A 279,252-nucleotide genomic window follows, 5' to 3' on the forward strand; every position below is an offset into this window, starting at 1 on the left:
TAACGTGCCAATATCTGTCATTTATGTTGGACAGTGTGTCTGTACCTTAAACCAACAGAAAAGTGTCACCATCACAGCAAGACATGGAGGGCAGGGAGAAAGAGAAGAAGGTCAGGACACACCCTCCATCTTGTACCCCTTTGAACCCCATTCTAAAAACCCCAAAATTCTACTTTTCCACCCTGTGTTAGTTCAACTACGACACTACTCAAACCCTTGTGGCTTGTAATTCCTCATACAAAGTTGACAGTTTTTTCCACGGGCTAAAATCGAAGCCACAGCTGTTTCTGACTTCGTGCCGAGGTCTCTGAGCCCCCTGCCAGGGTCTGGAGACAGCCAGGGCAGCCAGAGGGATGTGCTGGGTTCCCACAGGATCTGACCCCTGGAGCAGCAGGAGGTCAGAGATGGGTCTGGGCAAAGAGCCTGGATTCCAGTGTTGATTTATTGACCCCTCCAAGGGTGTCCCTACAGCCTCTGACTGAGCTTGGGATGTTGTGAAGACAGAGGGGACCTGGAGGATGGCACAGGGACACGGGTGTGCTCCAGGGGTGTCCATGGGGTTAGGGGTGATGGCTGAGAAGGGAGGTGCTGCTTGATGCTCGTCTCAGTCATTGTGTGGGAAGGGGAAATGAAGCCTGATGTTTCTGAGGGGAGAGAGAGAAAGGATCCAGACTGATACCTGAAGTTTTAGCTTTTCTGTTTTTCAGCTCAGTACTGCTTTAGTGTATAACTCTAAAACTCCACAGCCTGTCAGCCACTGTTGTCCAGCTTCAATCTGAATATAAATGCCTCTCTAGGCCTGAAACCCAAGGACACCTCACTGTCTCAGGCCCTGAGAAATGTAAACAGCAGTGAACTGGGGGGGGCAAACTGGGGGAATGGGACTCCATGACCTGAAACTGGAATTGGACAATTAACATCTTATATGCAAATAGACCAAACTTACATCTGTCCAAAAAACCCGTGACAGCCCTTCTTGGGTGTAGTCTCTGTGAGATTCCTGCACTGCCCCAGGTGTACCCTTTGAAAGCTTTTCAATAAATACCTGCCTTTATCTTTTAACTGTCTAGCCTCTGTTCTAGGTAGCCTCTCAGGGCACCAAGACCTCAAGAGGAGCGGGGGGTGTGATCCACGGGGAAGCCCACCAGTCTTTGCACTGTGCCATGGACAAGGAGGTGCCAGGCCCCCAGTGCAGGCTGGAGGAGCTCTGGCCTGTCCTCTTCTCCAGCCACTGTTTGTAGGAAGCTGTTTTTCCCACCAGGCTCTGGTTACAGATTTCCCCTGCAATGCCTCCACGCTGTGTCACACAGCTCGTCGTGTGGAGGGCACGTGCTTGGGTTTCCCTATAGAAATATCCATGTGTGGGGTGTAATGTGGACATAAATCACATCACTTTTGTGTAACGGGCTTGATCAATCTGTGCTGCAGATCCCCCACCTCCCCCATCCATAATGACCCATCAGTCTGCAGCACAAGATGAATAACAGCCCATTGGAGAACATTAAGATGACATTATCTAGAAAGAGAGCAAACACCATCTGCAATTAGGATTGGAGTGGGATTGGCAGTCCCAGTTTCTGTGGGAAAAGGGAGTGACTGTTCCCATCAAAAAGCCCCCGGTGCACAGGTTGGCAGCAAAGTGGGGGCAAAGCTTTGCTCAGGGAGGCTCAGCCTCAGGGCCAGGATGGGGTTGAAGAAGCAACCCCACAAAATGCACACAAAATGCTGGAGATAATGCAGAGCATCACCCAAGGGTTTCTGAACACCAGGATTTCACACATAGGGACTAGCAGGTACCTTCTCACACACAGCCCTGCATGAAGAACTGATGGATTTTCTTTCAGAGATCTGAAATCTCTGGGTGAGGCCCCGAGAGAGGCTTCAAAGCCACCACCCCCCTGTCACACATGTTCCAGAAGCTCAGTGCAGGAGTAGATGGAATTGCCACAACCTTCCCCCCTCTCCTCTGCTCCCTCTCCATTCCCAGCTCTGCTCCAGCACCTGTGCACAAAAGTAACTCCTCCTTGTCCTCTACTAATCCCGCTCTGAACTACTCAGTTGCAGCTTTTTCTTCTGAGCTCGGTGCTAAAAATACTTTAAAGGTAAACCCTGGGGTGGCTCCTTCATTCTGCTCCTGCCTCCTCCTTCCCCTGCAATTTCCCCACAGCCAAGCTGGCCTTTTTATCCCAGTGGAAAGGTGGTATTGATCTCATCACCTTACAAAGGGAGGGGAAACACGGCCCCTTTCATCCTCTCCTTGCACAGACTGATCTCCTTGTCCGCTCTGCGTCTCATGACGGGAGGGTTTTAACCCAAAAGGATTGGAAATCTTTGCCTTATCAAAGAATCCCCCTGCTCGGCCTCAGGCGGGGGCTGCAGCAAGCAGGTGGAAAAAGAGGGAAGCCAAAGGGATGCCCGGCTCAGGAGCCAGCCCCAGGTGTTTGTGGGGTGGGATTGCACACCCAGCCCGAGCATCGTGTGGCAGAATCCCTCGTGGGGGATGGCACCAGCCAGGGCTCCAGGTGAAACCCAAACTCTGTCTTTGTGTGATTGCCCCCTCCCTCCCGGTTCCTCATTAACTCAGTTGTTTTTAAGCGTGAACACCGGGGCTGTAAATCTGAGGCCATTTCGCAGGTTAGGTGAACTGTGAAAAGCAGATTTGCACAATTTGCAGATTGCTTGTTGAGGTGAGAGCTAATGCTGCTGACTCACGAGTTGAGCTGATGCTCTTGGCAATCCTTCCCCACTCTCCAGCTATTTCCATGCAGCCCTTCACCCCTCCCGGGCTTTGGCAGCATCCAAAGTTTACTCCGAGAACAGAAGTTTTCTGAATCCAGCAAAACCACCTGTTTTTCCCCGGAATGATGCAAAAGCACTGCAGTCTCTTCCAGACCCTGGCCCCAAACATGCTTTTAAGCAGTCTCAGCTCAGACCAGCAATTAGTATTCAGGCAGGAGAGCCTTGGGAGCGGCAGGAATGCCTCGCCTCCATCTTTATTCATAATCCAAAGGCGTGTTTGCTCTCCGGGCTGGGGCTGCTGCAGTGCTGGAGCAGCCGGCTCCGCCTGAACCCCACAGGACCTCTCAGGTGCTCCAAGGCTCTGTTGGTTTTTAGCATTTCTGGATCATTTCTGAGCTCAAGCTCAGCCCAGCCCGAGAGGAGCAGAAACCCCTCCTGGCTCAGGGCTGGGGGAGCTCACAGGGGGAGATGCTCAGGGGCAGCAGCACCTGCCGTCGTGTCTGCTTGGTTTTGTCTGCCCATCACACCCACCTCCTGTGCTCCTCATCTTCTCTGCACGCTGGCACAGAGCTGCCTCCAGGTACGAGCTGTGTTTCCGTGGATCACTTGGAATTCTGCAGCAGGGCAGGGGAGAAAGGTTTCCCTGTCCTGACCATCGCTCCCACTGACCCTGCAGCTCCAGGGCCTCCAAAACTGGGCAAAACCATTTGTTCTTCCAGGGCTTTTAGACTGGCATTTGTGCAGAAATGGGGATTTCTTTAATCTTGGCTTCTTGCTGTGGTTTGCATCCTCCTCCCAGTGGATAACGAACTCTGGAAGTTTAGCAGCATCTCCCAGCACCTGCTGTGTCCCTGGGCTGGGATTTTCTGGGAGGAAAGGGTGAGGAGATGTGATGCTTTTGAGGAGCAAGTTTTGATCTCTCTGGCTGGGCCACCACAGTGTCCTGAGCTGCCACGAGAAAACACCTCACAGGCTCCGTCCTCACACTGCCTGGGGAGGGGCAGTGATAGATTAATCTGAACAAAGATTGATCAATAATTTATGCTGGTGTTTTCACTCACCTGTGACTCAGACAGACTTTGATATGATTTGATGGGGTCGGACCCACCCTGCTTTAATTAAACATGATGCTGAAAATTAAAAGGAAAACCTATTGGCTACTGGAACTGAAATCAATCTGTGATCAGTAACAAGAGACTGATTAAAGAGGTGATGCCCAGCAAGGAACAGGCAGGTTCAGCAGACGCTTCCTGAAGGCGAGATTAGCGGGACATATTGAATGTAAATACAGCTATTGGCATTTTGTCACGGCGTGGCCTTTAGCAGCCGAGCTGTTTGTGTGCCTTGATGAATGGCTTTGCACCAAGGAAGGTGCTGCGGGAATTCAGGGCTGCGCTGGAGGCTCTCCCGGAGCATCGCGGGGGGGTTGGATGGGGACAGGGGAGCAGCAGAGCTGAGCCCCCTGTGCCCACCACCCCTGCCCTGCAGCGGGGAACGCAGCTTGGCTTTTTGGCAGGGAGTGCCCACCTTTGCCCGCGCAAAGGCAAAGCCGTGCGGGACCCGGGCACGGCAGGGCGTGGGATGTGGTGTCCCGGGTGTGCTGCTGCCTTTCCCTCTGCCTTTCCCTGTGCCCTGAGCCCTGAGCCGGGCTGGGCTGTGCGGGAGCGGAGCTGCAGCGGGAGCTCCGGACCGGGAGCGGCCGCGGCTTAATGAGGAGACGGCGCTAATTAAGCGGCGCTGCATTCACCCGGGGAAACGGAGATGCTCCCAGGAGGAGCGGCGATACAGGAACCGGAGCTGACAGCACAAAACTCGGGGTGTGGGACAAAGAGAGTGAACCTAGTGAGAGCCCACTGAGAGATCCCCACCCTGGAATGGGGCAGGAGCCCCACTGAGAGATCCTCACCCTGGAATGGGGCAGGTGCCCCACTGAGAGATCCTCACCCTGGAATGGGGCAGGTGCCCCACTGGATATCCTCACCCTGGAATGGGGCAGGTGCCCCACTGGATATCCTCACCCTGGAATGGGGCAGGTGCCCCACTGAGAGATCCTCACCCTGGAATGGGGCAGGTGCCCCACTGGATATCCTCACCCTGGAATGGGGCAGGTGCCCCACTGAGAGATCCTCACGCTGGAGTGGGGCAGGTGCCCCACTGAGAGATCCTCACCCTGGAATGGGGCAGGTGCCCCACTGGATATCCTCACCCTGGAATGGGGCAGGTGCCCCACTGAGAGATCCTCACCCTGGAATGGGGCAGGTGCCCCACTGGATATCCTCACCCTGGAATGGGGCAGGTGCCCCACTGAGAGATCCTCACGCTGGAGTGGGGCAGGTGCCCCACTGAGAGATCCTCACCCTGGAATGGGGCAGGTGCCCCACTGGATATCCTCACCCTGGAATGGGGCAGGTGCCCCACTGGATATCCTCACCCTGGAATGGGGCAGGTGCCCCACTGAGAGATCCTCACCCTGGAATGGGGCAGGTGCCCCACTGAGAGATCCTCACCCTGGAATGGGGCAGGTGTCCCACTGAGAGATCCTCACCCTGGAATGGGGCAGGTGCCCCACTGAGAGATCCTCACCCTGGAATGGGGCAGGTGCCCCACTGGATATCCTCACCCTGGAATGGGGCAGGTGCCCCACTGAGAGATCTCCACCCTGGAAAGGGGCAGGTGCCCCACTGAGAGATCCCCACCCTGGAAAGGGGCAGGTGCCCCACTGAGAGATCTCCACCCTGGAATGGGGCAGGTGCCCCACTGAGAGATCTCCACCCTGGAAAGGGGCAGGTGCCCCACTGGATATCCTCACCCTGGAATGGGGCAGGTGCCCCACTGAGAGATCCTCACCCTGGAATGGGGCAGCGTTTCAGGAGCCCCATTCCAGGGTCGCCCTCCTGCAGGAGCTGCTCTCAGTGTGGTGATGGGGGAGAGCCTGGGAGCACTCCCGGTCACAGCTCAGAGCCTGGAGCAGCCCTGGGTGCGGGGACACTGGCCACCTCTCTTTGCAGGGCTGATTTTTCACCTGAAAAGCTAAGAGGAAAAGAAGCTGAAACGTTTCCTCTGTTTCCAACCCACCCTCTCCGCTGTTCCATACCAGACAGGGTGGACAAACGAGAGTTTTTTCAGCCCTGTGTGTCCCTATCCTTTTCTCTCCCCTGCATATGCAGCTCCGTGACAGACCCTGGAGAGACGGGACCGTGGGGACAGGAATGGGGATGGGGACAGGGATGAAATGCTCTTTTTTAACTTCCCTGCCAGTTTACAGGAGGAAAGAGGCTGTGGGGGAGAGATCCAGGATTTTCAGAGTTTCAGAGGGTGCGGGCAGGAGATGGAGTCCCCTGGGCAAGGCAGAGCTGGGGATAAAGCACCCTTGAGCTGTGCTGTGAGAAATGGCTGCATCTGGGGGCGAGGGGGAGAATCCTCCCTATGTTCCTTGGAATAAACCTTTGCCATCAATTATTGCAGGACTGTGGAAGGAGCTCAGAAATTGTGTGTGATGGGCACCAGGGCCACAGGGGGACGGGGATGGGGCAGGTGAGGGGCAGCACACGAGCTGAGGGACCTGCTGGTCACTCAGGGAGCTTGGAAGCTTGCTTCCTCACCTGCCTGCCTTGTTGGGGCTTTGATTCCTCTCTGACAGCCCGCTGAAGGATTGATCTGAGCGGGGATAAATAATTCATGAGCTTTTTTGGGTTTTTTGAGCAGCTGTGAATTCTGAGGCGTGAGCTCTGCACAGCAGACGCTGTTGGGACTAAAAGAACAGTTTGAGGAGAAAGCTGTATATTTTTGTTGCTGCTGTTGTTGTTGTCTGTTGCCGTTTATAATTTTTAATCTCCTTTCTCTTTTTCTCAATTTTTTTTTTTTTTTTTGGTTCATTATTTTCTTCCCACACACGCAGGGCTGCTCTGTTCCTGGGCTGTGGCAGAGGCAGCGTCCCAGCGTGAGGGGATGGCTCCACCAGCCGAAGGCACTGGGTGCATCTGTAACCTCTGCCTGCAGGGAGATGCTGGCCCAGGGTGTTCCCTGCTCACAGGTGCACCCCAGATCCCCCTCTGGAGTCTGTGTGGCTCCCAGCCCTGAAGTTCAGGGGGGCTGGATGATGCCTTGGTTCCTGTCTCACCATCAGGGATCCCTGAGAAAAGGAGAGTGGGAGCAGAGCATGGAGGGGAGAGAGGCTGAGGAACTTTCTCTGCGGGTGTTTGGGCACTGGGCTAGGAAAGCTTGTTGACTAAACAGCATCTGCCCAGCCTGGGCTGCCAAAACTGCCCCCAGCCCGGGGTGAGACCTCTCTGATAACAGACAGGTGATTAAATGGTATTTAATGTTTCCCAGGTTATCTGGTAGCACTGGTTAGCTGAGAACCCTCCTGAATTTTTACCATCAGTTTAAAATCCACTGTGCAAAGATGTGAATGTTGGAAGGAGAATTTCCAGCTTAACCCCCTGATTTCACTGAACACCCACGGGCTGGCTCCAAGAGATCCCAGGAAGGGAGAATGGGGTTCAAAAGATTTCATAAGGCAAAGTTAATGATAAAAATATTCTCTTGCAAGTCAGCCAGAAGTTTTATATCTGGGTTCCCAGCAGAGGCAGGCAGTGCAGGGAAGCAGCTGCAGCCACATCTGGGGCGATCCGCTAATGCCAATACAAGTCAGTGCAGAAAAACCTTGGCTGTAGAGAAGTTTATTTAGGAAAACAAGAACAAGAGGCAGCCCCTGCAGTGCTGAGAGGTCTGTGAAGCTGCCTGGGAGTCCCTGGGAGCAGCAGGCACTGCTGCTGCCATCAGCCTGGCACGGAGGGGAGAAGGGAGGTGAAGCAGGAGCTCTTTGCCTTCCTGCCCCCCAGACCACCCCAAGTGCTGCTGTCTGAGCCCAGAAAGCCCTTCCTGGGACGCAGGGTTTGCAGCTGGGCTGCTGGGGGGGCTTCTACAGCCCTTGGGGAGAGAAAAGCTGAGACTGGACACGTGTCCCTCACACTCTGCCGGGCTGAGATCTTCTCCAGGGGCGCAGGGCCAGACACTCACCCTGCCCTGGGAAAGGGCTGGGCTTGGGGCTGGGCCCTCGGTGGCTCCACAGGCCCAGTTCTATGGCTTTGACTCCAGCATGGGCTTTTCTTTTATGGGATTTTCTTTTTCCCTCCAAACAGCTCTTGTTGGCCAGAGTAGCAAAAGGGGTGCAAAGTGCTGGTGGGGATGTGGCCATGACCCAGGGAGGGGAGGAATGTGCATTGGAGGGTTCTCACCACATCACCTGACTCTTCCAGGATTTCATTTGTTGGCTGTAGCAAACACTGGACCTGGGAGGAAATTTCAGGGATGTTGGGGTGACCATTCCCAGCAGGTTCTGGGCTCCCAGGAGCTGGTGGACATCTCCGTGTAGCTCCTGAGATGGAAGAGGATCCCACCCTCATGGGCACTTTGGGCTGAGTCTCATCAGCCACGATTGGTTTCAGGCTGATGAAAATTATTCATGAACTTGTGCTGAATTAGATGAGGACTTGATGAATGGGGGGGTTGGGTTTTGTGTCAAAATGTTTCTTCATAATCCTTAAAAGATGGAGTATCTTGACTCTTTGTTTTGAAATGATGTGAAAATAACTAAATTTGGCCAACACTAATTTCATAAAGAAGGAGAACACCTACACAGCATGAAGCATTAGGTTTGGTGGCAAAACATTCTCCATATTTTTTTTTCATTTGCTTATTTTGACAAGGGAAGGAAAGAGGAAGCTTGGGGGGATTTGGTTTGAGGTTTTTTTTTTCCTTAAGGCCACAGCAGTTTTTCTATCCCTGCCTTTTGCTGGGTGGGTGGAGGTGCTCGAGAGCAGTAAAGCAATATTTGTTATTTAATTTTTGGCCTGTTACAGAGAGGAGGAGGAAGATACTTCAGCAACAATAAGTTATCTCCAACATGCCAGGCACATAGGGGCTGCCCTCCTTGTTCTCTGCACCTCAGTGAGCACATCTACCACCCCAGCACCTTCCTGCAGACCCAGGTTCCCTTCACTGGTGAGAAAAGTGACAGAGGAGCCCCTTGGGCTGGACACAGAGGTGATTAATCAGCCAGTTAATTAGTCAGTCTCTGGGATCCAGCTGCCAACGCAGTTTACTGGGTTTTGTTTCTCTTTGGTGGCTTAATAATGCTCACAATACCTTTTCCTTTGGACCAGGCTATGGACTTGCAGCAGTAAAAACCTGACATCAAGAGCTCGATCTGCCCATTCCCACCCAGCTGCCACGGAGGAGGCGCAGCTGTGCCAAGCAGAGGAGATAAACACTTGAAACGTGGGATGAAGGAGGCTTCAAACCTCTCTGCTGCCTGCAAAATAGGTTTCTGTTTCCAGCTCCCTTCCTGAAAGCCACAGAGATCACAGGGAGACGCTGGGAACAGGTAGAAATCTGCAGTGAGATATTACTTATTCATGGCACGATGTGTAATCATCCTGTAAAGAGCTGGGGTGGGGAGGGTCGCTGTAATTCAGGTGGATCCTGCTCACACTTCTCCATGTTGGGGTGGTGGAGCCCTATAGTAAAATGTGGTGGACCCAGGCTCAGGGAGGAAATGAGAATGTCTGCTCCACATCAGTAAGCTGAAGGACAGCTTTATTAAAACTAGACTATATTACATTAATACACTGTTTAAAGAGATACTATACTATCCTACATACTTACTTACCTGTCTAACAAACTCAAACTCGTGACTCTGCTGAGAGCCTAACACAGCTGGATCCCACTGGTCACTGACCCCAAACAACCTTCACCAGGATCCAACCCAGCAACCACTGCAGGTGAACAATCTCCACACCACATTCCACATGGGGAAAACAAAGGGGCAGAGAGAAAGATTGTTCTCTTCTCTCTGTGCTTCTCCTGAGAGACAGAATTGTGTCTCTCTGTCCAGAGGATGTGAACGTCACAGAGCCCAGCACTGAGCGGGAGGGAGGAGTGGGACACTCACGTTTCTTGCAGTTGGAAAAACACAGGGAAAGCTCAGGAGGGGTTTTTGTTGGAAAACGCTGCTTGAAACGTGGTTCCTGTTGAACAGCAGAGCAGCTGCCTGCTCCGTCCCAGTGCAGAGACGTGAAATGAGCACCTTGGAGCTGTGTCCTTGAGGGAGCTGCAGCATCACCCCGATGCTGGCTGTGACCGGGATGCCTCAGAGAGGCTCTACAGCCAAAACGCAGGAGGGAGCAGGCTCTGTCCCACATTCCAGGGCTCCTGTAGGAGCTGAGGGATGCTGCAGGATGCACAGCGTCCCTGGATGTGCTCCTCTCTCCAGCATCCATCCCGCTGCCATTCCCGGGATCCGGCTCCTCCTCGGACAAGTTGTTCCTCCTCAGAAACGGCACAGAAACCAGCGGGAAGGGAGGCCCGATGTGGGAGGGGGAAGCCAGCTCTGTTCATCGATAGGAGATCAAATGCTCCCGGCCGGAGCGCGGGGTGCAATCACGGTGATGAGATTCGCGGGTAGTTAGCACATCGCTGCTAATTAATTCGCTGTGTTACAGGAGCTGGCAAAGGGCTGCCGGCGCCGAGTCTCCTGCAATAATTCACCCGACAGAGAAAATGAACCGTAATGAGAGCTGATGGACAGCTTCAACAGGCAGGGCTTCATCCCATGTGGGAATAGCACTGCACTCCTGGAGCTTTCCACTGCCCCAGACACCCATGTGGAAGGAGGGAAACCCCTTTGTTTTTTCAGCCAAATCTGTGCTGATTATTTGGGAAACCAGAATTTATTTAGTGTTAGCACCTTTTACTTTAAAAATGCCTCATAAACCTGAACAACACCCACAGCACAGCTGTCAGTGAGACAGGGACACCTCCACCCTGCAGGTGGGAAGAGTGTGGGGGAGGTGGCATCCCCAAATCCCCCCACACAGCAAGGGCAGGGGCCTGTGGGGCACCCTGTGTCCTCCTGAGGTTGTCCAGGCCATGCTGGTTTCTGATGTGGTCAGCAAAGATGGGTACAGGGTGTCCATGCCTGAATGTCACCTGCCCTGTGCAAGGTCACCAGTGCTGCCCCCGTGGTCCTCGAGCATCCCAGCTCCTCACAGCTGTCACGTCAGAGAATTAAAATTAATAATAATAAAAAAAAAAAAAAAAAAAACCCACGAAAAAACAGGAGAGATCTGATCCTGGATCTTCAAAGGATGTTTGGGAACAGACAAACTGCCCTTGCATGCCTGGCCATGACCTCGCTGAGGCTCCTGTCCTGGCTGAGACCCGGGGCTGGCTGCTGGCTCTGACTCCTCCTGAACAACTCGGAGCCTTGGACAAGTGCCCAGTCTGCTCCTGCCTGGAGCTAGGATCTCATTAGCTCACAGTCCAACCATGGGTTGGTGCTGCATGTCTGATTGCATTTGTGGTGCTGCTGCCCTCCCTGGGCCTAGGAATTGCTCCTTCACCCAAAAGCTGAGGATGCTCAGGAGCTCCTGTGTGAATCAGTCCAGAGAAAGGGACCTGGGTGCTTCCAGGGATGGGACTGGAGCTTGGTTTGGGGTGAATGTCACCTTGGGGCAATGGGCAGCAGCTATCCCAGCTTTCTGGGAGCAGCTGCTCCTTGCACCCACTCCCAGAGGCACATCCTTGCTCCTTTGAACAGTGAAATACTGTGTCCCCACGTGCTGACAGCAGGACAAACCCAGGCCACTCTGCAAAGCTGGGTGCTGGGGCTCTCCATCCCCGTGGGATACCAGGCTGGAGCAGACTCCCTGCTGCAGGCTGTCCCCTGACCTCAGGTAAAGTCACTCACAAGGGGGGTCCTGGGGAAATTCAGGCTGGACAGGGCCTCTGGAACAGCCCAGGCTCCTCTTCCCTTCTTTTGTGTGCAAAACTGATACAGAAAAAAATAATCAAACCCCAATCATAAAACCAAATCAAACCCAACCAGTTCTTCAGCTTTATTTGGATGGAGGCCCGAAGCACAGTCTGGCACGGCACAGATGGAAATCCTATCTGGGGCTAATGACTCACAGCACTAAAAAAAACCTGTTAGTCAACGTTCAAAAGGGCTGGAGCTCCTGAAGGAAACCCTCCATGGTCCCCAGGGGGATGCTCCACTGGGGCTGCTATGGGCAGGGCACCGTTCCCTGGAGCTGCATCCCCCTGGGATGCTCCAGGGGCGATGGGTGTTGAGCACTCGAGGCCTCAGCAGGGCACTGATGTGGATGTTATCGACCAGGGTCTTCGCCTCCCCCTCTCCTGTTTACTGATTTCCCATCCCTCCCCAGTGCACTGCGTTTTTTAATCCATCCAGGTCATGGCCTGCTTGAGTGGAGCCAGCCATGGGGTCAGTACTAACGATATGCTAATGAGGCTGGGGCAATCAATTCCCCCTCATCAGGCAATCGATCCCCACTGCAGGTGCATCTGATCTTGGGCTGTGCAGGAGCAGCATCTGATTTTATTATTGAGGGGTTCTTTCACGCTGTTTGTCAAAGCAGAAAGAGACTTGGAGGAGTTACATGGCTTATAATAAAAAAAAATTAAATAAAAAAAATTAAAAAGAAGGTTTGGGGATTGTAGCATCCTTTTGAATCCAAGAACTGTTTTGCTGGAGGGGTCTGCTATGAAATAGTGGGGTTTTAGTGGGTTTTTGGTCTCCTGTCTGCTGTAGTAGCCACAAGCAAATGCAGAGGAGCGAGCAGGAACAGGATTTTTGATCCCCTGTAATATGTTTGAGCCCTCTAATAGATTTTAGTGTCAACTATTTTTAGCTCAGGGAATTTCCTGATCCTGGTGTTGTTTGCCCCATCTCATTGAGCTCCTCGTTCACTTTCCCCTTCAGGTTTTTTCCACCCTTGAATAAGAATTTCAGCAGCTCAGATGATATGGGGAAACCCATTTAACCACCTCTAGTCCTTGCACTAGGAAAGGGGAATTAAAAATCCCCTGGTGACCTGTGCACCTGGAAAAGGAGGAGGTGTTGGGGAAGGCAACTCTGCAAAGCCTGCCCACACTTCCCACTCCTTGGGTTTCAGTGTCTCATTGCAACTGGAAAGGTTGGAATTAAAGTTGCATGTGCATAATGTCACACAGTCCTCACGTGGGAGTAGGGATGTGCATCCACTCCAGGCCTCCAGCACCTGGATTTAATGGGAAACACTCTCACACCAAACCCAAACAGCTCCTCCCTGGACTCGTGGTGATGCTCAGCTCCTGGCACAGCCCTGCTCAGCCAGGATGGCACCAGGGCTGGACCCATTCCTCACCCCAGCAGGAGCTGCAGCATTGCCACCCAGCAGGCTCACTGGTTTTATTAGAGCTGTCAGGATTTATGATTTTGCTTGGGGCAAAACCCTCTCTCCAAAACAGCCCTGCCCTGAATTAAGCTGGGTGGCACCCAGAGCCCTCCATGGATCCTCACAGGTGTCTTCACTGGGGCTGGCATCCTGTGCTCTCCCTCAGTCATGCCCAGTTACTCCCAGGGAAATAAAATAAAGAACCAAACAGCAAGAAATGCACTAAAAAACTGACCAGTGCCTCTGAAGTGACAGCACGTGGGAGCAGGAGGAGCAAACAAATCCCTGGGAGGGAAAAGTGCTGGCACCACCAACCAGAGCTTGGGAGCAGGGGATGGCCAGAGGTCCTGCAGAGGTGGTGGAGGAGCTGCTCACTTGAATAACGTGGTGGGTGACAGAGATGGAGGCAGCTCTCAGGAGGCACTGGGAAGTCAGAGGATTGCCCAGCGTGGGGCTCACCAGCAGCGTTTGCCCTGTCTGTGGGGAGATGGGCAGGGAGAGGTTTGTGTTACAGGAGGTGACTCTTGTTGGACACGTCTTCTGGTAGGTCAATGAATTCTGCACCTTTTCTCCCCTGATCAACCTGTCAGTTCCAATATTATCATTAATTAGAACACACGGCCAGAGTCAGCTAATGCGGCGTGAGCTGTGAGCCATCACGCCTGTGAGCCGTGTGCCATCCTGGGCTGATCCCGCCGCACATCCCGGTGCCACGGGGCACACTCGTGTCTGCGGTGCTCAGGTAGCCACGGGCTGCTCCCGGTCCTGCCCGTGTGACACAGCTGCCAGTGCTGCTGAGTCAGCAGGATGCTCGCTCCAGCTGAGTCAGCAAAAGCACCGTGGGTGCCGGGCTGTGCCCCTGGGAAAGCGAGCGCTGCATCCGAGGGGGAACAGCCACAAACGAGCTCTGGCAAATGAAGCAATGGCAGCAATGAGATGTTTCTATCAGCCCGATGTCACCTGTGGCCACACAGTGATACCAGCACAGAGGGGACCAGACAAGAGCTTGGCCGCGCAGGCAGTCGGTGACAGGCGATGTTGCAGATGAGGTTACGGCAGTCTTGGTCCCACAATTGCCCCAGGACTGGATTTACCGTGCTGGGCTCTGAGTTCCCCGACCACAGACTGAGTGGGTGCCACCCCAGCAGAAACTGCTGGGCTTTTCAGGCCAAAGCCACCCCCAGGTAGGGCAGTGGGTTCCCCAGACATGGGGTCGCTGCAGGCACTGAGCTTTGCACAGAGCAGCCCCTGCCCTGGCCAGAAAGCAATGGGGTGTTTGGGATGCTGAGCTGGGCACAGTCACCTTCCCTCCAGCACTCCCTGTGCCAGCCCTTCCTCATGTCCATCCCCTCCTGCTTCCCTCCAGCATCCTTCTCCTGGGACTGGCATGTCCCTGACCTCGCTGCAGCTTGTCATTGTCACCAGTTGCAGCCGGAGTTGGCATCACCCTTCTCAAGGTCGGGAGGAGCTTTGGGGTTATCTCTGTGCTCTCCCCAGACTCCACTTTCCCACCACCAGGCTCCCTTCATCAGCAAGAAAACTGTCTTTTCCTAGCACTTATTAAGCCCTAATTTTCATCTTATTCATTACTACCAAGTCATTAAGCTGGCAAGGAATTAAATGAGGTGAAATGAAAAGAATTGAAAGAGACCAAAGAGTTTGGGGTGGTTGGCTTATTTTTTGAAAGAGACCAGGAAATAATCTCCCAGGATTAAGCAGGTGAGAGCAACTAACCCTGTGGAAGGGCATGTAAGACTCAGAGACCAGGTTTCTAATTAAAAAGAGGCATTGGAGAACCCCGGGGGGTATCTGCCTGCTCCTCCCTGCTCGACGAGGTGACAGTGAGGACACCGGGCACGGTCGGCTCCAGGACGGTGAAACAACTCCTCCTCAACTTCAGTGAAGCTCAAATAAAAGCTGATGAAATGGGGATTTCAGGGGACGTTGTGAAGCTTCCAAAAACAGCCTGTCGGTGCCAGACTACGGCCCTGAGCTTTTATATGTATATACACACACATGTATACAGGGGGGGGGGACATTTAGGGATTTTATTTAATATATTGATATGTTAGATACAAACATGTTAATATATGAATACATAAAAATAGATTTAAATCTATGTCTGTATGTATAAAGCCATTGCTTCCAGGAAACAATCTTCTACCTCCAGGGCTATCGACTGGCCTTTGCTGGGTGTTTGCTCCAAGGATGGCTCTGGAGTGTGCACGTGGCATTTATGGAATGCTTTGAAACCCAGTGTGGTAAGTGTCCCTCTCTCTGTCCCTGCCTTGCTCTCCAGGATTTGACCTCACTGCTGCTTGTGTGCCCCCAGGGCTCCTGGCACAGACCTAGATCATCCAGGAGGTGCTCACAGCCCAGCTCTGAGGAGAGCTGAGCTCCAGGGGTGACCTGAGCATCCCACCCCTCGATGGGTCCATAACACCCCCATCTCCCACCCCATCTCCCACCCCGGCTCTGCAGCCACTGGGCGAACCAGAGGCATCGGCTGCTGCCTGGGCATGCCACACCACTCTGTGGCTTTTTTTTTTTTTCCTATTTTTATTGTTGTTTCCTCAGACTGAATTAAAATAACAGTTCTACAGAGCAATGTCAGAGCTGCCAGAGGAATCCCATCTCTCTGGTGACTTCATTAGCACCAGTGCCTGCAGTCAGCAAAGTCACGGGGCTTTATTAGTGCGTGGTGGCTTTTTTCTCTTGCCCTCACATGCAGAACCCTCATTAGTGGGAAGATGGAGCACTAAAGAGTCCCGTTAAGTTTCCATCCAGATTTATTTCACCTCCTCCTTTCCTGACACCGACACCTCGCCATTTCCAGTTTCACCAGCAGCAGGAGCACGTGCACATCTCTCATCAGCACACCTCTCTTCCTGGCCTGGACTGCTGTTACTGGTTTTAAACACACCTGGGCAGGAAGGCTGGGGTTCCTGGAGTCCTGATTCAGCCACTACCCAGCAGGCTGGGGTTTGTTTCCAGCCCTGCTTCACATTCCACACAGCCCTGGGTGAATTGTGACCCTGCCGGTCTCTCGTTCATTTTTGATGCATTCAGGATCGTAAGAGGCTGTTATTTTATGATGGATTAACGACGCTGTATTTGCTTTTAGCCTGTTTTATGGTGCCCCAAGTGCCGTGGCTATAACTCTTCTGTTTGTTTGTTTTATTATCCCACAGGCTGCTCATGGAGATCGCTGTGGAAACACCCACTTTCCTCACCACGGGCTCCCCCAGAGAGGCTGGAGATGTCCCACCCCAGGTAAGGCTCAGCTCACCTGGGCTGGGGGATGTTGCTTTGGAGCTGGACTTGGGGGATCAGGTGTGATGGTTGTGAGGTTGGGGCTGCCAGGGAAGGGAAGGGAAGGGAAGGGAAGGGAAGGGAAGGGAAGGGAAGGGAAGGGAAGGGAAGGGAAGGGAAGGGAAGGGAAGGGAAGGGAAGGGAAGGGAAGGGAAGGGAAGGGAAGGGAAGGGAAGGGAAGGGAAGGGAAGGGAAGGGAAGGGAAGGGAAGGGAAGGGAAGGGAAGGGAAGGGAAGGGAAGGGAAGGGAAGGGAAGGGAAGGGAAGGGAAGGGAAGGGAAGGGAAGGGAAGGGAAGGGAAGGGAAGGGAAGGGAACAGCTGTTTTAATTCAGTGACTCTCTCAGTGCATCCCCCCACCGTGTGCAGTACCCTGGAGCAAGAGGAGCTGCAGCAAGGAGCCAAGGGTGGAGGAGAGGAAGAGAGGAGCTATAGTAAAAATGTGGTGAACCCCAGATATGGGAAGAAATGATGATGTCTGTCTCCAGGTCAGGAGGCTGAAGGATAGCTTTATTAAAACTAGACTATATTACATTAATATACTATTTAAAGAGAGATTATTTTATTTTACATACTTACTTCTTACCTATCAAACTCACAAACTCGTGACTGCTGAGAGCCCGAGCCACAGCTGGATCCCACTGGTCACTGACCCCAAACAACCTTCACCAGGATCCAACCCAGCAACCACTGCAGGTGAACAATCTCCACACCACATTCCACATGGGGAAAACAAAGGGGCAGAGAGACAGATTGTTTTCTCTTCTTCTCTCTGTGCTTCTCCTGAGAGACAGAATGATGTCTCTCTGTCCAGAGAACGTGAATGTCACAAGGAGCTGTCACTGCTGCAGGTCACATCCTTTTGTCATCCCCACAGCTGGAGCCCTTCTCCAGGCTGGCCTGGGTGCAGGTGAGCTGCTCCTGACACGGGCTGTGCAGCCAGGTAAGGTTTGAAAGGCAAACACAGGCTCGGGGTTCTCCCCATCTTTGGGGATGTCCTTGAGGGTCATCCCAGTGTCCCACCTCCCCACTACCTCCCCTCCCCTCCCCAGGGGCTGGTGCATTTGCAGAGAGGCATCCAGTTCTAATAATCCACATTAACACCTCAGGCTGGTGGATGCCAGCACCAAGGGCCAGACTGCATTTCAGCTGAAAGGCTGGTAATTTCCAGTAGCAATTTCTAGCAAATTTCCTCCTAATTTCCAGTAGCAAAGGTCAACTGGGAGCTTCAGGGATTAGAGCAGTGGGTTGGAGAGGGAAACAAGAAATGAAAGAAGAAAATAAACATAAAAGTCATACAAAACAAGTAGCTGGAAGTAATTCCATTAAATCAGATGTTTTAAAAAGGAAATATTAAAATATTAACTATGTAATTAAGTATTTATTAATTAAAAGAGAAGCCAAGCCACATTAAGCTGAGCAAGGTCCAAATCATGTGCAAGTTCTTGTTTAGCTCAGCTGCCAACTCAGTGGACCTTGGTTATGTTTCCCAGGGCCTTGGGCTCAGATCTGTGGACGGGACAGCAAAGCAGATTCCTGAAGTTAGAAGACCAAAATTTCCAGTTTCCTGCTCTCCCGAGGTAAGAGCTGCCCATGTTGGCTTTTCCAGCAGCTCCTTCCTGCAGATCCCCAGAGCTGCTGTGGAGCTGGGCTGGCAGCGAGGCCAGGGCTGCTGTCCCTGGCTGTGCATGGCTACCATCCCTCCTCTGGTGACATCCAAGCCTGCTGGGACCCATGTGCTGCTGTCCTTGACCTCCTGGACTGCAGGAGCTGGGCGTGGAGGTGGATCACTGAGGCACAGACTGGGATGTCTCAGCATCCCAGCTCTGGGAGAGACCTTGGTGTCCCCCTGCCAGGAGCTGGTGTCACCAGGCCGGTGGCTTGCGTGGCTGGAGCTGGTGCCAGGGTCACATTGAGCTCTCCCAGCATTGGGAGCAAGAGCTGTCTGGTGCCTTTGACAAACTCATCTGTCACCGAGTGAGGGCCATGGGCTGCGAGACACTGCAGAAGAGAGAGAATTAAAGAGGGAGAGAGAAAGAGCAATCAATACATTATTTAGCAGCAGGAATGCAAATGACAAAAAATTAATGAGGCCTCCCCCCCACACACACACCCTTCCCCCAGCCCTCCTTTGCTGTAAGATTGCTGACAAATTCTCTGGAAAATATCAAAACAGCCGGAGGGTGTAACCTGCCAGAGTGATGCACCATTATCTATTATTGATGGAAACCTTGACAAGTTCCCTTTAAAAAAGGAGAGAGAAAGGGAGGGAGAGAGGGGAAAAAAATGCATCTAATCTTTGTTTTAAAGCTACAGTTGCTCATTTTCCCTTCCCTGAGGGCGGCTGAGGAACAGAAGCGGTGTCACCGTGTGGTGATGCTCCCTGAGCCCCAGCGTGGCCGGGAGCCTCTGGGCTGGGCTGGGCTGGCAGGGAATCCACGGGGTGCATATGGAGGAGGAATATTGGTTTCTTCCCCTGTAAAGAGTCTTTTAAGCCTCATTTAAAGATGAAATAGGGCTGAGCTGGCAGAGACAGCACTGGGGATTGTGTCTGGGGAGAAGCTGGGGGCTTGGGGTAAGAGGGAGGGAAAAGATGATCAAAGCAAACCATGTGGTAAATCTGGGAGGAGAGAGCTGCTGTGGGAGAGGAGGAAGAAAAGGTAGAAAAAGTGACTGGGGGAAAAATACCTAGCAAGTCCCTGAAGCATAGCAAACCCTGTCCTGAGCAGCAGAGAGGTGAGAAACCATGGTAGCCAGCACAGAGGCACTATCAAACAGGCTGGCGAGTGACACACTGCAGGGATTAATACTTAATAAATGTCACTGGCCTCCTGACAGCTCCTCTGCTTTGGCCTCTTACAGCAAAAAAACCCAGCAAAAGCCCCCAAATAAGCCATGAGGAGCAGGTGATCTCAGCTGCTCCTGTTGTCCCATCACCCCAAGCCGGGGGTGAGCTGTCCCCGCTCCTGCTGGTGCCACCATCCCGCCAGTGCCACGCAGGGGACAGCTGGGCTGTGTTGGCTGCAGAACCCCCGTCTCACCCAGCCCTGGGGGTGCTGCAGGGCAGGGGGACAAGCCGACAGAGCTGATGCTACAGGAGCCCCCCCAGCACCCTTCCCTCCATCCCCCTGACCCTCCTTGAGCGCCCACCTCGCCCTGAATTTATAACCTGCTTTCCTTTCTCTGCTGTGCCCCTGCTGCCAAGGAGGCGTGCAGCTCTGGGAGGGAGGGCTGTTGTTGCAATGTGGGCTCCCACCTGTGTCATCGTGCCTCAGTTTCCCTAGGCACAGGCTCTCACTTTGAGGTCCAAAATGAAGGACACCTTGTAGATGACAGTAATTATTCACTGTTGCTTTTTTTATAGGTCCTCTAAAGAATTTCTCTCATCTCACAGCCCAGTCCCTCAAGGATGCTTATGGGATCTATTCCAGGCAGACGCTGAAATCCAGCTCCTGTTTCCCCATCAGTAGCTCTAGGCCTGTCCTCGGGCTATTTAACATTGAAGGCACAGGAATTACCCCCAGAGGTTTATATCCCCACCCCACTGTCCTGTCTTCAGCAGAGTCCATGCCAGAGACCCCAGAGGTACAAAATCCTGGGCAAGACAGTTTGTAGCTTATTAAATTTAATCCTGGCAAACACCACTGTTCCAGTTTATGCCCACTGGCGTTGGAGGTCCTGCTGAACTCCACGTTCCTGTGAATCTTCATGGCAGAGCACGCTGCAGCTCTGCCTGTTCTTGGTTGGAAAGGTATCCTCCTCTAACTGCATTGGAAGTTTCCTGTTTTGGTGCTGCAGGGGTAAATTTGTGCTCCCAGTCGCCTCCTCTACCTCAGCCAGTGCTTTGTATGCCTCTGCCATGCCTTCCTCGTCCTCACCTCTATCCCATCCCCTCTTCTTCTAAAACTAAATAGCCCTAAGTCTTTTTAATCTCTTCTCATGGATTATTGATACTATTTGTTGCAATTCTTTGGATCTTTTCCATTTCTGCTCTACCCTGGCTGGGATGATGGGGTGATGAGCAGACTCTGCTGAAGGTGAAGTTTATGAAGTCACAGCAGCTCCGCCGCCTATCCCTGCTCTGTCCAAACCCGCTCGCTTTGGGAAGGGGCAGCTCCTGCCCATCACATTCCCTGCTCCTGGACCTCCCTGCAGCACTGCCAGGCTGCTTCCCTATGGTTTTATCTCTCAGGAAGAGCCCCCATCCAGCAGCAGAAGGATCCATGGTTTTCTCTGTGTGTTTTGTTGCAGCAGTTGAGTTCCGCAGTCGCGTTTCCCAGCCCCAGCTCCTTTTTTGAGTACTTGACTGCTCAGCCACTGCTGGGACTCACAGAGCTATTCTGAGTCCCCCCAGGCCTTGTTGCTGCACGGTCCAGAGCCTCTCTGGACACCCCAGACACAGAGGTGCTGCTGCTGCTCCCCATGGTCCCTTAGCAGCATCCCCAGTAACGGGGAGCAGTCGTGTTCCCCTTCCTGGCTTGCTCCAGCTCTCTCCCAGCACATCCACAGCCTCAGCAGCTCCTTGTGTTTGCAAATCCAAACCCACCAGGGGGTGATGCAGGCAGTGCACAGGCTCCTGTTTAACTGGGGAGGTGGCCCAGTTTATACAAAATTATTTGTGTTCAAGGGGTGGCAGGCAGGGCTCCCCACTGCCTTCTCTTTGTGTCCCGCTCTTGGGGGTCTCGGGGGGAGAAAGCCCCTTTGCTAAAGGGTTCTCCCCACTCATCTAGCTCACTTGGATGCTTATTAGTTAAATATTATTTTTAGTTAAATTGTTTTTTTTTGTTGTTGTTATTGGAAGGCAACCAGGCTGATTCCCTGATTTTATCCCTTGAGTTTACTTCAAGTTTGGCTTTTACTGCTTTTCCAGCTTGCTGCAGGGTTATCTTACTTCTCTTTCAGCCACAAGGAAATGAGTCTTGATGTCCATCTGAAATGTGCTGCATGCTGGGTTTTCTGCCATCCTGACCACAGCAGTGTCAATTTTATCAGAAGCTGAGCTAAACCCTGTCCACCTTTAAGCTGGGGAGAAAACAGGACTTGGTCCCATGCTAATTGTACTGAAGGCTGAGTAACTTTTTTTTATTCTCTTCTTATTCCTTGGTTAAACCCAGCTGCCCCCTAAGCATTCAGGAGCCATCCCCCAAATATCACGGCCTGCAGGGAAGCACTGAAAGCTAGAACAAGGTAACAAAGCTGTAAGAGCAATTGGAGAGGGGATTGCTGAGATGGGGCTGCCAAAGAATGGAGAAACTCCAGCTCCTGCAGTGGGACCCACCCAGCCCAGGTAGGCAGGCTCTCAGCTGACAAGGAAATCAGCATTTCATGGAGCTGAAGGTCACCCTTGGGCCAGCTGCAGGGGGACAGAGAGCAGCCGCCGTGGTCACCATGGTGCTGGAAATGTCATGTCCAGCCAGAGCATTTGTTTTGCTTTCCTATTGTCTGTTGTGCTAAAGAAACCTTTGTTGGCAAATGGACTTCATGGGAAGTTTATCTCCCTGCTGCTGACTTTGTGCAAAACAAAACCAAAAAAAAACCACACACAAAAAAAAAGCAATAATAATAAGAATCCAACATAAATTCCCAGGAGGAATCAGGAGGTCAAGTTTAAAAATAAAATAACATAAAGGAAGGAAGAAAAAAAACTACACCAAACAACCCATCAGCACCAGCTTGAAGATGAAGAGAAGTGCTGTGGGCTGAGGAATAATGGTTTGAAGTTCGCATCGTTATCAGAGGGATGTGCCCCACATTTACAATGCTCTCTGAAATGTATCAGGGCTTGTGCCGCATAATGGGAGCAACGTGGGGGTCGGTCAGTCCCTCCTTCAAGACCAGGAGGGCCAAAGTGAAGACTTGCATGAGGCATTGCAGCTTGTCACCCTGCGCGAGAGGGATCTTGGAGGGGCTGGGTGAGAATCGCTGGCTCATGTTCATACCAACTGCCAGGGTGGTTGCTGTGCTCTTTAATGAGGTCCAGAGGTGTCTGTGCCTCTCCTGTCTACTTGCAAAGGTGAAAGGGCCGTTTTACAAAAGGGGAAACTGAGGCACAGAGAGGCCAGCCTTCCTCAAGTTACCTTTTTGCACTGAAAGAAACGCGTTCCCTCTCCTCCGTGCTGGTGCCACTCTCTGTTCAGAGGCAGCGCTGCCTTTCCCAAGCCTGGATCTCCTGCAGCCCTCAGGATTCTGCACATCTCACTCCTGACCTGCCACAGGCTCCTTTGTTCCGTGCTGGGCTCCCCAGGTGGATTTGCCAGCACAGCTCATTCCTGCCCTGCAAGACCTCTGCTATTTCAGACCGTGGCTGCCTGCAGCTCCCCCAGGTTTCTCTCCTCTATCCTTCCTGCAGCTGCTGACAGCTGTACGGACTGTGTGGAGCTTCAGCAGCGTGGCCAGGTGACACTTTGGCTTGAGCACAAGGTCTCCCCACCTGGGATTGGCAGGGAGGGGAAATCTAGGCTGTCACGTCCAATTACATTTTTCCCTGGGTGACCTTTGTTTCCATAACACAATTTTTATTATTTGACTTTGTAATATTGATTTTGATTTCCTTTTTTGATTCATTTTCCTTTCACTCTTTCCTGCAGGGAGTGACTTGGTTCACCTTCAGCATCTGCTTGCTCTGTAGTGTGAGGCAGGAAGGGTCACTTGTCCATGGAAAATGACCTGGAAGAAAAGCAAGGTTCTAAAGAGGGCTTGTGTATGAGCTGGGCTTGCTTCTGGCGCTCTAAATTGGGCCCCTCCATCCTGTCCTTCCTGAATACCCCTTGGCTTTATGGTGAGTTGTCTCCCTCATCCAGAGGTGGATGGGAACTGCATTGCAATGAAGCAGGTCTGGATGTGGAGCTCCTCCAGTCTTTGCTGGCAGCAGGAGCAGCAGGACCATCTTCTGCTTGAAAAGGAGAGTTTTCCACAGAAATGTGTCCATCTCCTTGTGCTCCATCCTCAGCAGTGACCAGTAATGATGCTTCAGAGGATGGAGGCAGAGTCTAAAGCACATTTCCCATAGTGCTGGTGTCTCCAGCAGCCTGTGCCACGAGACAACAAACTTTCCTCTCCCCTGCTTGCTCAGTGCCCAGAGGCTGCCAAGGTCTGTGATGCAGCGTGGCACTAGGTGATGTCCAAGCCATCCAAAGGGGGTGGGCTTGGGACCATCTGTGTCTCTGGGACCATGCCCTCATTATCTGCAAGTGGAAAGGACTGCCCCAGATATCCTGCTCCCTTCCTCTGACAGGGAGAGAAGGGCCTTCCCTCCAGTTCTGAGCCCAGCAACACAAACTCCAGAGCCAGAAGGGTCAGGGCAGGCTTCAGAGACCCTGCTCAGAGCTGCTTTTACTCTTCAGGGACAACACAGATGGACCATGATGTGGTCAACAAAGTCAGCAGCTGAGCTCCAGCCATGCACAGCAAAGATCTTTATTCAATTCTCTGCCACGGTGCCAATAAACCCCTGGAGGATGAGCCATCGATGTGAACCTCCACGTGTGGGGAGGTGAAAGGACAGCCAGACGTCTGACCACTGAGAAGTGCTGACAGAAACACCTGGGAGTGCCAGACACCTCGTTAGCCAGAGTATCTTGTGCTGGTGATTCACAAGCTTATGTTTTCACTGTGAAATATAGTCCCCAGTAGAGGGAAAAGATTAAACCAGAGAAAGAACCTTTACAGCCTTTTCTCCTTCCACCCTCACCTTCCTAATTACTTTAAATGTACAAAGGGTTTGTCATAAGCTGTTTAGTCTCTCTCTCAGTTTTTCTTTTTAATAATCCCAGGGCCTGGGGTTCTTCTCAGTGTCCCGCCTCAGATCCACCTCATCCTCCTGTGACAGCTCAGGCCAACAATTTTTTTCTCCCTATTTACTTCTTTTCACAAAGACTAAGAAAAAGACATCAAAAAGCTTTACTTCAAGCTGTAACTGTAACAGATATATGTGAAAGTGCAATTTATTTATTTTTTGATTAATCCCCCAGTCCCAGTGACCTGAGTCTCTGCCCTCCTGACTGTTGCTGTTTTACAGATGGGGAGCCCTGAAACACTGGCCCACCCCAGACATCCAATGGGTTTGTTGGTCTTGAACTGGAGATTTGTCTGGGGAACAAAACAAAACAACAAACCAAAGGTCTGTGACCAAGCAGGGAAGGGACCGAGGATTTCAGGGTTGGGATGTTGCAATAGGACAAGGGGTAATGGCTTTAAACTGAAAGAGGGTCAATTAAATTACATACAAGGAAGGAATTCTTTACAATGAGGGTGGTGAGGCCCTGGCACAGGGTGTCCAGAGCAGCTGTGGCTGCCCCTGGATCCCTGGAAGTGCCCAAGGCCAGGCTGGACGGGGCTTGGAGCAGCCTGGGGCAGTGGAAGGTGTCCTTACTCGTTCCAGGGGGTTTGGAACTAAATGAACCTTAAGGGTCCCTTCCAACCCCGACCATTCTGTGATTCTATCACTCCTTGTCCCGCCTGCAGGCAGAGGACAGGGTGCACCTAAGGGATAACCACTGCCGGGGTTCTCTCCTCTGCCTCGCCCCGGACGCTTCTCTTGGCTCAGGCTGGGGGGAGCCGGCGGTGGCCCCCAGCCCCATGTGCCGGCATATGCTGCCCTCTAGAGCCAGCACCCAAATCTCGCCTTTTTTAAAGGAAAAAGCTGCGAGAAACCAAGTCCTGACAGTCGTGTGTCAGAAAGGGAGATCCAGTGGAAACTCCCCCCGGGGTGAGAGCCCTCAGAGGGACCAGCTCCGCGGCCACGGGGGAGGCACAGGGGAGCCTTGACAAATCTGCCCAGACCATCAGCTATACTGCTACTACTACTATTATTATTAATAATAATAATAATAATAACAACTTGTCTCTCACTCCAGCACACAGAGCACGGGGGTCTGTCACACAACTGGGACCACCAGCTGCTGTGCCAAAAAAACCTGAACACCGACCTTTCCTCGAGGAGGTGAAAGTGGGGATTTGCCCAAAGTCAATGTCTCCCATTTGTCTTTTTTTTTTTTTCCCCTCATATGAACTTTGATGCAGATTGCATCAGGTATATTTTCCCTGGTACTGACACAGAGCTCTGTCCCTTTCTGAGTCTCTCACCCAGAGAGATCTCTCCTCAGGAGAGGAGCACAATGAGAGCAGATCGCTCCTCTGAGTCTCTCTCCCAGTGTGTGTCCCCCATGATTATGCTGTCTTCTCCTTCCCCAAACAATGCCTCTCCTTTACCTCATACTGGCATCCCACTCCTTTTTTTCCACCCCTGAAGACCTCAGAGGAGTTGCAGCCATTAACAGGAGATGATAATCTTGCCCTTCAGCTTTAGTTGCTTCCAATAATTTTTTTTTTCAACACTTCCCAGTAGCAAAACTTTCCACCCCGCAGGCTGTGCAGGGGTAGGGCACATCGGGTCACTGTGGTGTGTTTGTCGTGTTGGATAAGGTTTTTCAGTGAGCTTTTGGAGTCTTAATCACACTGGCACTATCCTGAGCAGCGATGTTATCAAGGCCAGTGCTGGGGCAAGGCATTGAGCAAGAGGGCATTTGGCTAAACTGCATTTCCCCAAATAATAAATTTTTCCCCTTCTAAATAATTTCGCAGTTATTCCATGCTAAAGCCCACTCGGACAGCTTTGTTTGGGGTGAGCGGCCGCTACCCCCCGGGATTTCTGCAGGGACAGCATAGCAGGACCTGAGCCCTGATGCCACGAACTGGAGGGGGACAGGAGAGCGGGGCTGGGACGGGAGCAGCCCGGGATTTGGGCTGAGCCCTCACTAGAGGGCAGGAGCGCTCTTCAACTGCGCAGCTCGAGCCTCGTTGGCATTTCTTGCACAATTTCCCCCGTTCAGCGGGTCAGTTGTACAGTTCAGTGACTCCCTGCAGGAAATGACCCTGTGGGGCTGCACTCTGTGTCTGCTGGCCTTCCCCAGGTGCTGTCAGCCCGTCTGGGGCTGCCTCCAGAGAGGGCTTCCACCGTCTGCTGAGCGTTCCTGGCAGGTTTTGCTGCCGGGGAGTTTCTCCCAGAGAAGAAATATTTGGGGAAGGAGGCTCCAGGTGTTGCCCTCACATCTGGCACGTCTCTGGCTGTAAGGTGAACTTTAGCACTGCGCTCTCATCTGATAGCAAAGCAGGTACCCAACGTATTCGTAATTTCTTCTTCCTGATGTAGCATCAGCACCTGAAAAATTGGCTCTTTGTAGGTGCTCCAGCATTGCTCACTCTTGAAGGTAACCAGCTACTGCCATCCCTTTCCCTGAATCCAAATGCACTGCAAGAACCATCCCTATGGGTCTCACACTGCTCTGTAACAGCCTGAAAAGTGACATCTCTCTTCACAGATCTCCTCCTGCTCTCCTGGCCACAGCTCTGCCCTTAACAACAAGCTCAATGGACACAATCAGCTCCGAGGTGTTTTTCCCCAGCTGACTCCAGGGGATATTTAGAAGCATCAGGTTTTCCCAGCGTTGTGAGTTACATCTTAATGCAGAAACCACAAGAGAAACTCCAGCATCCCCCGGAAGGCAACACATCATGGGCACAACGGGGCTTTTTATATCAGAGACTATGAAAAGACCTTCCAATTTAGTAGCTGTTCTGTTCATATCTCACATTATTGCACACACGCTCCTTCTCCCTTGCCCAAGTCTGAAAACGGGAGGGTGTAAGAATAGCAGCTTGTTACTTCATCTGTCTGCTTCCTGTGTGTACTCCCAGTCGGGTCTGCTCTCATTAGCATCACCCGCTGCAGGTCCTTGTTACTACTGCTCACTAATCCGAGTGAGTCAGCACAGCTCAGCGTGCCTGCAACAGCCACCATTTACATCTGTGTGAGCCAGAGGAAAACCTCCACCTAAATCTTGCTTTTTTTTTTTTTTTTTTTTTAATTGGCTTTATTAAGCAAATGCACTCAGGAACTCTCCACAAGCCACTAAACGAAAAAATTAATGAGGGAAAAATAGAAAAATGCATACTCTGCCTCTTACATATTTCCTCCTATACCTTCTGCCTAGCCCTGGGTGTGTGAGATGTTTAAACAGGCTCATGAAGTCACTTTCAAAGTTGTGTGGAAAGCTTACAGAAATAGCAGCCTCGTGAATGATTTATTTGATAAGGGAAGTAAACAGCCTCTGACAGCTCACCAGGCTTCAGATTTATTGGCCTGTAGCACAGGGCTACCTGTAAGTCATTGTTGAGATGTTTGTCCCTAATTAAGTTGTAGAAATGAGTTCATTTTCAAATAGGACCATAATTATTTTATTATTGCCTGGAGCCCTCTCCCCGGGCTCTGCTGTGACTTCCCTGTGGAGTGAAGCCACTTGTCCCCAGGGAGCTGCCACTGCTCCCTGGGCTCAGATTAAAGCCAGTGTGTAGGATGAGGTGGCAGACATGGAGCTGAGGGTGTCAGGGAGCAGGAGCAGGGTCACAGCGCGTGGCTGTGGCTGCTCTGGGGCTCCCAGCAGCCCTGCTGGGCAGCCTGGGCTCACGTTTGCCCAAGCGTGGATTTGGGGTGTCTGTAATGCTGTGAGGATGCTCTGAGGCAGCAGCACTGGTGTCCTGTTGCAGTCAGCTTTGCACAAATCCCACCTTTGCTCCCTTTTCATACGATCACAGAATCATGAAGGTTGGAAAAGACCTCCAGTATCACCAAGTCCAACCTTCTAGTGAGTACCACCATGCCCACTAAACCGTTTCTATTCATTTTTTGAACACTTCCAGGGACAGTGACGCCACCACTGCCCTGGGCAGCCTGTTCCAATGCTTAACCACTCTTTCCATGAAGAAATTTTTCCTAATATCCAATCTGAACCTTCTGGCATAACTTGAAGCTGTTTCCCCTTGTTCTGTTGCTGGTTGCTTGGGTGAAGAGGATGACCTTCACCTTGTCACAACCTTCTTTCGGACAGTTGTAGAGAGTAAATTGTAATTGATTGATTTTAATTTTGCTGCTGACTGCCCAAAAGAAAGATTCTGCCATGGCAGTGGATTTGGAAAAAGGCAGAACCTATGAGGCCTGAGGAGATTCTGAAGGGCCAGGAGCATCAGCAGGACATCCCTGGACAGCTCAGGGTGGGGGTCCCTACTCCTTCCAACTGTGCATCCCAAGGATTGCATTTTGGGGGGAAAACTACCTGGCTTCCTAGAAAAAAGACGGAGGGAGTTGGGGCTGTTCAGCCTCGAGAAGAGACCTTAATGTGTGTAAGTATTTAAAAGGGGATGCCAAGAAGATACAGCCAGGCTCTACCTGGTGGTGCCAACCACTCGGGCACGAGGAAATGGTCAGAAACTGATGCACACCAAGTTCCACCTGGACATGAGGAAGGAATTCCTTCCTGTGCAATGACCACACACTGGAACAGGGACAAGAAGGGTGTGGAGTGTCCCGCACCAGAGATATCCCAGACCTGTGTGGTCACAGCCCTGTGCCACGTGCTGAGATGACCCTCCTTGAGCAGGAGGTCGGACCAGCAGACCTGCTGTGGGCCCTCCCAACCAGACACGTCCCTGGATCCCGATGCCCATCCTGGGATTCCGATCCTCATCCTGGGATCCTGATGCCCATCCCGGTATTCTGACCCCAGTATTCTGATCCCGGGATCCCGATGCTCATCCCTGGATCCTGATGCCCATCCCGGGATTCTGATCCCATTCTGAGATCCTGATGCCCATCCTGGTATTCGGATCCTCATCCCAGGATCCTGATGCCCATCCCTCGATCCCGATGCTCACTCCAGGATTCCACCCCGCGATCCCGATGCCCATCCCAGGTTCCCGGTGCCCACCCCGGGATTCCATCCCAGGTTCCCGGTGCCCACCCCGGGATTCCATCCCCGGTTCCCGATGCCCACCCCGGGATTCCACCCCGCGATCCCGATGCCCATCCCAGGTTCCCGGTGCCCACCCCGGGATTCCATCCCAGGTTCCCGGTGCCCACCCCGGGATTCCATCCCAGGTTCCCGGTGCCCACACCGGGATTCCATCCCCGGTTCCCGATGCCCACCCCGGGATTCCACCCCGCGATCCCGATGCCCATCCCAGGTTCCCGGTGCCCACCCCGGGATTCCATCCCAGGCTCCCGGTGCCCACCCCGGGATTCCATCCCAGGTTCCCGATGCCCACCCCGGGATTCCACCCCGCGATCCCGATGCCCATCCCAGGTTCCCGGTGCCCACCCCGGGATTCCATCCCAGGTTCCCGGTGCCCACCCCGGGATTCCATCCCAGGTTCCCGGTGCCCACCCCGGGATTCCATCCCAGGTTCCCGATGCCCACCCCGGGATTCCACCCTGCGATCCCGATGCCCACCCCGGGATTCCATCCCAGGTTCCCGGTGCCCACCCCGGGATTCCATCCCAGGTTCCCGATGCCCACCCCGGGATTCCGGGGCCGCGGGGGCTCCGCGGGGGCTCCGTGCCCGCTCCGCGCCCGCCCCGCCGCCGGCCCCGCCCCGCGGTTCCCTTTGTGGCCGGGAGGCGGCGCCGGGCGCTGGGCGTGCGCGGCGGGAGCCCCGGGCCGCCCCTTCCCGTCGCGGCCCGCGGAGCGGGCAGGGGGCGGGCGCAGCTCCACGGCCGCCGCTGGAGCCGCTCCCGCATCGCGCCCGGCAGCAGCGGGAGCCCGGCAGCCCCTGGGCCGGCTCCGTGCGCCGCCGGGCCTGAGCGCCGAGCGCCGGCTCCGACATGTCCGGCAAGATCGAGAAAGCAGGTGAGCGCCGGGAGGCCCGCGGGCAGCGCGGGAGCGGGGGACGCGCCGGGCCGGCCGCGCTCGCCGCCCGCCCCGCACAGCAGCCGCGGCCCGCGGAGCCGCCGGAGGAGCCGGAGCTGCGGGAGCTGCGGGAGGCGCCGGCGGTGCCGCGGGCCTGGCGCGGCCCGGCGGGGCGGGGGGAGCCGGGCAGGGACCCCCGTGCCCGACGAGGCTCCCCCGGGGGCTCCTGACAGCGCGGGCGGCGAGCGGGGCCCGGGGCTGGGCCCGGGGGCCGCAGGGGATGCTCTGCCCGTCCCCCCGGGGCCGGTCCTGCGGTGCCCGGGCGCTGTTTGGCTCGGGCTTTGTGTCTACTCCTCGTTTTCCTTTTTCCTCGCTGTTTTCCTCTTTTTCCTCCTAACTCCTTTATTTTAATTTTTATGTTGTTGCACCCATTCCGTCCTTGCCGTGCAGCCGAGCATCAGCACAGCCGGGTGCTGCAGTGCTTTGGGGCCTAGGCGCAATGAATAATTTCAACTTCTCCCAACTTTCCTCTCCTGGTGTTTGTGCAGGATGAGAAAAGATGAGTCCGTGGGCAAATGTCAGAGGGAACTTGCAGGTTTTTTCCTCCCTCTTCCCCTCTGCCTGGGGTGCTCACAAGAGTCATTGCCAGGGGAGGCTGCTGAGGTTCCTCCAGCTCTCACAAGGAAACGCTCAAGCACGGATCATATTGTCTCTCTGCGCTTCTGGAGTCGTGCCTGGTTCTCAGTTGTCACTTTAGATGGTTGAATGACCCTGTTTTTCTCTGTAGTGGGAGTAGTACGCTAAAAGATTCAATTAGTGTTGTGCAAATCAAGCAGCGAAGTTACGTAGTTTAATTATGTTGCATTTAATTAGCAGAGAAAAATCGATGCTGTTTTGTATATTTCATTGGGGGGAATAGCTCGGCTGTCTCCTTCTGGGGAACGCAGGGCAGCAGCCCGAGTAGGGCTGTGCGGAGCATCCAGGCTTCCCAGGACAGCAGCCACGGATGCGGGAAGGATCCCCGGTTCCAAGGAGTGCAGTGGGCAGCAGGGCCTTCTGGCCGTGCTCATCCCACCCTGGTGTGCTCCGTGCGTTCTGTTCTGCTCCGGCGCTGCGGGTTCTGGAGCTGCCCCGGGGGATGAGCAGCCTGCCAGCCGTGCAGCACCTCGGCGTGCTTCCAGCTCCTCGCGCTGAGTTACTGCCTGACAAGTGTGCCCCGCATCAGCGGACAAATGTGACTCCAGAAATATCGCAGGTTAATCCCGTGCTCCATCCCTTTCAGAGTATCCCAGCGTAGCTTTGCTCCTGCTGAGCTTTTCCATGCTTGTCCCTTACTCCAGCGAGCAGGGAAGGTGTTAGCAGAGTACACAGACCTCGGGCCAGCTCTGGAATAATTGCCACTTGTTTATGCTGGAGGTGAATTTGGCTTGGGATTTAGTAACTGTAGACAGTAATTACAGACGTATAAATAAGTGATCACGTTTTGTTTATTCGCGTGCAGTAAATAACCCTGGGAGAATAGTAAATAGAGCTCCACACCAGAGAGGCAGCTTGAGGAGCTCAGGCACAGGAAGATGACTCTGGAGACACACACAAACTCAGCACGGTTCCATAAACAATGGAACACTGAGGCCAAGAAATACCATACAAATATAAATGCCATATAAAATACCATATAATAGCAATAAAGTACCATATAAAAATCATTACCTGCGCAGCCTAGAGACCAGCCACACTGAGCTCCCACTGAAGGATTCAAGGATTGTGCAAGACCCATCCCCAGGTCGGTGCTGTGAGCGTGCAGTTGGAAGATGCAGTGGGAGAAGCCCTGATGCAGGGACATTTGTTCTAGTGGAAGTCTATCACAGTGATGATTTGCTGAACAAGAGAAACTGTAAATCTGGGAATCTGTCATCTTTCAACTGCTTGTACTTTCATTTCTTTAGGAAGGATATTTAAAAAAAAAAACAAATCCAGTCCAAATATAAATGGGAGGAGAAGAGACAGGAGAGGAGGGCTGGGAGCCAGCTGTTCCAGAGCAGCACTGTCTCCATCGCTGCATCTGAGTGTTTGAACTTCTGATTGACACAAACAGTTTGGTTAATAGCGTCACCGAATAAACACAGCCTGTAGCACCACAGCCATTCGGGGGTAATGTTTGTCAAAACGTGTACAGTAGCAGAACAAAGGATACAGACTCGTGAAACAAATGCTGTGAGGGCCAAGGTCTGTGCATTCGTGTACATTTGGATTTATTTTTCTTACCGAGACAGAAATTTGTGCATTATGTTATAAATAAAATAGACTATTGCCTGGTCGCAAGCCATGGAGACAGACTTTGGAGCAGGCTTTGGTTTGACTTGTGTGTCCATCTAGACAGGCTGCTGGAAAAAAATGTGTTACCCCTTGCAGGGTTAGACCCCCAGAGACCCTCATACATCTGCTCCCTGCGTCCTTAACTGAAACACCTTGTTGGCACTCCATAAAAAACAATAATAAATGATTAGAGATAACAGCTTCCATCCTGTCCATGAAGGAGGAGCAGACAAGGCTCCCTCTGGAGCCTCTCAGTGCTGCTGTTTAATCAACAGAAGGGTCACTGTAGAGCAATTCAGAGCTCTGCTTTGGACTGAAGGGCAGCCATCTGGTAATGCAGAAGATGGTGTATTTGGGGTTTGCTAGTGTTAGAGGCCCTGCTTTGTTAGGCTCCCACCAGGAGACTTCCAAACACTTTTCCAAAGCAGAACCCTCCTTGGCTTGAAGAGAAGGAATGGCCATTGGCTTCTCTTTACTCCAGAACTGTGACTTTTTGTCTTCACTTTCAGAAAATATTTGCTCTCTCCCTTTTTGATGTGAAATCCAAAATAGGGATGCCAAGAAAGAGCAGAGAAGGTCACAGATTCTGCTTTGGTTTCCTGTTACCATGGTGATGCACGAATTCCTGTTTTTATTTACCTGATGGATTACGTGCTGCAGGGAATTCAGCTACTCTCCATCATTCAGGAGAGTAAGGGAGGAATTAGACACCATCAGCTCTGAACCAAAAGCTTGTCATGAAACAAGTCAAAAATGCCCTTTTATTAAAACCAAAAAACATATGGGTGCCACATTTTGACAGTTTATTCTACTTGGTTTTCAGTCTTAGTCTTGTTATTTCTTTCAGGGTTTTCATTTCCCTTGTGAACTTGCTTTTCCAATAGCTGCCTGCTAAAGGTTGTTTGAGAGAGCTGTTTCAGGTGTTAGCTACCTGGAGTGCAGGCAGTCATCTCTATTCTGCTCAGGACTCAATGGGATGTGTTTATTCCCAGTAGACCAAAAACACTGTTGGGTTTACCTTTTACTCATAAGCACTTGCCTGATAAGCAAATTCACCTCAAATTCTCACCCTTTATATTGGTGGGATAATCTAGGGGTAATTCCAGGAGAACTCTGTTCTTAAGAAAATGACAAAATTGAATAAATAATTCAGGAGGTGATATTATTCCCATCTTTGTAGGAATTTAATGTTCTATCTGGAGCCCTTCATGCCAATTTATGTGATCCTGAATTGTTCATGCAGATGTTTTTGTACTAATGTGAAGTTTCCTGGAGATTTTGTTTTTGCAGAGGGTATATTTTGAACTGTCATCATGCCTTGGATCATTTTATGGAAATTAGCCTGCCTGGTTTATATACCTGTACAGTTGTATGCAGTTTCTCTTTGTCTGTCATGCTTAGGTGGGTTACTAGGCAGGACTCTCAGTTCTGTTGTGCATTCCCAGCTGTACCATGTTTCTCAATACTAAGTGAGGGGTTTCAGGTTAGAAAATTTTGCAGATGACCAGCTTAAGTGCTTCTCTGCTGGTGGTTTACAGGCAAAATAAGAGTTATCTGCAAATCTGACAATTAGACCCTTCAAAAAACTTACCTCTCAACCCCAAAGGCAGTTCAGCTCCAATTCTTCCTTAGTCAGGCTTCCAGCACCTCCTGTTTCCTCCTGCGTGCTGCTCCCATAGTGACATCCCACGTGTGTTTTACTGTAACTTCTTCAAACAGCCTCAACCATTCAGGCTGGTTTTTCGTAGAGGTAAAATCCAGGCACGAGATGATTGCTGGTTTCTGCAAAATGGCACAAGGAGCAGAATTTGGCATCTTTTGTAAGCCATTGTAGGTTGACAGGTGGTGTGTTCTGAAATGTCGCCTGTGGGATAACTGCTGCAGGATTGAGATGGTCTTCGCAGTTGTAAGAAGGAAGTGGGCAAGGAGTGGAGAAAAAAGACAGCTGAAGGCTACAGGAATGTGAAGCAGCTGGGTTGTGCCTTAGTCAGTGAAAATCAGAAACTGGAAACAATTGCTAAATTTATTTTCAGTGTAAGCAGTCGTTTTCCTTGAACCACAGTGACTAAATATATCTCTTGGTTGTGATTTTTATGTGGTGGTAACTCACTGGCTCTTGCTAACCTCCTGGCAGGCAGAGAGAGGAGTGGAAGTTCACTGTCAGTCAAGATCGTAAAACAAATATCCCTCGTTTAGATCTCTTGATTCACTTGTGTGGCTTTGCTTGCTGCAATGTATTGCCTGAGTGGAAGAAACCTGGGTGTGTGTTTCTAGGGAAGGGAGTCGATCTGTAACTCCTCTTTCAGGTTTCCCTGGGTTTTTTTTTCATATTTTTGGAAGTTTTGAATTGCAGTTGATGCTCTAGTAACTCTACAGTAGGTGCAGATAGATTCTAATGCAAAGGTGTGGTCTTTTTTTTTTTTTTTTTTAGAAATATACATTAAGACCTTATTTATTCCAAAGTGGAAAGCCTGAGGGTAGAATTGGCAAAATGAGCTTGGCTATTGACTTACAGATCTTTGGAAGGAGAGAATTCCATCCAGAATCTTAACAGCATTTGAGCTGCAAGTGGAGGAACATGAGGAGTCACCTTTCTAGACTCCATTTTAAAGGAGCTGGAGAGGTGTTGTCCCTTCCTTGGCAGAGGCATTAGATGGCTAATCAGGTTTAATTCAGTCACTCAATCATTTATGTATATTATATGTAGCTCTCAGTTGAGCTAGTGGGAGCTGGAGTTGTTTGTTACCGTAGCACCCAGTTTGGAAGATCCCTTGTACCCCAGCAAAGGTAAGATGATAAAGAACATTTTCTGTCTTTGTGCCAGATAAAACACCTGAAATGATGTTGTATATTAAAAATAACAAATTACACGTCAGAATTACAGGTAAGGTGATTTAATAGCCTCCTTCCTCTCTCCCCCTCCTCACCACACCCATCATTTTGCATAGTTTGAATACATGTAGTGGATATAACTTGTTCAGTTTTCCAAAGCATATAATCATAGCATTTTTTCTGCTGGAACTTGAGATTTGGGATCTTTTGCTAGTTTGGGAAGCTCTTGTCCTTTCTGTACTGTTGCTTAGCATGAAGTGAATCCTTCCAACTTGTATTCTGCCTGTAGAGACATTACATTATCTAGAGAAAAATCCTATGCATGGAGAAGGGTACTTCAGCTTCTCAGATTTGTGATAGAATAGGCTTTCCACTCTGAAAAGAATTGAAAATTTATTATGATGTAACTGCCTGGTTACTTGGAAAATTCTGCTTTGGAGATGCACTTTTCCTTTTTGTTTGTTAGCATATGACTGGGGGATTGAGCCAGTGTCATGGAAAGAGTATTAAAATCACATAGCTATTGCAAGGATATGAGCTTTGCTATTTGTAATTTTTTTCTAAATAACTAAAGTTTTGCTACAGTTGAGAAATATTGTAGAACCATAATGGGATGAGGGGATGGTAAAGGAGAACAGTATGTCATTCTCAGGGCTTGAATCAGAGGAAAAGGGAGAACAGGTTGAAGGAAAACTAGATTTATTGTCTTTACAAGTTTGAATTTGCAGCCTCAGCACTCCAAGGTGTATAAAAAGGTGGCCAGGGAAGGAAAAGGGGCATCACATGTTGATGGAATGGGCTGAAAGATGAGAAAATTGAGAGGATGCCCAACCCACCGGTGATGGGAGAGGAGGGAGCAGGGGGCTGAGTTGCGTGCGAGGAGAGCAGAGAGAAGACAAGACTGATGGCAAAGGGGGAAATCAGGCAAGGAGGACGTTCCCAACGGCTTTCATGGAGTCTGTTCCAAGGCAAAGAGACAGAAGATGAATTTCAGCAATCCGGAAAAGCTGCAGGAATCCTGCAGGTTGGGACGTGCTGCCAGAGGAATGTTCTGCAGTTGTGCTGTTCACGTTTTACTGCATCCTGACAAATTACAGCTTTATTCCCCGACCCACAGCATCCACTCTTAAAAATACATTTCCAGTCTCTTCTTAAGGTGTCTGACATTGGCAGTGACAGAGCAAACAGTTTCATCTGTGCAAGAGAGAAATGATGTCCTCACATGATCTGTGAAGCAGCCTGAGAAGGCTGATGGATCACATTATTGATCTGCTTTTATTTGGGTTGCATATTTCAGTGAAAGCTCTCCAGCTTGGAAACAGTCTCTTCATGTTAAATCTCTTTGCTGTTTGAGCTGCTAGCACAGCTCATCTTCTGTGGGGTTTGTAAGAAAATGTTTCCTTGTGAGAGCAAGGCAGAAGTGAATAGAAACAAGTGGAGGGAAAAGCCTGTATCAGGGTGTTCACTTGGTGTTGTGGGAGGTACAATATTCACAGTATTTGGGAGGACTGGTTCTCCTACACCTCCTTTCTGTTGTATCCTATTTAGGAAAGTATCTATAAGATCTGAGAATTGATAAGAGCTATATTCTAAATAATTTTTTGGTTCTCATTTTATAACCACTCTGAGGGTTGAATGAGCATCGGTAGCGCTGAAGAAGAGTTTTCTTAATTATAGAAATGAGGCTTTTTGAATTGAAAAAACCACGTTTTGCATTATCTTACTTTACCTGGGTGACAGTGTCTGCTGCTTTGGGTAGGGTTTTTCTGGTGCCATGAAAATCCTGTGCACTTTGTGATGTAAGTTAACATCTTGGCATGGCCATCAGTGCCTCTGAGGAAATCCTAATCCATTATTCTGCCCAGGGAGAGAGGTTAAAGCTTGCTTGCACTCTCATGCTCTCATTCTTTCTCTCTGAAGGCTTCATGGGGGGATGCTCTTTGTTGAGTACTTAACATATTCACTGAACCAGTCCCATTTATATTCTAAACAAGATCTTTAATTTCATCCCTGACGTGTACAAAATCTTGGGGTTTGAAAGAAAATTCATGAGAATTTTCTTTTTTAGGCTTCTGGAAAGAAAGGAAAAAGTCAGTGGAGGTTAAAATCAAAGAATAGTTACTCACAGCTGGTAAGGTTGGAGGAAGCAGCTACTGCAGCTTGGTTGGTTGATTAAATCTTGATAGAATTTTACTGGGAGACTGAATAAATAGTTCTGTCTCCATTCAGCTGCACTTTGCAGGGAGTCTTTAATAATTAAAATGGAAACCAAAACAAGTGTGTTCCAAATATACAGCACATACTGTTTTATCCCTTCCCTTTGATAGGTTTGATTGGGTCCTGTCTACCAGTCTGTCCTGTCTGTGCTGCCCAAGAGGTTCTACAGTAGCCTCAGAATTAATTCCATATTTAGAAAGTTTCCTTTATGAACCAAATGTAACAAAGGGCACCCAGGGAGATCAATATTGCAGTTCTGGTTGTAGAGTACATTCCAATCAATTCTGGAGAGCAGAGCTCAGTGAATCCATCTGACAATGGGTTCAGATAGCAGGACAATACTGTTCAAACACAGTTTTTCTTGGGTGCTTTATGATCCTTTCAGTTGTGCTCTAACTGTATTAACTTGGTGAATTTGAGCATTTTGCCTTTTTTTTTTCCCCTTTTGATGCAGCCTTGCATTTCACAGTTGACAATGATGTATGCTGCAGCTTTCATGTACAAGAAAATTAAATATCCCTCTTTGGATATATATTTTCCCTCTTAATTTTTTTAAGTCTACATTTTCTACTTTTCTTAGTAGAACTATATGTAAGAATAATACATTTGAGGAACTAGGGAATTCTGCCAAAAGGTTTAGTTAGAACTCATCTATGAATTTAGAGGGATTTGCAGAAATGTAGAGCACTGGTTTGTGCAGGAGGTGGTTTGTCTGTATAAATACCCTTGAAAGGTCACACGAAATCAGATGTTAAGGCTGATGCCAGATTTTTGACAGAGCATGGTAAGAGCAGTGCAGGGGTTGAGTTTAACTTTTACTGCTTGGAATTGCTTCTCCAGAGCTGCTGTGTGGGAAAAATTTGTACTACCCAAAACCATGGTGCATCTGAAAGTCACATGACTTAAAAAAAACCCATAATCTTATATCATTTTAAGCAATACCTAGAACATAACTGACAAACTGAGGTGGGGAGTTTCTCTGTTTTCAGCTTAGTTGTTCTGGTTTTTTTGTGTGTAGCTGTTTGCTCTTTGTCATTGGAATCAGCGGAACTTCTGCCCCCTGCTCTGTCTGGGATGTTGTTTTACAGGAGAAACACTTGGGAACATTGTAGAACCACCCTGTTAAAATTATGGAGTGAATTTAAAGAGTGGTGTTTAAAGTACATGAGCTGGCACTCTCAACTCTGGCCAGTTTTGTGATATTCAGGTGCACAAAATCCCTTTAAAGAAGAACCAGCGAGTCTTCATGCATAACTTGGCACATCTCTCAGAGATAAGTTTGCTCCTTGTCTGCACCTCTCTTCCTTAATCTGTAACATCCTTACATAAGGCAGCTGTGATAGCTCATCCATCCTCTATTACAACTCTTGGACTTACTGGCCAACTTCTGTCAAACTTTGTGGAGGAATGGATATTAAAATTTATTTAAATTTCTGCACATTTTCTGAAGAAGGCTGAGGAGATCAGAGAAGCTTCAAATAGGGCCTTCATTATGGCAGAATTGAAAATGTAGCTGTCCCATGCTTCTAGCCATTTGGCAAACATGACTTGTGAACGGCCTGGAATGGGGAATGCCAAGGAAAAGCAAAATCTTTGGGGGGAAAAAAGCAAATATGTGTGTTTTGGAGGCAGTTCAGAGGAGCCAGTCGAGGGCAGTGAAGGGTGGTTTGCCAATAAAAGGCTGGTAACAATTGCAGGGCAAAGAAACACTTAAAAACCATGCCAGGAGAGAATTTGGTTCTTGTTAACTCTCTGTGCTTATTTCCAGGTAGCCTTTAAACAAAGATGGCTTTGTTCCTGTGTGTCTTGGGTGGAAGCACTTGTATAAATTCCCTGAATATTCATTGGCAGCACTTATTCTTAGATTTTATCCTGAAATACAACCTGCTTCATTAGACCTCAAATGTGAGGTGTGTGTTTCACTGTAACACTCAGAGGGCTCCCTGGGGACATCAGGTGCACCACAAGGGATACCCAGGAGAATTTCCCTGAGCTTCCATTTGGCTGCCAGCCTGGTGAGTGCCAAGTGCAAGCTCCAAACCCTCTTTTGCCTTAGGCAGAAGAATTTATCTATAAATCCTGAGGGTCTTTTGGCCACAAGGTGTGTAAGAGTGTGAGTAACAATAAAAAGGATATTGGCAGGTTGTTGATTGCCCATGTCACTATTTGGATACTTCTCAAGCTCTGTGAGGACTTGGGACTGGTATAAATAATTGTACCTGAGGTTAGAGCCATTGGTTTATCCACTCTGTTGGAGCTCCATTGGTAACGTCACCAAAAAATTCCCCCATCCACTGTGGGCACAGCTGCTTCTGAAATCATTCTGAATTCTGAAATCATGCATGGCATGAGCTGTTAACGTGGCTGTGGGTCAGCATCCTGATCCAGGTCTGTAATGCCTGCAAAACCTTCTCAGCCATGCTACCGGGCCAGTGCTATGGCTTGTCCTGTGAGAAGGCTCAGATTTTTCACTGAAAGAAGGGTCAGGCCTTGGAATAAGTTGCCCAGAAAAGTGGTGGAGTCGCTGTCTCTGGAAGTGTTCAGGAGATGTCTGGATGTGGCTTTTGGGGAGATTATGGCTGACAGTTGGATCAGATCATCTTGAAGGTCTCTTCCAGCTTCCTGTGGTTCTGACAGCTAACAGGCTGTTAGTTTTATTATTACTGTTAATTTGTTTTTACCATTTAATTCTTTTTAGATGAGATAATTCACATCTAAAAGCTTTGGCAACATAGTATATTAAGTTTCAATTATTATCATAATGGAAAAGAGTCATACTAGAAATATTAGTACCCAGTTGTATACATTTAATGAAATTGTTATTCAAAGCTTTTATGTCCAAAACAGTAACACTGGTTTGTGTTCATGCTGCATGCTCTGATCTTAACCTTTGGGATGATAACAAAGCACAAAAGCTGGCTCCTCCTGCAATCCTTTGCCCTTGAAGGAGTCATTTACTTAAATTCCTTAATATTTTTGCAGCTGTGGTTGTGGTTTATTAACTGATGCTGCCTTGAAGAACAGTCTGTGTCTGCAGCAAAGTTTTCATTACTCATCTGTCAATACTTGCAGAGTAAAACAAATGGGTCTGAGTAGAGGTTTCTGCTCTTCAGTCTAAATAGTTTCTTTCCCTCCATCCCTGCTATTTTACCCAGGAGAGGGTAGAGAATAGTTTTGAGGCATTGAGTGCAGAGTTGTACTCCGTTGGATAAGAAGGTCTGGCCTGCTTTGTCTGTCAGGATTATTTTAAGCTATGATGTTTAGAATTTATTAAATGAACTAGAGGGAATTAAAAACATCTCTTTTTCCTGAAATAGTCTCACTTCTACAGCTGTGAAATGCCTTTTATCCTGATTCATACCAGCTGAAGAATCTCCAGAATTTCTCTTTTGCAGTTGGTAAAATATGATTTTGGGCCAGTTTAACAACTTGCTTGTCAGGAGAAATCTGGGTGAGTTTGGTTTGGTTTGGTTTTGGTTTGGCTTTGGTTTTGTTTTAACATAGTCCTCAAAATTGAAAATCGGATAACCCAAAACTATTACATTGCTGTGTTTACTGATGCAAACTGCAAGTTCTGCAGTAATTACCTTGGCCTCTGGGTGAAATGCAGGAGGCAGTTTATCTACCTGGGTTTCTGTGGGGGTATTTTTGCATGGTAATTGCAGATGAAGAGCACATCTTATTTGGAAGGCCCTACAGAACAGGGATGTCACCTCTGGGAGGTGATGGACATGAATTTCGTGCTGGTGAGTGGAAGGAACTGGAGGAACTGCTGTCTGAGTAGTGGATAGAAAATGCTTTGGTGTGCCAGGGCAGAGCTGAAGGATGAGCTATAATAAGTAGGGGAGAAGCACTTGCAGAATGCAGGGGTCTGACTCACTTGACCACGTGCTTCTCTTGAGTTTCACACTTGGCTGTGACAAATATCAAAGGGAGTAGCAGCCAAGCTAGTGAGCAAGTGTGCTGAGAGCCAGAGCTCTGTGCTGACCTCTCTCTGTGCATGTGGTTTGGGTGGAAATACCAGAGTCCTTGTCTCCTTCTCCTATTGTGCAGTGTGGTTTTGCTTACTTCTGTCCTACTTCAGAAAATCAGGGTGGTGTGAAAGCTCACACAGCAGTTCCCTGGGCATGAAGGTGTAAAGAACTACCCCCAGCCCAGTAAAGGTGACTCCTAACTGGAGCCTTGCTTTGTACCTCTGTACCTACCTTGGCACGTGCTGTTGGCTGGTAAATTGGGGCTGGTTTTCTTAGCACATGGAGCTGCCATGCACTGCATTTTAAAATCTGTCCAGTGGGAGACTGCTCTGAGAGTGGAAGGAACCTAAACCTCTGCCAGGTTTTTTAAACACATCTAGCTTTTTAAAATACAGACCTAGCTGCAAGCGTGAGGACCTCGTTTGGAGATAAAAACTGATTAGTGGATAATTCCCCCAGAATGAATAATCTCTGCCTTAAAAGATGAGTTGCAGATGGTTTTGGATGAGAGAGGGAGAGAGATCAGGTTTAAAATGTCATTCTTTCAGTAACCTGAATCTCCTGACCTTATGTGACACTGCAGAGATGATTTCAGCCGAGTAAGACCAGGAGGAATGGCTGGCTGGGGATGTGTGGCCCGTGCTTCCTGCCTTGAGCTGACCCTGAGCCCCAGTGTTATATTTACCTGGTAGTTTGAGAGGTCTTTTACTCCACAAGGTCAAGGAAAGCTTCCAAAATACAGGGAAGAGCCATTTGTATCTCCCCAAGTGAGGATTAGTATCTGACATGACTTCTTGAACTATTTTCAGATTGGTTATGTGTCTACTGATCTTTCACCTTTGCAAAGGTAGCAGTACTTGTGAGTTTGCCTGTCCTTGACTGAAAAGGCTGCAGAAAACAAAACTGAAACTTATAACTAGGTTAAGGACTATTATGAACAAGCTATGTCAATAAAAGCTATCATTTTGTGTGGCTGTGCAGCTTTTCAAATTACTCCAGCGAGACTCTCTTTACAAATGCTTTTGTATTTTGTCTGTTGACTCATCCATCTCAACACTCACAGTAACATTTCAGTACTGTCTTACAAAGCCAGTGATTTAAACAAGGCTGTTCTTGGGCTGGTTCATCAACAGATGCAATTAATACAATGATGTTTGTTTTGACACCCTGGCTCACTGGCAGCATTGTAAGCAGCATTGCTATGCGAGGAGATTGCTGTGGTTGAGGACTCCGTGTACAGGCAGCTCACTCAATATTTGTATTCAGCTTAAAGTCAACACTGAAAGAGTTTTAGACCTCTCCTAGGCTGGCAAACAGGCTCGCTGGTGCTACCAGTGATGTTAACAAAAGGGCAAATCATAATCTGCAGCACTTCTAATTTATTAACCTATGCTGGGTTTTCATTCTGTCAGAGAGCACCAGAAGTATAAAAGGAAAGCTCAGAAAGATTTTCTCCTTGTGCAAGTCTGGGAAGGTGGTGAAGGAAATACGATTTGGACTGAGATATTTATTCTTTCAATAGAACAATGTCAGTCCCAGACCAGTGCTTCTCAGATGTGTTTTACCCTGGGAACTTGTGTGAAATGTCTTCCTTTTCAGCTATTTCATTTTCAGCTGTATACAGGGTGTAACCATTGTTTAAGGGAGTGTCCTTGTCGTGGAGCCAGTTGGTATCTAAACCCTATCATGAATTGTTTTAAAGAGAGTATGATTTTCTGTACTGAGATATATTGATGACTATTTTTCAGGGCAGGAAGTACCTGCTGACTCCAGCAGTTGCCAGAGCAGCTGTTCATTATGAGTAAGCCACAGAAAAAATCTTGTGAAAGCCCTAATATCTCTAGGAAGCAGCTCGAGCTTAAATGATCAGTCTAGTTAAGCTGTATGAAGAACTGCTTTCATATTTTCACTAGCCTGGAATTTTATATTGGGAAAAAAAAAAATTCTGGTTCTTAGGGTATCAAAGTCTGTAGGACAGTTTACAGAGAGGTATTTAGCTTCAGGCTAGTTAATATTTGTTAAGGCTTGTCTGGACACTCCCCACACTCTTGCTCCAGGGTACAAATTTAATTGATTTATTCCATGTTGAGTTAATGCAGCAGTTTCTGTTTCTGCAGGTAGGCATCTCTGCTGGCTGCATGGCTTTGAGCATTCTCTGGCATTGTAGCACCCTGTGACCTAGCCTGGGTTTCTGCCAGGACCTGTGTTAGGCCAGGCACTCACTGGAAATGCAAGTGATGAGCAAGTTGGGACTTCTTTTATTATATTCTCTGGTTTTAATCACAGAGCTGACTTCTGATGAGATTATATATAGAATTCTATAGCTTTCCGCCAAAAGGTTTGTTTTGAATTAATGAACGTTTTTGTGAATTTCTGTAGCTGACATTTTCTGGAAAAATAAATTCTGATTTTGGTCCAGACCCCTCTGATCAGTACCAGGTGTGAGCAGCAGGCTCCAGAGGGCTCATCCAGGGTATGGGAGGTTGTAGCAGCACTGCTGACCTTTGGCTCACAGAAAAAACAATGAGCAAATGCTCGTTGCTCATTGAGTGCTCCAGATGTGAACCTGTCTGGAAGCTGAGTGTGCAGAGATAAGCTGCTGATGGGAAACACCCTCTCCTCTAGAACTTCTGCATTATCCAAGTGACCCCAGTGTCATAGCTCAGCTTCTGAGATACCTCCAGCCCGAGTTCAGTCACTTCCTTCATTCTCCATTTGAGCTCTGGGTTTGAATTGCTTTTCATTTTGTTTTGTCTCTTGTTGTCTTTGATACGAGGATATGATTTCCTCTCTGTCAGCTATCTCTCCCCTTTGTTTCTCTTAGTTTGCAGGTTTTTTGGATGGTAACACTCATGTTGCTCGTAGTGCATCCTCTGTGTCACAAGGTTTTGACTCAGCAGCGTTGTCCTGGAGATGTACAGGGATGTGCCAGCAAGCAGTGGTACATGTGTCAGAGCAGAAGAACATCTTTACACATCTTGCCCAAGCAGCAGAGCTCCTCTTGCTGCTAAATGTGATTCTGGGGTGATGGCTCATAAGAGTGGTAACAATGGGAAGTGTGGGATGTTCCGGCTGATTTTGAGATCAAGATTTCATTTCCCTTGCAATAATTTCATGAATCAAAAAGGAAAATGTGTAATGCTTAGTGTTCACCTGGAGCTTTACACTTTTAGAGCATTGTGCAAACATTTCTTCTGTACCTCTGAGTTCATGATGGGTGGTGATGGAAAGTTCTGTCTGTAGTGAGGTAAGGACAGTGAGTACAACTCCTGCCCTCCTTTCATTTTCTGCTGTGGTTCCACTTGGTACTGTGGTCAGATGATCTCTGCTTCTCCAGGAGCTCCTGTGGGCTTTTCAGTCATCACTGGAGCTGTTTAGCCTGTGAGTGGGTTGTTAGTTCATGCATTTAGGGATGTCACTAGGCAGTGAGAGTGGCAGACGTAGTGCTGTGTAGTGGTGACATCTCTCCACGTGGGAAGATCCAGGTGATGCGTGCACAGATCATGCCACCTAGAGGAATGGAGCTGGCAAGCCTGCAGCCATTGCTGTGCTGCCAAAATTTTGGTGGCTGTTCCAGTGACTGTGTCGAGACCTTCTCCAAGCCATGCCCTTTGTAGCCTTGCCTCACAGTCTGTCATGAAGTCAAGTGAGAGAAGATCCCTTCACAGGCAGCTCTCCATCAACGCAACAAACATTTCTCAGCTTTTTACATGAGACTGCTTTTCCCGATTTAGCCTCCTAAACGTTGATCCTCATCTTTCCCAATGGCTCAAGAACCTGAAATTAAGTTGTGGATCTCACTTTGTATTCCTCAGGAATTAGGGTGAGGAATCTAGCACAAGGTGTGATTTGATGGGATAACATTCTCCAAGCTCTCTGCTTTTTTTGGCTTGTATGTTGCAATTTCTTTTGTGGGAGACTGCTAAATTTCCCAGAAGATTATCCTAATTTCCAGAGTCTCAAAGTCTGAATTGTAATTAAGCACTTAATTTGATGAGGGCTTTTAGATGTCTTGCTAGTCTACTGGCAGCTTGGGGAAATACTTCCATCTTCTTCCCAGCTTCCCTTGCATAGGTTCAAGCTCAGAAAGCTGGGATATATTTAGAACTGGCAGAACTGCCAGCCAGGCCCCAGAAAATTGCTCCAAATCTCTGCTTTCTGGGTAGAATAAAGCCAAATTCAAAAGAAGCCTGGCTTTTCTGAAGAAATTGGGGTGATGACAATTTATCAGTAACAAATGGGCAGTGGGGAATTTTAATAATACATTTTATTGCCTGCAATTGCATTGAATTCCCTATTGCCACAAATGACAGTAATCAGGACATCCAACAGGGAAGCAATTACTTTATTTCTTGATCATCCAGACAGTCAGTGAGTTGTGTTACAAGATAAGCACATGGTTTGACCAGAGGGTATCACCTCTTTGGGAATGAATTTTCTTTTTGACCCACTTTAGTCTAAGACGTGGTACAGTAAGGTCAAGACCAGTGACTTGGGCTTACAGGATTTAATACACAGACAATAATGACTGAGTCTTCTTCTGTGCTCGTTAAGGTTAGGGCTTCTAGATTAAGTTTCTTCTGCTGAGGTTTCTGTCTACTGTTTAAGTAAAGCATCCTTTCTGCCCCCTCTCTCCTGTGCTTCAACTTTTATGCCTAAAATCTCTGGAACAATCTTGAAGCCTTTATTCTGCTGTGCCTTTGAACTGACCCCCCATGTATTTTCATCAAGACATTAGGATGGCCTTCCCATTTCCTTCTATTCTCAGTTTAAATTTTCCTGTTACGGGAATACTAAAAAAAAAGAAAAAAAGAAAACCAAAAAAACCCCCTGAATGACAGTTAGTCATATGTTGAAATAACCAGACTAAAGCCAGCAGGAAGAGCATCCTCTCAGTGTCAGTGGATGAGGCTGTGTCCATGGCACGAGATGATCCCTTCCAACCCAAACCCATTGGAACGAGATGATCCCTTCCAACCCAAAGCGTTCCATGTTGGCTATGGGTGGATCTCTTTGCCTGTATTGACCACTGGTGCATTTAACAGCCCCGTCCTGTGTCTCTCTCCCTTTTTGCTGATAACTTTCTGGCCTCCAGGCTACTGACAGCTGTTGTCCACTTGCTGCTAATTAAGAAAGCAGCATGAGCGATGGGAATGTGGATTGGAGAGATTGAACCCCCCTCTCCACAGCCAAGCGTTTCAACCTGATTAAAGAGCATTAAAGAGCGTCTGACTGACGAGGAGCGGCCTCTTTTTTCCTGCTGTCTCTCTGCAATAGCCTGGTTTTTATCAGAACTCCCAGGTCAGGTGCTCTCTGTGGCTCTGGATTTTTTAGATCCCGTAACAATGGGCAGAGTCAGAACAGATTTGCTGTTCAAAAGATGGGAACGTGTGAAATCCGTGTGAATGTATAAAGCCACATCTTTAGCATGCAAAGCGTTGTGTACGTCTGTGCTCTTACTCAGAAATTCAAATGTAGGTCGTGTTTTTTAAATAAAGTGACACATACTACGTTGAAAATTTCCAACTAGCAATTGGAATCAAGATCATTATGAATTAACAACACTTAATTGGATGGGCCAATGATTTCAAAGATTTTCTTTCTTTGTTTAAGGATTTCTCCTTGTTGGCTTTGTTTCCTTGTTTTGGTTTTCCTTGTTTTGCATCAAGTCCCAGTGGGAGACCTTTTGTGTGATACAGTAATGCTGGGATTTTTATGATCCAGCAAGAGAATGGGCTTGAACTCTGAAATTCCTTTCCTGGCCTGTGCCTCTGTGGAGGAAAAATGATTGACTGAGGTTAATATAATACAAGATTGTTGTGTTAATACACAACCAGGAGGTGTGAATTCAAGAAAGAGTGGTGGTAATTCGGCAGAAGAAGCCTCCTGTAATGCTGATGCTCTCTGGAGCTGTTTATCCCCAGGAACATTATGTCTCTCTGTATTTCAGATTAGACTTCCAAAATTCAATCTGAATTCTTACCTGTGATAAGTGGGCTCTGTATAGCCCCGCATAGCCCCTAGCAAGCTTTCAAATCCATGTTATTTGCTCTTTTTTTCTGGACTTTAATTTCTCTTCTTCCTTGTGATTGTTCTCATGTTTGACTGTTACCTTTTACCCTGGAGCTGAATGGTTTTTGATGTTTTTTCGGAGGTTCTCTTTAAAAGCACTATGTAAATATAGGTGTAAAATGTTTATTTAAATAAATAAAGAAATCACTGCCAGACATGGCTCCTTAGGTGTGTGAAAATCCTTTAATAAGCCATGTCTGCCACAGTGTAATTGAACAGTAGGAACATGTCTAGGGAGAGGAGGATGTACTTTGATTGTACTTATTGGTGTTCACATTATTATGCCCATGATCACTTTGAGGAAGGAGCCTTGGAGCATGTGACTTCGGCTTTTTTAATAAAGAAGTGTCTTATATTTGTTTGAAGTTGAACAAGAGCTGCTTTACCATTGTTATCCTATATTCACTAAACACTTATATTATTAAAGTAGTAGGAAATGCAAAGTGTGGTGTGCTCCTAATGAGCTGAACTAGGCAGACTCTTTGGGACCTGGTGATCCAGGGTGTGAAAGTGCCATAATCTCCTTGGACAGCTTTTTGTTTTCACATGAAGAGAGCAGATGCTGACACGGAGCAAATAGAAGAGAAATCCTATCAGTAGATTGGCCCTGAGTCCCCTAGCTGTAGTCTGTAAATACAGTGATTTAGGGGTATTAGAGAGGAAAACAATGTTTCTTTCTTTCCTCCAAGCAGAATATTATTTCCAAATAGATAATCTCATTATTGGACTCTGGTTTGGCTAGTAATTTTATAAAATAAAACTAGTAGCCTTAATTTTAGAAAATTAATGGGTTGATTTCTCTACTACTGAGAATTTATGGAGGCTCCAAATCCCTGTCTGTCTTGCTGTGGGAGGTAATTAAGAATATGAGGGAGCAATTTCTTGGTTTGAAATACTGAAAGTGACTGTAAGCATTCGTGCTGTTACGTCTGGAGAGCTCGTTAGGGGTGGTGAGATTGGTTCTGCTGGGTCATTTGCTGTGAGCATTGGTCATTTCTTTCGCAGCAACCTGCTTATTGCTTGGGCAGCTTTGCCAAACCCTTTACTGTGTGCTGCCTGTGACTGGCAGCGTGTTTCAAGCCCATTATAGAAATATTATGTGGCTTCAGGATCACAATTATTCCATTTGTCCTTTGAAGCTGCTCCTGGTGACTTCAGGAGTTGAGCTGCCATCACCCAGGTAGGTCATCTGCCAATGGTGATGTGTTTTTGCATCTGTTCTGCATGAGCTTTTCACGTCACTGACGCTGTCACCTGCTCTGAATCCCCACCTCATCAAATTGTGCCATGAATTTCTGGCTTGTAAAATGAAAAACCATCACACGGTCAGTTTGGAGGCACAGAGATGGCAGTTTTCTCACTAAAGGGGCAAAAGTAACATTCTACACTTTTCTATGTGCAAACCAGCTGCCTGTTTGGTGCTAGGTCAGGCTTTGTTTAGACTATGGATCAAATGTAAGCCTAGAGCTTTGCTGCTGGGTCTGGAGCTAACTTTCCCTGCCATGAGTTCCTGAATGACAAAATATTTCAGTGGAGCTGGCACTTCTTTGTTGGGTTGTTTTGCAAATGCAGACCCACTTCTTAACAGGAGAGCACAAAACAGGGATTTCTGCTTTACAATGGAAAATGTTGAGGTTATGTCCTGATTTCTTATAACACAGGAATGTCTTTTAAATAAAAAAAATGACAGTTCATATCAGAAAAATCTCTTCTTTTGAGGTTTGTTATCTACTTCTGTTCAACAAAGCTTGACTTTATCTTTGAGAAACAACTTCCCATATATACGAGAACCATCTCTAAATATTGCCCTTTTGCCTTTTAATTAGCTAAATTCATTCTGCAAGTGGACAGTCATACTCCAAAATAAAACTATGTCGAGAGTTAATTTGGAATAATATGTGTGAGTTTCCAACTTTCACCTTGATTTAAGCTACCTTTCCAGGATGGAGAAGCCCTCTCATAAAGTCTGAGCTACAGGGTTCTTGTGGTTTTGAATGTTGCCTGTTTTATCATGATAAATTCTGGTGTGTTATAGTTTGAAGCGATTTCCCTAAAAGTAGATTTGTACAATTGCCAGAAAACCAGCTCAGCTCTTCACCTGTTTTCTGCCAACAAATAGCAAATTTACTTGACTTTACTTGAAGAAGTATTTTCTATATATTTTTAAATTCTCTATTTTTATAAGTGATTTGAATCCCTGTTGAAAGTATCTTCTGTGAGGGCCATCTTTCAAAGTTCCCATATGGGTTCAGTTTCATAATTATGATTGTGACTGCTATATATAGTGTTGGTTTTTTATCAAATAGCATTAATCAAGCCTTGAGAGTTGTTTTATACCTATGGCTGGTGTGTCATATCAGGACAGACATGGCAACGGTACTGGTTAAAGTCATGCAAAGCTGCAGGAGCCTTTTGCAGATGGACTTAGGAGTTTCAATACATTTTAATGAAGCAGCTTTTCCCAAACCTACCGCCTTTTTCAAATTTTGTTTCAGCCATATTCCAGTTCTGCGCTCTTTGCAGTAGATACATAAGTGGCTCTCAGGTTAATGAGGAATGAGGGCACATTGAGTGTGTTCAGACTTCTGGCTGTAGAGTTGCCAAAAATGAAGCAGGAGAGCTCTCTTCCATCTGTCATTCCTCTACAGAAATCAGCAGTTTAGAAGTGGATGTAGCTGAGAGTTTATTTGCTGAGCTTCAGAGTTCATGAGTACACAGAAGAGAAAAAAGGCAAAATGTATGTGTTTGTCTGGGGAGGGAGGCAAAGTGAGCTTGCTGTGTAAATTTGTAAAGAGGGTAGAAAGGCAAGGGAAGTTTCCTGAAAACATGTGCTAAAATAAATGAAGTCCAAGCTCACATTGCAAATCTTGTGAAGTCGTGCAGGGCGTTGTGGGAGAGTGGTCCTTGGGTGGAGCAGATGTTCATGGAGGTCCTGCAGTCAATGACTGCAGTGTCTGATTCTCCCAAGCCCCTTCCCCACAACACAAGGTTGTTTCCACTGAGCAGAAAAAAAAAAAGATGCTTTTTTACTACACTGACACTGACTGAAAGCTCAGTGCTAGATTCTTATACTTCAAAGTGATATTAATAAACATGGATCAGTTCTCTGCTTGCAACATTATAGGTGGTTGTTTTTTACAAGAAAGATGGTTTCTAGTGTTTCTTGTTGCTTTACTGCAGTGTAATTTTTGTAGTCATTGGCTGGATCCTGGTGAAGACTCAAAATCCAGTTGGGGTGAAGCTTTTGTGGGCAGGTTGTGCATTACCAGTTGGTAATATAGATCCCAGAAGATGTGGGAGGTGTTCGCCCTTCCAGTAACAGTACCACAGGTATTTCTATAAACATCTCTTGATGTCTCTCTGAGCTCAGCTGTGTGACATACTGAATGCACTGCACAAATCACTGGGTTATTGCCTGTTTTTCACAGTGAAGGAGCATAAAGTTAATCACAGTGAAGCTTTGACAGGGCACCAGGCTTGGCCTGACCGAAGGGCCGTGCTCTCCGGAGGCCATGGAGCAGAGCCTGGCCTGACCCTGCGCCACATGGCTCCAGGCCTCGTGGAGCTGAAGTTTCCTGTTACAAACTGGCTGCTGTTTTCCAAACAGACCTCCTAAAGCTCCAAAGTATTGCTCAACAGACCACAAACTGAAATTAGTATTGATTCACCTTTCAGGGCTGATGGCAGGATCGCCACAGAGTCGCACGTTGTGTTGCACAGACTTAAATGGCTTTGGCAGTTGTGGGTTTGCTGTTTTGTCAAAACCAAATTAAATAGAAATACAAAATTATTTCTTATTTATAGAATCCCAAGGTCTCTCTGCCACAGAATCTGGGCTCTGGCTTTTAAAACATGGCTTTTTTCTTGGAGTGGGTCATGGTCTTTCAATGCATTCGTGTCTTCATGGCTGGCTCGTGAGCAAGATGTCACTTTTGAAACCCAATGCCATGCCCTGAATGGGATGGGATATGATCAGGAAAGGGGCTGTTGGTAAAAACATCACTGAAGTAGCTATTAATTCACCAAGATTTATTCTGTGATAAGAGAATAGTTTCAGCAAGATTGTAAAGAGATGCTGAGATAAGGTTCTGCTTTAGTTTTTTGGTGAAATCCAGCCTGAGCTGGGTTCCCTTTGGCTGTATATGAGTGTGGAAGGTATTTCTTCTTGAAATTCAGGCCAGCTTCCAGTGTAAGCAAACTGAAATTTCATCGAAAAATTGAAACTGATTCTGTGTAGGACCCCCTTTTGGGAATTTCCATTAAAGATGACAGTAACTGTTAAATACAGATAGGGTGATACAAGATATGCCAGCAAAGAATGATGTGCCAAAGATATCAGGCTCAGGTATCCCCTTGTTAAGTGGGTTTTCAGACTTGTCACTGCATTAGGCTGAGTAATATTCTGAAGCAGCTGGGGAATAGCTGCTTTTTCCTCAAAATCAAATTTACGAGTAAAATTCTAGTGGCTGTTTCCCGCTACTGAAACCTCAAGTCTTCAGTAGGCTGAGATGAGTTGGAGGTGGTATGGATTCCTTCAGACTCCCCTCATGTTGTTGTTGATGTTTGTACAAATCTGCTGGGGTTTGCTGCTGCAGAAATTCAGTCTTCTGTATCTTTCAAAGTCAGGATTTGCCAAAAAGAGTGGGGAGAACTGCAGGTGTTAGTGTCAGTATGCCTTTACCTTGAAACCTGTTGTCCATAGACCAGTGTAAGCAGGCGATTCTAATTCAGGCATGAGGATATTGGATAAAATAGAAAGCTGACACAAATAATTGTTTAATGTTAAAGTAACTTTCATGTTTATGTGCAGCAGAGTGAAAGACAGACATCCCACTTAGACTCCCTAAGGTACTTCATGTTTCCTGCCATGGTGGTGTAGGGATATGCTAATCCTACAGCTAAGGAAGGGAAGAGGGAGCTCCCTCCTGGGCTGCTCAGTTCAATTAACATCTCGGTTTCCCCTTGCTGGAGGCACTGATGTTTCAAATCATGCTTATAGAAGACTAATATTTTCTCCTGCCCGTAGGCAGGCAATAAAGCTGGTGGTTTGGTTGCAGATCCTATCAGGTATAGAACAGAGTATGGAATTGAGGATATGGCCTGCAGCTCCTTAACCCTTTATGGAGCGGTACAACAATAATGTCAAAGCAGTTTCTGACCTGATTACATCAGAAATTTCACACCTGCGGTGCCGCTGTATCGCTTCACACACACACACTTGTCTGGGTGTGTGGAGATAGAGAGCTGCTCCTTTGGGGCAACAGGAGAGCAGTACTTCAAAGTTGAGGGATTTGCATAGCCCTCCTGTGATGCCTTGTTTTATTGAGTAAGCAGTATTAGGGAAGTTTACACTGGTATTGCACTGCCTCTAGGAGATAGCGCTGGCTTGGTTCCTGAAATTCATTTTTCTCTCTCGTGCAGAGATGTGAGCCCCCAGCATGGTGCACTGGAGTTGTGCAGACATGTTTAATCTTACTGAAGTGAATATCTACTTTTCAGCATCTGAGCCCCGAGGATACAGTGCTAGTCAGAACAGTGAGAAACGAGGCTCCTGTGTGGAGCAGTTAGCTCATCTCGGGACATGCATGGAAAAGAGCTTACATCACACTCTCACCTGGACTGCTGCCCTTGATCTGTGGCACTTGCTAAAGAAGGAAGTAAAACCGAGCATGTTTAAGCAAATGCTTTCCATGTTTTCATCTTATTTCTTGTGCTCAGCTCGGATGAGTGTGGGTGGTGGCTTTTGGGCAGGGTATAAGGTTCCTCCCAAGCCTACTAGAAAAGAGGGGTTATCTTTGCCATTCAGACTGAATGTGCAAAGAGTCTGTAATCAGAGGTCAAAAATAAAGATGACTATAATTAGTAATGTCCAAAGCAACTGGAAATTGTGTCAGGCATATCTAAGCCAGCTTCTCTTTTTTCTTTTTTTTTTTTTTTTTCCATTGCCTGATGAATGAGAGCAGAGGTTACTCTCCAAGGATGAAAGACGGCTGAGTTTTTCCCATTCAGAACCGGTGCTGTTGGGCAGACAAGAAGCCAAGGCTCCATTTACAACCTTGTTTGTCGGCTGTTGAACCTGTGGCCAGGTTGTGAGCAATTAGGCTTTTCCCTAAAGCATCTGAAATAATGCCTTTCTGCTTGCTGTCCTGCCGAGTGCCTGTGACGACATCCTGTCACCTTGGAGATGAATAAACAGCTTCAGCAACATTGGGTTATAATCTTTCAGCTCTGACTTTCAAAGCTGACGGCTGCAAGACTGAACCCAAGCCCAGCAAAGGTTTTTCGGGAAGAACTTAAACGTGCTTGAGAAAATGAGAGAAGGGGAGAAGGAGTTGAAGCAGAGCTCAGTGGTGAGGCTTTTTGCTTGGCCATGGCAGTGGTGTCAATGAAACAGATGAGCTTTGGCTCCCGGGCTCCTCGCAGCCCAGAGTGACTCAGGTGCTGCGCACGCACTTGTGCCTGCAGGGCTTTATTTTTAGATGTCTGAATCACTGTCATGACCATATCCTCCAAAAGCTGCTAGACAAGTGGGGATGCCCACGGACCCCATATTAAGTCATGTTTGGTGAGCAGGGAAATTCAGCAGATTCCCTCTCAACCGTTGCAATTTCTGTGTTAGGAGCCGTTTGCTGAAGTAATGCAGATGCTATGCCTGGTAGCTGGATTATTTTTTTCATTTAAAATAAAATGTTTAGTTAACATCCTCGGTGGCTTTCATGGGTAGAACAGAGTGAGCAAGGAGCACATTGTTCATGTTAGTGTAGGAGGCTACTTGAGTCTCTTGTTCTAGTGCTGTTGGCACTGGGGGAATTACAAGTCATGTTACCAGTGTTGTAATCCCATCAGTTCTCTGGGGCTTGCAGGGCTGTGCAAAATCAGTTCTTAGATGGGAAATTACCAGAGACTCGCCAGATGCTGCACAAAGGTTTGCTGGTGATTGCTGGTGTTTCTGCTTGGGGGTTGATATGGCACCAGTCTGCTGGAGCAGCTTGCGATAAACCACAGCAGAAGTCCTGTCTGCTGCTTATCAATAAATTACAGTATCTTGTTCAAAAAGAAATCCCAAAGCCAGCTTTGGTGTTCTGCAGGAAACTGAACTTGGGTAGCAGTTTTACTTCCTTAAATCTCCCTTTTTTTGATTTATTTTAGCTTTTTACCTTTTTATTTTCTTTTCCCCCTTGTAAATCAGTTGAGCAATACTGCTGCAGTTTTCAGCAGGTAAAGGATTCCTGGTTTATCTGCATACAAGGAGATTTCTTGTAAAAGAGGCAAAAAGAGGAGTAGAGGGGGATCTGGTCAGCTGCTCTGAACTTCTTCTTGCTAGATCATTTGCATCTTCCTTGCAACCTGAAGATTTGCTTCCAGATATGATGCTGGAAGAAAAAAGAGCTGTAGTGCTAATGCACCATAAAATTAATGTTGTTGACTAAGCCAGTCCTTTTCAGTGCAGTTGGGAGATGTGGCTGAATTGATAAGTTACCCTCTCTGCCTTCCAATTCCCTTGCAAACACTGCGAGCTCTTTCCATGTGAGGTTGCTGCAGCTGGAGATCCCTCATTCATGGCTGCTTAGAAAGAAAAAAAAAATCAAAATAAAAATGTGCTCTCTGACAAATAAAAATGTTTTGCTTCCTCTGGAGGCCCCAGAGGGCGGCATAAAAATAATGAAGCCTGTGAGTCAGTGAGCATTGCCTGGCCAGCTGAGAGGGAACTGAGCCTCCCTTTTCCAGAGAAGTTTGTGTGCTGTCATTGCACATCATTAATGCTCGCTGGTTTATGCTCATTCACTGTAATGTTGCCAGAAAAGAAAAAGGGCAGTCGGGCTTTCCGCTCCCAAAAGCTGGCTGCTTCCAAGGTGACGTGATGTTGGAGGAAAAGTTTCTTTAGCACTCGAGAATGATTGTTTGATTCTCAGCTGCCCTTCCTCTATAATTTTGCTCTAAAACCTGGCGGCTCTCCTAGCAATTGGATTCCCTGGAGAAGGACTTGGAGCAGCTTACAAACAACTCCACCTAAGGTACAAAGGTTAGGGTGGGCAAACTTCCTGATTGACACCGGACCCTCCCTTTTTTTTTTTTTTTTTTTTTTTTTTTTTCCCCTTTCCAGGTCCCCTACCAGGTCTTTTTTTGTTTCTGCTTTAATTCTCTTGCTTCAGTCTCTGGGGATAATGGCAAAGCTGAGGAAAGGAAACTCACAGAGCTGGGAGTACTAGGTCTGAGGCTTTTGAGCACCCATGATGCAGCAGTGATATGCTGATACATTTAAAAGGGATATTTTAATTCTGTTCTGTCGCATTCTGTCTTTTCTGTACTCAGGATCCCAGTTCATCCTTTTGGGAACACACAGCATTGCACAAGTGCTGCATATCAGCATTTTTAGGCTTCTAAACATCCTCAGGACTTCTGGAGAAAGAGGGTGTGAAAAGTAGCTGAAGGCTGTTTGCAGTGTAATGGGAGAGCTAGCAGCACACTGCAAGTGTGAAAGGGTGGAAAATTTATCTGGGGTCCTCCTCATCTGTTTTTTCAACCCTCCTTGAAACTTGGTGCTTTCTCTCCACCTTCATAGCTACACTTTGGCAGGCTTAAACATTTTGTCACAAGACAGGATTATTAAAATTTATTTTTACAAGTGCCCCTGCAGTCATTTTCTGTTGCCCACAGCTCACTGGTGAGCATCACACTGTGCCTCCTGTGCCAGTTCTTCTGCAGAGGAACTCTGCTGTTTCCTGCAAAGCTCAAAGGCTTGGATTTTCTGTCAGTCACTGATTTTAATATTTACATTACAAGAAAGCCCAAAAGCTTTAGCCAGGGCACAGCCCCCCGGATCTGTGAGCTTACAGGTATGTAACAGATACAGCCCTTGCCCTAAGGGTGGAAGGAAGATGTTGGGAATTGTAGTAATATCCATATACAGTCTGGGAAGACATTTGCTTTGCAGAATGTTTTGTGATTATTGTGGTAAGCTCTCACGTGCCTGTCTGCCCATCCTGAATCACCTGTTTTCCTGTGTTTCTGAGAGCAGAATTGCATCTGGAGTAGCCCCAGAGCCTCTCGCTGGGTGCTGCATCGCAGCGCAGACATCCTCAGCAGAAAGGTCGTTTTGAACTCTGGCTCGTTATTTTTGCCTTTTACTTCAGAACCCTTAAAGTCCCTGTCAGCTAGGGTTTAGCTGAAGCCTTGCAACTTGCCTTTTGTCTTCTCAAATGATGGAGCTGAGCCCAAGGGAACAAATGCCATTTTAATGGGCATCGTTGTGTAACTCATTACATAAGTCACTGCTGCCTTCAAAGGACTCGTGGCAAAAGTGGCAGGAGCAGTTGATTAAAAATGTGCACAATAGCTTCATTATGACATAGGGAGAGATGTTTGCTGTTATTTTTAATCTGATAGCTTTTAAATATGTGCATCCAGCAGAGACCTAAATGGCCTTTGAAAAAGGAACCATTTGTGAAATAAGATTTTTAGAGTCCACTTTGTTCTTTCTAGCAAGCTGCAAGAGTCAGGACAAGCTGGAAAATGAACTATAACCCTTTTTTAAGGTTGTGTCCCCTCTAAAGCTGCAGGGTTTTGGTGTCTGAACACACAGAGAGTGAGAGAAGATGGAGGGTTTCGTTTTTCAGGTGAAGGAAAGAAAAGGTACTGTAATCTAAAGTTTGTGGGGTTTTAATTAAAAATAAGTCTATTTTCAATTAGTTTTATATGATCCAAGCACTAGACAGGTTGAGCAGGCTGTCCCAGCTGTTGGAGCCTCCCTGCCATGGAATAGTAGTGACAAAAGCAGGAGCAGGAGGTGCAGAAGCAGGCAGGGCATTATTTCCCATTTCTGAAGGTTCCCATGTGCTGGTTACACGAGGCTGGCGAGTGGGACCCAGCAGATGGAAACTCTGCTGTGACTGAGCTCTGTAAAAGGCTGAACTTTCACTTTGACATTAAAGCAAATAATTTGCTACTGGCTTAGCTTGGTGGAATTCACCAGCTTGTGTGTGTTTTGACTTATTCTGGCCTTTATTTGAACCCAAGTGGAGAGTAACCATTTGACTATGGCCGAGGTGGATGTTGGGCTTTGACTTGCAGGCTTTCTCCCACAAGCACATAAGCTGGTTTATCTGCCTTCCCTTTTAATCCACTGATGTTTTAAACCTGCAGTTCTTTCCTCACCAGATTTAGCTTTCTGTTGGCAAACTGGCAGCAGCAGCACCGGTTGCTGGAGCTTGGGGAGCTGGTGGGGAATCAGGTGGCTCTCAGTTGGCCGTGGTCTCCTTAGCCATGGTCTGCCTGGTCCGAGGGCTGGAGGGATACTGAAAACCCCTCTGGCCACACCTGGCAGCAGGGCTGGTTGGAGCAGGCGTGTCAGGCGAGCTCTCTGGTGGTGTGTGTGTGGTCAGACCCCGGACACGTGCCGGTGGAGACGAGCCTGGGAGCTGAGCAGGGCCGTGACTCAACAGCTGGAGCACGTTCAAGCACGGCGGAGCGGGAGCCTCTCTGACAGGGGATTTTTTAGCTATGAAACGAGTGACGTAGTGAAGCTTCCAGTCAGAAATCAAGAAACTCAGATCTGTAATAAAGTCATTTTGAAGGGCTTTTTTTTCCAGTTGTGTGCAGCAGCAGAGAGCATCCAGACAGATGAAATATGAGGGGATGGAAAGTCAGTGGTTCCTTTGAGACAGAAACACTTTGATACAACTTTTTTCTTTCCCCCTTCCAGTTGAAATCACTCCATTGAGTTTATTACCCTGATTTTTCCCATTCATCTCACAAATATTTGGACACTTCATAGAAGTAAGTCTGGGGTACCCTCCTCCTGCACACCAGAAAGGAGAAAGCCACTGCTGAGACTCCAGCTAAACACTGCTGGCTATTCATCAACAAGAGGCGAGGGTAATATGATAGAATAATTTCCAGTGGGCAAGCTCCCAAGCTAAGAACAATCTCAATGCTGCATTAAGGGGTTTGGTTACTGTAGATAGGCAGGAAGGAGCAGAGGGACAGAAGTGGTTTGAGCATTGCCATGGCTCTGTTTTCTGCCTCTGTGTATGTTATCAAATTATTTAATCTGTAAAGGCATGCTCTGCTGTTTGAACTTTTTAACTGGACAGACACACAGGACATGTAAGATATTTCAATTAGGATATAGTATTTAAAAAAGTTACTTTTTCAAAGCAGACCAGTGCTGTGGTAACCAGTCTAAGAAGTCTTGCTCAGCTGTGCTTTTTGGAGGAGAGTTTCAGGCTTCATCTGTAAAAGCTTAGGTCCCTTACACCTGTGAGCTGGAATCCCTTCCTGCTCAAGTGTCACTTCTCTTTTATACCACTTCATCCAGATTAATTACAAAGCAAATTCTGTTTATAATGCTTGAATGATGTATCAGCTTGCAAACTGTAAAGCCCAGTGTGCCGAATAATTCCGTTGGCATTCACTGAACATAATCACAGTAGCTCCACAGCTTGATCCATGAACAGGGGGAGAGGCCGAGGGCCTGCAGAGTGATGGAGATGCTCTACCAGAGTCACTGACTCACCCTCTGCTCTGTTTAGACAAGTTGCTTCACCTCTATGCCTGCTTCCCATCTGCAGAGTGAGGTTAAGGCCTGACTGTTTAAGGATGAGAACGATGTGTTTGTAATGTGCTTGGAACAAGAAAAGCGCTATTTTAAGTGCTAAGTGTAATTGAGTGTGAGAGAATATTGGTTTGTGACTCATTTGTTTAACTGCAAATGCATCAGAAACTTGTGAGCAGATGAGAGCTGGAAAGTGCTTGGTGTAGACAGAAAGCCATGGCAGTAAAAAGCTGCATTAATTTGTGATCTTCAAAGCAGGACTTAGCAGGGCTGTTCAAACAATAACATTTATTATTTTTGCAAATGTCAGCTGGTTTACTTCACCAATACTGTTTTAAGCAGTTCCTATTCTCCTCTAGCCACTTGCTTCTGTCCTTGCTCTTTGTGTCTATCTCCCCTAAGAGTGTGGCACACAAATGATTTGGTGTTTGGTGTGACCAAAGGATAAAAAGAACAAAGGGGTAGTGGTTGGCTGGTGGTGGCGGGAAAGAGGATCTGCTGTCAGCAGAAAAGCAACTTTCTCTGATGGCATCTCCTTTTGGAGGCTCCTGACCGTGCAGACACATTGGTTCAGCCATTCACGTGCTTGCCCCGTGAAGGTGGGTAGAGATGTCTGGTGGCAAGGAGAAAAGGAAATGTTAATCTTTTGTAATCTTTCTCCCTTCCAAATATCTTGTCCCTGCAATGCAAAATTATCACCATAGGTGACCAAGGGTTTTGTAGTGTTGAGTGTTTTCTTACTGAGACCTGCAGTTTGGATCTCACTGCAGCCCGTGGAGGAGCCAGACACAATTTGTTGCTGTCACCATTACTTCCCTGTAGATTAATTATTGTAATTGTTTGCCAGTTCTCGAAAAATTAATTCAGATCCATGACTTTTCATGGCAAGCGTGCCTATGTGTGCAAATATGGACATTCTCATATGGTGTATGGAATAAATACAAATTATTTTCTGGGGAGGAGCTCAAGAGTGTTATCACAGCAGCCAGGAACTCTCTTCAGTGGTGACCTTCAGCACCCTGTGGAGACAGAGAGGTTTTAAAGGTTTGGAGATCCTCTTGTGGATGTAAAGCACTGACGTAAATTGTTGCTAAGTTGGGGTGCCAGCTGCTGTAAGTGATTCTTCAGAGGCCAACTGATACGCCTGGATTTATCTGCAGTGGCCAAGGTTTTTAGTGCCTCCCTCCTCAGAGCACTAAACAGGACTTTAGGATACAAAGAAAACCTGGGAAAACATTTACTCCTGTAAGTGGAGAACAGGTCTGCAGCCAGCCTAGATTAGGATCGGTGCTCACCAGCTTCCATCTGTAGGATGCCTGCAAAATCTTGGTCTGGAGGACATACCAAACCAGAGTGCTGGTGGTGAGTGTGCTCACAGAGGGTCAGAACACACTACCAGGAAACCAGGTTTAAAGGGAGACAGGTTCCTTTCCTTGAGCTGTGGTTAGGTGGTTTTGAGTACGAGGAGCAGCACTGCTCTGTGGTATTTAGCTGCTGGGTGCTAGATTTGACTCAGCAGCATTTGCTGTTTGCAGTCTGCATGCTAATGAGGTGCTGCAGTGCTGCATGCATGGGGCTGTCCTCTGAACTCATTACAGCCAGTGCAGTTAATGCTCAAATAATCTAAAAGAAAAATGAAACATACAGCAAAACTGTGTAGTTTTCTTAAAAATGTAGTTAGAGACAAGTCGGGTAACTTCTGCTGAATTATCTGGGTCACTGGAGAGCAACTCAGACCTTCATTTATTAAAGTGCTCTTTGCTCAAAATACTTTCTAAATTGCTCTCTACAAGGCAGCTTAGTTTTATTTAGCTTCATGGTTAAACAGATAAAAATGTACTTCAACGGTAAGTCTGCATACGGCATGATTGCAGCAAACTTTTGAGACTTCTTTTAGGTATTCAAAAAAAACAACGAAAATACAATTTTAAAAAGTGCTCAGCTCCCTGCAGTTGAGTTCCTTGAAGGATGCCCCAGTATCCAAGGGGTTCCTCTGTTTTTTCTGGTACACTGGAAGTGAAATCCATTGCAGATGACAAGGGCTGGCATTTTTGTTCAGATTATCCATGGGGCCACATTCAAAATTGGTGCTGCAGAGTGAGTAGAGATCAGCATCCTGGGAAAGGCATGACCTGGGATTGTGTTCTCCATCCCTGAAGCAGGGAGCTCTGCCGGCTCTGACCCACAGCCAAGGGCTCTGCTCTGCCAGAGAGCTGTGAACGAGTCACTTCATCCCCTTGACTCAGTTGCTCATCTGCCAAAGAGGCACGATGATTGATTGCCTCCTTTGTAAAGTACTTCAGGACCTTCTGCAGATAAGTGCTTTGAAGAGAGGTGTTTTTCCTCTTCCCTCCAAGGCACAGAGCAGTAGCAGTCCCACTGTCCCTGCCTCCAAGGGAAAGCAGGAAATGCTGGTGATATTGTGGTTGAGGAAAGCAGGAAATTATGGTGGTGTTGTGGTTTGAAACATAATATAGAGCAGTAGTTTATTAGTTTTCTTTATTGTGTTCCACTCAATAAATTTATGTGGTGCAAGTGTCTTCCAGATAATGCTGTAACATGTCCCTGGTTTCAACATATTTGCCCTAATCCAGTAATGCTCTTCTGTGTCTTTCTAGATTCTGAGCGTTCCCATCTCTCCTCGTTCACAATGAAGTTGAAGGGCAAGTTTCATTCACCAAAAATAAAGAGAACACCCTCAAAGAAAGGAAAGCAAGCTGACCTGACAGTGAAAACACCAGAGAAGTCAGTGAACAAAGTAAGCAAAGGCCATGTTCTGTTATCCTGATACTTTCTTGCTTCCTGGTACTCAGTTTATCATAATCTGGTGTGTGAATTTGTCCTCTGCATAATTCTGCAGCTCAGGAATCGTCAGGGCCACTTTATGGTTGCCTATAAACAGCACTGTGTAGTATTAAATCAAGATGTGTGCTTCCCTTTGCAGAGCATGATGAGACCTCCTTCCACAAGCATTTAAATATCTCATTATGGAACGTGTTGTATGGCCTGACACATCCACCCCACATGCACTCCCTGTGGGTTATGCTTACAGCTTCCAAAGAGCTGCCTGGTTTTGGGGTGTGATCCTTTTAAAAACCCCAGGCCCGGGCGAGCACATCCTTGAAGCTGGTCCAAAGATGTGCTCAATCTCTCATGACACCAGCAGGGAGAGTCACACAGAAGTGTTCGAGCAGCTGCTGATCCAGCACAATGTTCCTCAGACCAAATGCACTCCAGGTCCTCTAAGAAATGAGGTCACAAACTGATCTGTGTTATCTCCTCCCGCATTGTGACCTGGTTATGTAGCTGGAGACTTTTTTCTGTGACAACACTGTTGCAGTCAGTTTTCAAGTACAAATGGAAGCCAGAAGTTAAGAACAGTTGAGGTTGTTTCAGATAATTAAACATCATTCTCAGCTGTTCAAAGTCTCATCCAGTGTGCAGCGCCAGACATGCAGAATTTTTGAGATTATCTCTGCTGAGAGTTGTTGTGGAGTTGCTGAGAGCAGCCAGCAAGATAAAGTTTTCTTAGGCTGTGTGACTTGCTTAACACCCAGAGAAGTCTCTGCAGCCTTCCTCACCCTATTCTGCTCCATCAGGTGGAAGATGATGAGGGTTCTTTCCCCAGGTTTAGATTTTTTTCCCCAGGAGGCTGTGGAAATGCTTTCTAGGGAGTCAAACACCTTTCATTGCTGAGTGCTATTTAAAAATAAAATTTAAAAAAACCCCAAAACAACAGTGAGAATACTCCTTGAAGGCTTTTAATTCCAATGATGTTTCAGGATGGTATCTTGAGATAATTTAGCAGCCTTCTTTTAAATTGATGTGTGACCACATTAAATACATTAGAAAATGAAGAGCCTTTTTCAAAATGTGGTCTATAGCAAATGCATGTTAATAATAGATGAAGTTTTTGCTTTTCTATTTTTCCCCTAAAAACAGTGTAAGAGGATTTACTAACAAGCCATGCTGGACATTAAAATACTTTTTTATGTACAGATTGGGATTTTTTAAATTGGAAAGCAAAACACTTGAAATATTTTTTATTACTGTACATGATTATTTAATCTGCATTCATTTTTATACTGCGAAATATTGTTGATTTCTGGCTCATTCCTTACCTATTTTAATAGCTACTGCCCAACTAATCAATTAGTTGGATGTAGTCAGCTCATTAGCTTTAGTGGAGGGAGCGGGGAAGAGGATGTGCCTGGATTGTCGCCAGATTTTCTCACTGGAACATAGACATCAGTTGACAAAGGGGAGATCTTCTGTCAGAAGGCTCACTTGATAAACCAAATATCATCCTTTTCTCCCTCTTAAGTACTTAAGATGCTATTTTTGTGCTCTTGAAGTAGATAATCACCGTAGAGCAGAAATAGCAATACTAAAAATTAATGTAAAATCATGATGTGTAAGCTGAAGGATATGCTCAGCTCATGCAAACATCATCATCTCCTGTTCCCTTTTATATCTGGAAGGGGGCAACATTGGGGGTGTTCTTTGCAGAACCTCCTTTTGTCCCCTGAACCCTGTGATTCTTGTCCTATTGTAGGAACAGGAATGTCCTTCAGTGCTATATACAGACTTATGATAGGTTTTACAGTGCCAAAATGTAAGGAAAAAGAGGATGACTCCAGCTTTTGTAATTGGGTGTATTCTGTACAGCTCACTGTGACCCTTTCTGGGTCAGCTGTGTCTCATACATGATGCATTTGCAATTCGATTATTAAGGGAAAATTTCGGAAATCATCCAAAAATATTTATTTATATGTGTCAGGCAGGGAGTGGAGAGGAGATGCTGTTTTGCCTGAGTTGTAACTTTTTCCCATTTAATGCCCAAAAGAGATATGGGTGGCTGCCCCATCCCTGGAAGTGTTCCAGGGCAGGTTGGATGGGGCTTGGGGCAGTCTGGTGGAAGTTGTGGCAAGGGGTGGGAGTGAGATGAGATTTAAGGTCCCTTCCAACCCATACCATTCCATGGTTCTGTGCACACCTACATATGATACCTTTGGATCTTGGAAGAGGATTCATTACAAAGTGCTCCTGGGGAACGTCACCCAAAGGACTAGCAGGGGAAAAAAAAAAAGAAAAAAAAAAAAAAAAAAAAAAAAAAGGGCTCTGTCCCAGACAGTGTCCGGTGGCTGGATTCACATCCCTTGGTGTGCTCAGCGGAAGGATTTGTGTTTCCAGTTGTCATTCTCAGCCCTGAACTCTGTCAGGCCCAGGCCCATCCCTTCTGTGCACCAGGAGAGTGTTTAAGCTATTAAGTCACAAGCCTTTCTACAGGAAACAGTTGTTGAATGAAACCCATAAACAGCCATGGGAGCAGGAACTGCAGTCCACATTTTTTCACTTCTGTTGGAGAGCTTTGACTGCTGGACCATGGTCGTACTTACCCAGGGAATTTACAGACTCTCTGATCCCTAAAATGTGTGACATTTCAAATGAAGTGCAAAGCCTTGGAAGAGGCCGAGGCTCTCCATAGATTAATGGTTGGACTCAATGATCCTGAAGGTGATTTATGTTTTTAAGATTCTGTATCCTGGAATAAACTCTGCAGTGGTGAGGGCACATCCCTGCAAAATGGGAAATGTCATTTTTTATCCCAGTGAGTTGCCAGGATGCTCCTCAGCAAGCGAGTTCAGGGCACTGTGGGCTGTAGATCAGAACTTGAGGTTCCTGGCAAGAAGTGTTGTCCAAAGGGGAAGCAGCAGCAGATTTTGGGCACTGCCCAGACGAGATGGAAAATGACAGGGTGGTTTGCAGTTCTTGGATTGGGACTTAGACTTCTGAAGTTGGAGCTAGGTGGAATTTGGGATTCTAACCCTTTTATGCAACTGGCCCCAAATTACTAACCAGTGCTGCCTATAAATTGTTCTTCCTAAAACCTTTTGGGCTGCTGGCCTGATTTTGCAGAAAAGCAGCAGTTTAATAGCTGACAAGAATATGGGGAGCACACAATGCCCATAGGTCATTAATTCCTGAAGCTGAATTTACTGAGGACATAATGGATGAAATCTGACTCTGCTAAGCTCTCTGCTCCTTTTCTAGCAGTGTTCAGCAGTTAATTTAAATCTCGCTTCGAAACTACTTGTGGCATTAAAAGTCCTCCAGGCATACTGTTGTAAGCTTTTAAAAAATATCCCTGTCCAGAATGCCATTGAGGTATCATGTATCACTTCTGAATTTCTTCCTCTTGTGTTTGTGGTGGCACAGAAATTAGTGACCACAACTCAGCTTTATTCCAATGAATTGTTCCCTTCTGCAACATTCATTCACCAATGCCAAAACTTAGCTTTTACAGTTGGCCCTCATGGAAATTGTGTGAGTTCTTTTGTTCCAACAGCATCACAAAATGATTTAGGTTAGAGGCTCATCAGAGTGGAGTTCATTTGGGTGTTTTCATGTATTTTACAAGGACATGTAGTAATTGGACAAGGGGTGTTGCCTTTAAACTGACAGAGGGCAGGGTTTAGGTTAGATATTAGGAAGAAATTCTTCCCTATGAGGGTGGTAGGGCCCTGGCACAGGTTGCCCAGAGCAACTTTGGCTGCCCCATCCCTGGAAGTGTCCCAGGCCAGGTTGGATGGGGGCTTGGACAGCCTGGGACAGTGAAAGGTGTTCCTGCCCATGGCAGGGGGTAGAGATGGGCTTTAAGGTCCCTTCCAACCCAATCCATTCTGTGAAATGTTTTTTATTTCACTGTCCCAGTTTAGGGTAGGTTTTCAAAGCAGTGTCCTTGATGTCATCAGTGGTGCTAATCTTAGCCTAAAATTGATCAAGATTAGCCTTCAGTTTGGAATGCAGGTAATTCTGAAGGTTAAAGTGAGGGTGTAATCTTGCACTGACTATTCCTTTGAAAGAGTAGTAATGCAATTTAAAAGTGTTTGTGGTAGAAGGGGGTTTTTGCACTCCTCCTGGAACACACCTCCGTGTCACCAAACTTTGGGTTTGTTAAAGGAATTCTGCCCTTAAAAATACTGAAGTTTTAACATATCTCCTTTTCTTCCCTCCTCTTCAGAATGTATCGTGGCTAGAGGAAAAAGAGAAGGAAGTTGTCAGTGCATTGCGCTACTTTAAGACTATTGTGGACAAAATGGCAATTGATAACAAAGTTTTGGAGATGCTGCCAGGCTCAGCAAGTAAAGTGCTGGAAGCCATCCTGCCCTTGGTGCAAACTGACCCACGCATCCAGCAAAGGTGAGTTTCCTTCTTGGCTTTTGGGACCATGACAGACCAACAGGCTCCTGCTTTATCTGAGGAACCTCATCGAAGGAGAAGCTGGTGAAGTGGCTGCTGTTTTTACTAATTACGTGGTGGTTTTCAGACATCATTTAAAAGCAGATTCCCTGCTGTGAAGAAGCTCATGCCCTGGAAAGATAAAGCAAATCAGGCTGCTTTCAGAGTGGAGGAAGGGATGGTTCTTAGCATAAACTTGGAAATTCATTGTTTTCTAGTGGGAGATTCTCTTCAGATGTTATTCCTGTTTCTGCAGTCCATGGTGGTATCCTAAAAGCTAACAAATCCAATAGCTTTACCTGAAAAAGGAGTTTATCTTCAGAGTAATCCTTTTTTGTGCTCATTTTATCCACCCTGATATTATAGAAGTCTGAGCCCCCACTCTTAACTGCTTTTTTTGGATTTTGCTGGATCAGATACATAAGTAAATAGATGTACTTCAGCAGATTAACCAGTCCAAGTTCATTCCTGCCTCACTCAACAGATTATTGTTTTATGTTTTAACAGATTATGTGTATTACGTTTTTACCAGTTAGGCAGTGGGTTTGAAGCCAAGAAAGAAGTAGAAATTTGCCAAAGCCAAGCTCAGCATGGTTTATAAGAATCTGTGGTGTTGCCAAGCCACAGAGATATTGTTGGTGCTCATCCCATGGATGCTGAAGCAATTGATTTACAGAAAACAAACAAACATTGTTGAATAATACTGAAAGAACAAAGTTAACACAGAGAAAAGCGCAGAACTAAGCAGAGAAATGCAGGTGTTTGGTTCCTGAAATCCTGCCAGTTTTTGTGCTGTTCCTGTTTGTTTCCCATTAAATAGCTCCAATTTTTTTTTCTTTCAAGATGCTTATTTCAGTGCTGGCACAGGGAAGGTTTATAATGTAGTTGGGGTAGCACTGGGTGCCAAGTACTTTGCAAACAGAGATGCTCAGTTGTGTTTGGCCCCAGTGCTGAGGCCAGGGCTGCTTCTGGCAAAAGGAAGGAGGAAATGGGTGAGTATCACACCTGTGGCTGGGACAGGTAAGATCCAGTTGAGGTTGGATCTGTTGAATCATAGTGAGCAAACCTGTTGAAATGGGAATGTCCTCTACAAAGTGGTAAGTCTCAGTTTCTAGAAACACTGTGCATTAAAGCACAGATCCCATGTCCATGCCCTGCCTTGCTTAGCCTCCCAAAAAACCTAGAAGGGGATCTGGCTTTCTCAGAAAGCCATGTCCTTCTCTCCCTACCTGTGTTTTGTCAGTGCCAGGACACAGAGGGGTGACTGATGGCAAGAAAAGTGAGCAAGACTTGTGTCAGTGACAAAGAAAGCCCTACAAATATTGTTGGACTTCTTTTTACTTTAGAGGAAGCATTTGCATCAAGGAAAAAAGTAATTAAATCTTGCACAAAATGGGCTTTCAATTACTGCCTCCTTAGAAGGAAGCAGACTGAAGATTAATGGCAAAGAAATCAAAGCCTTAGAAAGAGATGGGGGAGGGCCCTGTTTAGGAAATATCTCCTACCAAGCTAATTTCATTTCAAATGAGAACAAATGGCAAGCAGCAAACCTTAAAAAAAAAACCCGAACAACAACCAAACAATCAAGTCCTTGCCATTGTTTGTATTCCCTGGTTGAAGCTTGACAGTAGTTCTTTCCCCAGTCCTGCAAACCTCATTCACCTAAATAAACTCATTGGAGCTCGTGGGCTTGATTCTTTTCTCACAGATAATGAAGTTACTGGAGTTAAGCCAATGTAGAATGATACCAGAGAGAAATGGGAGGATTTGGAACAACTTGTATCAGTAATGATTGCAAGATTACACCTTCTCTTATCTGTTTATGGTTTTGATGCAGTTTGAAATTGATTTAACGTGACAAAGAATTGCTGAAGCATTGCCATCAGCAGAGCTGTTAACACACCTTGTTTAGTAATGAAGTCAGTGTTTTCAGAATGGCCAGGAAAATGCCTGGGAGCACTGTTGTTACAGTTAACTTTTATTTAAAGTTGTCATCCTTCCAAAACTCTTTTTTTTTTTCCCTTCAGAACAATAGATTCAATTCTGTTTCTCATTAAAAACAAAACAAAGCAACACCCTTCCTCTTTCAAACCTGAAATTCATTCAGTTCAGTTTCTCTAAAGAAGTAATTTTAATTACATGTTTTCAGGCATTATAAACAGTGAGGCAGTGATTTGTAAAGGAATGAATTGAGTCAGCTCTCAGTGGTCCAAGGTGGTTTTGGGGAGAGCTAATAAGGAAGAAGGATAATACTGAAATAACATAGCTTAAACTTAAATGTAGGGCTTGAATACTTATCCTTAATGTTTGGGCATAGGATGGAGCTGTAGATTAAGATGGAAAGAATTTTTTTTTAGCATTGCTGTGTTAACCTGCATCCTAGATAATTCCTTCTGATAATTGGGAATGAGCTGTTGGTGGTTTGTACCTTCAAACTGTCATCATTTGGTGTTAGAGAACAGGAGAGCAGCTGCACTGGAGGAGCAGCCTGGGCTTTGTCATCTGCTCAACACAAATTCTGAGTGTCAGAGAGCAAAGCAGTGAAATGCACAGTGTGAAACTCACTCTCGTAACATTTGATAACATCTCCGAAATTTCTTTTTGTTCTTTTTTCTCAACTGCTCCCTCTCCTGCTGTGCAGTTCTGCCATCTCATCCTGCTACAGCCGAGTGTACCAGAGCCTGGCCAACCTCATCCGCTGGTCTGATCAGGTGATGCTGGAGGGGGTGAATTCAGAGGACAAGGAGATGGTGACAACAGTGAAGGATGTCATAAAAGCAGTTCTGGATGGAGTCAAGGTACATGAGGCGAATACTGTAATTTTTATTATAAAGAGCATATAATAATGTATTTTAGAAGAGGTCTGTGTAAACTAGGTTTTTAAATGCAGGTAAAATGTGAAGGTCCTGTTTCTGCCTTCAGTAAACTACCCCTTAAATCTACTGTTCCATAAGAAATGTTCCTCCTTGGAGTGCTAGTTAAAGACCAGCACAGTTTGGCTCTGAATGTGAACTTCTGGCATGCTCAACCTGGCATTTGGATGAATTGGAAGAAGCAGTGGATCTTTCTTCGGTATTGCATTGAATTTTCAGAGAGTTCCCAGTCTCCAATGCAGATTACAAGAAGTGGTTTGCACATTTTCTGTCTCAGCAAAATAAAATGAAAGTGCTCCCTGTCAATGCCCATAGAGAATGAAAGACTCCAGCTCCATTTAAGAGAAATTCCAAGGGATTTGTCAGTGATACATCACCACTCTAAGCAGCTGGATTAGGGTGTGGAAAAGGTGATGAGCTAAACTCAGTTTTCTGGAGATGAGTTTTACATTGCTAATGGAAACGTTTAACCGAAACCTTTGTATCCATTGTCAGACCTGCTTGTAGCATTCCCTCCCTGTTCCACCCTGGAAAAGCTGTTGGCTGTCCTCCTGCCTCCTGGGAAGGTTCTTGTAGCCATTATTTCTGTGTCCCAGGCTCTCTCTGGGCTGATCACTCACCTGTCCTAGCAGTGTTGGTAAAAGTTTGGTTGATCTGGGCTTAGGGCACCAGTGGACAGACTGTCATATCTCCTGGGAATCTTCTTTTGGAAACTGTAGAGGAAGTTAAATCTCTGTCAAGAGTAGGGCTGAATTCAAAGGGGAATGTTTAAATCAACTGTACAAGGAAAATTGGAATAGAGTTTTAAGAACTGCAGCAGGTGCTTCACCTGGAGTTATGTATCAAGAACCTTTCACTGTACTCAGACTCAGTTTTATTAAATGGAACCAAATGTAAAAATGAAGTGGATCTCCCAGGCTTTGACTGTTACATTTTCAGGCCTCTTGGTTTGGTGTCTGCATCATCTGGGTATCTCTTTAATGTCACTCAAACACAGATACTAAAACCTGCTATTACTTTATAAGCCTTTTAAATAAATATCTTAAAAACAAATAATTTCTAGCACCTAAAGAAGATGAATTTTCTAGGATTATTTTGCACAATATGCTCTTTAACTTTAAGCTACACATTTTAAAAGTCAAGCTGGTCTTAAATTTGCACAGCAGGAGAGAGGAAAAGAGTTTAGCCTAAAATCTCAGCTGCTGTTACTGCTGGAATTCAGCAGCAGTTTGCAGGATGTGAAAATCTGTGTTGTAATTCCCCAGCAAATGGTGAGTTATCACTGACTGAATTTGCACAATCCCAGGGAGAGATGTGTTATTCCCAGATCTGGAACAGAGTTACGTGGTCTCATTGCAGGAGACTTGGACACACAACTTGGGAGTTGTTCTTTGACTTTAAGCAATTTTTAAACCCTTGGTACCTGTTGCCTTCCAGCCAGAGCTGTCTCCTCTGCAGACTGGGGGAAGCTCTGGGATTGGGGAAGGTCTTGGAGGTCTGTTCATGAGCCAGCCCAGACTGGGAGCAGCATGGACATGTCCGTGGGCTGTGGAGCCCTGCTCAGCACCATGGCTATATCAGTCTCTGCTTTGTTTTTAGACTGAAAGTTATTTTGGCCTTCCAATTGGAGCTGGCTCATGTCTGGCCAGCCTTAGAGCAGATGTGTGGCTGTCTGGGGAGATGGGAGAGTATTTGCCCATCAAGAGGTCAGCGTCTGGAAGCAGCATGCTTTCACCTCCTGCACGGCAAGGAACAAGGTTTATTTTAGATAGGCCAAGCCACATTTCAGATCTGGAAGCAGAACTGAGAAGATGGAGACTTCTCTCCACAGCAGAGACTATTTTGTTTTTCTGGCAGATCACACAAGATCCACTTCCACATTTCAATGCTTACTTCTTTATTTTCAGAATTAAGTATAAAGGAGACTCTTGTTCACCTCTGTTACTTGATATTTTGATCTCAGGTTTTAGGGCTTTGCTAGGCAGGGAAAAATGCTTGGTTTGATTACATAACTTCTCAAAAAATCCATCTCATTGTGGAATTTTCAGCTTGCTGAAGTAGCATAGTTTGTAGAGAGGCTTTAATTATCTCTAATTGCTGCTGCAGGAATCTCTTTCCTTGTTGATAAGGAATAGCATAATGTGCATCTGGCTCAGTTGTGTGCACATTACCTCTGTGTGTATGCTAAAGATTTTGGCTTGATTTCCAAATGCTAGTTCTCATCTGGGGATAGCAGAGAGGAGAAACACTCAGGATCTGGTGATGTTTGTCAGAGTTGGAAGGGAAAGTGATCCTCTTAGGTAATTGCAGTCATGCATCGATGCCTCCACTGGAAGGTGCTTTGGGTTTTTTTCTCCCAGTCCCAATGATTTGAATAATTCTGAAGATACTTTTGAGCCAATTTGGATTGGTTTTCTCCGGTTTTAACCTACATTCCCATGTGGTAGACAACTGTGTGTCCATTATGACTGGCAAAATAGGAAAACTGAGCACTTCAGCCCTGAGTGCCTGGAGCTCCTCAGCGCTGCTGCAGGACAGCCACCACCACAGTCTGCAGTGGTGGCCTGGCTTTGGTTTAAAGTGGTGAAGAAAGGTCAGGAAAAGGAGACATTACACTTTCCCTTCCATAGCCTTCTCAGGCGGATGTTTAAGGAGTGTTTGGCTTTTGGTTTGAATGCCCATGCGTTTTATTTCCCTTACTGTGCTCCTGCGCGTTTGCAGTGCTGGCTGGCCTCTACCCCAGAGGCCCACAGGGTCCAGCCCTGAGTCTGTTAAAGTGCATGAGGATCTCCAAAAACCTTTTCAGCAGTGGAATTTTGTCCAGAGGGCAGAAAGGTGGCAATTGAGTCATCACTCAGCCCCCAAGATGCCAAATGCAGCCAAAAGAGTCAAGTGATGTTACTCATCAGGACACTTCTCAGAACACACTGTTCCTCACCAGGGCTCTCTGTCCTAGCAGGGACATCTTCATAGCTTTGGTCCCCATGGACATCTGTTTGTGCTCCCTCTTCCCCCACCCTGTGTGGGATGTTCCAGGACAGCTTCTGGAAAGCTGAGTTTTTGTGGAACACAGTGTACATACATTCTGTTGGAGCACCAGCTCACACCAGGAGTATAAGTAGAGCATGGAGACCAAAGTCAGCTGTGGTGGACACTTGGATGGTGTTTGCACCTTATTCCTCTTGGTGTGTGTGTGTTAACCCATGGAATTTCAGCTTTCAGTAGAGCCTTATGTAAAAGTGCCAGAACTGGAGTATTTTCCTTCCTCAGAGGGATGATGGCAGTGACATTCCAGTTGCAGCTACTGCACTGAGAGAGCAATGCCAGTTGTTTCCAGGCTCTATAGACAAGGACACAAAGATGATACTGGAATGATGACACTGTACTTCAGGCTGCTTTAAAAAAAATAAAATTAAAATTGATCCCTTGCAGTTTCCTTTGTGTAATATGCTGGGAAGCCAATAGTGGCAGGAAGCACTGCCAGTTTTCCAGCCTGCCTGTAAGAGGGGCATGTGTTTGTATCTGTGGGCAGGAGATCTATTTGTCAGCCTCATACATCCATAAAATGTTCTCTCTCTCTTTCTGGTGTGAATGATTGTTGCTTTGACTGCTGGCAGACTTAGAGTTCAGGATTATCATGCCCTTATCTCTTTATCCAGAGCCTTATCTGCCTATAACAGATACACTACAGTAGCTTCTTGAATGATTAAGTCTTCTATTGCTAATGTGTTAAAAGGTGGCTTCAGGGGAAGCAGGCCTTTTAAATGAAGGTGTTCTCTGTTTAATTTTTGGTTAGGCATTTTACAGAAAACTTGCTTTTTGAAACAAATATATTCTTATTTATAAAATACAAAGCAATTATTTAATGTTGGTTTTGGCTAGATGAAGTACTGCACTGGGTAAGACTGTTTTGTACTTAGATCTATGTATGTAAAGCCAGTTTACCATTATCTAGGGTGTTGTGTGGACTGGAACACATTTGTGAGACAGAGGAAAGAGGAAACAGCAAAAAGACACACATATGGGTTTGTGCAGAATCCCCATGCAGCCAGGGTTAATGAACTTCACTCAAATACTGCCAAAACTTCCTCTGGGTGCAGGCTGCTCCTTAACAGCTGTTCTGCATCATCTCTGTGGCTCTGTACCAGACTTAAACCCAGCTCAGCTCTCTCTGTGTCCACACCATCATTAAACCATACCCAAGAGTTCACTGCAGTAGCATCCCTTTGTGTTCTGGGCTGTTTAAGTGCAGCATTCAACAAATAGTGATTATTCTCTTTTTCTTCTCTCCATCCATCAGGAGCTGGTCAGACTCACGATTGAAAAGCAGGAGCATCCCTCTCCCACAAGCCCAGTTAAACCCAGTTTACCAGCATGTAAATCTGACAGGTGGGTCACTGATTTCTTCTGTGGGCAGGACTGATATAGAAGGGATAATTTCTGACTGCTGACAGTTGAGTTAAATCATTCAGCTGTTCTTCACAAAGGGTGGTGTAGTGTTCTTCATGTAGGCCCCCATCCATTTCAGCAGGATTGCTAAAAGAGAAGATGCTATGATAGGAAAGACACCAAAATCTGGCAGTGAAACAACCTTTGAGTCACATGCACGCTGAGCTCTGCAGATACATGGAATTCCACCTGCAGATGCAAATTCTGCCTTCTGCTCTAGGTGCCTGTCTGATAGCACATGATTTAAAATAGGTTTCAATCTGTCAGGGCTGTGTTCCAGCTGTGGTTTTTGATCTACAATCTGTGTTTTGCATGTTGCAGCCCATCAGAACTTCCCCTTACAGACCGAGAAATGGAGATCCTCAACAAAACAACTAATATGACTCAATCCAACGAGCTGCTGACTGACTCCATGGATGAAGAAGTTGCACCTCCTAAACCCCCTCTGCCCAGCATTCGTGTGGCAGAGAACAGGTAATACTGCCCAGCCAGCTGGCCAAAGAGCACCAGTGCCTCTTACCAGCCTGTTGCTTTTTAAAACATCTTGCAAAATGTGCACAAGAGAGGAGGATTAGTGTTGCTTTTGAATTTCCAGTCCTCCAGAGCAATTTTTCCCTGCTCCTGGACTCTGCTTTGTGTTCTGTCTCTTATTTTTTTTGTGTCTTTTCCTTTCTTTCTTTTTATGTGAGGATAGTGCCATGCCCTGACATCCACGCATGAGAGGCATCACAAAAATCCATAATAACCTCACATAAAACCGTGTGATTTCCACACTGTGCAAGTGTCTTGGGCTGCTGTATCCCATGAGAAATGTTTATCCTTGGGGGCCAGTTACCAATCTGTCCTGCACAGCCAGATTGTTCTGCTTTGCCTATCAACTTGAGAGTGAAAGCCAAGAGGGTGTGAAAAAACCCTTGTGCTTGGTTGTTCTTACCCTGTTCTAAGAGTAACCACATGAAAGTTTCTATGTTCTATTTTGAGAAGGAAGAGAAAACCCCCAATTTGCAGGTTTTTGTGTGTGTGTTGTTTTTCTTCTCTAGTACTGGTGCTAATGGCTGGTGTGAAAAATACATGTTGTGGTAATTTGAAAATGTGGCATCAAGGGCTGTGGCTGACAAAAAGAATCACATTTCTGTGTATTTCATGAATTCTCAAAGGTTATATAAAAATTTTGTGGTATGTTCCAAGAACAGACTCTGTATGCTCTTGGGAACTTCTCAGGCTTGATGACTATCAGAATTACATGTCATTAGAAGCAAAAGCTAAAAGTCAAAGGGTTAAATTCTCACAAGTCACTGTAAATGTGTGGGTCTGACACAGATTCATGCCAAAACATGGGGCCCTCACAGTGCACCTGGTGAGAGCAGCTCTGACCCTTTTGTTCCCTGAAGTTCACCAAGAAAGCAAAGACCAAAAAAGAGAATTTTCCTGTCTTGTAAATCTGTGAAACTTTGAGCATTTTTCACATCTGGAAGGTTTGAGGAGGGGGAGGGACATCTGTGAATGGAAATAATATTTGGGTCAACCAAAACATATAATTTGGATTTTCACTGCTTTTATTAAGAAATAATTGCCATGCTAATTAGCACCATTCAGAATACTTTTAACAACAGCATTTATTTTTGTTTGAGAAATACCAACCTTAAAAAATAAATCACTTAACAGGACCTTACCTGTGAAAGTATTCTTAATATTTTTAGTGGATACATTTTGCTGAATAGCTCCTGGCTGACAAAAGCTTTGTGGAAAACATCTTGTGAAGCCTCTGAAAACCTTTTTTTTTTTCTTTTTTTTTTTTTCTTTTTTTTTTTTCTGGAAGAGTGTTGGAAGCATCAATTCCTGTTGTGTCTTGCAGCCCTCCACCAGCATTGCCCCCTAAAAAACGTCAGTCGGCGCCTTCCCCGACCAGAGTGGCTGTTGTGGCCCCCATGAGCCGAGCTACCAGTGGGTCCAGTTTACCTGTTGGGATCAACAGACAGGTAATGGCATAACCCCTTTGTGAAAGCCAAGGGGCTTTGTGTGCTGTGAGCTGGAGGAAAAGCTCAGGGAGATGCTGAGAGCTGCAGGTCCCTGCTTGTCCCAGGCAGCCTGCAGTGGGAGTGGCAGTGGCAGGAACAGCAGTGTCATAAATAATGCGGACAGCCTAATTTTTTTTTTCTTACAGTGTTGTTGTGTTTAATTAACAAATTGCTACAAACTTTGTTGCCTTGAGGGGTAGCAGAGTGTGAGGATGGGAGTGGCTGAGTGTTGCCAAGTCCAATAGATCAGGGGACAGCAGCTGGCTGAGCTCCCTGACATCTCCCCAGGGTTTACTCAGAGATCAGAAGTCTGTCTTCATCCAGTCACAATTTCAAACATCTTTTAACTCAAGCAGTAGTTTGAGCTACTGCTCTGAGCGCTGCTGGTGCTTTGGGGAAATTTGTACATTTTCTGGTAGAAAAATGGGAAAGTTGTGTGTGTGTTAATCACATTCCATTTCTTGTGCTTGTCTGGGGTTTATGAGGTTGTAAATGGCTGGGTTTGCTTTACCCATTCAGGAACTTACTAGCTCAGCAGTGAGGACCTGAATCATATCAAATTGCACAAAAATCAAATCTTGTCCTCATCCCCAAAGCCTCAGCTTTGGCTTAGGGAGCCTCTGCAGTCATTTGGCTGACTCAGATAAAGCTTGTGGCCACTCTTCAGCTGAAATTACAGTCACACTAAGGTTGTTCTGACAGAGTGGGAATAGTTGAGGGGTTCACTCACAGGTTAATAAACTTGAGGTAATTTCTGAAATGGGACCATAGCCATAGGCACAGAAAGTTGTATCTCACCATAGTTTATTTTCCCTTTGCGTGCACCTGAGGTAACCAAGTATTTGCTTTGTCATTCCCTTGTCTCGGTGTCACGACAAGCAGTCATCAGTCACACGTCCTGTGAAGAACTTGGTTATCTTCTCAGCATCTGTAAAGTCCAGTGTGGGCCACAGCAACCCCTGCTTGAAATCAAGAACACACAGAGCTCCCTGGCATGGGCTGTTTACCATATCAGAGGGTTTCTGTGTTCTCCATGAGCTTAGAGAGGGCCAGCAGCAGTGATCCTCTCCCCTCCTGTGAGGTCTTTGCTCCTCGAGCTGCATCTTCCTCACTAGCGAGCTGCCAAGGGTGATGGTGATTTGATGTTTTTTATTTTTTTATGTTTGTCCTGAAGGATTTTGATGTTGACTGCTATGCCCAGAGGAGGTTGTCAGGTGGAAGCCACTCCTATGGGGGGGAGTCTCCTCGCCTCTCTCCGTGCAGCAGCATTGGCAAACTGAGCAAGTCTGACGAGCAGCTCTCCTCTCTGGACCGCGACAGCGGCCAGTGCTCCCGCAACACAAGCTGTGAAACCCTGGGTAAGAGGGGCTGCTGGGGCCCTGTCCCTCTGCTCTGGGAGCTGAGGTGCAGGAGGTGATGTAGTTTATGCACTGCACTTGCAGCTGCTGTCTTGGAGTTGCTGCAGACAGTTCAGTGCAGAGCTGTTCTGTCAGAGAGGAAAAAGCCCAGAGGAATGTGTTTCCCTTGCTGTAGGTGATGGTTCTCAAACTCAGTTCAGCTCTCAAGTGGAATGTTTTCTTCATTTCAGCCCTGTCTGCAGAAATTACAGTCCTAGTAGACAAAAGCAGTGCTGTTTCTACATGCTAGGAAAGAAAATTAAAATATAAATACGGCACTAATTATGCAGATGTCTACCTATTGAATTTTTGTTATTTGTTTGCCAGTGTAAAGAATTAATTATGAGTTATATGAAGTCTGGATGTTACAGAAGGTGTAAAAAGATGGTCCCAGCTGCAAGGAAGTTCCACTCTGATTAAAATGAACTGATTAATTAACTGATAGAATGGGAGGGACAGAACTGAGAAGGGCTAAACAGTGAAAGAGAGAAACTAATGCATCATCCTCTGTTTACCCAGATCAATCAGATCACTATGATCCAGACTATGAATTCCTGCAGCAGGACCTCTCCAACACTGATCAGATACCTCCTCAGGGGCCAGGTGTCCTCAGCCCCTTGCCAGAGTCCTTGGGTGAGTCTGGCTCCCCTTTCCATGGACACGCTTTCCAGCTCCCGCAGGGCAGCTCTCCTCCACTGGAATTCTGCAGCCTCTCGGGAGCAGCGCAGCCGACAGAGACTCCCCCAGCTTTACCAGAGAAGAAGAGGAGGAGTGCAGCCTCCCAGACCTCGGATAACTCGGGCTGCAGGGTGTCCTACGAGAGGCACCCGTCCCAGTACGACAACATCTCCGAGGATGACCTGCACAATGCCGTGGTTGTCCCGTCAATGCCCTTCACGCCTTTTGCTGCTGTTCTGCCTTTCCAGCAAGGAAACTCTTCAGCACCAGTGGAATTCATTGCTGATTTTGCTGCTCCAGATTCGAACAGTGACCCAGAAAAGCCACCACCTCTGCCAGAGAAGAAAAACAAGCACAGTAAGCAAGTTCCTGCATTTGGGTTTTGTTTTTTACCTTGCAGTTGTGGCGCTTCTGATCATCACTAAGTAATGGTGGTCATGGTGATGCTCTTAGTTGAGACTGAGTGTCAAAAGCAGTTGGTCAATATCAAAGATATGGAGGGGAAGTGTCAGTGCTGTGGTGGACAGGGAGTGATTCCTGGGGCCAAGATCGATCCAGGCCCAGGGGATCTGGAATCACACAGCATCTTCAGTACTGCAGTGAGACCATGTTACTTCTCTGTTCACCTGAATGTGTGTCTTTGAGGCACTCTGCCTTGCAGATCTTTCTGGTCTATTCTCCCTTTTAAAGTCAGTTCCCTCCCCCCTTCCCCAATTTTATTTTCCCACTGCAGAGGAGAGTTGGGTCCTCTCCAAAAGCCTGGGGAAAGGACTGCTTTTCTGTCCAAAACCCAGCCTTGCCAGAGCAGTTACTTGGCAATAGGAGCACAGTCACCCACATAGCTGTGCAAGACAACACTATTAACTAGAGTCCAGTACTGCTGTTTTGCTACAGGATCTCATTTCCTTTGGATGCCTGAGAATTTCCCACATCATTAAAACAAGCAACCTCTAAAAGCAAAGGCTCCTGTCCCCAGCCAGACTCCTGGCACACCAGGGCTGACCACATCTCAAGCTCACAACCTTCTTCTGATATCCTTAATGTTCATGGCTGAAAAATGTGAAACCTCTTGCCAAACAGGCAGCCACAATGCTCTGCCAGGGAAGGCTGTGGACTACACAGTGAGATCCAGCAGATGTTGGTTTACTGGTCCCTGGCTGGCTTTGCAGCTGTGTGTTGCATGAGGAGGTAATGTATACGAGATCTGGAGGAAGAGCATTACATTGCATGGCTGGCAGCCCAAAAGAAGAGCTGATTTCAAAGTGCTGAGTTGGCCTTCTGGCTCCTTCCTGCAGTTTATAGACTTCTCACTGACAATAATTTTTGTCCAGAGAGGTTGTGGACTCCCTGTCCCTGGAGGTGTTCCAGGACAGGCTGGATGGTACTCTATGCAACCTGGCCCAGTGGAAGGTGTCCCTGTCCATGGCAGGGGGGTTGAAACGGGATTCTTTAAGGTCCCTTCCAACTCAAACCAGTCTAAGATGCTGCAATTCAATGTATAAGGTGGGAGTAAGAGGGGTGTGTGATGACAGGGTGTATTCTCTCCATTCCTATGTAGTGTACTCTGCCAGTCACTTCTTTAAAAATATGCCTTGTCTAAAAGCATTTCCATTATCCCTAAGTGACCAGTCCACATGAGTAACCCTCAGGGATTTTACCCAGAGCACAAGGCTTGACCCACCTGAAAGTGAGGGTCATAAAAGTGTCCCCATATGCAGGAAATCTCTTTTGTTCCTCTCTGGTAATCAAGCAGTTAAAGACACTAAAATCAGCTAAAAAAGAGGCTGAGATGGTTGTTAGTGGGCAACAGAGAGGAAGTAAATGGGCACAGACAAAGGTGTTACAGCTTGTGCTGTTCAAAATCCTCACCTGAAGTATGAGCTGCCAGGGGCTGTGATATAAAGCACGTTAGTGCAGGATCAGATCCTTGTGGATCTGCTGTTACTAATGAGGGATGGCTGTTACACCACTCAGGCTGGGTTGGATGCAGGGAAATGCACCTCTGTGCACGTAGGCAGCTTCAGTGGAGGGGAGATTCCTGGGTGAATCTTGGGTAAGAGGAAGTTTGACATTTGAAAGAGCTATCTGGGCTGTTTGCTTGTGTCTTTAAGCCCCGTGTCTTTGTTTTCTGGTATCACACAAGATGCCAAAGAGTTACTTGAAAACAAATTTAAAAGCAATCTGCATTACTGCTTGAGCACAACTTTAACCTCAGTACCAAGGCTTTGTGTGAATCTTCTTTGATGTTGGATTAGATTTAATTGTAATCTTGCACCATCAGAAATTTTGGGAGTATTGATCAGATTGCATTGTTAGGAGAGGTAGGAGCTGTTTCCTAATGTGTTGTCAACTCTGATGATTTGATAAAGCACCCTTGCTGCAAAACTTGTTGGTAGTCCTGGGACTGATACCTGATGGCTGCAAATGTTTTACTTGCACTCATGTGACACTGAGAACTTGTTTTAGGTTGTTTTTACTCCACGGTATATCACACCACGGATTTGTGGTTGCTAATTTTACTTTTTCAGCATTTAAAAGGCCAGTCAAACATTACTCAGGCTCTGTGGTGACACCCAGGATATTTTTTGCCCAGAGGCTGATGCATGTAGATATTCTTGTGTAATCACACAGGGCTGCTTCCACAACCTCAACAAGCTCCTGGGATCTGGAGGAGATGCATGGATTTGTTAAAAAGATCCAGAGCTCACACAGATGGAACTTGGTTGTGGTGCCTTTGTTGTGGGTCATCTCTTGGTAGCTGGCAGTAAGTGTTGCAGCAGAGAATCTGATGGTCTTTATTGGTAATACGCAGAAGATCTGCTTGAGTTAACCTTGTGTATTGCTGTGAGCTGTGCTCAGAGGGACCTCCAAGAGTTGACTTCTGTATAATTTACACAGAGGAGTGATAGGGCTTTTAGTCTGGCATGAGTTATGGTTATTTTACTGTGCTGTAAGAGCACATGTTGCTGTGCTAAGGGCAAATTACTCCAGACTGCTGCTTGAGCACCAGCATCGTGCTCCTGCTGAACAAGACACAGACATGGAGCAGCTTCTGCCATTAAGAGCCCGGAGTCAGAAATAACAAGATCCTTTCCCCAAACAGCTTGGAAACTACTGGTGAGGTGCTTATTCATGTTTCCCTCCCTGTCAGTGGGAACAAAACGCAGCCTGGTGCCCATAGAGCAGCTGGTATTTAATCGCAGGAACCACGCTGAGGGCAGGCTGGGCTTAGCCAGCGGATAATGCCAGCTCTGTGAAGAACAGCTCTCCTCCCAGAGGTGACAGCAACGACTGCCTCACTGACCTTGACTTCTCCAGTGAGTTCCTGTGTGGTATAGCTTAAGAATGTCCATTATTTTGGCTCTTGCCCAGACACAAATCTGTTGTGCCCGTGCAGGGCCCAGCTGCCAACAGTGCCAGGGTCGGGCTGGGCTGTCAGGGAGCCCTCCAGGGGGGATGCTGGTGTGCCTCACCTTACTGCAGGTGTGCCTTAGTGCTGATCATCACCTAATAACCCCTTTGGACTCCAACAACCACTGGTTCTCTCCTGCAGATGAGGAGAGCTGGCTCCTGGGAGAGCAGTACCTGTGACTTCTGCCATATGGGCAGAGCTGGTGTGTGCTGGAAATCCCTGAGCAGCTTTAGCTCCTTCAGAAATGACAGTCAAGGCACTGCAAGCAGATTGCTGGGAAGGTGTTACAGCCTCAGTCTGAGATTTCATGGTTTTTTAAATTTCACATATTTTCTGTCTGGGTTAAGAACTGACATAAACTGGGCATGTGCTGGGAGAGGTTTCTCTCTCACGCCTCCCTTCTCTCCCGGGGTGCTGCCTTGAGACTGTCACTCCACCCCAGCTGCTCAGTGGGGAGTTGCAGCCCCTATCCCTCCCTCTGCACACTTGCTGCAGGGTGTGCAGCCTGAGCTGAGCTGCTGATGTAATTTCCCATCTGCTTTTAAATTTCTGCCTTGTTAAAAACCACAGTGGAGAGGGGGAGAGAAGACCCTTTGCAAGCAGGCGTCAAGGGAGCGCTCTTGCTCTCTTACTCTCGTGTTCAAGACTGGCAGGATTTTAATGATGCCTGTTTTGATTTGCACTCTGCAGTGCCAGGTTTGTATTTCACCATCCCAACTGTTTTTCACTTTGCCTAAAAACAAGGATGACAAAGTAGAGGCAGAGACATGTTCACCTGCCCAGGACTAGTTGGAACAAGCCAGGCAGGGGAGCTGCCATGACGATGGGATGCATTAGCCCCATAAAGAGCTGAGATAAAAGAGCTCTTCATTATTCCCTTGCAGATTGAGTTAAGGCTCCCGACAGCATTCAGGCTCACTGCCCTGAGTTGCAGTGATTTAATTTTACCCAAGTGTCTAATGTGATGCCCTTTTCACCAACACTACTGAGCTGTGGTGTCATTGCAGTGCTTGGTGCTGTTCCAGGAGCTCACAGCTATCGATCCCCAGTGGTGTCTGCAGATCTGGGTGTTCAGTGAAGCACTGCTTTTGTAGGTGACTCAACACGAAGGGTTGATCTGGATTCAGCAGTGTCTGTTGCATTATGCCAGCGCTGCCAAGCCTGCCTTCTTGGCTTTTGTCCTGCTCAGCTGATGAGCTCTCAAAATGTGGTTTTTCCCTCAAGCTCTTGTCCTCTGCACTTCTGCAAGGACTCCTGATCCTTAGTTCAGTTTTGCTGCTAGAGAGATATCTTTCATAAGCCTTCTTTAGATCTTGACCCCTGAAGCTGTTGTATGATATCAAGGCATTTTCCAGGGCACAGGAGCACCTTAGCCAACTGAATCACTGATACTTGAAAAGACTATTTTAGTAATTCTCTATTTCCTGCACCTTCACCATGATTCCAAGTAAGACAGTATTTCCAGAACATGCTTCTTTTCACTGTGAGGTTGTTCTGGGAAAGAGCAGGGAGTCTGAGGGAGGAAGAGGGGCAAGGCTCAGGTGGCAAGGAGAGATGGAGGTCCATCAGGAAATTCCAGCAGCTTTGGCAGAGCTGTGCAGGACTGGCTCTACTGCAGGACACGAACAGGTTGTCCACTGGCAGGACCGTGGGGTCACAGGATGGGGACAGCAGGTGTTACCGGTCAGGATTGAAATCCATCAGCTCCATTTCCTGTGCTCCCATTGCCTCGACCTGTTTTTTTTTTTGTTTTGTTTTGTTTTTTTGGTTTGGTTTTTTTTCATTATTTCTTTTTTTCTTTATTCTATTTTTTTGGAAGAGAGTTATAATTCTTTTGGGGAAGGGCAGCTGTGTTAGCTCCATTTCTAAATGGAGTTTAAAATATTAGAGGAAATCTGTAAAAAGGTGCCCAAGACAGGTGCAAAGCAACTCCTTCCTGCTGACACATTTGCAGGGCTGTATCCTGTTTAAAGGCTGGCCCAGGGTCTGCCTTGGCAGGTGAACAGAGGACTTTGCCTTGCAGCCAGTGTGGGAACCAACTTCATGATGTGCAAATCCTGCACTGTGCTCGTTGTATTTATGGCTTTCACTGAAGTCATCCACTCCTTTCAGCTGTACAACTAGAACGCCAGCAGAAGATGAATAATTGCCACCAAATGACCAGCTTTACAAAAAGTAACAACTGCTTGTTTATCAGGAGGGAGGGTGGGATGATCACAGTGCCTTGTGCATGACAGCATGTTTACAAGAAGGCCTTGGTTAGTCCTTCCCATGACACACATCTGTTTCTCCTGCTCTCAGGTGTACAGAAAGGGGTTCTTCCTGTGTTTTACATTATTCGGCACACTTCTGATCCTTAATAATGAGGGGTGGGTTTGTAGTAGACTTTCTATGGCACTGGATGTCATCCTCCCCCTCCAACACTAAAATATTGCAACAGTAATTAATCCTCTGTCAGAGCTGCCTAGGCTCACCTGTGTGGGCTTTTTTATAGATTTTGGAAGGAATATTGTACAGATGGAAAGGTCCTCTAGACAAGGTTTGATCCCATTTAAATTTCCATTGAGCCACATCTCAAAAAAGCTTGTGACTCAATTGAGTTTGAAAACTGGAGATGGTAAGTTACTTTAAAAAGGGACGGGAGCAAAGGGTGTTGGATTTGAGCTAAGGAGGTAGGAACACATGGTCAGGGGCACTTTTAGGAGTAAGTATTTTGTGATAAAGTATTTTGTACCAGGATTGGCAGTGGCATTTAAAGAGCTGAGGGAGAGGCACACCCAGTCTCACAGGTAGGTGTTCTCTGGTAACAGTTTTATCAGCTTGCTAGAATGGAGAAACACTGTATGCCTCCTGGTTCTAGAAATCTTGCTGACTGCTGACATGAGACTTACTGTAGGCACAAGAATCATTACAGATTTATTGTCGAGGATGCATTGTTACACTCTTAAAAAGCAGACTGACACTATTCTGGTTTATATGGTGACTTTGGACATTAGCTGTTGAGGAGTATTCTCAGAATTGCCATGGATTAGGTGAGGATTTGGGCTAAGCATCAGTGAATGAGACTTCTCAAGTTGCTGTTTGGAGACCTCAGTGGTTCCAGAGTATGATCAGCTGTGTTTGTGGCCTGGGATGGTGTTTGTTGTGTGCTGGCTTGCAGGAGGAATATTTGCATTTACAAGGTGGATGGCAGCTGTGGGTGCCCTTCTGAGGACAAACAGCTGCCTGCTGACCCTCAGCTGGGGTTTGCAGAGCAAGACAGTGAGTGTCACCTCTCTTTGCCTTGCAGTGATGGCCTACATGCAGTTTGTGGAAGACTACTCAGAGCCACAGCCGTCCATGTTCTACCAGACCCCTCAGAACGAGCACATCTACCAGAAGAAGAACAAGTACCTCAGGGAAGTCTACGGGATCAATGACTCCTTTATCAGCTTAGACCCCTCTCAAGATCTGGCACCTCCTCCTGCTCTCCCACCCAAGCAAAGGCAGCTGGTGAGTGACACCTCAGGGACACCTGGCAGGGCCACCAGGCTCCCAGGAACAGCTCTGCTCTTCCTGCTCCTGGTTCTGACAGGCAGAGGTGGTGGGAGGATGTCTCACTGGTGTTCCCACATCGTGCTCCTTGGCAGCTTGTGAACATGGTTTTAGGCATTTTGCATCGTGTACGTTTTTGCTGCTTTCCAACCCCACATTCAGACCCTTCCCTGCAAGCTTTGAAAGTCCTAAAATGCCCTAAAAATGAAACGTTTGTCTTCCACATGGCAGGGCTGAATCTGTGCCAGGCTTGTGTAAGGGCAACTGCTTGGAAGATTTTGACACACCGAGCAACACTATTTTCAGGAGGTTGCTGCACTGTTGTTCCCACTGCTGTTTTGAAACTGTTGTCAGAGATGCCACTAATAATAACTGTTTAAACAGAATAACTGCTGTTATGTTGTCTGCACAGACCTTTGGTATAACCACTACTTCAGTCGTGCATGTTTCCTTCACCTTGGTCCCCTTGTGTGAGTGAGGATTTTACCTTTTTCTCAGTGTTCTGCTGGCCCCCCTGGCTGCCAGCAGGGAAAGGCACATCCACATGTGTGTGGGTGGTGGGTTTAAGAGCACAGAAAGGGCCATTTTCCATGTGGGGGATGAAATCCTGACCTCACTGATGGCAGCAGTTTTGTTTCCGACCTCAGTGGAGGGTGGGATTTTGTCCCATTTCCTTTTAAGGGTTTTCCTTTAGTTTCTTTTCTCTCTCTCTTTTTTTTTCCCGAACTCCAACGTAAGGTATTTTGTTTATATTAATTATGTTATTTGTTCTGTTTTAAAAAAATATTTTGTTCTGATGTACCTTACTTAAATTGGCCATGGCATTAACAAAACAGGAGGAGATGTGGGAACAGAGCCATGGTCTTACCATTGTGAGGGTGACTCTTGCAATATTTCTTCATGTTCTATGTGCTAAAGTTTGACTGCCCCAGAGTGTTACTTTTTAACTCTAATTTTGGGATTTGCACTACATTCCTGTGATGCAAGTAGGAGTCCTAAAAAGATAAACTGACATTTTTGGCTAAGCTGAACTGAGTATTATGCATTAATTATTTCTGGGGGCAAGACCTTAAATGCTGGCATCCCATTTGCTTTGCAGGGATACTAAAGAGTCTACAGGACTCGTCTCTGGAGGATCAGGCAGTTCTCCAGGGTCTGTGGTCCCCATCAGTGTGACCCTTGCACTGTCACTTGTACCTTGCAGTCCCTTGCCTGCCTTCCCCTCCTGGAGGTGGCTGCACTTCAGTGACATTTCTAGACGTGACTTGGGCTGCACAGTCATGATCAGAGTTTGCAAAGCACAGCTTTACTGCAGCCATTGTGCAGAAGGGAAATTCTGCTCCTGCCCTGAATTTGATGGCTGAAGTCAAGCATTTCTTTGCTTCCCTTTAATCATTTTCTGGACAGCCAAGATGTCACTGCTTTGCCTGCTGGCCATTCTTGTCATTTTACAAGCTGATACCATCAAGGTGTTGCTTGCAGTTCTCCTGAAGCAAAGGTTTCTTCAAGTGCAGCCTCTCTCCCTTCATCCCTCTGTTGGGAAAGAGGTGCAAGCAAGTGATGGCTTATACCACAGTCCCTGTAAAAGCCACCAGACTCTTGTTCCTCTGCTCCTGCTGCCCTGGGAGATTTTATTTGGCAAATCAAATGGGCATCAGCTGCTCTAGCAGCAGCAAGTTTTGCTGGTTGGACTCTTCTATAATTTAATGATGAGGAAGTCCTTTCTTGTCAGCTTCAGATCTTAATCAAAAATAAGATTGTATGTTTGCATTGTATGTTTTATTCAACAAGTCTGAGAAAGCCTGAATATGCCTTATCCTCTCTCAGTCTCCTTACCATAGGGGAATTCAGGAGAAATTCCTTGCCAGGATTTGTCACTTCTGGTGTAATAGCTGCCTCCCGTGCAAATGATTATAATCTTGGACTGGACAGAGAAATGGCAGGATGTCACTGTCACCCAGTCTCACAGCAGTACCAGTGAGGATCCACTGGAGAGGCCAAGTTCCCAATCTGCAGGTTGCCAGAAAAAAATAGTAGCGTGCAAGAAGTGTGTGCTTAGAGCCAGTTCCTCCTTTGGGTGCCTGCCCCCACGGCAAGGGGACAAAAGGGCAGCCAGGAGCAGCTTGTCTGTGCCAGCAGCAGCTGTCCACGGGTGAGCGGGGAGGGGGAGGCAGGAGTTCGTTTTTTAAGGGATTTGTGAAACAAAGAAGATTTGAATTGTGATTTTTGTCGTGCCTCTTGAGCTCAGGAAAGGCATATTGGTGTGTCTGGCTCTGATGAGCTGTTTGTTTAGCCAGCCATTATATGCATTGTTTTACAGTTAGCATTTCTTGCCTTTATTCATCGCCTTTTCTGTCCTCTCTTTCTCTGTGTCTTGTGTCTCCTGCTTTCTCCCCTCTCCTCAGCAGGCCTCCTATGCTGCCTCTTCTTTCTCTTCTGTCTCCTACTGTGTCCAGCAGCCTAAAGTGCCCTTCACCCCCGAGGACTGCGGTGCCACTCAGGGCCTCACTATGTCAGTCTCTAACTCCTTTCTCAGCCGGCACAGCTCCTTTCCTGTGCACTCGGTGAGTTCTCTGCGCTCTGGAACACGTGGGTACTGTCTTACCGCTGATCCCTGCTGTGCCAATTCTCTGCTTGCCCTCTCAGGTGAAGGCGGAGGTTCCTTTGGGGGCTTTTGAACCGCTGTAGTCACCAGCCAGGTGGGAGAAACGGTGTGTAAATCTCACCAAGGGTAAATCCCACCAAGTGTAAATCTCACCAGTTGAAGCCAGGGGAGGTGTAGCTTTCTTTATATGATGTGTTCATGTTGACATTTGTGGCAGGGGACTGAGGAAGGAGAGCTGGGCACACTCCTGTGACCTCTGTGTGCCCCAGGCTGCACGTTGGAGCTGCAAAGTCTTTTTGTCCCATTGCATAATTCCAGTGATGTGGATGAGTCAATTAAAGGCTGCTGTGTGAGCCTGGCCTTGGGAGAAATAACAAGATGCTGTCCCCAAAATCCATGGATTTAGTCAAAGATGTGGAACAGGGGCTGCAGCTCTTGATTTTTTTTTTTCTAGAAAGAGGCCTCTGCTAGATCTTCCATCTCATTTTTGCCTGTCTGCTTCCCTTCACGTCTCCATGGTCCCAAACAAGCTCAGTTTGCCTGTATGATTTACTGATGGATGAGCAGGGTTTTCTCTCCTACAGCGCTTGTGAGCAGCCTGAAGAGAAAATGGCAGGAGGAGCTGGAAATCATTTAAATCAAAATAGTATTAGAGCACTGCTTAAATCTCTAATCAGCTGCTTAAATTAAATGGTACTAATAACAAAGTCTTAATATAATGAAATTAAACTCAGCCATGGGATTCCACCAGCTCATTTTCATGTAAAACTATGTGGTTATGCTCTGATTGCCATGTGATGACATGTGAGAATACACTGGTTTTTGACAGTGACCTGGATGTTTAGTAAATTAGTTTTCTTCTGGAGAAGAAATTATCTGACAAGATTTGAGAAGTCCAAAGTGTTCCATTAGTTTAATATTAAATGTTTGAAAACAGTATCCTCCCACTGTGCCACTGCTATCTTCCCATTTCAGCACTTAATCATTCTTTAAAAATTAGTGATAATCACTGGTCCAAAGAAGAAGAAAGTATTCAAGTGCTTTACAAGTAGAGCTACTTCACAAGCCATGAATGAAAGCTTTTGGCTTCCACTTGTGTGAGAGAGAGCAGTTTTGCTGCACAGATGAAAAGGCTGAGGGGTGGCAAGGTTAGTGTTTGCATAAATTTGTGGTAAACAGTTCTAAAATTTGAAGTAAAAGTCCTGAATTGTACAGCTCTCATACTTGGTAGTGGTCCTTGCTAGCAAAAACATGGAACTGTAGGACTAGATAAAAGTACTTGACTATTTTTGATTTAATTGAGAGGCTATAAATATGATTCTATAATGTTCTAAAAATACATGGGCACTTTGATTTTAAAAAGCGTCCTTGTTGGATTAAATTGCTCTGACCCATTCTCATCTTAATTTGGACTACATTACTGTGAATATATTATTTTAAGAAATGTTAAAACTTCATTAAAAAATCCTTACTCATTTTCGCAAGGATTTGGTGAGGGGTAAAATAAATGGCTGGAGCATGTGGAACATTGAGAGCAATGAGACAGTGCACTGTCAAATGCACAAAGGAAATAAGCTGAATTTAAAATGGTGATTTTTCCATTAGTGCCTTTAAATTAGGATAATTTCATAGCTCCTCATTACTCTACCTGGTCTATTTTTTCACAGCCAAAAATGAGATTTTTCACTATGAAAGTGTCTCTTTGAGCTGCAAAATACCAATGTCCTTACATGCATCATAGCTGACCCATGTAATACCATAACCACGGTTTATTCCATTTCCCCTATGCCTAATAAGACAGAGATGTGACACAGCTGTGGGGGGTTGGATCCCTCCCAGGGTGACACCCTCCATCAGCCCTGGAAGGAGCAGAGCCCCTCGTGCAATCTGCCCCAGGAGGTTCCACTCAAGGGATGCCACGAGCTGCACCAGGAGCACTTTAGCATGCTGCTCTGCTCCTCATGTGCTCCTGTCTTCATTTCTCCTCTCTCCCTAGAGAAAGGGCACTCGAATGAGTGCTGGTGAACAATAAACCTGGCAAAAATCAGCATTAGCTGCCACCAGCCCCAGCGAGGGAGTCAGTGCCAGGGGAAGCACACCTTTCAGACACTGCCAGCTGAGCACTTGGCCTCCTGTGTACCCAGATAACAGCAGTGGCTATCAGATCTCCTAAAATGATATGTCTCCTACATAAACTGTTACTCATTCTGCACAGGAAGCAAAAACCTCCTTGGATCAATATCAGGAATTCCGAGCTGCTAAACTCGATGGCTGTCCACTGACCCAGTGTCAGCAAGGCCCTGCAAGTGTAGCCAGTTTTCAGAAAGTGCTCTGTGCTTTTTTTCCTTCCCTGGAGACTGGCCTAGGGAGGCCACAGGAGTCACTCCCAGGGAGGACCTGTCCCTGTCCCCATCTGTTCACATGCCAGCAGCAGGGAGGCTGAGCCAGCACCACGTTCTGCTTGTTATCCCCTTAGCTCTGTGCTCCAGGTGAAGGATTAGTGCCTTACTCCTGATTTACATGGCTTAACAAGACTGTTTTCAGACAGCAGAAAAAAGGTGAAGTTGTTCAGAGCATCTTTTAATTTTTAATGGATGAATTTTTCTAGAGCCCTGACTCCTTTCTCTCCAGTCAGCACTGCAGGGGCTGTTGCAGCCCAGCTGCCACCGCTGCTCTGTCAGCCCACTAATTGTGCTTTTCCCTCCTTTGCAGGAAATTGTGTCAGAAGTAATAGCTTTTACTGGATAGAGGCAGATCTTGAGCAACTGGATCAGGCCTCGTAGGTTTGGCAAGTTGGGCTGTTTTTTATCCGAGTCTGACTCGTGTCTGGCCTCTGTGCCAGCAGGGCTTGTGTTGGTAGTGTGGGCTGGTGTTTGAAGGAACTGCATCATGTTCCCCATCCCATGGACAGCTGAGCCATCAAATCCCACACTGGGGGGACAACTGGATTGTACTGTCAAGAATCATTCAAGGGATTCCCACCTCTTTTGAAGGTTCTAAGCAGTGGGGAAGGAGGTTTGCAACAAGAAGGCATTGGTTATGGTTGGCAGTAGTTTCTCTCCAGCTGATCACCTCCCTCCCTTCTTGTGAGCACAGAGCTGTTTTCCCGTGGTTTAATCAACCCTTGTGCTGTTTGCCTGGAAATGGGTGGGCAGGTATCCGAGCAGCAGGAATAATCAGTTCTTGAAATCTCGTTACTTCCTGGCAGCTGGAGAACTCTGCAGTGGGAGAGGAAATATCCGGCGGCCAGCTCCACTGCTGCCCATCCACAGGTTTCCACCAAGGGCTGCAGAAAGTCTTGGGAAGCTTTTCCTCACTGAAACAAGGAGCAGTTGTATCTCCAAGGCATGTACATGCCATTAGTGGAAATTTGGCTGCGTCCTTCACTGTGGGAAAAATAAGACCTTTCTCAAAATGTTGGGTTTTTTCTTATGTTTTCTTTTTAATTAAGAAACATTTCCAGTAATTTACCAGAAACCAATGGGCTGTCAGATTCCAGCAGAAGGCGCAAGTGATTTCCTTATGAAAGCTCCAGTTCAGCGCTTCTGTTCTCACTTGTTCTCACCATTCTTGAGCAAATTGAGCAAGTGCACAGAAAATTCACAGCAACTGTTCTTTCTTGTGTGCGTGCTAACGTATGTTCAGGAAAAGGGGGGTCAGATAAGTGATTAAAGGCGTGCACGACGCAGCCATGTGCTTCCCACGTTTTGCCGGCCTTGTTCCCGTTCCTGGAGCTCACTTCCAGCCTGCAGCACACACCAGGATCTGGCCCTCAGCAGAGACCAAGCTGTTTTCATTCATATGGTGAGAGCTTCAGTCCAACCACGGCTGGGAAGTCATTACGTGTTTGCTCATTTCTGTCCTAAGGTTTTGGCTCCTTAATTTGGAGCAGAGGGAAGGGGGATTGAAAAGAATTGCATCCCTTTAACCAGCTGCTCTGACTTAGGTATTGTTTTGCCTTTCCTGTTTAGCATTCTTTCTGTGTTTGTGTTCATTTCCACTGCCCGTGGCAGGCCTGGACACTGATATTAATAGTGCTGTTGCCTGGTGGCATCACTGGATCTTCTGGGGTGGTGAAAACCACTTCCTCTGGGGGTTTATACATTTTCCTTGCAGTTGGAACACTGCAGGTCTCTGTAGGTCTTTCTGACCAGTCCCATGTTAAATTCATAGGCTACACACCACAACCCATGTTTTTCATGTGACTGATCTTTTAGAAGTCTTGTCTTGGTCTCCAGACCCTGTTTTTTCCAGATCTGCCATCTTGATCTGGGGGCTTTGTCCACAAGCTAAAGAGTTGATGCTGTAGGTGCAACTGAATTGAATTCTGATATTTTCCAAAGAGGGATGCGTGACAGCATGGTTAATAAATCTTACAAATGTTTTCTTCCCCTGCTGCCCCCTTATTTGTTCTGTTGCAAAGATGGGCAGGAATCTCTCCTCCACAAGGAAAGGTTTAGATTTTGTGTTTTCTTGTGCAGAAGCCAGGAGACACAAGAAGCCCCATCCGTCCCTATACTGTGGTTACCATCAGTTAAAACCAGGGAGGTCAGCTCTGCAGCCAGGTCACAGGCCTTGCTGAGAAACATTCCAGCCTGAGGAGTTGCTGCCTTTCCTGTGGCAGTGCTTGAAGCCATTCTTTTGGCAGCTTGTGTTTCCAGCCATTCATTGCAGGAGCATTTCCTTCCTCATTAGCAAAAGTACCTGGAAGCCCAGCATTGTGTTATGAGATAGGAAGTCTTTTCAAATAGTTGTCTGTGCAATTATATTCTTAGGGTCTAATGGTTTTGCAACACCCAGTATTTTGTGAACATAATTCTGTACTGTTACAATTTGGGCATCCAGTTCTGGCATGTTGCCCACATAGTTCCCTTAATAACATTAGCAGAGGAGATCTGAAAGATTGATCCTTTCCTCTGATAGCTTCATACTTTGGGAATCTGATGCTCTACCTGATCTGGGAGTGTCTGGCAGCATGGCAGATTAATTTGGCAGAAGTCCATAGGGTAACTGAGAAGGCTGTGCTTAAAAGGTAAAGACTGTGTCTGCTGATGCTGCAGATGCTCTCTCAGCCATATAATTGAATTCAACTTTGGATTTGGGCTGGAGACTGCTGTAACTTACAACCACTGGCTCTCTGCATATATACCCCAGTCTCCCTGTTAGCTGTGGTCAGCCATGCCTAGTGAGTGTGAAGAAAGTATCTCTCCTGAAATAAGTTTTAATAGAAAAAAGTGGTTATCTCCTGCCATCTAATCCAAATAAACAGCCAGAATGTCACTGACCTTTGGGACATCCTGGAACAAGGCTTCTGATGATGGAAAGCTGTTCTGAAATATTCACAGTTGCGAAAAATCAAAGGCAGCAAATTGAAAAGCTTGAAAGATGCTGTGTCTGGGAGACCTCTGTGTGTCACGGTGTGTGGTAAATGTTCAGGGCCAGGCACGTTTGCTTCCTGCTGTTCCCAGGAGATGAGACTGCTCCCAGCTCAAAGCTGGCTTTGTGCAAGCACTTCCCAAGTGGCAGAGAGGTCTTTTTAAAAACCCCTGCACTGGTGAGAGGAGAGGGAGCCCTCTCTTCTCCCTGTCTCGGCCGTCTGCTGTCACAGGTCCTGGTTCATGCTGGGAGCCCCTCTTCTGGTCCTGTGGTGGGAGCTGGCAGTGTGGTCAGTTTGGATACAGGAGAGCATCCTTTCCCATAGATTCCTGTTGCACCCTGTTTTGTAGCTTTCCCAGAAGGTATTTGGAAGTACTTCACTTAAAGCAAAGCCATGGAGTAGGAGGTTGTGTCCATGAAGCCATAGCCGAGGCCTGACTGACCCTGCAGGAAACCTCTGAGAAGCTGATTAGAACAAGCACTGATTTGTTTCCAAGATAAACTGTTGCCTCTTGGGGGGAGCACTAAAGGATGGCTTGTTTCCTTATGACAGTTGTGTTGAATGGACTGTGCCCTCCCCAAAAAAGTATTCATTTTAGGAGATGACAAGGCTTCCAGGGGATGGACAACACCCAGATCCCATGGAAGCCATTGCTGCAATTCCTGGGGCAGCTGCTGGCTGGGCTGGGTCAGGCTGGGGAGCAGCAGGAATGGGTACCATATGGACATCATCTCCACTGCAGGGTGGGTTTTTTTCCCTTTGAAAAGTATGCTTCAGTCTTGGCTCTTGTCCCAGCACGGCTGCATAACTGGAATTCCAGAGCTGCTTGCAGGCTTCAGAGGAAGGAGGGGGCTCCCTGGCTCCCTTTCTACAAGATGCAACTTTACAACAAGATTGGAAGTTGAGAGCAGGCTGACTAATTAATGCCAGCAGACCAAAGGCTTCTCTGCACTGTTCCCTTTGTTAACGGCATGCTGAGAGCCTGTCTGCATCCTTAAATGATTGTTCACGGATCACATAATGAAGATTAAGGCATTTTCATGGGTACCTGGCCCTTAAACTGGCATTTTCAACATATTTCATGCCAAGTTGTTCTGAAGGTGTATTATGAGACCAGGGAGAGAGAAACATACAGTGATTTTCAATACTGACTTATCTGCATTCAAACTTCTAAAATTTCTTCAAAGTTATGTTATATTTAGGTCTAAATTGCCTTCAAATTAGGATTAATGTGCGTGAAGCTCCTTGAAGCAGGAGCTGTGCAAATGTTCCTGCCCCAGGAGCAGTAACTCATCTCCCTGAGCTGCTGGTCCAGGCTGCAGGCAGGGAAGCAGAGTGTGCCCTGAGCTAACCCTGCCAGCGCCTCACGCAGGGCTCTGCTTGTCCCAGAGTGACTTGGCTGAGGACAGTCATTTCCTTTCACTCCTGCCCTGCGTGAGCTCCACTGCTGCTTTGCAAAAGCCTGGCTTTTCCTCTGGGTTCAGCAGGTCAGGGACAAAACCCCCTGGACCTCCTGGGTGGAAGATGTCCATCAACTACAAAGTGAAGGACAGCGTGTGCCGCCTGTGTCATGGGGGTGCAGGAAGTCCAGCAATGGGGGAGCTGGCACAGAGCTTCTGCTGGAGCTAATTATTTCCTCTACAGGAGCAAAGGATCTTGTTAATCAGCGCAGCAGTTTTTGAGTGCCTTCTTGAGCTGTTGAGCAGTGGTTTGGGGTCTAGGCTGGGACTTGGGGCGATCATTGGAATATTAGTGCCAGTGGGATCATGAAATACCAGGCAGGCATAATGAATCTGCTGAGCCAAGATGATGTCATGAGCCCGGTGTCTTACGAGGGATTTAGTGGTTTGTGCCATGCAAGTGAAAATGAATAAATGCAGAGCATTTATCCAGGCAGAAAGTAAATACAGAGATTAGACTTGTCATTGTAACTGAGGCAGCTCCAAAAGCTGACAGTGTCCCTGGAGCCAGCGCTGCTCATCCGGAAAGAAATGGGCAGGAAGAGAGAGGAGCCTGTCCTAGAGCCAGTCTCCTTTTAGCCACAGGCACATGGAGGGGATTTGCATTTTAATTATTTTTCAGTAGTCTTTTAAGCTCTCTTTCCAAAGCATCCCCCTCCTCTCCTCTGTATTATGGCCTGCAATTTGTTTTGGGCCCTGAGAATACACCCGGAGCACTGCTGGACTCCACGCAAGGCACAAGGCACAGCCACTCAAGAATTAAAGTGGTGGAAGGTAAAGTCTAGTCATTGACCTTTACATTTCCTTTCCTTTGTAGTGGAAAAGTTTTTTTTTTTTTTTTTTGACCAGGCTTCTGGCCTGAGGCTGTTCTCAGTTTAAATTTTTAAGCCCACATTTTTCCTAGGTAGAAACAAAAATACCATTGCTGTGCTGGGTGCTGCTGCTGGGGCTCAGGTGATGGACTAAGCTTTGCTTTTTCTTAACTGCTCAACTCTCCTGAGAAAATGTAGCCTGAATTCTCCAATTCCTGCCTTTGATTCCCTTTCTTTCTACATCACAGTGGTGTCACTTTTCAGCCTGGTTTGAACAAGTTGTGTCAGTGCTTCTTGAGAGCTCTGTACTGCACCATCCTTCTGCAGCAGATCCCTCAACGGAGCAGCACCACAGCTGCATTCCAGCCTGGGGTTTTTTGGATGATGTGATTCTTCTTTCAGTCCACTTGACTATGACCAGCTTTGCAAGTTTTAAAATAAACTCCTCTCCAGCAGATTTAGCATTATTGTCTTTTTTTTTTCTTAATGGTAGTCAGCTTTGTTTTGGACTTACCCTGATGGTAAATCTTACTAGCACCAGATGTTAAAAGACAGAGGGTTGCTCTTGTTTTTCTTGGCACAATAAATTCCCACTGCACCCTGTTTAATATTATCTGAACAGTAATCTGATGATTAGGAGAGATAGTGAAATAAAGCTTTACGCAGATGATCTCTTTTCATCTCTTCAGCTGACTCTTCAAGGCACTGCATTAAAGGATTGGTTTGATAAGGAATTCATCACTCCGGAGGGCAATTACCATTTTTGCTCCCTGTTTTTCACGAATGGGAAGGAGTAGCAGCATAATCTCCTTTATCCTTCAGTGTAACTTTGAAGGCAGTATCCAGCCACCCCTCCCTGGGAGCTGTGTGTTCTGGAACAGACTTGACACAGTAGCTGTTAAATTACAGGGCTGGAGGAAAAAGCATCTTAAATTTGGATCCTGTGGAAAATCCCAGAAAAGCAATAAGCACTTGAAGTAGTTTTCTCTATGTAGATACTTCCAGCATGCTCAGAGTTGTGCTTTCTGTGTGCCTTCACATCCTTTCCTCCACTCAGGTGATTTTCCTGGTCACTGCATTAGCAGTTCTGAGCTATCCAGGTTTTCCCCTGCCTGGCAAAGGCTGGATACCTGCAGGTCACACCTTGCTGCTCACTTTCCCTCTGTGAGATGAGCAGCCAGGCTGCTGTTGGTGCAAGAACACGCCTCTCCAGGAAAAGCCTGGCTGATGTATCCCAGGTAGCAGTTCCTGCTCTAACGTGTGGATGGTGAAATAGTGCTGCCTGTGTTTAGAAATGCCTTGTGCTGTCACTGCTATGCTGCTGCCAATCTAATTACTTTTTCTTTTGTCTGTCTCTTTCCTTTCCCCATCTTCCATGTTTTTGTGTTGTGTCTCTTCGTTCTGCAGTACAAATCTGTGTTTAGGTCCTACTCCCAGGACTTTGTGCCTCACAACCAAGTCTCCATACCTCCTTTCCTCTCTTCTACCTCCTCCTCCTGCTCCACCCCGCCTTTCCCGCCCGTCCATCTGTCCCAGAGCCCCGACCTAGCGGTGCCCGCTGCAGCCAGCCAGTCACCCAGCACTGTGGATGTGCCAAACTCCTCTTCTCAGGAGAGCAGCTTTAACGGGAATGCTCCTGTCTGCCTTCCTTCTGAAACCTCTTTCACTGATTCTCTCCAGACGCCTTCGGTGAGACTATCCTAAGAGATGATAACGCACCTTAACGCAAGGCTGCCTTTATTTGTTGGGGTTTTTCTTTTAAACAGAATGTCTCTTGTATTAATACATGCTAAATTGTGGTCTAGTCTGGTTTCCAAATGTGTGTGAATTGCAGAGAGGAAATTTCATATAAAAATGGCTGGGAAAAAATGGACGACCTCAGCAGGTTTTAGAAAATGTTACACATATGTAGGAAGCACAAAAAGTCAAATGCTGGTGAAGGGGAGAGTTGGCTGTAGCTTCCTGCAATTGTAAGATAAAGCTGAGGGAGGTAAAGGGAGTATTTTGTGAGGTTGGTAGTTATGAAATGCAGGCTCCTAACAGCAGTTCATATCCTGCAGTTGCCACCTGCTCCCTCCTGAGTCACCAGGAGCAGAGGGCCAGCTCTGTCCAGCTCTGTCTCTCCTGGTGCATAAAACCTCTTGTTCTCTCCAGGTTCCTGCTCTTCCCAGTTCCCAGCAGCCCCAGCTGTGTGCTTGGTGGCAGGTTGTCACGTGTTGGTGAAGTGAGGCTAACACTGTTCCCACTCTGCTAGTTTGAGGTCCCAGATCACTTTGCACATCACTGAGCAGGTCTGTCCATTACAGATACTTTTTGAACACCTCATTTTCAAGACAGTTCCTCTTTCGTCTGCTGCGAAGCCGAGAGTTGATGGGATTAGAGCTGTCAGCACAGGGCTCGCCAGTGCTGCCTCTCTGCCAAGTTTGGAAGAGGGTCACTGATTACAGAGTAAATGTGCAGCTTTTCACGCTTTGGACGTGACCTTGCTTTGCATCTTCCTTGCCCTGGGTCCTTGTTATATCCCAGAAGGCCTCGAGTTTGGTTTGTTCTGGCATGATGGGTCTAGTCCATGCTTGTAGCCTAGTTTGGGGGATCCCTTTGATGCCCGTGGGGCTGAGGGCTGGTCTGCACTCAGCAGGACTGCCCTGGGTAGGACAGGAGCTCTGTGTCCAGCTCTGAACATTCCACTTCCAGCACCTTGAAATCCACCCGCTGCACCTTGGCAGTCCCACCTGGAGTCCACAGCTCTTGCAAAGCAGTGCCTGCTGCTGCCCAGGGCCTTCAGGATAGTCCTCCAGAGCCAGAAATAATGACCCCCAGGATGGTGCAGCCTCAGTGGCCACTGTGGGCCAGAGACAGAGAACAGCTCCGAGGGAGGTGACAGCAGCTGCTGAGGGCAGTTGTGCTCCCAGGTTCTCTCTGCTGTGAAGCGCTGGTGAGGGGCACCATCACGTATTTCCTTTCATCCTGTCTCCCTCAGAGTGAAAACGCCAGTGAGGAGGCTGGTGAGGGTGAATATGTCAATCTGTATTCCTCTGGCCAGAGCAACGGGGAACTCCCAGGCTCTGAAGGAGTAAGTAACAGCCCGGAGAGGCCGGCCCGGGAGGGGCTGCCTGGTGCATGCCGAGTTCACGCCGGGGCTCACGCGCTTGGCACCGGCCTCTTCTGCACACCCTGGAGCTCCCTGTCCGTCCTGCTGCCCCGGCTCCCCAGCCATCCCTCTGCTTGCCCACTCCTGGCTGCAGGTTTGGGGGCCCTCTTGGTGCAGGTGCAGAGCAGGAGATGCTTTTGGGGTCACGCTGAGCCCTGGCAGGAGTCAGGGATGGCTTCTCCTGCCGCGCTGTTTCCTCTGCGCTTCGCTGGCTGTTTGGAGCTGCTTGCGTGAAGTTCCCTTCCAGAGAGCTGCGCCCTGAGCCATCCTGGGACCACGTCTTTTCTTGTAACTGCTTTGCCTTCCCTGTTTTAATACAGAAAGCCTAAATGCTAGCACTAAATACTTGTTTTTTCCTTCACTGTTTGGTTGCCAAGTAAATGATTGATCCAGCATTGTACTCACACACTGTTTCTTCCTTTACTCAAGCCTTGTATCTTAGATATTTCCTAGAGGAGCCAGGGCGTTTTCCATTCCAGGGAGGTCCCATCTTCCTGTTGGGTCATAGGAAACTGGCAGAAGTCCGTGGTGATCGTTTTGCCTGCCCTTCTCTTGGAAGGCACATCTCCTGCAGGATGTCCCCAGGACCTTTATCCATGGTGGTGTTAAATACACCAAGCGATAGTGCTCCCATCACTTCCCCTCAGGAGACACATCTGGGCAGGCCCATCCTTTTGGGCAGCTGTGAGCGGGTTGTCAACTTTGAAGCAAAGGGCTTTACAGATAGAGTCTGGAAAAATCCTGCAGACAGCAAGAAACCCAGGCTCAGCAGGGTGTTTCCATGCTGAGTGGATAGCATGGAAGTGGTTGCAGTCCTGTCTGTTCACTAGCTTCATTCTGCATGATGTTAAATAATTCTGAACTCCGACACTGTTGGATTAATATTCCCATTTGCTGTTCATGGCTATTTGTCTCCTTAATAAATGGCTAATTTAAAATGCTGTATCTTTGCTCTGAGCTCTCTACCTGCTGTTCCCTGCCGCGGGTTCAGCTGGTTCTGCTTTTTTGCATTAGCCTCATTTCCACAGCCCTGAGTCGTGGAGTGGAAACGTTGCATCATTGCAAAACCTCTTCTGATGGGAGAGTAGGGAGGTAGGAAGCAGTGAGCATCCACCCCCTGAGGCAGGGGGGCTGTGGTCAGGAGGGGAACTGAAACTGGAGAGCTCAGAGCTGATTGTGTCTGTTTGGATTAAAGCAGGAGGCAAAGTGTATTTCAACAGGAAGGGCTGGAGGAAAAATAAAAGGTCATGAGAGGGTTAAAATCTAAGACAACAGCTGACTTGTGTTGTAACTTTCAGCATCATTTCACAATGTTAAAAGCAAACAGTACTAATTACACTAGTCTCCAGAGATGGTCCCAAATTTCCTGTCTGATTAACTTCTGTGTTTTCCTGGCATTTGGCATTAACTTGCATCAATCTTTAACTGCTCTGTAGGAATTTACAGTAAAGGGCCATTTAGAGGTAGGCAGACTGTAAATGCAAGGCTGGCTGGGCTCAAGGACCCCGTGTAATGATGAAAAACTCCTTTCTCTTGGCAGGAATCTCCCCCTGTCAAAGACGGCCACTCCAAAGACTCGGCTTTGAACAGCAGTGCCATGGGGAAGGAGGGCAAAGATGGTGCTGAAAGGTGAGCCTTGACCCCCTGGTGTCCTCCTTCCAGGTTCAAAGGGTGCAGAGCCCCAGCATCCCCACTGCCAAACCATCCTTGGGGCTGCCTGGTGTGCCCTAAACCTCCTCCATGTTGTCTAAACTTCTAAGCCCACTTTTTTTGCACAGCCAGTGCCTGGTGGGATCCTGCAGAATGAGGAGAACCCTGGCAAGATATCCTTGCTGAGCTCAAGGAGCCCATTGGGTTAATGCAGCCTGTGTTAGCACCCTCAGTCCATCTCAGTGGCTGTGCTGTCCCTGACACTGGCTGCTCCCTCCTGCTTCCAGGGAAATGTGTGAAAAGAATCTGTATTGCTGTTTGGAATAGTCTTCCAGAGGGAAATTTCTTCCTAACCCTGCTAGTTAGGGGCTGGCTGAGGCCCCGGAGCAGGAGGCTTTGTATCCCTTCTAAGGCTCTTAGCTGTCATTTGCCTATGTAAATGAAGAGGTGCAAGCTGTAACAGATGGGCTTCAGGAGGAGTGGAGTGAGTGCTTCCCTGCTGCTCGAGATTGCTCTGCAATTGCATTTCTAAAGCAAAAACAGAGAACAGCGTTGATTTGTGTGTGTGACAGTCAACTTCCCTCCCCCCATTCTCCTGCAGTTGGTTTGAGGGTTTTGATCCCTGCAGTGAAGGAGACAGCACAAGAGTGCTCTGCAAAGCTCACTATCTGCCCAAAGCACTGACTGTGCACGGGATTTTGGCCTGGGGAAAGCTATGAGGAACATAAGTACCTTGGTTGTTTTTTTTTAAGAAATACAGGCACAGAGAGGGCATGTCCTGGCCCAAGAGTACCAGCCTTTGGGGGTAGGAATTCTAGAGGGGGATGTACACAAAAAAATGGTCATGATTTTCTGCTCTATTTTTCCTGCAGCACACGAGCCTGTCATCTCCCCTTGTCTTAGCACAACGGGTCATCATGAACTGACTAAGATGTGTATGAGTAGAGTGTGCTCAGTCTCTATACACTTGAGGAAGGGCTTAGATTTGTGTGCACTAAAAATTTGGTGGATTAAGAAGACATGGAAGTGTGTACTTATAGTAAAATCCTGTCTGCCAGAAATGCAGACAGACAAGTGTTGATGTCCTAAAGGTTTATCTTTCTCTTTTTCAAGAGATGCACAAAGCATCAGAGTTAGAGACAGACATTTGGGCTTGTTTGCAAAAGATTTACCTCCAGAGTCTCTGTGTACTTACTGTCATTTGATGAAGGTTATTTCCCTTCTTTTTTTCCACAGGCAGCCACAGTCACCAGATGCTTTGGAGTCATCACAGCTGGAGGAAGAGGTAGATGAGCTGTCCCTTATTGACCACAGTGAAATCATGTCTAGATTAACACTGAAGCAAGAGGTAGGTGCATTCAGGGTTTGTTTTCGTACTCTTTGGTTTACTCTGAGTTGAAATCTAATTCTCTGTGTGCACAAACAAGGCATCACCTTTTATTAGACAGGAAAAACTAGGTTGCAGCAGAAGTGGGGTGTGTGTGAAGGCTGCTGTTAAAGTATGAGATGCTGGTACAGGCAGGGAGCACCAGCAATGAGTGAGGGTTTAACAAAAGGTCAGGTGTCTCCCTAAAAACCAGCACATCCTTTGCCCTTTTCCCACTCTGCCCTTTCCCACCTCTTCAGCCTCTGACAGTCTGAAATGAATCACCTGAGAAGCCTGAGCACAATCCCTCCAGATGTGGGTGATGGTGCTGGCCTTTCTCTCTGAGGGCAGGTTCAGCAGGTGAATGAGCAGGACATGATGTTACTGATGTGGCGAAGCAGCCAAAGGAATTGTTTCTGTGAGAAATAGCTTTGTGTCTAGCCTTGGGTGCACTCCCAGCCAGCTTTACTCGCTGTGCTCATGAGCCACGCTGTCTGTGACATGCAGCTGGAGGGAACATGCAGGCTTTTGAAGCTTTCAGACTATCAGGGGGCTTGGCTGGAAAACGGAGAGAATGGATCATTTACTGGCACTTTAGGGTTGTTCTTTGGTCAGCTGAGATGTGCAGGAGAGAGTGAGAAGCTTTAACGTGTTCTCTAAGTAGTATTTCATGAGTCTTGCCAGAGGGTCACCTGAAAAATTCACATCTTAAGGCAGAGCTGTTCCATGGCTGTAATGCGTGATTGTTTCACTGTTTTGCATGTTGAAATGATAAAGACATTCCTAAGGGAAGCCAGACACAACTCCAGCCTCTTCTGATGGATTCTTTCCTTCAAAAAACATTTAAAAATCAGTGATTTCTGAACATTTGGGACTAGCAGGTCTGTGTCTTAGTGTCCTTTTTCTTTCTTTTCTTTATGATCTGTGTGTTTGAAGCAGTATAGAACTGTCACTGTGAGCTGCTTCCTGCAGTGTGGGAACTGCTGGCTGAGTGGTGGATCAGTTTTGCATATTTTAAGTTGTGAAATGCAGTAGCTAGAAGAAAGATGTGTTTTAGAGAGTGGTAATGCAGGGGTCAAGCAATTAGCAGGGTAATTTTCTTCTGCCAGTTATTGGATCGTTTCAGGCGACCTCCGGCCAAATGGCTCCAGATTAGGGAATTAACTGGCTAGGTTTTGATGTTTCAGGAACATGCAAGTAGAATGCATGACCTCCCACCCCACAGCCACTGTGCTACGTGATCCTGCACTTTGAGACAGTTCACACAGTGCTGCTGCTCTGTTAATGGTCTTCTGGGAGTGTTTGTGGCATTTCTGCTCATTCTCCTGTGGGCAGAAGGTTCAGCCTTCCCTGAGCTTCACAACCTGGCCTCAGGGGGTCAGAGACCCCGAGTAAGGATCAGCCCAGCTCCTCTTCTGGGGCACCAAATGCTCTATTCAGATTCCAGGATTATCCCAGCACTGAAGTCCATGTCCCAGCTTGTGCTGCGAGCAGTGCCAGGAACACTTTGCCAGTTGTTGCTGAGCTGGAGCCGCAGCGATGTTAAACCAGGCCTAAGGGAGCTTGGGCCGTGCCTAACGTGGTCGTGTTCCCTTTGCAGGGGGATGATGGGCCAGATGTCCGTGGTGGATCTGGAGACATTCTGTTGGTGCACGCCACAGAGACCGACAGGAAAGGTAGGTGGGGCAGCAGGGCAGAGCTGGGGCACAGCCTGGCACGGCTCTGGCTGCCTGTCCTCTGCCCCACGGCCACAGACAGCTGGGTGGGGGAGTCTGCAGGGATCCTCTGAGCCTGGGGGGTTGTGTTTATCTGTGGGAGATGGAGGTAAGCTGGATAAGCCCCTGGTGGTTCCATTTAGCAGCAGGGATGGGATTAACTCCTTCCAGCCCTTGCCTGGATCTGGAAGATGAGGCACACCAGTGACAGTGCTGTGCTGTGTCCCTGTACCTGCTGAGCTGGGCCACTGCCTTCTGTGAGAGCGGGTGTGACCAGCCTGTTGGGCATGGATCTTGTTTCCAGAGGTGCTCCTTGTCCTTTGAATTTCAGGGCAGTGGTGATGTAGGAGTTACTGGAATGGTTGTTGCATCAAAGTAGGAAAAAGGGGATATTGGTTTGGGTCTAATGCAGTACCCGTGGGCACTGGGAGGCTGCTCAGGTGCTGCTCTGCTGACACCCCATATTTTCAATTTACTGTGCCACCTCCTGTCCCACTCTGTACCCCTTGTGTCCTGGCAGCCACCCAGACCAGTTAAAGAGGGAATCCACAGTACAAAAGAAGAGATGTGGGAGAGGAGAAGGAACATAAGCAGCTCTAGATTTGTTAAAACCCTTCTTCATCTGTCCAAACCCAGGCACCACACACATGAAGCAGTTCCTTTCCAAGACCTGTGGCAAAGACAGCCTTTGCAGTGTTTCCAGAGAGCGATTTGAACCTGCCAAACACATTTGTGCTGATGGCCTTAACCAGGATTGATCTCCTTATCTCCTGGGAGGCGAAACACTAACCCTCTGAATCACTCACTGCTCGTAGTTTAGAGGTTGATAGTCAAAGGGGAAATATCTTTCATGTATGTTTTTAAATGGCAGGGGTTTTACTGTAGCATAAGATGTTTGCAATTACTTACCAGCACCATTCAGCTAGCAAGAAAATCCTTCCCCTGACAGCTGTGTTTCCCAGTCTGCATGGGCACAGAATCCAGGCAGAAAGGACCAAAGTTAGGAGCACACCAGAGAGGAGGAGGAGTTGATTGTGCCAGGGCTGGAAATGTATAATAAAGAAAATAGTCTAAATGAAATGGTGGAAATACCCCTTATAAAAGTGCTGAAAGTGGGATGGAGAAACCGCTCTGTTCTCTGGAACAAGCATCACAACAAAAAACTTCCCTTCTCTTCCTGTTGAAAGACAGCTGCTTGATAAGGGGGTGAGTGCTGGACCTCCAGTTCATGAACAGGGGGCTCTGAGGGTTCTGCAAGCAGTGGGGTGAGAGCTGTGGAGAACCTTTCAGAGCTGGGAGAAGCTAGAGCAGGATTTTATGTGCCCAGTGCCAGCTGTGGAGAGCTGGGTGGAGGGAGCTCGGGCAGGCGACAGTTCCCGGTGCCTGAGCTCAGCCTGCCAAGCTGAATGAGCACAGAGGAATTTGTGCTATGCTAACCCACTGCTTGGGTGACTGAGAGGGTTAATGAATTAAGCTTACAATGAGAAGAATTCGAGGCTTGTAAATCAATCAGCCAAACGGCACAGAGGGGTAGAGTTAAGAGGCTTTCCTTTAAAGATGAATTTCTTGGCAGCTTCAAGTGCCAGAGCAGACCAGCTGTATTACCTCACGTTGCCTTTTGGGTAGATGGGAACCCAGAATAAATGTAACTCCACGCCCTGTTGCATGATGCTTCTTGTCCATTTGAGTTTTCTGCAAAAGCTAAATGGCATAAGGAATAAAGAGAGACTGTGGTCTTCAGGAATAAAATCCCTGGTCAGTTAAGTGCTCACAGCCACACGCACTTGCTGTGAGTGCAGGGTTAGAGCTGGACAAGGCCTGGGGCTCTCCCCTGATGTGACCACCCAGGCTCTGTTGTCTGTAACCCAGAGGCAGCAGCACTCCCTGATTTAAGAGCAGGAGGAAGGTGAGGTTCCTGCCAAGAGAAACACTGCAGGTAGAGAGGCAGAGCTCTCCCTCTGTGCCCTGCTCCTTCCCACCTCCCAGCAGTGGCTGGGTGTTACAGCACGTGGCTATGGGGTGATGCCTGTCCTGGCTGGAACAAGCTCTGCATGTACAGCCCAGCCTGGGCAGGCACAACAGGAGCTCTTCCTCGCTGTCTGCCCTTGGTGCAGTGCTCCTGGCAGGGGCAGGGTGCCACCCCTGCTGCCCTGCCCCTGCTCTGTACTGGCACTAATGCTTAATGCTCCTATTTTGGCACTCCTCTCCACAAGGACCAGGCATTGGGACTGCAAGTGTTCTGCAGTCTTGACCCGACATCTGCATTCCTGTTTGCACTTTGTGCTTCTTCAAATTTCATCCTCTGTGCCCATGATAATGCCCCAAAGCCTTTGCAAATTCCAGGTCCTACAGCACCTTGTCCTGCAGATGAATTAGCACAGCTTGACTGTGTGCACCACGTCTCTGTTGGGGCAGCATCAGTTTTTGCAGTGCAATTTGCTTTTCTTTTGGCTGGAAATAGTCTTCTATTTACACTGTCCTGGGATGGCTTTCCTGGAACTCAGCAAGGGCAGAGGATCTGCAGCACCACAGCATGTGTTAAAACATGTGTGTTCCTCATTGGGAGGGCAGGGTGACCTGCCTGAGCAGCAAAGACAGAGCAGGCATCACCTCCTGCCATCAGATCTTCTTTTTTTAAGCATCCCCAAGGTCTAAACTACGTTTTTCCTTGACACATTATTGATAGCTCCTGTCTGACAAGCAGGTGTTTTTCACTGACCCTTTCATGAGGCACAACCCTGAGTGCTGCTAGTGGGAGCCAGGGCCAGGCCGGTGGGGACAGGGCAGTGTCACTGCTGCTCTTGTGCCAAAGGGTCCATCTGCTGGTAAGGACCAACAGCACAGCATTTCTGGGAAGCTCACTCACACCAAAATGTGTCCATGTCCTCTGCACATCTGCGTTCAACCCCTCAAGAAGCTGCTTTTTCTGAAAGCAGGGTTGACTGAGGCTTTCTTGCTTTTTTGCCTAGATCTGGTGCTGTACTGTGAAGCCTTTCTGACTACATACAGGACATTTATTACCCCCGAAGAGCTCATCAAGAAGCTGCAGTACAGATATCCTTTTATGAGTGGCAGTTCACTCCCACCAGGAATCAGAGCTGGATGGTCATCGTGGAGGGAGCTGGTGGCAAGTTTTTTGGTCAGAAGCCTGTGCTGGCCCTGATGGGGTCCCCAGGAATTCCTTCACTTCCACTCTCTCCAGTGGGAATTGCTGCAGGGCAGGTCCAGTCACAGTGGACCTGAGAGTTGTCTCCTGAAAGTGCTGGCAGGGTAGAGGAGCAATTCACCTTTTTTGTATGTCACTGGGGAGCTGGTCTTTTATTTGGGACAGCTCGTTTGTAGAGTGGGGACCAGAGAACCTTCTGCCTTCCAAAGGGGCCATGGGCATTGCCTGCGTGGGCAGGTGTGGTTTAATATTAGAGATGATTAAACCATCAAAGCTTTGTCGATGCTCTTGGCCTCCCAGTCCTGAGCTGAGCTTGGAACTGGTAACGAGGCAGGGCCCTGCTGTGCAGGATGAGCATTCCTGGCAGAGGATGGAGAGGATGCTCTCTCCCTGAGCACCCTGCTGCCATTCCTTGCCCTTGGCTCTGTTCCCTGGCAGCAGAGCAGGGCAGGGTCTGGGTCCCGTGGCTCTGGTGGCTCTGGTGCTGTGCAGCCACGTCAGAGGGAGCCTGACGTCAGTCACCGTGTCCTGCTGCAGCTCGTCAGTGCCATCTGCAGCAGAGCCGCTGCTCCGGCTGGGATCGGCTGCCAAGGACACAGCACGGCTCAGCCAGGTGACAGTCCTGGCTGGGGTATCCCTGCGGGCCCTGCCAGTGCTGCCTTCCTGATAACCTTGTTCTCTGTCCCTCTGTCCACCTGGCAGAGGGTTTTTCAGCCTGTGCTGTCGCCCCTGTCACTGTCCTCCTTGCAGCAGAGTGGGCAGCCAGGAAGGTGGAGGTGACATGTGAGATCTGTTGAGACCAGATGTCACAGACCAGTGGGGGAGATCACTGTAGGGAAGTGCTGCTTATTAAATGCCACCTTAGAACAATTTCAGGGTACACCTGCTCTCAGTCCTGCAAGGTGTCAGTACCTCTTCACACCCCCTGCTACCAGCAGCTGGTGTTGTGTTTAATGCCATCTTAGAGCCATATTAGTGTCCCTTATCTCCTGGAAATTGAACACCAGTTTCCATTAGGACAGAACAGTGTGGTGTTCTAATGTGGCTGCCCCATCCCTGGCAGTGTCCAAGGCAAGGCTGGATGGAGCTCTGAGCAACCTGGGACCGTGGACGGTGTCCCTGCCCAAGGTGGGGAGTGGAACTGGATGATTATTAAGGTCCCTTCCATCCCAAATCATTCAATGGTTTTATGATTCCTTGAGGCAGTTGGGAATTGCACTGATGCTGGTCTGGCTACACTGAGTTGATTCTTTAATTTGCAACCAACATATGAGAAGTTTTGCCACTTCCCGGACACGTTCAAGAAGCGAGTCAGTAAGAACACCTTCTTCGTGCTGGTGCGAGTGGTGGATGAGCTGTGGTGAGTTGCCTTCTTCATTTTGGGATGCAGGGTCAGGAACTCACAGAAATCTGGCAGCTGGGAAAATGTGGTTTCTAGGGAAGATGTATTTTTTTAATCCCATCTATAATGACAGCTGAAAACCCCCAAACCTGACCAGTGAGACACCTGTAGTGCTGAACTCTGTTGGAAGAACAGTTTCTTCCTGTGTGTCCTAACTGGGTCAGTGGTTTGAAAATAACAAGTAAAAGGGGAATCTCTGGGAAAGGAAGAGCTGGGAGGAAGAGGAATTTCAGTCACCCAGTTGTGCTGGTAGGAAATAGCAATGCGACTCGGTACAGATACAAACCCCAGAGCTCAGTGTCTCAGCTCTGATGCCTTCCCTGCATTTTCCACCTTCCTCTCAGCTTGGTGGAATTGACAGAGGAGATCCTCAAGCTGCTGATGGACCTGGTGTTCAGGCTGGTCTGCAGCGGGGAGCTGAGCCTGGCCAGAGTGCTGCGCAAGAACATCCTGGATAAAGTGGATCAGAAGAAAATGCTGAGCTACGCCAACTCCATCAAACCTCTCGCGGCCAGAGGGGTGGCAGCCAGGTGAGGGAAGGTCCACATGACAACATCTGGGTCCTCTGAAAGCCAGGGCATCCCTTCCCTGGGAACACAAGAGTTTCCTCAGTTCAAAATACAAGAAAGATAAGAAAGCAGGTCACATTTTCTGAGCCTTTGTACTTCCTCGTTGTTTTCCACAGGCCAGGGACACTGCATGATTTCCACAGTCATGAAATAGCTGAGCAGCTGACCCTGCTGGATGCTGAACTCTTCTATAAAATCGAGGTACAGAGATGTGGGTGGGCTGAGGGCAGTGGGAGGGTTTGGACCTTCTGCAGTGTCTGGTGTTCCCTCCCAGCTCTCCCAGACACCTGCTGGATTGTAGGACACAGCTGATCTTGGGCCAGCAAGTGGCTGTGAACAAAGGCCGCAGCTGGGAATCTTGGGGTAGAAATCCCATTTTAATGTGTGGTATTTTCCCATCCCTCTCCTCTCCTTCCTTGGCAGATCCCAGAAGTTCTGCTTTGGGCAAAGGAACAAAATGAAGAGAAGAGTCCCAACCTGACACAGTTCACAGAGCACTTTAATAACATGTCCTACTGGTAAGGAGCTCAGAACAGCCATGGCACTGAACTGTGCCTAACCTCCAGTGCCTTGCAAATATTCCAAGTATTCCTCACAGACTTTAATTCCTTTGTTACAAATGGGATAATGTATATTTTTGGCCAGGAAGTAGATGCAGAGCACTCATCTAAGACCCCAGAGCAGAGCAGAAATAAAATCAGGAGTGTTAGGGAAGGCCTTGTAACCCAGAGGAATTAATTATCAGTATCACTGAGCTCTTGAGACAAACATTCCCCTTGCAAATAAATGCACTCTGTGAAAGTATCCTGTCTTTGCTGTGGATTGGAGTGCTCCATTTAAGTTGGAGGTATTGTGAACTTTTTTGCATTGGCCCATCCCTATTAGTGATTAGTTTTCTTAATGAAACAAGAGGAAATCTGATCTCCGCCTAAGGAGGTTTATCTTTTATTCTGTCTGTTCTTCCAGGGTCCGTTCAATAATTATGCTACAAGAGAAAGCCCAGGACCGAGAGAGGCTGCTCCTTAAATTTATAAAGATTATGAAGGTACCAGCTTGGTTTTTCCTGTGAATCACACACACTGCTGCTTAAAGGAGCAGGGGAGTGGGGCCCTCTGCTTGGTAGAGCTGTTTGATGCTAGAAGGCTTTTCAGAGCTCTGGAGTAACTGGAATATTCTCCCTCTTTACAGCACTTACGAAAGCTGAATAATTTTAATTCCTATCTGGCCATTCTTTCTGCACTGGATTCTGCACCCATCCGAAGGCTGGAGTGGCAGAAGCAAACCTCAGAGGTGAGGAGCAGTGGGGCCTGTGATCTTTAGGAGGAAGGCTAAGTGTGGTTATGTATGAAACAGCTGAGTGGTTTTACATCTCAGCTGTGGCCCAGGGTGGAGGGATGGTGGATAACTCCTCTCCAGTGGGTAAAATGCCACAGTGCTGGAAGCCTTCAGTGTGGCTGGGCATTCTGACAGCAGCAGGAGTGCCAGCAGTCACAGGGGAGAGCAGCCTCCTCCTCCTCCTCCTCCTGCAGCCCAAAGCTCGGGGAGGCTGAAGGCAGCAGTGTCCCATGTGGACACCCCAGGGTCGGGCTGAATAAATCGGCTGGAGGTGTTTGCAGGATGGCATTACCTCCCTGCTCTGCGTGGCTCTCTGGGGGGCAGTGACAAGGAAAATGGCTCTGCAGCAGGGATGTCACCAGGGGATTTGTGTCCTGCAGGGCCTGGCTGAGTACTGCACCCTGATCGACAGCTCCTCGTCCTTCCGCGCCTACCGAGCGGCCCTGGCCGACGTGGAGCCCCCCTGCATCCCCTACCTGTGAGTGCCAGCTCCTTCCCCTGGCCCTGCTTCTGCACATTAAAATGGCTCCTTCAAGGACTTCTCAGCAGCTGCTGCTGAGCTCAGCCCTTGCCTTTTGCCCAACATCTGGGGGAAGGCAGCACTGTGCCACATCAGCCCGTGGGCCCTCTCTGGAGCAGTTTGTCTGGGGCAGGGTGGCCAGCTGGGGGTGTTTGCATCTGAACACCTTTGGATCTGCTGCTGGGGAATGTTTCTGTCTGGGTAAGGTTGCTGTTCTGGTGGCAGTGGGAGGCTGTTGGATTTTGTCGGGCTGCCTTTTGGCTGGCCACCCTGCCCTTTGTGACTAACCCCTGTGTCTGTTTGCCTACTCCCTTGGCCTGCTGCCCCTTTCCCTCTTTCAGAGGCCTGATTCTGCAGGACCTGACCTTTGTCCATCTGGGAAACCCTGATTACATTGACAGCAAAGTGAACTTTTCCAAGCGCTGGCAGCAGTTTAACATCCTGGACAGCATGAGGTGCTTCCAGCAAGTGTAAGTGCAGCAGTGGGGCTCCGAGGTGGCTGTGGGGCACCACGGCGGGCACTGGGGCAGGGGCTTGGACATGGAAGCCCCTGTGCAAGGAGAAGGGAGTTTAAAGGGGAAGGGAGCTGGAAGGAGAGCTGAGAGCAACAGGGCTCTAATCAGTCTCCTTCCCTCTCTAGGTTAGATAAACATTGTGAGGGCATTTTTTGATACTGGTTTTGAGATCCAGACAAGTTTTGCCTTCAGGTTTTGCCATTGCTGATTCCTGTGTTCTCTGGGATATTCAGGGTTTTCTTCAGTGCTGTCGTGCAGCAGAGGCAGCAGATCTAACTGCCAGTTTCTGTGTGATAAGTCCCTTTTTCCTCTCAATTCAGCAGCAGGCTTTTGCCCTTTGTGGTGTGACACCACTGCCATGAGTACGGGGCACAGCCCACGTACAGTGCTGGATGTCCTCAGAGCAGGACAGGGGTGGCCCAAAGCCAGGAGAGGACCCCAGGTAGCCCTTGTTTAACTGCAGCTCCTCTGTGGTTTTCCAGACATTATGACATCAAAAGGAACGACGACATCGTGTCATTCTTCAACGACTTCAGCGACCACCTGGCCGAGGAGGCCCTGTGGGAACTGTCCCTGAAAATCAAACCTCGGAACATCACGAGGCGGAAAACAGATCGGGAAGAGAAAACCTAGGAGGAGGGGTTGTGCGAGGAGAATTGCTCCGCAGAGGCGCCGAGGGCAGCTATGAGACTGGAGTTCCATGTTTGTACCTGTCACTGGATGACACACCCTCCCTCCCAGCTGGCAGCCATCCCTGGGGGTGGGAATGCCGGGCGCGGAGGCGCCGGCGCAGCCGCCGAGGGCAGAGATCGGCCGGTGCTCGCTGCACTCGCCCTCCTCCTCCTCCCGTCCCTCTGTGCCATGAACCAGCTTTAACCCCGGGGACAGAGCTGTGTGGAAGGAGTGTCCCACGCAAGCGTGTTGCTGGTTTGCTGGCCTGTTGCGTTCAGGTGTACCCTGGCTCTTGTTTCCATCCAGAGCAGGGGCAGCAGGAGCTCAGCACCCACTGATTCATCTCCGGAGCGGCGTCGGGCAGCAGCAGCCGTGGAAGCCAAGGGTTGGAGTCTCCCCTGCAATGCCACCTTCCCAACGTGTTCGTGAGGATGGAAGGGTCTCCTGCTGCCTGCCAGAGGAGCTCTGCTTCCAGAGAGCTGCTTGTGTTTACAGGGGTCTCGGCTCACCCCACATCTCTGGCGCCTTCTTCACGGGAGGAAGGCACCGGTCGTAGATACGGAAGAGGCACTGAAAATGTGGGCAGGGCCCCGCCATCTCCAGTCATCACACCCCCCTCCTCCTCTCAGATCCCGTTATTTAAGCAACAGTGAATCCCTCTGAACCTGGAACCACGGACTGCCCAGGTACTGGGGGTCACCTGCCTGTGACCCCGTGTCCATTAGCGATGGTACTTAGCTTTTGCACAGGAAATGCTGTAGGATACAGACTGTACATACCTAGTGTTTAGAACCCCCTGGGGATTTTTGATGCATGTCTGAATACCGATGAGTTTATAGGAAAAAAAAAAAAGTGCAAACCAGTCTGTACAAAATCCACAACCAGTGACAAAGTTGTTCCAAGTGCTGGATATAGGAGGCTCGGGGCGGTCAGGTGGGCACTGGCTGCAGAGCAGGGGCAGGAGCCTCATGAAGGAGTCATTTCTGGGTTGGAAGTGGGAACCAGGGAGGAGCCCTGTGCCCAGCTGAGCCACCCTGTCCTCCCACCCACTCCTCTCTCCTCTGTCTGTTGCCAAATGTTTTTCTCTGGGGGTCCCCGCTGGCACCCTCAGTGCTGTGCTTTGAGAGCTGTGCTTTGCAGGACCCCCAGCAAGTCCCTGTCCCGTCCCGCCATGCTGGTGCCAGCAGGGCAGGGACAGCCCAGCATGGAAGGGCAAGGCAGGGGTGTCATTTCCCACACACACAGTGTTAACCCCAGTCTGTTCAGTGTGCCTTATTCAGCCCTTCTGTCCCCGCTCTGTGTCCCACCCAGCACAGCCCCAGCCAGGCCATTTCACGTCCCTCCTCTCTGTCCTGCTCCAGTGGTTTGCAGTTGGATCGTGGGTGTGAGTGTGCCCTGCAGGTTTCAGCAGCCTTGCAAGACTCTCCTCAGCTCCCTGCCACGTGGTCACAGGTTTTTACAGGGTTCTGACAAAATCCTGCAGGTTTAGGGCAGCAGCTCCCAAGGAATACAGACACGGAGTTTCACAGAGCATCCTTAACTTATTTCTCAATAGCAGCTCTGTGCCTGCTAAGGCCTCTGTTTGTTCTGGGTGAATCAGAGCTGCACTCCTTTCCTTCTCCAAACAGATTGCAAAGCCTTGGCCAGCTCTGCCTGACTCTCAGGAGGGAGTGACAGCCTGGGCTTTTACCCAGCTTGGTTATTTTCCTGAAGACTCAGGCATGAGGCTCACACAGTGGCCAAGCACAGAGACCTCTCCCTGCCCCTGAGGGCGTCTGGGGGAGGGGAGTGGGGGATCCAACACAGTTCTGTGCAGCCCCAGAGCAGGAGGAGCAGGAATCTTTCGTGCTGAACCACGGTGTCCGAGCCAGAACGCTTCAAAAGTGGTTTATTTTCATGGATGGCACTGAGGGCATTGGAGCTGTGTGTTCTGTACAGCCAAGGCTTTGCGATCCCCAAAGGCTTCCCAGGAGGTAATGTCCATGTTTCCTTTGTAAATAAGGTCTTTCAAAAGCCCAGCACGGCGAGGTGGTGAAAAGGGCAATGAACACACCCAGGATGAGGTGTGGGCTTCACCCTGGTGGCTCTGAGCAGCCCTTGGGTGCAGTGGCCAGGCTGTCCTAGGAGGGCTGTGTGTGCTGGTAGCTCTGGAATCACAGCCCTGGGGGTTCAGAGGGACAGGAGGGGCAGCTTGTCTTCATCCAGCTGAGTGACCATGCAAACCAGTCTGTACAAAATCCACAACCAGTGACTGTGTTACGTGAGGGGTGAGCCAGTGGCTCGTGGGTTGGGCACACAGGACACCCCAAAAATGGCACTGACTGGGGTTCCGCAGGGCTCCACCCTTGGCCCTGTGCTCTTCAACATCTTCACTGACAACCTGGACACAGGACTGGAAGGGATTCTGAGGAACTTTGCTGACAACACTAAATTTGGGCACCACGATATGAAAAAGATATTAAGCTATTAGAGGGTGTCCAAAGGAGGCCATAAGGATGGGGAAGGGTCTGGGGGGGCCTTGTGGGGAGCAGTTGAGGGCACTTGGTTTGTTCAGCCTGGAGGAGACTGAGGGGAGACATTGTGGTCTTCAGCAGCCTCACGAGGGGCAGCAGGGGGCAGGTGCAGATCTCTTCACTTGTGAGCAGTGACAGGACCCGAGGGAACGGCTGCACCTGTGTCAGGGAGGCTTACGTTGGAAATGAGGAAAAAGTTCTTCCCCCAGAGGGTGGTGGGGCACAGCACCAAGCCTGTCTGAGATAAGAAGCGTTCGGACAGTGCTCTCACATGGAGGGATTTTTGGGTGGTCCTGTGCAGGGCCAGGAGTTGGACTCGGTGACCCCGATGGGTCCCTTTCAAGTCAGCAAATTCTGATTCTGTGATCCCCAGCCAGCAGGAGCCGTTTCCAGGTTCTTCCCTGCACTTGAGCCCACAAGCCCTGTTAGCACCAAAGGAGGTCTCGCTCTCTGCCCTCTGCCAAGCCCCCAGAGCCAGAGGCTCAGCCCGTGGCGTGGGGGTGGGAGGTCTGAGTGGCCACAGCACCTCATCCAGTGCCCCTCAGCTTTCCTCCCCCGTCACCCCTTCCTCTGCTGTCATCCCCAGCTGAGCAGTGTCCCAGGCACAGCTCCTGGCTCGCGTCCCACCCTCAGGCCAGGCTGGAGGGACCCTAGAGGAGGGTCCCCTTGCCTGGAGCAGCTTCAGGTTCGCTGAGCAGAGACCCCCCCCTCTCTCCAGGAGCAGTCCCTGGGGAGCAGAACCCCAGAGCATCCTTGTGCAAGACTGGCCATGAGTGTGTTCCCATCTTGCAGGCAGCATCCTCAAGGCCATCACCTCTTTTTGGGGAGAGGGAAGAGTCTGAGTCCCCTCTCCACATGGGGCAGGGAGTGGGGAGAAGCGATGCCCCCCGTCACCAGCCCCCTGCCCCAGGCCTCTCCCCCCAAGCAGTTCCGTTGTATTATAGATTTACCACTGACCCCCATGGTGGCATCTTCCTGCGAACATTTCAGACCTGTAACTTTTATATTAAAGACAAATAAAACACCAATAACGAGCCTGCCTGATGATCCTGTTTACAGTGCATGCACAGTCTGTGGATTAAAGTGACAATCGAATCCGCCTCTGGCGCTGGTGTGGCCTCGTGTTTTCTCATGTGCCCCCCGTGGTTTTCCTCTGCCCGTGCCTCTTTTCTCCTCTGTTTTTTCACTATAAATGTCTTCCCTCTCTCTGCCAAGATGGCTTTGCCATACACTTGGGAGGGGAAGTCTACTCCTGTCACCTTCCCTGGGCACCGGTGTCCCCCGTGTCAGGGGTTTTGGCTGCCCAGCCCCCGGCGTGTGCCCAGCCCGTGCACTGGCCGTGTGCTGCCAGCCAAGGGCTATAAATAACCCCCGCAGCGGCGGAGCTGCTCCATGGAGCTATTTCAGTGCTGGACAGGGTTCAAAATTCCTCTGGAAATAATTGTCACGGGCCAGCTCAGGAGGAGAGTGCCCAGACACTGACCGAGCACGTGCCCCCTGCGCCAGGGCTGGAATGTGGGGCCGCATCCCACGGAACCAGCACAGCAGGAGGGGTCTGCCCACAGCTCAGTGTCCCCCAAGCAGCTGGGCCAGTGGCACACGCAGGCCCAGGGCCATAGGGAGATTCCCCGTCCCTGCGGTCCTGCATGGGCTGGTGCCCGCCTGCTCTTGGGAAAACCCTGATTTCAGCTGTTGCAGGAGAACTTACCCTGAATTTTGTGGTGGACAAAGGCCATGGCAAGGGGAGATGGAGGCCCTTGGTGTGCAGAGAAAGCAGAAGCTTTGGCTACAGCTGTATTTTATTTCAATCTGGAAGCAGCAAGAGGTGGCAATACAGGGGGCTGTGTGGGGGGGGTGTGTGTGTGTGCAGAATTACTGTAGAACTGCATACATGGGTTTGTATCTTCTCACACTATTAATGACCAGTGAGGGCTTTCCCACACACCTGTTACTTCTGCTCCGTCTCCAACCCCAGTCCTACAAGATGCTCCCTCTACATCAGAGTCCCATTGGCAGCTCCAAGTGACAGCCCACAGCAGTGGGATTCAGCATCCTGCAGCAGAGCCTGATCCCGCCCATGGATCCGACACAGCTCCCTGCCCAGGGCTGGATCCAGCAGGACGCGGCACCGGCATCTCCCTGCTCTCGGCTCCTCCTGCCCTGGGCTGAGCAGATGGATGAAGGCTCCGGGGCAGCTCCTCGCCCCGCCGGGAAGGACGGATGCTGCCCCGCAGCCCCAATAACTCTTGGTTGTCACCCCTTTCCACACAAGTCTGTGGCAACTTCACCTGCCCGTGCCCCGCCCCACCCCAGGTGGCGAGCCACGAGGAGTTCTTGGCACACGCCGCGTCCCTGGGGTCAGGGTCCTTGTCACAGGTACAGGGACACCAGGACGTAGATGATCCAGCTGATGGAGGCGAACAACCCGAAGAGGAGGCTGAAGAGGACCAGTACCTGAGCCTTTCTGGATGCCACATACGCCTGGGCCACGTCCCCACGGGCGAGAGCAGCCCGGGTCTGGGGCAGGGGGAGAAGGGGAGGAGGGGTTAGAAGAGACCCGCAGCACCAGGAGGGGCTTCGAGGCTGCCGGGTGAGTCCTTGCTTACCTCGTGCGAGTAGACGAGGGCTATGACCCCGGTCAGCACGCAGCAGAAGAGGGTCACCAGCACTGACTCCACCGTGTAGTCCTTGGGCAGCTGCTGCCCGCGGCCGGCGGGTGACGGCCCCGCGGCCGGCTGCGCGTTGTGCTGCGGCACGGGGCCGGTTAGAGCTGCGAGAGCCCGGGCCGCGCTCCCCGCCCGGGCTGCGCTGCTCAGGGCACCGCAGGAACCCCACGGAGCCGGGAGGGGAGGTAAGGGGTGACCCCCGCTGCAGAGCGGGGCACGGACACATCGCGGTGGGGAATACGTACCGTGCTGTAGGGCAGGGGCCCGGGGGGGAAGCCCGGGGCCGGGAAGGGCCGCGGTCCCGGCCCCGGCGGGTAAAGGACGGGCCCTTGCTGGGAGAAGCCGGCTGGGAACGGCGGGTAGAAGAGGTGAAAGCTCTTGGGGTCCGGGGGCGAGTAGGGTGGGGGGGCCCCCTCGAAGGCTGAGTTGGTGACCACCGACACGGCCACGGGCCTGTCCCCACGGGCCGCGGGGGCGTCGCTGCGGGTGCCGGGGGTGGGCAGCGCCCCGGCTGCCCCGCTGCCATCCCCCTGCTCCGCTCCCCGCGCCGCGGGGCCGCGGCCCTGGGGCACGGCTGGCGGGTCACCGTCCATCCGCGGGACGCCTGCGGGGACACGGAGGTCCTGACGGGACGGGACATTCCCGGCACATCCACCCACGCGGTCACCCCAGGTTCGGGGTGGCGTGGGGCTGCCCTCGTGTTCCCCCCCGGGACCGCGGCCGCCCGAGCCCCCAGCGCCCCATCCCCGGCCCCACTCACGGCGGTGCCCGCGGGGTCCCAACAGCCGCCGCTCGGGGCCCGGCCCCGGTCCGGCCCCGCCGCGGCCCCCGAGCCCCGCGTGGCCCCGCGCGGCGGCGGGAGCGCGGCCGGGGCCGGTTAATCATTGACCCGCTGTTTGCCCAGGCCCTGCCCGCAGCACCGGGGGGCAAACGGGGCTGGCCGGTGGGTCCGGGCTCCGTGCGGCCCGTGGAGCCGGTGCTGGGCACGGGGCAGTCAAGGAGCTTCGCAGCAATTTGTTGGTGTTTAAACATATGATTTGGTTTTATTTTAGAATATTGTATTTACATGTAGAATGTGGTGTGTGTTCCGGCTCTATTTATACACAACACGTATATAAAATTGTGTATATTGTAGCTATAGCTATTAATATCTAACGTGAGTGTGTGGAGACATCACTATGGCACCCCACGCACAGGATGTGTGTGCTCACGCTGTGTGTACGTGTCTTACCCATATGTGTATTTGTGTGTCCTGGTCTCCCTGTGTTGTACCTTCAGGTGTTTCTTCACAGTTCCCGTGTACTGCGCTCTGCACGCACCTGCACTCGGGAACAGGGGCACAACACACACGGGAACGGGTGTAAAACACACGGGAACAGGTGTCAAACACACGGGAACGGGTGTAAAACACACGTGGGTACGGGTGTAAAACACACACGGGAACGGGTGTCAAACACACGGGAACGGGTGTCAAACACACACGTGGGTACGGGTGTAAAACACACACGGGAACAGGTGTGCATACACGGGAACAGGTGTGCACACGCACGTGGGTACGGGTGTAAAACACACAGGAACGGGTGTAAAACACACACGGGAACAGGTGTGCACACGCACGTGGGTACGGGTGTAAAACACACAGGAACGGGTGTAAAACACACACGGGAACAGGTGTGCACACGCACGTGGGTACGGGTGTGCATACACGGGAACAGGTGTGCACACACACGGGAACGGGTGTAAAACACACACGGGAACGGGTGTGCATACACGGGAACGGGTGTAAAACACACACGTGGGAACGGGTGTAAAACACACAGGAACGGGTGTAAAACACACACGGGAACAGGTGTGCACACACACGGGAACGGGTGTCAAACACACGGGAACAGGTGTGCACACGCACGTGGGTACGGGTGTAAAACACACACGTGGGCACGGGTGTAAAACACACACGTGGGTAGGGGTGTAAAACACACACGGGAACAGGTGTCAAACACACGAGAACAGGTGTGCACACGCACGTGGGTACAGGTGTAAAACACACACGTGGGCACGGGTGTAAAACACACACGGGAACGGGTGTAAAACACACACGTGGGTACGGGTGTAAAACACACACGGGAAGGGATGTCAAACACACACGGGAACGGGTGTAAAACACACACGTGGGTAGGGGTGTAAAACACACACGGGAACAGGTGTGCATACACGGGAACGGGTGCAAAACACACACGGGAACGGGTGTAAAACACACACGTGGGTACGGGTGTAAAACACACACGGGAACGGGTGTCAAACACACGGGAACGGGTGTCAAACACACACGTGGGTAGGGGTGTAAAACACACACGGGAACAGGTGTGCATACACGGGAACAGGTGTGCACACGCACGTGGGTAGGGGTGTAAAACACACACGGGAACGGGTGTCAAACACACCGGGGACAGGCGCGCACTCACACACACACGCTCACACGAGTGCCTGGGTAAGACAGCGTTCTCTGTAATAAGGCAGAGCCTTATTTCTGTCCGTCTGTCCGTCTGTCCGTCTGTCCGTCTGTCCGTGCCGGCGCTCCCGCCCCGGGGCTGAGACCGGACGCGCTCAGCGCGCGCGGCCCCGCCCCCGCGCGGCCCCGCCCCCTCCGCGGCCCCGCCCCCCGCCGTCCACCCCGCCATGGCGTCCGCCGGCGGCCCGGACGCGGAGCGGCCGCACCCCAAGCCCTTCCTCATCGGCGTCAGCGGCGGCACGGCCAGCGGCAAGGTGAGCCCGCCGTGCCGGGGCTCGCCCCCGCCCCCCCGGGGCAGCCCGCGCGGCGCGGGACCTGCGCGGCGGCCGCAGGGGCATCGCCGGTGGCGGCGCCGGGCTGCGCCCCGGCAGCGGGCAGAGGGCGGGCCGGGGGCCGGGCCGGGCTGCGCCCCGCGGGAAGGGCCGGGGTCCCCCTGATCCGCCCCGCCTGAGCCGCCTCCCGCTCAGTCCACAGTGTGCGAGAAGATCATGGAGCTGCTGGGGCAGAACGAGGTGGAGCAGCGGCAGCGCAAGGTGCTGATCCTCAGCCAGGACAGCTTCTACAAGGTGCTGACGGCCGAGCAGCAGGCCAAGGCGCTGAAGGGACAGTACAACTTCGACCACCCGGGTGAGCCGCTCGCCGGCCCGGCCCCGGCAGGGTTCGGGCGGTGCTTGGAGCGCAGCTGGGTCTTAAGGGAAGCGCCCGTAGGAAATTGGAAGTGTTGGAGAACAGAAATGTGCTTTCCCCCACCAAAACATCCATTTGTCCTTCCCTTGTGCCCGTTGTTACTGCGTCCTTCTGGACCGTGGAGAGCATCCCAGCCTGCTCCCTGCTCCACTCCCTGCTCTTGAGAGGCTCCTTAATGAACCACATCATTCCCCAAATCCTTTGCTGTTACTTCTTGTCCACACAAACAGCTGCTCCCCTTGCCCAGGGGAGTGCTGTGGATTGTAGGCGGGACAGGGAGCTGCCCTTGGCTGAAGTCTGTTGCCTGTTGGGTGGGTAATGCAAACCGTGAAAGATGCCTGGGGTTTTCCAATTGCTCTTGACTAACCAATGAACAAAGTTGCACAAAATTACACAGTTACATAGCAGGTTGATAAAATTATAAAATGACCAGCTTCACCTCTTAATTTCATTGTGTTGCAGTTGCTTGTGAACAGCAAAGTCTCTCTTATCTCCAAAATCAAACACAGCCATTGCCACTTGGGCAGGGAGTGCTGTGTTGCTAGTGGTAGGAAAGAATAAGCTGCAAGTTCCTTTTTTTCCTGGTGAAATACTGGGCAGAGGGTTTTTCCTTTGGGTCTGGAAAAATCTGAGGAGATCATTTGATACAACACCATCTGAAAGTCCTTCTCTTTAAACTTTCCTCTCACAGATGCCTTTGATAATGATTTGATGCATTCAACCTTGAAAAACATTGTTGATGGCAAAACGGTTGAGGTACCAACGTACGACTTCGTGACACACTCTAGGTGGGCTCTGCCTTTGTCTGCAGTCCTGGGTTGTGTGGGGGTGTCCCCAGCCTGGGGACAGATCCTTGGTGGTGGCACAAGGCCTGTTTAACGGGCTCTGGGTGTTCTGTCCTGGCAGGCTGGCAGAGACGACGGTGGTGTATCCCGCTGATGTTGTCCTCTTTGAGGGGATCCTGGTTTTCTACAACCAGGACATTCGGGACATGTTCCACCTCCGTCTCTTTGTGGACACGGACTCTGACGTCCGTCTGTCCCGCAGAGGTAAAGCCCCGCCGTGCCCCTGCTCCTTATCCGTCCCCACCACGGGACAACACTCAGGGCTTTTATCTCCCCTTCCCAGTTCTGCGAGATATGAAACGTGGGAGGGACCTGGAGCAGATCCTCACCCAGTACACCACGTTTGTCAAGCCTGCCTTTGAGGAGTTCTGCTTACCGGTATGAAGCCTCTCACTAATTTCATTTGTGGGGTCTTGTTTTTTTGGGGAGGGGTAGAGGAGCAGGGTTGTTTGGGCATTAGCTGCTCTAGGGGCAGCTGTGGTGACTTTTGGTATTTCACAAATCCCACGTTCTCCTCTCTGCCTCATGTCTTCAACCATTTCAAGCTGGTTGTTAAGAAACTGAAATGCTTCTGCTGGCGAAGCACCATGGAAATGCCTCAAACACGTTTTCTCACTGCTGGCTGCTGGGGCTATTTACATATGGGTCTCTCTGAATGAAACACTCCCACTCTCAGTTTATTCTTAAGTCTTGTAGGAAGAAAGAAAAGCTTGGTTTCCAGCAGCCTTTCTCAGAAGGGAACACTGGTGAAACCCTAGGGCAGACCATTCTAGCTCTGCTTGCTACACCATGTAGTGTGAGGCCAATATAGGTACTCACATAATCAAATTAATTTGTAAAAAACCCTATGAGAACAAAATCCAGCATGTGGATTAAATGAAGGAAAAGGCTAACTCAGGCGCCTCTTGCTCTAGATCAAAGGAACTCTGGGATTCTAAAACTACTCATTAGAAATGCTGAATTTGCCAGCTATTTTCCAGCTGTGTGGGGAAAGAAAAAGCAGGAGTGCTGTGGTGGTAAAGATCAATAAAATGTTATCAGAGGCAGGCAGGAATTTCACATGCACATTGGATACCTTGGCTCTCAGCAGAGATTTAGCAATGGCTTGCGAAATGCTGATTAAAACCAGCTCTTGGCAAACAGACCTGGCCTGAAGTGGGCAAGGCAGCTCAGATGGATAAAAGCAAAGGACTCCACACCTGACCTGCTGTTTCGACCTGGTGATTCTCTGCAAAGGGACAGTAAAAAGAATCCCTGAGCTTCAATCCAGTGCATATTTGCCAGTGTGATATTGGAATTTATTTAAGTTGTTACCATGAGACAGAGCTTTAACTTAATACCCTGGAGCACTAGGACCTTCCATCTTTGCCCAGTTTTCTGGTCTTTGGTTGCTTCTTTCTGGAATGAAGTTGACTTTTCCCATTAACAGCCTCCTCCACCACTGCTTCTGTTTTGCAGACAAAGAAGTATGCAGATGTGATCATCCCCCGAGGAGTTGACAACATGGGTAAAAGGGAGTTGGGTTCCCTGATTTGCCTTGGGAGATACCTTTGGGGTTGGGAATAGAGCAGGAGGCACCCTGCTGCCTTGAGTGCCTGCTCTTGAGGAAGGGGTTTTTGCTGGAGGGCAGGGAACTGCTCAGCCTGTGGAGGGCTGGAAAAGTGACCTGTTGGGGGTCTGACCTCACTGCAGACAGCAGGCAGAGTTTCATTTAAGGGCTTGTTAAAACTTGAGTTGAGCAGGGCTGGATGCTCCACATTTTCTAGATAACTCAGCCAGGAGAGCCTTCATGTCCTCTATTCCTGTTCCTCTCTGCAGTTGCCATAAACCTCATCGTGCAGCACATTCAGGACATCCTGAACGGGGACATCTGCAAGTGGCAGCGCGGGGCGCTGAACGGGCACGGCCGGACGTACAAGCGGCCGTTCCCGGAGCAGGCGGAGAGCGGCGCTGTCCTGGCGGCGGGGAAGCGCTCCCACCTCGAGTCCAGCAGCCGCCCGCACTAGCCTGGCACGGCCCCAGGGTTTGCCTCTGGTCCGCACCAACACTGAAGACAACTTTGGGAAAGGACTTCCACGGAATGGTTGGTGAAGTGCCCCTTAAGTCGTCCTAGCAGCGGAGGGGATCCTGGTGGGAATCTTCTCACCGAGAGAGGAAGGGGTTGGCCTTCCATCCCTCTTCCCTCCAAACCCCTCCCTGTTCTCCCTGAGATGTCTGGAGTTGTTACTTGGTGAACTGGTTAAAGGCAGTGTTACTTGCCTTTTTTTAGTTTTCGGAATGAAATCTAATACTGAAGATTCCCCTGAAAATTAAGCACTATCAGGTGACTAGCAAGATACCCCATTTCCCTGATGATGGTTGTCTGTAGCAGGAAAATCATGTGCCTCTTGGGTGTTTTTCTCTCTACCCAAGACTAGCTCACATGCTGTTAATTTTAACAGGCTCTTACTCTTCTCCACCTTGTTGGCACCTTGAGTTGTGGCCATGCTCTGCTGCTGGCCAACCTCCTAGCCTGTGGGGTCAGAGGGACTGACCTGCAGAGGCACCTCTCCCTTGAGACAGGGGTGAGACAGAGACTGACAGGGACAAATGGGAACTTGCAGTTCACCAGGGGACAGGCCCAAGAAGTCTGGTGGTTCTAGTGATTCCTAATTTATTCCTTTCCAAGCTCCTGACTCTTGCTACACTGTTTGGTTATTTTTTGTACCCAGTGTGCTTTACCACAGTTACTGAATGTGTGAGCTCCAACTGGATTGAGTTGCTCATGGAAACAGAAACCTGACCTTGTCAGTATTAGTGTCTTTTAGTGCATTTCTGTACTGCTGGTTGCAAATTCTGCTGGGCAGAATCCGTCCGCTTCCAGAGATGGCTGGTGAGGTCAGCAAGGGGGGAAACTGGGAATTGCAGGACCCTCCTGCTGCTGGCACAAGCAGCTGCCTGGACACCCTCAGACAGGGTCAGAGCACTTGCCTTGCACTCCAGCAGCTCCAGCTCAAGAATGTCTGGCTTTCTAAAAAGAGCAGACAAGAAGTACAAACAGTGATATCCCAGTTTCTGTAGTTTACCCCAGATAAGTGATACTGCAGGAGCATGAAGTGTCTGTTTGGAAAAAAACTGCAATGAAGTGCTGGTTGGACCTTTGAAAATGTCCTTGTGATACTGTTCTTGAGTCTGGACCTAAGGTGTAATTTTGAGAATGAGGGTGGGAGGGAAATATTGCTAAGAGGAACTTTTTTGTATTTGCTAATTTTCTAAAAGCAGGGTTTGGCTGTGTTGGTTGTGGGTGTGTTACTTTGGCTAATAAATAAATGAACAGTGATCAGAAATAACCATTTTTATAAAAGGTAATTGTGGTGCATTCACTATGCCAGCAAAAAGGCACAGAAGGGAATGCTGCTGGAGGGGCTCTTATACTCAACAGCTCTTTCTTCCCTTAACTCAGAATTGTTACCTTTGGTTCTGTCATGGCTGAAAATTCAGAGAAAAAAAAACCAAGTTAAGAAATGCAGTCTGCACTTTCATCCCTATAGTCTTCTCAGCCCTGGGAAGGGGTGAAGGTTTGGTGTCTCAGTGATAGTTCAGTGGTACTTCTGCAGTGCCCAGGAGAAGGCAGAGCATTTCCTGACTGCTGCTGGGTGCTGTCTAGCTCAGGGTAACAGACTTAGAGTATGAGCTACTGCACTGAAGCATTAGCTCTCAGGGCTGATTCCAGCAGGAGCAAAATAGTCACTAAAACCTATTTTGAATGACTGTGGTGTTGGATCATACCTTCCTCGGGGGGTTGGGGTGGGGGGAGCCTTGAATAGAATTTTTTAGAGCAGTGAGGAACTGCACAGCCCCTGGGGTGAGGGAATGCTGCTCTGGCAGCTTTGTGCTGCCCTGCAGGACCTGCTGCTGATACAGCAATGGAATGTGGCCCAGGTACTACAGCCCTGCTCAGACACCTGGACAGAGCCATTATAAATTCCCCACTGAGTCCCCAGTGCTTCACCTTTGCCTTCTTCTCTGTGAATTCTCTGCTGGTGCAGGCCAGGCCATGGGGTTTCAGTGTTTTCACCCTGAACCCATGTGCACAAGCTGGAGCAGGTTTCCTTGTCAGCAGGATCAGTCCTACCTTGCCCAGAGCTCTTTTCCCATGGGATCTGAGGTGTAATGGCAATACTGCCACTGCTGGTAACAGGCCTCAGGCTTCACATCAGTGCCACATGACCAAAGGATTATTCTGGCTTTGGCTCAATTCCTGGGTTGCCTGAAGCCTTCTTTAGCTGTAACAGCAACTTTTAAAACTTTTAATGTCTTTTTATTTTGCTTATCTTCTTAAAAGTGATGCTGATGTCAGATGATTATAAATAGATAATAGTAACAAGTCATTATTCTATGCAGAATGAACTATTTATAAATGTAGCTTAATGCTCTATTTACATAAATAGAAATGATAGCACAGCATTGGAAGTTGGGGGCAAATAATGCATTGTTGAGGAATAGAGTCATGGAATGATGCTGTAAGGCTGCAGGGCCAGTTACTGATTGTTAAAGATGAGCAAGCTTTAGAGAGGGAAAACCTGGGGTTTCAGGCATAACAAAGAAAACAGAAAAAAAGTATCTGATGTGTTGGAAAGAGTCCATTTATAGCAAGCATATAATGGGATTGCAGAGCTCAGTGATAGGAAACACATGAAATAGCAGTAAGTGCAATGTAGTGCCAGAAGGAAGAACCACCACTCTACTCCCAGGAAAGAAAAGAAATTGCTGCAGCTCTTCCAGCAAAGGAGCTGGGATGCTGTTGACTAAAGTCAGAAACCTTCACACCCTGAGGGGCAGTGAAGGGTGAATGTAACAGAAACTGGGAACTGTGCTCATAACAGCTGTATTACTGTTGAGACCTTTTCTGTAACAGTGTTCCTTTATTTTCTTCTCCTGTAATCATTAGATCTGGACTACTACAAAATACCTGAAGCGACTGTTAAGATTTCCATGATGCTAACAATAAATTCTTGGCTTTGCACAAGAGGTGTTTCCCTTTGCTGTGCCCAGGCTGGAGTGGTCACTGCTTTCTGATCAGGATGTTCCAGGTGTCCTTCCAGCGCAGGGCCTTGAGTTCCGTGAGGGACAGTGCAGGCTGCCCGTAGGTCACGGGGCTGAAGGTGCAGTACACAAAGTACACCGAGGAGAGCCAGGCTACAGTCAGGGCACTGAACATGCTCTTGAGCAGCACAGATCTGGCATCAGAGAGGGAAAGAGTGCTCAAGTTACATCAAGGCTGGCCTAACACTTCATCCAAAACACCTGTGCCTGCCCTGGCTTCCCTAAAAGCAAATGACAGTTTGGCCACTGCTGAAAAAAACACTGCTTTCCCCAGGTGACAGAACCTGGAGAAAGAACTGTGGCAGTCCTCCTTTCAAGAGAACTCTTGGAGCCAAATACCTGCAGAGATGATCACTGAGATGCTGCAGTACCACAGGAATCAGGAGAATCTGGAATGTGACAGCAGGCAGGTAGTGGTACAGGAAAAGTGTCTTCTCCATCAGGAAGAAGGGCAGGTAATTCACAGCCCAGCCTCCACCACAAATGCCTCCTGCTGACATCCAGAGCTGCCAGGCATCTGCAGGAGACAGGAGATGGCATCTGAGAGCAGAGCAAGGCACAAGCCTCCACCTGGACACACACACAGAGTGCAGTCAGACCTTCAGGGATGTCGTAGATCTTCCTCCTTCGCCGTAGCACGTACCACAGGGACAGACACAGGTAGACCAGAACAGCAGCATTAGCTGAAGCCCAGGTGGCAACATTCCCAAGGAGGTGGATCTGGGCCTGCAGGATAGATGATGGTCTAAGCCAAAAGCAGGAACATGCTGTGTTCTTTTAGGTGAGTTTAAATATTACCTACACAAACTTGCTAAATAAAGCTCCAGAATGGGCCTGCCTAGTAACCTGGAACAAAACTGGTTGATAAACTTTGCTGCTTTAAGACTCTTGTGTAATGGAAAGCATTTAAAGGATGCTATTGGAGATGAACTCATCTTCTAAATGAAATCAATAATGGAAACTATTAAACTGCAATTTACCTCAAAAAAAAAAAAAAAGCACAAGCAAACATGATTTAATTAAAAGCAACTACTGTCAAAGTTGTATCTCATGCTAAAATACTTCACCCCTCATGGAAAATATATTAATATAGGAAAAGTCCTTGGCTGGAAGCTGCAGCTCTGCTCTGACTCCTACTCCTGGGGCTCATATCTGAGCTGTTCTGCTTTCTCAACAGCTTCACAGCTAGTTCTACCTCTTGTACTTACCCCTGAGGTGGGGTGGAGCCAGTAGGCAATATTGGTGTCCATTGTGATCCAGTCCAGGACAGAGGAGCTGTACTTATGCTCTGTGTCTTCATTTTTTAATGTGAGTATTTTCCACTAGAGAAAAAAAGGTAAGCAGAGGGCTTTCAGAATTGGAACAACAGGTGGGACAGCAGGCATGGGTGAACAGCTCCAGATGTAAGATGTTAAGTTCCTAAGCTGGGAGTGGAGAAATATTTTACATATCTCATATGGATACTGATCAATACAATTGTTTTATTTGGTTCTTAAATAATGCACTTTCCTTAATGGATTTCTACAAAAATAGTAAGGGGCATCAACACTACTCACTGCATGTACCACACATTACAGTTCAGTTTCAGGCAGCTTCTGGGTGCCCAACCAATTTTCCTCCCCCTTTTTTGTTACACAATCACTTGGGTATTCATTACTGGACAGCCCAGGTCTTTAATGCCCTTATAAGTGCATTCAGAAACATTTTTTTACAGTGAGGAAGGCAAACTATCAGCAAGGATTAAACAATGAATTCTCAGGCTCAGATTCTGCAGAAATGCTCAGGCTCCTGCTCTGTAGCAGAAGAAAAAATGAAGGGAATAACAAGACACTCACCTGCAATTCTGTGAACTTTGCCATGAAGCTGAGGTTTTTACTGATGTCCATCTGTGTGGGAGAGTGGAGTTCCACTTCCCTCTCTTTTTGCTCCTGGCCTGGAAGGAAACAGCAAAGCTCAGAAATAACCACAGGCAGAAAGCTAGAAAGGGGAGAGAGCACACAGGCTCCTCACTCTCCCAGGAACCCTTCTCCAATACATCATCCAAGTGCAACAGCACTTGAAGGGACTTTGTAAGGATTCTGACAACGTGGTAGAGCCAACTGAACACGCACAGTACCACCTTCTCATCACCATGAAGTGAAACCTGCTTCAGGAGCGTGGCTGAGACATACTTTTCCCATATCTGTGCTCTTCCACATTCCACACCATGCTCTGGTGGTAGCCTTTGGACAGCTTCTCTCCAACCACCTCCAGCTGCCGGTATCCCCACTCAGGCAGAGATGCTCCACTGAGCTAAAAGAGAAAAACAACAGTGAACTTTTAAACTGAAAGTTCTACCAAACTGAACTTCAGGATGGAAGAAGTTCCCAGGCTCTGCCTGAGCACTGGATGACAACAAGGGACTGCCAGAAAATGTGTGAAGAGTCACCATACAAAATAATGTCTCAGTAAATACTACAGCTATAAAATCAGTCATTCTGGCAAACTTTGTGAAGAAAAAGATCCTTAATTATTCCAGCTGCTCTCAAAGACACACAGACTTGGCATCAGCTTGTAAGCCCCAGTTGTGTAGAGTGGTCACAACCTCTTGAGAAGCAGAACAGCTTTGATACTGAGAGGGATGAAGTACCAGTGTGACAACCTAAAACACATGCTGCTCTTTTGTCACATTGAGCAAGTTTATTGTTTCCTTTAATTTACTTGGTTGTTCGTTATAGTGGTGTAGCTATTTTGGAGCAGAGTTTTTGAAATTATAAGAACTGCATGAAGCAAAAGCTACAGGCAAATAAACATAACCCCACTTGCCTTTAGCACTGCAGAGGTGTTCACGTGAACAAACCTCACTTCTGACAGAATTGTCTTCCACACATCTGTGTCAGACTCACGATTTACAATTTCCTACAACAGAAAGATGATTTTGATCCATGTTGTCTCAGCTGTTTCTGCTGGAGCATGATCAGGTCCTCCCTTTCCTCTGACCACTCACCACTCTCCAGAGGTTCTGTGCTGGCATGGAGATGTTATAATCAATATAGCAGGAAACTTCTTGGGAGTGGGGGCTAAGAGGAGCAGCAACGTCATGACTAGAAGACAAATAAAGGAAGATCCTCTACCACCATTTCCCAAATACATATTAAAGGCAAACCCATATGGAATTGGCTTAGACTGGATTCAGTAATAAAGCAAAAAGTAACTCCCTTAACAAGACTGCACTGTTTACTCTGAGAGAGAGCATTCCCCACAACCAAGAGCTGCCAGGAAGAGGCTCAGAGGAAGCCAATGCAGATGCCTGCGATGCCAGGCTGAAGAACAAGCACCGATTGTGACAAACAGAGACGCTGTTCACTGGGGTTTCCAATAATGAACAAATTAGATTTGGAAGGGACATAGCAAAAACCCAAGCTCGGAACAACCCCCTTCCTAATCTGAGTGATATTCAAGTACACACAGATGCCCTTTGGGAAGCAGTCAGGAGGCAAGTTCATACTGCAGGCTTTCAAAACAGGCAAGAATCTCTGGCAATCAGCCACAGCACACCGGATTCTCCAGCACATCTTCCTAACTTCCAGAGCACATCCTTCAGGTAGGAGCATGCCATCAAAGTCAGTGGAGCTGGATTTGGGTTAAGTCACACAAAATACTGAATGCCTGCACCTGTCCAGGGGGCAATTGAAGGGGTGAGGATGATGACTCACAGAGGGAACTCTGTATTTAGGAATCTGCAGAACTACCGTGAAATGTGAACAACTGTGAAATCCTCTAAAGGCCACTAAGTAGGGAAGAACAGAAGCAGTAAGCAACCATTAAGAAGTTTGTGATTAGGATCAAATCCCACTGCCAAGTCAATCAGAAAAAATAAATAAGCATACAGGATCCTTCCTCTGGGCCACAGGGATGGCATATGGAACTAACCACATGAGGTGCCTCCAAGGCTCACTGGTGTAAAAATCCACAAATAACAAGCAGTTTATGGCATATCTGAATGCAAGGTCACAAAGTGGTTATTCTGAGAGCCAACCCAGCAGAATGAGCCAGCAGGCTTGGCAGAGCAGAGCACGAGGAAAGGACTTACGTGTTGAGGTAGCGAGTTGTGATGCCGTGGACGAGCTGCACGATGTGCCCGTGCCTGACAGGCCGTGGAGGGTTACTCACCACCAGCTGCTGCCTGGTGAAGGGACACCCAAGAGCAAATGGTTAACTTGGAAATGGTTAAATTATATGTGTCTTTATATAGACCACAACCTTGTCATGACCGAGTTGTTAGGTCAAGAAGCTGCAGGCAGGGACAGACATTTAGGCAAGAAAATGAGAAATTAAAGCAATATATAGGTTGTATAAGAATGGAAACAAAGCTCATCAAAGCAAAGGTGACTTAAGGGCAGAATGAGTCAGAGGATCAGTAATGGGATACTGACACTCCAGGCATTAGGTCAGTGGTCTGAATCCAGGTCAGTCAGGAGTGAATTAAGGTTATTACTGTCACACAGCTGTTTGGTGGCTTGTGTGAAACACTGAGTGCTTCACTGAGTCTGATGGGTGCTGCGCTACAGCTGGTGTCACTTTGGCAGAATTATAGGACAGATCAATGGCTTTTGCACCATACAGAGTAAACTCTCACTTGGCTTCTGGACAGGGCCATGGCAAGGGGAAACTGCAATTCACTAAACTGCTGCCTGTATTTTACTGTTCCATAGAAGGACTTCACATCCTCCAATGCTCACAGGAGTCTAGAGTTTGAAGGATTTTAAGAATATATTTGGGGTCTGTGGTCCTGTTAGACTCTTTGTTTGAAAAGTTTGCACCATGGAAAAACTTTCCCAAAGTGGGTATGACTCGTAATGGCACATAGTCCTTCTGATAGGACTCTTTATACAGCTCCCAGTACAATGTAAGAAACTCACAAAAGCAACTTTTTGATCAGTATGGAATTATGTCACTCAAAGGCTTTTACTGGCAAAACAAGGACAGAGAGTCCTGCTCTGTATTGACAGTGACAATAGCAAAACACTTCAGCACAAACCAGGCCTCAGGTACAGGCACCACCTGGAATCCTTCCCTATGTGGCAGATCCTACAGCTCATTCCACACTTCTAATACAAAGAACTACTCATTTTTCAAAAGTGTTTTCTACTCTTTTCTGAGACTCATTCAAGTTTGGTAAAACTCATCAAGACACACTAACACCATGGCTCACACTTCAAAAAGCAGAGCTTCCCTTTCATGCAAAACACCTGAAGAATCTCCACTGTGAGTCTTGTGAGTCTTTCAAGTTCCACTTGTGCACAGCACAGCCCATGTTCTGGCAGGAGCAGTTCAGACAGGATTTTAGAGTCCTCAGTAATGTTTTTACCACATTGAGAAGGATTGTGCAAAGAGCTGCAATCACTTGCTCAGATCACACCAGGCTTCTGCATCCATAAGCAGAGAAGAGTTATGTCCAATCCAATCCAAGCCCTGGTTGGGTTTTGGAAGCATATAGGTTGAATTTAAATCTCTTGCATACTCACATTCCAGGATCTTTGACAATCCACCAGTTGTTCACATCCTTGAAGGGATAGCAGGTCACCTGCTGCTGATGGGAACTCCCTCGGCCGTTCTCATACCTGCACAGGAAGTAACAAAACCCCACAGAGGTGTAAAGGCACCTGTGATCTCTGTGCTCACCAGTCCCAGCAGTACAAACCAGCACCACATCACTGATCATTCCTACAGAGCACAGGGACTCTGGAGGATTAATGAAGCTAGAATTGCCAGGACCCAAACTGCTACACTTGGACTGGCAGGTGAAGAAGCAGAGCTGACCCTCCCCATAGAGACCCGGGCAGATTCCTCACCTGATGGGGTAAGTGTTGGAGTGAGAGTGGAGCCAGCACTGCATGGGCTTGCCCAGCACATTCCGCAGAGTGATCTGAGAGCCATAGGCCACCTCTAAGGGCTGACCCTGAGTGATTCGAGCCAGCCCACCCTGAGAAGGGTAAGGACAGGGTAAGTACAAAGAAGAAGAAACAACCCAAAGGCTGCTTAAATTCTATTGAGTCACATCCCACTCCAACACAGCAGTATCTTCACACAGCACCTTCTCATTTGGTTTTACCTACCAAAATCAAGTCTTGCAGCACCATACTCAATAGATAGTAAATACACCAACACCCACAAAACTAAAAGACTACAGGGTCTCAGGAAATATCCCTAAAGCCATGTCCTAAAAGACAGGCTAAGCACTCCTATAGTATACCATATCACCATGTGAGAGTTCAGTACTGTATCTACTTCTGTGGAGTTTCCTGTAGGAAGGGACAAACCTTCAGCAGAAGAGTGAATATATTTTTCTTGCTTCATTTGGAATAGGTTTTCATCTGTTATTAGGATTTCAGTCATTATTGCTTCACCTTAAAGCAGTACTACAGCAGCAAAATAGTTAAATGACATAAAAGGGACAAAATATGCAGGACCAAAGGAATAGGATTAAACACCACCTAATAGTGAACATTCTCCCCTCTTTAATAAATCAGTTCCAAGACCACATTTCCTTTACCTCTAAGCTGGCTTGGAAAGCACTTGTCATGATCTGGTCATGAGGCCCAGAGCGATACAGCAAAGCCAAGTGAACATAGAAGAAGGACAGGTACAGCCCCATGGGGATGATGATAAGGGCCAGACCCCGGGCTAGAAAATGGCACAGCAAGGAAACCTGGAAGAACATAGAAAGCTCACTCATTTAGTGCTCTAGATATTAAAAGTTCCAGAGCACTTTGCTTGTTTTGTCTGTCTTTTCTAAGTTTCCCCCACTGTTTTCATTCAACTGTAACTTTGTGGACAACTGGGTAACTTGCAGCAAGGATTTGAAGTGGAGCTGGCAGGAGTGTGTGAGACAAGTGCATGTTCTCAGTCACACATCACCAAGACATGGATAACAGCAGAAAAGACAGTCTACACACACATATTTTTCTTAAACTTAATTCCATCTTCCCCAGCAAGTGAGTTGGGAACTGTACTATGACAGAAGGGTTTCCAGACAAGGAATTGTAGTACAAAAGCCAGCTACAGACTGCACTGTTATCTGTGGGCTTGAAAGGCTCCTGCAATGAAAAGTGACAAATAACAACTTTTGCATGCTGTGCTACGTACATTTGACAAGTTCTGGTCTCCTATCATGTGCCAGAAGTGGAGTCCTGCAGTGGCCAAGAGCAGCATATAGGTAAACAGGCCCATATATTTCACTCTGTGAAGAAAGTGCATAAAAATGAACATGGTTAAAAACTACACAATTACCTAACACAATATATAAATATTCTAACATTGTCTTGAACAGTAGGCATTAAAGTCCAGGTAAGACATCATCACTTACCCAACTGCACAAGAACAGGCTACTCCAGCCAGCAGGAGCCAAAACCACCAGCTTCCAGAGAAGGCACTTAAAGATAAATGTATTAAATCACTTGCTAGGCTCAATTTAAAGATAATTTTACTTTACTAAGGATTACTTCATTCTCTGTAAGGATCAGGGAACAAAAGAGACAAATATCTCTAAATTCAGTGCCTGTGAACAGTTACAAAGGAGCATTAAGTGACCTGTTATTATCAGTGTTTCTGTGCACAGAAGGAAACCTTCCAGTAAAAAACCTGAGTGGGCAAAGAAATGCTCCCAAGGGATTTTATTTCTATTTTAAAATTAAAAAAGACAACCCTGCTAACAGTAAAAACAGTCTTTAACACTGCTCAGTAGAAAAATTCTGGGGCAGCCATATGGGAGGTTGAAGCATTGGATTTTACAGACAGGTGAAGTGAGTTACAGAATGGTTAAGAGGCATAGAAAAACACAGTCTGTGACAAAAAAAAAAAAAAGTCACCATGAGAGTATCCAAAAGGGTGGGAGACAATCCAGCTTTACCTGTGCTTTTGCAAATTGTAGAACTTCAGGTAGGACAAAACTGCAAGCAGGATAAAAAAAATCAGTATTGATTCCAGAAGCATGAATCTTGATTGAGTGATCAGAGAGTTTTCTGTTGGAAAAGAGAGACAGACACAAAATTAGAGAAACTTGTCTATAGGCAAGTGCTACCTCAGACAATCATACTGTTATCCAACAAAAGGACCTTCCCTTTTAGGGACAGACAGTTCCTACTGGCTGGAATGGGCAAGTGCTGGGTTTAGAGGGACAAAAACCTTCCAGCAGGAGCAAATTACATGGACATAACTGTTTCCAAGACAAAGAGGTGGGCAAGCAGTGAAGTCTATCAGGAGGCAGATAAAACTGCTGCACTTCCTACAAAGGCAAAGAAAATCAGTCCTGGGAAATCCAGAGAGGTGCTTCTCAAAGCAAAGAGTCCAGGCAGCAAGCACAGCAAGCAATGAGCACCACAACAGATCTGCAGGAAAGGGAGCTGCAATGAGCCAGAATCAGAGAAGCCGGTAGCTAGGAGAGGTTTCTCTTATCAGGCTGCTAAAGAGCTGCTGAGAGGCTCTTCCCCATTCAGGCAGCTGCCAGCAGCCCCTCAGAGAAAACAAAACCAGCTGAGTTGTACACATCAGAACAGTGTCAAATCACAGCGCTAAGGACACAGGCTGGTTTGCTGCAGTTTGGACTTGAAGAAATTCGATGAGCTCTGACTGCAAGTTGAGTTGTCCTGCTGTTAAAAGCCAGTATATTGTAACTCATCCTGTAACCTCTGAGGAAGGGAGGACAGACCTCCTTGGATACAAGAAATGTGGTTTCCTGTGAGGTTGTTAAGGCTGCCTACTTTGCTTAATATTGAAATGAACTTGTATAAAGCCCAGAAGGACAGCCTGCTGCAGAGCTGTGAGGATTTAGGAGACCAGGGAGGCTCAGCACAGACTGGCACAGGCCAGGGCTGTTGATGTTTTCTGGGGAGATGCTACTCCACCCTAAACATTCCTAAGGGGAAAAGGGATTCTTCTCCCCATGTGTGAAGAATAGGGCTCAGCTGAACAATCTTACCTAAGAGAATCAGAAGAGCAGCTCCAAGTGCAGCACAGTGGGAGAAGTGCAGTTCAATCAAAATCTGGTAGGCTAAAGGCACACAGAGAGCACCAGCCAGGGCTGGCAGGAGTCGCAGGGACCACACAGGAACATTCATGCTGTATTCTGGAACAGAAAACAGGAAACACTGATCCACCAGTCTGAACTTAACTGCAGACAGGACAGACCAATACAGAATTTCCTGATTGTTACAGGAATCTAACTCCTACTTGCACTGATTTGTCCGTCCTGTATTGCTTACACTGTTTAGCTGATTTACAAAGCCTGTGCCATGAATTCATAGTGCTTTTAACTTGTGCTAGAGACCTGCAGAAGACTTATATAAAAAGAGAAGTGAAGGTGTTGGAAAAGTGTTACTAGACAGGCAAAAAGGATCTGTCAGTTGCTGAAATTCTGCTTATTTTCTCTAAAGAATGAGACAGTTAGAAACAACTCTTACCAGCTCCAATCCTGTTCCATAGAAAGTTTCCATCAAATCCTCCTAAGTAACCTACAACATAAACAAGAGAATTTCCAGTCTCAAAGCATGTATAAAACCTGGTGCTAAATTGGGAAGCATTTCCCAAACACACAGCTTTTCCTTGCACGAAGGCCCTCTTTCCCAAAAGGGTCCTCTTTGATACTGTTCTGTCTGCAGCAATACTTGACAATGTGCAGAGGCACAAAGAATATAAATTGGGAACAAGGGATTCTCAGTGACAAAGTCAGATGTATATTTAATCCCTTCCTCCCTCCCTCCCTCCCATACAGACACTTTGATGTTGTGGTATCTCAGCTACAGAAAGGAACTGAGGCTATTTCTTGCACTAGCAGTTCTCATCTCTTTATTCAAAGGATTGGATAACAGTGAGATGATGGATACATGGCTTCATCATTCCCCCTTTACTCGTGCAACAGCCCCCTAACAATCCTAAATAAAGGAAAACCCAATTCTCTCTACAACAGTCTCTTATCTGCCTTGTGCTTTCCCCTGTAAGTGGATCTGATGATTCATTTCTAACCAGCACTTCTCTCTTCCACAGCAACATGCAACAGGCTCTTCCCAATTCCAGGAGACCCTACCTCCCAAGGCCAGCAGCATGTGGCCAAAGGGTGGGCCACTGTCATCCACAAAGAAGATCCTCTTCATGTAGAGTGAAACGAACTGGCCATAATAAACTTCATCGAAACTGAAACACCAGAGGCAGAAAAATGTCAAATCTAACAGCAATTATCCTGCAGGGATACTCAGAAAGCAAACACCAACTTGTTGTGAGAAAGGTAAGAATGCAAGGAAGCACTGAGGCTTTGCCCCTTCTCCTCAGGGGGTTTTATTAGGGAAGGATTATCACTGTATTGGCCTTGTTCAGCCTGGAAAAGAGAAGGCCCACAGGGGTGGTCTAATTGTGGCCTCCTGGTACCTGAGGGGAGCCTACAGGAAAGATGGGATGAGACTGTGAAGAGCCTGGAGTGGAAGGACAAGGGGGGATGGCTTGACACTGTCAGAGAGTGGGTTGAGATGAATTTTAGGAAAGAATTCTTCCCTGTGAGGGTGGTGAGGCCCTGGCACAGGTTGCCCAGAGAAGCTGTGGCTGGCCCTGGATCCCTGGAAGTGTCCAAGGCCAGGCTGGAGCACCTGGGATAGTGGAATGTGTCCCTGCCCATGGCAGGAGGCAGAATAAGATGAGCCTTAAGATGCCTTCCAACCCAAACCAGTCTGTGATTTTGTGATTCTATGATTTACAGAGGCTGACATCAGTCAAGCTGTGCTCTTCTGCTCCTGCATTCTTGCTCACAAATGTTTGAAAAACAAGTTTGTGTCATTCAGGTAGAAAAGAAACTCATTACTCACACCACAGCCCGTGGATAGCAAAGCCCCCAGAGACGACTTATTAATCCCATCACAGTCAGTGCCACCAGGCTCACATTGATCTTTGCAGTGACCACAACTGGCTCCTTCAGAAATCCCAACATCCTGTCAAAGGTCTGTCTGAACCTTTGAGAGCAGAAGAGAACAGCAGTCACCCTTTGGCTCACAGAGCACTGAACACTTCACAGAAAGCATCAAGCCTGATTTCTGCTCCAAGCAGCTAATGGTAATTAATTTCCCAAAATTCTCTTGCTTTTCATGTTTTTGTGTTTCTATTCTATCTACAGGACTAGTTGTAAAAATAAAGTTACTGAACTGACACACTTTTCATCTGCCCTGCTTCTGCCTGCAGTAGTAAGCTAGAAACCTTGTTTATTCTTACACTGGTTCTGCAGAAACACAGCACCTTTATTCTCCAGCCTGTATTCTGCTTTTTGCAAAGCAAACCTCACCGCCCAAATTCTGACGCAACTGGCGGACAACCCATGTGCTCAGACATCAGATGACCTCATTAACTGAGCTATTGAGAGCTCAGGTAGCTTTAAAAACAAAACTCAATCAAGTCACTTCCTTGCAAACGGGGGTATTTCTTTGGGAGTGGGGAAGGGAGGGGCAAATCCCGCAAACGCCCTCTGCGTTAGAAAGCCGGGTATTGGAGCACATGTACAAGTGCTGTTTAAGCAGAAGTGCTAAAAGCTAGGTCAGAAAGTAGCAGAGAATCAGTGCCGTGCCTCCTCACCTCAACACAACGGCAAGTTACCAGAACAAATCCATCAGCGTGGCTTTGATCAGGGGAGAACAAAGCGAGATGTGAGCGCATCACCACCATCCAGAGCCGTGCCGCTGGCCTGGTTTCTCTCTGCCTACAAAACACAAGCGCTGCGTGGAGCAGAGGTTTTCCGGAGCGCCTGGCAGAGCTGCGCTCCCACCTGGGCTCTGTCTCCCCCTCGCAGGCTCTGCGAGCCCGGGATCTCCCTGCTGATCCCTGCGGTTCAGCTGGGCCCAGGGCAGCTGTGCCGCACCACCTCGGGCTCCTCAGGGCACGCTCAAACCTCGGCCAGGCTCCGCACGCTTTATGAGGGGGAGCGGGGCCAGCGCCCCCCACCCCGCCCTGTTCCCCCCGAAGCTCCCGGGGGCTCCCGGGACCCCACAGGCCGCCCTCAGAGCGTCACTAAGCCCCAGCACCCGCCCAGTATGCACCCCTGCATGCTCCTTTGAGCGTTTCTGCGGGGCAGAGGAGCACCAACCCCAGCCCCCGCGGGGCCTCGGCCATCCCCCTCAGCTGTACGGCGGTGAAGGGGGCAAGCGAGCAGCGGCACCGCGGAGCCGGGACCGGGAACACGCCCGGGACCAGCACTAGGAACGGAATTAGGATCGGGACTAGGACCGGGGCCAGGAGAACTAGGACTGGGATGGAGAGCAAGACGGGGACCGCGACCAGGATCAGGACTAAGACCGGGACCAGCCTCAGAACTGAGACCGCGATCAGGAGCGGCACCCCCGCCCCACACGGCCCCGGGGGCGGGGCCTCACCGCGCGCCACGCTCCACCCGCCCCTACCTGTCGGCACCGGATGTGACGTCAGACGCACGCGTCGGCAGCGGGGCGGAACCAGGAAACGGGTGTGTGTTGCCATGGCAACGCCGCGTGTGCCGAGCGGGCCCGGCCTCCCCGGTATGGCGGCTGTGAGGGACCCACGGCCACCAGCGACCCGGCCGCCGGGGCTTTGCTGCTGTGTGTTTGGGGGCTTTCTGTTTGTTCCTGGTTTTTTTTTTTTGGTTTTTTTTTTTTTTGTTGTTTTTTTTTGGTTTTTTTTTTTTTTTAATTAACTAAAATAACCAGACACGGGACCGGGGAATTTGAGAAAAGCATAATCTGCTTTATTTTTTTAAATTTTTTTTTTTTATTTAAATAAGGAGAATTCTTTCATATGGAAAGAGCTAATACAATCACATATTTGAAAGGAGAAACAATAGGTACTGAAACGAGGAGAAGGGCAATAAAGAGTGTGCCGCAACTGGCCTGGTGATTCCGTGATTCGAATTCCGGTCCGAGTTAAAGTTTCCAAAAAATATAAACAGGTTGCACGTTACACAATTATCCATCGTCTGCCCTTTCAAATATCTGGTCTACATGAAAAGACAAAGAGAGGAAAGGCCAAAAAAAATTTACTATACAGGTCATGAAGTTAAAAGCTTTAAGGAGGACAGTATCCCCTTGAGAAACAACAAATGCAATTTTTACAGAACCAGAGGGAAGATTCCAGCTAAGGACAATGCCTGGAGACATGCTAAAGGGTGAGCGCCTCACTGCTGCAGCTGCGGTTCCTGGGGGACAGTCAAGGACAACTGGAGCAGCCAGAACAAGCCACTAAACCCAAGGGAGTGTCTATGGCCACTGGAAAACCTGGTGGTCTTTGGATTAAAATAAACAACAAAAATAGCTGGGCTCTGTCTCTTTTTTGCTTCAGCTAAATGCACCTTTTCTGTCCATGCGCCATAAGCACGCTGGCGGCTGTCATAAATTAAATTTTATTCACAAATGCAACTTTCCTATGAAGAAACTGGGCTGCTGAATAAACAATAACCAGTGCTACCAGGAATTAACCTGTGCTTAACCAGCCTGGAGCAAAAGGGAGGGTTAAGGAAATGCAACAGAAGGAGGTCCTGGCATGCAGGGGTGCTGGCTGCAACGTGACTGGAGTAGCCAAGAGGCGAGGCACAGCAGAAGCACTCGGCTCGTCTGGAATACCCATCTGTAAACACACAGGAACCACAGGGCAGCTCGTGCCTGCAAGGAAGGTGTCGATGGAGTGAGTGCCTCTGCGTGAACACCACACACACGGGAGTGCAACGGGCAGCAAACACATCCAGAGGTGCTGACACTGCACAGCTGGCACAGGCAGGAGCAAGCTATGGAACACCAACAGCAATACCTGTGTCACTGGTGACTGTGCTGCTTCTGCTTGTCTTTAAAAATATACTGGAGTGCCTTTTTATTCCCCTTTTTTTTCTTCCCAGACGTCAATGCTGATTTGTTTTTAAATTAAGGGCTCACAGCAGTGGTGAGGACAGCAGCACTGACTGGAGCTGCTGGCCATGACTCACTGTGTGACAGTGATCACACAGGTGCTTCAGACCCTCTGCTGAACAAGAGCAGCAGGGTCTGAACACTCCTGCTTGTTGCTGGAAAGATGGGCTCCACCCTTCCCTCCCGCTGCACCCTGCACCTTTCCCAGCAGAAGGAGACTGCAATTTGGTAGCTGACTTCCAATCAAAGCAAAGCAACTCACAAAGGAATAAATCAGCAATAAATCAAGCCTTCAACAGTGCAGACAGCAAGCAGAAGGACACTCTGTAACTGTATTGACACGTTCTGTACATCTCCATCCTCCTCTCCACGCTGGATTTTTATCAGCATTCCAGCTCCCTTGGCTTTTCTGCTCCTTCTGAGGATCTGAGGCTTTTCCTCTTGACTCCAGAGCACCACAAACTGCACTAACCTTGGACTAGCTTTAAACAAACAAACAAACAAACAAGCAAAAATATATGCCAGAGAAGAATATTGCACCGTAGAAATTTGGGCTCTAAAACTGCTTTCCATCACACAAAACTCCACTAAGTGAGAGAGAGAGTCTTGCCAACTGCAGCTGACAGTCACGCAAAGTTGAGAAATGGAATGAAGCTCACATGCATTTCTTGGCCTTTCCTGCACAGAATAATTCAGACATAATATATAAATAGAGCAGTGAAACAATTACTTTTTCACCTAGACCTACAACATCAAATACGTATAAATAAATTCTAGTGTTTTATTCTGTTGGGGGGAGGAATGGAGGGATTAAAAGAGAAAGAAGGGTGACCTTTTTCAACAGGAAGTTTTGTAGTTCTGATGGCATGTACACCAGAGGGACTGCAGTAACTTGGATCTTGCAATAACCCAGTTTCTCCAACACCTTTGACCATTTTGAAGTCACACAGGTGGGAGGAAGGAGGTTAGTGTCTTTGCAAAACTGAAGTAGTGTGTCTACAGTAGGGAAGAGATGAGGAGGGCTCAGGTAAGTCTCTTTAGCCATTAGTTAGATTCTGGGCTTGTATTAGCTAGGGCCAGCTGGGCAGAAGGATAACAAAAAAAATCCTAAACAGACAATTCTGCTGTTAATGGTATTTCAAGGGAGAAAATAGAAACAAGGGTGGGACGACTTACTGGAGGTGCAATCTTTGGAAAACACTGGGAGCAGGACTAGCAGATGAGGATGCAGATGTGGGAGATGTCTGAAGGTTGGGGAAATATTTGTCACTAAATCTCAAACCCTGTACTTTAAGGAGGATGCTAGAGAGATGCTGGCACACTCTGCTCTGAAATCAAAATCCATAAAACCTAAGGAAAAAAGAGCTCTTATTTTTTCTTAAAGTACCATCCTATCCCTTTCCCTTCGGGTTCTCTGCCATGTTCCGTGGGGACACCTATGGAGAGGGGACATTACTATGCCTAAGTTAGTTTAGGTTTCTAAGCTCTTTAAAGCTACTGTATAAAAATCATATTTATGCCTAGCTTAAGACTTCAAATGCATCCTTACAAAGTTACAAAGGATCTTTTTCCAGAAGGGGTGGGGGGGGGAAGCAAACGAAGAAACAAGAACACCTTTCAGATCCCTTCCCCAATACATTCTTTGTTCAAAATATCTTCTTTGGAACCACCACCAAATGACTTTCTGCCACCCAGCAGAGGCCGACGCACAGCCCGTGAGCAAGCTACCATCTCCGAAAACAGTTCTGTCCCTCACTTCAGAGTGACCAGCCTACTTTACATTTTTAAAGAGCTAAACAACACAAACCAAGTTAGCTGAAAGTAGTTTTTACTTTAGACTACCATCAGGTGAAGGACTCCAAGCCCTTTCAGGAACTTTTAAGTCCATCCTAAAAAATCTACGTACACACACACACGCACACGCACGCTCACATAAACCAAAACCAAACAGCCAAAGAAATAAAACCCAACCTCTCCCACTGGGATCTTCCTTGTGTAGATCATCAAATACTGGAGAGGAGTGGTGAGGTGACGATGCTGTACACACACTATATGCAACTGCATCAGAGTAAAGAACCCTTTGCTGTTCACCTGGGGAAGGAGAGGAGAAGGATGATTCCAAACTGCCTCTGTAACCATGCGCTTCCAACCCAAAAACAGGAGGTTCCAAGTGTGCCTTGCAGAGGGGCTCCCTTACCAACTTATTTCTATGCAAATTTTACAAAAGGCCATGGAATAGAGGAATAGAAAGCAAGACTCAGGAAAAAGAGCAAAGCTTAGGAGAGCAGCCCCGAGGGATGAACACAATATTGGACAAGTCTCAGGGGACACGAAGAATTTGAGCAGCCAAGGCAGGAAGCATGAGAGAGCATCACAACTACAAAAAGTAGTCCATACAGACCCGTTGGCTCTAGCCAACTCTTCTGACCCATGTGCTGTGAGAATTTTTTTCTTCCTAACAAACGTTACACTTTGTAAATCTATGATTTATATTTTGGCGTGTGTTTTGCAGTCACTAAAAAAATCTAAAACGCACAAAAAGGAAAAATTAAACACCTAGATCTGTATGAGCTTGCAACAGAAATCTGGTGGTTTGGGTTTTTTTCCTTAAAATGAAAATGCCAAATTTTCTTGTGCACAAAACACCCCAAAGCTGTGCTGAAGTGGTGCAAATTTCAGGATTTATGTACTGATGTACTATGTGTCTTTAGTACACATTTCCTCCTACTGCAAGCACTGCTTCTAGCTTAAAAATACTGAAACATTAACGAATGTCATTATCTGTCCTGGTTTTTTTTTTAATTAAATAGTCTGAAAGGCTAAATCATCTGGGGAAATACACCCAAACAAACTCGAACTCTCAACATAGCACAGAACCATACACAAAACTAAGCAGAGTTTTGTCAGAACATCATTTTAACTGAAGGGAATTCTTTTCTGAAAGGAATGAGGAAAGCAGAAAGAAGGGGGAGAATGAGAGAACATATAAAAGTTCTGCTATAAACAAAGATACAGCTTTTTTGTAAAAACCTCAGCTGCCTTTAAAATGAAAAACCTCAAACTAAACCCCTCTCCCCCAGTTGCCACTCTGCTGAGACAGAAGTAGGGAAGGAGAAGGACAGGCTTTGCCAAGTGAGCGATCACAGCTACCTGTGGATGGGGCACGGGGAGGGGGAAATAAAAAAAAATGGCTAAAGCCACTTAAAAGTCACATGATTGGTTTGTTTTAAAGCAAGCAGGTCAATGTCATATCCACTGTTTCAAACTGCTTTGTTGGGAGAGGGGCTTGAATGATGTTGCTGTAGTCAGTCAGTGTGGGGTGGGGATAGATCTGGTGAGATTTTCAGGAGATCCAGTGGGGTCCAGTCTAAGCTGCGGTGCCTCTCAGGCAGCAGGACCAGCCAGGCATCAGAGGTGCTCCTAGGCCTTGCTCTCCTCCACTTTGACTGCCTGAGGTTTGATCGCTCCTGTGCGCACTGGCTTCATCTGGTTTGTGGAGGCTGTTTCTTGCAGCTTCACTGCTCCCAGACTGGCTTTGTTATCATCCACCCGCTGCTTTGCCTTTTGACACAAAAACCAAAGCATTAGCTAGGACAGACACCTGTAGGCAGGCAGAACAAGCGAACTGTGACCATCATTCATGCAGGACATTGAATTTGCTCCTGTAACACCTCACATTTAAGGATCTCAGCGTCTCACATATTTGGCAATGCAAGTAACTTAGAAAAACTCCACAGCAGAACTTAGTAGAAATTAGTAGAACTAATCTCTCCCGAGTTTCAAATCACACAGAATTACTCCTGAACTCAGTAAAACACCCACCTACCCAGGGGAAAACACTAACTCCCACATGGAGCTTCAGTTACATAGGCCTTTCTGCCTCTCCTGTGCAGCCCAAGGCACAAGCACAACAGTGTAGAAGAGCAGGTATTTTTGGGCTGTACGAAGAACTGAGGTACACTACCTGCTGTACGTAGTGTCCTTGCACAGAGCCCATGCTCACTGCTGGTCCCGACGGCTTCCCGCTGGGGCTGGCAGAGCTAGGCCTGGAAATCGAAGAGTCGACAACATTCATGGAGTAAATTCTACAATGGAATGAGAGTCTTATTCATGTGTGAAAGAAGAAAAGACAGCAAAGCAGCAACAGACAAGGCACGAGTCTGTGCTGTGCAGATCAGTAAGCTCCAGAGCGCAAACGACAACAGATGGGTTGGTTAGGAGAAAAAAATAAATTAGTCTCCCAAAAGCCTCAATGACCTGATGTGTCTAGACACGAGCACTCTCATCTTCAGGACCATAAACATTTATTCAATGATCCTCAGGTTTCCGACCTTCACAAGAATCAAAAGCACACGCCAATTCCACCCTGTCTTTGAGATTCAGTGAACAAGTAACTTCATGCACTTCCCACAACGCACCAGGTCAGATTCACACACTGGCCCACACCCAGAATGCAAGCCATGACCATGCATTTAGACACAAGGACTTGGACTGCAGTGAGCACGTTCCAGACATGAAAACCCAGGTGGATCTCGTGCAGGGATGATGGGTGTTTCTCTCCCATCCTAAGGAGCCCACGTTGTGTGAAGGTCTCACCTGTACGTGTGTGGGGATGGTACTGACCCTCCGGAGGACATGCTCTGTTTACCATCGGAGAAATGAAACCCTTTCATTTCCATCTGGGAGGACTACAGAGGAAAATGAGTGAGAGAGAGTATCATCTTTGCATTCACAAATCACTCATTACTTCATATAAACACTTAAGCCAAATGTTTGCCCTTCTCCCCATCATGCCCATTTAAAAGAAGAAATATTTTTCAGGTGAAGAAAGTGAGGCTTGTAAGTGAAATAATCTGTTTGTATTAAAGCACCAAGCCAGCAGCACAAGCAAATACAGAACCTGGAAGTTAACTGCTGTGCTCTCTCTCCCCTATAGTAAGACAAACTTATGCTATGAATCCATCAAACCAGACATGACATTAATATACCTACTCAAATGGACAAGCTTCACAACAGAGTGAAATATCTGGGCAGTATTCCAACTGTGTCTGGAGCTCACCACCCCTCAAGCACTCTGGGGAAACCTGTGTAAACATGTAATAAAACTGGAGACTCCAAAGTGGATCAAGGCAGGATGTGGCTCCCTGGAAACAGAATGACGACCAGCAGCAAAACCTGAAAACTGCTGGCTTGCACTTTGGAGATGAGGGGAAAAGGATCCCTTCATTTTAACAGCAATCCTCGGCTTGGATATTTAAGGATCCCATACAAGCCATTCTCCCCTTTAAAAAGCAAGGAGTAAAACTTCAGTGCAGGAGGGGTTACTGAATGCCATGAGCAGCACCAGGAGTTAATCCTTACCTCCCTGCTGGCAGCAAGAACAGAAGGCTGGGATCCAGGAGGGAGGATTCTTCGGGGAGCTCCTACAGGCAGGTTTTGCCCCTGAGGAAGCTGGATGGACTGTGGCAGAAGCAGGGGCTGCTGGCCAGAGCCGTAGCGGGGCAGAGGCAGCTGGGAGCCAGGCACAGGCATTGTCAGCTGTGTGACAAGGACATGTAGTTACCTTAATGGCAGTAACAGTCTCCTGTTTGACATGCTGCCTCCCAATACCCTGAAAGCACAGCCTTGCCGAAGGGAAGCTCCCAAACAGTGCAGCCTGGCACGAATAAAGGCAAACGACTGTAACAGAGGGACCTTCACACGGAAATGGATGTTCTGGCAGTGCTGCCAACACCCTTATCAGCTGGGTTTTTAACATGCCATCAAGTTAACCTAACTGCCCGTGGATGGGGGCTGTCCTCCATTCCTAGAGCCCAGTTTTCCAGTCTTCCTCATGGTCACTTCATGGGTCTGTTTTCCCTTCATACAATGTCAGTGTCAGTGCAGTGTCAGGTGCTTTGTTTTCACCTTTGAAAATCTCCTACACTCTTATACCAAAACATTCTGAGGATTGGACCTCCAGAGAGAGCGATGGGGACCTAAGCTCCATGTTTCACAGTGAGCTTCAAACCAGTGATGGACATAACTAAGAGCAATTACAAAAAAATACTGTAGCTTGGGGCTGAGGCACCTCCTGTTCCCCTTGATTTTCTCACAATTGCTGGATTTGGGAGGTTCTATCAACACTTTAGAATAAATAAATAAACCAATCTAAGGCTGGCAAAAGAAACCAAGTTCCTCGCTTATGATGGATAAAGCTTTTCTTCATATATTTAGTTTGCCAGTGTTCTCTGTATTTTCCTCACCTAAGTTACTTTCACGATTAACTCTTTACGTCAGTCACAACATAAAAATCCCTCTGAAACAAAAAATAAACCTTAACAAGTTGCACAAGATAAACGTAAGATGAGTTTAATAAAATTAGCAATTTTCTCCAGAGAATCAGAGCACATGCCCACAAACACAGCTATGGCCACAGTAGAATTCAATGTTTTTATGTGAACCATGCTTTATTAAAACATTTTCACACATTGAAATTCCTGTTAGGATTCTGCCAAACAGATCAGCTGAAGTTGCAAATAAGACTTGGACGACAAATGAACTGAGAAGACGGATGAGCCTTTAATACAAGTTCCTAGTTGCCCTGGAAGCTGAGGTGATGGGAGAGATGACTGGGATTTGGCTCTCAGAAGAGGTGCTTTTAGGACAACCATTGCATCATGGCCTCCTATGCATGCAGCACTGGAAGGTCTGACTTCCAAGTGACAAAATGACGTCTCAGCAGGGACAGACAAGGTATGAGCAACCATCTCATTAAATAAGGTGCTGCATATGTGAAATCATGGTTCACAGAACAGTGTCTCGGGGAAATCTTCCGCCTCTTTACAAAGAGTTTAGTTCAGACAGACATGTTACAACCCATCCTCAGAAACAAGTGGCTGTGAATTAGCCTGGACCAAAGGAGTGGCTCGCCAGTCCTGCTCCTAACCTGTGTGAGCTGAGAGTCCATCATCTGGGAGGCTCCCATACCAGCCTGGTTTATTTGCCCCTCATAAACCAGTGCCTGGCTTCCGTTCATGGGCTGATAGGGGGACCCAGACTGGGTTTTCACCACCTCCAAGGGCTGCATGCCTGGGAAGGCGGAATATGGAGGTTTCAGAGCGGTGCCTCCTGTCAGGACCATGGTGCTGGGCTGGGACAGACTGGGGTGCATGTACACCTGAGACCTGCAGGAAAAAAACATGCTTCAGTCATGATGCACAAAACCCTTGGAGACTGTACAAAAACACCCTGCCAAACCGTATCTGGCCTGCCATCAGTTCTCAGACAACTAAACTGACAGCTTAGAAATAAGCTGTGATGCCACTTTCCATTTTAGTTACCAGGATTTTTTACTTCCACTCTTAAGCTTTTACAGCCACATCCTTGTGTTGCCAGAATACTCAACAGAACAACATTGTGTAGTATCTAATATTTATGTTTCAATATCCCACACAACAACCTGCGGATTAGCAGTTAAGGGAAGATTCAGATTACCTAAAGTCTGCAGCAATTTTGCAAAGCAGGAAAAAATCAGAAGTTAAAGATTCCAACAGCTCTAGCAAATAAGAAGGGTTTTTTTAAACCTCAGTGTTTAGGCTTTTGAAGCACTAACTCAGATTTTTCAGTCTCATGCTCCCTACACTGGCACTGTTATTAGGGGAAGGAAACAGCATTTGAACAAAGAGGAAAGGGAAGATGAGTGTGGGGTATCTGACCAATGTACACAGACATGAGGAACATAAAAGAGCAAGCCACAAGGAAAGGAAAACAGGAAGCAGTTACCTGAAGGGCTGTATGGAGCTGTACATCTCCTGGGACTGGGAAACAGGCAGACCACCCCTCAGTCCAAGCTGAGCTTGGGCCTGTAAGGATGTGTGGAGGGAAATTGGAATCTGCTGAGCAGCAGCAGCCTGCAGAAGAAAGTAATATGACTGAGAGGTACAAGAGGAGTCAGAAACTCTCTAGGGCTGTTAAAAAGCCATCAGTTTCCTGCATGAGTCAATCTGCAGTGACAATTACCTACACTGGGCCTTTACCCAGCCCTGCATCATTCCCCAGAACAGGAGCACTGCCAGAGAAGACACTGCCCAGGTACCCAGAGATTGATGCCTGCAAGAGGCATTTGATGGACATGAGGGAACCAACATGCTCCTCGCACAGAGCAGGCAGTGACAATCCCATCTCTCACCTGCCTGTACTTCACCTTGAAAGAGCTCTCCCCAGCCCTATCAACATCCTATTTACTAGTGAAGTTACTCATTATTATTGACTGGCTGGGGAATTCACTGAAAGTCACTTCATCTCACTCAGGCCTCAGCATCTGCTTCAGTTAAAACCAGTCCAAGGGCACTGGTACAGAAGGGGAAGAGCTCCTAAATACCCTCCCTTCAGTTCCATTAACCCTGACACCACTGGGAAGCAGCATTCAAGGAAACTAAAGGGAGACACATCTAAGTTCCTTTGGGCTATGAAAGTGAAAAATTACTCATTGTTTCTTAAATGCCACCATGAAGAATCCTTGAAATACCACTTGGAAGCTGTACTGCTCCCTTACCTGTTGGTAGCTTTGCTGCTGAGGTATTGTCTGAGGGACCAGGCGGGGCTGACTCGCAAACACATGGCCATCCAGATACAGGGGTGGAATATGGTTACCTGGACATCAGAAAAGGCAGGCTGTAAATTCAAGGTACAGGGGAGATACAGGCACAGTAGACTGCTGAGATCTGCAGGTCAAGAATATTTCCTATCTTTCAGTAATTTAACATAAGCAAAGTACCCATTCAGAAGAGTCTGTAAAGCTCCTAAATCCACATACCAACATCAGCAGTAGCAGAATTGCTGAGAATTAATCATACCTTCCTGTCAAAGGCTAAATGTAAACCCAGGTTTCGCACCTCCACAAAAGAATCAGACACTAGCAGCTCAGAAGTTGGTAACCTGTACTCTGAACTAAATGCCAGAAATCTGCTCTGCAGTCACCTCATCTCTGCAGCTAAGACAGACAGGAAGAGCCAATACAGCATTTAAGGCCTTGAGACATGAGATCTAAAAGCCATATTCACCCCTAGGGTGGCAGCAGTTAGTAACTGCTGCGCCACTCCTGTGCTTTTGTGCAGATATGAACCACAGGATTAAGCAGCAAGATTAGGGTGGGTGAGGAAGGAAATCACCTGACTTGGAACAATCTGTTTACCAAGCGGTAACAGTCACTACACATTTCACTCTGTTCTTGAACTGAGACATGAGAATGACAGTGCATATATGAGACGTCCTTTGGGACCCAGGAGTCATCCCATGGAGAGAATCCCAGAGCATTTCCTCTTTCCAATACTCTCCCTAATTACACACACTAACATAAGTGAGTTAAGCTTTTCCTTCAACTAAAAGACAGCAACACCTTCCCCCCTTCCAGAATTCTGTGAGTTATAAGGCAGTAGTTGTTTTGCTAAAAGCAAAAGGTGCTCAGAACCTGTGACTTCACAGGCAAAACAAGCAGAGGAATGGCTAATAATGCTATTGGGACTGTTGAAGCCTCTCAGACAGAGATCTCCTCCCTTCTATTCTACTGGGCACACAGTGAAGGGTAAGCAAGATCTACTGAGACATCAGAGACTTGTCACTACACAGGGAAAGCTGTCTTTGTATTAAACTTTCACCAGCCACATTCTTCAAAGTGGGGAGACAGTCCCTCTTTCTGTCTTGCCTGTGTTGTTAAGGATCTGTCAAACACCAGCCAGCCAGTTACTCTACACAGAAGCTCTTCTCACCATGCTCTCATCTACCAGAACCAGGGCATGACTCCCAGATTACAATCAGACAATGCAAATGTTGCTGCAGTTTGCAGGTACCTGGAATAGATGCAGAAGGTGCTACAGAGGCCACAGGCATAGGAGGCATAGAAACTCCACCAAAAGAGCTGTAGCTGACACCATTGGAAGCTCCAACACTGGAAGGAGGCTGGATGCCTGAGCCTGCACCTCCTGGGGAGTTCTGTTCTGGTAAACTCGGAGAGTTTTCCCATGCTTTACGAGCAGACTCCATCTATGGAAACAAAGAACAATAACTACAGACAGTTCACATGGGGAGGACATTACCAAAGCCTACAGTTGCTCATCTGTGTCCCATGAGCTCAAATTCCCTGCACTCTAGGCATAGTGGAAAGCTGACAGGCCTGAGGTCAGGGGGTTCTACAACAATTTCTAATGGACAAGAATCCTTCACAAATACTCAAATCCCTTGGTATTTGCTGAGCTTCTCGGGTTTGGGATGGAGGTGGTTTTTGGTTTGGTTTATTTGGTTCTATTGTTGTTCTTGTTTGTACGCTTGGGTGGGTTTTGTTTGTTTTTTCCCCTCTCTTTACACCACCAGGCTTCCCAGGATCCCTGAGCAGCCACCTTACCCAGTACTGAAACAGGAAAGCTCTGTTGCACTTGGTTCTACAACTGGCAAGGACTTCCTGCACTCAGGACTTAAAACACCCACCTCCGCACTCATGTCAAATAGCACATATGCACAACTTTACAAAAGCTAATTCAATTTAATTAAATTTAAATTTAGCAATACCTAACAAAATACTCTGGGAAAGATCTCCCCACCCTCACTACTCTGCCCACAGAGACATGGCATCCACACACCTTCAGCTTCCTTACCTTAAGAGTAAGGTCTGCAGTGGGGAAGGACATGGGGTTCAGGCCGATGCAGCGCTGGAGGTGATGATCCCTTCGCAGGATGGGAATGGACTGTGTTAACCCTGCCTGAGGGGAGAGTCATAAAAGGTGAGTATCTGTGAACTCTTAGGAGAACGGTATGAGCCACCAAGGTGACAGAGATTCAGCTGGGCAGCTCCAGTAAGTGCACATCAAAGAATTCAGTCCCCAGGGGTACTGCAGGAGCCAAGTACCATGTTCAACTGGGGTCCATTCTGCTCTTGCAATAAAGGAAGCTTTGGTTATGTGCAAAGACACCCCTCTATGCCGAACTATACCAGCTTCCACTTCAACATCAGTTTGATCCAATAACTGCCATTTGCAGAAGAGTTCTCCTTCCTGTCCCATATTTAGAAACTACCTAAGTTTCAGACAAAACCTGTTTCTGAAAATAAACACCCTATAAGACAAATCTCCAAAATCAAAACCAGACAGCCTACAAACTGGAAGACATTTCAAAAGCAGCTTTGTGCGTGTCTCACATTGCTGTCTACAGCTGAGCTTTCAGTGTGCTCACTCTTTCACACAGAATAATGAAATACACAGATGGCTGGAATAAGCTGGGAAACCTCTAAAAAGGCCTGACCACCATGTTACAGTTCTATGCCTTGCTGTGGCATGTGAAACCTTCTGAGGAAGCTGGGCAGTCTGGGTCTAAACATGCCACCATCTGCATCGTGGCCATGTCCAACACTTGTGTGTCTCAGGGGAAGAGACTGGTCATCTCAGAGATGGCTTTACATAGGTCACAATGATTATGAAGTTGCTCTCTATATCACTTCTGCATTTGTGACACTCATTTTACCAAGGCATCTTGAGATTTCCATTCTGGATTTCAGTGGCACGTGCTGCCTAAGCATGAAATATGAAGTCAGATGCAGACATGCTTGCTTTCTTGAGATTTACCTAAGGAGTATCTCCAATGAATCAATGCCAAAAGAAAAAAAAAACCAAAAAACTTACATTACTGGCCAAGGCATCCTGCAATTTGGTGACAGGGTTAGCTGCAGTGCCAGAGGCAGAACCAGGTGGCAAGCTGAAGTCAGAGTCCTGAAAAAGCAACACACATAAAATTCAAATCCAGGTCCATGGGCCAACCCTCTGCTTTTCATGGTTAATGACTCTAGCCCGAATTATGACACTACAAACTAAAGACTGATCTCCAGTAAGCCTTGCTGGAAACAGAAAACACTTCTCAGCACTCAGCAGCAGGCAACCCCCAGAGGCACACAAAAGCTTGGCCGTGATTTTGTCCCTCACCTCTCTTACCACCCCAGCTGGTCCTTGGGACAGTATTTCCAAGTGGATACTAAATGTTTGCCAGGACATCCTGAGTGCCTGGTGTGTGTCAGTAGTGAAATCTAAGGCAAACCTACAGCTGGAAGCTTCTTCTAAATAATCCTTCTGCCTCAAACCAGTTTTCATGCCTCAACAAGATCAAATCACCAAGAAGATAAAATTAAATTCAATCCTCACTTTAGGATTTACTCCAAATTCAATGGGTGGTACAGGAAGTACAGAATCCACGTGAATTTCCACCCCATTAACAGGGGGAATATTCCCTTCCAGCCGTTCCGTTCCCTCCGAACCCTTTCTGTTTTTCAGGGAGCGTTCGTTGCCGATTGGTCCGGGCTTGTGTTCCTTGTTCTGTCCTGAGCCTTGATCTGAATCCTTAACAGGAAAGCAGAGAGGCTGAGACACAAAGACCGAATAAGCCAACCTCAAGCCTTAAAAATGCTATCAAGAACAACACAACCACTTCACAACGTCTCTCACTCTGTGCTCTGGCTTGGCTGCAAATCCAGATTACCTTTTTATCAGTTTGCTTCTGCACTTGCTCCTTCTGGCAGTCAGGCTTTGGGTCCACCAGGCCAGCCCCATTCATCTCCTCTGGTTTGAGGGTGCCATATGGAGAACTGCGCTGAGAGGAGGTCGCGGAGGATTCCCGAGACTCCGCGCTCAAGTCAATGCCACTATCCCCCTGGCTGCCTTTAAATCCCTGCTATGCAAAGCACGAAATGTGTTAAAGCCCCGGACTCAGACCCAGCACCACCGAGGAAAAAACATCCCAGAAAACAGCAAGACCACGTCCCTTTTTCAAATCACCATCCTGGTTAACTGCAAAGGAGTTGGGCCTGACCTGCAGCATCCCTTGGCTGCTCACTCAGCTCTACGCAGCCCTGAGACAGGTGAACTGATGCACCAACCAGACCTTGGCTTCAGAGGAAGGAGATGCGTCCCACTGAACAACTAGGCTGAGACTGCCAAACTCACTTCACATGGAACCCAAACCAAATTTGAACTCTTGGTTTCCAGAGGTGAAGTGTTCAGGAACTCCTCTGCCCTCCCTGCGTTAAGGCTACAGCTACACACTGCTCACAGGCACAAGGCACAAACAGCACCTAAGGGATTCCACCCTCCTCAACCACAGTGTGCACCCAGTGATGAGCATAACCCTGGAACAGCTCTATCACACAGATACTCCAGATTTATACCCACACACAACACAAAGCAGTGCTTGGCTCTTTAGGTCAAGATTTGAACAGCGCCAAGCTCAAATTAAAACTGCAAAGAGACAGTTTAAAATGGCACAAGCAGAGCTGAGAGTCACTAAGCACAGATGGAGCAATGAGAAGCATAAAAGCCACCTGCATTAATACTTTATACACACAATACCTTGAAGGGCACCTTAGGAGCCACTTACCTCAGTGCTAGACTCAGTACCATTAAAGGTATTTACAGGCTTGCTCCAGGAGTCACTGCCAGGAGACTGAACGGAAAGTGCTGGAAGAGAATGGAGGGTAGGATTCAGCTGCTTGAAACACAGCTATGAGCACACTCTGTACACATTACACCATCAACCTTCCATTTCTAGACATGAGAAAGGGTATTTTCACCACCTCAGAATGTTAAGTGTTGCCCAGCTATCTGAGACATGATACAGCAGAGAACACAGGGTGTGAGGAGTGAGAGTAGAGAACAGGGAGGAGATTTCTTAGGGAACATAACAACAGGAGAAAGGTCAGAGAGAAACAAGGGAGGCACCAGCTGCTCAGGACTACTGATGAGAAAATGTAGGAAAGCAAAATAAGAAAAAGTCTCAAGTAGATCCAGCCCAGGCAGCTATAAAATGCTGTACAGTAGGATCTTGATGTGAAACAAAGACCCAAGAAGCAGAATAGGAGACTGACATGGCCAGCAACAGGAGCAGGATGACTGAATAGCAGAGCTTACAACAGAGGCTACTCCACGTGTCTGCCAGCTCCCCTCCCACTCCCAGCATCAGACAGGAGAGGGTTGCCTCCTCTGAACCATGGACCCCATCCTTGCTGCACACCCCAGAGCACTCCAGCTCTGTGAAACCCTTTGGAACAAACAGACCCAAGCCTACCTGGGCTGTTGCTCTCCCAGATCTCTGTGCCCAGGCTGTTTCCAGACACTGTTACATCACTCTGCTCCAAGCACAGGCTGTTCTGCTTCTTTGCAAATCGCGGCGGAATGCGCGACTGAAGGACGCGGGCCTTGGCTGGTGCCTGTGACAGGAAAGGCACAGGTGTCAGACTGGGAGGTTCCCCCAGTCTAACAAGGCTGGAAAGAGCTGCCTCTTGCAGTGTGAGGTTTTCTTCTGGCAACAACACAGTCAGAGTGCAAAGTCATCCACTGCTCCTGCTGCCCAATAGGCCAGCAACTACAGCCAGCAGCTGGCTTAGAGAGCCAAGCTGCTTTGGATGAAGACCACTCTAGAAACTTAACTCCCAATTAACAGTTCTGCTGCAAGCCAAGAACAGTCAGAAACCAAACTGCTTTTCAGACCAGAGGCCTTAAATATGTTTCTGGGGCCCAACACAGGATCTGTACCACTTTGGCACTGTCAACTGTATGTTTTTCTGTTCATACACACACTTTCTGGGGCCCTGTTTCTCTGACTGCAATCCAAACCACCCAACAGGTCCAACTTTTCTGCCTCCCATTCCTCACCTGAGCAGCCTGTTCCTTCTTCCTTCGCTCCTCTTCCAGCAAACGACGTTGCTTTTTAGTAAGAACCTCAATGAAGCCTTCCCCTGCCATGGAACCAACTTCATTCTCTTCCGCTGTGTTCGACACCCGATTATCAATGATGGTACCTGAACAAAGCACACAGAGAGAATACAGTGCACATGTGTGTGCATATAAAGCTTTATAACTGCAGTAATTTAAACAGTGCACTCCAAAGAGGATCCATGCCACAATAAGTTCACCTAGCAACACAGCAGCTACTTTTAGAAAATAAAATCATGTAGTCTGCTGACATCTACCAGCCACTTTATCTTGCAGGACTTTGCTGTCTCCCCTGTTTCAAGATGAGCACACTTCAGCTGGAGGAGCTATGTGACAACTCAGGTAATTCTCTTTTCAGGGACACTAATTTCTTGCCTCCCTGCCATTAGCTCAGCCTCAAATTCCCCACTCTGGATCCTCTCTCAGCTTCCTTCAAACAACATAAATTTCAAGCCTAAAATACATTAGCATCTTAGAGAGAAATAAAGAAATATTCTCCCTAAACACAAACTTTATATAGAAGAAACATCAGAGACACTGTCAGATCAGGCTGAAAAGTTTGCGGTCAAAATTTAACAATAATTTTACCTTCCATTTTTCTATTTAGATACGCAAGAATTTTCTTGTTTCTGTAAATAAATGGAAAAATAAGTCCCTAATCTGATATTAAAAATTACACTGGACTGAATCAGTCTGGCTTCAGTCAGTCAGCCATAATATGTTATCCTCTTAAAGAAACAAATGAATCAAGATACTCACTTCCATAACTCAGTTCAAACTGTGACAAGGCCTCTCCCTTCTCACTTGCTCTTTGTGCAGTGGATTTGTGCTCCTTCTCTGGCTTTTTACCTGGCCCCTCAGCACTCTCTGAGTTCACATGGGAGGCCCTATCCAAGCTATAAATGGAGTGGCTGCTCCCACCACTGGTATTGCCAAGGCCTCCTCCTTCTTCTGGAGACCTTCACAGAAAGAAGGGAAAGGATTTAGTTTTGTCAGCAGAATGCAAATAGAAATTACAAGAAGAAAATGAATAGAGTGTATGTCCAATCCTTCAACATCTGCATATATCACCGATCAGAAAACAACTTTACCTTTTGCTCTTTATCAGGGTCCCACTCTGCTGGCTCTCGTATCTGGAAGCTGCTCCCACGCCACTCTTGACGGACTGCTCTGCAAACCCTGCCGGCTCAGCTTTGCGGCTCTGCCTGTCCACCAGCGGCCTCTGGCTCGAGAAGCTCCTCTTTGCCAGTTCCCTCTTCTCTCCCAAGCTCCCAGTATTGAGGCCACCTTCCAGCTGGCCCTCACTCTCTGGAGCTCCATCTCTTCTCTCCCGCCGCTCGCTGAAGTCACTGCTCTCAGACGCTGTCTCCCACTCCTCATTGGCATGGTCCGAAGAGTTCTGGTAGGACAGCTCAGGAGAGCGTCTGCCCGAGATGCTGCTCTTCTCTGCAGTGCCCAGTTTGGGTCTGCCTGGCCACTGGCTGGGCAGCAGATTAGGGCCTCCCTCCTCGGGGTTCCACTGCCCGACTGATTCCCTCTCCTGCCTGAGGCGCCTGAACCGTGGGGGCTTGTCCTGGCGGGGAGGACGCCGCCTCCTGAAGGGCCTGTTCTCTATGTTCTCCTGATCTGCTGAGTAATCCTCCTGGAAAAAGTGCCTTTTGTCATCCAGATGACTCTCATCAAAAACCCGGCTGGAGAAGGAATCCGTGTGTTTGTAAGAATCCTGAAGGTAGTCCCTGTCAGACTGCTGCCTGCTCCCAAAAGTGTCTGATGGAGATGTGTGGCTGTACTCTTGCCACCCGCCGCCCCCACTCCTGCCTTGCCACTGGGTGGGCTCCTTACCCATGAACCCCCTTCGCCCATAGCCAGAGTTGCTCAGTCTTGGTGGCAGTGATCTCCCAAAGGCTCTTGGAGCCCTCATCTTCGGATCCAGGCTATTATGATCATCTGAATAGATTTTGTTGGACCTCCAAGACTCTTTGAAGTCTCCCTTTTTCAAATCACTGTCATCCCTGTCCAGCACAGAGCCTTCATTGCTGTTCTCAGAGCCCCTCTGTCGGCGACGCTTGGGGAGCTCCTCGTACTCTGACCCTTCACTGTGTGTCTCGCTGGCAATCCGGCGCCTTGGTTTGCCTCTGGGGAAGTCCTCTGGCTGGTTGAACTCCCGGAGCCCTCGGCCCCGGCTGCTCCTCTGGGTGTTGTTGTAGACCCCCCTGCTGCTCACAACAGTGCCTCGGCCTCTGAAGGTGAACTCTCTGAAGCCTCTCCCTCGCCCACGCCCTTGACCTCTCCCACCAAAGGCTTGCTCCTCATCAATGAAGATCCAGTTGTTTCTTTTTGTGGGCGGGAGATCACTGCTTTCTCTGGATAGTTTGTTCTCCCAGGTTCTTTCTGGCTTCTCTTCTTCCTCCTCATCCTCTTCTTCCTCTTGGGATTTCTCAGCCTCTCGTGCAAGGCTCGTTTGGGAAGAACCTTTGTCATCCAGCAGGTAACGTGTTGAGTTAAGCAAGGCAGCAGAGTCATCTGACTCATTTTCTACCTTCTGAACAGCTGCCTTCTCCTTCAGCGGGCGTGAGCTGTCCTCTCCCTCCAGTTTAACCTTCTCCATTTCCTTCTCCTTCTCTTCCACCTTGAGGGCTTTCAGGACTGGCTTTTTAATGGGGCCCGACCGCCGTGTCCTCCCCATTTGCTCCTGGGGCTGCCCGCTGGTGTTGCGGCTCTCAGGAGCCCACTCTGCTGTCTCTTCAGTGGCCTGTTTGGTACTGGCTCCTTCCTTCTTCCAGGGGTCAGCACTGAATGACTGCTCATCCCGGGGTACTTCTTCAGCAACTTCCGCTGCTGTCTCCGCAGGTTTCTGATGGTGGCTGATATCCCAACCATTATATTCAGGCTTCTTCTCTGCTTGGATAAAATCAGGCTCCAGGGGTGAACACCTCAGGTTCGCATGGCGGCTGCCAGCAGGACAGGCTTCCTGCACACTCTCCTGGTGCTGGAACAAGAGATCCTGGCCTATCCTCTGAGAAGACAGGCAGCTGTCAAAGTCTGCTTGGGCCTTCTTGTCAAAAGCATTCAAATACTCCTCCCCTCTCTCCTCAAAGAGATCTCGCTGAGTGCTCAGACTCTCCGGCCTTCCAGAAGCAGAGTAACTTTCATTCCTGAGAATAAAACAAACAACAAACAAAGCTAAGTCAGGTAATGTAGGGCATAGCACATCTCCAAGGGCCCGGGCTGGATACAAGAGGTGAAAAGAAATAAACTGAGGTTTATGCTAAATCATGAGGCAATTAACCTATAAATACCAAAACGCTGCGCAGAGCTACTGTGGCCCCAGGCTGTACTGCCTGGTTTGTTGAATCAATGCATGATAAAGAAAACAGTTCCTATGATGGGCAGCAAACTTAAGAAATGAAGGGAGATTTAACCTCCAACGATGTGGAGATCTGAAAACAAAGAATTGGTTTTAGAATGTCTAAAAAAAGTAGGAGACAAACTAGCAATCATCAGAATTTTTGACTCATGGCTTTTTATACCTTCCCATGTAGGTGACAAGGCCCCTCTCCCTCCAAACAGGCTGGTCAGATAGCAAACTTCTGAATAGCTCAATAGCTCTCTGTAAACCAGCTAAACCACTCAGGAGTGTAAAGGTGCTCCCAGATCAGTACCTGGGCCTGATCACAGACATCTTTCAGGCCAGCTCTACACCTGCTTTTCAGCAGATGCTTACAGCAGCACCTCCCATTCCAGCATGCATGAGGACAGGGGAATTCTGCACTCACCTGGCATGCAGCCCCTCCATGCTCATGCTGTCAGTGTGTTTCTGATGTGACAGGGAGTATCCTTTGCTCTGCAGGGATGTGTAGCTGTCCTGGCCCCACAGTGGCACAGGATCCAAGGGAGCAGTTTTCCTCTCTGCCTGCCCTGCCTGACAGTTCTGATCTTCAGACCGACAGCTGCTCCCGCTGATGGAGTCCTGATGAATCACAGGCTTCATAATTCCTGCTCACAACAGAGTTCATACCATTAGCATTAGGATTTCACAGACAAGAAGAACTGAATGATCTCCCCTTCGTCTCAAGCAGCAGGCAGCTGCAGCCATGGAAACCTCCCTTGCAAAGGGGAGCCTGTACTTGGAAACTGAACAGCTGGGAAATACACCTGGAGTGATACAGAAGATGACACAGCTCTCAGAGCCCAGCCCACACAGACACTACACAGCATCACTGGCTTGGGATCAAGCAATCCACCAACTGCAGGGAATGATTTATATATCCTGATGTTTACATTCACACCTCTGAAGATTAGGACAAGATAGGAAGGTGCAAAGCACACACAGCTCTGGAAATACAGGGTTTCTCCATCACATTTCCTAAAAGGGTCTATTAAGATTTCACATGATTACAGTAACTCCAAAACTCATCCTTCTCCAACAGGCAAGATCAGTGGATCTGCTACCCTTTCCTCCAAGGGGCAAGATCAGTCACATCCACTAAGGTCACAAAGCAGTCAGGGAAAGTCTCCCACTGCAGTGCAGAGAATGGACAGACACATGTCTACATGTCCTCCCTCCCAGTCTCCCACCACTTCCCACTGAAACCAGCTTTCTCATCCCCAGAGAAGGGATGCAAGCCAGAATGCAAAATCTGGACAGAGGTTAAGAAACACAGTGAATTTCCAGATATGAACCAACTCAACAGCCGAGACAAACGCTGACAACACTCACCTGAAGGGTGAAGGGCTGAAGGGTAGAAATCCACGGGGGTGCGACTCTGGGCCATGCGAGGGTCCATGTAGGACGGCATCATCATCCAGCGGGGATCGAAGCCGAGCATCTGCGGGTGCGGCGGGTAGAACGTCCGCTGGGGATGGGAGTGGGACGGGGGAGGATAGACCTGCTGCTGCCAGTGCTGCATCTTGTACAGCTGCTCCTGCAGGGAACAGGATGGGCCATTGGACATGGTTGTGGTGCCAGGAATCGCACTGATGTACTGGTCAGTCAAAGGAAAACATATGCCATCCATCAAAGGTTCAATCTCTAATCAGATGGGAGGGTGGGGCAGACAGGGGTAATTCACTACCAGCTGGGCATGTGGCAGTTGGTATTCTGTAAATACCAGAGTAGTCAGACTATCACACCACTGTGGGCCAGGCTATATGGCCAAACACAAGGGATCAGCTTTAAGACCACAATTTGCATCTTCTCAACACTCCTACGAGTACAGGACAGCTTCCTGTCAAACGCCACTTCATGGCGACCAAAACGCCACTTCATGGAACCAAATACTTTAGAAGATGTTGCATTTTTCAGGAAATGCATCTTTAATTTATTTAGTGTGTAGATATATTAGTTCCACCCCTGTCAGCTTAACAGATTAGATAAAAAAAAACCAAATCACATTAAGAGAGCTATTAATATTTTAGTGTTTCCTGGGCATCCTTCAGAAGGCTGGCACTTGCTGATTGTTTTCCCATCTCCCACACAGCCAGTCCACCTTCCCTTAGCTGAGGACTGTCATGATGTTCATTTGATTTGACATTTAACTTTTGCTGAAGGTCCAAAGAGAATATATATCTGAAAGGAGTTTTGTGTACTGAAGAAAGCTTTCAAACACCAAACAGCTCCAATTAACATCAAATGCATCTACTTATTTGTCAAATGTGCAACCATATTTTTTTGCTAAGCTTACAACAGTGTCAGATACTGTACTGTTTATTAAAAAAGCCAATCCCCAACTGCAGAGCAAAAGAGACACCTTTAAATCTGAATCTGACACTTCATTACATCAAGGAAGGCCCTGATAAATGCAGATTATATCTACATTACCTGGTACTCTGGTACCTGGGAGAAAATATTTCCTTTACCATACCAATATTTTTCCATTTTGCCCTTTTCACGGAGCTACCAAAGCAGCAATACAAGCCAGCCAAAACTCACACTGCCTCATACATATTAACATGACAGAGGATGAGAAAATAAAATAAAACTTCATGTTCTTCCAGTAGTGATGACCTGTGGTATTAGCATGACAGCAAAGACATCCAATTCTTTTTTGTTTAAGAGCATCTCTTTTCAAGAGTAACATTAGGCAGCATTTGCTGCTGTACATCTGAATCATGAAAATGTCAACTGCCGAGCAACGAGCACGGGGAACATCCATAAAAGAGCAATTACTGAGCAAAAGCCAATTGTGAGCTCTTTGCGAAGATCTGCAGCAGCATTGATGATATCCCATTTCAAGTGGTTATTTTACGAAGAATGGCAATTAACTTTGCATTATCTGAAGCCTGAATACTCTGTCCCCTGGTTTGGCTCTGCTGCCCTACAGAGGCTCACTGCATCTGGTGGCACACCTGCACAGCACATATGGCACATACAGCACTGAAAGGTCAGGCAAGAGCCAAGCTGCACAAAGCAGCTCAGCTGACATCTCAGCGCCCCAGAACAGTTTTCAATGAAACAAAAATGAAACATTTAAGACCAAACATTTTTATGGTGCAAAGAAAACAGTGATCTGAAAGAGCCTCACAGAAAAAACCCAAGTAGGTACTGGATGAGAGCAGAGCAAAGGACCGGCCCTCTGCAAAGGCAGGAGGTGGAATGAGAAGTGTGCCACTCCAGAACTCCCTCCAAGTCCGGAAGCAGTCCAGGAACTTGCCAAACTAAGCACACTTTGCCCCTGGCAAGCAAATGGCTGCCCATACCTACAATGGTAAGGACACAGCAAGTGCTGAGTGAAATGGAAGCAGCTGAACCCCAAGGGTTTCCCATTTCCTTGTCCTGTGTATTCAGGCACTGCAGCAGTGCTGAGTAACAGCAGCCCATCTTGTGCCAGAGAGTAAAAAAGATGTTCATCAGCTTCAAGGCTAGCCCAAGGAACAGAACCTCCCCTGGGCCAGGCACCAAGCACCAAGACAGGCACTGATGCGCTCATGGTTTTGGATGTGGGAACATCCACAGCTTCTCCTCCTCATGAACATTTGCAAACCAGAGCTCTGCCACAAACCACACAGTCCTAAGAGTTCCAAATGTCAGGAGATGCCCAGACAACCGTGCAAGACAAGTCAGCATTTCTGACAGAACTGTATTTTTTTCCCAGGCAAGTGACAAACCTGGCAGAGCTCTACCCACAACAGCTTGAGCATCACAGGACACAAGAAAAACTCATGCAGCCGACAGAGAGCCTTTCTATCCAATCACACAGGGTATTTCCATGATCAGAAGTACTGGAAAAGGCCAGGGTAAAACCTCATTTATCTCCTCCCAGCTCAAAGACTGATGGTGATGAGAACTGAGCAAACACAATGGCTTACTGGGGGGTCCATAAAATGGGTTGTGAGCCATTTACCTGCTGCTGTTGCTGCTGCTGCTGCCTCTGGAATCGTGGGGGAAGAGACTTCTGGTACTTGCTGAATTCTTGTGCTGGTGAGGGAGCTTCTCTGAGCTCCTCCTCACTGCTGCTTTGGGCTGCTGCTGCTGGAGCAGGACTCTCCTCTTCCAGATAGCCAGCAGAGGCATCCTGCGTGTGAAACTCAGGGGTTGCTGCACAGAAGAAAACAAGCCCTCAACAGCCTGCTCATGACAGAATTGGGAGTGCACCATCACCACACAACATACACAGCTGTGGGCATGTCCTGACTGTAATACATGGCTGAACCTTACTACAATCACATCTGAGCACATCCTTTACCTTGACAGTCCTATAGAGGGTTTTGGCTATCTTATTTTAATGATAAATTCTGAGATCCTCCTTTGCTATCAGCCTTCTGCTTAAGCACTGGGGAGAAAGTCCTTTTCCCCATTAGTCCTTAAACCTGGCAGCACTTACTGGTTTTCTGAAATATGGCCATGAGCATTTAATATTATCATCCAATCATGAGAAGCCCATGAGGCCCATTCCAACAAGCCCTCTGCTAGCACAGCTCACTGAGCACAGATAAAGGCAACTGAAGAAGTTTGCATGTGTTTTAATAGCTTTTTTTATTTAATCAACCTTTGTCAACAATGCAAAAGACTCTGCAGAACACAAGCAGCAGCTGATCTCTCAAGGGCAGCTGAAGGACCCTCTGAACACTCCCTCCCAGGAACTCCCTCACTCCAGCTAAGAGATCAGCAGAATAACAAAAAAAGCAATTTTTACAGGGCGAGGCAGACAGTGTTTCTGTACCTTTACGGAAAGCATGCCCATTCTCTTGTGCAGCGTTTTTCTCTGTGCTGGGAGGTCGCACATCTTCATTCTCTGTGTGTTTCTGTGTCTCCCCACTCTTCTGAGCCAGTTTGCATTTCTGATCAAGTTGTTTGAGCTTCGCAGCACAGGCTGCCAGGCGCTCCTCCCTGGCTCGCCGCTCCTCCTCCTCCCGTCGCCTCCTGGCTCTCTCAACAGCCTCAGAGATCTCAGAGTGCACAAACTTCTGTCTCACAGGCACCTTTTCTTCTTTATCCTCAAGGGACTGCTGTCTGAGAACACCTCCCAGCGCAGGCTTCTGTCAGAGAAAAAACATTCCTCCCTAAGTGTGACCCAACCAGTGCCTCTATCTTGAGATCTGCATCCCTTGGTGACAACATCCCCTTCTGACTCCCTCCCCTCTATCCTCAAGCACAAATCCCCCTGTTACTGGGAAGAGATATTGCTATTTGGTTCAGTAACTGCATTTTCTCACTGACAACCCCACTGTTCTAAACCAGCTTCAATTTCTTTTCCCTAGTGGAAGTGCTATGCAGGTAAGATTTCTCTCCAGGTGGATATAAACTAAGAATAGAGAAATTAATCCTCATCCCATTTCCAGTAAGATGTCAAACTGGCCTCCTAAGGACAATGATGGGCTTCCAGCTCACACTCATGAGTTCAACCTACCTGGTATTCTGAGGCAGAGCTCCAGCCATTCAGCTTCCTTGGAGGCTGCTGTGAATCCTGTGCTTTCCGGACTGGCCGGGACAAGCCAACTGAATCATTCCAATTCTTTCCTTCCTCCAAGGTGTGCTTGACATCTGCACTGTCTGCAGAGCTCAGGGACAACTGTCTCTGCCTTCTGGGATCCCAGCTGTTCCTGTCACATAAACAGCTTTATTATTGCATTTGCTACTTGCTTCAAAAAGCACTTGGAGCCTAATCAAGTGGCAAAGGCAACTGACTCTAGTAAAAAGAAAAGATCACAAAAAACCACCAAAACAAGTGAAGTGCTTCTCTTAAGGTGCATAAGGATCAACTCCACTATTGTGCAGCAGGATAAAGGTGAGAAAAGCTGACTGGAAAACTGGCAGTCAGCTGCTAGACCTACACATATCCTTGAAGACCATTCCAATGCTGCCCAGTAAAATCAACAAAGTCACGGTAAGAAATCAGAGGGATCAAGACTTCACATTTGGAACAAGTTTTTAAAGATCCTGGTATTGCTCACTTTTACTAAAGGTAAACTGTATGTGCAAACAGAGGGACTTCTTACCACTTCTGTCGTCCATCTTTAAGAGTTTCTTCCTCTTCTTCATCTTCACTAAACTTTAGTTTCTCAGAGTAATCCATTTCATCATGAATGCCTACGAAGGCAGCAAGGGAGAATAGATTTATGAGAGGAAAGAAACAGGTCCCTTGTCCTGATAAAGCTTATGCCCCCTTTTAGCACTACATTACAGGACACACAGGCTTGGCATGAACTACTCACTAAGCCAAATGTCCAGCACTGGTCCTGGAAATCACAGAATAGCTTGGGTTGGAAGGGACCTTTAATGCCATCTACCAACCTCCCTCAATGAGCAGGGACTTCAACTAGATCAGGCAAGAAATGATGTGAGCAGCGTGGACACACACTACTGAACAGCTGGGCTGGTCCCAGAGGAGGAGCAGCAAACAGCCTGGGAGTGGGGGCTGCAAATGGGGAGACAGTAGCCAAGCCAGACTGTGTGCAATTGGATACTGAATGCCATGACTAAAAAGGCAGGACTAACTCTCCTTCCCAGCACCCACAGTGCTATCCCTCCTGCTGTGCTTGGTGTTTTCAGATTTTAGGAGTCTTCAGATCCAGTTCCTTGAGCACAATGTGATGGAAGGATCAGAAGGATCCATTGTGTCATCATTTACACCAATTTCACAACTACACAAAGCTAGAGCATGAAGACACTGTACCTGCCCATCCATCATCTGCATCATTGTCCAGCTCATCCAGCCCCTTCAGGTTCTCTGCATTGATGATGGTGGGCCGAGGCACTCGCTCCATCTGCTGCCGAACTGGGCGTGTTGGGCGAGACAGGCTGAGCCTGTTCTCTTTTCTGAAAACACAGAATTGGTCAGAAACAGCAAAAAGAAAATCAAAGGACGCAGAGCTGAGTCTGTTACGTTGAATCAGTGCTTTTCTACTTTGCATTTAAATACAATGCATCCAAGTTTCTCTCCCCGTCCAGCCGTTTCTTCCCCTTGTCTACCCGGTACCCGCTTCCTAGAACTTACAGATCAGAGCTGCAACCCCTCCAGTCCAGGATCACACCCCAATTCCCATGTCTGACTGCTCTTCAGACACACGGTGCTCACAGTCTTGCAACATTTTAGCTGCTGTTGTAGCTGGAGAAAAGCACTGGTGCTTCGGGTAAAAAACAGGGTTCCCCTTTGGTGCCTGCAGCTTCACACATACAACTGCATCCTTGGCCCAAATTCTTGCCTAGTTTAAGGTTCATGTCACACCCTGAACCTGCCTCTCAAGTGGGAAAGTGATGGCAGCCTTACCCATCCTGGTCATTCATCTGGAATTGTCTGAAAGGTACCCGGGGCTCAAGCCGAAGCTGAGGAACGGGGAAAGACCCTCGGTCCAGTGATGCAGGGGTCTCAGATGGCTGTTGTGGACACATCTGGAATGAGGCAAAGCAGAACAGCCTAGTTTTTATCCTTGCCACACAGGAAGGTTTACTCACATTAGGTTCCAATATGTGCATGGTAGCTGCACCCTCAAAAAGGGGAACAAACATTTCACATCTGGCTGCCCAACAGGCCACATGCTAATGGCTCCCTCTCCAGCTTCACAGAGAAAGGGACAATTTCTCTTTAGGCTGAGCAAGGCTACGCTACACAAACTCAAAACATGTCAAGAGAAGGATCCCTAAGCAGACCCTGGCAGCCAACTGAGAGTCCAGAAAACACATCTCAGCTGACTTCAACTCCCCCGTTATCTTAAGAACGAAGGGCATCACAAAGGTGTGGAGAAAGGGTGACTCACAAAAGCAGGTAGCATGTCATGGTACGTGGGTGGCTGGTAGACATTTCCCATGAACTGCGAAGCCCCTTTGCGGACGGGCTGAGCTGGGCGGAGAGACGGCTCCTTGGGATCGGTGGTGCTCGCTGAGGAGGGGGCCCCGTCTCCAGTGCTGGAGGTCTTGCTGCCCAGCTCAGCAGGGGAGGCGGTCAGAGATGTGGCAGAGGTGACGTTCCTCCCACCGCCCTCCCTCCAACTGGTGACATCTGGAAGGGAGATGATAATTATGTTAGTATTTGTAAATGCAGGCAGCCACTCTGCCAGAAAGTCTCGAAACCTCAAGTACTCTGGTCAAGCCCTAATTACCCCAAGGTTGTAGAAAAATATCAAGGACCAAGAAGAATTTCCAACTGTGTTTATTTGCTTAAGAGAGGAGCAGCATCAGCTGTTACTAAGTAATTGCTGCACCAGTGGTGTCCTTATTTGCCAATAAACCCGAACTCCTACCAGAGCATTCCCCATCTCCACAGTCCTTACCCTGCAGAATTAAGGCCAATTAGATGCAAAAACACTGAAAGAGAAGCCACATTACACCACACACTGATTTCACTGTGGCTCCCCCAGCCCGGGAAGGGGCCTGCTTTGCAACATCACACTGCAATTTTTATTAAACAGTATAGTAGATGACAGTCCACAGTTGGCTGTCTGGACCACAGAACATCAGCACCACATGCCAATCTGTGATCATCTGCTAAGCAGTCTGACACGTGTGAGCTCATAAAAAGATAAAAGGAAATATAAGGACTGAATTCCTGGTACTACTGTGAACTGGCACCCCCTGCCCAAAACAGGGTCAGTGGGGTTACTGAGCTGGGGTAAGGCAGACAGAATCCTTCACTCACTCTGGGGGCGGAGGCTTGGTCCTGGCCCATACGACGGATCTAAGGCGCCCTTTTCTTTGCCAACCTTGTCCTGCTCGCCAGCTGCTTTCAGCGTCGGAAATTCCTCGGGAGAGAAGGATAACAGTCGGCTTGAGGCCCTTGAACCTGTCGGACAAATAAGTGTGGGACTCAGAGAAGATCTTTCCAGTGCTTCAACTCCCTTATGAGATCAGCCTGGAAATGTGTTTCCTGGGAATCTGGGCCTCTGGCATATTTAAACCCAAATTACTATCATACCAGCACCTCACTTCACATCCCCAACACTCTCAGACACTGTCACCAACATGACAACACATGTCCTCACCCAGCACTCCCACACTCGGGATCTTCATTTAAATTCTCACATTCAACAAAGTCAGTGAACTTTCTCAGCTTCCAATTATTTTTGTGAAGTACAGAATTCAGACAGAGGCAGACATATAAATTCTGCAAGATCGCTCATAAATGATATCCTGCTATCAAGTACCTGACATCCCTATTCAGACTCTTTTTTGCTCAGACCTCACTCTGCCAGGGAAGTCTATTGCTGAAATTTCTGTCGATGTATCAGTGAAACACCACAGGTAAGGACAGATGTTCTATGCTCTCCTCCCTGCTGCAGCATTTTCAAGATGCAGGTCACTGGCCAGATCAGACCAGGTTCATTTCTAGTCACTGGCAAATTGTCTTGCTGAGTCATCAGTCACTCCAGAACAACAGTTCTCTGTCAATTCTAAAGATCTGCCAGTGATTGGAACACGAAACACAGCAATTCTCCTACATCTGTTGGCAAGATAACACCGAATAAAAGGAAATTACAAGCATTATTGTACTATTACACATTAAAATAATTGCTTTTTTTGAGAACTATTTCTTAGTATTACTTGGCTAAAGCTCTCTTAAAAAAGGGCATTTCAGAATTATATTAGAAGTATCAGCCATGAGTACAGAAGACTTGACAAGGGTGTCATCTATCTTTCTTCCTCCTTGCCCTGAAGAATCAAGACAGACTAGCTTAAGTAATTTTTACTTTCTGGAACTTGCACACTGCACAAGACCTCCCATGTGAAATTTCCAGGAAAGACTCTGCAACAGCTGCACGAAACACTTTCAATTTTAGACAGATGAAAATACTTGAGAAGGACATTGCCTAATTTATTGCAAAGTAGCTAACACTTGCTGAAGAGTTCTGATTTTTACTGAACTAGAATGGCACAGGTAAGTGTTTTCAGAGGAGATATCTACCCCCCAGGTAAGGCTGCACCATGTAAGGACTATTTACATGCAGCCATTAACAATTTGTACTCTAACCCTAAGCAGCATCACACTGAAAAAAGTTTGGTGCCCCTTTTATTTCTCCAAATGCCCTTTATACAAAAACACAGGCATGGAGAAGTCCATAATTAATTTATTAGGCCACTTTTCTTCAGGATACACCCTCCAAAAGAGATTTTACAGCTCTAAGCCTTAAAAAGAGCAAAAAGCAAGAGATTCTCCTCTTACCTAATATCTCCTAATACCTGAATTAGCTAAGAAGGAAAAGCAATTGTTCAGTGCCACTAGAGAAGAGGTGCAAGCCTGGGATGGCCTAAGAAATCCTTTCAGACAGATTTCTGATGCTTCTGTGATTCAATTACCTTCTAATTAAGCTGGTCTTAGACACATAGGCAACTGTTTTCTTGGGTTGAGAACTCTATATTGTTAAGTGTGACCTAGAATGAGTTTTCAAAAAATCCTTTAAGAAAATTGTTAGATTATCAGATTTCAAAATTACTGTACAGGAGGTCTATACAGCAAGAGTCAAAAAAGTACCAATTAACCAAACAAGACAGTCTTTGCACTGGCCACCAGCCTCAGGCAAGTACAAGTTTTTGCTTTAACATTTAGCCTTTGAGAAACACCCTCTCATTAAGGGCCTCATTTAATTTAGGGTAAATTTGTCCCCTCTGTTTCTGCAATCAGCAGCTGTCTCAGTTCTTTCAAATACCTCTGCAATTTCACTTGACAAATGAATGGTTCCAGGTCTGTTCACATTAGAACAGTGGAACTGAGCTGTTATTCTCACTATGGTTTTAATGGCACTACTCAGTGCAGCTGGAAACCACCTCCTGTGTGGAAATAGATGCATCTGAACACAACTAAACTCCCAATTCACGTTAACACTGCTTCAGGATTCTCAGTCAAGCAGAAGCCATTAGCAGCACAGTTACTGAGGGAGACTTAATAGCAAGGCCTCAGCCAGTGTGTAGGTGAGTGCACCCTGCAGCAGCTCCACTGCCACTTCCACTGCAATTCCCTTGGATCACAGATACTGTACAAGAACGTTCCAGCCTCACTTCTGACTACCCACTTAGGTGAAGATCCCCTTGCCCATGGAGATACCTACATTTTCCCACTCCAATGTCCCCATCTCTTCTAAACCAATCCCTCCCCTATTTCACGGTGTTTACTGCACCTTTGTTACACACCGCTCTGGGCTGACTGAAGGTGCTCATGGTGGGGGCAAATGTTTCCTTTCTCCTTCAGAACCTTCCCCTCCCAGAAGTCCCAGCTGCATCCCAAGAGCACAACTTGCTCTGGTTCAATGTGGCCATGAGACACATTCTGTTCAAGCACTGGCAGCCCTGAACTGATTCAGCTGCATCATTCCAGCCAACACAGCACAGACTGGAAACAGGACTCAGAAGGCCTCATTCTGCACCAGGCTGACAGGGCAGGAAGAAATGGAGCCCATCCCATCTCATGCCTGTCTGGGAGAAGCAGGCACATACCAGCTCTGTTGATCATACTCACCACCTTCTTGTCCTGCTGGCTTTCCATTCAGCTGTGCCCATGACTTTGGTCCACCTGGCACTGAATTTGTACTCTGAAAACAGAACAAAGCAAAAAGAAACCTCAACATGGATCAGTTAAGATTCATGACTGTTTCTCATTTCCTGGCTGGCACCTGCTATGGTTCAGGCCTCCAGATCACCCAGATACCACAGGTCTCCACAGCTTCAAGATGGTCACTGTTCCCCACTCCAGTGTACTACCATGCTATAGTAAAAATCCTCTGCTCTGTCCTAATGTCTCCTCTGCCCATTTCCACCACCTATTTCCTCAACTTGTACTCTCATCAAGCTTTCCTTTTGTTCTGCTGCATTTTCTCAAATGGTCTCCCTAATCTTCCAGACTTGTTCCATGCTACACCTCAGCTTCAAGACTACCCTACTTTCTCGTGCATTGACCACTCTTCTCCTCTTCAAAACATAACTTCTGTCCTGATTTCCCCGAAGCTCAAAGGCTGGGAATTGTTTTTTAAACCAGAAGTGTGAGATCTACAACACATAGGGTGTCAGGTCCTTGCACTCTCAGGGACATCTTCTTAGTTGCCGGTAGCTTTTTCAGGTCCTAACACTGGCTACTTGTCCCACATGACCAGATATCTTCCCATCAAGTGTCATCAGGCTGGGAACAGGAGCTGGATCTGTTATCACCAAGCAACATTTGAATTACAACTGAAGTAGAAGTTGAGCCATCCCACATTCCAGCCATTTTTTCCTAGATTGCAGCTAGACTTACTGCACACATTTGAGAAATACAGTTCTGTGTATTTTACTTCTGTAACAGCAGCACAACGCTCCTGGTGCAGAGCAGCTTGGACTCAAGAGAGTCACTTCCACAATAACTGATTATACAGGAGCTTTTTCTTAAGTGCAAGGCAACACAGGCAATTAAAGTCCTCAAGCTGCCTGGGGACAGGGGAAGCAGGGTGGCAGTCACAGACTGCTGGCACCTACCTCCTGACTGATTGACTGTGTCGGCTTCTGCAAATTGGAGACAGATTTCTGCAAACCCTGCTGCGGCAGCGACTCCTGCAGCTGTGCAGCCGTCGCACTGGAACTGAGCAGAGACAGCAGAGGTGAGACCAAAGGGGAGGAAGGCAGGAAAACAACTCCTGGTAATATGGCACTTGCTAAAAGATCAAGCTAAAACATTGACTGTACATTGGCACAGACAACAGAGAACTCATCCCTGTAAGGTCTGACACCAGGCACAGCAGTGCACCAACCACTGCTGCCTGCCTGACAAAACTCACTGTAGATTCACTCTACCCACCTCTTTTGGTCTGGCTGGTCCTGCTTGTTTGCCCATCCTGTACCGTCCTTGGGTACTATAATGATGTTGGGGTCGTTTCCTTTGTTCTCAGACTTCAAGCTAGGCAAATTTGCAGGAGGTGGCATGCGCCGGGCAGCAGCAACTTTCCCAAGACTCTGTAAGCCATGTCTAGGAATAACTGGTGAGAAAGGAACAGCAGCAGGTCAGAGGGCTGTATCCTGCTAGATAAGTAACCTTAATTAGGAAGCTGTGGTGGCCACAGCCCCAGCTGAAGTGCTGCTGCTATGTCAACACACAGGTTGTTTCCCACAGGACCACAGATGCAGCCATCAAACAGCTCCTACAATGGGAGGGAGAAAGATAATTCTACCCAACAAAGAGCTCACAGAGTCTTTTAGGAGGATTTACACAAGTAGCTCTTTCATTTCACCAAGCAGAAGCAGCACCACCTTTTTACAGCTTGGGGAAATTGCCACCCAAGTCCACCTTTTAGCAGACAAACAGGTCACCTAACCCAGGAATCCTGAGGTCTCCATTTTCCAGCTCTATCCACCAGACCACATTTATTAAGAAAGTATTTTATTTTTTGTTTTCTATTCTCACACCAAATCCAGAGCCAGTCCAGGCAAGGTCATTTTTTTGAACCCACTATCTACTTTTGGTCATATTCCCACTGCAAAACCAACTCAGTTTCTTTTTCAGTGACCTTCAGTCCTTGACTGTCACCTCACACAAGGTTTGACCAGCTTAAGACACTTCAGTCAGCTCAGGTGCCCTGCCCTGGCACAGCCTAAGGCCCTGGTAAGGCCTCCACTCAAGTTTGCTACCTGCCCACTCTGCAGCAGGCTAAATGAAAGGGCCAAGAGCCCCCACCTGTCCTGTGTAATTCCTCTATGTCTCCACCATAAAAGAGCCATGGAGATTTTCCTCTAGGTCTTAATGAAATACAGCCTTTGACACCTGCACCAACAGTGCAACCCAGCTGTGTCCCACAGGGTCAACAATCTGAACGAGCTCTGCAACAATACTGTTGGAAGACATCAAAAGGAGCTTTCTGGAGGTGTTTCTTACCTGTAGTTCTGATAGCTTCTATTGACTTTCCTTTATACTTATCAAACAGGCTGAGAGTCGAGTACTTGCTTTTCCCATCCTTTCCCTTGGTTATTTGCCCCAAACGATCGGACATTGCGATGAAATGTCATCTAGTAAGGAAATTTCTCTGCGCCGCTCCCGATCTGCCTTTTAATGGAAGAGAACATGGGGAAACCCCATCAAATGGATTGTTCAGCCACAGACAAGCAAAACATAGAACACACTCAACAGCAAGAACTGAACATACAAGTGAGCACACACACCAAGTTTTAACTCCCTTCTCTTTAGTCACAAGAATCTTTTGGGCTTTAAGATTCACAAACTGAATGAAAAGAACTGCAGAAAGACACTTCTCATGGCATTTTTTTTCCTGCCACTCTAGTGCTGAAAGAAGTGAGATTCTTTAAGTATGACAACACAAGGGGGGGGGTCAACAAGTCCTTACTTTAAAAGAGTACGGCTGAGAATAAACAGCTAAACACAAGGATTCCTAAACACAAATGCCAGAAAAGCACTGTATCTTTGTATCTTATACCACACTGGAATTTATCATTGCATTTCCCCTGAAGCACTGGGTTTGTAATGTTTAGATTATGGTTCCACACTGGCCACAGTTATACCAGCAATTAATGCTTTGACAGCATCACTGGAAGACAACAGAACTATTTCTCCAAATCCCCTTTTCTCATCGGCTGGCCATGAAAGAGAGTTATGGAGTCGGAAAAAAACCTGCTCAACTGTACCAGATTCAGATTCTTGAGCCTGTGAGTTCAGCTGTTCTACCATGAATTCTCCAAACACATTACCAAAAAATTATATTCCTCTGTTGCTGGCACCTTGAACATCATTTTTAGCTTGAAATATTCTTTCTGTGGTTTGTTAATTTTTCAATCTGGTCTTTGCTGGCACAACATGCTGTGAGTAACACTCATCACGCAGGCAGTCTCCTTACTTTGACTTTTTGGCTCTTGGAGCCTGGGATAAAGTTGAAACACACAATGCTCACACTGTACATCAACTTTTATGTCAGAAAAGACACTTTGCTTACTTTCAATGGACCTAGCTTACATTTTTTAAAGCATCATTCTGTTCTAAATTTTCTCAAATCTAGGAGCTTCATCTAACCTTTTCACACATAATTTAGATTTCCACATTTCTTGTTGTAAAGCCTCTACTTCAAGCCCAAAACTGCTGGCAGTTTCATTTTACCATCTGTTAGGGTAAAATGAAACCATTCTAGGGTTTCAACTCTGTGTTGGGAGTAACAAAACACTATATACATGTGTGTGTGTGTGTGTATATATACATACATACACATATCTCTGATCTTCCCACACCTCACACTTTCTGAAACTCACCCAGCTGAAAGCCTTCTCCAACAGAGACAGCAATCACTCTTTCTGAAAGAAACTGTATCTGACCAAAGGCTGCAATTCCCATTAGCAATACCTTATCAAATACGATTTGCAGGTAAGAGGATTAGTCCATCACGTATTATGTACAAATTAAAGCACAGACTGTGAACATGCTGGCTAGAGCCAGACTGGGAATGCAGTGCCAACTGCAAGTGGCCCAGTAAAGCCCATCTAAAGGCTGCTGCTGGGGGCAGATGTCTGACCAATAAGCCTGGCACTACACAGCACTTGTTCTTACACTGCAGGATTTAAACTAGGTCTGTCAGGAGCAAGAAGCCATGGACTGTGCTAGGTGGTCAGGGAGAGAGAAAAAAAAGTGTTTTCTGTCACTCAACAACTGCATCCACAGGATGCTCAGGAAAAACACCGAGCTCCCCAAAAAGCCCCTCACAGTGTTTCTGCTGGACCACCACACAGGGCTGCAGCATGAAGGCATTGTGGAGGCAACAGGACTGGCTGGCAGTCTTGAGGCACCTCTTCCTGCAGAGTAGCAAACAGATCTTTGGCTCCAGTCTGGTTCGTCTTTGCTCAGATGGCCACCATGTGCCAAAGAAAACAACAGCTCCTCCCTCACCCATTTGCACTGTATTTTATTAGTAGGACAGACATAAAAGAGAAGGAGAAAACACACTGATTAGCATACACTTGGCAGGAAAGCACAAGCTGGACTGAGAACAATGAGCTTTTTGAAGGGGCAGAGCTGTGGGGAGCCCCAGAGCAGAACAAAGAGCAGAGGGTGCTGTGCTGGCAAGAGCACAGCCACCTGCTTTTACAGGTATATTGAGCCTTGCAGAGGGAGCCTGGCTCAGGGCCTATCCACACCATGTCAACACTGTACCAACCTTGCAATAAAAGCAGTAAAATCTACTCTGAAGTTTAGAAAGCTCAAATCAGACAAAATTAGAAAGCGTTTAAAAATAACCCAACAACAACAAACCACCTACCAAGATCAGGTTCAGGAGTCACCTGGTTAACAGAAAAGCCAGGAGTTCCTAAAAGTCAGTGTGCAAACACAACACAGGGCAATGCTGCCAAAGAGAAACCCTGACAACAGTTATGTAACCGGGTCTCAGCTGCCTCTTGATTACATCTTCTATCATTAAAAGGATTCGGGAAGAATAAACAACCACAGCAGAGAAGCTGGGGACATGTGGGATAAAGCTCCTTGTCAAACTTTTTGGGACAGACAAAACTGTTGTCTGGAAAAATGAAATTTACTTCCAACTCCTTCAAGGCTCTGAAGACATGAAACACAGCTTTGTTTGTGTGTTCTCCAAAGGGGAAATCGAGACCATGGAGAGGTGAAGCAATTTCCACAGTCACTGTGCAAAGAGGCTGCAGCAGCACTGAGCTGGGTCAGAACTGCTGGACTGGCAGGACCTTGCTGCCTGTCCCTCCTGCCAGCTGCAGATCCCAGCTCTCCAAGGGTGTTATCAGCCAGGGAGATCACTGCACCCAGGTCACCCACAGCACTTCAAAGAGGCCACAGAACCTCCCAAGCCTGGCACAACACTGCATTATCTTCCCATCACACAGTTAAGCAGGGAATCCAGACAGGGATCATAAAGGCCTTCTAGTCTTGAAGAGCAAAGCTATTTCTGATAAAAATCACGGTTCACTTAGAACTGAGCTGCCAGCCTGCATGCTCATTATTAGCAGAGCTGGAACTAGAAGGCACATGCTGATGCTGACAAGTGAAAACTGACAGCCTTGGCAGAGCCTCTGACCTGTGCTCAGGGCTCCCGTGCCCCACAGCTGACCCTGAAGAAAGCAATATCCCCTGTTACAGAAAAATCATAAAAAAAATCAATCACCAGCATTTCTGCAGGGTTTCTCTCGGGGTTTATAGAGGTCTGTGGGGGAATGTTTGCTATCACTTTCAGCATGGAGGGTAAGCTCTTCTCATTCTCCTACTATATCCAGTGACAGCACCAGACAGCAAAACACTGTCTTAACAATCACAAAATATTGCAGTATGACCAATTCCATTAGAGATCCCAGGATACAAATAACTGCACTGAAGCACTTAGGCAGACAGCTCCACTGCCCAAGCATACTCATGTCCACATCATACTACCCTGGATCAAATTTTTGCATATTGACCCTAACTGCCTTTTAAAGGGGTAAAATTCGAATCCAGAAATCCACAGTGACATTTTAATGTCTTTAAGACATTAGACTTATAAGCATGCAAGTCTTAGAGCTACAGCCTGTCCTGCAAAAAAAAAAGTGAAAACCTTGAGTTACTGGCACTGGTAACAACTGGAAATCCCCGAGCTGAAAACACAGCCAAATGGAGGGACTCCTGACAAAAAGGATTGTCTGCAAAGCTCTTTGCAAATCTATGTATGCAGGAGGCTGGGCTGCTGGTGTTTTATTCACAAGACTTCAATGGAGCTGGAGTATCTGGAAGTCAGCCAGCCTTAGCTGAGCAGGGCAAACAGATTCATGAAAGGTAACACACATACTAGAAGGAATCCTTTCAGCTACTCACACACCACTGAGCTCTACACTGAGCACAGCCCTGACTACTGCAGATCTTCACTTCTTGCTCACTTCACAGCAGCAGTCAACAACACAAAAAGCAACAGGATGGAGATTAACAGGGAAAAGGTTTTTTTTGCACAAGCAGGAAAGTTTCTGACGTAATTTTATACAAATTGTTCAGAAATTCACAGCTTGGAAAAGCTAAACAGTACTTTCAGAAGAGGAAAGTGTCTGGAGTTACCTTAAACTGAAATTGTGGTTCCTAATGTTACCAGCAATGTGAAACCTTTTAAAAAACACAGTATAGTTTTACAGGAGATTAATGATGTTCTCTCTTCTTTAAATATACACACAGGTCAATTTTACTTGTACTTCCATAGCTGAACATTCATCTGTCAACACAAGAGATACTACTACCTCTGGAACATGTCCCACCAAGAACCATCTATTTGTGAAACACTCACCACCTGCCTCAGCGATGAAAGACACCACTGGCTGCCCTTGGGAGGGCTTTGGTGAGACGCTGTCATCACCTGCCCAGGACTTGCTGTCAGATGCACTTATATCCTGCAGAGGCCCTGTTTGGGCCATACAGGGATCATGAGCCTAGCAAGGAAGGGACCAGGTGAGCACTCAGTTCCCAGCTGAGATTGGGGCAGGGAGCAACAGGAGACTATCAGCATCCAAGTACCAAGTCAATGGGATCAATGCAGAAGAGCTGTGCAGCAAGCAGAAGCTGTAGCAAGAGTCTAAGCCACAAAAAAACCCCTCTCATTCTACTGCATCACTTCCAGAGGGAGATGCCAAGATTTGCTGGTACACCTGAAAAAGGCCCTGCCAAGATCTGGATGCAACAACAAATGTAGTGCCAGAAAATTGCACCAAATCCTGCCAGACAGGGGAGAAGCAAGTCAGGAGTCTGCAGTGCAGAGAAGAGATAACACATCTCCATCACTGAGCTCCTGATTCACAAGAGGGACCCTCCTAGCTTAGCTCAACAGGCATATTTGGTGCTACCAGTTCTTTTAATCCTGCACAATTCCAGCTTCTCGCCATCTCCTATGAACCCTGGCTCAGGAAATGGGAGACCAGGATCACATCTGGCATGATTTGTTGCAGAGGTATGCAGTTAGCCAAGCAATACTGTTGGAAGCTGTCTGCTGGACAGCTGTCCAGCCCCATCCTCAGACCTCGAAGGATTCAAGCCTCCCAGGATTTGAAACATAGAGCAGGACTATGAAGAGGAGAGGCAGAGTCTTCTGGATGGTAGATGTACCATAACTCCACATTGTGGAGCTCTACGGACAGTGGTAAAACTTGACAACAGGGAAGGGAGACAGAAAGGGCATGTCCTGTCTGATGACTTGACCTCATTTTCTCAGTTCTGCCTCCACCAAGCTCACCTGCTGCCCCCTCATCTGAATGTACCAACAGGTTGGCAATCACAACTACTGTCAGTGACTCACTGCACATTTTAGAGAAAACAGGTCTTTGCAATGTCAGGTTTGGCCTTAAAATACAGAAGCTTCACCTCTCTGCTAAACAGCTTTTCCAGTGCTGGGAAGGCAGGCAAGGCAAAGGCAGCCAGAGAGGCTGGAATTGTAACTTACTGTAAAACAGATAAAGCAGACTGGAGTCTGGAGAATAGCTCAATTGTATTTAAACAAAAACATTAATGAGTTCTGTGGTCCTTTCTGTGCAGGCTGGACAGACAATACCACACTCTGGAAAGGAGCCCTGACCTCCAGTAATTGAGGATGCAGACAAAGAAATAGTTCATCCTGAGTATGCAAGACTATGGCACAGAGAAAAAAAAAAAAACAAAAACACCAAAACCCAGTCAGAGGCTGGTCCACAGCCCACAGAAAGTACTTATGAGATCCTGCACTCATGAAACTTCCCCCTCTTTTTCAAGCAACAGAAAACCCAGGTGTGCAGTTAATTCTCTCCTTGAAAGGAGTGTCTGTTCACAACAGCCCACCAAAGAAACAGCCAGTTTCACCCATCTTCCCCACCATGCTGTAAAGAAGGAACTAACCCACTGGTGCCAGCTTGCAGGAATGTATAACCTTATCTCCAACTCAAGAGGAAGTGCTGCAAGGCTTTCATAACCTGCAGGGAAGCAGGAAGGTGTCTCATGTGGAACAACCTGGAGGCACCAGCTACCATCCCTGCACTCCTTACCCTCTCATCCAGGCCTGGAAGATGTTAAAGGAGACAAGGCTCAGCACAAACTGAAGTAGAAGAGTCTATTTCTTTGCTGTTATATATTTCAGAGGCAAAACCCAGGGAGGATGAAGCAGCGCAGTTCAACAAGGATCACCTGTGGCCTCAAGGGATCCAGATCCCAACCTCTCTGCTGCAAGAGGAAAAGGAAGTGATCTCGTGAGCTGCCTGCCCAACAAGGCTCACATTCAAGTGCAAATCTGTACACTTAAGAGTTGCACTTTTACTCTTGCTCCCCTACAACCAAGGGTCAGAGTTGAAACACTCGACCCCCAGCCTCCAACATAGATTCGGCCTTCCACTCTGCCCTGCTGAGGTTCCTCTGAGATCTCAGGGTCCAGGGAGAACACACAGACACAACATCCTCTTTCCTCAACACCAAAACAAGGAGGCTGATCACGAGCAAGCAATTTAAATCCAAAACCAAAAGAAATACCTGGCATAATGTTCTGTTGGCAAAACTTGTTCAGAAAGCTCTTGGCAACATTCAGTTGAACTGTAAGGTAAATTGGGCATTTAGGTATCTGAGCAACAATAACAGACTGTGAGTAGCTGGTGGGATCTCCTGATGGGTAACAGGACTGGCACTATCAGTCCAAGTCAGAGGAACAGTTTGCTCAACTAAGACTGCCAACAGCAAGAAGTCCCAGAACTCAGGTGCCTGCTTCAGCCACCCAAACCTGTGTGCCAACACCCTCAGAGAAAATGTCAAACGAGGAGGAAATGCACTGCAGCAGCACCTGCCATGTTCAGAACGCTCCCTGCCAGTGGAAGAGACTGTCCACTGGCACAGAAAATGCACCCCATCTTGCCTACTGCTCCTGAGGAGCCAACAAGGGCAGGACGCACCCACACAAGCACAAACTGTTCTCAAGCACTGCACAACACCTTAGGTCTGACAGGTGGAATCAAAGACTCTCCCATCACTAAAAATAAACACCACTGCATGTAAAGGTTGTGAAAGTCCCTTAGTCCTGATACTTCTGCCTACACAGACTTTTAAAAGTCATCACAGCCATGATACCCATATAACCAGGTGAGCCACAGCAAGAGCAGCATAGGTGAAATACCTGTGCTGCCAGTAGCTTATCTTGGTGAGCAACACCCATCCAAGGCCGTCACTGGAGAATGCTTCTCCATCAAACATTTCACAAATCCTTCACCAGGTCCCAAGCTCAGCAACTTACTCCATCTCTCAGCAGTGAACATAAATTTTATTGCAACCAAGCAGAGAGAAAAGAAGAGATGTCACAGCTCCAAGAGATGAAATCAGAGCAAAGCTGGCAGCCCTTTGGGTTAACAGTCCTTTTTTCAGGAACAAAACCAGCTCTTTTCACACAAATGCCATCAGCTGTTGAGTAAGCTGCTCTGTTTTCTCTGCAGTCTCAGGAAGGATCACACTGGAATGGGGATGTGGATGTTTACCCTGTGCCTGATGAACCTCACAACAAAATCTGGACTTTGGCAACACCTCCCCACTCTCTCAGGTTGTCTGCTGACTTCAGGGCCCCAGCTCCCACTCAGGTTATGCACAGAAGGTTTTCTTTATGAAGAGAGAAAACCCAATGCTATTGTGATCAGCAGGCAGCAAATGTCAATCCCTTGCTGCACAAGCAAGGGAGAGGTTCCTTTACACCCCTGCGGAGATCCCTCGGGCCTCGTTCCTTCCCAAGGCACTGCTGGGAGCTCCCCTGGCAGGTACATGCTGCAGGGTACAAAGCAGCCCTGGCAAGAGCTGAATAGCTCTTTCTCTATCAGATTTCTCCCAATTCCCACAGCCATCAAGACTGATGCAGCTGGTTCAGGCCATTAATAAGATGACAAGCAGTCCAGACAAGCCTGCAGTTCATAAACACTGCAGAGGCTGAAGCTTCCAAGGAAGTCTTCCTCCAGGTTCCCCAATCTGAACAGCACTAGGGCAATGCAGCATTGCACAGCAATTCTCTTTAAAGGAAGCCTATTCACAGGAGCCATTTGCACAAATGAGTGGCAAGGATGTTAACAGAAATGTGATGGGAAAGAGACACAGGTACAAAGTGGCAAGAAAGCACCTTGTATGTGTTGTGATTCAGTACCCAGAAGAAAGAAGCTTTAGACATCTTTAGGTTTTCTGGAGAGCTAAGCAACTTGGACTATGCCCAGGACATCTGGACTACTCCGAGCCAGACAGGAAGTGAAAACATTTCACAGATGCTTTCATTTACATAGATATTTCCAGTGCATAACTGACAAGGTGTATAAGCGTCATCACTTCTATTTTCCAGATAGGAAAACGACACCATAGAGCTCTGCAGCTATGCTAAGGGGCAGAGCAAGAAACAGAGCCTTCATGTCCCACTTTCTGGGGCTGATTCTTTCTGAATCACACTGCCTGCCTGACGCTGTGGGGCCAGCAGCAGCATGAGGCTCCTGCTCCAGAGAAGTTTTGGGAGAAGCAGGTCCTTGCATGCTGGGATGGGGAATGCCGCAAACACCTCCTAAATGAACCATCCCATACACTGCTTTCACTGCAATACGATCACAGGCATCATTAGAGGCAACACTTAGCTCAGATGCAGAACATTAACACCATAATAACACTCAAGATCACATTAATCTGGTTCTGAATGACGGTTCTTGAAGCTTGGTTATTTCAATAAAAGATAAAACCATAGTTATTATTGTAGCCAAAGAAGGAGCACCTCTTGAATATGTCCCTACTCCCCTGCCTGCTTCACAGCCCACTCCCAACTCTGAACAACATCAGTCGAGGCTTTTGTGCAGCCTCCCAGCCCACATACAGGTAGGAAGAGCTGAAGATCTCACCCCGCAGCAGAACTCTTCCAAAAAAATCACTATATTCCCACACAATAAGTGCCTGGGGGAGGGAAAGTCCCAGTGCAAGCTCTTCAAATCTGTCTCTATTCACTCCTTGGAGCACCATCGCTACAATTCCTATCTGAATGGCTCAATGGCTACCTGGGAAGGATTCCTCAACCAAAACTCTTCAGAAAGGGTGCTAACTGCACAAATACTCGGTAGCTTACTCTTCTTAAGTGCTACCCACCTGAAATCCGAAGGCTATTCGGGGTGCTCCCAACAGCTAAGTGAAGCCTGGCAGACACTGAGATACTACAGTCCAACAGAGTGGGCTTCTTGGCCAGATCCTAGAGAGTTGTCAGCAAGTCCTTGCTTTCTTCACACTAAAAGCGGGCTCAGCTGCCCATTTCAAACCTGGTCATTATCTCTTCCCTTTCACCCAAGGTATGACTTTTCATCAGTCCCCACAAATTAATACCTGCAGTCTTCTTAAGATGGAACAGTGAGCTCACCCCCCACTTCCACCCCTTCTCACCTTTTCAACCCTTCCAGCCTTCTAACACTCTCCTGAAAATTTAAGTGTTGGAGTCAAACAACAGACATTGTATTTTGGCTGCAAGTTAAATAACCCCCTGCAGAGCTGCATACACACCTTTTAACACCTGTCCCCACACACCCCACAGCACGGCAGCACAAGCAGCTTCACAACCAACCAGTGCCACGGGCAATTGCAGAACAACACAGGACTACTAAAGCAGCCTCCAGTCCACTTCGGTTATTGTCCAAATGCTCCCAGATTAAAAAAAACCCCAGGATTTAACAGCTATACAGATCAGTATCTGAACAGCTTTGCTCTGAAATAAACAGCTCATAAGCTCCAACTGCTCTGTTACTTTTGCACAAGAAGTACACGTGCATGCAGGGAACATCCTGAATTCTAGTACCACTTACTAACAGAGCATGAGCCCAAGCTAGGTTTCAGTGAGGCTGGATATAATGCAATGTCCTGCTTTAGCCCCATTTTATCCTTGTAGGGGAAGGAAAAACTCTTTCACCAACCCAGATGTGTGCAAAACCCACCCTCCGAGGGCATCTTCCGTTTGGTAACCAAGTCGCTTCATTTCAGAAGTTACAAAAGGCTGTTCTGTGATGGAGAGAGCTGCAGCTCCCCAGCCTTTACCTGTTCTCTGCGCTCTCACCTCACTGTCTGATACCTGACAGAACCACTGTTCCACTTCTTCTGCTCCAAATGAGAAATTAGTGATAAGGAGCTGTGAAATTATCGACCTATTAGGAGAATGAGTCAGTGACACACGAAAAACAAAACCCACTTAACAAGGCAGGATCAGCTTAAGAGCAAAGCCTGATACTGAGACAACAGCTCACTGCCAAGCTGCAGAATAAATGAGGAATGTAGTAAAAAGAAACCGGGAACCAGAGAGGTCCAGCCCTTGGAATAAACCCACTCCTAAAGTTACCATACTGTAACACTAAGTTTCTCCGGCTCATACTGCTTCTATTCCTCCAACATGAAAATACACAATTTGAAGTGGAAATGCCACTAGAGCAAAATCTCTTTTTAGACTACCATCAGAAATTTTATATATATGTAAGGTTTACTATTATTTTCAGCAGCACTTAAATCTAGCCCGGCTTGCCCTTAAATACTTCCATTTACTCAGGTAAGCACAATGAAGGCCTTGAGCAAGAAGCACTCTTGAACAGGCAGGTAATTCTGACCTGGATCATCTCACACCTGCAGCGCACAGCTCAGGGTCCTTGTTCTCTTCAGCCACACCTCAGGTGTGACCCCAGCAGGAGAGGAGGCCACACAGGGCACTGAGCATTGTCTGTCCTGTGCCATCACCCAGGCACCACGGGGAGCTGCGTCACACAAACACAGCCTCTAATGCCACCACTACCTTTAGGAGGTTGTTCAAATAAATTAGCCTTTGAAGTCAGGCCTTAGACAAAGCTTTATTAAAAGGTTTTATTAAGATGTCACTATAAAGTGAATTAACTTTAATACAAAATATTTAGCGATATTACTCACAAAAAATACTTCTAAAACAAAAATACTTTTAAACCCTGCATGGCCCTTCCAGCATCTTTATGGACTATTTACTCACTTTTCCAGTTTCAGCCAGCTGGCTGAGCTGCCCTTTTAAGCTCTCATGCACAGACAGAAAAAAGAAAAAAAGCCCAAGAGTGCATCAAAAAATGCACTGTAAGACCAAGGAAAAAAATCTCCGAATTTAGAAAAAACAAGGCACCAAGGCAATATATAATGAAAAATTTGGAAACCCATACCAAACACGTGGTTTAATTTTTTTTCAGAGAGGTATCTGTCAAATAATGTAAAAATTTGTTTTCTCAACAGTGAAGACTGCTGAAAGCATCCTCAAATGTGTGATACCTAGTTTACTCAACCATGCAGAAAAGCATATCAAACTAAACAACAACAAAAAGTATCAACTACTGTCTTGTAAAAACAACAAAGCAGCAATTCCAAACAGTATCTGCAATTTTTGAGTATGATTTTTTTATCTGAACTTTTAAATTTTTACAAGAAAAACATTATGGGAGAGGTGTTGTTTATTGTAACCCCAAAATATTCTGCTAACTAGGAAAAACTTAAGTCAGAGACCCAAAAGAAACAGCATCACCCATGATGAGCCCACAAAGACCTCATGGACCACAGGTGAGCCCCTGATAAAACCTGGGCTCATTTACAATGCTTCACTGGGAGTGAAAAATGCATGTAAATATTTCATATTTTCAGTCAGAAATCAGCCTGAAAACATCACTTTCCATCCTCTCTTTAAATTCCACTGTCAGAATATGGCCTTACCTTCCCTACCTCTTCCAGGTGACTTTACCCCTCCGTCTCTGGCTCAGAGCACTAGTTTTTGGAACACTGGAGTTTCATTACCCCAGTGACACTGAACATGGAAAAGGCAAGTACAAAAGTAATGTCCTGGCCACTTTATATCTGAGAAACCTACTCATGAGGAGTCGATTCTCCAAACTTGGGCTCTCCAAGACAGGGACCAGCTATCTATCCATCATGGAAGAGCCCATTCCAGTGGAGGTCAAGTGAATCTGTCTGACAAGGCTTAACAAAACCAGAACTTCCACTATAAACTTGGATTCAGTGCTAGAAGGGGTGGGATGCCTTTCCCCCTAGTAGATGACGAAGACACTGCAATGTGCTTACACTTTATACCTGTTCCTAGAAAGAAACACAACTACTAAATCCCTAAACGTTTATGTTTACTGCACCTTATCACCCCCAACACCAGTAACACCAATATAGGAACACTTATCTGATGAGTAGATACTCAATTTGAATCTCACCCTCTGCACACCCAGAAGACAGAAACCAAACAAAACAACTTTCCTAACAAACCCCACAATTTCCAGCTCATTCCAACCCCTTACGGTAGCTTTGAATTTGGAGATATGGGGGGGGTTTACAAAGAAAAAACCCTCTAAATTCACAACCAACACGACTAAAACCACCCCCGGAGAAGATACTCAGCACGCGTCCCAGGACCCGCATTAGGGTTTCCCCAGCTTGCCGCACAGATGCTCCCACAGAAATGAGAAACTCCTTCTTGAACACACACACACACACACAAAAAAAAAGAAAGGCCCTAAAACGTCTTTCCAAACCTACCAAACGAGCTCGCCCAGCGCACAAACTCCATCCTCGCTTCCCCCGCCCCAGCCGCATTTCGGCCTCAGCGGCCCTTTTGTAGCTCCCGCACAATAACAAACCGGCCGAGCCTTCTGGACGCCACCCCCCCTTGTTTTGCTGAGACACACACACACACACACGGCGCGACAAAAATATCTTTGTGTCACACTCCAGACGACGAAAAAAAAAAACAACAACCTGCCTTTGCGGCGGGGAGCCCCCCGCCCCGGCTGCACCCGCCGGGGAGCGCAGCGGGGCGGGGGCGGCTCGGCCCGGCGGGCCGGAGCCCGGACAAGGGGCCCCGAGCCCGGGCGGCCCCGCCAGCGCCACCGGGGATGGGCCCGGCCAGGCCCCGCGGCGGCCCCGTCCCCGCAGGGAGAAGGGGGGCGGTTCGCACAATAAACACCGGCGGCTACAGCAGCGAGAAACCGGGGCGAGTCTCCCCCCAACCCGCCCGGGGGACCCCACCCGAGCCGGGAGGCCGCGGGGTGCCGCAGCCGCTGGCTCCGGCTCCATTTTAGCGCTGCCTCGTCCCACCTTCCCTCTCCCTCCCCTTCCTCCTCCCCCCCGGCCCCACTCACCGCCCCGAATATCCGCGGCCGCCGCCGCCGCCGGCCCCCGATACCCACCTGTGATGGTGGCGGGGAGCCGGGGGTGCCTGCGGAGCCGGGTGCGGACGGGCGATGGGCGCGGGGCGCGGCGGATGGCGGCGGATTGCGCGGGGCGGCGGCGGCGGCTGCGGCCGATCCGGGCACTCGCTGCCTCCTCCTCCTCCTCCTCCTCCCCCTCCTGCCGTGCCGGCCCGGCCCCGCCGCGCAGCGCCACCTGCAGGGCGCCGCCGGCAGCGCGGGGGCGGCGCTGAGGGAGCTCCCTCAGGGGGACGAGATGGACGAGGAGCTGCTGGAGAGGGTCCTGCGGAGGGCGCCCAGAGGATTTGCGGCTGGAGCGTGTCTCCGATGAGGAGACGCTGCGGAGCTGGGCCGGGTTACTCTGGAGAAGGGAAGGCTGAGAGGGGATCTCTACAATCCATGTCAGTATCTCCCCGGCGTGTCCGAGGATGGTGCCAGGCTCTCTTCAGTGGTGCCCGGTGACGGGATGAGGAGCAATGGCCATAAACTAAAAGACAAAAAGTTTTCCCTCAACATAAGAGAGAACTTCTTTAGGTTGAGGGTGGCAGAGCTCTGGAACAGGTGCTCAGGAAGGACGTGGAGTCTCCCCCTCTGGAAACACTCCAAACCCACCTGGGCACGTTCCTGTGTCACCTGCTCCAGGTGACCCTGCATTGATCTGCAGGGATCCCTTCCAGCCTCAGTTAATCTGTGATTCTGTGAGCTCAGTGTCCTCAGAGGGACACCGAGCTGCCGGAGTGGGTCCGGGGGAGGGCAACAAGGAGGATCTGGGGACTGGAGCATCTCTCTTATGAGGCAAGAGTCATCACTGCAGGGTTCATTGCTACAGCCACCGCACCCCCCTGTGCCAGGGACGATGTCTCTGAGGGGTTACTGGAAATTTTTCCCTCACATTTTTATGACCCCAGAGCCATAGGGCAGTGACAGGGACATGGGGCGATGACAGGCCCATGAGGATTCCTGTCCAGCCTGAGAGGGACCAGAAAACACCACTGAGGGCTGCCTGCTGTTCCCCCACGGTTTCATGGGCAGCAGGTTCAAAGGAGGAGCTGCCCCTTGGAAGGACTTCAGTCCACAAATATCTTTTAATTTGGAAATGAATGCAGTAGAGCAAAGCAGTCACTCCTCTCCCAAAACACTCTACAGAGCCATAAAATACCAACAGCCTCACCAGCAAACACAGTCCCTGCTTCAGACAAAAAGAGCTTCAGGTCGACACAACTTGAGCAGCAGCAGCGCTGGCAAGAAATTGGCAGTAAACATAGTCTTGTAAAAGCTACTGCAAATTGCAGTTCCTCTGCCCAGTGGATCTTTTATAGCTTTGGAGATGTGGTCTCCTTGCACCCAAGGACAGAGCAGCCTCTCTTTAATTCTCCTTCCCTGTCCTGTAAGACACACAGGTGTCGGTCAGTGTGACATTTGGTGACAGAAGGCCAGACTGCAGGTACACACATGCATTTATTTCTTAGGGAGTGTCCAGCAGTTCAGAAAAATTGTGCACACACATATATATTTATATATATATGGGACAAGCACCTGGGCAATTGCTGGTCTCATGCAAACGCACTCTTTAGCTTATTCATAGGTCACCAGTCATAGGCTGTCACCCCACAAGCCCATCAAGGGAAGGTGGCTTTAGAGGGATTTTGCAGCACATTTCCCAGAGCAGGCAATGCCTCAGGAGGAACAGTTCCCACCTCTCTCCACGTTACAGGAGCAGCATAAGGCCGGGCACCCAGATCACTGCTCATGAGAGATGATCTCAAACAGCCATCAAGAGTAATGAGAGGGAAGAAATGCATGAACAGCTTTCTGGACCATATGGGATGTTCCTACAGTTGATCTGCACTGCTGTTGAAGTTGCCAGGCACTGAGCTACCAAGAGATGCACCAGCGCTGCTGAAACCATCATCTGGTTGTCCTTTTCTGCATATCAAAGTATTACACCACTCCTGCTCCTTTGGTGTTTCATCTCATCTCTCTAGAAGTGTCTTACCTGTCCAGAGACAGGAGGCCAATGCCCTCCACTTGTCTCCCTACAGGACCCCAACCCTCCTTCCCAACATTCCCAAACTCCTGCTCTCATCAACTCACTGGCAGCTGGGGCATTAGTCTGGTCCGCTTAATTCTTTCTTTCTCCATTGGTCAGACAAGCACACACACACACAGCTCCTCTAACCTGCTTCCTGCCCATGCAAACCTCAGAGTCATCCACAGGAGCAGCTACAGTGACAGGAAGCCACCCTGTGGCATTAACATTTCCCTTTGGGAGATCAGGAATGTGGGATCCCCTCACTTTCAGTGACTCATGCAGACACCTACAACCCCCACCATCAGCAGGTGACTCACACAGGTTTGTCCAGGTCAGCACTATCCACATCTGCTGCTGTAACAAGCAGTTCTCCAAAGGTCTCCTGTGCATCTCCAAGGCAACGATCCAAGGCCAAGGGAATAGATGCAGCAATTAAAGAAAAAAAAAAAAATAATGCAAACTGTTGTGGTGATCAAAAGACCAAGGTAAACAAATGAAAGACAATTGTAAATTTATTACCAGGTATGTACACTGCAGTGCCCATGAGCTCCTGGCTTTTCCACCTGTGCCCAGCAGTGTGCCAGAGCCAGCTCTGGAATTCTGCAAGTCTGGCTCAGGACTGCATTAGGGCTGGATTTTCCACCCCCTCACTGTTCACAGCTGGGCACAGTCTGGATTAGTCAGAGGACATAGCTTGTCTGTGCCACCACAGGGGAGAGTGAGGTTCCTCTACATCCAGGTCAACTACATGTGGTCCATGGGAACACACATGGATCAGACCTTGGCATAAGGTGAGGAATTTCTTCTGGTGCTCTTTGAAAGACCTGCACCACCTCTCGCCAGCCTCTGTATAAATCAAAACAACTGGTGTAAAGTGAGAGCTGGTAGGATTAGACCCACAACAGACTGGGAGGGAGGAGTGTCAACACTGAGAAGCAGTTTGGGCAGAGACTGAAGAACAGGTTTCATCTGGATGAAATGCAGTGCATAGCTCTATGCAGGATCCATTCTGGAAAAACAGCTCACCCACTCTGATTTTTCACCTGTTCCAGAGTCCTTACTAAATTACTCCCTGGACAAGAGAATCAAGCTCAGGAGTATTCTGCTTCCTCCTTGCAGGACTAATTACAAGAGAGCAGAAATCCTGCTGTGTGCTTCATCCTTCCACTAGTGAGAAATCTGCTAAACACAAAATATCCATTACAGAGGACTTATAGCCCCCGTATAGGATATACATCTACAGAAGTATCTTCTGGTATAAGGCCTCCTAGTAATAATAGAATTTCTATTATATTCTGCAGCTTCTTCAAAAATTTGCTCTGAATCCATCAATCCCTGCCCCTGCCTTGCACCAAGCAGGGCAATTTACAGGCTCAATGCTCCTGTGCCATTTTGCCATCACTTTGTTCAGCTGTAAATGGCAGCCTGCACCACAGGACAGGGCCTTACTGCCCTCGCAGTCATTCACAAAACTCATCAACACACTTGGAAAAGGCAAAGTGATCCTTTTCTGTTCCCCATCCAGAGGCCATTTGGCACCACAAAGTACACATTTACCTTAGTGGGTCAGGTCACAGTCCTTCCAGTTTTCCATCTGTCTCAGACAGCAGCCAACATCAGCTGCTGCAGGAGAAACACTCAATGGTCAGTTGTGGAATCACCTGTCCGTGGGAAAATATGCTTTATAATTCCATGAGGTAAGAGCTGCTTGTGCCCTGAAGCATGAAAATAATTTCAAATTCAGTTGCATCTAAATCAAGAGTGCCTCATGCCTGCACTGATTTCATTAGCTTATCTGAGACAGCTACAGGGAAATTCAAGCCTGCAACTAAGTGAGCAGGGCCTTAGGACCCAAAACCCAGTCAGCAAGAGCATCAATAGAGTTGAGCTGTCATATTTGAGAGGTAGGAGAGAAGACACGAGTAGCTCTGGCAGCTCTCTGTAATCCCACTTATAAGGCTGTGTTATCCAAATATAAGGAAATGTTTTGAAAGCCAGACCTCAAGCAGAACAAAGGGACATTGGGTCTCAAATATAAAATATTTTTCCCCCTCTTCTTAAAGACTGAATATCAACAGAGGTGCTTTGTAAGAAGAAAGGTATTCTGTAAGAAGAGAGAGGAAGCTGGAGACTCACCTGTTTAAGCTGAAATAAATATGAAATACTGGGAATGGAAAAATAGTATGAGAACCCAGGAATCCTGGCCTGTGTTCCTTGTAATAATTGTGTTACTTACTGCTTCTTCTAGCTGCCGGATCAGGTAGAGGCTGTTGATTTTTATTCCTTTGCAGCCCATGGGAGTTGCAGGCTCTGTATGAAAACAAGATGCCATGGAAGTGTTTGTTTGCCAGGCTATTGTTTGTCCTTTTAAAGGCTGCAGACCCACTCCATTCTTCATGAGAAAATGCTGGCTGCTGAAGGACAAACCAAAATGACTATTTAAGGCACTAAAAATGGAAATCATTTAAAACAGAGCTGATTAAAAGGAAGAAACTATTCTTCCAATGAGAAGTGAATTGCTTTCAGCTGGCCTGAGCACTGAGCTTTGCTTGCAGCAAAACCCAAATACCAGTTGCCTGATAGTGCAAGTATTTTGGAGGCACTTAATCAGCCATGACTCCAGTTTTTCCTTGTGCATGACTGCAAAACAAGTCTACTGCTTCTACTCATCCTGGCTCAGTGTTTTTTCTTCTGGCTGGGCAGTTCAGAAGACAGCAAGGCTGTTCTTTAGGCAGATTTTAAAGCCCAGCCTTTCTTGCTACATCCACTTGGAAGCCCTCACAAAACCTTGATTGCTTAAATAGCAAGAGATTCAAGAAAAAAAAAAATCCAGAAACATCACACACCTTTCTTACAATGTGACAGCTTGTGTTCTTCAAAAGATTCCAAAGATTGTTGGTGACATGCCGTGTTTTCAGCACCTTCAGAAAACAGGGAAAATAGGGAGATGGAGGTGCAAGCACTAAAGTTCTGTCAGGGAAAGACTTGGGTGTATTTTTCAATACGACACTCACTTCCAAAACACACAGAAAAACACTTAGAGAAGCACCTGGATTTTTTTTCAGTTAGCATCTCTGTTTGTTCTATCAAAGTCCCTTCTTCAAAGAGGTTAGGAAAAAAAAAATCCAAGACAAATAAGGGGATAGAGTTATTTAACATAGGGTCCTACAAGTTGTATCTCAAAACACAAGGAATATTTCTGAGGAAGGCAAAACATCCTGTGTTAGATCAACCTGACTCTTATGACAATTCATAATATAAATATATCAAACTTCTTTCACTCTAAATCTGGAGATCAGTCCAGATTTAAACTACAAAGTAATTTTGTTTCCTACCTTGAAACTCTCATAATGACTATAGTTGTGGTCAGGATGTGAGTGCAAGGACACATTTGGGTTCATGGTTCCAAACTTCCATCACAACAATCCGATTCCTCCCATCCCAGACAGCTGCTGTTTCACAGCTCAAAAATATCTTGCTTCACCCTGACAAAGGGAAGTATCAGCTGCTTCTGAAAGCGCTGGAGCTGATGAGAATGGATGGATTTTGGTAGATGGAAACAAGCCAGCTCTTGCTGTCCCTGCCGAGCGTGGCTCTGATCAGTGACAGGATGATCACAGCCCAGCCAGCATGTGAATCCTGCACACGTGCAGAGACAGAAATGGTAACTGCAATTAACAGGCTGCAGGATGCACTTCCACAGCCCTGAAGCCAAGGCCGTTGTTTGGAACACCTCTGGAGCTACAGAATTTCCTTTTTCTTGGGGAATTCATGAAATAACTCTCTAGTGAGTGTTTTTTTCTCATGACTAGATTTGTCCCTTCTATGTCAGGAGATCCCATGTGGTCCCTTTTGAGTTCAGCTTCTTCTTTAATTATTAACAAAATTCCTAAATACTTCGGTGAGTGCTAACTACCTCTGCTCAGGGTAAACAGAGCATCAGCCCCAAAAGCTCCATCCACCTCCTGCCTCTCCGTCCCTGTGTCCCTGCTCCCTTCGGGAGCGGCCACATGGCTCGGGGTGTAACTTCCCACGGGACTTTGGCTGGTGGTGGGGACACAAGGGACGCGGAGGGGTCGCAGGGCCGGGGGCATCGCCGTGCCGGGGGCTGCTCGGGGCTGCGATCCGGGGCGGCGGCGACATCCCGCCGTGTCCCCACTAGATGGAGCGACAAACCCAGCCTGGAGGCGCCGGCGGGCGAGCCCCGCTCTCCCCAGTGTCCCCAGTCCTGGCTGCTGCGTGTCCCGGTGGCCGGAGGGCTCGGAGGGTGGCCCCGGCAGCGGCCAGCCCCGTTCCCGCATCTGCGCCCTCTGTGTCGGGGGGCACAGCCCAGGGTCCCCGCGGCACGCTGGGCTCACAGCCCACGCTGGTGCTCAAAGAGGCGGCCGAGGTGTCGAGCAGATGCTTCGCCACGTGGGAGTGGGTTTTTCTTAGTGCTGTGGGCACCTCGGCTTTGCTATTTAGAACCCAGGCAGCGCTAATGAACCCGGCGAGCGAGCAGCAGCCCCGGCGAACACAGCTGGACTCACCCTCACACCGAATCACCCCGCAGCTTTGCTGAGCCCCTGGGGCCAGGGCTCTTTGTGCAATGTGGTGGGGACGTGGGTGTGCTACAGCCCACCCCGGGCACGAGGAAACCTGGATAGCCCTGGTCTGTGCTCGCCAGGGCTGGCAGGGACCACCGGTGCTGAGGGACCCCCAGGAGGCTGCGTGCAGCCCGGGTGCTTCCTTTGGAGCAGACCAAAGTCAGATTGCATCATCACCACAGTTTTGTTGAAGGTGCCATTCTTCCCCCTCAGCTCATCTCCAAGGGATCTGTGACTCATCTGCTTTGCCCTCCCAAGCCTGGGAAGAGGAGCATAGGCAAAGGTCGTGACCATAGAAAAGGTTCAGCAGAGACAGATGGAAACGCAGTGGCTGACAGACCCTGTCCTGTCCAAATAGACACAGGGGCCAAGTGCCACCAGGGTTTGCAGCAGCCTGGGGAGAGGGTAGGTGGCACTGCTGATTCCACACTCCAGGAGGCCAAATTCACCTGTCCTGCAGCCTGGACCAGAACTGATTTTAGACATAAAAACCAGAGGATGTGGGACAAGGATGCAATGAGGCTGACTTCAGCAGGAGCCTCTCCTGTGGTGCAGGAGGTGCAGAGGCCTTGGGTCTCTCCAGACCCTTCCATGAGCCTCACACCATTCCTGCCCAGCCCTGTGGGTGAGCATGGGGTGTGGGGGCTGGCAGGAAGGAGCTCCTGCCCTTGCCTGGGATGTGCATCTCACTTCACCACGGAGGAGAGCCAGGCAGTGCCAGGGCTGGCAGGCGCTACGGTGGGAGCACAGCCAGGGGGTTATTAATAACCTGCTGAGTCAGGGGGGGCTCTTGGGTTTCAGGATCACAAGACAGGCGCCGAGCAGCTCAGATGGATCTCCCTCATTCCTACTTTTTTCACTGACAGGGACAACTGCTAAGATGGCCTCGTTCTCTCCACAGGACAGCTCGGCCCCATCCTGACTGTTGCTACACCCAGCAGGGATGCAGGGTTTGGACTGGAGCTGCAATGACCCCAAAAACACAAGTGCTGTCCTAAAGGAATTAAACAAGGAGGGCAGGGGCAGAGACACACAGGATTGATCAGGACACAGCAGCCATAACAGCCCTGTTCCTCATCAGTGTAATCAAATCACATCATGGAAAGAAAAATGAGTACCACAGGCCTCCCGTCCTGCTTCCCTGCAGGGTCCTCTCTGCAACCCCCAAAAAGGCTGTGATTGAGGCTGGCATCCTGCTCCTACCCAAGAGGATGGAGCCAAGGACTTCATAAGATACAAAGAGAATTTGGAGGATCTGGCAGACGTGCACATTTCAGTGTCTAATTTAAAGAGTTTTGCAGGGGATGAAAAGCCTCAGGGGATAGGGCAGCTCTAGCAAGTTTGGGATGGGATCAGACCTCCCAGAAAGCACACTGTCCCAGCCTGGCTGCCACAGCATCACCTGTGTTTCTGCTGAAGCTCTTGGCTGAGACAGGCTGAGGTCTGCTCTGGAGTGATTCCTTATGCATTGCTATGGAAAAGTAGTCGGTGATGTGGAACAGATTAACTTTCAGATGCAGCAGCCCATGGTAGCAGTGTGCATTGCAGCTGAACAGCTTCTATTGCAAACAGTCCAAGAGCAGATGGCATGGCAAAGGACCGTCCCCAGGTCTGAGCCTGGCCTTCAGGGGTGCTGCCAGGGCAGGGGGTGCAGGGACCCCTCGCACACACACGAGATCCCATCACGCTGGGATCTGGGCACTCCCAGAACTTCTCAGCCCCATAACCTACTGGTGTAAGGGTTTGCCTGGCCCTGCTCCCCTTTCCCCATCCTATCCACCCCGGGTGTGCTGGAACACAGCTATCAGGAAGGAGAGCACTCTGGCTCTTGCTGGCAGGGTTTCAGGCTGGCAACATCTCCAACAGCTATTTTTTCACCCAGGTCAGGACCAAAATAAGCCTCTCACCCATCCCCAGCAGCTGTTACAGACATCACCCCGGCCATGCTGGTGTTCCCTGGCCCCTCTCCTGTCACAGTGCTCAAATCCCAGTGCCTGCAATTGCTGTTGCTGTAGCTGCCACTTGCAGTGGCTGAAATAAGTGAAGTGCTGGAGCTATGCTTGACTCCTGTGTCCCCAGAGAGGTCTCATTTCATTGTATCAGGCTGTCTGAGCTGCTGAGCCCCGTTCATTTCAATTAGCCCGATAGCTCTCCAATCCCATTTACCTTTATGAATGTGTGAGCATCTTACTGCTTCCCACAGCAGCCAGATTAAAGGGTGAGCGAGGAATCACACACTGTATCCCTTGCAGGGCAGACCCACAGCAGCGTACTTCCTGCAGTGAGTAAACTGAGACAGATAAAACCATATCCAAGGGACACAGCAAACCTCATTGAGTTGGGAGCAGCCTGCAGTGGTAATCCCCAGATTAGCCAGAAAACTCAGTCTATACCTTTTAATTTTAAATAAATATTTTACATTTTAGGTGATGCATCTTTTGGCAGATAAAAGGTAGAAGAGCCTGGAAAGGTTGTAGTCCCTCAAGTCTCCTTTTTGACTAAATGCTCCCTCCCAGCAGGACCTGTCCTGAGGTCCATGTTCCTCACTTGGATTTTAACAATCATTAACCATCTCAACACATTCCAGCACTTAAGTAGGCTCCTTGAGAGGGAGAGATAAGGTATCAGCTTTCCTGTTCATCTTGCCAGCCTGTCTGCAGCAGATAAGCATGTTGGGCAGCAGGAAAAAGGTTATCTAGAAAGGAAGCTGAGCAACGGTTGCTGTTATTGCAGGAGGCTTTGAAAAAAAGTCACCCCACCAGGAATCCCACAACCCATACAAGCCCTTCCCGGAGGAACGTGATTGATGGTTGGAGTCCAGCTGTGCCTTCCTCCCGGGGTGGGAGGCATCTTCCCGTCGGGGAGGGCAGAGCTGCCGAGGTCACGCTCTCCCACGGAAGGTCACATCAGAGGCAGGTGCCCAGAAACCTGTTGCTTTCCCTCTCTCCTGCCTTGCCCCTGCTCTGAGGAATAGCAGCAGGAGGAGTTTGGATCAGCTGCCCCTTCAGCACATCTTGAATGTTTCTGAGCTGAGAAGTCTGCAAGAGGGAATTTTTCTGCCCAAATCTGAGGAACTGCTGTTGTGGGTTGTGCATGGGGTCCCTGGAAACCAGCACTGATCTCCCACTGATCACTGCAAGAGCAGAAAGGAGATCCTGAGAATTCTCAGCCTTTCTTAACCCAAGTATCACCTTGCTTTTTGTGATGGGAGAGGAGAAACAAGCAATGTTGGGAATGGAGTTTCATTTACCCCTGGTGAAAGATGTGCCTTTCCTTTGGACAACTGCTTGTTCATTCATCTTCCTGCCTGTACTATGTTTGCTTTTTTGCAGTTGCAGAAATGATGCATATCAGCTAGGGGAAAAAAAAAAGGAGAAAAAAATGCAAAAAAGCAGCCATTTCCACTCAAATTCCCAGACCACATTTCTGCCTTCTTGTTATCACTCAGGGACAAAAGACCCCTGATCACAGACATGCTGGTTCAGGAAATGGCCTAAATCGGGGCTGCAGAACAATTACCGGAGCAAATCTTGCCAGGAAGTGCTCTGAACCCACTCAGCCACCTTCTCTACCCTCTGGACCTGCCACCTCCCTCCTGCCTCCCCTTCCAAGGCATCCTCATGGCATCCCTCCACATGCTCCTGTATTTTGCTGATTCCCATTAATCTGTGTTTTATATAACCCCTGGCTTGTGCTGGACACAAAAGCAACGCATTACCGTGCTATTAATACACAACTCAAGGTTTAGGATTTAAAGCAAATAAACCTCCCCACAGCCAGGAGAAGCAATCCATGACAAACCAGTGCTGGCAGCTCCAAGGTGCAAATTGCAATGGAGAGAGGGCACCCACACCCAGACACCAGAGGCTGATTCCTTAACCACCACTGCATTGAGTGGGTTTAACTATTGCACAGCTCCTTGGCTGGAAGCAAACATCACCGAATGCCCAGAGCACTTTGAGCTCTGGGCAAGTGTTTCATGAACATCCATCATTTTAGCTCTCAGCTTCTGTTCCCATTGCTTTTCATTTCATTAATTTCTGCAGGTCTGGCTTACCAGCGCTGATGGTCTTGCACAAAACTGCTGGTCCTGGGAGAAGTAAGGAAGTCAGAGAGAATCCCAGGGGCATGGGGATATTGGAGGGATGTGGACTCAGGGCAGTTTCTGGGGAATGGAAACCAGCTGCACCTGTTTGCAATTTGTTAGAAAAACTGGGATAGATCCCTGTGCAAAGCCCAAGTCCCGTCCTCCAGAGAAGCTCAGAGGAACCACAGGGTAAAGGGAAGAGCACTGGCACTTCCAATGGCCCTGAGCCCACAGGCTGGCCAGCAGCATCTGCTGCAGGGCTCCCACACGTGATCCTAGAGCTCTGGAGCCTCCTGGGAGCTTCAGCCAATTTGTTCCAGCACTGCAATTAGCGCTTCATCATGGCCAGACTGTGAACACAGGCTGTAATACCACCCAGCCTGCTAAGAACGAGGTATTTTCCAGGGAAAGCTCTTTTTTTGGCGGGGTTGAGGTCCCCCCCAGGCCATTCAGCATCTCCTCTCTGCAGCAGGGCTTGGGCACGGATCAGCCTCCTCAGGCTGTGTGAGGTTAATGGATTTCAAGCGACTCCTGTGATTAACTTTTCCTAAATCTCCAATTCTTTCGTGCCTTCTATTTTTATAAAAAGAAAAGGGAGGGAGGCGGTATTTACAAGGGATTTCACTCAAATAATGAAATAAATGTGATCAGCCGAGGGACCTTTAATCCGCTTTGACTCCTGTGTCCTGGGGAAAGAACGAGCACGGAGATCTTTGCTGCTCCGAGTCCCAGCGAGGCACGGAATGAAACAACCCCATCCCTGCCTGTCTGGGGGGCAGAGCCCCAGCATCACCCCTAAACCAAGCACTGTCTGCAGACATTAGGCACATCAGCCAGGCACTTGGGTCAACACCAGAGAAAAACACCTCTTTGGTCACCTGCTCCCACCTGCAGCCTACATGTCCATGTCTCTGTGTGCTGAGGCAGGAACTGGCTGCATCTCTAGTTCAGGTGACCAAAATCACGTAAAAGGCATCATCTGTGCTCGTGTATCTTTTGTGTTGCAGCACCCTCTGGAATATATGTGTATGAATGGGAGACACCATCCGTTTCCTTAGGCTTTGCCCAATATATTAAACCTGTAGCCTGGAAATTACATGGGTAATCAGCACTTTAATTAAAAATTTTAACTAAAAACCATGCAGGTGATTCCCCCTAGTTGGAATAAAACCTCCGAGTTTCAAAAGTGAGTTTGTGGCTGCCAGGGATGCCCTGTGGGGCTTGGTGCTGCAGGGAGCAGTGTCAGGGCTGTGACAAGAGCTGGGGCTGCTGCACTGAGCTCCTGGGAGCCAGATGGGTCTCTTCACCCTCCTCAGAGATATCTTGACTGAATAAAAGGAGTGTGTTTGCCCAAGAAAACCCAGCCTGGGGTGAACTAGAGCCACACTGGAGCAGTGCTACTGCTGGGACACCTTGTGTGACAGCCTTCCTAATTGTCCCCTCAATCCTCAAATCTGCCAGGCCACCCTCCAGCATCTCCCGCAGGTCCCTCCCCTTCAGCTGCCTCACCCTGGGAAGGACACGGACAACAAGTGAGTCCTGGGGGACAGAGAGGACCCTGCCACAGCAGGGAGGGCAGCACAGCCCTGATGTGGGAAAGGATTTGTCCCACCTACATTTCAGCACAGCCCCAGCCACAAATGTACAAAACAGCTTGGCAGGAAAAAAACCACCAGCTTAGGTTGAGGAGAGGAGAACTAAACACCCCAGGCGTGATTGCCACATATGCCCAAAGATATAATCCAGATTTGCTACTTGCCCTGGCCCTGGAACCTTTTTTTTTTAATTTAATAAATTAAAATCTCTTTTTGCTGCTGAGCATAATCAGCATTAGGGTGAGGGGAGGAGGGGCCTTTCCTTCCCCTGCAGGATCACACACGAAATCATCATTAGGGCAGCCTGGGACTCTCCCAGTGGCACCATGGAGTGCTGATGGCAGCAGTCCCCAACCCACACACTGTGCTTGTCTCCTCCTGGCCATTTTCTTAATTAATCTCTTAGAGGAACTGAAAGGCAGAAGATGCCACAGTCAGGACTTCTTCAATCCTCTGGCTGGACAGGTCTTGGCTTGGAAGGACCACTCCTCCTCCCAAGCCTCACAGGCTGCGCCCTGTGTGGCTGAATTTGGGGATCTGAAGGTTCAGGCAAAACACTCACATTCCTGGACAATCCTGAAGGAGCCCAAACCATTTGGCCTTTTGTCTCCCCACACTGCCATGGTGAGCATCTGCACAGAGCAGCCCCAGTGTCCTGCTCCAGCTCACAGGGACAGGGGACAGGCACCCACCATCCCTTGCTGTTGCTATAGAGACAGAAGCTGCTTTTCTCCACAGCTATGCTGGTTGTTTCTGATGCTGCTTGTTTCTGAGCGATACCTTCAGCACGGCAGGCAGGGAGAGAGGGATCAGGAATGTCTTGGCTTGCTGGGAGGGCAGCCATGGCTAAGGCAAGGCTCTGCCAGGCCTCTCCTGGTGCCTCTGTGCCCAAATCCACACTCATCTTGTGGGGGGGTCTCCCAAAACCTTCCCTCCCATTGCTTGGGGCACTGAAGTACTGTGGGGGAGAAGCGGCACAGGCTGCAGGGGGATGAGGAGGAAGATTCCCTGGAGAAAGTCTCTGTGGGAGAAAGCCCTAGCCTATGAATCCCAACTTACTCCTGGGAATCGCCCCAGCTCACCTCCCCCTGCTCTCCTGCCTTGCTTTGCAACCATGTGCTGGGATGAGACCAGCTCAGCTGATCTAACCCACCGTGGCAGCTTCTCCAGGCCATGCTCTCCTGATTACACCAGCAAAGATCAGGAGCAACTCCCACAAAGCCATTCTGCCACCCTGGATATAGCAAGAGAAGACAACACAAGTGCAAGGAAACCTGGACCTGCTGACACGGCTGAAGAATCATCCAATCTATTTGCAAAAGTTCAGTAAATTCTGGAGCTACAAAGTGAGAGTTTCCCACAAAGCCATGGGAGAAAATGCATCCTCTGCTCCTTGCCCCTTCAGGAACTTGTCATCTCCAGCTGCACATTGGTGCATCACCCACAGTCAGAGCTCAGAGCGTGCTGCCATCCTTGCTAGGGATGAGGATAAACTCTGCCACGTTTAATAACGCCTGGAAGGAAGAAAAAGCACCACAGCTCACTTCTTCACAGAAATCTTTGCAGGAGAAGGAGGCTGGCAAAGGAAAACCCTGACGGGAGGGTAGCACATCCCTGCTCCCACACGCAGCAGCAGGAGGGAAGCAGGACAGCACCTGCCACCCCCGCTGCTCTGCCTGCTGCTGCTCCAGCCTCCAGGGACAACCCTGAGCTCTCCCCTTTCCTCAACACCTCGGTGACAGCCCCTCCCAGGGGACAGCTCATCTGTGAGCTCCGTGGGAGGCTTGTGTCTGAAGGACATGGATGCCCTCCTTACCACGCTCCTGCTCCAGCCTCGGAGCCGGCAGCGCGGGAAGCCAGCAGCTCCCAGGGCTCTGTGCTGACATCCCAGCTGGAAACGCATGCCAGGGATAGATTTTCTGTTTAGCTTCTTTTCATATTAATCATCAAAGAGCAACAAATGTCAGCAGCTTGCAACAGTCATTAGCTGAATGTCTTCTTCTCACTAGCCCCTGCAGGAAGAGGCCGCCCAACGTGCAGGGCGAGATGACAGCACAGGACCCAGCTGACTCCTCCCTGGCCTTGCAAGCCTGGTGAATTTTTCTTGGGATCCACAGGAGGACAGGGATGACAGGAACTCTTCATTCTGCAGGATTCATCCAGTCAGGAAAGATGCTCTGTCTGATAGTATCCATCACCTGCCAAGCATCAAACTGTCTTCTAGAGACAGCTAGACCACAGAGAACTGGCACATTCTGTTCAAAATATGGGATTTTCTTATGGCAGTTGTGAGGGGGGATCTATTTTGGAGACAGCGCGTTGAGCATGGCCATCACCTGGATAAGGATCCACCAGGCTTCAAGGAGGCCATTTGTCAATAATGGGAAGAAACAGCACCACATCAGGGCATTGTGTGTCCCTTACCAGACCAAAAACTCCTCACACACCCTCACAGAAGAGGTTTTCCTTCAGTGTCCTGAGCACCCACCTAGGCCCATCCCAACTAAAACAAAAGTTTGCGTCCCCTTGGGCAGCAAGACAGCAGGACCTGCTCCATGAATGTATATCTCAAAGCCACAATGGGCCTGTTTTCTCCCCTCCCTCATGATAAGAACCAAACAGGGCAGGATTTTTATGATTATTTATTATCTGTAAAGCACCAGCAGTGTCCTGACTCTGTACAAGAAACAACTGCTGGGCTTACAAAAAGAAAAAAAGCACTGTGGCCAAAATAATTTATCCTCTAAAAAGTTCACAAATGTGTTCTCAGGAAGCTCTCAGGCACTGCCCATCCTGAGGACATATCAAGGTGCCAATGGGAACCACCTAAAGAAGGCAGACATGGAGCTCATTTCTCTCACCTGTAAAGCTTAATTAGGCTGCTGTCCAAACACAGCTTGAGATTATGGCCAAAACACAGGTATGGCCCTTGATTTCTAAAACCCAATTCATTACAAGAAACATTTTTTTTTTTAGGGTGGGGAAGCGACATTAAAAAACACCACTACTCATGGAAGTTACAACGGCTTCCAACAAACAACATGTAGAAAATACTGGGAGGGGGACTCTCAAAGTATCTTCTAGTTTCCAAGTCCTCCATGTTCACCAGATGGATATCAACATCTGACACGTGTTGGAAGACATCCATATCAACTCCACCAGCCTGAACTGCAAGTAGCCGAAAACAAAGCCGGAGAGGACATCTGTGATGTGGTGCCGTCCGATCATGACGCGGGAGAAGCCCACGCAGAGGGCCCAGAGGACCAGCAGGATGCGGAGAGGGATGGCCAGGACCAGGTGGTTGAGGAAGAACTTGGAGAGCATGGCCACCCTGCTGGCGTGCCCGGCGGGAAAGGCGTAGGTGTCCATGGTCAGGTAGTCCAACAGGCCAGGGGTGATGTCGTACGGGCCCTTCCGCTTGGCCAGCTTCTGCAAACCTGCCACAATCATGATATCCAGGAGCAGGGCTACAAAACAGGAGACAGAGAGGGAACAGTGAGAGACAGAAGAGTTGATGGCAATTTTCAAGACATAACATTAAAGGGTTATCATTGTCTTTAAATAAAAATTTTTGTTTGGCTCTGGCCAGATGTCCATGGTGCAGCTGTACACAACTTCCCCATCCTCAGGTCACCACGCAAATGTTGATCAACCCTCCCAGTCTGCCCAGAGAGGAGGCAAATACCACTGTCACCATCTGGCAGAGGAAAACCCCCAACCACAGGGGCGAGCAACGCACCTGGGGAGGAAGAGAGCAACTGGCAAAGCTAAAATTGAAACTCTTTTGGCCCTCAAACCACCACTCTGGGTGCTCCTGTTGCTGCCTCCACCTCGTGCTTTAGAAACCTCGTGCAGCAAGGTCCCTGCCTGGGGCTCTGTGCCAGGCTGACCAGGTTGCAGTGAGCAGTCTGCTGGAGGAAAGGTGCCCCACAGCACTTTCTAGTGTTGTCCCTTGTCCTCTCCCAAGCCCACCACCTCCTCCTGCCCAGAGCAGCCAGATCACACCATGCTGACAGATTTCTCACCATGCTGCCAGATTTCACTAAGAGAAGAGCATTAGGAGCCAGTGAGCCAAGGGGAAAGCCACACAATAAAGTAAAATGGTCTCCTGTGTTAGAAACAGCACCAGAGTGTGTTGGAGGGTGGGTGACGTCCTCCTAGACATCCCCCACCCATCCTTCTTCCTTTGCCAAAGGATCAAACACCCACAAGCCATTTCTTGCTTCTGCTCACCTTTTGCTCCCTGTGACTTTCTGCCTGCAAGTCACCCCACACAGCCCCTTCCCTGTACAAATGCACTGGGGGTACCACACCTCCCAGCCCCAGCAAACCCAGGCTTGTGATGGCAGAGGCACCTGCAGCTGCAGCTCTCTACACCAAACCAACATTCCTCCTTAACAGCTTCAGGAGTGAAAGCCATCAGCACTTATCTACATCACCCTCCTCTTCAGCCCACCCGCTTCGTCCCAGCCGACAGGTACTGTCATTTCTATTTCCTAGCATCAATTTTATTTCTCTTTAATCCCCTCATCTGCTTTTCCCCAACCCTCCTAATTAGTCAGAGTTCTGATTTCAGCTCCCTGCAGCAATGACAAGGACATATCTGCCATCACCAGCACAGCCTGCTCCCTCAGCAGGAATGCCAGAGGCCAGTTGTTTGGTTCCCAGGCTCTGGTAAAGACCATTCCTTGAGAGCTGACAAGGCTTCAGGAGCATGGATGGGAGTACAGTGGTGGTGGGGATGGGAAATCATGGGAGGCAGCTCCACCTGCCTGCTCAGCACCTGGCAGGAGCTGGGAAGTGAGGAGCTGTCACGGCAGCTCTGCTCACCCACCTTCCCCGTGTGCCACCCCAGCCCGCAGCACTGCTTTGGGAAGGGGCTGGTATTTATCCTGGCCAAACCCTCTCCTTGTGGGAGTCTGCTTTTCTCCCTCATCTGCAGGGCATCTTGCATGGGGAAGTGGGACAGCAGGACCTCCCTGAACCTTCTGCCCGATAGGTCATGCATGCCCGGGGGTCTCAGAGCTGTGGAGGCCACATGGAGCAGAGAGAAAGATCTGGGTACCAGCCCCTCCCTGGCATGGACAGTAGCAGGAATCCAGGCTAGACACAAAAAGCAGGAGATTGACACAGAGCAAAAGTTCATGAGTGGCACCTGAATAAAAGTGTCAGGGCTGCAGCTGGCAAGGGGCTGCGAGGAGGCCAGTCACACCAGTGGGCCTGTAGCAGTAGCAATGGGTTTAGGAGGACAAGGACAACCAGGGACTGCCCAGCTCCTGCTGGATGTGACCAGCAGGCAGGGAGAGAGCAGGGGGAGGTCTGCAGCCCACCAGGACCCCCGCACTCAGCAGAGTGGTTGTCTGCAATTTGCTGATTTTTTTTTTTTTTTTTTTTTTTGACAGGCTGGCTGTGGGGAGAGAGGGAGGGAGGGATTTCAGACACAGGCTGTGGAGCCCTGGAGCAGCCACTCACCCTGGCTCCCTGTTAAGGTCAAATGCTGTGAGCCTGGGCCTGGCTGACCATGACAAGGCTGCCCCGCTATGCAGGGCTCTGCTCATGCTGGGCTTCCTAAATCACGCCCAGCCCAACTCCTCACCCCATTAAGTGACCCCCCCCGCAGCCCTGATCCAGCAAATTGCTTCAGGAGATGATTTGCAGAGCTCATCAGCTGCATTTCCCACCAGTCCCATCTCACCCTGGACGAGAACTGTGTGAAACTGAAGCTCCACGATGCTCTCTCGGGAACCCAGACTCATCAAATTCTCAGGAACCCAGAAGCATCAGAGAGATGATGCACCAGGGCTGCCAAGAGAAGACTCTGGCCCAAGCTGCTCTGCTGAAGTCAGCACCAATTGCATTGCTGAGAAGCCAAGCCAGGGCTCCAGAATGAGTCTGGGCACCCCAACAGATCCCAGTGTCTCCTCCACGGTGTTCAATAAATTCCCTAGAGAACATTCCCCACCAAACCTGCCCATGGATCAGCACCACAAGTGCCATGTGCTTTAGCAATGCGTGGTGTTCACCACTGCCTGCCAGTATTTTGCACTGGCAATATTTTTTTAGGGTCAAAGGTGATGTCAGGGCAACTCGAGGGATGCAGGCATGTGTGCATGGAGGTGTTCAGGGCATGGAGAACAAGCCAAAGAGCAGTTCTAATAATCCTTTCATTCAGAAGATGAATAAAATGGGCCTTCAGTACTGCTAGCTTTGATTTTCGTCAAATGATGCTCAGAAAGCAAAAAGCCTCGTTTGCCCACATTTCAAGATTGGAAGGCATGACAGCATTAAAACCAGGGGTTAATTTGCCGTTAAAAGGAAAAAAAAACCACCAAAAATCCCTCGTCTGGTGCTTTTTCTGTCACTTCCCCTTGCACTTTCCGTTCCTCTCATGGAGATTTCTTTACAAAACAGCCCCAGCAGCCAGCCCTGGCCCCTGAGGTGTGGGGGCTCCCACTGCCCTGGGGTCTCTGCCCTTCCCATCCCAGTGCTGGGTCTCTGCTGTTCCCATCCCAGTGCTGGGTCTCTGCTGTTCCCATCCCAGTGCTGGGTCTCTGCTGTTCCATTTCCCAGTGCTGGGTCTCTGCTGTTCCCTTCCCCTGTGCTGGGTCTCTGCTGTTCCCTTTCTCTGTGCTGGGTCTCTGCTGTTCCCTTCCCTGTGCTGGGTCTCTGCTGTTCCCATCCCTGTGCTGGGTCTCTGCTGTTCCATTTCCCTGTGCTGGGTCTCTGCTGTTCCCTTTCCCAGTGCTGGGTCTCTGCTGTTCCCATCCCTGTGCTGGGTCTCTGCTGTTCCCTTTCCCTGTGCTGGGTCTCTGCTGTTCCCATCCCAGTGCTGGGTCTCTTCTGTTCCCTTCCCTCTCCTGCTGCTGCCGGCGCTGGCAGGGTGAATCAGCAGGCAGCGCTGCTGCCGGCGGTGCTGCCAAGGGCCCAACCTTCAGGAACAGATGCAGACAATGCCGTTGCCCAGCAGCCCCATCCCCGGCCCTATTCCCTCACAATCCCCTGACCTCCATACCTGCTCTGACCTTGGCTCGCTTCCTTCCTCCCCTTAATGCACATCAAATCCTCCCTCCTCGGGTGGGCACAGCGTTAGGCAGGTAAGGGGTTAACTTTATCCCGGTCCCCTCGGTGCTCCAGCTGCCGGTGGTGTCTCTGCACTGGGGACTGTTCCTGCCCTTGAACCCCAAGCCCCTGAGCCTTGCACCTGCCACCTGCAAATCAGCAGCACCACCTTGGCTCTGTCCTTCCCTGGTGCCTCACACAGAGCAAATCCTGCAGGCTGCCCTGGCTGGAGGCTGGAGCAAACACAGCCCCAGGAGAGCCCATGGAAGGCAGCCTGAGGCTGATGTACAGCCTGCACTGGCTGCCCTCTGGGGACCCTCGGGGCTGTCAAAAGCACAGCAGGCATGGCAGAGTGCCATCTGACTGAGGCTGAGATGAGAGGAGTAAGAAATCTTAATATGAAGCATGTTTTTCATCATGTCTTTCCCCCCAGAGCCAGGTAGCACTGGATTTAAACCAGAGGCATCACTGGATGTAAAATCCAGGTAGTGCTGGATTTAAGAGCAAAGGAAGGATGAGGTCTTGCCCATTCTTGCTCCTTTCACATTTTTGTGAAAAAGATCAGGAATTTCCCTGTTGACCTGGTGTTAAGGGAAACAATCCTGCAGATTTCCAACACAAAACCACCCAGTCCCCAAATCCCACATTAACATCTACAATTTCCTTAAAACACAAAACCAAAGAGCAAGTCTTGTCTAGCCTGTGACAATTTTAGCATCGGAGATCACCTTGGTATTGTAAAAAGCCAACATCTGGCATCAGATGCATGGTAAATGAGCTGAAAGTGAACCCCCTGGGCAGGCATTTTATATCTATTAATAAGGAAAGGAAAACAATTATCTGCCTTGCTCCTACCACCAAATGCTAGGAGCCCATTAGGAGCAGAGAGGTGAGCAGAGAGGAGCCCTGTGCAGGCTGGGCACAAGGACAAACCTGAACCATCATCAGCAGAACCCAACCAAACCCCAAAGCTTGTATTTAAAAGGAATTGAAACAGCTGGATGTCCCCTGCCACCATAAGGTCCTTTCTGTCCCCGAGGTGGCATCTCTGCTGCTGTCCCTTAAGGCTGGAAGAGGCTGAGGATGGTGTGAGCACCCTTGGGGACATGGTCTGCTCCAGGTTGGAGCCAGGCAGTGTCTCCAGGGACGAAGGCAGATTCCAGCTGGGATGTTTATATAAACATGTTATCAAAACCGCAGCTGAAAAACAACCTGGGTGCAGTTCTAGGGGCAGGGGGGGAGGAAAAGAGGAGAAAGCCAAAAAAGCCCTTGGCCTCATCTGCTCCTGCAGCCGAGATCCACGTGACTTCACACACATGGGGCTGCTTGCATGAGACAAGGCTGCTCTCCAGAGCCCAGCCTGTGAGGTCGGGATCAGAAACAGTCACAAGCTGGACTCAGTCTCCCAGAACCATGGCTGAGCACATGGGGAGAGGAAAACAGGGAGGAAAATGCCCAGGAATGAAGAGTGAGCTCATTACATGAGCCCAGGGGGCTCCCAGTGTGGGAGCAGATGGAGCAGATGTGCCTCAGACAAGATGTGCACAGAGCAGAGCCAAGCTGGGGACAACTCATTGCCTGGGCTTCAAACCCACCATGCTGGAGGTGGCATGTGCTCCCCACTGCAGCTGCTGAGGCCATGTGTAGGGCCAAGACTGGCTTGGAAGGTCCTGTATTGCCCAGATTACCCACCCTCACTCAGTACTGAACTCTGGACAAATGCCACCAGTCCCAAGAAACAGTTTCTTTAGCTCCATAATTAGAATTCATTTTTTTTCCCCCCATTTTTCTTTTTACTTACGTGCCCCCTCCTACTCCTTCTGAACTTCCCAAATCTCCTGCAGGCATTAGGCTCCCTGACCTGGAAAATGAGCTGTTTGCAGCCTTATCTCGTTGACATTAATGAAAGATGCAGGTTTCAAAAGAACCTTCACCCTCTCTCCAGTGGAGTCAGTGGCAGCTCAAAGGGGTCCACTCTGGAAATGAACCCCTCCATTCCACTTTGTTCCCCAAATGTGGCACTATTGGGTGTAAGAGCTGACAAAAAGCACAGATGGCATGACACATTGAAGAGCCAATGAATCAGGCATTCTGGTGTTTGGGAGGGGGTTATTTTTTGGCTGCACAAGCATCAGCGTGGGGTAAGTGGTCATGGGGAGGTGATAAAATGGTGGAAAGCAGAATTGTGCAATTAATTAAAATAAAAACCCACAACAACCAAAAATAGATTTGCTATATTCTAGATGATTAGAAGCAGCCCTGAGTGCAAACACAGGCTGCCTGGAGTTCTCCCCTTGGAAACACTGTGCCCTGGGAACTGGGAAATTTGTACTCAGCATCAAATACTGAGCGGGGACTTCACTGGGGGGCTGCACAGGGTGGGGAGAGATGCAGGCAAGAGGGGGAGCACAGTGAAAAGGGCTTGTGCTGCTGGGGAAAAGGAGCTGAGCAGCCCTCAGGATGGCTCATCTGCCTCCCAGAAGGGCTCTGACAGCTTGAAATGCTCCTGTACCCCATGGCAGCAGCACAGGTACCATCAGCACATCCCAGAACCACATGCAGCAACACCTACGGCACTGTATGGGATGAGATGGAGGAAGAAAAGTGCCTTGGGCTGAGGAGCAGCAGCACGGCCCAGCCCACAAAGGCTGGGCTCCTTGCTCGGCCTCAGTGCTGTTTGGGCTTGGAGTTCCACCCCACTGCTGTCAAAGAGGCAAACTGGCAAAAAAAAAAAAATTTTAAAAATTTAAAAAGGGTCTGATTCTGTGATGCTCAGGGGGTTTCCAACCATCACACCTCCCAATGTGAACCCAGATCAGGTGCATCTGCCAGCATCCCTGTACAGATGGAAATGGTTCCCTGTTCCAGGTTAAAACATGGAGTTTCCTTAAATTGGGGGAAAAAAGGAGAGTTCATCTAATTCCCCTCTTTCCTACCCCATCCTTCACCAATCCTGACCCGATGGGCTCTCCCTGCCTGCTGCTCCTCCCAACAGCTCACCTCGCTCCCCCACCTTCCTCTTCCCAGCCACTGCTCCTGTCAAGGCGTGTTAGAGGCAAACACACTCACCCAATTCCTGGGAGCTCCCTTCGGGCCAGAGCCTGGCTCTGCTTCTCCAGCTCTGCCCGAGTGAAACAGCTACTGTCCCCTCTGAGCTGCAGGCAGGGGCAATGGGAAGTTGTTCCCGGAGTGACAGACATAAGGATGACTCATTTCCCATGTTTATTCCCCCTCTTCCCATTCAACAGCCCTCGCACTTCTTTTCTCTTTTGCTCTGCATTCAGGCTCGGAACCTTTCGCTGTTGGCTCTGCGAGGGTTGGATTCCAGCTCGCTGCACATTCCCCAGGGGCTGCACTCTGATGCCTGCAGGGCTCACAGCATCCCCAGCAGCCGGCCAGGACCTGAGCAAATCGGTGCTGCCTGGTACCGAGGGGCTGATCAGACCATGGCTCTGACGGAGGCACCGTGCAGGCCCCTGGAAATACCCCAGTGCCTGCTCCAGCCACAGTCAGAGGAGTCCCAGCCTGTCCCTGACTGTCCTTTATCCAAGGGGACACTGCAGGCTGCCCTGCAGGGAGCAGGACACGTTCCTGTAGAGGAAGCAGGCAGGAAGGGGGGCAGGGCAGCCGGGAGAGCTGGGCATTGCTGCCTGCTCAGAGATGCCTGAGCTCATCAGCTCTGAAGGGATGAAGGCTGAGCACAGCACCCACCAAAGGACCACGGACTTCAGCTGCTGTATCTGGGCAGAACAGAGGCAGATTAGCAGCCTGGAGGATAAAGAGGAATGTTTAATGCCAGGCTGGACCTGTGTCTAAATGCTGGATGCAGGGACATCTGTGTTGTTCCCTCTGCCTGGCACCTTCCACGGGTCACTCATGTTGGGTTATTTGGCACTGAAATGTTTCCACCTCACTGGGCAGACGTGCTGCTGGCACAGTGAGACCTTGGTGGGCACTGGCAGGGCTGGGAGGGGAGTGGGACAGCAGCTGAGCCCCCTCCATGCGCCAGGCTGCCCAAGGAGGAATGGTTCCACAGGGCACCAGATCCCGAGCTGCTCTACCCATCCCCGATGGAATGTCCTCAGCCCTGCCTGGCTCAGGAAATCCCTGCTCTCACAGTGCAAGAATGAAAGGGGAAAAAATAGACACATTTGGCCCCAAACCATCTCTGGGGCTCTGGGCTGAGCAAGCTCTGCTGCATGCAGACTGATCCATCTGCCGTGCAGCTCCCTGGCCTCTCTGCTGGGTCTGGGCTGCCCTGAGGCACCACAGGATCAGCTCCTCTGCACTGCCTGGGCATCTCATCTACCCCGTGACCTTTACCAGCACCAGGCTGTACTGTCTGGATTTTTCATCACAGAGCCTCCAAAGAGAAGCACAGTGCCTGAAGCACGTCGGTATTGTTAGAACAGGGTCACTGGGGTCTCAAGGGGCTTGGTGAAGGCATTTCTTTCTCTCTCTCCTTCCTAATCCACCAATTTCTTGCAAATCTGGTCTTGCTTGGAAGCTGCCAGGACGGGACCACAAAGTTCTGACCATATATATGTATTTAGAATTTTCTGTCTTAGGGGGTCTGCAGGGACTATGCTTCAGAATATCATGGCTTGGTTCCTGGTCAGAGTAAAGCTATGTCAGTATTCAGGAAGAAGGCTGGACAGAGCAAGAACTTCCTCCTTGCCGACCTCCAGGAATGGAGAAGCTGCCCTGGGCTCCCCTCCTTTCCTCCTCCTGTGGCATTCACCCATCCCCAGCCTGACACTGCTCGATGATACATCCACGCCCTGAGGCAGTGCTGTAATGGGATAAATGCTTAGTGACAGCACCAAAGAGCCATCCTGCCCCTCCAAAGGGATGCAGAGCCAGCTGGAGATGGCTGAGCACTGGGACCGGTGTCACTGAGACAGCAAGCAAAGAGAGGATAAGGGCTTTCTCTTCTCCTAGTCTGGATGCCTGTTCCAGAGAGCCATGACCGCAGCAGAACCAGTTCCTGGTACTTCAAACCAAGCACAAACACAATTTTATGTGCAAGGATGACCCAAGCAGGTACTTTCCAACAGCAAAGGCACCCAGCTGGATGGCAAACAACTAAACACAGCAGTGGTTTGGCTGTAAACACAAAAGAGGGGCCTCACTGGAGTGACCACTTTGGGTGGGCAACCATATTCCATCCCCAGTGACCACATTCCATCCCCGCTGCAGTGAGAAGGTGCCTGGATCTGCAAAGACCATCAGTTTAACGAGATCAATCTGTTTAGCTTAATAAATAGGAGGTGAAGAAATTACTTGAGCACCATCCAAAATACTGAAAGGTGGAAGAGATGTTGGCTGAAAGAGCTGTTCAGCTGGAGAGAGAAGGGTATGGAGACGCAATGAAGGGAAGAGTCCAACTAAAAGCACTTGTGAGAATCCCTACCACTGCAGTAATACAGAAATGGCTCTGACAAGTTCACCCTCACTTGTAACTGCAAATCACATTGAGTGTTTGGGTTTTTTCCCTTAACAAATTGAACAGGAATAAATGAAGGGATGTGCTACAGCCTGTATTTTGCCGTGGGTTAGATCGATGATCCAAATGTTCTTTGCTGGCTTTGCAGTCAATGAATCACTAAATTTGGATCCACATCCTCACCAGATGGATCAGAACCAGAAACCGAGGTACTGCTGCCCCCAGGGTTTAATGGAATTTCTGTCTGGTTCTGAAGCAGATTTGGGCATTTTACTGAAAGTTTTATAACTGCTTTCCCCCTGCAAGCCCAACTGCAAAGTTCAAATTACTTTCTTAGCACCTTTTCACAAAATCCTTGTGATTGCAGAGAAAAGCTTGAATAGTCCTAAAAGTTTCAACACTGGCAGACAAGTAAAATGAACTTTATAACTGGGGCATTTCCCGAGTTATGATTTTCTCAATTTAGCCAAGGGGTCGTGGACCTTCTCCCTGACTTTTGCTCAGCCAGGGCTGGTGATGCTGAGACAGCGTTCCTAAAAGCTTGTCCTGGCAGAGGGATTTTTACAGTGGGCACAGATATCTGGTTTCTTCCATCTTTTCAGTAACAGGCTGTGTGTGCTTCTCTGGCCGTTTGGCATTTGCTGGAAAAGATAACTGTGAGAAGGGGAATCAATAAATTCCATCACAGATGACAAACATGGAGGGAAAACATTGCTTGGGGTTGCTAATCAGCATCTGCAGTGGGGATGGATGGAGCATCCCAGGGTCAGACCCCCTCACCCGAAATGCCCCCACATGTGTTGGCAAAACCCCTGGCAAGAGCTCCTCCTCCATCTGCAGTGGTGCTCCTGCCAGGTTCCCAGTCCCCTTTCGGCAGTCTCCTGTCTCCTCGCCTTGGAAGCCTGATTGCAAATCCTAAACAAGTGCTCTATGATGGGCTGGCTCCCTGCCCAGAGACTGCATCAGAAATTCTGCTTGATGTATCAAACCCTCAGCAAGCCAGAGGAAGGGAGGAGAGCCCGGGGAGGTACGGAAGGGGTGCCTCAGACAACCCCAACTTCCTGGCTTCCCTCTTCCAGCAGGGAAGCACCAGGAGCTTCCCTTCCCTTTGACCTGGGCCTAAACAGGAGAGCTTTTCACCACGTCCTGGTGGATTTGAACCACAGGAAAGCAGCAGCAAGAGGGACCGAGGATGCCAGATGCAGCAGTGGTGCCATGACCTTCCTGTCTACACAAGACCCCACTTTTCTTGGGACCTGTCGAGGTCCACCAGCCCCAGGCTCCCAGCCAGGCTCCTTCTCCACCAGCAGTGCAGATATCACAGCAGCTACTTGGAGACTCAGAGTTTCTGACTGCAAGCTTAAATATCAGCCCAAGACCACTCTCACAGCAGAGATCTGCTCTGTGGGGTGACACAAGTCCTGCTCCAGAAGCGCAGACAAGAGAGGCTGAGGGCACCTTGGCCAGTCCCACCAGTCAGTGCTGTCTTTTCAGAGGGAGCAGTGGAACTCTTTGGAAATTGCCAGACCTATGGAACTGGCCCTTCACACCAATTAACTATTTCCCGCCTTGGCAGGGGGAGAGAAGGGGTGGGAGTAATGTGTCTAGGCAGGGATGCAAGACTCCAGAACTCCCAACTTGTCCCTGGGCACCATGCTGGGGCTCAGGAGACCTGGAGATGTGGGTAGTGATGCAGGGATGAGCTCTCCCAGCCACCCCTCCACGAAACTAGAACATGACCCCAAGGTGGCTTTGCATTTGTCCTCCTCATATAGCAACAGAATGGTGAGAAAACCTTCCTTGTTTTTAAGCCAAAAGGTCTTTGCAAGGATCTCAAATATTTTGGAGTCAAAGCGGTCGGTTTTCAGGCTCCAACCCCGTCAGAGGCTCTTGGGTCAAGAGACATCTGGAAGCTGTGCTGGTCGCTGTTAGTCACCTACTGTTTCATCCTCGTGCCCTTTCAAATGGATCCTCTCTTCCCAGGAGGGGCTGACCCCAGCACCGAGGAGCCCCTGCAAGAACTGCTGATGTCGGCAGGCTCTGCATCACGCTGGAGCTATTCTGGCTTCTTCCCCGCCAGGGCCTCCCCCCATGAGATGTCACAACACCAGGACCATCTCCTCCAAAGGCACAGGGGAGAAAAGGCAGCTACCACTGTGCTTTTCAAGCCAGTCCAGGTCAGTTTTCACCCACTGTGAAGGATGAACTTGTGAAAAAAACCCGAAAACCTGAGGCCACGGTTGCTGAGCTGTATCACGTCACAGCCAGCCCCTGCAGACAGGATGTCCCTTTCCTGTGGTGCCTGTGAAAAAAAGTGTCCCTATGGCCCCTCAAAATGCTCCCTGAGAAGAAAGGGTCTAAATCCAATGTTTTCAATTTTTCCTACCAACCAAAAGTGGGATTGCTTAGTTTTTAGGGAGGGTGAAACACCAGGGTGGGTCACAGCCAGAGGAGAGGGTAATTAGTCATAATGAAAAAGAGGATAACTGGACCCTGTGCCAAAGGCAGAAGAGCAAGAAGAGCAAGTTCCTCAGGTATACGTGGCCTGGGCAGGCTGGGACCAGGATCTAAGGCAAGTCACAGCTAGAGCTCATCCTAGTCACTGGTGGGACATCGGGGTGGGATGGGCCCTGCACAATGGAGAAGCCAAACCCTTCAACACATCCCAGCCTCCAGAAACAGGGACACTGACCACCACCACACAAGGAAGGACTAGCAGGACAGCCAGAGGCATCCCAGCCTGCCTAAACAGCCTCTGGGTCAAATTAGCACATGGAAACGGGGACAGCAGCAAGAAAGGTACCCAAGGGAAGGAGGATGTGAGAGCAAACTGCAGCAGGGAAGGCGACAGGACTCCATCACACCGAGTCTGGTCAAGAAGGTGGCAAGGGGATGGAAATAACATCCTCAGGAACTGATCCAGATATTAAAGACTAATATCTTTATGATATCCTATCAAACACCAAGGCAGATGACCACAGATGAAATAAAAGACAGCACTGCTGGTATCCACCCTCCCACCACAGACACTCCCTCGGTCTGACTGGACAACCCGGCCCCACGCAGCACCGGGGGCCTGTCCCTGCTCCATGGCTGTCCCCAGCTACCACGGTTACTCCCTCCCTCTTAGACCCCTTCTTGTGACATCCATCACCCCCAGCACTCGGGATTAGTAGGGCCAATAAGCGCAGCATTTACCCTAAAGGTCACTCCCTGCTTCCCAACACTTCTGATGCAGGGAGCAGCCAGAGGAGGAGTCCCAGTGCTGCTGTCCCTTGTGAGGAAGGCTGGGCTTTCCCGGCAGGGAGGGAGGCTTGCCACTCACCTAGCAGCAGGTTCATGAGGACCTCTTGGCCTGCCAGCGTGCTGCTCTTCACCAGGCAGATGAGCGTACCCGCAATCCAGGGGATCCCGTGCCCCGTTATCCCCAGGAGGTTGATCATGGAGCGGGCACCTCCCCAGGAGGAGGCTCTGTTGGCACACACTCCCAGCCTCTTGGACATGCAGATATCGATGGCCAGCAGCGAGTTGAAGGCGATTCCCTTGAAGGAGGGGTTGAGCTGCATGCAATCCTCCTCGGGCAGCTGCTGCGACTGCCTCCGCTCCTTGGGGCTGGTGCTCTGGGCACCGGCTGCCCCGGCCTGGCCGCTCTGCTTCCTGCTGGAGCTCCTGCTCTCCTGGTTCCCCTTCAAGGGCTGATTCAGGGAGAGGAACTCAGCCCTGTTGAGGACATTGCTCCTGTCTCTGGCCCTGGACCGTGCCTGGGATGCTGGCATTGCAGTCTCTCTTTATCGCAACCTGCTTTGCAAATACCGGCAAGGAGAGAATCCCTCTTCTCCCTGCAGAAGCTTCCCCCACTCCCACCCTCACAAGCTGTGAATTTGGGAAGCTACAAAGGTTCCCCTCTGTTGCGGTTGCCCCCAGCACAGACTGCAGCTGTTAAATATAGAGTAAGGAATGCACATGGCTGTTTACTTCATGGGCCTAGCAAGCTTGGAAGGAAAATTAATGCCAGGCTTGGCAGCCACTCCAGTGCCAGGGAAAAAGGTTGGACAGCCAATAGATATGAAGAAGAGGAGGGAAAAACATTGTGCCAAAGGTTGGTTGCTTCTGGCCTGGTCTATTTAAATCTTCCAATTGCTTATTCCCCTGGGCTGCAAGGGAAACTGGGAAACGTAGTTCTTTTTGTGCGGCAATTCTCATTTCAGTACCAGAGTCAGAGCTGGAGATGATGGCATCCCCCTCCTCAGGGCACCCCGTGGGGGGCTGTGCTGCCTGGCTTTGCAGCACCAAGACCAGGGGTCACTCAGGCACTTCCCCTCACGGGGCTCTCCCCTAAATCCTCCTGATTAATCTGTTCTTCAACTTCTCCCCCATTGCCTGGGCACCCTAAAATACCCCCCTGGCAGGGATACCTGTCAAAGCACCCCTAAGCCCATCCTCCCTGCCCGCTCAGGGTGCACCCCTGGAGTGCCTTCCATCACTCACCCTGTTCCTGGATGAAGGAGAAGCATCACCTGCCTCCTGATTAGCCGGGAAGGAACCGCAAATGAATTCCCATCCTCCTGCGTGGCCTGGATACCGCACGTGTCCCCGCCGTGTCACCAGCACGGCACAGCCTGAGATGAGAGCAGGTGACAGCCGGTGCCTGTGGCCCCCGAAAGCGGCACAGCCGCTGGCCCCAGCAGCACGGGCAGGAGGAAGGCTCTGCCGGGCCCCAAGGAGGACAGGGAACACCTGCTGTCCCTCCTGCCACGCACGCTGTGCTCCATCGCTGTCACCTCCCCACTGCAGCTGGGACCGACCCCCCTGAGTCACCCATGCACCCGGGAGCATCCCATCGGAGCCTGCAGCTCCACTTCACGGGGCTGAACGATCATCCTGCAGTCCCTGAGCAGCAGCTGCGTGTGTCTGAGCCTCCAGCACCTCTGGGAGAGACCACCCATGTCAGCTCCTCCTGCCTGCAGGTGACAGCCCAGCTGCAGCACCCCCTGAGCCAGGTCACCTGCACTGCCAGCACCACCCCCAGGCTCCAGGAACAGGATTATTCCTATGCAAATAGACTGGAAATCCCCCGTGGATGGAGAACTGAAGATGGATATTACACTGAGGAGCAGAACAGCCAGGTCTCTTGGTGCCAGTGACATTTGTCTACACATCTGTCCAGTTACAGAGGTCACTGGATGCACAGGTAACCCTGGGAGCTGGGCACCCAGCTGTCTTTAAAGATCCTGTCCAAACTTCACCGGGGAGTTTAAGTACTAAATGAAAGGTGGTTCTTAGGCTTCCAAAGATAATAACACAGATTTTACATCTTCTTTGCACTTTTATACATAGCTCTCAAAATTCCCTCATGAACTGTTCTTCCAGGCTGTGCCCATCTGACTGATTAGACCATCCAGGTGGCAGCAGTGCTTGGACAAGCAAGTATCTGAGGTCCTGAGGAGCTCTCGCTCCTGGGCTTCGTTCATATTTTCCTCCCTCAAGGGAAAATAATATACATCAATTTATTTCTGATTCATACCCTCCTGGAACTCATCCCTGGTCAAGGGAGGTGATTCTGCCCCTCTACTCTGCTCTGGTGAGACCCCACCTGGAGCACTGCATCCAGCTCTGGGGTCCCCAGCACAGGAAGGACATGGACCTGTTGGAGTGAGGCCACAGGAGGCCAGGGAGATGCTCCATGCTGAAGCAACTCCGCTCTGGAGCCAGGCTGGGAGAGCTGGGGATGTTCAGACTGGAGAAGAGAAGGCTCCAGGGAGACCTTAGAGCTCCTTCCAGTGCCTAAAGGGGCTCCAGGAGAGCTGGAAATGGAGTGACAGGACTGGCTTCACACTGTCAGAGAGCAGGGTTAGATGGGATATTGGGAAGACATCTTGTACAATGAGGCTGCTGAGGCCCTGGCACAGCTTCCCAAAGAAGCTGTGGCTGCCCCATCCCTGGGAGTTTTCAAGGACAAGGTTGGACAGGGCTTGGAGCAGCCTGGGATAGTGGAAGGTGTCTCTGCCAATGGCTGGGGAGTTGGACTAAATGACCTTTAAAGGTCCCTTCCAACCCAAACCATGTGATTCTGTGATCCCAGTGGGAGGAAGAGCTTGTTCCTTCTCAGGCACCCTTACCCAGCCCATAAAACACAACCTGTCCTGGCTCAGGTACCACATGGGGCTGTGGCTGCCCTTAAATCACACAGGAGCTGTCACATCACCAACACCCAGCAGCTCCTGCCTGATTCCTGGCTGTGCTGCCCCTACCAGGGCAGTCAGCACCCCATCCCTACCTGCCTGCCCTCACCCCACTGCCCAGCATGTGGGAAATCTCAGCCCACCTGACATGGGCCAGGCAGAGAACTGTCAGCACTGCTTCCACTTAGCTGTAGCCATCACCTCCCAGTGCATGGCCTCCTGGATCTTCCCACTCTCTGCAAATGTGGGGCTCTGCAAATATCAGTGGGCAGAGGGATGAGGGCACTGGTGGCCAGAACCCTGCAGAAACAGAGAGACTCCTGCCCAGTCTGGTGCTGGGGATGCTGAGCTACAACTGAACATGTTCCTCAGGAGCTGTCAGGGGTTAAAAAATACCTTGAAAGCCCTGGGAGTGAATTTAATCTGGTGCCTGTCTCTTCTGCTGACGCTGATACGAGGGAATTTCTCTGCCCCAGCCTCCCCGCGAGACTCCAGCCTTGCAGTCCAGCCCCAGTCCTGAGCAGGAAGGGGCTGGAGGAGAAAGGGCAGTGTGGGATGGATGCAGTGCCAGCAAAACCCCTGTCAGTGGTGGGGTGGGAAAAAAAACCGTCTGGTCTCTCCTGCAGCAGGGTGAGCTGTCACTGACAGTCCCAGCTGGAGAAACTGAGCTTGGGAGGGAAAAATCCCTGATCCCACTGAGGCCATGACAAGCCCCATCCTGCAAAACTAAGCCAGGGGTTTATAAATATCCCTGTAGACAGGCTCCCTGCTCCAGCGGGGCTATTCCAGTCCTGACACATGATCCACAGGGGTCATGCAGCACCTGGGAGAACGCCCAGACAGACAGACAAATCCGGCATGCCCCTGTGCCCACTCTGCCTGTACCCAGCCCTGGCTGTGCTCCCCGCTGCCCTGCAGGGCTGCTGGCCACAATTCCCTGCGCAGCCATGGCCACGCGTGGTGTCAGTGGCCAGCATGGCCAGGCAAACCGCGCTGGAATGCGGGTGGGACAGGAGTGACAGCCCCTTCCCCTCTCTCTGCCCTTCACTGGCAGCATTGGTGCGTCCCAGCCTCTGTCAGCAGCTGGCCAAAGAAGCAGCACTTGCAACCAAAGTGCATCCAGCAAACCCTGCACGGGATTCTTCTAGGGACAGGAAAAAAAAAAGCTGGGTGGGATGTGCTAATGCCTTAATCACTCACAGCGGCGTGATGGAGACAGGCACGACCAAAACCCAACAAAAACTCCAGCTGAAGAGCTGATTTAATTAGAATGAGATAATGCAATTTCCTAGTTGACCGGAGCACCAGAGACAGCCAAGTTGAAGCAAGACCTGGCTGAAGCTTCAGTGAAACTAGAGTTGCAGAATATGCAGTTTCACCAGACTCATGATGCTCTGGGAAACTGTGACAAGCTTGTTTGAAAAGTGTGAAAGAGTCTTGGAAATGTCAAAGGATTTCAGCACCTTCTGGAGGCTGCTGGATATTTCATTCGGAAGATGCTAATTTCATTCTTCCTGGTACTACATGATAGTAAGTGGCTTGTAACTTGAGCGGGTTCTTAGTGTTTCTCTCTGTCACAGGACTAGTGACTAAATTGTGCCTTTCACAGCAACTGGGAAGTTTAAAATAAATACTTCTCAATGCTTCGAGACACACATGAGGAGGAAAAACATGACAATAAACTGTGTTTTTTCCACTTGCTGTGAGTGGAAAGGAGCACATCTGCCTCCCCTCATCCTATGACATTTGCTTGTTAGGATCACCTGGTAGCTCAGGTCTCTCCTGCCTGCTAAGGGCTAATCCAGCCTGCTGAGAGTGCAGGGTGGAAAGGACTAAAAGACATTTACAGCAGCTCTGCGCTGCTGTGCCACACCACAAGCAGCACCAGCAATGAGATTTTTACCTCGTTTCCCCAGGTTTCCTATTTAGAAACAAGTGACAGACACTCAACCCAGCTGATGTCCATCAGCTATTGCTGAAACGCCAAAAATTTCACCTCCCCTGGTGCTCAGATCCTCAGCCAGCTGATGGCCAGCAGGACCAGCTGCCAACATTACCCCTAAAACTGCCTGTAAATAGGAGTTTACAACTTTCCCGCAGGCCGCTGCTGCCTCAGACATTTCTCACTCCCTGTTCCAGCTGCTCCCGAGTGCCACTGCTGCTATGGAGAGCTTTACATTATTCGTTGCTGGAACCACAGCCCATCCAACCTAGGGTTACAGGTTCTGCAAACAGGGAGACCATCCCCTCTGCTGCCCTTTGGTTGGTACCAAATCGACCCAGCAGGCTCCAGACAGGAGAGAAAAATCTTAATCTGAGAACCCAAGAGAAAGCACATTGCAGTGAAATTAAAAGATAATAAAGGGGGGGGGGGGGGGGGGGGGAAGGCGTTTCTAAAATTAAAAAGAAACTACATTACCCACAATTCACGGACATGTGGGAGGAAATGCTGTTTTTTTGCAAAGGAGGTTTAGCTTCAACAGCTGCAGTTTAAAAGCGAAATACAGGGGGAGGGATGGGACTGGGCGAAGGAGGGAGGACAGGGCGGCGGGGGGGGCCCGGACCCGCAGCCGGTGCCGCTGGAGCCGCGGGCATGCGGCGCTCCCTGCCCGGGCAGCCGGCGGCAGCGGCCGGGCACGCCCGGGGGCAGCGAGGGGCTGCGAGCGAGTTTCTGCAAAGTTTGACCCCGATGCCTTTTTGATGCTGCGGCGGCGAGCGGAGCGGGAGCCCCCCCGCGCCCCCCCGCTCCCCCGGCGAGGCTGAGACCCGGGGCCGGCGCCGTCCCCGGGTGCATGAATGTATTGCGGGAGAGGAAGCCTGCGGCAGCCGGGAGGCGGAGGCACCGATCCTGCTCTGCTCACCTCCCCGGGCAGCCAGCAAAGAGGCGAAGGGAAAAAAAGCCCCAGCGAGAGAAGGAGCCTCCCCCCCGCCCCGCGCCGCTGCTCGCCCCCGCAGCGCAGGAGCCGGGGCTCGGCGGCGCGGCCGGGGCTCGCCGCGGCTCCCCGGGATGCTGTGACGCCCTGCGGGGCCCACGCGTGTGCGGGGCAGCCCCGCCGCCCGCCCATGAGCCCCGCCGGCTGAGCCACAGCCGGCTCGCCCGGGAGCGGCGGCAGCGGCGGCAGGAGGAGGAGGAGGAGGAGGAAGGTCGGACACCCCTGCGGAGAGCCGCTCGCCGAGGAGGAGAAGGAGGAGGAGGAGGAGGAGGAAGGGGAGCGGCGGGGCCGGCGCCCCCCGGGCCGGTGCGTGGCGGGGGATGTCACGGGCGGCGGTTCCGCGGCGCTGAGCGGGCGCGGAGCGGCGCGGCCCCGGCGGGCGCGGGGGAGGCTCCATCGCCGCCTGCCCCGCTGCGCTCCCGGAGCCGCCGGCCCCACCGGCACCGCGGTCGCTTCCCTCTGCGTCCGGCTATTTCTAAGGGGAAGAAAAAAAAAAAATTAATCCCCAAAGCCCAGACATCGCTGGCGGAGGAGCCTTCAGAATCGGAGATTTGGCGACTTTTTGCATTTTCCAGCCGTCGATTCTTTCTGTTATTATTGTAATTTTGTGCGAAAGGAAGTTATGAACAACTGCAAGTCAGGAAGTGGAAATCCACACCGGTTGTGACAAGCTGGGGCTAAAAACTATTTCATTATTTATATAGATGTGTCTATCAACATTCTGCTTTTCATCCAAAGAATAAAGGGAAATACCGGCTAGTCCTATGTTTGATGGTGAATGACAGACTGCATCTGAGCAAAGGAAGGACTAAATACATCAACTAAGAACACCACCTTTATTTATTGAACTCAAGAGACTTTTTTTTTAACCCAAAGACTGTTTGAGCAAGAGATTTAATGGGTCATTAAAAGGGGAAAAAATTTTAAAGGCCCTTTTGCTTCTGAAGCGCAGCTAACCTCAAAAATAGAAGCAGTTCTTGTAAGACAGATATTCGAATTAAGGCTTCACGTGATGAATTTTCTATCCTATGGATATCAGTTTTGAAATTACAAACCAAGAAGATCTGTAATTGATCTAGCACCAGATAATTTCAATGCCTAATATTCCCCAGGATTGCTGGAGTACCCTAGGAGCTGCGTCAGACTGTACTCGGGGTATGCCATGGGCTGTATTCAGAGTATTAGCTGCAAATCCAAAGTTTTCCGGGAAAGCATTTCAGTGATTGAAGTCAAAGCCTCCATTGATCCCATTCCCACCAGCATTGACGAGTCCTCCAGCGTGGTCCTGCGCTACCGGACCCCTCACTTCCGAGCCTCTGCACAAGTGTTGGTGCCCCCTCTTCCCAAGAAGGAGACCTGGATCGTGGGCTGGATCCAGGCTTGCAGCCACATGGAATTTTACAATCACTACGGGGACCAGGGAATGTAAGTATTTCCAAGAGCGCGTGCAGGTGCCTTTGCCTAGTGGAAAGAGGGAGCGGGAGGACTGTGGCCTGGTTGGGAAATAGCGGATTAAGCCAAAAATTATAATCCATGTTTAAAAACCCAGCCCCTCTGAAACTTAACAGGATTTTCCCATGTGTTTAAAATACAGGAGAGCTTGTCCCTGCCCTTTTAAAGCAGTGGGTGTTCTTCTCTTCAAGTGGGAATTTGCCCAAGCCCCAGCAAACCTCACTTGTTCTGGTAGGAACCCAAAAGCAACACTATTCCACAACAGCTTTTGGGCTGCACAGGAGATCCTGAAACCCCGGGAGCAGCCCTGCCACGACAAGAACCCTGCTTTGATACGTGTTTGACACAACTGCTTCTCCTGACCTCCAGCTCCTCTTGCCTGCATCCCTCCCATCCCAAAACTGCGCATTGAGGAGCCCCAGGGAGAGCCGAGGGCTGACACTTGTGGCACGGAGCCGTCCCTGGTGCGCTCTGCTGCTGCTGCTGCTGCAGTGAGCCGTGGCTGGCAGCTCGGTAGCCCACCAGCTTTGGGAGCACATTTAACGTCACAGGAGGAATCCTGCTTGCTTTGCCCACAGTAGCAGGCAGCCCACGGGAAAGCACAAGCTGGATTTAACCCGTTGGTAGTTAAACCATCTGCATCACCTTGGAGCAGGGTACAAATTTCACGTTACCCTCCTTTATGGGTAATGTGAAAGGGAATATATGGGTATATATGTGAGGTGGGAGGAATCCAGGGGCTGTTTGCCCACTCAAAATCCCCGTGTTACTGGTCAGACAGTCATAGTGAAACAGGAATGAGTCAAATCAGAATGTCACCTCCCTGCCAAGAAAAGTCATCTCTCCCCAGTCCCCCACCAGCTTGTTCTCCAAACGTTGCAGGCTTTGGCCCACAGCTAAATCAGCCCCAGCACCTGATCCCCAAATGCCTGCACAGAACAGCAATTCTGCAACTCACGGTGCTGGGCAGCACAGGTGCAGCCTCCTGGTGCAGCACAAATGTGTCTGTCCAGCCACGGGGACAGAACCTGACCGCAGAGCCAGTGCTGGCAGATGGGTCAGCGGCTGGAGCTGCTGATGCTGCCCGGTCTCTGGGGGTGAGGGGGGAAGGACAAGAAGGTCAGGTGTGAGAATCCTCTCCCTGCTCATCCCGAGTGCCCCGAGCCAGGGAGATGCTAGCTCAGCCCCTGAGGGTCAGTCTGGGCAGCTTAAAAAATCCCTGAATGAGGAGTGCTGAGGGAGGAGGGGGACAGGGCGGGCTGGAGAGCAGGACTGACTTCATGCAGCGCCCTCCTGACGGCCTGAACATCTGCACGCACAGCCCGGCCCTCCTTCCCTCCCCTCTGAGCCCCGCCGGGGACGCGGCTTCAGCATCTCGGCATCACACGGACAGGCTGCGAGATGCGGAGCGGAGGGAAGGCTCAGCGGCTGGAGCTGCTGATGCTGCCCGGTCTCTGGGGGTGAGGGAGGAAGGACGGGAAGGTCAGGTGTGAGAACCCTCTCCCTGCTCATCCCGAGTGCCCCGAGGCAGGAGCAGCCCGAGGCGACAGGCTGCCCCCCTCCTGTCCCCGTGTCCCCTCTCTGCTCAAGCAGAAAGTTTCCTGAGGGGCGAACTGGCACCTGGCAAACAGCAGCAGTGCAGACAGGCTGATCTCGATTTTAAAAGTATTTACAGCAGGCCTGAAATCTGTAGGCTTTCCTGGCTCCAACAGCATCTTTAGCAAGGACAATTTGTTGCTCAGATGTTCCCAATTGCAGGCCTTTGGGATTTGCATGTGTAATTCTCAGGCTCATTTAGGAATCCTGTCTTTAGCGACCAGCTGCAGAGGAAAATAGAAAAGTCCACTTTATATAAATACAGCTCAGATGCACTGAAATAGAGGGGACTGGGCACAGAGTGATGCTGCCAGTACTGCTCTGGGCTGCAAACCTCAGCGTGACCTTTTATTTCCCTGCACCTGAGTTGCCCTGTGTTTAAAACGAGGATTTGGTACAGCCTGCCCTTGCTGGAATGTTTTGGGACAAAAAAGCCAAAAAAAGGAGTAGTAGCTGCTGCTGTAAACTGGTAGAATTAAACACTGCAGCTATGTATGAGAGCTTTTAGCAGAAAATCATGGAAACAAAGATTTTTTTTTCCCTAGGAGGTTCATTGACATTTAACTGATTAAAAAAAAAAAAAAAAAAAAAAAGTTACCCGAACACAAGCAGGAATTGGTCTGTTCCTGCACTCTCTTTCTATAGACTCATTGCCATCTGAAGGCTATAAATAAAGGCATTTAGGAGGAAAGGCCTCTTCAATGCCATTGAAACACGGGCTTGGAAGACCATTACAGAGAGAGAGAGAGAGACAGGACACAAACCTAAGAGAAAGGATGGGCCAAGGCTTTAGCTGGTGTAACTCGATGTAATCCCACTGACCTCCACAGAGCTGCATCGACTGATGCCAACAGAGTCCCAACTTTCCATGGCAGGGAGAGGCTGCTGCCACATCCATGTTTTTAACCCCTGTGGTGACCGGCAAACAAAAAACCCCAAATAATCAAAAATCAGTCATCCAACTGAAGCACCAATACTTACAGCAGGCTTTGGATTAATTTTTCACTTCTCTGCTGGGAAGTTGTTAGCTGTGCATAAGCTGGCCATTACATTGAGGATGGAAACAGCTGAGAAATACTGGAGCAGATGGAGCTGTGCATAATGCTGCTATAGGGATGGGAGCTACAGAGGGGATAATTTAGACACGCACGTTTAAAGTGGCACTGACAATTTGGGGGCTAAATGCAGCATTTTTAAATTTAAAGGGAGAGAATTAGAGCTCAGCTAACACATAAGTGCTGGCATTACTTTACATGTGAGTCAGTAGATGCTGCAGGGAACATAAAAACCCCCAGCATGAGGATGTGGATTTGCTCTCTCACCCCTCTCTGTGCAGGGCTGGGGCAAACTCCTGTGCACCCCATGGCTGGTATTGCTGTTCCTCCCATGCAGGATTTTACCCTTGTCCTTAGGGAAGGATGCTGCTGTGCAGAGGGAAGCATCAGGATCAGGCCAAAGCTGTGCCCTGTGCAGGAGCAGCTGGACCAGGTTCCTGCTGGCATCTCCTGGGCTGGGTGCTGGTTTCTGCACCTGATGGAACCTGTGTCAGCGGCTGGGCCATGCTGGAATGGCATTATCCAGCCTCCTTCATCTCCATGGAGATGTGCAGGAAGCTGTGCAGATGGAGATATGCAAAAGAGAGAGAGAAATAAATTGGAGTTGTTATATGATCAGCCAAGAATCGGGAGAAGTTTTCCTGTGGATGTTTCTCCCCCTGGAAGACCCGATGGGGCACTTGCATCCTTACATCATCACTTCATCTTCCTAGGCATCTCTCCCTGCTGAGATTAAATCTTCCGTGCCCTGCAGCAGGGACATAATGAAATCAAATTGTCAAGAGAATAAACCCCAGTCCTCAGGAGGGAGGACACAATCAAAAAAACCACAAAGGTATCTTTTCCAAAGAAAGTGAAGGGAGGTCAGTTCACTGTGGGAATTTACCCCTCCAGGGACTTAGAGGAAAAGGCTTTGCTGTCCTGCAATGGCCCCTGGATCTCTCTTGTGCTGTGAGCACCCACCTTAGCCCAGTTACATGGGTTGTCCAGCTGGACTCGAGTCTGCTCCCCTAAACTAGCAGAAATTGTTCCCTTTTTCCTAATGCCAGTTTTGTGTTAGTTCTACTCCCTGACCCAGCCATCAAACACTGCTGCTGGTTCAAGAGATGAGGCAGGAACACACAGCTGGAGGGTGCGAGGAGGAGGGACCACAACAGCACAGCTCTGTCAGCTGGGGAACAGCATCTTAAATTTCCTTCCTGTTCTTCACTCTAACCCTGCCTTGACTTGCCTGACGTGCTGGAGTAGGTGAGAGAGGCACTGTAAAGGAGAATTTAAAATTAAGCAGCTCTGGCTATCAGGTTTTCTTTCTCTCAGTGAGTCCCCAGTGCAGGCCAGTGGTGGAAGGAGGCAGGAGCAGGGATGGAAGTGCCTGAGACAGAGTTTCACTACACCCACACATGGCTCTGGTCCATGCACCAGGCAGGGGCTGTGTCCCAGAGGGGCTGCTCTTATTTAGGGAGCTTGGAGAGGAAGGTGTTGGAAAGCAGAAGGTTGCGCAAGTCCATCTGGCCTGTGACTAATTAGGAGCTGGCTTTAAGCAATTAGAGCTGAGGATGCAATAGTGCCTGGTGCCTGTCTGGAAAGGTTACCTGGATGTTCCCACACTGCTGGCTGCCCAGGGCTGGAGGCTGCTGTGCTGGGTTTGCTGTCACTGCCCTGGTGGGTGCTGTGGGTCTGACATCTGGGAGCTCAGGATGAGCTGGGGGATTCATTCCGTGTGACAGAATAGGAAAAAAGTGTCTGAATGAGAACTGGGAAGCTAAAACCTACATAAAGCTGCTTGGCTGTCAGCAGCAGGGCTCGGCTTGTACCACAAGAAATAGCTCAAAGTTCCTTCTGGTAGCAAGAAGACATTTGTTAAGAGAGGTTTCTTGGCAGCTCCAGGCTCTGGCGATGCCCACATTGGCTCTGAAGGTTTCAGAAGAGGCAGAAACAGGCTTGTCAGTGTTATAAGGCAGAACCTACTGATCTTGGAGCTGATCAGTGAACCCACGAAACCAGATAGCTTGGTTTCTTTTCATGCCTCCTTCCTGCTATTGTCAGCAAAGTGTTTACTGGGCACTTTCTGGTCTCTCCTTGGCTCGACACTACCAGAGAAAGATGCTGATGCAGCCAAAGATCATTCCACAGTGTTCTTTCCAAAATCATCCAGTTGTTGGCATATTATTTAACATGGACACGCTCTGCAAGCAGAGGCTGCCAGCCTGGCTGGCACAGAGGCTTTGCTGTTAGCATCAGGCGAGGGGCAGCCACATGCAGCAGCCACCGTGCAGCCTCTGCTCTGCTCCAGTCATGGGATCATCATGAGGCCTCGTTTTTCTGCTCGTTCAAAGCTGTGCAGATGAAGCATGATGGTTTTGAAACCCTGGGGTTAACCACACTGGCTAGAATTAGGCACAGCATGCTCTGTGAAGAAACACAGGCCAGTTTCTCCGTTTCTCCTTCCCCATTCCTGCCCACGCCTTTCCTCAAGCTGGGTGCCCTCCTGGGCCACCCTGAGCCCAGCCACGCTCAGCTTTGTCCTGGGATGCTGCAGGCTCTGCAGGCACCATCCTGCTCAGGCCCTGACACAGCTCCACCTTTGTGCTCTTGTTTAAATCCTGGGCAAATCCCGAGAAGCTCCTGCGATTCCATCCTGACCTGGGGCATTGGGAATGAAGATGGGGACAAGCAGGTATTAGAGGACCTGCATTTTCTGAGCATACTCTGCCAGGTCCTCTTGCCATTCACCCACCAGCTCTGATCTGAGTAGGCTGGAGCAGCCCAGGAGGGTTATCACCCTCTGTGGCATCTCAGCTCCTGGTTTGGCACCTCGGTACCTGCGGAGATGCTATGGCTGCACCACGCCTGTCACCTCAGAGTCAACCTCTGTCACATCTCAGCCCTGGGTGATAGCCAAGCTGAGTACCAGCCACTGTCTGAATGGAAAGTAATCCTAAACCAGCAGCTGAAAGGGAGAGAAGAGCCCCCAGATGGGGTTTCGGAGCTGGGCTGTGCAGCAGGGAGGGGTGGGGGCTGCAGACCAGGACCTCCACTCATCCATCAGCGAGGGCTGGGTCACCCAGCATCCCCTGAGCCTTCCCAGAGCCTTCCCCTTCCCCTGCTCAGCTCTGCCTGAAGGGCACGAGAGGTGGTGAGCCAGGATGACTCCAGTTTGCAGAGCAGAGCATATCAACGTCTCTGCAGTGCACAAGGGTCCTGGCAGGACTGCTCAGGGATCTCCTTTTGGCTGCTTCACTAAAAATTTTCTTCCAGGGAAAGGACTCCCTCTGCCTGCTGGCGATGAGCTCGGGAGGAAGGGATTGCTGCAGCTGCGGTGCCGTAGCTGACAGCAGCCTGTAAATCTGTGCAGGGAGATGTTGTGCTTGCATAACCCCTGGTCCTGCGGCTCAGAGCATCCCTGCATCCCCCTGGTCCTGATGCTCAGAGCATTCCCTGGTCCTGCTGCTCCCGGCATCCCTGCACCCCCAGGGCACCCCACGTCCTGTCTCACACTTCATCTCCCGCTGGGGAGGTGTTTGCCAGGACCCCCTGCTCGCATGAAGAAAAGATAAATGAGAGCTTTAAATCCCCCGTGGTATCCTCTAGCCAGAGCCAGACACAGCTAAGTGCTGAACGATCCAGCGGGTACGAACATGGAGGCACTTCACGGTCATTAACTAATTAACAGTCAAAACAGCCTTATGAGACAGTCACATCAGCCCTGGCCAGAGCAGCTCATCCCAGAGCTGTGTAAGAGCCAGCCAGGCTGACCAGTACCCCCAGCCACAGCCTCCTCTGCAATCAAGGGGCTATTTTAAGCTGCAGCACCAGACTTATGAAAGGCTTGGACAGTCACCCTGACCCTGACGAGCCTCAGGGCGTCCCCTCTGTGTTTCTCCAAGATAAATCATTTCCCATGTCCCAGCCTGCAGCAGGGAGCCACAAGGCTCGGGGGACTGGAGCACAGCCAGTCCTGTGGTGGGGTCAGGTGCAAACGCCACTGCTGCTGCCACCCAGTCCCTTCTGCCACCTCCATGGCTGGGACATCATCCCTGGCTGGCGAGGAGTGCTGATTCATGACCAAGAGGGAGAAGGTACATGAGAGGCACCTCTGCCAGCCTGGTTTTTAAAAGACTGTCCTTAAAACAGCTACTGTGCACTGAGCAAGTGATCTGTGGTTGTGCCGTCCCAGAGCAAACATCCAACCCTTCTTCTGAGACATTTACAGCAGTTTGCTTCTATTGGCAAATCTAATCTTAAAAATTAAATTGGAAGTTAATGAAAAAACCCACTCCAAGTTGTGCATCAGCAGTACAAGGTGGCAGGGGACTGTTTTCACTTATATTCCTGCTAGGAACACTGACCTTTCTGTCCCTCTCGCAGGTGAGCGGCACGGGCAGTTGTACAAGCAGCTCGACCTCGGGCTCTCTGATTACTGTAACACCATCCCCAGCCCAGAGCCTGGAGTGCAGCCCTCGAGCTGGGTCCTTCCAAGGGCTGCAGGAGGATGGGTTACACTTCCAGCGCCAGGCAGACAGCGGGGAGGGACAGTGGCTCACCCAGAGAGAAATTTAGAGGATGAGCGGATTGAGAGCAGGCCTGACGAGAAGCATCCCTGCTTTTTAATGGCAGGGATGAGCTCTTTGAGAAGGATGGCACAAATTCCAGTAAAAGCTGGAGAGAGAATGCATCCACAGCTCTTCCCTCTCCTTTCTAAAGTCTGGCTTGTTTCTAAACTAATTAATTAATGCATTATCCATAATTTGCTATTGATTATGGCAGGTCAAGTTGGGAGCTTCCAGATCTACTGGACGGTAAAATCCAGGCCATCAGTGACTCAGATGGAGTGAACTATCCGTGGTATGGGAACACCACAGAAACCTGCACCATCGTGGGTCCCACCAAGAAGGAGTCCAAGTTCAACATCAGCATGAACGACAACTTCTACCCGAGTGTGACGTGGGCGGTGCCCGTCAGCGACAGCAACGTGGCCAAGCTCACGAGCATCCACCGGGATCAGAGCTTCACCACCTGGCTGGTGGCAACCAACACGGCCACCAACGAGATGGTGACCTTGCAGACTATCAAATGGCGCATGAGGCTGGGCATCGAGGTGAACCCCAGCAGGCCCCTGGGGCAGCGTGCCAAGCTGCAGGAGCCCTCTGCTCAAGAGCAGCCCCAGGTCCTCAGCAAGAATGAGCCAATACCACCCAGTGCCCTTGTCAAACCCAATGCCAATGATGCTCAGGTACTCATGTGGAGGCCAAAGGATGGACCACCACTCGTGGTGATACCCCCGAAACATCGATAATACACACCTGGCGTCCCGGCACCAAAAGGGAGAAAACGAAACCCGAAGCAGAACAATCACTTAGGTATTAGGATACACACGTATAATCTGAGCAAAATCAAAATGCACTTTTTATTCATTCAACAAATGCAACCATTCTACCTTCTCCCATTGGGACGGATTTCACTGTGCTAAAGCTAAAGAGGAGACCTTGGACTGGGTCTGTCTCATCACTGGATTCCTAAGGGAAGAAACTGACACTGATGTCTACCCTATAGCTTTTTTATTTCTTCCCTACTTGAGTTCCCGTTTGAACTTTAGTCTCATTAGCTTGTCCAGAACTGCCCAGAACAATAAGAACATTTTATTTGGGATTTTAAGAATTTTTTTTCTTTTTGGTTGAGAATGAAACAAGTTCCTGGAGCAAAAAGTTGACTATTTAAGATAAGGTATTTTTTTTTAAGCTGTAAGGTTCTGAGTTGCAAATCCAAGTCATGCGGCCTTATGTAGACTTTGCTTTGCATTGCCAAACTTTTGCCTTAAAGCTATGTTTGAAAAAAAAACAATAAAACCACCACCAGGCAGAATGTCCTTTCTACAGAATTCTGGAGAAAAAGTTTTGGGACAAGGAATAGATTCTCAGTGTGGCATGGGCTGATGGATGAAAAGGGCATGAAATTGGAAGAAGCAAATCTTGCTCTTTTAAAAACCTGGAACAAGGAAGCACGGAAACAATCTCAGTTTCACAAAGCAATGCAAATAACAACCCTGCTGTCAGATAGCTGTCGAGGGGGAGCTTCCAGGCCACCTCCCTGCTTTGCAGGAGGGGTTGGAAGCTCCTCGTGCTGCTCACCCGTGGTGATCTCAGCCTCCCGTTAGCAGTTTAATAGGGAATAACCTCACAGCTGGAATTGTGGCCCGGGGAGTCAACACCAGTCAAGGCGGGGATGTCCCAATGGGTTTGTCTTTAGGACACACAGATATTTTCCCAGCTAGCCCACAGCCTCACCTTCTCATGGGTAAGAGCCCAGGGCTCGTGCTCCTGCTGCTGTCAGCTGAAGCTCTGCGGCCCCGTTTGCTGTGAAGTCCCAGTGATGGTGCTGTACAAAGAGCAGGGTGTCAAAAGGATCCTTCTGAAGTCACTGGAGACACACAGGTGTCAGCGAGGGCAGATCTTACCCACCCAGTCTACCCAGCACGATCTGTAGTTCAGGAACAGCCACGTCTGAAAATAACAGGGACCCACTCCCGGCAAAAACAACAACAGCTGAGGAAAACTCTTCCTTCTGTGGTAAGGAATCACATTGGGATTCATAGATCATTTTCTTCCCAATGACTTCATGATGTACCTGACTGTCAGGAACGAGGTACAGGCAGGACATGACACTGTCCGTGTCTGTCATGGCACAAACATCCACTGTAGCAAAGGGTAACGCACGAGAAGGTGCAGGCAGGGCAACACCTGAGCCCTGGGTGTGGATCCTCAGTGAGGAAGGAGCATTTGGAGGAGGAGGAGGGGAAACCTGTAGGTTTTAATAAGGACCAGATGGCTGTTGAGATAACCAGATGCTCTTCTGCAGAGGAGGATGAAGCAGAAGAGCCTTTTGAATGGGAGGGACGGGTTTGAAGGCAGAGGAAATTCTGCGGTAGAGGTGGCATCTGGAGGCCAGGGCACAGGATGGGGAGTGGCGGATCTGCCCTGCTCCAGCACACGGACCGAGGCAGATCACTTCCCTCTGCAGCTCCTTCCCCCGGAAAATATTTCTTCCTCCTATTAACAACTTGCCTCAAGAGCTGGGACTAAGGAGAGTTCTGCATGCCAGGTACAAGCCTGGCCCTGCTGAGCTGGTCTGAACAGGTCTCACAACCCCACACACGCTGCTCAAAAGGCTCTCCCCTCGGAGAGGCACCAATTAGCTGCTATTCCTATCCCCATCTTCCACACAGGACATTACCAGCAAGAAATTCTCCTTCCTCACTTCTCCACAGCCACACCACCTCCTTTGGCAACAGGTTCAACACCAACCCCCGCCTGGGGAATGCACACCCAGAAGTTGCGTCCCCCACAGCCTCAAACCAGCAAACAAGGATCCTGGGGCTCTGCAGCCATTCCCCTGTCTCCAGGGGAGCCCACCTTCCTCCATCCACTGGCTTTCAGAGATGCTCAGCCACAGAGCTGCTCCTTTCCATGGGCAGAGAGCTCTGAGGTGGGAAGTCTGGCTTGCAAACGACTGGACTGGATCAAACCCAAATCCACAAGCCAAAGGGTGCCTAAATCTCGGCTTTGGGACTATAAAGGATGAAGCTAGGGAGACTTGGACTTGCACAGTCACTCTCTGTATTAAACTCCATTTTCTTACCTGGATTCAAATCCAACTATAGCTCCACTGGCACAGCCCTTTGGGACTTGTCTGTATTTTCTCCGAGGCAATACATGCAAAAGAGGACAAACTGTGAGCTGTGGGTGAATAGCTGATCATGCTCTCACACATCTTGGCTGCTGCTGAGTCCCATGGGTGGGAGCAGAAGGGGGATTTGTGTCTGGTATTCACTTTGTCTCCAGGTGCTGAGTACTTACAGTTCTCACTGATGTCAGCCTGGGTCGAAGGAATCGGACCCAGTTGTCTTAATTAGCTGCACAAAGAAATTCCAAGGAAAGATTTCTTCTCAGTCACCAAAAAACACATTCAGGGAACACCTATGTCCTTTTCCACTTAGCTTTGTGTTGGACTTAGTCTCCCAGTGCATTAAGTAAATCTGGTTCCTCCTATTCCCTCTACCTGGTGGACTGGATACATCCATGCAATTTGATAGTAACCTCCTGGCTAATTTGTCCTGTTGCACTGAACGGACCCAGCTAAGCAGTAAATACAAAATTCAAATTTCACGTTGGGGTCGGCTTTGCATGGACTTCTCCCTTCCCAAAGAATGCCTTTATCCCGTGCCTAGGTCGAAGCGTGCCCCTTCACCTCCATCTGCATCACCAGACACAGCAGAGAGAGTGATGCTGCCTCTTTGGAGATTTCATGTGTTGTGATTAAAAGTGATGTTTTTCCAATGCTGCTTCATTACAAAACTGATGGGGACAGATTGTCTATAACACGAAGGATGGCTGGAAGGAACAGAGGCTCTAAGACACCGCTGTTGCTAAGGCTGGTTAATGGCCATGTGGTTAGAACAGGGATTGATTGACAGGGTTCCAGTGGGGACTTAAATGTCTGGGGACCCTGGGCAGAGCGGCAAATGAGCAGAGATGAATCAAGCTCCTTCTCTGGCAGCTTTTTGCAGAACCAGGAATACACAAAGGATACACTGGGAAGGTGTTGGGGCACTGGCACGGGATACACGGATGAACGTGAGCGTGTCTGTGCCTCACCCTTCCCATCAGTGATGCTCTCGGCTCTTTATAGACCCAAATCCCCACAGGGGCTCAGAGTGCAGCCTGGCCATCCCTGGTGGTCCAGGGTGAGAAACAGCCCTGGCCCAGACCCTCCCCTGCACCCAGGGGCTGCTGAGCGCGGCCAAGGCGCCGAGTGGGTCGCGGACCTCGTGGTTCTCCTTCCCTACCCTTGACACCGAGATGAGCGTGGGAGGAGAGGGGCAGCCCCTCGGGGAGTCAGTACAGACCCTCAGCAGCCTTGGGGAGGGGTAGAGACCTGTCGAGCCGGCGCCAGGCTGGGTCCAGCCCGGGGGGAAGGCGAGCCACCGCCGTCCCTCCCGCCCTGGCTCCCGGCGCAGCAATAAGAATCGTCCTTGGTCTTGCAGAGATACTGTGAAAACAAAACCAAGATGTACCGAGTCTGGACACTTACAGAGATGTAAAATACAAAACCCTGCTTTTATAACAGACAGAGAAATAAAGTGAAATTTTCAAACGCGTCTGCCTGGAGTCGTTTGGGCGGTGGCTGTTTTTAAACGAGTAGCTCTGCGCTCACGTTTCGAGGCAGCGATAAGCACCCTATTTACCACCAGTCCTCTCTCCGTGTCAGCTCTTGGGCTGCAGCAGACAGAGCCAGGAGGTTTCTGGTGAAAAACACCAGCCAGCATCCTGCATTTTTCATCACCAGGCTGCTGCGCATCTCGGGGCGGCCGGAGCCGGGCCGGTCGGCGCGGGCAGCGGCTGAACTCCGCACGCTTTGGTTTCCTGACGCCGTTTGCTCATTTAGCAAAAGCCGGGTCAGATGTTCGCTGAAAATACCGCATCTGGAGAGAGGCAGCAGCGCAGAGCCCTGGGCAGAGGAGAGGGTGAAAGCTGCTGCATCCGTGACTGGCTTTCAAACACCACCTGTATTCATTCCACTGTTCCCTGCCCGCCCCCGAAAATTTTCACGTTCAGGGTTTGCTTTCCAGTAAAGTGCAGTGCTGGTATGAATTCTGGAGAGCAGGGGGTGCCTGGCCAAGCGGCCAGCACAGCCCCACTGCTGATCCCTTAAATCCACAGGGCGCTGCTGGCACCTTCCAGCTCCGTGCTCCAGCTCCTCCTGCCACCGCCCGACCCCACTGCAGGCTCCCATCCCACCGGCTCTGCCCAAGCAAGACACCGGTTTCTCCCTTTCACATCTTTTGGGTCTTTGAGAAGTTTTGCTGGTCTCTGAGCCAGCCAATAAAGCAGCATCCAAGCTTCTCCAAAAAGCAGCAGAGCAAAGACCTGCTGTGGTATCAGTGCTGTGGCAGTGACACAAACAAGTGCAGGTAGGGAGGAGGAGAAAGGAAACTCCACGCTCGAGAAAAGGAATGTGCAGGGATGGAGCTTGAGCAGGGGAGAGGACAGATTCTGAGTGGGATTCCTTGCCACAGTGGAAACACTCCAGCCTCATCTGTCGATAGCAGGTTAAATTTAGATGTCCCACTTTTGGAGGGAGGGAGGGGTGGGGAGGGGACACCAGCTAACTCACAGCTGCTTTGGGGAGATCCTGGAAAAGCCAAAAGCTCCTGGTCACTTCTCCCTGCACAGGGACACTGGAGAAGCCCCTGTGAGGGATGAGGAGGGCACAGGGAAGGTGATGAGCTGCTGAGCCCAGCATAGCCCAGGTGATGCTGGAGCTCCATTCTGGTGCTTCATCTAACACCAATCCTTGACTGCAGCACATCTCAAACTTTGCCTTTCTACAAGTTTTGTCCCTTGGTTTTGTGATTTTCTAACCTCGGTTTTAAGCAGACTGAGGCAACGGTTCCTTCATTTGAAGAAACCCTCTGTCCTCCACAGTTCCTTCTTGAAACTCTGCAGGGACTTTCCTCTGCTGATGCTAATCAGGTTTCGTTCCCTATTTCTTCTCTCTCACATCTCCTTAAACTGTTAATGTGCAGCAGCCGCAAATACTCCTTTCATTCGTTCATGTTTTCAAGTTTTAAAGCAAAACATTCTTAGCAATGCTCTGAAGAACCTTGAAGCATCTATTAAAAAATAAAAATACAGTGCCATGAATTTACATGTGATTGTAACAGCTCCTGAAACAACCTGCACTGAGATTCTCAGGGCTACCTTTAGTAACTTTTGTAAATTGGTCCCCACAAAGCTTTTGGTTGTAGAGTCCTGGAAAAAATTACTTCCCTGTGAGGGTGGTGAGGCCCTGGCACAATTTGCCCAGAGAAGCTGTGGCTGCCCTGTCCCTGAAACTGTCCAAGGCCAGGTTGGACAGGGCTTGGAGCAGTCTGGGAAAGTTGGAGGTGTGGAAGAGTGTGGAATAAGATGGGCTTTAAGGTCCCTTCCCCCGCAAACCATTTCATGATTCTGTGAAAAACCCAAACATGGGAGAGCAGCACTGGAGAGTCAGGTCTGACTCAACCACGATTCATAACTTTGGGGTTGTCCCACATTCCCCTTTCACCTCTCCACCTGCAGAGAGGTTCTGTGAGGAGCCCTGAGTGGCAGTGACTGCAGCACCCTGCTCTGAGAGATGGTGGTGTAGGGGGCTCACTGCTTCTGTCCACGCTGGGACGGGTCTGTGAGGAGGCAGAACGGCAGCCCAGGCCAGAGCAGCAGCAGTGGAGCCCCAGCACTTGAGCTTATCTCCTGTCAGGGAACACACGAGTCCCGACACAGGTCCTGGCAGCACAGAGCCTGCATGAGATAAGTCCTGGCTCTGCAGCAGGGGACAGACATACACAGGCAGAGGAGGAGCTCTGTGACCCACTGGGAGCTGCAGGAAGAGGAGGTGGGGATGGGGTGAGGGATATGCTGAGAGCGAGCACAGAGCCCCGGGGGAGCTGAGCCCATGGACACGTGTAGGTGTGCAGAGCTGGAAGATGTGTTGAGACATCCAAGCTCATCCCTGGGAGAGGAAGAGTCATGGAGTCACAAAGGTTGGAAAAGATGTCCAAGGTCATAGAGTCCAACCTTTGACCAAACACCCCCATGTCAGTTAAACCAGAGCACTGGGTGCCTGTTCTCCATGGCTGCAAGACCCCAGAGCCTCATGGCTGGGAGAGGGGGGACAGGGATGGACTCACTGCTGACCCATCCCTGCGAGCCACAGCTGCCTCTTCCCAGCCCCTGGGGCTCCACACGACATTTATCTAGGAACAAGACTGTCCCTGGCACTCCCAGACTCACTCATGCCAAAGCCTCATGCAGGATTATTTTTCCTTGTAAGCAATGCTGGAAGCAATGCACAAGGGACACATGAAAACTAAGAAGGGATAAATAAAATGTCATTTCAGCCTCTGAGCCTGGACACATAGACAGCTGAGGGGAGAAGGGAGCTCTGCTCCAGAGTGCCGGCAGGGACAGAGACCAGTGCCCTGATTCCTGGGCAAAGGGCTGGCAGGAGAGATGGTGCCACCACCTGCCTTCACCTTTCCCCAGCCTCAATCCCTGCTCCCAGCATCTGGAGCAAGGGAATGTTCTGCAGCACTTTTCCAACCTCCATCATCTCTCACAGGGATCCCTGTGAGACTCACCCCAGAGCACACCAGAGCAGCTCCCTGTAGGGGCTGAGCAGCCCTTCCTGCCCAGGCCAGGGCAGGAGCATGGTCTGGTTCCTCCCACTGCCAGGATTTTGGTCAGGGACACGTCAGCTCTGCCCCTGGCAGGAGGGTGGCCATGAGGGACAGACAAGCCAAGGGATGTGACCCAGCAGCACGGGATGAAGTCCAGCCATGCCATCCCTTCCCAGCTCAACAACAGCAGGATGCCACTGGCATCTGTCCTCTGGTCACCTCCCCATTGTGGCACAGAAGGGCCAAAGGAATGATGTCCTTCCCTTCCTAGGAGATAGAAACAGACAGAGGGATATGGCCGAGACCACATTTTGAAATATCAAGCATTATACAGCAAAAGCCTTTCAAAGATGAGATTTAAATAATTATTTTTTCTACCTCTGTGACAAAGCTATGGTTTTGCCTTATTTTTCCAGGAAAAAAAAGCTCTTTCCTTTGTTGCTCTTTTAGCCTTCAAGGAAGCAGAAATCCCTGTTTTGGTCTCCCCACGGGTTTGGGGAGATCCTTTTTGTGCCTGAAGCTCCCTTCTGCCCACCAGAGTGACACCAGCCCTGTGCTCTGTCACAGCAGAGCCCTTCCAGCACTTGGCTTCCCACTGCCTTGAGGCCACAGCGTGGTCTCAGGAGGGGAAAGTAAGTGTGTGCTTTCATTAGAAATAATTAAGACTTTGCCTTTGATAAAAGCCTTGGAAAATTTCTGCTCATGCTGAAAGAGCAGGAAAAAAGGAGGCACAGAAGGCAAAGCTCCTCCAAAACAGTGGAGTGCGGGCTGCTGGTTATCCAAGGATTAACCAGCATGGACAAACTACTGAATGAGGCTCCAAGCCTGGTTAGTCCTTGAATTCTTTCCCCAGGACTACCAAGACTGGGGTTTTCTGCATTAGCAGCTTTACTCTTCGGTGGATGTTCACCTACAGAGCACTGGACAGAGGCCTCATGACCAGAGGCCACTTAGCACAGGTGACACAGCCTGTGACAGCCACCAAGCCACTGCCACAGGCACTTGCCAGCTCCTTGAGTCATCTAATGAAAATGCAGATTTTTCCAGAGCCGGCTTTGCTGGGTTTTGTGCAAATTCCTGTGGGCTCGTGGTCACGATCAGCCTCTGGGAGCTGCTCAGCTCCTCCAGCAGCTACTATGGAAACAGGGAGCAGCACCTGTTTCTCAAGGGCAGATAGTTCAGGGGGCTGGGCTGTTTCAGCCAGGATTTGGGAACAATTGCAAGAAAACGTATGTTCAGTCAGGGTCTGGGGTAGTTCTAAAGGCACTTCACTTGCCAGGAGTTAAACAGGTACCAAGCAGCAGAGCAGGGACACCCCCCAGCTGCTCCCACCATTCCAAAAGAGAAACTTCAAATGGCTCAGCCTGCCAACACCACATTCTTACCAAGCCAATCTTCTCCACAGCAAGAGGCTTCTGAGCTATCTGGGGGAGCACAGCTGATATGGCCTCTGAGGAGGTGTCACATGCCACAGTGAGGGGAGATTAATGCAAAGAATTTAAGGTCAATGGTTTGGGCCAGCTGCTATTTATAAAGAGGAAAGAAAGCACAACAGCAGTGTCACCTCTAGGCCTTAAGAAATGTTGTCTTGTCAAGGAGAATACACTGGGAAAGGCATGCTTCAATCCATCTTCAGCTTTTCTTCACCTCCAGGCCAGCCAGTTTGGGAGTGTTCCCTCTGTCCCAGTGCTGTGGTCCCTGCATCACCAGAACTCTCCCTCTTCCACCAAAGGAACGGGGAGGTTATACCCAAATCCCAAAAGTGCTGCCTCTAACATGACCCATGGCACACCAGGGTGTGAAATACAGGGCATATGGAAAAGCCTTGGAGCCCATGGCCTTGCAAAGCCTCTCCACAGCTAAAACCAAGCCCTCCTTGTACACTGAACTGCCCACATTTCTTCATTTTTAAAGGAAACCTGCCTAATGTCATTCCCAGGTGCAGAGACAGGAAGGACACCTGGCTCAGCAAGGACAGGATTAGGAAAACATTTTTAGGCTGATTTGAAAAAAAAAAAAAACAATTTCTTCAGGAACTGTTGAAAAATATAAGTTTATAAGGGATATGAAAACAAGAAGTTATCAATTATTTACAATTCCCAAAAATGATCACATCCACCAAACCAGAAAATGTCACCTGTCATCGTATCATGTGATGGTAAAGAGAAAAAGAAACAATACCATGTTTCTGCTGAAAACAGAAAATGCAGAACTCCCCAGAACATCCTAATAGGACCAAGAAGAAAAGCCCATTCAATCTTCATGGACTCAGCTAACACAGGAGCTGCGATTTCAAATGTGTTATCCACAGAGCAACAAAACCTGACTGCATCATTTGGAGGTTTCATGGAGGTCAGATGCATCAAATAGAAAAAGTGTTTGTCCAGAACAGAAGCCTTCGGGGCATTCTTTAAAACATTTGTTTAGTATGTTCAAGTATAAACACATGAGAATTTCACAAATGATATTGACTAAAGCCAAAAGCTACAGGAAAAAAAGCACAATCTCATCTCTGTCAGAAAAAAGATGTATCCAACAGTAGAATCCAACAACCAAAGCAAAAAAAAAAAAAAAAAAAAACAAAATCACAAATGGCTCTAGATGGAGGTCGTATGTCTGCTCCCAGGGCCAGAAGTTTTCCCCAGAACCCGAGTTCCATTTTTTGAGTTCTGTAAGATTTACAGAAAGGTAAAAATAGGAGAGCTTTTACTTCCCACCTCTTTGCTGAATGTTACTGCCATGGGAACGTGCTCTGCACGCTGCCAGCTTCTTCCCAGATAATTTCCTATTTCTCCACTAAGCCTCTGGCTCACACATGACTCAGTTTCAGCACTTCACTGAGATAAGCATGTGCCCCATCCTAGACTTAAAATTAGCAGGCCAAACCTCAGCCCCTTCTTCAGAGCCTGTGATAATCAGGCATTCTATTAATGAAAAATGTGCTGGTTTATGTCAGGAACCAACTGGAGCTATTCCCGTGTGTAGGCAAGGGATGGACAAGTGAAAGCTGAGCTCAGCACACATCCATCTCCTCTTGATGCAGGGAGATAATAAACCCTTCCACCACAGAAAACATCAAGCCAGATAAAATAGTTTAATATAGAGCGAGAGCAAGTATTGCATAAAAATAAGCAAAATCTTTTTCTTAAAAAAAAAGTCTGAGAACTCGTATTTAGAAGAAAAGCTGGTTGAGTATTGATCATGTGGGTGACTCATGAATGCAGGAGCTACAGGAAAAGTTCAGGATGTTCCTAGCTTCTCCATCCACTAAATCCAGAGGAAGATCTGTGGAGCAAGATAAAAAGAAAACCACAGCAGTGAGTGCTAGAGCCTCCCTCAGGCAGCATTAATTCAGCAGATCTCTCAATCAAACCTCCAGTCTCCCTAGTACCAGGAGCTTTTTATGAGAACACACAAGTATTTCCAGCCTCTTTTACCTGAGCCTGCAGCAACACACACTGACTAGATATAATTGTGCTTATTCTAGAGGCTGCCATCTGCAGAGATCCAGGTTCTTGCTATCTGACAGGGAAACAAAGTTTAAGAAACTTGCTGGAAGGGATCCAGCCAGGCAGAGCAGAGCAGATGACAGAGTTAACCTTTAACTGTAAATCATCATCTCGCTTCAGCCACAAAAGTACCAATTGATTTCATTCCTTGTTTCAACCTGATAAATGGAGCAGACTCCTGATTCACACACAGAGCTTGAGCACGCACATCATGTCCTTGAGAGGTGGAGAAGGAGCATGATCCAAGTGGAAGTTTTCTCTTAAGAGACAGGTAAACCTCACTGGAAAGCTCACATCCAGATCCTGGACTTTGACCTCTGCAGCACCACCAAAATGGAAATCAGAACTAGTATTTAAATGCTATTTTCAGAGTTTGCTCTTGTAAACCATTCCACTCCTTATTCTGATTCGATTCCTATTTTTAAGGAAGAGTTAAGACACAAAATGGTACTTACGTGTTAGGTGATCCAAAACCAAACCCTGAAAGAAAAGCAAGATAGAAAAATAGCTGGTAAAAGGGAAAATGAATGCGTAGGATTTGTAGTAAATGTCCCTTCCCACACACAGATTGAAAAATATTTCTTTCCTGCCTTAGGCCAGGAGAAAAGCGATGGGCAAACAACGAAAGTCAAATCTCCATCTACAAGAGATGTGACTTGCCTGGCTCCTAAGAGGGCTTGGCTTTCACTGCTCATCAGCCAGCTCATTCATTAGCAGCCCTGCAGACAATGTGCCTGGTTTGCTCCTCTCTCTCTGAGCTGCTTTCTGGAGGTGGTTTATGCTTAATGCAGGCCCTGGTGTCAGGCAGCCACCAGGGAACGTGGCTTTGCATGGGCTCTGCTCTGAGCCCTGGCTAAACCACTGTGGCTTCACTGAACTGCAGCAGAAAAACATTTGGCTGTTGGTGTTCCAGCTCGGTTTTTCAGTGCATATTCCTCTAACACTAAGTACTTACAGCACTGATACCCAAGCACATGGTACTGAAGAAATATTCCTTATTTCTCAGTATTTTCCTTTGAGGAGAAAGAGCAACTCCACAAAAGGGGTGACAAGCAATAATCAGATGAGGTGTGCAGAGCAGCAGTGATGTGCTGACATTGCACACAGCAGATCAGTGATGGAACTAGGAGCTGAAGGCTGAGAAGGTGCTATACCCCACCCCACACCTCAATTCTCCTGTACATGGTGCCTTCCCTACAGCACCAGGCAGATTTCTGACAGGGAGCTGAGGAGTCCCACCCAATTTCCAGGGAAAACCAGAGAAATGGGGGCTGTTAGGGTGATATTAGCCTCTCCTACCTCCTCCACCTGTCCCAAAAGCTGAGAATCCACTGCTTTGTGCTCCAAAGCCTGTGCCCTGTTGGGACAGGGAGCCAAACGTGGGCGTGTTCTGGTTTGCCAAGGTGCCAAATGATGCTGTGTTGTTACTGGTACCACCAAACCTGCAGGTTTTAAAGAGAAAATCTGAGTTTGCAAACATCTTCTCACACTGGAAGTTTGTCCCCATACCCATGATAACAGTGCACTCCATAAAGGATACATCAAAAAGTGAGACCAGCTGATATGAATAATTGTTCATTTTGGAAAGAGATTTCCCGCTTTGGGAGACTCTTTGTATAGAAAAAGGTCCCATTCTTGACACACACCAGGCAAATATGTTCATGCTTATTCAGGGTATGTTTTCAAGTGCTTGGAAATACCAACTCCAGCCATCCAATGGATTATTATAATTCACTCCCGTGTGTGGTTTTCACCAAAAGGACAGCATCGTTTCACTTCACAAACAGGGCAGCAAACACAGAATTGGTGTGAGCTGCTCAAAGCCAGAGCACAAAGCAGAGCCCAGATATACAACCCAGATTCCCAAATTTCAGAGGGTACCTTCCCCATTGCCCAGAGAAATGTGCAATTCCTTTCTCTCCCCAGCCCAGTTTGAACCACACAAGGTTCCAGTGCTTCCCTGAAGATCTGCACCAACCTGGCACTTCTCCCCACCACCTCTAACTAATCACTTCCCTAATTGCCTTTGGGGACTGAAATGAGAAACACTTTTATATATGGAAATGTGTCTTTCTCCACCCACTCTGTCCAGCCAGGCAGCACAAAGCTCTCAGTGTGACACACTAATGAGACCATGACATGCAGTATGTTTCTCTGCCCTCCCTTCCATTCTGAATATAAGAAATGTTCTCAAAGAAGGACCTTCAAGTTTAAGTTAAACTGGGCAACATGCAGACACAAGATTTCCAAATTACAAGCTCTGCTAAAGCTCTGCAAGTACACAACAATCCTAAAACCCAGCAGCAGCCTGAGCAGAGCTGGACACGTCACAGTGTGCCAGCTCTGCCAGGCTGTGCCTCAACAAACTCCTGTCATTTCTCACTTAAAACACAACCTGACAGCACGTTAACCCACCTCTCCATCCATCCACATCTAGGAGACTTTAAAAAACCCAAAACACAGACCTACATCAAAAGCTATCTCTCCAGACAAAAGACAGCCCTGGTAGCAATGTGACAAGCAATTCACCTGGCAAAGGACATCACCTCTCCTCTCCCAGACACTGCCAAGTGTGCACACTGCTTCCACAGACAGCAGCAGATACCAGGGGCAGTTCAGTGACTCTGCACCTCTGGTCCTGCTTTGGCTTCTCACCTCTGTACTTGCAGGCAGCACTCAGAACCACAAAATGCGCTTTTTTCAGGAAAAGCAGAACAGATTTTTTTTTTTTTTTTTTTTTTTTTAAAAAGAAGCAAAATTGGGTGGTGTGTTTAGAACAAGAGGTTTTAGAGTGCTCCATCTTCTCAGGACTGTGCTACAACACACAAATCCTGTCTATCTTGTGCAAGGAAGAGGAGGTAAAAATAGTGACAAGAAAACTTGTGGTTCAAACTGCTCCTTTCAGCTGCAATCAGAAGAGGCCTGTTGGAAAGGCTACACACAGTTTAAGTAAGAAAGAGCTTAATATGAAAATATTTTTTTCCAGACACATAAGACATGAAATGCAGTCATTGCCTGGTAACAATTTAATCCAACCTATCTTGCCCAGACTTTCAGGTCTTTTGTAAAGCTGCTGTGCAAAGCACAACTGAGATGCACTTGAGGTTAGTTTATAAAAGCAAAACATTATTTACCCACCAACAGTTGGAACTGCAGGCTCTGAAGAAGTGTAGTGGTTTCTATTTCTGACACCCCCATAATTTATTGAGTGATGCAGATTTTTCAGAATTGAAGCAGTATGAATCACATGTATTTAAGTCAGCAGAGTATTCTCAGGAACTTGGAGCTAATACAACACCATGTACTTGCAAGTGACTTCTTTGGAATTGGGATTTTTCAAGTTTCACGTCAAGAGAAAGGCAAAAAGGAAGTCCTGCACAGATACTACATTATACTGCAGAATTAAACTATTGCTCAACATTTTGTGGTGAGATTTGGATTTTTGTAAAGCTGCCTGGGAATTCTGCACACTCTTTTAAAGTTTTAAAACTCAACCTCCTCAGGGAATTCTGAAAATATCAGAGTCTGTACCTTTCTAGTAGAGAAAAAATTGTCAGAGCTTCCCACAAGTTAAGTCACTGAATTATCTTTCTTGAGTCTGCAGACTGCTTATGCAAGACCTCTTTTCCATCAACATGCTGCTTGTTCTGAATCCCATTTTATCTTTAAGCTCTCCATGTTGTCACTAAGCAGATCCAGTCCTGCAGCACAATGGCTGGATGTTGGAACTGAACAAACTAGCAGTTGATTTAAGCTAAGTCATCCCTACAAACACATCCTTCTTTTAAGATTTAATTAAGCTACTTGTATTTTCACCCTTTCCAAAGGGACTCCTCAATCTGCTGCACATTCTGGACAGCAGGAGCACCTGGCTGAAGCCTGCCCCAGCTCAGGGGTACCTGCCCACACCTCACAGAGAATTAACAAGTCGTACTTCTGGATGTCCCCTGTGCCTTATGTAAAGGCAGTTCCTCCTGAAACCAGACTAAGAGACAAACACTTGTGAAATATATAAACACCAAGACTGGGGAGACATCCGGTTTCCTCTCCTCACTGGAAGTTTTTCTCTTTTTAATTGGCTCTGTTCAGTCTGACTGTAACTGCAGGACATGAAGGAGTGTTGCTGGCTGGTAGTACAATGCTGAAGAACTGCATTTGCTGCCTCTTGCAGAAACTGCTTGGCAAAGTTTGGAATTTTGTATTTGATGAATAAAGCAAGGAATGATGTGCTGTCTGCTCTGGTGCCAAGCACAGGCTTAGGGGACACAGGAACAGGTAAAAACAATCAGGGAGGGATAAATATAAAGAGCTCTGAGAGCACAGACTGCTTCAAGTGCCTCATCCCACAGGAGAGAGAACAGCCTGAATTCTCATTAGCATTTCTAGCCTGGATCTACCCAGATGATAAAGTGTCTGGACAGAGTAACAGATAACAATAATTGTTATTTGCTTTGCTAGGCATAGTTTGTAGTCCTAGGTTTGCACTCATTAAATGCACACAGAGAAAATACCCCTGCATTTCCTCACAGAGTTGCAAGCTGACATCTCAAAAGCTAAAGATTCAACACAGGAGTTACCAGCATTAAAATGATCACACTCATTCTTTCCTTTGGGGCGCGAGTTTTAGTTTTATACCTTAATTGGTTTTGTCTTTTAAACAATCAAACCAAGGACACTTCGAGCTTCCCAGTCAATGACAGAACATATTCTTCGTGTAAAAGCAGAGGTAACCAAACATAACCTTGTCATGCAAGAAGGTTGTTTTCCCTGGCTTACCCAAATCCTCCAGCGCTGGCTGCTGCCGTCCCCTCGCCGAACACTTTGCCTCCCGTTGAGCCCAGAGGGCTTGAAAAGGTTGGGGCTGAACCGAATGCTGGCACCCCTCCAAACCCAGGGGATCCCCCAAAAGTGGGAGGGCTGCCAAACACTGGAGCAGCACCGAAGCCACCTGAGCAAAACAGAGGCAAAAAAGGGGACAAGAATATCACATAAACAATAATGCAGAGAGAGAAAACAAAGAGCAGCTTTCCAGGTAGATAATGGGGTGTTCATCCCATCATATGGACACCAATTCATAGAACTAATTCCAATCTGCAGGGTGTTTTGTTGCAAGAGATATGGGTCAGAGAAGTGCCTGAATGCATGAAAGAAAACTGCAACTGGCTAGTCTCCCCCATCTCAAGATCAGAGAGTAGATGCAAATTTGGGTTTTAGGTGCTTCAGTGATGCAAAGATTTGGGAGGTAGGGTATGATCTAATCCTGGTTTAAGTGGTGGAAACGAAAATGGAAGATTAAATGCCAGGTCAGTGGAACTGCCTGCAGGGAATCGAGAACTTATCTCTGCTCTTGGCAATTTCTGTTCAGGTGTTAGCTGCCTCCTGCAGCTCTGAATGGATTTCTACCCAGATTATTTCTATGTTCATCTGCTGATATTATTGGCTTGTTTCACTGTGGAACATGAAGGACACCTGCTCTTTTATTTGACCAGGGATGAGGATGGGATACCACTGCACATTTTAATACCCAGGGTGAAATTCCAGTCCATGCCAAGGTAATGGATACTGTTTGGCTGTAAACACAAAAGGTCTGGAAAAAAATAAATGCTAGGCTTGAATTATTTAAACACAGATCAGGTATTTTGTTACCTCTGTCTCTAGGAAGTTAAGAGCATTCAACCCAGGGGCTGAAGCTTTGGTCAGCAAACACTCTCTTTAGCAATGCATATTAACATGTTTCACTTTCCTTTTTCCACTATTTTAAGTGGTGAAATGGGGATAAAAGAGGTTACAAAACCCAGAGCAAAGTTTGTAAGATAACAGTCCAAGGAAGTATCTAAAATAGGAAAAATGCATTCAGTTCCATGTTCTGTACACTTGACTTCACAGAACATAAAACCAGAACTAAATTACACAGCTCTCAGCTCTTAGATTGCAATGGGAATTTTTGGAATGAACACCTGAGGATGTGGTTTACTGGATGCTGCATAAGTGAGAGTAAAATTCTGGTTTGGACCCACCAGTTAAAGCTCCATTCACTCAGCCATTATTTTTCATTTATTGTTCAGAGACAATCCTTGTCCGTGCACCGAGTCCAGGCTGTGGACAGCTAAGTGGCAGAACAGCAAATATCTCCCAGACAGTGAGGGCTGTCCTAGTGGGTGCATTCCCAAAGTACCTGCTTTGTTTGGACTGGAGAACCCAAAGCCTTGGGAGGCCACACTTCCACCACCAGAGCTGAAAGTGCCTGTAGGCTTCTGCTCTCCAAAGGAGCTGCCAAAGCCAAAAGTCTTTGCTCCACTGTTTCCAAATAAGCTCGAAGAATCTGGGGAGATGAAGAATATTTATAAACAGCCAATACTCAGAGCAGACATTATTCTAAACTGCACTTCATTAGTTGAAGCAGAAGGGAAAATTTCTCTTCTTTCCACACCCCCCAAGCACACAATGAACATCATGCTGAAAATAACACAGGCAGAAGCCAAGTTTTCCTTAATTCCTACAGGACTTTGTAGTTGCACCAAGATCCATTCTGGATTTGATAGACCACTAACAACCCTTTATTGCTGCAATCTAGTAAATCACCAAGAGGGATAATTTGTTTAGATGCATCCTGTGCCCCAGTCAGTAAAAGACAATTCCTCAAGTGAGAAATCCCAGCAGCCACAATCAGTCTCTCCAGACAACACAAATATCAGCAAACCACAAATTAAAGGTTCTCAGCTGTTTTGGCAATGCTCAGTATTTCTACACAAGGTTATCTAACAGGACCTTAAAGTAGGAGCCAAACTTCTCCAGCCTTACTGAGAAATAACTCATTTTTTCATCCTTCATAAGCCTACAGGGAGTTTTAGCATCTAGAGGCAGGACACAGAACAACCAAAGCTTTTCTCTGGTGAACCATCTGTTTTGTTTCATCACAAACCCCAGAACTGCATTAAATGATTAAATTAGCAAGGTTAGAAAACTGACCTCAACCATTAATGTCAATGGGTCATTAAAGATGTAATAAAATAAATGGATATTCTCTTTAAAGGCTTGAAGTGCTACTTCTAACCACTTGCAGCACTAATTTTACAGCTTTCCTTTGTTTCCCAACTTTCACATTCAGACACTGCTTCCCCTTCTTTGTGCTTTCTACCTGCCTATCCATATGTCACAGCAAATTTTGATAAAGTACCTTGCACGTGCTGCATAAAGATATTAATATTTAGGCAGAGGTTAACAAAAATTCTCTCTCTCACATATTGATTCTTTGCAATTTTTACAGTCTTAGGGCGATGAGAAATGATCAAAGCTTTCTAACTTCCAACTAAGTTGGAGGCAGAAATTCAGTGACAAGAATTTTGAGTATTTCATTTTAAGGAAAGATTTAGACAAGAATTCTCTAGAGAATATAGATATTATTCACGCTTCTTGCATCTGCTTGTTTGTTTCAATGGCTTCCCTACTTGTTTTCCATAAATGTAGAAGAAAAATTCTGGATTACACATCACATACTCCGGTTACTCCCTCAAAGCCATTGATATTAACACACAATTTACTCAAAAACAATCAGCAGAAAAGCAGATGGGCTCACAAAAGCAGATGGAAATCACAGCACACTTTGTATTCTTGTTTTGTTCACTTACTCTGGGAAGCTGTGGATCCAAATCCTCCACTGGAGGAACTGAAGGGATTCTTATTGGCTGCATCCTGGCTTGGCTTTCCTCCCAAACCACTGAAGAAGCCCCCACCTCTCCCACCACTTCCAGTCCCAAACAAGCTTCCAGTGGAAGAAGATGGCTGCTAGAACACAAAAAGGACAAAAAAGGGATTTAAGCAAAGTCAAAGCAGCACATGTTCCCACCAAGGCTGTTCTGCCTGGGCCTTTTCTTTGGATGTCTGAAGGGGCTGACAAAGCAGCCGGCAATCACCTTCCAAAATAGAATGCCATGAAATTTTATTTAAGTCTGTCTTAAATCTTGTCCACAGCACAGAACAATGCCTTTGAGACTTGCCCTACACTTGCCCTACTTTCCACTTAGCATAGAATAAAGGCAGGAGACTTACTGCATCTATCTTATCTTGCATGTGATAAAATGTTTTTGTCTCCATACGCCCTGGAGTATTCATGCAGATGCTCTGGTGCTTACCACAACAGCAAATATCTCCAGTACAGACTGGGACACATTTTATTTAACACATCAAACTGTGTTTTAAAAATATATATCAAAAATAGGGAACCCTGACCATGTCCCCCACATGTAACAGCTCTTTGTTTCTACAAAAAGCCATAAATACTTGCCTGGCCAAAGACAGTGCCTCCAGTATTTGCTGCTTGCCCAAACACAGAACCTGTGTTACTAGAACCAAAACCTAAGAGAAAAAAAGAAAAATTAACCACCAAAACTATTACCACAGTGTAAGACATTCAGGGAGGTGACACTAGACCAGGGCAGGATAAGGACAGGTCTTCCATGCCAAAACAGAGGGATACAAATGATGTTACCAAACATATCTAGGCTGGACAAATACAAAGCACATGCAAACCCAAAAAATAAATTATACTGAAAGTTTATGTGAAAGTCACACTCATTCTCTCTTTGGCCAACTTAAATATAGACAACAGAAGGCCTTTTCACTTGTGGGATTGTTACTAACTCTAAGAGAATTGGATTTTTGTTAACATGGCTACAATAATACTGCAAGTCGTGCACAAGCACTGGAGCATTCTGATTGCCCTTGTGTAAAGAGGATCTGAGCTTTGTTACCTGAAGACTCCTGTTAAAGATAATGAAATGTTTTGATTAAAAAAAGAACTCCCCTTTCCATTTCCCACTTCACTTAAATGTGCCTTTTGTAATAAAACTTACATCTCTATAATTAGGAACACCTTTCTCGAGCAGAGTTCACTTCCCACAATTTAACTATTCTCTGCTACTGTAGTTAAAATGAGTAAGCAGTTGCCTGCAGTGCCATCATTTTTAATTAAATGAACCTAATTAGTTTTTCTTCCTTGGAAATACACACTCTCCATTATTACTATGCACTTGTCACTTTTCCCTGGGAGCTCTCTGAAGATTGTACAGAAAAACCTTTGGAAAAGCCCCAACAATATACTGAGCACATGGAGAACAAAAAGGGACTGACCAAGGAGGTTTGGTCTGTACAAGAATCCAATTTAACTGTGTGGACAGGTACCTGATGCTCATGTTACTGCTATATTTAATTTTGAGATGCTTCCAAATGCAAAAGTGGATTTAACAGATTTTTCCCTGCAAACCCATCACATTGAGGGCTTAATTTTTTTTTTTTTTTGGCCATCCTAGCTGATGACACAGTATTACACCTGGCTGTACATCCACTGTTGCATTTGTTCAGTGCAGGCCACTGAAGGAAGTGCTGCATCTGTGTTTATTCATTGCCTTGGTTATGGTCTCGGAGCTGCTCTGTGCCTTTGGTGCAACAATTTACAATACTTCCAGTTATTGTGCAACAGGCAGGATAATATGTAATTCAAAATTAAATTAAGGTAGACTAGTAAGTATCAAATGAAGGCAGGACTGGATGACAAGGCTACATTGAGAGGCCTGCTGATGAATAGTGAAGCAGAGCAAAAGCTTCTTTTGCCTCCAACATTAGTCTGCTTCTCACATACACTGCAGCTCTTGTTCTTACTAACTGAAAACAAAACAGAACAAAACCAAACCAGAAAAATGAGACCCATCAGGTGCCATAGTGGGGAAAAAGGCATTAATGCCATCCTGCTTTCCCCATTGATACACTCCAAGCCAGACAGTGCCACTGGGCCAACGCTCTGCTCTTACCTGAGGCCTGGCAGAAGCTGAACCCAGCAGAGGACGTGGTGGTGGTGACAGCAGCAGTGCTACCAAACACAGATCCCCCTTGCCCAAAGCCAGTGCTCTGCCCAAACACGGGAGGGCTGCTCTGCCCAAAGAGCACCCCGCCTGTGCTGGCTGGCTGGCCAAAGGAGAAGGAGCTGGCGCTGTTGGTGCTGGCCGGGGCTCCAAAAACATTCCCACTGCTCGAGGCTGCTGTGGAAGCTGCTGGCTGGCCAAAGGCTGGCATTGTCCCAAACCCAGACTGGCTGAAGGTAAAGCCACTTGAAGAACTGCTTGCGGGTTGTCCAAAGACTGGTGCTTGCCCAAAGGCTGGCTGGCCAAAGCCCCCTGTGGTGGTGGTGCCAAAAGCAGAAGTACCAAAGGCTGAGGTGGCAGCCTGGGTGGTGGCAGTGGCTGTGGACAGAGTGCTGGTGGTGAGCTGCCCAAATGGAGAGGATGCCGTGGTACCTGCTGGGAGCTGTCCAAAAACGGGTGGTGTGGAAGGAGCGGCAGCTGCCTCCCCGGCAGGCTGGGTAAACGCCGAGCCGGAAGAGCTGGAACTTGGCGGCTGGGAGAACACCGAGGAGCCTGCAGAAGAGGGGGCAAACACGGAGGCAACAACAGCTGGACTCTGCACACCTGTAGTAACATCAGAGGTAGCAGCCAGAGCACCTGTGGCTTCTGCAGGAGAGGCAACACTTGCTGTGGAGGTTGTTGCCGAGACATTCTGATCTGGCAGGGCAGCTGTGGAGACAGCAGGAGGTACCAGGGCCTTCAGATCGCTGGTGGAGGTGGGAGCAGCCACAGTGTCAGGGGCAGGTGGTGCCACTGTGGTCCCAGAACCCTCTGGGACCGCGTCCCCAGCTGTGGCCTGGGGTAAGGCGGGTTCTTTAAGCGGTTCTGAGAGCTGTGCCTGGGGCTGTGGCACTGGAGGTGAAGACCCAGCTGCTACAGCTTCATTTTCAGATGGTTTTTCTGACCCAGGTGGTAATTTGGCATCCCCTGCAGACTTACTAGAAGTTGCAGCAGGGACAGCAGTTTGTGACGAACTCGAGAAACCTCCAAACGAGAGGGATGTTGAAACAGGGAGAGTGGAAGGGGCAGAGGTGGAAGTGCTCATACTGTTTGTTTGCTGAATACCAAATGAAAAGGTGGGTTTGCTGCCACCAGAGCCTCCAAGATTAAACACTCCAGAAGACCCTGTGCTGGTTAACTGGACATTGCCAAAGAGACTGCCTGTGGCACTAGTGCTGCTGGACAGGGATGCAGTGCCAGCTGCTGTGACTGATGTTGAAGCAGCTTCTCCAGCTTTTCCTAAAGTCAGGGGAGCAGTAAAATTAAACCCAGAAGGTATTGTAGACACTTTAGTTGACGGTGTTCCTGCAACACTGGTAGATGGTGCTTTACTGGTGGTCTTGGCATTATCATCTACTTGACCAACTCGTAGTCCTGAGAAGCTCCCAAGAGTTTCCCCAGCCAGACTGCCCTGAAACAAGTGATCTCCTGGTTTGGATGGAGCGATATCCAACTTGCCAGAGGTTGTGGAGGGAGCAGAAGATGATGTTGCAGCAGCTTTGCTTGACTGGGTGCCATCTGCTGAGGAGCTACCTCCTGCTACACCTCCTGGAGCACTTGCTGATTTGTGGGACCCAAATACAAAGGAAGCCTCGGGAATTGCTCCATGTTTGGAACTCCCAGCAAACAAAAATGAATCCGGCTGGGCCGATTCTTTTGCAGGGGCTGTCAGTGAGAGAGACAGAGGTAACAAATCGAGTTAGGGTATGCAAAGCTCATTTATCATTCTTACAATAATGGTCCATTTTAGTGCTTCACAGACTGTCAGTGCTCTTGCCTCAAAACTATAAAGCCTCTGTCCATCAGGTAACTGCGAGCTTCATATCCATTCAGGACACAACAGTGACACCTGAAGCCTTTATGGCCAGGGTGGCAGTGACAAACACTCTTACTGTCACATCACAGCCTCCACTTAACCATCCTTCTCTTTGAGTACAGACAACTCCAGCTTTTGCCTCCTATTTCTTTTTCAGCAGTTTGACAAAAACATGAAAGACCTGGTTATTATGGATAATTTTCTACTGACACCACTTTCACCTCTTCTTACTTCGTTCAGGTAAAAAATTCCTGAGATTTACTACAGCACTTTCTTTTTAAACCAATGGCTCAGAACAGTTAAGGTCATAAAAATACTTTCTGACACTTGAGCAGTCTTCTACAAAATCAAATCTTTCTTTACAAATTCAGCTATTTATAGACCACCAACCAGTTTTGATACAGCCTGTTTTCAGCTTTGAAAAACTAGAGAAAAACTCTCAAATGTAATTGCCAAAGCAGCTCCATTTGAAACGTACACTGCTCTCCAACAGTGTGAAACTGCTGAAGTTTTAAGGGAGACTGGGCTAGTTTTATTTAATGTACTGTCATTTCATTTCTGAGCACCAAACAAATTCTGACTTGAAAACACTGCACCGGTGTTTGGACAAAATACAGGAAATCTGCATGGAGATCAAACAACAAAGAGTAAAAGCTTCTCAGCAGATCTGGTATTATCCTTGGGTTCTCCTCTATATTAAGTATATTTAAGTAACTGACACTCAATAATGTAGCTTTTTTTCCCTCCAGAGGCCCTGAAATTGCATTCTGTAGTTCTTCCATTACCAATTAGAGAGACAAAGGTGCTCTGACCAGTTCACAGAACACGGTGAAGTACCTCCCTCACACAATGCTGTGGTTTACAAGTCTGCCTCCTGTACCTCCCACTCCTGCTTTATCTGTGTTATTTACCTAACCTTTTGTGTTAATCTCCAAATTTTAAGCCCACTTCATTCTCTCTGCTTAACATCAAGAGTATCAGTAGCATTACTGTAGCTGTGATGGTCTGAGGATAGAAATGAGCCAAGATTTGTAAGAAGAGGTGATGTCTTTTATCAGAGGAACAAACAACATCAGGAGCAAATTTTTTGACTGTATGATCTCATCTGCAAGACTGAAATTAAAGGCAGAAAGCTTCAACAATATTACAAAGCAGATTTTATCAGTTCCTTTTTATAAGACTCAACAAGTAGGGTCTACCTATGACATGAAAAGGCAGCCTATGTATTGTCACTTCAATTTTGGAAGCAACACAAAGCCATTCCAAGCACTTCCCTCTGATTACTAAAAGCTCACTGGATAACAGTTCTATGTCAGTCCACCTCAGCAACTTTAAATCTACAGATTAAAAACAGCAGAGGAAATGACTACAGATGTTACCCTTTTCATAAACTCGTGTCTCCTAAATGATCTTGGCAACAAATGTTTTGCTTAATTGATAAGTGGGTGGCCCAGATTTCTGTGTATTACAGGGGAGAACCCAGCATATGTATGAAAGGTTATTGCAATATTATGCAATATGAAATAAATAGCAATTTTAGTAATAGAAATGCAATATACAACAAGAACCACATGGATTAGGAAGAGTAAACACTCTGTTAAGAGGGAAGAGATGCTGTTTTTGCACACTCTCCCAAACTAACCTTGTGAGAGAGCAAGGCTGGGCAGTGTCTGTGATGAAGCAGCTGATGTGACACCACCAAAATTAAACACAGACCTAGGAGGAGAGGGGAGAAAGGGAAAGAATGACTTAGCTCAAAGTGCTGAAATTTCTAACCATATGATGAGCACAACTCTGAGACTCAGATATCCAGTACAGACTTGCACAAAGCCAGGCACACAGGAGCAGTTTCTCCAAAAACTAAGCAGGAAGAGAGAAGCGCACGCACACACACTGTGCTCCCTTTGTTCCCTCTCTGGAAAGGCTTCTAGAGGGTTAAAGAGAGTCAGGGTTCAAAGTTCTTTTGACCACCCCTCATCCTCCCATGTTCTTTCCTTTCTGCTGTGCATTTCTTCCCCATGCACCAAAATCTGATGGATTTGGGGAGACTGGTGAGAGGAAAAACCACAGGGGCAACTGGAATTTGAAAGAGCTAAAAGGGAAGAATCAGTGCATTTGCAGAAGGGAATGACTGGATACAACCATCCATCAAAAAGGAGATCACCCATAGCAAGACAAAAATGAAAAATTATCATGACTACTTTACACTGAAAATATTTTGTCTTGCAAAAATACTGTGATCTTTCATAATGAGTCTTGCAGAGATCTTCATTCCCTGAGGCTTTTTAAGCTTTTTCTGATTCTCAAAGACCAGCTGCTGATATAGAAGTCAGGCCATGGGACTAAGACATCACTGTTGTCTTAGTCGTGTATTTAGCATATGGTTTACACACTGAGGCACTGCACATGGGACAAAGGCAGGGTTGTTTGCTTTTTGAATCTGAATTTCCATCACTTAAAAGGACTCTTTTAGCCCTCTGAAGAGCCCAGCAAGGCATTTGAGTAGCATCCACTTAAAAAATGTGCAGAGAAATGGGTAAAACTGAAAGAAATCACCCTTTTGAACGTGTGTGTATTTTGAAAGACTAAATGTTACCACCTCCATAGGGAAAATCACTTGAGTGCTAGACCAGTAAACATGCAGAATTTCAATCAATCATTCCTAAGGAAGTATCCCTCTCCCCTAAAGATAAGATATAATCAAATAAAGATTGTTGCCATCCCTGAAATACCATTCCATAAGAGAGATTTGAGAGTAACTGTATGTTCATAACATGTGCCTTGCTTTGTGTTATTGTTATGTAACAGGTATCACCAGATGGCTTGGGGCCCCTCTTGTCACCTTCATGAACTGATTACGTTTTCAAGCCAAAACACAAAATTTGTTCTGCTGTATTAAAATAAATAAGTAATTCAGCAAGTGTGACCATCAGTACATATTTCAAGTCCTAACTGGGAACTTGCTCAACAGTCCACTGTAGATAAACCCCAAAAGCAAGCCAGTCATCCTTTAGCCTTGATCAGTTATACACTGAAAAATCTCAGAGCAACATGATCTTGTGTCAAAGTCTCACAGACCTTCAGACCTCACTCAGGCTTCCACCAAGTCTTCAAAGAACCCTGGTACAACCCCTCCCCTCCCAGTCTAACATTTGCAGGTGCCATTTTACAGTACTGCACAGCTTGTAGGAACACCTGCTGTAACAGCCAATACTCATATTTAATGTCAACTACAAAGAAATCTTAATGTTCATACAGACCCTGCAGAAGAAAACAAGGACGTTTTGTTAAGCTGTGAAGTTGTTGCTTGCACTGATGTCACAGTAGAAGAAACAGCTGTAACTGCTTTTACTGTCCCTTGTCCTGTAAGTTACAAGAACAATAAATAAATATACTTTTAAAATAAATTTACAAATGAGAAAAAATAAACAAAGCACCGTGTCATCTAAATATTACAAAAGCAGGGATTAGCTTGCACAGACAGTCTATAATTTAATAAATTTCTAATAAAAAGGAAGTGCTATCAAATTCAGGAGCTGACATTTTCAATAAACCAAAATTTAAGAAGCATTTGCCAAGCCAAATATGATTCCCAGCTATTTTTACTGCTTCTTACCCCTGGCTAAGAGGCAACCTACATCCACGGATTAAAGGCAAAAGACCAACAGAGATGGATTTCAGACATTTATGAAAGAGGCTTATAAAACCATGTCCAATGCAAGCATTATTATCTAATACACATTAAAAATCAATTGCTTCCTTCCACTAATGTTTCCTCTTTCCCTGTTAAGGTGTAAACTGAGCATTCCTTTATTTAGAAGCTTCCCAACTCTATGAGACTGATCGCTGTGCCTGAACTGGCTCTGATGTTGGTCCTACACCTCAGTGCTCAATAAAATTAGATCAAGCTTGTTCAGGTACTCCTCTGTGTGTCTAAAAATCAAATCAGCACATTTAAAATGTTTAAAATCAGCAGGATTTTAACGTTTTAAAAACAAAAGAGATGCTTTTAATTTGCTGTTGAACCACAGTAACCTTGTGGAAGATGTGCTTTCAGCATTTCCTGATAAGAGTTACAAGCCTTGAGTGCACTCTGAACAATGAATTGTGTCACTAAATTCTAGAGGCAGGAACAGACGAAACACAGGGAGTATAGAAAACCACTCTCCTGCACTTCTGTACTTTTGTTTTACAAACTCTCCCTCTCAAGACTGGCACAGCAACCTCTCAGGGGAGGCAAATCTTTTCTCCTAAGTATCCTCATTCTCTGGGCTGTGCACCCTGACATGTTGCAAGAGACATCCAGGCCTTATTTCCATCTCCAGAAATGAAAGAAAACTCACCTGAGATCTTGCTGCCAGATGATGTTGGAGCAGCTGTGGACGCCATAGGAGAGGGTGCACACACAGAGGAAGGTGGAGTCTGGCTCTTTATGGAGCTTGTCAGAGGTGTCTAAAACACAGCACCACTTCAGGTCAGTGCAGTCTGCCCATTAACAAAGGTCCTTCTGACTCTGGTTTGCTATTAGCAGTGTCATGCAGTGACTTAAGAATAAAATAGAGGTGGGTGGCTGAAGCACTTAGAAGAGCTCTGCACTCTTGGGCCCATTATGTCTTGACACGTAAATACAGGGTCAGTCCTCAGCCTTTTCAACAAGTCAGCAAGGCACTGTGGGCAGCAGCTCAATGATTCCAGAGAACAAAGACTGCTGCACTGGGTTTTTTTTGAAGCATAGATATAAAACCCAGCAGCTTGTCAACCATTAAGCAATATTTTCAGTAGAATAATGGGGTAATAAAGAACTCTCTTCCTTGATTGCCTGTAACTTTCTTTTTTTGGTGTGAAACTTAGTTGTAGCTACCTAACAGCTTCCTTTGGTGTTAGCTGTAACCCTCACTGCAGCAAGGCTGTGGCCACTAGAAAGCTGCATGTCTTCAGAAGTGAGAAAAGGCAAGACATAACATAGATATGCCTGGCATCACACTGTCAAGGTCACAGATACAGGAATGGTTTGTCAAGAATGCAGGGCAAGCTATGAAAATTAAACCCCCAAACTCTGCTGGGCATGCCCAGGTAAGTACTCCACAGGGAAAGGGCTCTATATCAAAATACCTGTTTAGCTTGATTTGTAGCAACAGTTGCCAAAACTTGATGGACTGCCTGGGCTGCAGAGTGAGGTACAGATGATCTTAAAAAGAAAAATTAAATAATTATATGAACAACTAGTCTGAAAGAGGATTTCCTCTTCTCTCAGAAAGCACAGCTTCCAGAAGCCTTGAACAACAGCCACTATTAAAGATTCCACACACAACTCCAAAAGGACAAATCTGATTAGAGAATAAACCTCTTAAATGAATCAGCCACATTTAACAAAGGAAGTCTGTAAATGTGTTTAAACCTCTAGACTGAAACGATCAAGTCTTCTCCAGACACTCTTGTCTCTGAAGAGAGTCAGGGCTTTCAATTTTACAGGGAACTGATGAAAAATCAGCAGGTAAGGGGATTACAATTTTATGCCTAGTGGATAACAAATTTAAGCAGCTTCCTTCACAATGTGGAGTCCAGACATGTACACTCAATGCTTAGAAATGCTGAGTAAGGAGGCAAAGTGGGGAGGGGGTGGAGGGAGCATTTCCTGTCTTTGAAGTGCAATATAAACATTGACAAAGTGATGGCAAGAACTATGATAAAATTAACCTGTATTCTGCATTGTAAGTTTGGTATTTTTGACCATGAAATAAAAAACCCCAGACAATTGCTGCAGAATGGCAGCATCTCATGGGGTGCAGGATCTGACCTCGGCACTGTGGGGCACTGACAAATCTAATCAGTGCAATTTGGGAACAGCCAACCAGTTTTAGCATCTCCTCAAGTCTGTGGCCCACCAGGTTCAGAAGCTTCACTGGCCAATATCAGAAGATTTCAGAAGCTTAAATTCAACCAAGATTGCATCCTCTTGGTGGCAAAGCCCAGCTTTCTTACCCAGGCAGGTTGTCTCCATCTTGTCTCAGACCTAAGTCCCCTAAGGCAATAACCAATTTCTGGCTGAGGCTGCAAATCCCAGACAGCGAGCAAATTTGGGCATCCAAAGTTGTCTGTCTGCTAAAGCATGAGGATTCCCAAACTGCATTTACTGTTTGGTCAGCTGCAGGCCAATTCACAGGAATTTTCTACCATATTCCAAAGGAAGAGGACACGTACATGAAACATTTTGCACGGACATTTGGTCTTGGATATGGTTTTGTGCCTTATACAGCTTTGCTTTACTAGAAAGTCCTTCCTTCCTTCCAGCCATGAGTACTCTCTCTACATTGCCTGGCCTGGATTTGCCCTCTGCCCCAAGAAGAAGTACAGCAAACAATGAAAACTTCAAGATTAACACTGGAAAAAGTTGATGTTGGGGTGGTGCAGCTGTAAATTTCAAGCTTATACTGAACAAAAAAGAAAACAACAAAAAGTCTGTGAAATTCATGAGAGGGTGGGACTTGATCTCAAGATCATTTGACAATGCTGTGAAAATGCTGACTTTGACTTCAGTTGTGGAGAAAGGAGGTTTTTTTTTTTTTTTTGCACTGAAAACTATGTATTAGAACTGGACTGGGACCACCAACACACCCACTCATAGGCCACTGAACAACTGATAACAACTAAAAAATCCTTTCTGCTTACCATCCAAAGAGTGTGCTGTGGCAGCAAAAGAGAGCCACAATGTCTGAAGTAGCAAAAACAGGTGAATTAACTTTGCTGGGTGAATGCTCTTCATTTTAGTGCTGAATCTGACTGGCAAGCATGGTTCATTTGGGTAGAATTTTTAGAAAGTACATTTTTATGAGGTCAGCTATAAAGTAAAACTGTAGAAAGCCTCCAAGATATCAAGCTAGCTGGTGCTCTATAAATTAGAGAGATCAATCAATACTGCCAGTCTAAAACTACTTGAAAGTTAAGACAGTCTTTAACTACAGTTCAAGTGAAAACCAATCTCATTGCATATTGCTCACTCACAACCTTCTCTATGCACAGCCAGTACTTTCTACTTTTTTTCATCATAGTTCTGAGATCAAACAGAGGGTGGAAAACTCTTCCTGGTCACAACACTACTTTTAGCCAGAAAATTTCCAAGTTGAGCTGTCTGCAAATTTGACTTTCAAAAGATGTAGCAATTCCCCTCCCCAATCCAGTTTATCACTTTTAAGAAAGAAATAAAATAGCAAAAAACACCCAAGCTGTTTCTCAATTAAAATGCAAAAGAAACCATGAAATAAATGTAAAGGTCTCCAGTTGAGTACCACCACTGTGAGACTGTTCCCTTTTTAAAATGCTGAATCAAAGGAATTCCACCTTTGGAATTGGTGAAGTGAAGAGTACACACAAATGTGTGAAAGCCAATGGTGATGCAACAACAGCAATTGTTCCAGGAGCTGCACATACAGCTCACAGTTATATGGATAAAGCATTTGCAACTCCATATATAATCAGAGATATGTGGTGAATTTATCCCTCTTCATGCAGTAAGCCCAACTTTGCACAGACTTCTCAGTACTGCCCTCCCCTCCCCAGCCCAGAACTGGTCATGCACTGCCCTGGTCTTAAGCAACAGCAGGAACTTCAAGCAAAGACAGTTCCAAGGTCATTACAATGGCAGGGAAAAAGCCTAGTCCTAGGCTGGTGACAGAGCCTGGTGATAAGGCAAAAATCTCTGGAATGAGCTGAGCTGGCTGTTGTCTGCAGGAAGCAGAGTAGGGAAGCCAAGTGTTACAGCTAACTCACAAGAAATGGTAACAAATTCAAGGTTAAATACCAGACGTTCCTAGTTTACTCCTGAGGAAGAGCCCTGCAGCTCAGTAGTGTTCCAAAGTGACTGACCTCTAGTGACACCCAACAACTCAGTCAAAATTCTGATGTCAAAACATTTGAGACAAGTTACCAGAAAAGCTAGAGCACAGTTCTCCCTCCCTTCAGGGGGTCAATCTGGGAACAGGCATAACTCCAGAGAAGGTTCTCTCAGCAAAGGATGACAAAGTAGAAGGAAAACATCTGGACAGCCTGAGGTCACAGACCACACTCAGTGACAGAGGGCTGCAATTCCCTCACTGAAAGAGGTAGAACAGAGGTAGTGATTTGAGAGATACCAGGGCCAAATTTCGTATTAGCAGTAAAACCACTGAATCCCAAAAGGAGAGGATGCACATAAATGCATTTCACAGGCAAAATGGAGAAGGAGGTTAATACAGACAAATGGACAAGAAGTTAATACTGGTCTCATCATTTGTTCAGGACAAGCTATTAGCAATTCCTTGAATGGCCTGGTAAAGTCTTTATTTATTTCAATCCACAAACCCAATACTCTTGTCTAAATGCACCCACTTTAGGTCTTACACAGCCAGACTCAGTAAAACACTGCTATTGCTCCCCACTGGCAGATGTGCTCCAGTGCAAATGCTACCAAAGGCCACCAGAAAGAAGGGCAGCACTCACTCACCCTATTACTGCAGAGACTGCTGGGGTCAGTACACCAGACTTGAGTTCTCGAACATTCACCACCTGAGGAACGGTCTTCAGAGTTGATTCAGTCAAGGAGGTGCTCACAGCTTTAAGGAACAGAAAAAAATCGGAGGGGAAAAAAAAACAGATGTAAAGAAAAATTCCATATTAAGCATTTCATTCAATTCAGTATGGCCTGAATATTCCAAAAAGATCCATCCAAGATTCTAAAACACATATAGTGTACCTGGCCCGAAACATTTGGAACCTCAGACTTCATTAAGGCCAAAAGAAGTGGACAGCAATCTATACAGTTGGTACATTTTTTGTTTGGTGACCAAAACTATTATGAACTCTCTCTTACAAACGTTGTAACATCTTCTGTTAACAGAAATGGGAGTTTCTCAGGTATTTTGTACTAGCAGCATACAGGAAAAAGGAAGACAAAGGAACACTGGATAGCTCAGAGGTGCAACAATTACAGATGTGTGCCACATTCTGTTTGATGATCTCCTCCTCTGAGAGCACTAAATCCCTGTGAAAGCCCCATTCAGCTGCTCAGAGGTCACTTGGGCAATTAGCCATCCTTTTACCTGGGGACTGGTTAGCAGCCATCTGCCTCTGCAGAGCTGCAGCAGCAGCAGCTGCTTGTGGTGCTGGAACAGTGACAGTGGGAGCAGGGGCTCCATGTTTCACAGTCTTTGTTGCAAGCATTGTACTGTCTGCCCCTTGTGGAATGATTCTGTTTGAAGATGTAGGCACTAAAAAAAACAAATTAACAAAAGTATTAGTTAAATGTTTCTCTATAAATCAGGGAGTCTTTGAAAGCCTTTGCTGAACTGCAGTTTCTCTAAGTACACAGCAGCTTCCTCCTGACAGGACTCATGTGCAGGCCATTCAAACAATCAACACAATCTGTCCCTGGCAGATTTTGGTATATCCCAAGGAATTTAGTAAGTCTCAATAGATGTCATTTTAATGCCTTAAAGGACTTCCAGTTTGCTGTAACAGACATTTCTGCTGATACCTTATTTTTCTCTCTGGTTGCAGAGATTAAAGAAACCTCTCTTGCACAAGGAAAATTGAATGTATGCAAATGCAGTTCTAACTGAGACTTGCTGGGCTCAGATATCCTAACCTTGGCCACAAATGCAGTAGCACTCCAGTTTCTTTGTCTTTGGGCAATATTTTAGGTCACTGCAATTTGAAAGAACCAGGCTATCATAAAAACACAACCAGTGAGTCAAGGTGTTTTAGTGCTTTTAGCTCAAGTTCGTGAGGTTACAAAGCCACTCTCTTACTGCTCCTGGGAACCTGGAAAAGTAAATCTGTATCCTGCAATCACTCTTCTCCAGGGCCTGAAGCACTGGCAATGGATAATACAGTAGTTAAAGCTACCCACAAGACCACATCCAGAAGAGACACTGCAAACACAACTCACACAAAGTACCCAGGGAGAGGTGTTGTTTCCCAAAGGATGGAGACTGAGCCATCAAACCAGGCTGGACTGAGGGAGTTCGGACCACAGGAGCGTGACGAGGGACTTGGACTGGGGCAGCCTCTTCTTCGTGGTCCACTGCTTGGGAATCATCATTCTCCAGTGACTGGGAAACTGAGGATGTTGAGCTGACTTCATCCAAATCTTCATAATATCTTGTGGACAAGAAGGCAGATCGGGACAAACTTGCTGCAACATCAAAACCAAAATTCAGTATTAAGCTGAGGGAACCATACAGTGTAACAGCCATGACAAAAGCACCCTATTTTAGGATGCTCTCCTATTGGCTCGTTTTACTCATGCATTGATAGGATTTGTCTTCTTAACTGCCTGGAAAAGCAGCCTTCAACCAGACAGCAACTGAAGGCAAGTCCTCCTGAGAGCAGATGGGAGAAGAGGAAAGGAGAAGCAGGGGTTGAGTAGTCAAAAGCTAATTTCAGGTCACAGTCCCACAGCAAGTAAGTCACCCTCCTGGAAAGCATATGAGACTTCTATAGTCACTAAAAGTTTACCTGGAGCTGTAGACCTAATTGGTGGAGTTTTCCTCTTGGCTAGAAAATTCCTCAACTGTGCCTGCTTCACTGGGGATAGCTTAGCTGGAAAATGGAAGGCAGTTATTAGTCTACAGTCAAACTGCAAGTCAAAAAAAAAGGTAATTCACATTTATGGCAGGAAGAAAGAATAAATTACCAGGTGCTTTGGGCAAAGGTTTGGCATGTGATTTCAAATTAGTTTTCATCAAATCGTTGCGCAGGCTTTCAAGGTCACTGTCAAAACTGGGACAAGGCAGAACAGTGAAAAAGCAGCAGCAGCAAGAAGCCAACCAAAACAAGAACAAAATCGGGCCAAAGTAGCCACTAGAACCACTGGCATATCTGGAGGAACAATTGGCTCCTCTTGATACTGTGTGATGCACTTTTAACTATTTTAGAAACTTCAATAGCCATTCACTTCTTCCCCTGAAGTCAGACAGACAACCAGCAGTATCTCAGCCTGAAGGCTCTATTATCCCATTCACTAAAAAACTCTTTAAAATTTTAGGAGAAATTTCTGCTAAGCATCAAACAGTGTCCAAGAATACAACCAATGAGCTTCTGCATTACCTGGGCATGGTTTGGTATAATCTTTAGAGTGTCCTGCCCTCCCATATCATGCCCACAAAACATCATTCTCTGGATGCACCCTTGCACATTGCTGGGGGCAAGAGAGAGGGAGGAATTCATGTTTCACATGCCTCTGAGCACTGTTCAGAGATGTATCACCGGGAACACTCCACTGAGATGTCTGGTTGTAGAGGCGCAGCTGCTGCAGGCTGTTCACCAGGTGGTTGAGTCTCTTCCTCTGCTGGTTGATGATTTCCCGGTTATTTGCCAGGGTGTTGAACAAAGTCTCTCGCTCAGGGACTATCAGACGCCTGCAGAGATCAGATCAAGAGACAGGGATAAGGACCACTCTGTGCATCTGGGTTGCAGGCAGGCAAGCAAACACCAGTGGTTTAGTGGTTCTGGCTACTGAAACTCAAGGTCAATCACCAAAGCAGTTCAGTTCATTTCAAATACAGATTTCTCCTTTGAATATGCTGTCAGTTTATTTATTTAGCTCATTTGCCTTAAGATGTTTTATCTATTAGAAATGTTTAATTAGCTGCCATCAATGAATTTCTGCAAAGCTTACAGTTATTTTCTATAAGCACTATTTGCACTATACAAGGAGACAACAAACTTGTAACATGTATGAAGCCAGAGCGTCTGAAACTATGGCTCCCATTAGGTGTCTGAGACAAGCTCTACTCCCACAAAAAAATCATACTGTTAAACAGAAAAAGATCTTTGTCTGTTGATTATAGACTAATTCCCTATTCACAGATATATTTCTGTACTCCAGTTTCCATCACTTACTTCTGCTTTCTCTTCTGTTCCAGGTGCCGGTCCCACTCCAAATCCAGAACGTCGTTCACATCCTGAACAGCAAACTTCACGTACTGGTGCAAGCGCCGGATTTCCTGCCATGCAAAATAAAGTGAGCTTTAAATTCATTTCAGAAATCTCAGTTTCAGTTGAGGAAGATGAAGATTCTTTGGGTTCATTTAGTCCCAGCCATAGAGCGCTTGCCTGTATTTCTGCCTGGAAAGTTTTGCCAGCACAACAGAACCCAACATGGTGAAAATTTATGTAACAATCAATAGGGTACACATTGTCCAGGGTTCGCCCTGGACATTTCACCTCAGCTCTCAACTAAGAGTAATACTGTCCATAATATTTGCAAAACGCTGCCAGGTCTTTACAAAAATGATTTTACAAACACCAGGCATTATACAAAACAATCCTTATTTCAAATGCCAGTTCCCGAACATGAGTCATTTGGTCCCATCTTACAACACTGAAACTTTTAACAATTATAAGTGATCAAAGCTTTGCAGGCTGCTCACACGGCTCTAGAATATTAACATTCACAGACTATGATTCATGAAAGCACTCACAAATGCTCACACCTCCCACATAAAGGCAAGGAATTAATTTGACTTTTATAGGTAGGAAAATAAGTAAAAAGCAAGGACAGAGAGTAAAGTGACTTATCCATGACCACACAGCTGCACAACTGCAGCAGCTATGCCAGAGACCTCTGGCCCCAAGCTCTGCTCCCTAAACAAACCCAGAGCTCAATCTCATTCCTGTGATCCTTCCTGCCTGGCATGGCATGACCCTGCCTTGAACTCCAACCTTGTAAAATGGAAATGGGAACTGCAGTTGGTTTCAGCTCATCTCAACAGAATGTTCACCTAAATAAGATGAAGCAGCCAAGGAACACAGCTTGAGAACAATTCCACTGCAAATGCTTTCAAGATACAAGGAATTCTAGTGCTACCTCTCCAACCTGAAAGCAAACCCAATCCTGCTGTGGGCTTAGTGTTAAACACTGCCAAGCCCAGATTTTCTTTCCCCAGCACCTACTGTGGCAGCAATTCTCTGGATACCAAATTGGTAGAGCTGGACATCAGAAAAGTCTCAGGGTCTTGAAAATTTTATTGAAAACTAAGACACAAAGCTGCCTAAGGGAGCTTTTCTCACCCAGGAGAATGGGGATGATTTCAGAGTCAGCATACAGCCTTCTCAAAGCAAACTTCCACAAAGTTGACCCAAAAGCTCTCTTATTCCATTCAAATCCACTTCCACTTCTCTCCCACTGTGTTCTACTTTCCTCGTGGTCCTTCCTCTACACAGTGAAACACATACTTCAAGATTATCATCTCTCTGAAGTCACAAGTGTAAGCTTTAAATGTCAAAGAGACATGCTGGACATCAAAGCATGCATGCAATTAAGACTGTGAATCAATCAACAGAATCCAGGTGAAGATTAGAGATCAGACATAAAAGAAATTACTTTGTGTCAGCTGATTTCTAATAACTGCATGCATGTTCTTGATGGCTCCTGCCACAAAGATGACATTCAATTATGCCTTCAACCTGCCAGTCAAACCTCTTGAGGGGAACTTATCAGCGGATAAAAGACCAAGTATCATTTGTAGGGTACATTCACTCTATTTTGCTTGAGGTTATATAGCCTTCATCACCAGAGCTGTAACAAAAAGTGCTTCACCCCTACTTTCTTTCTTGTCTTTGAAAGCTTCTTTACATACTGCTGGTTATTTTCCTTTGTGCCCCAGCTTTCAGAATATCATTAAGCTTTATGCTCCACCATCCATGAAATTAACCACACAATTCTGTAAGTCATAATAAATCATCAAATTGTTCCATAAGGCACTTGCTGAAGATAAAAATAATTCCAAGAACTCTTCTATAAAGTGTAGGAAAAAACCCAACATTCTTTTAACCGAAATCCCTGAGCAAACACTACAGGCTGAGAAGGAACAGGATGTCAAGAGTCACATTCTAAGATTAGAATAGACTTGGAACTCAGGTGAACTACATCCCCTCAAGAAGGAGTTTTGAATCATCACTGCAAATGGCAAGAACAGAGAGGAGCTTCAGGAGAGGATTTCCAGCATCTCTTGCAAACTCGTGGAAACCAAAGCTCACCACACATTTACTAGCTTACTTACTGAAACAGTAAATACTTAGGGCAGAACAACAATGCTAGGAACTTGCACACACAAGTGTAAGTTTTATTTAAAGCTCTCTATCAGAAGTTGGCTGACATGATTCATACCTGAAGCTGTGCTTCACTCTTGGGATCCAAAGGTTTCTTATAGAGCAAGTGTAAATACCCCGAGCTACGATTCTGTTCGTTCTGTTCTTTAGCCTCTTCTACCCCTGCAAATCCCTCCAGCAGGGTTGTCTTCAGAATACTGATATCTCCATGAAGTGACTGCAAAAGTGAAATAGAACAGATGAGACAAGGTTCAAGGTAACATTTTCTACTGCCATTTCTAGCACAACCGTTTCTTGCCATTTCTGCAAGTATCTGCCTGAAAGCACAAAGGCAAAAGCCACCTGCTCATTAACACAGCAGAGTCAGATGTTCCATCTACAGTTCAGCTGTAAGAGGTTAAGGAGGAACATCAGGTGAGGAAGAGTCACTGCTGGTTCACAGTTTGAAGATAGCCTGCTCACCTCTGTTGTCTCTTTAATTTCCAAGAGGAAGGTGTGAAGATCATCTGACTCAGTTCGCAACATCTTCATTTCCTCTGGAGTTCCAACTTGGAAACAGGCTTTGGAAGTCCGGGCCTTCAGCTCCTCCATCTCCTTTTGAAAATGTGCAATCTGCAAGGCCAAGTGGAAGAAAGGGCAGCCCTGAAAACACAGCAAGGTCTGGAACAAATGTCTCAGCTCTTGGATCATGCCTCAGCTACACCATAAACACCAGTCACTTTGCAGCCAAAGCAGGAAATTCTTCTTGAACATTAACAGGAAAGAATACTCCATCTTCTCAACACAGTCACTGAAGATGACTGAACAGAACACACAAATAACAACTAGAGGCTGATCATCTTAGGAAAGATTTCCATTCTGATTCCTAAACTACTTACAGACACCATCAGAACACACCTGAATGGAAGTGTTTGTGTGGCAGTATGAAGAAAACTGCTTGAAAATCTTACCTCCTCCCTGATTCCTGCTATGACAGGGTCTGACTCCTTCCACTGGTGGGTCTGTTTCTCTAAAGCTGTGCTGGGCAGTGCTGATTTGCCCTGGGGGGGAAAAAAGACAAAACCAAAACCAATATTAAGGACATATCCATTGCAACGGGGAGCTCAGAATACTAAAAAAGGCCTGGTGTTAGAAACTCCATTCAGACACCATACACTCTGATTATAACATAGGTCAAAATATAGCTCTCTATATGCAGAGACATGCAGAGAACATTTTATAGAACCACAGATTTGCTACTGTTTCAAAATCAGAACTTAGCTAATTTTTTGACCTAAGAACACTAGTTCAGTCCAAGGAATTCTAAGCAATTCATGGGCTATGAAAAACATTCACCCTCCAAAGAACCCAGTCAAGTTCCTGTTACCTGAGTAGAGCTTGGCTTTGCTGCTGACGGGGTGATTTTGGGTGTCTTCTGTACCAAGGGAGCTGAAGGAGTATTTTGAGCAGGGCGTGCCACTGGAATTTAATCAGAACAACAGTAATTGATGAACTTATACAAAGCTTGAGGAAACTGGCTGTGATCAGAAACAATCACCACTATCAAATCCAAAAGCAGTAGTGCTATGGGCCCCCATGCAAGAACACACCTTCCTCAGGTGCCTTTTCACTTCCATTCAACTTGTCTTGTGACTACTTTGAACTCTGGTCAATGCAGATGGAAGGTGAGGCATTGATTTGTGTGGCTGCCCAGAAACATTCAGAGCACTGAAAATGCCAGAACTTCTGGGCGAACTTAAGCAGCTGAATATAATTATTTCACATATGGCTCTCTGAGAAATAGAGCACAAATGGAAAAAATGCTCAGTTTCAAGACAAAGTGATTCACATTATGATGGTGTGCTAATCAGGAGGGCCTCTGGAGCAGGGAAAGCAGCAGGAAAAACAAGCAAGAAACCAAAGGAAGCTCCCTGTGTCCTAAAACTTTCAGAATGTTTTTTATAACGCATGATTCCCAACAATAGGGATCAGACTCCTACCCGTGGCAGGCACAGGGGATGAAGTCTTCAGTGATGTGGTAGGAGGGGCTGCAAGGGGTGTGGACTGGCTCAGAGAACCTCCAGGAGCAGTTTTGGAACTGGTTGAGAAGGAAAACATTGTGGAAGTGCATTGCCCACTGCTGCTCGTGGGAGAAGAGGTGTCTACAGCACTGAACCTGCAACAGAATGAATAAATGAATGAGTGAATGAATGAATAAATGAATGAGCATCCCCTGGGATCAGCAACAACTCAAGCTCCAGATACAAAATCACGAGTGTAGCTTCTGGAGATAGTGGGAAGGAGCCATTCAGGATAATTTCTGAATACATGGAACCACAAAGACTTCTATCTTAGATACTCCCATGAGCAAAAGCTAAATACCTGCAAAAAATACTACCCTGCTTCAAATGCACCTCATCATTTTGTTCCAACTATAGCAAATCTGAGCTGCCCTTCAGTGTCATCTTCAGAGTAATGCTCAAACAGAAATTCTGCAAGAAAATATGAATTTCTATTCATTTGCAAACTCAGCTCCTCAAGGCAGCCAATTTAAATATTCAGCCAATTCACTGGTGTATCATTTGCTTTATACACAAAATATAAAAAGCCCTAAGATCTCCCATCAAATTCTGGTGTAGTAAAGATTTTTCTAATTCAAAAATAATCATTTAAACCATCAGAAGTTTCTTATGATGCATTTATATGAAAGTTCTTCTCCTTAAAAAGCAGCTCCAATTAATATAGCTCTGTGTTTTAAACCACTTTTTCTAAAAATAAAGAGCAAGTCTCAGGAGTTGGAGGGAAGAGTGAGTACATGACATCTGAGAACACTCAAACCCTTTTTGCATAGTTTCTAATCAATATTAAATTTTTTTCAGCAAGTGTGAACAAACTTTGAAGATTCCAGATCCTGTGCTAAGTGAGAAGGGGCCATTTCAGAACAGAACCAAAAGGTCTGGCACCTTCTCTGCTGAACACAGAGTGGCAAAGCAATCCATCAGCTGTGGCTCCAGCTTCCTCTCAGACTGGGGGTAAGGAACCTTCAACAAACTGTCAGAGAAACTTGTGCTATCACCACCCCACTAAAGCAGTCCCAGACAGAAGGGATTTCCCAGCAGTCCTTAGCCATGATTTGCATCAAACCAAAGGATGGAATCACTGTTTGATGCCTATGAAACAAAGATATAGAAACCCCCACTAAGTCTTTGGCAATTTATCAGTAAAATTTTTGGCACTGTCCCTTGACTAGTACCTATGAACATAACCTCTGGCATGGGAAGCACTAAGGATTTCCACAGCCGTGACACTCTTGGATAAAGAGGGGCTTCCTCAGTGCTTTTCTGGGAATTTGAGGAACTGTTGTCACAGCGAAAAGCCAGACACCCTCTTCAGAACTACCATACATATCCATGCCTGCAGCAATTTAACAAGCATCCAGCCCCTGCATTCACTGCTGGAACTATTTACTTCTCATTGAGGTTCACTTTGACTGAAGAAGCTGAAGGTGTAAAAGATGACTTCTGTGCAGTAGGTGCTGTGGAGAGCAATGGCCCAGACGAGTTGTCTGCAGCTGGTTTAAAGTTCATGGACCCAAAAGGAAAAGAGGTGGCAGGAGCTGTTGTAGTGCTGCCTACAGAAGCAGGAGTCATGGATGCCTTGGAAGAAGCAGAGGAGAAGGAGAATGTTGCTGCTCCAGTCAGAGCAGGAGTCTGGGCTTGCTTGGAGGTATCAGTGGTAAAGGAATATGGTGGAGGATCACTGCCGGTGGAGCCAGGAGTTTTTACAGCTGAGGGCATGAAGGAGAAAACAGCTGCTCCACTTCCTGCTGGAGGCTGATTTGAGGCGGGCACAGTGGGAGCAACAGCTGGTGCTGTGTCAGGCTTTAGAGAAGTTGGAGGAGTGGTTGGACTTGCGGCAGTACTTCCTGCAGAAAGACAAATGGGAAAGGAGGAGGCTCATTTGGCTGCACTAATGGCAGAAGGTATTGCAAGGCCAAATCTGTTTGATAAGGACAGCTCAGCACTGCTTCTCTCACTGGACAGTGAGGAAGAGAGATGGCAGAGCTGGGCTTGCAGTCCCCAGTCCCAGCAAGGGATACAGAAACTGTACAAAGTCACGATCAATACAACAATTTTTTCAGATTAATGTTGTCTGCAGTTTCCTGTGAAAAAGCTTCACCTTCCTCCATTGATTTTGATGAGGTTCTTGCCATCTCAAATAAAATAGGCAGTCAGCACACAAGTTAGCCAGCACTGCAGGAAGGCAGGCTGCCAAACAACAGCATTCTGGCGGGGGAAGGAGAAGCAAATTTGGGCACAGGGAAGAAAATGGTGCATTTGCAATTATTTCTCCATTAATGCAGACAAGCAAAACAATCATCTTACCTGCCTACATCACACTATACAGGGCAACACATCTATAACTCAAACAAAACTACTCCTCTTCACCTGCTGACACAATTTTCACAGTGCTGAAGAAAGCTTTAAATAGGATTTAAATAGAGTTTTGTTTAAATAAGATTTTTCTGCAGTCAAACACCTTAGTTCATATCATCATCTCCTGTGGCAAAACTATGGAGGAAAACCATCACCTCTCTGAAGTGTGCAGGCCATGCTCAGAGCTGGGCAGAGAGCCTCCTAAAACTGGTTTGGCCCTATTCCCCAAAGGCTGATTGCATAGGGAAATCTAAATGCACAACCTGCAAAGTGCCTGAGATCCCACAAACAAAAAAGTTTCAAGGATGGACTTCACGACCTTAGAGGTCTTTTCCAAACTAAATGATTCTGTGATTTGGTGAACAGGACTAGGTAATTTCACACTCATGTACAAAAGACAGAGAACAGTCCTGGGAGCTCAAAACAGCCAAGAACTGCTCCCCATTATCACTATAAAGAAAAAATATGTTTTCTGTGACCACATGTGTCTGACTACTGAACTGACAGATCAGTATCACAAAGATCCACAAATCCAAGTGTTCCCCTAAGTCCCTGGAGCACTCACCTGCTGACTTTGGAACTCTCTCCCCGACCAACTGCAGTGGCTCCGGGCTCACAATAAGTGACCTGACTCCTGGGTTTTGGTTGATCATGTGAAATGGGCAAAGCACACCATCCGTAGAGAGCAGGATCAGAACTGGAGCTGGAGGAAGGATCTTCTCATCACCTGCCAGAGACCACACATATAAGTCCTGCAGTCAAAGCTTCCTATTCTGCTCCTACTGGAATTGCCACCTTCATGTGACTTTCTTCACACAATATTTCTTACATTTCTACCCTCTTGCTTTCATTTGCATCTTTGTTCCCTTGTTTCTCTGTCAGTGCTCAGATCTTTCTTTATCCTTTTGTATTCCTTTATGTTCCTGACTTCATGTTTCATAAAAGGGTTATTTGACAACTGAATGTCATCTCCTGAATGACAAAAACCAACTTTCACCCATCAATTCCCGTGCCAAGCTTTTTCAGATTTTGAAGCAGTCATTTTTCCTCACTGATACTCTGCTCTCTCCTTCAATTCCTTTCAGCAATCCCCACATTCCACTGGGTCCTGTCCCTCATTAACATTCATATGCATAAACTACAAAACAGAATTGCTACATAGGAAGCTTTTTAACTTTAAAGAAAGCCAACATCAAACAAATATCCTCGTGATCTGAACCACTGATATAAAATACTTGTGGTTTTATGCAGCTGCTTTGTGAGTCTGCTTCAGTACAAAAATTCTCAGAACAGTTAAAGGCCCCAGAACACTCTCTGTACTTCTATAATTCTGTAATGGTTTAACTGTGCATAATTACACGTAAAAACCCAAACCCAACACATGTAGAGTGCAGGAAAAATCTGCTATAATCATGGTGCTTTGTCCGTAAGGCAGCACAGTGAACAGCCATTTTTCTTTACTATTGGTTCTTCAGGAAAAGCATGCTAGGGAAGTGCAGTTTCCACTTGGGAACAAGTTCCAGGACAAATCAGGTTTCTCTGCAATCTAAACTTGCTGTGAACTGCAAAGCCAATTAATGTGTAGCCAAACCCTTGTGTCAGAACACAGGGAGTGTGTTAGCAAAAAGCTTCTCCACAAACCTTTTTAAAAACTCTGAGGCAGCACAATACAGACTTTAAAAAATCTGTCCTGACAGATTTCTTAATCCAGTAACTGTACAGATTAACAGAGAAAAGGCTTCAAATTCAATTTGGCATTCAAGTACAATGTTTGACCTCAATTCCCTACTGTAGGTTTTTTTTCAGATAAAGGTCTCGGTTAACTGGCACCCTCCTGTGCTCTTCAGGAACTCCTGACTGCAGTACCTTCTACTCTGCCTGAAGGCATCTCTATTTCCATCTGTCTCTGGCCTTCAAGGTAGAATTCACTGAGATACAACACAATAGCTCAGATGTAGCTTCAGACTTTGACAGAGTACTTTGAAGGGCCTTCAGGCAGCACAGAAGGTACAGCAATAATGCAGCTGAGATGTAGAGCACAGCAGGGTTTAGGCATTACAGACCCTGTGCTGAATTAAAAACTACGCATTCACCTCAGCGATCTTTGCTGTTTCTGGCTTTGAAACCAACCCACTTTTCCTTTAGTTCTATGCAAATGTACTTTATGCAAAACAGTTCTGCAAAAGGACACAAGTGACAAGAATAAAAAAGAACACCTCACGGGCAGCCTGAAATCCCCAGTGTTAGAACACAACTCCTTTAAACTCACTAAAATCCCAGTTCTGGGGACAGATGTAACTCAGGAGCTTTGTTTGCCATGTCTGTTGGTGTCATATCCCAGGATGCTGAGAGCTCCAGGAAAGAACTGTGTTTAACACTTTGCCACTGAACCCTTACACAGAAGTAAAGCCACGTGCTGTGGGTATGGTATTAAAACAGCAGCAGGTGCATTGGTCTGCCTTTCAGAATGATCTCCCAGAACTATGAGCACAAGGCTGCCCCTCAAAAATATCAAATATACTGAGATTTTTGGACTACTCCACAAGAAAGACTAACAAGACGTACTGATCACAATGGGCATGTTACTGGTGTAGTCCACAGCAACACCAACGGGCAGAGTGTCATCGCTTTTATCTGTCAGAGGAAGTTCTGCTCTGCTGGAGTCCTCCAAAACCCACGATTCCCAGTTCTGCAAAAAGTAAATTTATTGTTACATCAACTACTGCTTTCCTGTGACCAGCCCTCTTCAGCACTCCAGCCTACAACAGCTGAAACACCAGCTAGAGAGTATCTACTTAAATTTGTCAGATTAACAAATGCTAGAAATATCAGGGTCCTTCACAGATTTGTGTGTGACTTCTCATGTATCACTGCATGTCAGATGTCAGACATTTTTAATGCTTAACTTCAAATGATGACCTCATATCAATCACTTTATTATAGTGAGTTTGACCAAATTTTGAGACTGCCAAGTGAATAATGAAAAACAGACTTCTGGTACTTGGTTCACAATACATATCTCTCGTTCATCTAAGAATTAGCATCAGATTCTGTACAATTTAGAAGCTTGTTTAATTTTGGGAAGTCTTAAAAAAATCATTATCTCATTGTATTCCTGGTCTTATATAGGTTATACTTGGGGAAAGAAAATGTACACTGCACCGATGCAAGACAAAATATATTCCACAAATGGAATAAAAATATTACCTGATCCCCCTGCCTGGCAAGAATGCTGACTTCTGTGGAAGCTGCTGAAGCTGCCAGAACTAGATCCCTGTAAGCATGGACACAAACAGGTTAAAACTAACATGACAGTCCACTGCAAGGTCTACAAAAAGGGGGAACACAATCTATGGAGAAGCCCTGACCCCTCAGACATGCATACCAAGGGAAGGAGTTTGCCATGACTCCTGCCACTCACCATTCCTCAACAAAATTGAGGAAGTAATGATGCTGTCTCTCAGTGCAGCTCGTGTAGCACGGCTCCATGAAATTCACAAACTTCTCTGGTCGCTTCTCTTCCTTTTTCTGTAAGATCAACATTGATAATTTATCTTTCAATGCACAAACCAAGTAATCTCCCTTAAATTTGACAGTATCAGGGCATACCAATAATATAATAATTGAATCTCAGCAGAGAACAGATTACTCATTGATTTTTCAGGTGGATCCTACTTCCTCCACTTAATTCCCCAACCTCAATCCCATGATTTACAGCAGTACCAAACTCAAATTCTATGTGGTGCCAAAATCAACAACAAAAGCAACTTGCCATTGTCATGAACAAGCAACAGACATTTGTGTCATTGTGACTGCTACCACTTACAGGCAATATGGCTATGACCACTTGTGGAGACATCTCCAGTGTCCCATCAGCCTCTGCATACACTATGGCAAAGACATACGTGCCAATCCAAAGTACATCCAAAACTGAAAGAGAAAGCAAATACCTCAGCCAGAAATGCTTTATAGTAATACTTCCCTGTTGATTTTAACTGTGCACAGCACACAAAAGGAAATTACAAACAAATGGCAACTCCTCAACTACCAAGCTTAAGAATTACAGAAAATCACACTAATTTCATAACCAGTGCTATAGAGCTGCTATAAGTAAAGACAACAGGGGGAAGAATGAGTAAAACACTTTTAAAGAGAAAACAAGTTAAAAAGTAATAAAAATATGCACCTTTAACAGGATTGTCTGAGTCATAAAAGGGAGGACAAGGGATTACTTTCTTCTCCTGCAGATTCTGCAAATAAAACAACTGTTAAATAGACAGAAAAGGCAATGAATAAATCCAACTGCAAGTTTTGCAGAAAGCCCAGAGAACTGGTTTAGAACTCACCCATTCTTTAACAATCATGGGCCACTCTGAAATCATTACTTCAATGACCTGTGCAAACCTTAAACTAAACCAAATACTGGCCTAAGACACTTGAATATTACTGAAGCAATTGGGTAGCATCACATGGCTCACATCATGTGCCACGTAACCAAATTCTGTAGTTTGTGATACAAAAACCAATCAACCAACCGGAAAAAAAACTAACCAACAACCCAAACCAACAAAACACCATACTTCAAACTCCCAAAAAGTCATAAGGCCTTAACACTACCAATACTTACAGGCAGATATTGCACTACAGTGCCATTTTGCCTCCCTGCAGCCAGTTGTTTTCCCTTTGGGCTCCAACACACTAGGAAAAAAAAGAACTTCATTAGCCCTAAGGAACTGGAGAGTTACAAGGCCCCACAAAAACAGGACCGATAAACTAAAACTGCTGTTTTTTTCCACTGAAAAAAGTCATGAATCTGAATCAAACAGGGTGTCATCCAGTCCCAGAGAAGGCAAGACTACACAGGTCAAAACCCAGCAGGTGATGATGCTTATTTGCATGTTTTCCTAGAAATGAGTCAAGCCTGAGACAGCACAAACCACAGGTGGGCAGCCTTAGTAACTCACAAGACTCAACTGCTGCAATCAACTGGGAAAGAGTAATTCCATTGCAACACAATTTTCTCAGTCTCACTGAGTTTAAACTCTTCCTTTTTGTGAAGAATTTTAAGAAACCTCCTCTTGAGACAAGCAACCTGTGTTTATACAATTGATGTCTACTTTTCAGTGTCCAACATTCTGAGTGCCCTCCAAGGCTGCCACTCACCAGATGTGACAGCAGCAGAGGATGGGAGTGTGGCATAGACCTTCACAGAGTCTGTGACCTGCAGGACAGAGATGCTGCCATCGGACAGGCAGATGGCCACCATGGTGGGACTGGCAGGGCTCCACTTCAGGTCGTTGACCATGGCTGCACTTCCTGAGTCCTTGGCCAGTTTGTGACAAGCAAATGCATGTTTCTGCTGTTTTGTCTTTTAGGAAAGACAAATATACAAGACAGTCAAAGTGGAGCACAAAACCAAACTCTCCTGAAGTCACAGTTCAAAGCAGTTTCGACCTGCCTATAAATTAATGTCTGATAAAAACAAGCATATTTTGAACAACTCCTTTACAAGGCAACCCTCACAGAGACAGAAAATCCCACCCCAGCTACACCTCTCCTCTGCTGTATTCTAAAAAAAACCCCAAACCCACTTGGCATATGCTGTACCTGATTTAGGAATGTGCGGACATCAAAAAAGCTGATGAAGGACCCGATCTCACTGGACATCATACAGACAGACAGGGTGAGGTTGTCACAGCTCAGAGCCAGGTGCTGCATAGGAAACTTCATGGGAACCAGAGTACTCTGAATATTCTCCACTTAAAACACAAAAGGAAAGGAAGATGGAATGAAGGGAACAAATTTAAATAGCAGGAATTGTTCTTGTAAAACAATACAACGAATTTCTAAAATAATCCTCAGTCCCATGAACAGCAGCTATCAAAGGTAACACGTAGAAAAATGGAATGAAAGCAAATCCCTTCATCTTTATCAATACAATCTTGAGAGCTGCCAAATTTCTAAGAAGAGAAAACACCACTTTCTTTCCTCAGTAACCTGAGTAATAATAAGTGGAATGATTTTTGGCTTTATTTATGTATGCAGAGAGTGGAACAGTTACTAAGGGGATTGAAAACCATTTTGCACTCAGGTGGTGGAACAGTGGTTGCTTCTCCTCTCCTGGACAGTCATTTAGTCAGAGTGGGTAACTCAGTGTGAAAACTCCCTCAGTGTGTCCCTCCAATCACACACATCCCTGACACATGGACAAGCTCACAGCTCAAAGAATGGCTACCAACCCAGCAAAGAACGGCTACCAACCATTGTTCCTGCCTCCCCACACAAGAAAATGTGGCAATTCAAATGCCTGGCAGAGAATGGCAAGGACTGTAGCATGTATAAAAGCCAAGAGCTCCATGTCATAAACCCCTATAAACCCGTCTCTGCCAAACCCATGAGATTTAAGCGTGTCTTACCAATTTTATTGGGATCTTCTCCCAGCTGTTTCTGCATGAGAAGATCTCTGGTGTGGAAGATCTGCAGGCTGGTCCCTCCACCAGCAAAGACCAGCCCATATTTGTTGGACACTGCGAGGAGGCTGGAGCGCTCCTTGGGAAGATCATCAGGAGCATCAAAGATGCGAACCTTCTTCAGTGCTCTGAACTGAAAATCCTGTTTGAGAGAGTTGGGAAGAGGCTGTTCACATGCTGCCCAAGAGGAACAGTTTACTTTGGTTTCTCTAAGACACTAAGTGCAGGAGCCTCTCCACGAGAGCTGCAAATCCCTGCCACGCACCCAGGCAGCCTCTGGCCACTTCATCACATTTTCTGCCTCATCCATGAAAGACAGAGATCCCACCATTTTTTTTTTTTTTTTCCCTTTGGTTAAATCTCACTTGTACCCAGTGCTTGTGTTCATAAAATCTGCCTAGGACATCTGACCTTCTCAGGAGCACACCAAAACCAGCCAAGGGATACACAGGAAAAGAGAAAGGAATAAAGAAAAGACGGGACAGGACTGAACAGAACTTGCTGCTACAAAGCACACGTTTGCTAACCTACATGCCAGTAACTCCAGTCAATAACCTGAGTTATTCCCAAATAACTGCCACTAAATAAGTACATCCCTGCAATCTGAGGAGGATGTAGGAACTCAGAAAGTTCAGCAAAACAAACAGCCCAATTACCCTGTTTTTGAGGGCAGAAGGCAGCAGGGCAAAGACCCATAATCACTCCAGGAATCTGTTCCCCCATCTCCCTTCTTACCCAGCCTCACGGTAACACTGGGTGACACAGGACAGGCTAGGCTGGCACCACACAGCAAGACTCCAGCTCCCACTGCCCCACATCCCCAAACCAGGAGATCCCAGCACGAGGCATGCTGACAGGAGGACTTAGAAACATATCACTCTTCTTCCAAAACAAGGTTCCTCCAACTCTCCTTCATCCCTGAAACTGCTCGAGGCCAGGCTGGATGCGGCTTGGAGCAACCTAGTTTGGTGGAGGATGTCCCTGCCCGTGGCAGGGGCTAGAACGAGATGAGTTTTACGGTTCCTTCCAGCCCAAACCATTCTGTGATTCCCTCCCAGGCATTAAACACCCTTCTACACCAAGGCCACGCCAGCCTTCCCTTTTCCACCCCACAGGCTTGTACCACACTATACTGGGAAGTCCCCAAATATTTGAAAGCCCTCAAGATTGGTGTGGCGTGTCCCCCACTGGAGAGACTCCAGGCCCGTTCGGACGCAATCCTGTGTCATGTGCTGCGGGACGAACCAGTCTGAGCAGGGAGGTTTGACCAGAAGACCGACTGCGGTCCCTTCCAGCCTGACCCATCCTGCCGCTCTGTTCCACAAACACCGCAAGGATGTCTCAAAAAGCCACGCCACACCCCAAGCCGACCCTCCCCGTCTGTCAGCCCCACGGTGCCAACCAAGCCTCCCTCAGAACCCACCATCTCTCGCAGCCCAGGCCGAGACTTCTCCAAGCCCCGTTCCCCTCCGGCTCCAAGCCAAGGCCCCCCCGGCCCGAGTGAAACAGCCTGCCCACCCTTCCCCCCGTCGGACCGCACTCACACCCCCGCTCTCCCCGTGCCTCACCTTCATCTCCCGCTCGGGAATCACGTCCATGTCGTCCCCCATGGCGGCCCCGCGGCCGCGGTCCCGCCGCCCGCACCCCGCTAGGAAAGCCCCGCGCCGCTTCCGCTTCCGGCGGGGCCGCTCTGGCCGCGGCTCTCGCTGCTCCGGGTCCTCCCAGCGGCTCCTGCCCTACAACGGCCGCGCTGGATAAACCCTCTTTGCGCGGAGTCACATCGGGAAGTGTCTCTGACGCCATGGAGTCCAGCCTGTGACCGGACAGCACCCTGTCACCCAGCCCACCGCACTGAGTGTCGTTCCTTAAACACCTCCAGGCACCGTGACTCCCCCACCCCCCTGCGCAGCCCGTTCCGATGTCTGATCACCCTTTTTGTGAAGGAATTCCTCCCAGTGTCCGACCGAACCCGCCTCTGGCGCAGCTGAAGGCTGTGCGCTCGCGCCCCGATCTTCCCACAGGTTCTGAGGCGCTGGGAGCCGCAGGACGCCCGTGCCCCGCTCCGTCCTGAGGGGACAGATCCCGCTGACCAGGGATGGGCTCCGGCCGAACCGGGGATGGGTTCTGGCCGAACCGGGGATGGGCTCCGGCCGAACCGGGGATGGGTTCTGGCTGAACCGGGGATGGGTTCCGGCTGAACCGAGGATGGGTTCCAGCCGAACCAGGGATGGGCTCCGGCCGAACCGGGGATGGGCTCCGGCCGAACCGGGGATGGGTTCTGGCTGAACGAACCGGGGATGGGCTCCAGCTGCACCGGAGATGGGCTCCGGCCGAACCGGGGATGGGTTCTGGCTGAACCGGGGATGGGCTCCAGCTGAACCGGGGATGGGCTCCAGCTGAACCGGGGATGGGTTCCGGCCGAACCGGGGATGGGCTCCAGCTGCACCGGGGATGGGCTCCGGCCGAACCGGGGATGGGTTCTGGCTGAACGAACCGGGGGTGGGTTCCAGCTGGTCCAGGGATGGGTTCTGGCTGAACCGGGGATGGGCTCCGGCCGAACCGGGGATGGGCTCCGGCCGAACCGGGGATGGGTCCGGCCGAACCGGGGATGTGTTCTGGCTGAACGAACCGGGGATGGGTTCCAGCTGGTCCAGGGATGGGTTTCGGCTGAAGCGGGGATGGGTTCTGGCTGAACCAGGGATGGGTTCTGGCTGAACCGGGGATGGGTTCCGGCTGAACCGGGGATGGGCTCCAGCTGAACCGGGGATGGGTTCCGGCTGAACCGGGGATGGGTTCCAGCCGAACCAGGGATGGGTTCCAGCTGAACCAGGGATGGGTTCCAGCGGAACCGGGGATGGGTTCCAGCCGAACCAAGGATGGGTTCCAGCTGGTCCAGGAATGGGTTCCAGCTGAACCGGGGATGGGCTCCAGCTGAACCGGGGATGGGCTCCAGCTGAACCGGGGATGGGTTCCGGCTGAACCGGGGATGGGTTCCAGCCGAACCAGGGATGGGTTCCAGCTGAACCAGGGATGGGTTCCAGCGGAACCGGGGATGGGTTCCAGCCGAACCAAGGATGGGTTCCAGCTGGTCCAGGAATGGGTTCCAGCTGAACCGGGGATGGGTTCCGACTGAACCGGGGATGGGTTCCAGCCGAACCGGGGATGGGTTCCAGTCGAACCAGGAATGGGTTTCAGCTGAACCGGGGATGGGTTCCGACTGAACCGGGGATGGGTTCCAGCGGAACCAGGGATGGGTTCCAGCGGAACCAGGGATGGGTTCCAGCGGAACCGGGGATGGGTTCCGGCCGAACCGGGGATGGGTTCCGGCCGAACCGGGGATGGGTTCCGGCCGAACCGGGGATGGGTTCCAGTCGAACCAGGGATGGGTTCCGACTGAACCAGGGATGGGTTCCAGTCGATCTAGGGATGGGTTCCAACGGAACCGGGGATGGGTTCCAGTCGATCCAGGGATGGGTTCCGGCTGAACCAGGATGGGTTCCAGCTGCTCCAGGGATGGGTTCCAACTGAACCAGGGATGGGTTCCGGCTGAACCAGGATGGGTTCCGGCTGACCCTGCCAAGCAGTGGTGGAGCCTGGCAGGCGGCTGCTCCACCCGGCCACCAGCCCTTGGTGAGGGGCTTTGATGCTTTTTCCATGTCAGAGAGCCAGTGTTGCTGAAGGTCTAAGGAGTCACAGAAACTCACGAGCTAGAAGGGACGCTCAAGGATCGTTAAATTGAACTCCTGAGCCTGCACAGGGCAACCCCAGAATCCCACCATGTCCCTGAGAGCCATGTCCAAACACTCCTGGAGCTCTGGCAGCCTTGGGGCTGTGCCCATTCCCTGGGGAGCCTGGGCAGTGCCCAGCACCCTCTGGGAGGAAAACCTTTTCTTAATTCCAACCTAACCCTACTCTGACACAGTTTCATGCCTTTCCCTCAGCTAAAATCCCACTCCCTTGGCATGGGCTGCAGTGGGAGCACAGGGATGCTCTGGGTCAGCTCCAGTGTGGCATGGCTGAGCTGCAAACACAGAAGCTCTGTGAGCTGGAGGAGCCTTATTGTGCTCCAGGACCACACAAAAGCAGAACGTGGGCGCTTGATCCCACCAGGCCCCCAGTTTTGTTACTTGTTCAAGTTTTGAGTGGTTCAGCTCCCACTCAGACAGAATGCCAGCACTCAGCCCCATGGGGACGTTTTGAAAAGGGTTGTTTCCAGCTCTAGCAGGTCATTCTCTTTTCCAGGACCATAAAGGACAAGGATTTCCACAGAGACAAGCAATGATGGCTTTGGGCAGTGACCTGAACTGTGGCAAACCACATCCAAGTTTCCCTTGTGTAATATGCTTCCTTTATTTGTCAACTGAACAACAGCTTCAACACACAGTCAAAAAAAGCAGGTGCATTCCCAGAGGCTACCAGGCAGCAGAAAGAAGACATGGGGCTGTGATCTCAGGGAAATTCTGTCCTTTTGAGAAACACATGGAAAAAGTGCACCCAGTCATTCCCCAGGAAACTTGG

General features: G+C 48.1%; 8 protein-coding genes, 4 long non-coding RNA genes and 1 other non-coding gene across 38 annotated transcripts; 5 read left to right on the forward strand and 8 right to left on the reverse strand.

Moving 5' to 3' along the window:
• Window positions 1-15,075: 15,075 nt before the first annotated feature.
• LOC137486320 (uncharacterized) lies at window positions 15,076-15,377 on the reverse strand. The gene is made up of 2 exons (XR_011005689.1): window positions 15,288-15,377; window positions 15,076-15,251 (listed from the first exon to the last, which is right to left on the reverse strand). It is a non-coding gene; the product is annotated as an uncharacterized lncRNA (long non-coding RNA).
• A 7,045-nt stretch (window positions 15,378-22,422) lies between these two features.
• On the forward strand, window positions 22,423-22,934 carry LOC137486167 (uncharacterized). Its single transcript, XR_011005606.1, has 2 exons — window positions 22,423-22,685; window positions 22,877-22,934. It is a non-coding gene; the product is annotated as an uncharacterized lncRNA (long non-coding RNA).
• A 6,828-nt stretch (window positions 22,935-29,762) lies between these two features.
• RAPGEF1 (Rap guanine nucleotide exchange factor 1) lies at window positions 29,763-114,469 on the forward strand. Of its 16 annotated transcripts, none has more exons than XM_068211200.1 (26): window positions 29,763-29,968; window positions 61,552-61,691; window positions 65,958-66,136; window positions 68,817-68,973; window positions 73,349-73,437; window positions 73,819-73,971; window positions 75,317-75,476; window positions 76,690-76,873; window positions 77,432-77,947; window positions 84,292-84,494; window positions 86,942-87,100; window positions 96,198-96,479; window positions 97,771-97,863; window positions 99,482-99,570; window positions 100,828-100,939; window positions 102,558-102,633; window positions 105,642-105,726; window positions 107,106-107,198; window positions 107,585-107,770; window positions 107,926-108,010; window positions 108,233-108,327; window positions 108,776-108,854; window positions 108,998-109,099; window positions 109,525-109,622; window positions 110,006-110,134; window positions 110,662-114,469. In XM_068211200.1, exons 1-26 carry the CDS (start codon window positions 29,944-29,946, stop codon window positions 110,810-110,812), a joined length of 3,720 nt encoding a protein of 1,239 aa, XP_068067301.1. In that variant the 5' UTR covers window positions 29,763-29,943; the 3' UTR covers window positions 110,813-114,469. The 16 variants fall into 16 exon arrangements, with proteins under 16 accessions (XP_068067301.1, XP_068067302.1, XP_068067305.1 ...); XM_068211201.1 differs by having other exon boundaries at window positions 86,945-87,100; XM_068211202.1 differs by having other exon boundaries at window positions 29,764-29,968; window positions 75,353-75,476.
• On the reverse strand, window positions 99,076-100,909 carry LOC137486169 (uncharacterized). The gene is made up of 2 exons (XR_011005608.1): window positions 100,787-100,909; window positions 99,076-99,167 (listed from the first exon to the last, which is right to left on the reverse strand). It is a non-coding gene; the product is annotated as an uncharacterized lncRNA (long non-coding RNA).
• Window positions 114,470-115,145: 676 nt separating the features above from the next.
• Window positions 115,146-116,669, reverse strand: PRRT1B (proline rich transmembrane protein 1B). The gene is made up of 3 exons (XM_068210835.1): window positions 116,276-116,669; window positions 115,971-116,111; window positions 115,146-115,881 (listed from the first exon to the last, which is right to left on the reverse strand). The coding sequence occupies exons 1-3, from the start codon at window positions 116,621-116,623 to the stop codon at window positions 115,735-115,737; spliced, it is 636 nt and encodes a 211-aa protein (XP_068066936.1). The 5' UTR covers window positions 116,624-116,669; the 3' UTR covers window positions 115,146-115,734.
• A 1,997-nt stretch (window positions 116,670-118,666) lies between these two features.
• Window positions 118,667-123,398, forward strand: UCK1 (uridine-cytidine kinase 1). Its single transcript, XM_068211218.1, has 7 exons — window positions 118,667-118,793; window positions 119,007-119,166; window positions 119,918-120,014; window positions 120,133-120,275; window positions 120,355-120,449; window positions 121,530-121,578; window positions 121,890-123,398. Exons 1-7 carry the CDS (start codon window positions 118,707-118,709, stop codon window positions 122,075-122,077), a joined length of 819 nt encoding a protein of 272 aa, XP_068067319.1. The 5' UTR covers window positions 118,667-118,706; the 3' UTR covers window positions 122,078-123,398.
• Window positions 122,785-137,601, reverse strand: POMT1 (protein O-mannosyltransferase 1). The gene is made up of 21 exons (XM_068211217.1): window positions 137,567-137,601; window positions 136,746-136,869; window positions 135,989-136,132; window positions 135,220-135,326; window positions 134,597-134,647; window positions 134,116-134,262; window positions 133,048-133,159; window positions 132,505-132,570; window positions 132,285-132,378; window positions 131,692-131,847; window positions 130,991-131,121; window positions 130,664-130,759; window positions 129,229-129,321; window positions 128,143-128,239; window positions 127,962-128,054; window positions 127,328-127,448; window positions 126,992-127,089; window positions 126,365-126,478; window positions 125,756-125,882; window positions 125,496-125,673; window positions 122,785-125,290 (listed from the first exon to the last, which is right to left on the reverse strand). Exons 3-21 carry the CDS (start codon window positions 136,108-136,110, stop codon window positions 125,116-125,118), a joined length of 2,178 nt encoding a protein of 725 aa, XP_068067318.1. The 5' UTR covers window positions 136,111-136,132; window positions 136,746-136,869; window positions 137,567-137,601; the 3' UTR covers window positions 122,785-125,115.
• Window positions 137,602-137,864: 263 nt separating this feature from the next.
• PRRC2B (proline rich coiled-coil 2B) lies at window positions 137,865-184,459 on the reverse strand. 9 transcript variants are annotated; one of them, XM_068211247.1, is made up of 32 exons: window positions 184,304-184,459; window positions 171,027-171,194; window positions 169,956-170,133; window positions 169,637-169,739; window positions 168,648-168,720; window positions 165,837-165,980; window positions 164,959-165,200; window positions 164,472-164,593; window positions 163,878-164,020; window positions 163,201-163,291; window positions 162,612-162,804; window positions 161,925-162,240; window positions 161,106-161,299; window positions 158,483-158,687; window positions 157,539-157,758; window positions 154,854-156,917; window positions 154,522-154,721; window positions 153,703-153,848; window positions 153,116-153,257; window positions 152,429-152,508; window positions 151,535-151,726; window positions 151,201-151,395; window positions 150,688-150,774; window positions 149,668-149,772; window positions 148,867-149,059; window positions 147,573-147,670; window positions 146,801-146,928; window positions 145,965-146,202; window positions 144,398-144,574; window positions 143,633-143,724; window positions 143,001-143,121; window positions 137,865-142,597 (listed from the first exon to the last, which is right to left on the reverse strand). In XM_068211247.1, exons 2-32 carry the CDS (start codon window positions 171,139-171,141, stop codon window positions 142,457-142,459), a joined length of 6,738 nt encoding a protein of 2,245 aa, XP_068067348.1. In that variant the 5' UTR covers window positions 171,142-171,194; window positions 184,304-184,459; the 3' UTR covers window positions 137,865-142,456. The 9 variants fall into 9 exon arrangements, with proteins under 9 accessions (XP_068067348.1, XP_068067349.1, XP_068067353.1 ...); XM_068211248.1 differs by having other exon boundaries at window positions 171,027-171,190; window positions 184,256-184,437; XM_068211252.1 differs by having other exon boundaries at window positions 151,535-151,723; window positions 184,256-184,437.
• LOC137486435 (small nucleolar RNA SNORD62) lies at window positions 148,550-148,630 on the reverse strand. Its single transcript, XR_011005735.1, has one exon. It is a non-coding gene; the product is annotated as a small nucleolar RNA SNORD62 (small nucleolar RNA).
• LOC137486194 (uncharacterized) lies at window positions 149,003-151,709 on the forward strand. The gene is made up of 2 exons (XR_011005612.1): window positions 149,003-149,136; window positions 149,200-151,709. It is a non-coding gene; the product is annotated as an uncharacterized lncRNA (long non-coding RNA).
• Window positions 184,460-199,229: 14,770 nt separating the features above from the next.
• Window positions 199,230-213,430, reverse strand: PLPP7 (phospholipid phosphatase 7 (inactive)). The gene is made up of 2 exons (XM_068211285.1): window positions 212,434-213,430; window positions 199,230-200,070 (listed from the first exon to the last, which is right to left on the reverse strand). The coding sequence occupies exons 1-2, from the start codon at window positions 212,882-212,884 to the stop codon at window positions 199,706-199,708; spliced, it is 816 nt and encodes a 271-aa protein (XP_068067386.1). The 5' UTR covers window positions 212,885-213,430; the 3' UTR covers window positions 199,230-199,705.
• Window positions 213,431-217,911: 4,481 nt separating this feature from the next.
• Window positions 217,912-228,176, forward strand: FAM78A (family with sequence similarity 78 member A). Its single transcript, XM_068211286.1, has 2 exons — window positions 217,912-219,648; window positions 227,094-228,176. Exons 1-2 carry the CDS (start codon window positions 219,386-219,388, stop codon window positions 227,620-227,622), a joined length of 792 nt encoding a protein of 263 aa, XP_068067387.1. The 5' UTR covers window positions 217,912-219,385; the 3' UTR covers window positions 227,623-228,176.
• A 9,439-nt stretch (window positions 228,177-237,615) lies between these two features.
• Window positions 237,616-276,459, reverse strand: NUP214 (nucleoporin 214). Of its 3 annotated transcripts, none has more exons than XM_068211221.1 (36): window positions 276,303-276,459; window positions 274,681-274,876; window positions 273,872-274,023; window positions 273,428-273,632; window positions 272,892-272,962; window positions 272,451-272,514; window positions 272,091-272,194; window positions 271,686-271,792; window positions 271,472-271,538; window positions 270,830-270,953; window positions 268,830-268,991; window positions 267,297-267,753; window positions 265,829-266,004; window positions 265,216-265,307; window positions 264,800-264,889; window positions 264,312-264,461; window positions 263,908-264,066; window positions 261,639-261,742; window positions 260,975-261,154; window positions 260,431-260,516; window positions 260,253-260,336; window positions 259,693-259,929; window positions 258,836-259,003; window positions 258,241-258,349; window positions 254,874-254,949; window positions 254,105-254,213; window positions 253,022-253,124; window positions 251,404-251,477; window positions 247,856-249,610; window positions 246,334-246,404; window positions 245,678-245,834; window positions 244,225-244,371; window positions 242,826-242,997; window positions 239,349-239,491; window positions 238,505-238,529; window positions 237,616-237,825 (listed from the first exon to the last, which is right to left on the reverse strand). In XM_068211221.1, exons 1-36 carry the CDS (start codon window positions 276,342-276,344, stop codon window positions 237,792-237,794), a joined length of 6,252 nt encoding a protein of 2,083 aa, XP_068067322.1. In that variant the 5' UTR covers window positions 276,345-276,459; the 3' UTR covers window positions 237,616-237,791. The 3 variants fall into 3 exon arrangements, with proteins under 3 accessions (XP_068067322.1, XP_068067321.1, XP_068067320.1); XM_068211220.1 differs by having other exon boundaries at window positions 253,022-253,126; window positions 254,110-254,213; window positions 259,684-259,929; window positions 276,303-276,458; XM_068211219.1 differs by having other exon boundaries at window positions 259,684-259,929; window positions 276,303-276,458.
• Window positions 276,460-279,252: the final 2,793 nt, after the last annotated feature.

This window comes from Anomalospiza imberbis, chromosome 21 (assembly GCF_031753505.1).
Source record: "Anomalospiza imberbis isolate Cuckoo-Finch-1a 21T00152 chromosome 21, ASM3175350v1, whole genome shotgun sequence".
NCBI lineage: Eukaryota > Metazoa > Chordata > Aves > Passeriformes > Viduidae > Anomalospiza > Anomalospiza imberbis.

Coding starts and splice junctions, on each gene's coding strand:
- RAPGEF1 (XM_068211200.1), top strand. CDS start 29,944: ATGTCCGGCAAGATCGAGAAAGCAG. Junction 73,972..75,316: donor ATTCGTGTGGCAGAGAACAG/GTAATACTGCCC, acceptor TTTTTCTGGAAG/AGTGTTGGAAGCATCAATTC. Junction 99,571..100,827: donor GGCAAAGATGGTGCTGAAAG/GTGAGCCTTGAC, acceptor TTTTTTCCACAG/GCAGCCACAGTCACCAGATG.
- PRRT1B (XM_068210835.1), bottom strand. CDS start 116,623: ATGGACGGTGACCCGCCAGCCGTGCCCCAGGGCCGCGGCCCCGCGGCG. Junction 116,112..116,275: donor GGCCCCTGCCCTACAGCACG/GTACGTATTCCC, acceptor CCCGTGCCGCAG/CACAACGCGCAGCCGGCCGC. Junction 115,882..115,970: donor CCCTCGTCTACTCGCACGAG/GTAAGCAAGGAC, acceptor CCCCTGCCCCAG/ACCCGGGCTGCTCTCGCCCG.
- UCK1 (XM_068211218.1), top strand. CDS start 118,707: ATGGCGTCCGCCGGCGGCCCGGACGCGGAGCGGCCGCACCCCAAGCCC. Junction 119,167..119,917: donor GTACAACTTCGACCACCCGG/GTGAGCCGCTCG, acceptor TTCCTCTCACAG/ATGCCTTTGATAATGATTTG. Junction 120,276..120,354: donor CGTCCGTCTGTCCCGCAGAG/GTAAAGCCCCGC, acceptor TCCCCTTCCCAG/TTCTGCGAGATATGAAACGT.
- POMT1 (XM_068211217.1), bottom strand. CDS start 136,110: ATGTTGGGATTTCTGAAGGAGCCAGTTGTGGTCACTGCAAAGATCAAT. Junction 132,571..133,047: donor TACAATTTGCAAAAGCACAG/GTAAAGCTGGAT, acceptor TTTATCTTTAAG/TGCCTTCTCTGGAAGCTGGT. Junction 131,848..132,284: donor GAGACCAGAACTTGTCAAAT/GTACGTAGCACA, acceptor ATGTTCTTCCAG/GTTTCCTTGCTGTGCCATTT.
- PRRC2B (XM_068211247.1), bottom strand. CDS start 171,141: ATGTCCGATCGTTTGGGGCAAATAACCAAGGGAAAGGATGGGAAAAGC. Junction 151,396..151,534: donor AGAAGCAAACTGATAAAAAG/GTAATCTGGATT, acceptor TTTCCTGTTAAG/GATTCAGATCAAGGCTCAGG. Junction 150,775..151,200: donor AATTTGGAGTAAATCCTAAA/GTGAGGATTGAA, acceptor TTGCTTTTTCAG/GACTCTGACTTCAGCTTGCC.
- PLPP7 (XM_068211285.1), bottom strand. CDS start 212,884: ATGCCAGCATCCCAGGCACGGTCCAGGGCCAGAGACAGGAGCAATGTC. Junction 200,071..212,433: donor CCTCATGAACCTGCTGCTAG/GTGAGTGGCAAG, acceptor CCTGTTTTGTAG/CCCTGCTCCTGGATATCATG.
- FAM78A (XM_068211286.1), top strand. CDS start 219,386: ATGGGCTGTATTCAGAGTATTAGCTGCAAATCCAAAGTTTTCCGGGAA. Junction 219,649..227,093: donor CACTACGGGGACCAGGGAAT/GTAAGTATTTCC, acceptor TGATTATGGCAG/GTCAAGTTGGGAGCTTCCAG.
- NUP214 (XM_068211219.1), bottom strand. CDS start 276,344: ATGGGGGACGACATGGACGTGATTCCCGAGCGGGAGATGAAG. Junction 264,890..265,215: donor CAAAGCCAAGCTCTACTCAG/GTAACAGGAACT, acceptor TTTCCCCCCCAG/GGCAAATCAGCACTGCCCAG. Junction 245,835..246,333: donor GAGGCACTGTCTTTGGCCAG/GCAAGTATTTAT, acceptor TTTGTGTTCTAG/CAGCCATCTTCTTCCACTGG.